The 288,358-nt window shown below is 42.4% G+C and overlaps 2 protein-coding genes across 6 annotated transcripts in view; one reads left to right on the top strand and one right to left on the bottom strand.

Moving 5' to 3' along the window:
• RABGAP1 (RAB GTPase activating protein 1) overlaps positions 1-54,886 on the top strand; it is a 163,926-nt gene extending 109,040 nt beyond the window's left edge. Inside the window, exons 14-26 of the mRNA XM_075835522.1 lie at positions 15-128; positions 5,597-5,671; positions 6,070-6,195; positions 16,731-16,874; positions 25,188-25,229; positions 25,372-25,500; positions 34,254-34,346; positions 36,650-36,760; positions 38,684-38,788; positions 39,981-40,064; positions 48,056-48,127; positions 48,946-49,146; positions 52,868-54,886. Coding sequence (XP_075691637.1) covers positions 15-128; positions 5,597-5,671; positions 6,070-6,195; positions 16,731-16,874; positions 25,188-25,229; positions 25,372-25,500; positions 34,254-34,346; positions 36,650-36,760; positions 38,684-38,788; positions 39,981-40,064; positions 48,056-48,127; positions 48,946-49,146; positions 52,868-52,990 — 1,419 coding nt within the window. The 3' untranslated portion in view covers positions 52,991-54,886. The remainder of the gene's footprint in view (positions 1-14; positions 129-5,596; positions 5,672-6,069; positions 6,196-16,730; positions 16,875-25,187; positions 25,230-25,371; positions 25,501-34,253; positions 34,347-36,649; positions 36,761-38,683; positions 38,789-39,980; positions 40,065-48,055; positions 48,128-48,945; positions 49,147-52,867) is intronic.
• A 74,491-nt stretch (positions 54,887-129,377) lies between these two features.
• Positions 129,378-275,063, bottom strand: STRBP (spermatid perinuclear RNA binding protein). Of its 5 annotated transcripts, XM_075835520.1 has the most exons (20): positions 274,965-275,063; positions 245,972-246,081; positions 236,217-236,285; positions 225,422-225,582; positions 214,692-214,909; positions 198,905-199,070; positions 195,587-195,731; positions 184,717-184,811; positions 184,029-184,124; positions 183,741-183,852; positions 180,162-180,259; positions 167,827-167,938; positions 164,643-164,720; positions 164,213-164,421; positions 161,422-161,580; positions 145,739-145,873; positions 144,483-144,623; positions 140,133-140,256; positions 134,706-134,750; positions 129,378-129,840 (listed from the first exon to the last, which is right to left on the bottom strand). In XM_075835520.1, exons 4-20 carry the CDS (start codon positions 225,422-225,424, stop codon positions 129,764-129,766), a joined length of 2,013 nt encoding a protein of 670 aa, XP_075691635.1. In that variant the 5' UTR covers positions 225,425-225,582; positions 236,217-236,285; positions 245,972-246,081; positions 274,965-275,063; the 3' UTR covers positions 129,378-129,763. The 5 variants fall into 5 exon arrangements, with proteins under 5 accessions (XP_075691635.1, XP_075691632.1, XP_075691636.1 ...); XM_075835517.1 differs by lacking the exon at positions 236,217-236,285; XM_075835521.1 differs by lacking the exon at positions 236,217-236,285 and having other exon boundaries at positions 184,717-184,808.
• Between the last annotated feature and the right edge of the window lie 13,295 nt (positions 275,064-288,358).

Raw genomic sequence — 288,358 nt, 5'->3', positions numbered from 1 at the left:
GTTTTGTTTCTCAGGAATCTCCGCAGGACAGCGCCATCACACGTGATATAAACAGAACGTTCCCAGCTCATGACTACTTCAAAGATACTGGTGGAGATGGACAAGACTCGCTTTACAAAATCTGCAAGGTAATCAATCATCGACGACTCAAAATCTAAAATGTAATCTGACCATATCTTAATGATAAAAGAGAGATCTTTACACTAAATGAGCCGTGCACCCATGTGAGCAGCACAGGATAAGTAGCCGTCTCGGCCTTTGAATGTAAGCTATGAACCATTCACTGACAGTAGGCAGATATTTTGTAAACTGAGGGCTTGATGTACAAACTATATTCGATAGTTGAGTATCTTTTCATTATACAGTGAATACACCTGATTTACTAAAAAATAGACCGCTCCTTTAATATTTGACAGTAGTCTTATGAGCTTCGGTGGCCAGGGTAACAATTTACACTTTGGTCTGCCACCTTGTAAAAAAATAAAAAAATATTATATATATATAATTTTTTTAGTATTAAATTTTTCGTGGGGGGGGGGGGGGGGGGGCTGCTTTAGGGTAAATCCACACTTGCTGTTTTTGTTACAGCTTTTTTTCTTAGCCAAACACAGGAGTGGATACAAAATAGTAGTTTAGATCTGTTCCTGTGTTCGTCTAAAAACAGAAAATTGCATCGAAAACTGCACCAAAACTCAATGTTTGATGCCAGCCTTACAGTTGGGTAACGTTCACAACCTACTGGCAGTGGGTGATCGGAAGCCACACTATTGAGGCGTTGCAAAATCTGATAAAACAAAATTTTATAACGCGGTTTGCTCGCTTCTTGTTGTTTTTTTTTTTTTTCCATGAAAGAAACTGTTGTAGGAAATGTTCCTAGAATTACTATTGAAAATTGCTGCATATCAATAGTTCAGAAGGAGGAAAACATACTGTGGTTTAACCCCTTTAGAATGCAGCTATTTTTTGGGCCTTAAAGGGGCTGTCCACTTTCAGCAAAATATTTTTTATATAATTAAAAAGTAATACAATTTTCCAATATACTTTCTGCATTAATTCTTCATGATTTTCAAGAACTCTGCTTGTTGTCATTCAGTAGGAACATTCATTGTTTACTTCCAGTGGATACATTTCTGTCCATGGTCATGTGATGGACACACAGGTGCTGGGATTATTAGACGACACAGCTCTGATACACATACTGTAACGAGCCAATCACCTGTGTGTCCATCACATGACCATGGATAGAATTTTATCCACTGGAAGTAAATGATAAATGTTCCTACTGACTGACAGCAAGCAGCGATATAGAAAACCATGAGGAATTAATACAGATAGTATTTAGAAAAATGTTATTACATTTAATTATACAAAAAATAACATGAAAGTATACCTAAATGTTTGACAAACTTCTGACATGTCATAGTGACATGTCAGAAGTTTGGATTGGTGGGGGTCCGAGCACTGAGACCCCCACCAATCTCTAAAACGAAGCAGCTAAAGCTGTCGTGTGAGTGCTCAGCCGCTTCGTGTCTGTTCGGCTTTTTCCGAAAAGGCGATGTATCGAAGTGCGGGCTCATAGACTTTCTATTGAGCCCGTACTCCGATACATTCATTTCCGGAAAAAGCCGAACAGACACGAAGCTGCTGAGCGCTCACACAAACTCTTCAGCTGCTTCGTTCTAGCGAAAAGTGGGGGTCTCAGTGCTCGGACCCCCACCAATCCAAACTTCTGACATGTCACTATGACATGTCAGAAGTTTGTCAAACGTTTAGCTACACTTTAGTTTGCTGAAAGCGGACAACCCCTTTTCAAGGTGGATTATTATTATTTTTTTTTCAACCACTGCTTTCTGATAGCCATAACTTTTGTCGTAAATGTTTATTTTTGTTTTCAGTCGAGGGAGCTTCAGGAGGATACTGTTTTAGAGTACATAGGATTTCTTTTAATCCTATTTTGTTTTTTTTGAGGGTGGGTGATTAAAAAAACCCCCACTTCTTTTTGTTTTTTTTGTTTTTTATAGCGTTCACTATGCGTGATAAATATCTCATTCTTTTTTTATAGTACAGCTCGTTACAATATTATATACACAATATAGACAGAAGTATTAGGACACCTACAAAATACACCTACAGGAGCTTTTATGACATCCCATTCTAAATTTATAGTCATTAATATGGAGTTGGTCCCCCCTTGGCAGCTAAAACAGCTTCCACTCTTCTGGGAAGGATTTCTACAAGATTTTGGAGTATATCTGTGGGTTTTTTGCCAATTCATCCAGAAGAGCATTTGTGAGGTCGGACACTGATGTGGGAGGAGAGGGCCTGGCTCGCAATCTTTCAAGTTCATCCCAAAGGTGTTGGATGAGGTTGAGGTCAGGACTTGGTGCGGGCCAGTCAAGTTCTTCCACATCAATCTCACACAATCATGTCTTTATGGACCTTGCTTTGTACACTGGGGCACAGTCATGCAGGAACAGAAAAGGGTCTTCCCCAAACTGTTCGCACAAAGTTGGAAGCTACAATTGTCCAAAATGTCTTGGTCTGCTGAAGCATTAAGATTTCCCTTCCCAATAAAACAACCCCATAGCATTATCCCCCCTCCAACAAACCTTACAGTTGGCACAATGCAGTCAGGCAGGTAATGTTCTCCTGGCATTCCCCAAACCTAGACCTGTCCATCAGACAGCCAGATAGAGAAGTGTCATTCTTCACTCCACAGAACACGTTCCCACTCCTCCAGAGTCCAGGGCCACCGTGCTTTACACCACTCCATCTGACATTTGTCATTGTGCTTGATGATGTAAGGCTTGCATGCAGCTGCTCGGCCATGGGAACCCATGTCACGAAGCTCCCGGCCCATGGTTTTTGTGAGGGTGTTAATTCCATAGGAGGTTTGGAGCTCCTCAGTTATTGAGTCAGCAGAGCATTGGCGACTTTTATGCACTATGCGCCTCCGCACTCGGTGATCCTGCTCTGTAACTCAACGTGGTCTGACACTTTGCAATAATACCACTCTCAGTTGATTGTGGAATATCTAGGAGGGAAGAGATTTCACTAATTGACTTGTTGCAGCGGTGACATCCTATTACCGGACCACGCTGGAATTCAGTGATCTCTTTAGAATGCCCCATTCTTTCACAAATGTTTGTAAAGACAGACTGCATGGCGAGGTTTTATACACCTGTGACAATGGGACTGAATGAAACGCCTAAATTCAATGATAAAGAGGTGTGTCCCAATACTATTGTCCAATATAGTGTTTTTTTTTGGTTTTTTTTAAATTATTATTATTATTATTGTTTAGGGCGAGACTTATTTATTTTATTTTATTTTATAATTTTAACCCCTACCAGACATAGACATTTGATTTAGGGTTACGTCATATCCCAGAAGAGGAAGCATGGAGAGGGCTACGTTAAACTTTATTACACTTATTGTGAAAAAAATGTTTGTTCCACTACGGAACTTGAAGCTGTGATCATTTGATCGCTGGTATGTTGCTTTGGAATACTTAGTATTTCAAATCATTGTTGTCAGTCAGCATTAAACTGCCAGGCACTGTACTAGGCCATGCATCTGACAGGGCAGTGGGGTGACAGAGGGGTTGATATTGACCATGGCATCTGAGAAGTTAAATAGCTGTGTACGAGGTCCCTCAAGTTACAATATTATATTTATTCCGGGATGACCATTGTAAGTTGAAAACATTGTAACTTGTGATCATAACTACTGTATGTGGAAGACTAGAAATGTAGGTGTTTACCAGCAAAATGCCCATGCTCCTCGGCTGGGTCTTCCAGCCAATCACGTGATGATCTGAGGTGTCTGTGGAATTGTATGTGAAATGTAGTTTCAGGTTACAATGCCTTACTAGGGACCATTGCATCTTGAAAATATTGTAACCTAAAAGATCGCTGTATATTGTTTCACAAAAGCATATAGACCTTTCTTAAAGAGGTTGTCTCATTTCCTTATTGTCTCCCTTTTATAAAATGTGACCACTGGGATGATCAGCTGATCGCCCTGGTTTGGGCTCCCAGCACCCCTAGCAAACAGCTGATTTTGCTGGGAGAAGCTGTGGCCCCCCACGTTATTCCCCTGCAGCGGCTACTGCAGGGGAAATGTAGTATTACATGGCAGATATTCATATGAGTGTCAATCTATGTAATACAAGGACGGCTTGAGTCTGCCAGAATGGCAGCCAGTCTTATGATGTCCATATGAACTAATAGATCCTATGAACAAGGGTTTCTTCATGAGACAACCCTTTTAAAGTGATTAACTGTGTCGGCTGAAACAAGATCATTGCACCTTATCCAAATTTAGGTCATCCTTGTGAACCAGTGCCCAGAACTATCATGTATGTTTAGGATAAGGCCACACTAATGCTTTGTAAAGCAGCAACATCGTGTCTCCCCCTCCTGAGGCTATGCCACTTTTAAATAAAAGGCTTAATTTTTGGCCAATGGCAGAAGCAGGTTGTAGTTGCATGCTTTGTAAAGGGGCATATGGGCAGCCTTTGGGTCACACCACATATAATAGCATACCGTTCAGGACATAAATAATTAACAACTCTCCAAATATTATCTTTAAAATTTAGTCTGACCAAAGACATTTATGACATATCTTGAGGTATATTCAATATACCATCTAATTTGTAGATCTTAATCTGCATATGAGGGACAGTGGTTATAGATCCAAATCTTAGCTACAGGCAGCTCTACAACCGCTTCCGAATTTTTTTGAAGCATACATTTCTGGAACACAGACCTTATAAAAGGTATCAGTCATGATACAGTTTCTGTAATATTAGTAGATGTTGGTAGGAGAGTTTGGTGAAGGTTTCAGCATGACCCGGAGCCCTCTCATGCCAATCTGAAGCCACAAGTAGACTTGTATGTTTCCTCCCTTAGGCTTAGGCCTAACTCACATTGTATTATTTTGTATTATTTTCTCTCCTGTCGGAAGGTAGCAAAGTATCCCGCTGTATGGGCATACAGTGGGAAACGTCGCAGGAACTCCACGGTCATAGCAGTACTTGAATCACTGTGCCTGGGGAAGCCCCTGACGTCGCTATCCATATATGGATAGTAATGTCAAGGGCTTTCAACTACGGAGTCCCCGGCCAGAGCATCACAAGCAATCTGGCTGGGGACTTCTTTCTTGGGAAAGCCCTTGACATCACTGTCAATATATACTACGTTATTCAAACGAAGGTATACCAGCTCAACGGAGGTCAAAAGGACACTTTTTTTGCCCTCCATCATGCTAATGGAGCCCTATGGACGTGTTTAGTGTGCAAGTCGGGAGTTTCCCCGATGTACACACTAAACAGAGGGGAAAATGTTATGTGATGAAGGCCTTCGACTCAGAATTGTTCTGTTGTCTTGTGACCGATCTAACTTCAGAAATTCTAGTGTGTTCATTCACATGTATGCACAGTGTAAATCAGTGGTTACATTTGACAGATTGTGGGATATCTGCCATGTTCTTGGGATTAATATTTTCCTAAAAACGTACCACTATTGGTTGTGTTTGAAGTTTACGACTTGTTTTAGGAAGTTATGACCATCTGTTTACTGTCATCTTTTTCTAGGCCTATTCTGTATATGATGAAGAGATTGGGTATTGCCAAGGACAGTCCTTCCTTGCTGCTGTTCTTTTGCTACATGTAAGTTTATTGCGATGCCGAATTTCTCAATGTGTTTCAGTAAATCATGGAAGGTACTGATTCTCCTTGCGGAGATCCATCTGGTATGGTCTCTTAAGGGCAATGCTTCCTGGGAATAAGTATGCAAAATAGCTTTCCTCCAGGAGGAAGAAAACCCTAGATCTTCAGTAAATCTTGCTATTAACCAGGTATGACGTGATCTATTAATATACTGCTGTGTGAAGATGTAGGTGTGTCATTATTTTCACTCCTACTGATAGTAAAGACCTGACCTGCCATAACTTTTTGGGGTCATGCGCGTCTGGGATGTTTCATAAAACATATGTCTGGGGAATAGCAATAGTGTTTACATAGAGGAGATCCGGCAGGAACATTAACTTTTTTTTCTTCTTTCACAGATGCCTGAAGAACAAGCTTTTAGTGTCCTGGTCAAAATCATGTTCGATTATGGACTCCGGGAACTTTTCAAACAGAACTTTGAAGATCTGCACTGCAAGTTCTATCAGCTGGAGCGTTTGATGCAGGTTAGCATATAGCTACATATGCGATCTGTAAGTGGAAGAAATTTCAGGCCAAAAGCAGACTACAGCTAAGGGTCTACCTAGAAGTATTGTTCATCAGAAGAAACTGTAAAGGCAGATTTTGCTTAGGGTTTTATGACCATTGCGGTTATAGTTTGATAAAATCACGTGTAAAGATATGCTCATTTCTCACAGCCATGAATTCTCCATAGACAGACTGGTCATTCTACAGAGCTTTGTGACTTCCAATTTGGCAATGTCATAGAATGCTACTTTTCTGGCAAGTTAGTTTGCCAGAGTTCTCCTCTGTTACAGATTCTTGTAGAGTGAAAATGTCTAGGAGCAAAAACAGCTCAGTCAGAAACTGGAAGATCACACCGACTGGAAAACTACTAAGCGCTAAAGAACTGTTTGTCGTCCGCGGCAAAGCTCACTACACAATACGAAACAAAAAGTCCACGCAAGAACCGTTCTTTGGGCGCTTCATTGTTTGGGTTTCTATTTCTAAACATAGGCACACAAGTTTGAGATCCCTTTACACAAAGCCAATTTAAGAAGACCCTTTTTCTTCTATAACGAGGGAGGTCTATTTATATGTATTTACTTCCTGTTGTCTATGTAGCGTCAACATTTACTACAGCGCTGTATAGAGCAACTCATTATTCACATCGGTCCCTATCCTCAATCAGCTAGAAAAAAAGAGTAATCACAGCAATGGAGATTCAGAATAAAATACAATATAATGGGTGCAAGCCTTACAGGAACCTGATCCAAGGTCCCAAAAATGGAAACCACAAAATTTAGAAGACCAGGCTGCACATCCAAAATAAATAGGAATTTATTCACCCACAAATGCGACGTTTCAGTCCCACAGGACTTTTCTCAAGTATGCTTGAGAAAAGTCCTGTGGGACTGAAACGTCGAATTTGTGGGTAAATAAATTAGTATTAATTTTGGATGTGCAGCCTTGTCTTCTGAATTTTGTCCTATCCTCAATCGTCCTTAGTATCTCATTTCCCAATCTCAGACACACACTAGGGCTTTTTTGTTAGGAAGCCAATTTAACCCATCAGTATGTTTTTGAAAAATACAAAAAAGGGAGAAAATGTAGTAATTTATTAAATTAGCCAGATATGAAGTTAGTACTTACACAATTTAATATGGGTAATCATCTTGTCCAGTTCTCATGGATCTCGCTGGTTCACCTTGGTGCTGATTTTCCATTGGATTGGTGGATCTCCACCGCAACCAGAAAAGGTGGTGAATCGGCAAGATCCGTGAGAACCGGACGAGCTGTTTACACTAAATTACTACACTATCAGGTGCGGGCCTTTCTCCCTATTTTGTATTTTTCAATCTAACAAAACAAGTTCCGACCAGACTGGATTGTTAAGACCTGCTGCCAACCCAGGAACTCTATGAATTGAAATAAAAACAATCCCTCCAGCGCGGGTTACCCTACTATCTCCTAGTATGTTTTTGAGGTGGGGGGGGGGACTGGAGGAAACCCATGCAAACGCTGGAGAGCAGTCTCCATGCAGATGTTTTTCTTGGCCATATTTGAATCCAGGACCAGAAACCATGCTAAACACTGAGTCACCCTGCTTTCAATAAATATATATAGTTACATAGTTGACAAAGACACAGGTTCATCAAGTCCAACCTATAATCCCACCTTGTTGATCCAGAGGAAGGCAAAACCCCCCATTTTTGCTTGTGAATTCAAGCGTGTGATTTCCGATCATGAAGAAGAAAACATCGTAGCTCGCTGAGCTACACGGTTTCCGTAACTACCATTCAGTTCTATGGGACTTACAGAAACAGCGCAGCTCTGCGAGCTACGATGTTTTCTTCTACATGGTCGGAAATCACACGCTTCAGCCACAACACAGAGAGGTAGAACGGGGTTTGGGGGGCCCCCGTTCTAGAGATGGGACCCGCATCTATCTGACATGTATGACATATCCTGTGGATATGTCCTAAATGTCCCTAATGGGCAAACTCCTTTAATACTTAGGAATACACCTGCGTGACTCTGTTTGACTTCCTTTATTACCGTGCTCAAGAGAGAGGTCTACTTGCTTCATCCTTAGTTTACCTGAAGCTTATTCTCCAAAGCCATTCACATACATTCTCCGTCAGCTTCTGCCTCCAGTAATATGTCTCTTTCAGACGCAACCGGTACACTGCAGGTCTGGCCGTTTCAATGCCCGCCACTCAGTCTGCTTCTACACCTGGAGACATTCCTGTTTGGCTTGGCTATTTTTGGTAGCAGCAGAAATAGTTGAATTTCTCCCGAAAATTTGAAAACATTTGTTTACCTTCTCATTGAGTCTCTTAAAAGTAGGAATTTGGAGGGTAGGATTAGTAAGAATGATGTTCAAATACTTCACTGCAGGTGGTCTGTACATTAAAGGGTCTTTCTATCAGTACAATTTTTATGCTCTATTATGGACCCCCACCCGGACCTCTTCTCTGAGCCAGAGCTGATCTTTCACTCTGGTAGATCCAAGACGTTGTTGAATTTTTACGGTTGGACATTCATCTGAATGGGCCGCATGTAATAATACATTTCCCCAAAATCAGCCCTCTTCACCGATGAAGGCCCTAAAGGCTCAAACAAATACCTGTAGATAATAAACTATGGTTAGTCATTAAAAATTGCTGACACGTTTAATTGGGTAGCCATGTAAATTCATATTTTCTTATTTTTAAAGAGTATGAAAGCCTTTGATGACATTTTTTTATGTAATGTATGTGTTTTTGCCTAATTTTTTAATATGGTTTGAATTCTAATTTTTGTACCTCCTTGGCGCTGCAGCATCTATGGCGTCAAGGGCACACAGGAGTCGCTGTCAGCCGGGCTGTCACTCCAGCTCACTAACTGATTCAGCTTACATGATGCCGCTTCTATATGAAGTGGATACATAGAAGCTGCAGCGCTAAAACAGTACATTTTTCATAAAACTATAACCAGGGTTTTCCATCTGCAGATATTTTGTGAGTTTTGGGTTCAGTGCAGAGCAAATGGATTTGAAAAGGCAATGTAGTGGTAATTCATACAGAATTATCAGTATATATTTAATTTAAAACAGTATATATTTTATTTAATACAATGTGCTATGTTTACGATGTAGGTATCATTCTTCACGTCACACCAGTACGTTTAGCATGACATAAGCATTATTCCAAAAACATACTGATCGGTTTAACTGGTTGCCGACACAGGACGAGTATGCTCGTCCTGAGCGGCGAGCACTTCGCGCATTAGGACGAGCATACTCGTCCTGTGTGACAGCCGTCCCTGCCGTCTCTGTGTGTGCGATCGAGAGCGGGGCAACGGCTGTAATACACAGCCACGGCCCCGCTCTGACAGCGGAGAGAAGAGAAACATCTCTCCGCTGTTAACCCTTTGAACGCCGCGATGACAGCTGATCGCGGCGTTCAAGGAGAGGGGACTGCACATTGATCGCGTCACAGAAAATAACTGTGACGCGATCAAAGCCCATAACTCATATGGCCAGACAGCCCAGGGTCCAGTGAAGGACCCCAGGGCTGTCTGAACATATTTCCTGTTGTTAGGGCATACTGAGGTATGCCCTAACAACTGCCTGTGTACGATCAGTAACAGGCTAATGTACTGGCATATAGATCTATGCCAGTACATTGCAGTTACAAAATAAAAATCAAAATGATAAATCCCTTTATGGGATTAAAAAAAAAAGTTAAATGAATGTAAAAAAAAAATAATGATAAATAAATAAATAAAAAGTAAATAAAATACACAGAAATACAAATTTTTTATAATAAATCAACTTTTTAAAATATAAGTCCCAAAACATGAAATAATACAGACATATTTGGTATCGCCACGACCGTAACAACCTGTACTACAAATGTATACCATTATTTATTATGATCGGTGTATGGTGTAAAAAAAAAAATATTAAAACTGCTGCACAACTGCTTTTTTTCTGCATTTTAATCTAATTAAAAATTTATAGAAATTAAACGATAATGTATTTGTACCAAAAAATGGTACGTACATAAAGTACAACTCGTCCCGCAAAAAACAAAGTCTCATACAACTACGTCGTACAAAAAATAAAAGCGTTATGAGCGTCGGGATGCAAAGAGGGAAATGTAAAAAAAATTGCTCTGTCCTCAAGGCTAAAATTGGCCGTGTCCTTAAGGGGTTAACTGGAATTTAGATTGTGAGCCCAATGGAGACAGGGACCGATGTGAGAGATGACAATCTCTGTACAGCGCTGTGGTATATGATGGTGCTATATACTAGTCCTCAATTAATTAGAATATCATCAATAAGTTAATTTATTTCCGTTAATCAATTCAAAAAGTGAAACTCCTATATTATATAGATTCATTACACACAGAGTGATCTATTTCCAGCATTTTTTTCTTTTAATGTTGATGATTATGGCTAACCGTTAATGGAAACCCATACTTTAGTGTCTCAGAAAATTAGAATATTGGGTAAAAATTGAAGATTGTAGACTCATGGTGTCATAATCTAAGAAGCTAATCAACACAAAACACCTGCAAAGGTTTCCTAAGCCTTTAACCCCTTCCCGCTCCTGGACGTACTATTACGTCATGGCAGCTGTATCGTTCGCGCTCCATGCCGTAATAGTACGTCTCGGGAGTAACGGCCGTTTCGGCCGTCCTCCCGACACATACAGGAGCTGTGACGCTGCTGTCTTGTTCAGCAGCTGTCACAGCTCCTACAGCGGGGACCGATCGCTGTGTCCCCGCTGATTAACCCCTTAAAAGCCGCGTTCTATAGAGATCGCGGCTTTTTAGGGGTTAAGCTGCCATCGCCGGCCTGCTACGCGATAGCGGCCGGCGATGGTGACTATGGCAACCGGACACCAAACAATGGCGTCCGGCTATGCCATAGACGGAAGCCTAGTGGGTCCTGACAACGTCAGGACCCACTATGCTTGCTGTCAGTGAGTAGCTGACAGTTCTAATACACTGCACTACGCATGTAGTGCAGTGTATTAGAATAGCGATCAGGGCCTCCTGCCCTCAAGTCCCCTAGTGGGACAAAGTAATAAAGTTAAAAAAAAGTTAAAAAAAGATGTGTAAAAATAAGAAAATAAAAGTTTTAAAAGTAATAAAAGTAAAAGTCCCCCTTTTTACCTTGTCAGTCATTTATTATTAATAAAAATATATAAACAAACAAATAAACTATACATAATTGGTATCGCCGCGTCCGTAACGGCCTGAACTACAAAATTATTTTGTTATTTATCCCGCACGGTGAACGCCGTAAAAAAAAATATTAATAAACCGTACCACAATCACAATTGTTTGGTCACTTCACCTCCCAAAAAATGGAATAAAAAGAGATCAAAAAGTCGCATGTACCTAAAAATGGTACTGATGGAAAATACAGTTCGTTACGCAAAAAATAAGTCCTCGCACGGCTTTATTGATTGAAAAATAAAAACGTTATGGCTCTTAGAATAAGGTAACACAAAAAGTGAATGATTGTTTACAAAACGTATTTTATTGTGCAAACGCCATAAGACATAAACAAAAACTATAAACATCTGGTATCGCCATAATCGTATCGCCCCGCAGAATAAAGTGAATATGTCATTTATAGCGCACGGTGAACGCTGTAAAAAAAAAAAATATACAAAAACAATAGTAGAATTGCTGTTTATTAGTCACCACGCCACCTAAAAATGGAATAAAAACTGATCAAAAAGCCGCATGCACCCCATGAAAACTGCAATGGATTCCTCAAGGGGGTCTAGTTTCCAAATTGGGGTCACTTTTGGGGGGTTTCCAATGTTTTGGCACCACAAGACCTCTTCAAACCGGACATGGTGCCTAATAAAAAAGAGGGCTCAAAATCCGCTAGGTGCTCCTTTGCTTCGGAGGCCGGTGCTTCAGTCCATTACCGCCCGAGGGCCACATGTGGGATATTTCTCTAAACTGCAGAATCTGGACAATACGTATTAATTTGTGTTTCTCTGATAAATCCTTTTGTGTTATAAAAAAAATGGTATAAAAAGAGTAAATTTCACCTCTACTTTGCTCTAAATTTCTGTGAAACACCTAAAGGGTTCATAAACTTTCTAAATGCTGTTGTGAATACTTTGAGGGGTCTAGTTTCTAAAATGGGGTGTTTGATAGGGGTTTCTAATATATGGGCCCCTCAAAGCAACTTCAGAAATGAACTGGAACCTAAAAAAAAAAAAAAATGAGGCAATACTTCGCTTCTTACATTATACGGATAATGAGCCGTGCCCACTCCGAGATGACCCCAGTTTTGACCGTTTGTATAAACGGAGACCCCTATTAGACCGTTCCAGTGCCCGGTTTTCCCAAGCATACACCCCCGAGAAGTGTTTTTCTATTGATGAGTCCCTGGTACATTTTAAAGGGAGGGTTCAATTCCGCCAGTACCTGCCAGGTAAGAGGGCAAGGTATGGCGTGAAGATGTATAAGCTGTGCGAGAGTGCATCAGGGTATACCTACAGGTTTAGGATATATGAAGGAAAGGCCACCCCCAAACCAGACTGCATCCTGGACTACAATAGGTACATGGGAGGGATGGACTTGTCAAATCAAGTCCTGAAGCCCTACAGCGCCATGCGGTGTGGTATAAGAAGCTGGCCGGGCACATCATACAGATGGCTTTGTACAATGCGTATGTGCTACGTCGATGTGCAGGCCAGAGGGGAACTTTCCTGGAATTTCAAGATCTAATCTTTAGGGACCAGGAAGGGGGGGCACCCAGTACTTCTGGAAGCGAGGCCACACGCATCGTACCAGGGCAACACTTTCCAGGAGAAGGTCCCCAAACCGGTGGAAAGGGAAAGAGTCAAAAGAGGTGCAGAGTCTGCTATAAGAGGGGGATAAGGAAGAACACAATATACCAATGTGACACGTGTCCCGAAAAACCAGGGCTCTGTATAAAAGATTGTTTTAAAATGTATCATACATCCCTTGATTTTTAATTTACCCTGATGCACTCCGCACAGCTTACCCCCCTCATCTTTCCCTTCTGAGCCCTGCCGTATGCCCAGGCAGCTGATAACAGCCACATGTAGGGTATTGTCGTACCCAGGAGAACCCACATTACAATTTAAGGGGTGTATATCTCCCGTGGCGCATGCTGGGCACACTATATTGGACACTGAAATGGCATATACATATATAAAATTGCAAATCTCACACTGCACCATCTGCTGCGCATTATCTTTTACACAGTACCTGTGGGGTCAAAATGCTCACTACACCTCTAGATGAATGTCTTAAGGGGTGTAGTTTTTAAAATGGGGTCACTTCTCGGGGGTTTCAACTGTACTGGTACCTCAGGGGCTTCTGCACACATGACTTAGCACCAGAAAAGCTCCAGTAGGCCAAATGGTGGTCCTTTCCTTCTGAGCCCTCCCATGGGCCCAAAGGGCAGTTTATCACCACAAATGGGGTATTGCCGCACTAAGGACAAATTTGGCAACAAAATGGGGTATGTTGTTCCTTGTGAAAATAAGAAATTTTGATCAAAAATGACATCTTATTGGAAAAAATATCATTTTTTTCATTTCACAGCCCAATTCAAATAGGTGCTGTGAAAAACCTGTGCGGTCAAAATGATAACAAAAACCATAAATGAATTCCTTGAGGGGTGTAGTTTCCAAAATGGGGTCACTTCTGGTGGGTTTCCATTGCTTTGATACCTCTGGGGCTCTGCAAATGCGACATGGCACCCGAAAACCAATCCAGCAAAATCTGGACTCCAACAAACACATAGCGCTCCTTTCCTTCTGAGCCCTCCCATGGGCCCAAACGGCAGTTTATCACCACAAATGGGGTATTGCCGCACTAAGGACAAATTGGGCAACAAAATGGGGTATGTTGTTCCCTGTGAAAATAAGAAAATTTGATCAAAAATGACATTTTATTGGAAAAAATATCATTTTTTTCATTTCACAGCCCAATTCAAATAGGTGCTGTGAAAAAACTGTGCGGTCAAAATGATAACAAAAACCATAAATGAATTCCTTGAGGGGTGTAATTTCCAAAATGGGGTCACTTCTGGTGGGTTTCCATTGTTTTGATACCTCAACGCCTCTTCAAACCTGGCATGCTGCCTAAAATATATTCTAATAAAAAAGAGGCCTCAAAATGCACTAGGTGCTTCTTTGCTTCTAGGGCTTGTGTTTTAGTCCACGAGCGCAGTAGGGCCACATGTGGGACATTTCTAAAAACTGCAGAATCTGGACAATACATATTTAGTAGTGTTTCTCTGGTAAAACCTTCTCTGTTACTAAAAAAAAATTGAATAAAATTGAAATTCAGCAGAAAAAATGAAATTTGCAAATTTCATTTCCAATTTGCTTTAATTCCTGTGAAATGCCTGAAGGGTTAAAAAACTTTCTATATGCTGTTTTGAATACTTTGAGGGGTCTAGTTTTTAAAATGGGGTGTTTTATGGGGGTTTCTAATACATAGGCCCCTCAAATCCACTTCAGAACTGAACTGGCACCTTCAAAAAAAGGCTTTTGAAATTTTCTTAAGAATATGAGAAATTGCTGTTTATGTTCTAAACCTTGTAACGTCCAAGAAAAATAAAATAATGTTCAAAAAACGATGCCAATCTAAAGTAGACATATGGGAAATGTGAACTAGTAACTATTTTGGGTGGTATAACCGTCTGTTTTTCAAGCAGATGCATTTAAATTCTGAAAAATGCTATTTTTTGTAAATTTTCTCTAAATTTTGCAATTTTTCACAAATAAAGACTGAATATATCGACCAAATTTTACCACGAACATGAAGCCCAAAGTGTCACGAGAAAACAATCTCAGAATCGCTTGGATAGGTTTAAGCATTCCGACGTTATTACCACATAAAGTGAAATATGTCAGATTTGAAAAATGGGCTCTGAGCCTTAAGGCCCAAACTAGGCTGCGTCCTTAAGGGGTTAAATGGTCCAACAGTCTGGTTCAGTAGGCTACACAATCATGGGGAAGACTGCTGACTTGACAGTTGTCCAGAAGACAGTCATTGACACCCTCCACAAGGAGGGTACGCCACACAAGGACATTATTAAAGAAGCTGGCTGTTCACAGAGTGCTGTATCCAAGCATATTAATGGAAAGTTGACAGGAAGGAAGAAGTGTGGTAGAAAAAGGTGCACAAGCAACAGGGATAACCGCAGCCTTAAAGGATTGTCAAGAAAAGGCTATTCAAGAATCTGGGGGAAAGTTACAAGGAGTGGACTGCAGCTGTAGTCAGTGCTTCAAGAGCCCCCACACACAGAGGTATCCAGGACATGGGCTACAACCGTCGCATTCCTTGTGTCAAGCCACTCATGACCAGAGACCACGTTAGAAGCGTCTTACCTGGGCTAAGGAGAAAAAGGACTGGTCTGTTGCTCAGTGGTCCATAGTCCTGTTTTCAGATGAAAGTAAATTTTGCATTTCATTTGGAAATTAAGGTCCGGAGGAAGAGCGGAGAGGCATCAATCCAAGTTGCTCGTGGTGCATGGTGAAGTTTCCACAGTCAGTGATGGTTTGGGGGCCACGTCATCTGCTGGTGTTGGTCCACTGTGTTATATCAAGTCCAGAGTCATCGCAGCATCTAGCAGGAAATTTTACAGCACTTCATGCTTCCCTCTGCTGACAGCTTTATGGAGATGCTGATTTGATTTTCCAGCAGGACTTGGCACCTGCCCACACTGCCAAAACTACCAATACCTGGTTTAATAACCACAGTATCACTGCGCTTGATTGGCCAGCAAACTCGCCTGACCTAAACCTCATAGAGAATCTATAGGGTATTATCAAGAGGAAGATGAGACACCAGACCCAACAATGCAGACAAGCTGAAGGCCAATATCAAAACAACCTGGGCTTCCATAACACCTCAGCAGTGCCACAGGCTGATCGCCTCCATGCCACGCCGCATTGATCACACCTCAGCAGTGCCACAGGCTGATCGCCTCCATGCCACGCCGCATTGATAACACCTCAGCAGTGCCACAGGCTGATCACCTCCATGCCACGCCGCATTGATAACCCCTCAGCAGTGCCACAGGCTGATCACCTCCATGCCACGCCGCATTGATAACCCCTCAGCAGTGCCACAGGCTGATCACCTCCATGCCACGCCGCATTGATGCAGTAATTCATGCAAAAGGAGCCCCAACCAGGTATTGAGGGGGAGATACTGTGCATAATTTTCAGTAGGACAACATCTCGGTATTAAAAATCATTTTTGAAATTGGGCTTCTATAATATTCTAATTTTCTGAGACACCAAATTTTGGGTTTTCATTAACTGTTGCCATAATCATCAACATTAAAAGAAAAAAATGCTGGAAATAGATCACTCTGTGTGTAATAAATCCATATAATATGAGTTTCAGTTTTTGAATTGAATTACTGAAATTAACTTTTTGATGATATTCTAATTCATTGAGAAGGACTAGTAAATGAATGCAATAAATACTGTAATAAACATTTTCAATAATATATATTTTTCTCTGTTTGGCAGGAATATATTGCAGACCTGTACTCTCACTTTCTGGAGATAAGTCTTGAAGCTCACATGTACGCTTCCCAATGGTTTCTGACACTGTTTACTGCCAAGTTCCCTCTATACATGGTCTTCCACATCATTGACTTGCTCTTGTGTGAGGTTGGTATATTGTACAATAGTTTTTGAAAACTTTCGCACATGATTTCACTGAATAAAACTTAATGTCCCTTTAGGATAAATTCATAACAAAAACTTTGTCTAGATTTAAAAAGAAATTGTTATAAACGCCCTATTATGCAATTCTGAGTGAATAGATGGGGTCCCCATCCAGGACCCCCATCCCTTAGGCCCCATGCACACGAACGTAAATACGCCCGTAATCACGGGCTGTAATTACGGCCCTTAATTACGGGCCCATAGACTTCTATTGGCCACGGGTACCTCCCCGTATGCTTACGGGAAGGTGTCCGGGCCGTTGAAAAATATAGAACATGTCCTATTTTAGGCCGTAATTACGGTACGGGCAGGCCCATAGAAGTCTATGGGGCTACCGTAATTACGGGTGACTACGTGTGTGCACCCGTAATTACGGGAGCGTTGCTAGGCGACGTCAGTGGATAGTCACTGTCCAGGGTGCTGAAAGAGTTAACTGATCGGCAGTAACTCTTTCAGCACAAGGGACAGTGACTACCGATCACAATATAGATCAACGTGTAAAGTAAATAGAAGTTCATACTTACCCAGAACTCCCTGCTTCTTCCTCCAGTCCGGCCTCCCGGGATGACGTTTCAGCCCATGTGACCGCTGCAGCCAATCACAGGCCAATCACAGGCTGCAGCGGTCACATGGACTGCCGCGTCATCCAGGGAGGTCGGACTGGATGTCGAAAGAGGCACGCGTCACCAAGACAACGGCCGGGTAAGTATGAATTTCTTTTACTTTTACCTCGGAAAGGGCTGCCCCTTCTCTTTATCCTGCACTGAGAGAGAGAAGAGGCTGCCGATTAGCGCAGTGCAATTTTGCAGCGAAAACGTGCCTGTAAATACGGGTGGAATACTGGTGACACCGGACCCGTATTTACGAGCACGTGTCCGTAAATACTGGTACATTACGGGTCGAATACGTGTGACCAAGGACCCGTATTTACGCCAGTATTTACAGGAGGACAAAAATAAGTTTGTGTGCATGAGGCCTTAGCCTTCGTGGAGAGCAGCTACTATGAGCATCTCTCGCTCTGGAGGACTCAACACATCCATGAGTTACATGGAAATCCCATAGATTTTAATAGGGAATTGTAAGGGAACGTAACTGCTGCTGGGGTCCCCCACCAAATCATTGCTAAGGGCCCAGCAGCGGATCACTATGTGATCATGTTGTCGGGGGAACCCTGCTAACAAATAAAAATTGTTCAAAGTGGACATCTTAAAAAAAATAAAAATTGAACTATTGATGGCATATTTTATTGTCACCAATAGAGAACCTTCTAATGGAATAAATGCAGTGATGTTGTAGGAATTGTCAAGGTTACGACTCACAGAAAGACTGAACAAACCTCTACCGCTATAGTCCTGATTTTTGGCCCTGCACTGCCCTCTGCTGGCACCATAATAAATATCCATTCAATTCCTGTGTTCAACCATAATACAGTAAATTTCCAGTGGTATACACTAAGGCGCATTGCGATTAAAGTCCCAGTTTTTAGATTAAAATACGAAACCTCTGTAGATTTTGAACTTTTTCTTGGAGAAGACTATGGAGAATCGGTGTTCCTAGTTGTACTGAAGCATAAAGACGCGAAGTGATTCTTTTTCATGTCCCGGTTTTTATAATTATTTTAACATACAACAATTTTATATGGTATATTATATTATTTTCTGACTTTTGTAAGGAGAAGATGTAGACCATTGTTAATATCACTACTTTATAATTCTATATACTGTATAGAATATTGTTCTGTCATTTGGCTCAATATCTTACTTTTGAGTATATTTAAAGTGTAGATTGCAGATTTATTAGGGAATCGCATTATAAGGCTGAATCTCTTCTTAATAGGCCCCATGCACATGACCGTAAAAAACCTCAGTTTTTGCGGACCGCAATTACGGTCCGTAAAAACTGACCCATTCACTTCCATTGAATACGGACACCTTTCCGTATCGCTACGGATGAGTGTCCGTTCCGCAGAACTGTGCCGGGAATTATGGAGCATGTCCATTCTTGGTCCGCAATTGCGGCACGGACTCCTCCATAGAAGTCTACGGGGAAAACCAAAATTGCGGATGGCTGCGGAGGTGCGTCCCCAAATACGGATAGCCATCCGCAAATACAGAAGTGTTGCTAAGCGACACAGGGGATTTCCCATCAACCAGACCTCTTTTTTTTGCGGATCCGTATATACGGATGCACTACGGACCGTATTTGCGGATACCATTCAGCAGAAATGGGTACTTTGCTGATGACTATAAAGCAATACGGAACCGTATTTGCGGATACGATCGTGTGCATGAGGTAAAGCTTACATACTATTTTGTTTCTATCCGATGTTCGATAGACAAACTGTATTGAACATTGCTGATGCTTGTTGCCAGAGAAATGTAACTATTGCTGGTATATTCTACTATTGCCTAATATATAAAGTTGTGTACATTCAAGCAGAGGTATACACGGAACACCAAGGTTTACCATCACAAGGGAACATACCCTACGTGTGGTATTACCCAAAATCGTGTGGCCATTGGCCACCGCATGCGGGTATGGTTTTGTACATATGTGGCCGCACAAAGTGTAAATGTACTCTGATTAATTTGTGCAAGCATCGAGCATTCTAAGTGGCACATGTTCCCATCTGAACCCCTACCCGCCTCAGCCAGTTTTAATTTGTTTAATTGCAGCGATACCAAAGTTTTATAGTTTTAATTTTATGTTTTACCACCGTTACAAAATAAAACACTTGAAATAAAAAGGTTTGTTTTGCCATATTCTAGGACCCTTAAAGGCTATGGCCACATTTGTAAGCATTTTTTATTATTAAATTAATTTATTTTGTGTTCTTTAAGCAACTTTCAAATGAACTTTCGTTCAAAAATTGGACAGCTCAGCCGACAGTGGGTCCTACCTGTCTCACACAGGCTTCACCTAATATCCATCACTTCTATGTAATGAACTTAGATGTAATTGATATTTAATATTTTTTTTTTAATCCCACTTGCGGACTTTAAAATTTGATCACTTGTATGATACACTGCATTACTTCTGTCAGGGCTTAATAGGAGTGTTAAAATGACAGACATGGGGACCTTCAATAGGCCCCCGGCTGCCATGACAACCATTGCTCCGCCCTCTGTCTAACTGCTTAGGACGGCACAATCAATCAAGCCCAAATCTAAACCATCATTTTAACGTTTTCAGTTGCAAGAAAAAGTAAGTAAGCCCTTTGGATTTACCTGAATTTTCGCATTGATTACTAATAAAATGTGGTCCGATTGTTATCGAAGTCCCAATTTGGCACATTTTTAGACGCAATCTGCCCTATTGTTTAGAGTGAATTGTTCCTTAAGGCAAACAACTTTCAGACGACCTCGTTATAGAGACGCAAGAAGCTGGAAAAGGCTACAAAAGCATTGCTAAGGAACTTGATGTTCAGTACATCAATCCACAGTTGGACAAATTGTCTACAAATGGAGAAAATTCAGGTCGCACCAAGCACACAACAGGCAATCTTGAAAGAGGTGAGAAGGAACCCAAGGGTAACCGCAAAAGACCTACTGATGACTGTACGTACTGCAAAAACCTCTGTTCATGTGTCCACTATTAGAAAAACACTGAAGAACCATTGTGCTAATAGAAGGACTCCATAGAGGATGGCGCTGCTGTCCATAAAAATATTCCACGTCTCCGGTTTGCCTGAGAGCACCTCGATGTTCTACGCTGCTTCTGAGAACATGTTCTATGGCCAGATGAGATAAAAGTGGAACTTTTTAGCACTAATGCACAACGCTATGTTTGGAGGAAAAAGAACATTGCACACCAATATAAAAAAAACATCATCCCAACTGTGAAGCATGGGGGAGGGAGCATCAAAGTTTGGGGCTGCCTCAGGGCCTGGATGCCTTGCGATCATTGAGGAAATAATGAATTCAAATTTGTATGTAAACAATTTTACAGGAGAATGTAAGGGCATCAGTCCATGTCCTCAAGCTCAAGGGATGTTGGGTGACGCAACAAGACAATGACCCAACACACACAGGTGAATCAACTAAAGAATAGTTGAGAAAGAGGAAGGTTTGTGACTTGGCCATTCAAAAACAGAGTCCTGACCTTAACCCTATCGAGATGCTGTGGCATGACCAGAAGAGAGCTGTGAACACAAGGCATACCAGAAATATAGATGAACTGAAAAACATTTGTAGGCGTGAATGGTCCAAAATGCCTCCTCAACGTTGTGCAGATCTTGTTTGCAACCACAGAACGTGTTTGGTGGAGGGAATTGCTACTAAAGGAGGATCTACAGGTTATTAAATTCAAGGGTTCACGTCAATGTATGGAGGAAGACATAGACAAAGAGCGCAGATGTATTTGTGTTCTATGTACTATTTGTCACCAACTGTTTATCATTGTCAATATCTACATACCCCCTCCTTTTTCCAGGAATGTTCTGAAGAGAGTGTTGGAGTTTTGGTCTAAAATTCCAGAGATACCGAGTATTATCACCGGGGATTCTAGCAATGTCTTGGATTCTACTCTAGCTAGATGCAGGGTAGACCACCAGTCGCTAGGACCGACGATGACACCTTTTGGGGTATTGCTTAGAGCGGTGGCCTTGGCAGATAACTGGAGAACCCGATTTCCATACAATATTCCTGTTGCTCCTCCACATATGGCTCCTTGTCTAGAATTGACCTGGCACCGGGTAACTCTCTACTCTTACCGCTAGTACATGATGTGGAATATCTGCCGAGGTACCTCTCTGACCACTCACCTCTGAATGTAGGGACATCTCTCACGGACAGGAAGGGCAGGGGATCCACTTTGTGGAAACTTAATCCCTTCTGGCTGTCACACGGGGTGATCAGTGCGGTTACACGAAAATGCCCATTGGAATATTTTGAGCTCAATCGGGACGGCTTCTACTCATATGGTTTGTATTTTAGAGGAAGTCTCATTAAATCTATTAACATAGTTAAAACTAAATCTAGGGAGCTAGCAGTATGTTTTGAATCCAATTTTTAGCAAATCCAATTAGCTTAACACTGATTCTTTGAAGAAGGGGAAATGTGGGAAACCTGCTGTCAATGATATCAAAGGCTCAACAAGGCCAATCTTGTATTCGCTCACCTAAACACTCTGAGACTGTGGTATATGATACTTTGAGTATTCTAGATGTGTTAGAACAATTTTACTCCTCTTTGTACACATCCAGGGCATCTGTATCTAGTGAAGAGATTCAGACATTTCGAGTGAAGAATAATCTGCCAAGGCTATCGAATGAGGATAGAAACCTGTTGGAATCACCCTTGTCCCTGGTAGAACTGGAAGACGCAGTGAAAGATATGGCTAATGAAAAAGCCCCAGGGGTAGATGGCTTGCCCACTGAACTCTATAAGCAGTATGGGGACATACTGTTACCTAAGCTACTAGAGGTCTTTGAGCAGTCTTTGGCACAGGCGACGCTGCTGCACTATATGAGAGAAGCGGTCATAGTGGTATTACCTAAAGAGGGAAAAGAGCTCCCAACTCCCCGAGTCGTACCGCCCAATATCTTGTCTATGGATGTTAAAGTTCTGGCTAAGGCACTAGCTAATGGATTGAACAAAGCCATAATGACGGTTTATACATTCAGATCAGATATGATTTATGCCCGAAAAATCAACCTCTATTCATATCCTTTGATTATTCCTCAGTCTCCAGTTGCCATCTGACAATATGGGACATAGGGCTATATTCTCACTGGATGCGCATAAAGCATTTGACAGCATTGAATGAAACTACCTGTGGCAAGTGTTGAGGTGTATGGGTTTTGGACTGGAGTTTATTTAATGGATTAAGATGCTGTATTCAAGGCCCCAAGCCTGTATTAGAGCCAATAGTGGGATGTCCAAAAGCTTCTCACTATCCCAAGGAACACTACAGGGATGCCCTTTGTCACCACTGCTGTTTGCCATAGCCATTGAGCCTTTGCCGGCGGCCATTAGGTTGTCTACAGATATTCAGGGAATCAAATATAGGGAGCTGGACAATAAGATTGCTTTGTACGCTGATGAAGTCCTGCTCTTTTTAGGGGACACGGTTTCATCCCAGTCTGCCGTTATGTCATTAATTGACGAATTTAGCACCATGTCAGGGCTGACTATTAACTGGCACAAATTTTCCCTTTTACCAGTTGATCCGATAGAACACCTATGGAATACAGAGGGGTATCAGTCTCGTGTGTCCAACAATAAAGATATTTGGGTATTGAAGTAACAGCTGCTGTGGGAGATTTTGAGGATCTGAAAACCTTGCTTCAGAAATTTAGGGTCAAAGTAACGGCCTGGTGTAAATTGCATCTTTCAGTGATCGGGCGAGTCAATCTGATAAAGATGGTACAAATTCCACACCTCCAATATGTGTTGCATATTTCCCCAGTATGGCTTCCCCTTAGCAGATTTCATAGGATTAACACATATTTTAGGGATTTCATTTGGAGAAAAGGGCACCCGAGGCTGGAAATCCTACAAAGGACCAAGGCCGAAGGGGGACTTGCCCTTCCAAATCCCGGGTTATATTATTTAGCAGCACAATGTCAACATTTGAAGGGGTGGGGGATGAGACGGTTGAAGGGGTATCGGCGGCTATCCTGACAACAATGTCTGGTAGGGGTACACTGATGTCGGTCTTAGAAAGGGAGGGATTTGGCTCGAGACAGTCGAGTTTCTCGACAGTACAGCTGATTCAGAAGGTCTGGGACAAGCTTAAATAATTAAGAAATATTACGGACTGTATGGAGTTCACGTCCCTGTCACAGCTATACATACTACATAGACTGTACAAGACGCCACAGTTACTATATTGCATAGGAGTAGGTGCAGATGTGAGGTGTCCAATTTGCGAACCGGAAACTGCAGTTGTTATACATATGTTATGGAGTTGCGTGCAGTTGCACGAATACTGGTGGGAAGTTCTTGAAATTATAGCTGAGGCATACTCAATATGTGTATCCAGGGACCCGAAGATCTGTATTTGGATATCTTGAAGAACTTCCATTAGATTCACAGGGCGAAGCGGCGGTGGGACGTCTCCTTTATGTAGCGAGGAAACTATTAGCATTCCATTGGATACAACCTGTATCGCCTTCTAAAGCTGAGTTTCTTGGCAAAGTAAATGTTATGTTAATGACAAAAGGGCCGTATTTTGTAAACGCAAGGTACCTAAAAAAAAGTGAAAAGCTGGGGCAGCCGTGGCTTGACACACCTGGGTTAGTAAATACTTCTCTGCTGAGGGACAGAATGTGACTCCCCTACGGCACTGAGCCTCCGGAACTCAGGGAATAGATAAGGAAATGTTGTCATTTACTGGGTGTTGAGTTCTATCCCAATATGTATTATATTGAAATGTGTATCCATGATATGTGCTGATCCTTGATTCTGTTTAAGTGGCCTTCGACTTCCTACCCTGCGCGGTAGCCACCTATAATACTGTATTAATGTTTGATGTGCAATGTACAAATATGCCCGGAAAGGGGGTGGGATTTTGGGGCTAATTGACATGTGTCTATGATTTGATTTGAAAATTTAATAAGAATATGATTTTTTTAAAAAAGGGTTCACTTACTTTTTATCCCTGCGCTGTGGATGTTTACGCAATAAGCTCAAAAAAAGACATGAACAGCACAACTGTTTGTGTGTCATCAGTTTAGTTACATTGTATTTGACTATAATTGATAACAGATCACATTTTATTAGTAATAAATGAAGAAATCCAAATAATGCCAAGGGGTTCACTTACTTTTCATTGTAATTGTATACTGGCTAGTTAACGTCTAATTAGAAACTAGTGATTTGTAAAGATAATGGACTAGTGTTTGGCTACATTCACACGAACGTGGCCGTTTCGAGCTGCACCTCTTCAGGATGCGTTATCATACATCCCCCATAGACTAGTCGAGGGATGCGTGAAGCGCAAAAAAATAGGATGTCCTATTTTTTCACGGACCCTTCACACGCTCCCTTGAAACAACGGTCGCGTGAACGGCCCTATTGAAATACATGTGTCCGTTGGTTTAACGGCCGTCACACAGATGTGATACACGCACGTCTGATTGAGCCCTTAAACAGACCTTTTTGACACTTATGGCCTATCCACATTGAATGCCTGTTCTCCTGATAGTTAGGGGAGGGGGGGGGGTCCTATAAGTGCCATAAATGTAATGCCCTTAAAGATAAGTACTGTGCTATACATTCTTTATTTAATTCAGATTTTTTTTTTTGTCCACAGGGAATAAGTGTCATTTTTAACGTTGCACTGGGATTATTAAAGGTATGTGACATTTTTTTGTGCTTTCGTAGTTCTAGTATGGTAAAGCATAGAAGTATACAGCAGTATCCTGACTGGCTAGATTTACACTGTCTATTTAGTTTTTCCCACTGATACAGAACCTCTGCGCTCTAATTTCTCCTAGACCTCTAAGGACGACCTGCTACTTACAGATTTTGAGGGTGCCCTAAAATTCTTCCGTGTTCAACTTCCAAAGAGATATCGTTCTGAGGACAATGCTAAAAAGTTGATGGAACTGGCCTGCAACCTAAAGGTAAATCTCGTGGCTGACTCTGATTGATGGATCATTCATTGAAGTCCCGCGCCCAGGTTCATACACTTTTGATGATACATTTCACATGGTAGAATATTTTACAATGTATGTTATTTGATGTGACATCCTGCTGACTTAGCGGAAAAAAAGCTTCAAATTGTAATTGCCACACACAAAAAACCGCCAGTTATTCAGATTAGCGCAATTCTACTGCACTCCGCTAATGTAATAAACCTCTCACGTGTCTCCTTTCCTGCACATTACTGATCACAAAGATATTTTCTACTTTTACTATGATGTCCTACGCACCTCTAGGGGATTTTTCAGCTTTCATGACTACATGAATATGTTAATCTGAGAGAGTTCTTGTAGTGCATGATCAGACAATAAAGCCATCTGTTATACCTGATAATGCAATTTCCAGGATAGTTCCACTGTTCCGGATCATTGCATATTCTCATTATGGCATCAGGGGAGTTCATTGTAAGAATCAGAAAATGGTGTAAATACAGCTAGTCCTCCTTTATGTGTGATAACGTATGTCATGTTAACAAGTAGCTGGGGTATATATGTAACCAATTGCCTTCAAAGGCATTAAGAGGTCGTTCTTATTACAGCGAACATAAACATGTGCTGCAGATATGCATGTGCTACTATTATGGATGTATAACTCATTATAATATTGGAATTGCTATATCATTTTAACTGTTTATATTAAAAGAAAACACTAGGAAAAAAATGCAAAGTATCATAATTGGTATGGCTCTAGACGCTAAGACTCCCACTGATTAAGAAAGTTAAGGGTCAGCGGCGCTCGTAGTACAGCGATCCTTTTCATTGTTTTTTTTTCAGATACTGCACCATTATTATTGCGTCCTAATTGCATTACTTTACATTTATCAACTTTCAATGTCATCTGCCATGTTTTTGCCCATGCTGCCAGCTTATCTTGGTCTTTCTGTAATATTTAAAAGTTTGAGTTTTGAGTATCCTACAATGTTTTGTATCGTCGGCAAAAACGGACACGTTGTTATCCATCCCATTCACAAGGTCATTAACCCTTTCATGACCAAGGGTCATTGATGCCCCTGTGTCCAGGTCAAATTTTCCATTTTTTGATATGCACTTGTTAAAACGATAATATCTTTGGAAGCGCTTTGAATATCACAACTATTTTTAATTTTTTTATTTTTTTTTACGAGACTTATGAGGCTTTCATTTTCTGGATTGGTTTAATTAATACAGTATTTTAAATTTTTACTATGAGCAGACGAATCACTAAAAATAAAAGAAAAACCACTATATATATATATATATATATATATATATATATATATATATAATATACTGTAGAGCTCTGTAACCATTAGTCGTTCTCTCTCTCCGTCACACTGGGATCACTGTGAGGGGAGAGTGAAGCAGGCTATATACACACGACCGTGAAAAAAAATGGCAGTCAACAATGAATCAACTGCTTTTCATGGCTGTTTTGCATCAATGTTTCTCAAAATTTGAATCCATTTCCCGGCCGTCTGACCGTTTTTTAACTGGCATTTGCCACAGTACTCATGTAGATAGTAACACACCCCCTGTATATAGCACCCACCTGTAGATAGCACCACACCCCCTGTAAATAGCGCCACACCCTGTAGATGGCAACATCCCCACTGTATTTAGCAATATCCCCGCTGCAGATAGCGCCACCCCCTCCCCCCGTAAATGGCACCCCCTTCCTGTAAATCTTGCCGAAGTTTCCGCCCCTACAGGAAGCCCCTGATGTCTGTCCATATATGGACAATGACGTCAGGGGTTAGCGCAAAAAGCGGAAACCCATGCCAGAGCAGCGATTCCAATCCAGGAGTTGCCCCTGACGTCACTGTCCATATATGGATAGTGCCACCAGGGGCTTCTCCAGTAGCGGAATCTCCAGCCAGAGTGTCGGCCGGGGATTCCGATCCTAGAGAGAGCCACTAACATCACTGTCCAAATGGACAGTGACGTCAGGGGCTCTCTCTAGCAAAGGAATCCCTAGCCAGTGCGATCTGACACCGGGGATTCCGCTCCTAGAGTCAGTTCAGGTAGCACTATCTACAGTGGGGGGGGGGTTGCTATCTACAGGGAGGTGGCACGATCTACAGCGTGGATGGAGAGACGGCGGGGGCTCCCTCTAGGAGTGGAATCCTCGGCCAGAGCGCTGGCCGGAGATTCCGATGCTGGAGGGAGCTTAGGTGGCGCTATCTACAGAGGGATTTGCGCTGCATACAGGGGGTTGTGGGTGGTTCTATCTACAATGGGGGGTGTATTCCGGGGCTCTCAAAGCCCCGGCCTACATGAGAGTGCAGTGCTTCTCACACTGAAGCCGCACTGGACTCATTAAACCCGTTCCAGGCTGTCAACGTTTGTACACGTGCTAACTGCACGGGGCATCGGCAGTTAGAACATATATAGCCGTATGGCAGTCATGAAGGGGTTAAAGTGCAACGAAACTTTCAGAAAACTTCTGACATGCCATAGTGACATGTCAGAAGATTTGATAGGTGGAGGTCCGAGCACTGAGATCCCCAACGATCGCTAAAACAAAGCGGCAGAAACGCTCGGGTGAGCGCTGAGTCGCTTGGTTTCTGATCGCTTTTCTCGGAAAGCCAATGTAACAGTATACGGACTCAATAGAAAGTCCCGTACACTGTTACATCGGCTTTCCGAGTAAAGCTGATCAGAAACGAAGAGGCTCAGCGCTCACCCGAGTGCTACTGCCGCTTCATTTTAGCGATCGATGGGGGTCTCAGTGCTCGGACCCCCACCGATCAAAACTTCTGACGTTTTCTGAAAGTTTCGTTACCCTTTAAAAGCTTTTGGGTATAAGCCTCCTTTTCTAGGTGTTTTAGTTTTTATGTGTGTGGACCACTGTGAACAATTTTATAAAAAATTGTCAATCCTGCAAAAACAACTAATACCTCTTTTATTCTCAACCCTGCTCTTGAAAAAAGCACATTTCATTAGAACCGTTTCAGTCATGGGGACCATGGTCTTATTTTGTTTGGACTAAATTTACAATGCGCTAATACATGAGCCTCTTTTTATTATTTTGAGTATGAGGGTATGAAAGAGCGAGAACGCCCGGCGCACATAGGGCATCATCACAAAATAAAAGCAAATAGGGGCTTGGGGGTAAGAAATATGTGCTTGTCAGACTAGGAGACTGCAGCTAGGAATCCATCCGGGAGCCACACGGGCACTGTGTTAAATTAGGTGTGAGAGGAGGTAGAATAAAAATATATATATATATTTTGGAATACTTCCCCAGCGCTGTCTCTTTGCAAAGAGAGTATATGCAAATGATTGTGGCATTGTATGATATCTCGTCGGCTACGCTTTGCTCTGTATCCCCGGCCTTATATTCATTGTCTATATTTAATGGTTTGTATGTGTAAAGTCTTTCTTATCTACGTTAACTGTGCAGTTGAATTCAATCTCTTGTACTTCGTAAGCTGGCTGTAGTTTTTGAAAATTTATATTTGTTTCTTTAACTGTATATTTATTTAAATTTATTTTGTTACATTAATACAAAAAGAGAGAACAAATATGTCGCCAAAAGGATGACTATCAAATCCGCAATGAAAACATATCGATCAAATACTGAAAATATTTTTTAATTACCAACTCTTTATATCAAAAGCGGAACACCGAAAACTTCTATAAATCTTCTCCCATGGAGCAAAGTAACTAAAACAATGCCCCTGTTCATATACCCCATTACAGTGTATAGATGTCATAGAGAGAGCTCACTCGCTCAGGACCTCCCTTTATGAGCCAGAGCGGAGAGCAGTGGCTTTCGCAGATACGGGAAGTCCATGTATTAGGCCCCCCCTACTCAGTACACTTTAAACGTTCTGTCGGAGGTATAGGTCATGAGGACTCCCGACCTATACCTTAGACGGAAATCTGCAATGTGTCCCACTGTATAAGCAAACAGTGAGACATATCGCTGCCACAGCCGGGGTCCGGCCCTGGGGAAACTCCTGATGCAACTGTCCATATATGGGCAGGGCCGCAGGAGCCTTTCTGGAGTTTCCAACAGAGCATTCACAGAGGTGAAGCCTCCAACTCCTGGGACACACCGCTGCTGCTCCCAGCCAGCTGCAGTTTATTCCTCAGGTCAAGCCTATACCGTTTTCACACGAAAGCCTCGTGAGATGTGATAACTCCAGTACCTGACCCCCCCCCCCCCCAAGACTGTTGTGTGAGTTAAGGTATGTTCACACGCCCCCTATTTACGGACGTAATTCCGGCGTTTTTCGCCAGGAATTACGGCCGAAAAAACGGCTCCAAAGCGTCGGCAAACATCTGCCCATTGAATTCAATGGGTCTTACGATGTTCTGTGCAGATAGGCTTTTTTTTTACGCACCGCTGTCAAAAGACGGCGCGTAAAAAGACGGCTGCCTCAAAGAAGTGCATGTCACTTCTTGGGACGTAATTGGAGCCGTTTTTCATTGACTCCATTGAAAAACAGCACCAATTACGTCCGTAATGGACGCCGCGAAAAACGCGTGCACTTGTCAAAACGTCTGAAATTCAGGAGCTGTTTTCGTCTGAAAACGGCTCCGTAATTTCAGACGTATTTTACGTTTGCGTGTGAACATACCCTTAAAGATACAGGCAAGGAGTGAGTTTGGCTGGGGAAGCTTCAGTGATATATGGACAGTTACGTCACTGGAGCTTCCGGACGTACACATTTAATGAAGGTCTGTTAGAGCCATACAGCAATCCATCACCTATAGGCTTTCATTGTAAAATAAAAGTTTACCTTTGGTGTATATGTTTTTTTTACTACGTGGGATAGAATAGCATAGTTTTTTACTACGTTTTATTTTGCGGTATACCGCCAGACAGAGGCCATAAGACGCTAAACGTAGGGGAAAAATGTGATGTGCAGGGGTCTTAGATGGATGGCTATTTCTATGGATGGCTGCCATGTAATACTATATTTCCCCTGCAGAGGTCACATTCGGTTTGCCAGTGGTCTCGGGAACTGGACCATCTCAGCTCTCATATTCACTTATCGCATATCTCCAGCTCTGAGAACTTCCAGAAACATTTCCATACCTATGTATGAAAGATATTAGCAGCTCTTTTATTAGGTCTTTACTTTGGAGCTTCTTGAAAAGTATTCGTTTTTGCTATCGGTACACAACTCACAATATTGCTGACTAATTGGGCCACAAATCCGATTTTCAGTAAGTAAAAGGTGAACCGACATGCAGAGTCGATAACAATCATAGTGAATCGTGTGAAATGTTCCCACTTTTGCATTACTGATGCCGTCTTCGGATACCCTCTCATGGCTGATCTGTGCTGCCAGGCGTCCAGCATTTAACTCTTTGCCCCATGATCAGTATCTGTAATTGTTGGCTCAGCTCTGTGCTCCATGCCCGCTGTTAGTGAGTCCTGCTATTCTGGAAAGTGGTTAATAATGCAGGAGGTTTTGTTTCCATCCAAGGATATCCTGTCTGTAGTCTCAGTATGCCTGAGGAAAGCTGCAGTCAGTGGCTGCTCCTCTTTGCTGATTCACGTTTGTAAGTATCCTGCAGATTACTGTATTCTGTCTCTTATCTGTGTTATTATGGAACCTTTTCTCACTTATCAGACTTTTTCACATGCTTCTGGTCTGTAACCATTTATAGCACAACATAAAGTCCAATAGATTAAAGCAGTATTCCAGGACGTCTGTCACCACACACTAGGCCAGTCCTCCTAGGCCTGCATGGAAATATCTTGCCTCCATTTATCTATTTAAGGACCATGGCGGACAGATGACTTGCTGGCACAAACGTATCTGAATAACTTCATTAACTTTTTTATTTTTTAATTTGATCTTTTTAACTTCTAGTTATGCACCTGCTAATTGTTTAGCGCTGTAATCTGTAAACGATACAACGTGAATTGTTCTGTATTTCTAGATAACCATGCCGGGGCTTGTCTCATCAAGGCAGCCCCTATTTTATATTCCTTATTACAGCATATGGACATCATAGAGAGGCGCCTCATTAACCAGAGTGAAGAGCAGCCCTCACTCTAAGGCTTCATTCACATCTGCGTCGGGGCTCCGTTTATGGGTTTCGTCTGAGCTTTCCGTCAAGGGAACCCATGAACGGAAGCTTGACTGAAAAACAAGCCATAGGTTTCCGTTTGCATCACCATTGATTTCAATGGTGACGGATCCGGTGGAAATGGTTTCCTTTTGTCACCGTTGTTTAAGGGTTCCGTCGTTTTGACGGAAACTATACTGTAGTTGACTGCGTTATTCATTCTGTCAAAACGACGGAACCCTTACACAACAGTGATACGTCATATCTATGCATATACAGGGTGATTCAGAAAGGATGGTGCAAAATTATAGCCACAGTATTTATAACCGAGAGAATATAACAAAAATGTATTAACATGAAAAGACACTATTTGTCCAAGTTTTATCTATACACTACAAACGTTCAATGTCATTTCCATTGGCGACAGCAAATGTCTAGGTGGTAGTCCATTTCTGTCCAGACGCATGCCAGCATATGCTCGGATATGGACTCCACTGTTTTAGTGATGTGTTGTCTCGGGTCGTTCAGATCCTGTGGCTGGGGGGACAGATACACTGAGTCCTTGTTGTAGCCAAACAGAAAGAAGTCGCAGGGTTTTAGATTTGGCGATAGTGAAGGCCAGCGCAACATTGGTGAATTGTTGTTTCCGGCGCGGCTGATTTTACCTTCCTGTAGAGTTTCATTCAGTTATCAGCGAACATTTAAACGGAAATGTGGAGGTGCACCATCCTGCTGATAGACTACATTTGGCAGATCTTCCTCTATCTGTGGCATAACATGTCCAGGTAGGAGTGGCCGGTGATAGTATCCTCTCCTCAGCAAAAAAGAAGGGACCGTAGACCTTGCACCTGATCATTGCACAGAACACATTTACTTTGGGTGAGTCCCTCATGTGCTCGATAAGGGCACATGGTTTTTCTGAACCCCTAATTATAACGTTGTGGCGATTGGCATTCCCACTGAGGTGAAAGTTAGCCTCACAGCTGAACACCAGCCTGTCAGCGAATTCGTCCTCTTCCAATCGGCCCTGCAAGTCAATGCAAAAGTCACGGCGTTTCGGTTTGTCGTCTGGTTTCAGTTCCTGAAGAAGATGTAATCTGTATGGCTTACAACACAGACTTTTCCTAAGATTCGCCATACTGTGATTTGTGGCACCTGTAGTTCCATACTAGTCAGCCTGGTCAACTTTCTAGGACTACACTCGTACACGGCTCGAGTCTTGTTCGCTTTCTCTTCTGAAGTCTTTGGGCGGCCCGGACTTTTTCCATGACATAAACACCCAGTGATTTTGAATTGCTTCACCCAATGCGAAATGCAGTTTCTACGCAGAGCACATTTACCAAATTTATTCTGAAAGTTTTGCCGTACTGTCACAACAGACCCCGTTCTTGCAAAATCCAAAACCAAAAGCTCTTTCTTGCTTCGATGTCGTGATCTTATGTCTGTCCCACTATGGAAGCGCATTTCAAATTTGGCTTTTGAAAATGAAAGCTGTGCTGTGATTGGTTGCTATGGGCAACTAAGACAGTTTTTTTTTTGGCTTTCAGTCACTGGCCGTTTACCACTGATGTAACTTTAACTACAGGTCTTTACTTTTGCGCCATTCTTTTTTAGTCACCCTGTATATAAAGCAGCAGCAGCATGGAGGAGATTATACAGCAGTAATGAGCAGTGTAGCTGAGGTTCCAGCACTGGGGTGACATCAATTTTATCAGAAGCTGCTGCACATCTGTGTCTTTCTCTCTTCTCCTGCTCCCCCGCCCCTCTCCATAGACTTTAATGGGCTGTGACTCTCTTCTCCTATACCCTTTTTATGCAAAGTGTGAAAGTCCCCAAGAGGTCTTTTATGACTTAATTGTGGGGGGGGGGGGGATATATTATGTAATTTAAAAAAGATCTATAGATAACAAAAAAATATACAACCGCGCCAACCCAAAGCGTCGCTAAAGACCAGTCTTCTGAGACAATTATATATCAAAACTACCACAACGAAATAGGGAACCTATATGAATACTTTATTTTTGTGTGAGTTTGTAAATTTTATCAATTAGCAAAAGTGTAAGAAACGTTTTGTTCAATGAAAAAATAGTTTTGGCAGCCTAAGGAATAATAAAGTTAGGATCGTTTAACCACGACATGCACAGACTGAAATGTGTTTTTATTTATCAACTTGACGTTTGATTAATCCTTATAAATCTGTTGGCATCTTCATGCAGGTTTATTTATCTTTATATGTTTACTATATATTTAAAGGGGTGTTCCCACCATAGGTTCCACAGGATATGGCAAAAATGTCTGATAGGTGGGTGTCTTACCTTGGTCCTCCCATCTATCAGGAGGATGGGGGTCCCATGATACCTGTAGCGCCAGGTGAGGCGTCCGGTGCATCCAGACAGGTGTTGAATGTAACAGTTGGCGGCGCATGGTTGCAGCCCTCTCCATTAAAGTCTATGGGAGTTACGGAATCAGCTGTCCATAATATCCAAAGGCTTGAATGGAGTGTGTATGGAACCCCTGTTCTCCCAATAGGTAGGGGTCCTAGTAGCTGTATGTTTGTTTGTTTTTTTTTGGGGGGGGGGGGGTCTATGACATCTTTCCACATAATTAACCTTAAGGTAGAAATATATTACATTCAAAATAAATTTCTCTTTTTTTTTACATTGCAGATTAGTCAAAAAAAGCTCAAGAAATACGAGCGTGAGTATCACATGATGAGGGAGCAGCAAGCACAGCAGGAAGATCCAGTTGAAAGATTTGAGGTGAGTAATACTGCGTCTCATACTTGACATTCGTTTTCTTCTCTTTTTGTTTTTCACATTGAACGTCATGGTTTATTATACAAATTCCTACGCTCACGATCAACTTTATTGATATGCAGTAATATAGAAAAGCTTCAAGCATTCCTTCCATAAGGTTGTGTTCACACTTGCGTTGTGCTTTCCGTTTATAACAGAAACCACGGCGCATTGTCTGATGAGTACAGCGGATACAAATGGTTTCTGACGGACTACCAATGGGGTCCATCAGGTTCCGTCATGGAGTCCGTTGTGTTCTGTCAATTCTGACAGAACTGCTGACTAATGCTTTGACAGCAGTGTGGGCATAGCCTTACAGTTATTTTAGCCCCTTAAAGTGTAACTGTTATTTCATGCCATTTTTGACATGTCATAGTGACGCGTTAGAAGTTTTGATCAGTGCAGGTCTGGGTGTTGAGAGCCCCACCAATTTCTGGAAGTGAAGGGGCAGAAGCGCTCAGCCAACTGCTATAATGGGATAACTTTGGCTCACCTTGACTCTTCTTGGAAAGAAAGAGTTAGCAGTGGACGGGCTCATAGCTGAGCCAGGTTTCAACTTCTTCAAGTAGAGACATGTCAAAAGTTTTATGAAATGACAGTTGCTCTTTAAGGTTGCGGCCTATTATAGGCCTTAACCTCTTCCCGCTTCTGGACGTACTATTAGGTCATGATGAGTGTATCGTTCGCGCTCCATGACCTAATAGTACGTCACGGGTCTAATGGCCATTCCAGCCCCCCTCCCGGCACGTACAGGAGCTGTGACAACTGCTGTCTCATACATCAGTTGCCGCAGCTCCTCCAGCAGGGACCAATCGCGGTGGCCCCCCATGATTAACCCCCTTAGAAACCGCGTTCAGTAGCGATCGTAGCTTCTTAGGGGTTAAAGCACCATCAAAGTCCCGCAATATTATCGCGGGCGCTGATGGTTTCCATGGCAACCGGAGGCCTAACAATGGACTCCAGCTATGCCATCTATGGAAGCCTATTGGGTACTGACAAAGTCAGGACCCACTATGCTTGCTGTCAGTGAGTAGTTAACAACTCTTATACACTGCACTACGCATGTAGTACAGTGTATTATAATTGCGATCAGGGTGTCCTGCCTTCAGGTCCCCTAGTAGGACTAAAAAAAAGTTGTATAAAAATACGTTTAGAAGTAATAAAAGTAAATATCCCTCTTTTTCTCTTATTAGTCCTTTATTATTAAAAAAATGAAATAAATAAACTATACATAATTGGTATCGCCGCGTCCGTAGCGACCTGAACTACAAAAGTATTTTGTTATTTATCCCGAACGGTGAACGCCGTAAAATAAAATAATAATAAACCGTACCAAAATCTAAATTTTTTTTGTCACTTCACCTCCCAAAAAAAGGAATAAAAAGCATTCAAAAAGTCGCATGTGCCTAAAAATGGCGATGATCGGAACTACAGTTCATTACGCAAAAAACAAATTCCTCACACGGCTTTCTTAATGGAAAAATTAAAAAGTTATGGCTCTGAGAATATGGCAACACAAGTATTTTATTGTGCAAACGCCATAAGACATAAAAAAAACTATAAACCTATGGTATCGCCGTAATCGTATCGCCGCGCAGAATAAAGTGAATGTGTCATTTATAGCGCACGGTGAATGCTGTAAATAAAAAACAATAGAATTGCTGTTTTTTTAGTCACCATGACTCTTAAAAAAAATAGAGTAAAAACTGATCAAAATGTCACATGCGCCCCATAAAAACTACAATGAATTCCGCAAGGGGTCTAGTTTCTAAAATGGGGTCACGTTTAAGGGGTTTCCTCTGTACTTGTACCTCAGAAGCTCTGCAAATATGACAAGGCGCCCAGAAACCAATCCAGCAAAATCTACCGTACATGCCAAATAGCGCTCCTGCCTTTCTGAGCTCTGCCGTTCATTAGTGGTAAATGCATAATAACAGATGAATAGATCGAATGCTATCGTTTATTGTCCATTAAAACCACAAGAAGATACTTCCCCTATATTCATTATATGTCTGTCTAAGTAAATGTGATCAGCATGTTACTTATTTCCCATCGCTGAGCCTGGTATAGTTAATATGTACCCTCGGCAGCCAGACAAGTTATATGCTCGTTCAGGTTAACACCAGGTCCTAACAAAGCTTGGTGGAACTTAATGATTTTTACCTTGACAGCCTATGGAAATATAACCTACAATATATACCTGTACTTACACCCAAGTCTTAAAACTTTCTGCTAATCTAAATAAGGTTTTTTGTTTTTTTTTCTAGCGTGAAAACAGACGGCTCCAGGAAGCAAACATGAGGTTGGAGCAAGAAAATGATGATTTGGCCCATGAACTGGTAACCAGCAAGATCGCCCTGCGTAAGGACTTGGATAATGTAAGAAACATATCTATATACTATATATACTCGTGTATTTTGAGGATAAATACGGATGAAGCTGTGATTGGGAACTACGTTAAAAGGGTTGTCTACATTGAAAAGTAATGGCTAATTTTGACAATACCCAATAAAAAACATATGAGGAGACACTGTTGTCATGTAGCACTCAGGTCCTTAGTTCAAATCCAACCAAGGGGAACATCTGCATGCAGTTTGTATGTTCTCCCCGTGTTTTGTACTGTTTTTTTCTAATCTCATACAACCCCTTTACATTTTTTTTAAAGCCGAGCTGAGTTTCTCTTCTCCTTTTACCAATTAGTTGAGAGCCTTTTACACGGGCCAATGACCGGGCAAACCAGCGTTCATTTGTACGCTCATTTCCAATCATTACCCTGTGTAAACAGGCAACGATCAGCTGATGTACGAGTAAACATTCGTACATCTGTTGATCGAATCTCTTTTGCAGCAAAAATAATGACCGCTAGCCGACAGCACGTCTCCCTGTGTAAACAAGGGTGGTGCTGCTGACATGATGCAAATACATAGAGACGAACGATCGTATTAAAGATCGTTACTTCCCATACGTTAACCATCGTTGTCCTTGTGAATGGAGCTAATGAACGCTGGTACATCGATCGCTGTGCCGGTACGTCGGTAGGTGTGCCGGTACGTCGGTCGGTGTGCCGGTACGTCGGTCGGTGTGCCGGTACGTCGGCCGGTGTGCCGGTACGTCGGTCGGTGTGCCGGTACGTCGGTCGGTGTGCCGGTACGTCGGTCGGTGTGCCGGTACGTCGGTCGAGGTGCCGGTACGTCGGCCGGGATGCCGGTACGTCGGTCGGTGCTAGTTTTTCTGGCCAGTATCGGAATGTGTAAAATCAATATTACGAAGTAACATAGATTGAAATTTCTCGATTCGTTGCCATATCTTTATTCAACAGCTTGCGATCCCAGTCTTCTACTGACTGAACTTTGACTTTTTATAATTCCAAGCTCTTGTAGCTCCTTAATATTTGACTGAATATTAACTCCATTTAAAACCACTCTACCGCACTCTGTAGCTTCTGCCGATTATCCCTGTCATACGCTGGCCTGTTCTCATAGCTCAAGTTGACGGGTCTCTGCCTCTCACAAGATCCGTGCACTTGTCTCCTGATGCATTTGACAGGGTGTTCTGCCCCTCCTATGTCATGAACGAGGGGAATCCCATGTACACAAGCACATTTATTACGTCTCATTATACAGTGGTTAGGCATAATTTACATACGATGTCATGCAATTTTTTTATGTTTCAGATCAGGACTATTTTCACAGTCTCTGTTTTCTGTGAATAAATGGAAGCATTCTTATTTACATCATAGACTGAAAACTTGTGTGCTGCTCACACAGCTGAAAGTTTGTTACAAGGTATCAGTTTATGTATGCACTGTCAGTCTGGAGACCAGGATAGGAAAGAGATTTGTGCTTCTGTGTTTAGTGCAAAGATTGCGTAAATTCGTATTTCCCAACCACGGCCAGTTCTCAGGCCTGTGCATGTGGCTCCCCAGCTGTTGGCAGACATGACACAAAGGTCAGAAACATATGACCGGCTAAGAACCAGATCACTGCCACATGGCTCTTTATGCACTAAGGTGTTTTGATGTGTTCTATAAATGTGACATATTTGATTTTGGTCTAAAATCCTAAGCTAACAACTAAAACAAACATTTTAGGGACCTGTGGGATCTCATTGAACAAACTCTCAGCTGTGAGCAAGAACTTAAGGCACTTATTGCAAACAAGAATGTTTCTATTCACCAACAGCAAGCCGAAGTTTTGAAAATGGCAATTATTCGAATTATGACACAACCCTTTTAAAGAGCTCAGACACCTATAATAAATATACATAAAGCATGCTAATGATAATCGGGCTCTGTTTTTCAGGCAGAGGAAAAGGCAGATGCCCTGAATAAAGAATTGCTGATGACTAAGCAAAAATTGATCGATTCAGAAGAGGAAAAGCGACGACTTGAAGAAGAGGCTGGTCAGGTAGGGATTTTCTATCATGCTAGCTGGACATGCTACATATAATTTACAATTTGACCTCAATTGTGTGCGGTTTACACCCAAGTACTCAATTACCCTACTGCTTTGTTACACCCGGTGGATATTGTGTATCTCTCTGGAAGAGCTGACTGCCTAACCTGAAAATCCAATATGTAATGATGTCACACTTAACCCTTCCCATGGAAAGGAATTTTCCCATTTGAGACATTTCGTATGTGCTGGAGAGCTTTCAGAGATTTACATAAGTCTTTGCTTTCGAGAAGTTGGCCGCCCATGAATCTATCTGTTGGCGGAAATGAGTACCCCAGTACATTGTCCACAAACTGCAGGTCAGAATTCCTTTGGCGATGGTTGTCATATTGTTGAGTAAGGTACTTCACTTTCTGCTAAGCTCTCAAATATCTTGTAAAGATAGTTACATAGCTGATAAGGTTGAAAAAGACACCGGTCCATCAAGTTTCTTTAGTCATACGAGGCTTTTTGACCCTGCCGAGCCAGTGTTAGTCTGAGGAAGAAATATACTGGTGTCTTCCTTGTCCTCTCTATTAGTTCTGCAGGCACAGGGGCAACTACGGCCATTTGCCAATCTGAGAACATTGCCAAACACCACTATAGATCATAGTGAGGATGAAGTTTTGGCCGTGGGGATGGAAGTTTTGGCCTAATTCATATTTGTATACCAGTTTTCAGGTTTTAGGCTTTCAACAACGATCTACACAACACACACAGAAGCAACGGTGGAAAATGTTTTTATTATCTTGCAGTGAAATATGGTTGATAAACTGTGTTAAGTAGAAGTTGCCGTAGTATTGGCTTGACTTGTAGTTTTTATAATCATTTTCCATTTTGCCGTTTGTTTTGGTCTTCAAGCACCTACTACTTGTACTTGAAATCTACAAGTGTTTAAAGGGGTTTGTCTTATGAAGAATACCCCTGTCCATAGGTCATGGGGGTTCCCAAATGCGCCAGAACGTGGAGTCCCTCTTGTGGACTGCGTGCGTCCACATATCGACTTCTTTTTTAAAAGAGGTTGACTTCATGAAAAAAAACCTTTAACATTGCTTTTTTTTTTTGTAGGATCTATTTTAACATCACGGCTGTTGTGGTACACCATGGCTGCAAAATCACATGTCTACTAGAATTGTAACCTACATCTATTTATGTTGTTTTGCAGTTGAAGGAAATGTGCCGAAGAGAACTTGATAAAGCAGAATCTGAAATAAAGAAGAACAGCTCTATTATTGGAGATTACAAACAGGTATACTTCTTGTTATTCTCTACATATTCTGATTTGTGAGGTTTGCTTACGTTGCAGTGTATTTCATTGGTGTATATACTTTTTTAAAGGAACGGTCCAGGCAAAAATTATACTTCGTTATGCCGAGTTTCTGAGGGGATGGAGCTTGACACAGGGATTCAATAAACACCAAAGAAAGTCATGCACCGCCCCTTAGGTGCAACACTCTGTTCTTTAAAGAAGCACTCCCATGACATTTTTTATTAATTTGCTCGTTTTTAGACTTACATAGAGAAAATGGCTACCGATCCACACATAAGACACTGTGTGAATCGGCAAGTCAGTTTACAGAACACGTGACCGCACGGGAGAACCAAATGGAGCCTGCATCTTCTTTAATAGACTCTCGGTGAGCAAATAAATACAATTTACATATCCAAAATGGCCATTAAAAACGGGCAAAGAAATAAATTTCATGGGAGTTCTTCTTTAAATTCCTGTTATTTAGATTGTGCCGCTCTGTATAAATAATGCACTCGCATCTGTGCCTGTCTGTAATGGGGCTTACTATCTTACTATCTTTACAAGCCCACACATGGGCAGATTTACGAATACTGTCTTAAACTTAGACAGCTTAGAACTAGACTAGATGTGCCAAATTTATCACAGTGGCTCATGATGTATGATAAATTTGCCACATCTTTAGATGCTTTTGTCTAACTTTATGCTACCGCTTGGTTGGCTTACATTATACCAACTTTTTTGCACCAAAACTTTTTACACAATGTGGTTCATTTTAAGCCATGTCCCCTTTCCTCTTAAGCTACGCCCTTTGTCAAATGAGGCACAAAAGAGTGCCCCTACTCCTACTGAGAAAATCAGCTTTTTTTGAAGGGGTCACAGCGATTCTATGAGCGCTGCTTCCCCTTTATTCCTTACCTTCTCGTACTGTGAATCGCCGACACACTTGTAGCGGCGGTTCACGGTATTACAGCCTTCTCCCATTCAAGTGTATAGGAGAAGGCTGTAATACTGTGAACTTCTGCTACAAGTGTATCAGCGATTCACAGTACGTGCAGATAAATGTTGAAGCCGCTCGTACAAGTGCCACGGTACTGTGGAAACAGCTGATCTGCTGGGGTGCCACTAATCGGAGCCCCACCAATCAGATATTGATGGCCTATCCTGAGGATAGGCCATCAATTTCTTATGACTGGACAACCCCTCTGATAATTGTGGCGCACGGAATGTAAATTTGAGCCAAATTTTTGGGCATTTTGAATAGTAATTCTTTCCCACAGTATCTAGGCCCATTTTGTTAGGATAACAATGAACCCTTTTGCTCTGTGATATTTATACGTTCGCGGACATTCTATGTAGACTTTTATATTATAAGTTCTCACTTGTGTGAAGTCTTTTACTTCTTACTCAACAGTCAGGCATTGCTCAGTAAACAAAAGATTTTTTTTAAAATTTTTAACCAATTTGCAACTGCCTAAAAAATCTATGTGAGCATAGAAAGAATTTTTCACAATATATTTAGGCCAGCTGTTTAAAGGCACATTACGTGATTATCAGGTCCACAACGGCCACCGCTTCAAGGAGCTCCAAAGTACCTACCTGATATTAACAGTGCTGCACACTGACAATAATGTTGCACGCCATTGGCAATATCTGCCATCAGAATTTTTACTTTAGGATATTGGAGTACTGAGGACCCTCAGATCCTGAGAGAACGTAAGTATGTCTAAGTTTCAGATCATTCCTCACCTTGGTCGTCCTAAGGACGGGTTATGGTAATTTTTCTCTACCTATGTAATTTTCTTTAGGGACTATGAAATTGTTCCATGCCTCATTTTCTGGGGTTCGGCCTTTATTACTTATTCATGCTCGAGATACCCAATAGAGAATGAATATTAAATGAGAACTTTTGAATGGCATAAATATATTCTTTTTCATGACATTTTGTTATTAAAGAAAATGCGCTATTCACTAACAGTACACAGGACTTTCTTGTGTTTTCTTATTTATGATTTATTAAACATAATCTCTGTATTAATAAATCATTTCATAAGACGTCTAAGGTTAACAACGGTTTGAAAGCGCATCATCGTCTAAAGATCATATAAGATTGTATGTACAGTAGATGTAGCGTGGTCACCACCACTGTTTAAAGATGACAAGTTACTTAAAAAGACATTCACTGAAGTTTAAGGGTATGTTCACACGCCCTATTTACGGACGTAATTCAGCCATTTTACGCCTGGAATTACGGTAGAAAATACTGCTTGAAAGCGTCGGCAAACATCTGCCCATTCATTTGAATGGGTTTTACGATGTACTGTGCCGACGGTCATTTTTTTTACGCGCCGCTGTCAAAAGATGGCGCGTAAAAAAGACGCCCTCGTCAAAGAAGTGCCTGTCACTTCTTGGGAAGTAATTGGAGCCGTTTTCCATTGACTCCATAGAAAAACAGCTCCAATTACGTCCGTAATGGACGCTGAGAAAAACGCCTGCACATGCCATTACGTCAGAAATTCAGGAGCTGTTTTCTCCTGAAAACAGCTCCGTAATTTCAGCCGTAACGGACGTACGCGTGTGAACATACCCTTATACATCTAGAAAGTAGCTGAAGTCCTAAATAGAAAATGATGTGGGAGTACGGACGCTAGATAATAGCCGTGGGTACGTAGTCTTCTATATTTTACAGAAGCAGTGACCGGGAGCTGTTAGGGTATGTTCACACGGCCAAATTTCAGACGTATACGAGGCGTATTTTGCCTCGTTTTACGTCTGAAAATAGGGCTACAATACGTCGGCAAACATCTGTCCATTCATTTGAATGGGTTTGCCGACGTACTGTGCAGACGACCTGTTATTTACGCGTCGTCGTTTGACAGCTGTCAAACGACGACGCGTAAAAATACAGCCTCGTCAAAAGAAGTGCAGGACACTTCTTTGGACGTTTTTGGAGCCGTTTTCTCATAGACTCCAATGAAAACAGCTCCAAAAACGGACGTAAAAAACGCCGCGAAAACGGCGTGAAAAGTGCGAGTTGGTAAAAAAACGTCTGAAAAGCAGGGTCTGTTTTCCCTTGAAAACAGCTCTGGATTTTCAGACGTTTTTGTTGACTACGTGTGAACATACCCTTAAGGTGTGATTGGTTAAAGGGGATGTCTTATGTATTTCATGTTCGCTTTATTAATTCCATTTAGTCTGTAGAAGAGAGTGAATGTGTCTATAATTTTTTATGTTTTAGCGATTTATTTTTTATTTTTAAAAATCTTTAAAAAAAAACTCCTGAAAATGTATCTAACTTTCTTTTTTTTTTTTTACACATTTTGTTAGTTCCCCTAGGATCTAATGATCGCTGGTACAATACACTGCAAAACATGGAGGAGTTATGGAAACAGCTTAACTCGCTAAGCTACGCTGTTTCCGTAACTCCCATAGTAGTGAATGGCAGTTACAGAAACCGTGTAGCTCAGCGAGTTATGCTGTTTACGTAAGTCAACCATGCACACTGTTTTCGTAGCTACCGAGTTCCGGAAACAGCGTAGCTTGCTGTGCTTGCTGTTTCCGTAACTCCCATTCACTTCTATGGGATTTACAGAAACCGCGTAGCTCAGCAAGCACTCTGCTGTTTCCGTAACTCCCGACCACCTAACCAGGAAGTGGCCGGGAGGCAGCGGAGCCGAGTAAGATAGAACGGGGTTTAGGGGGCCCCGTTCTAGAGATAGATGTGGGTCCCAGAGGTGGGACCCGCATTTATCTAACATTTATGACATAACCTGTGGATATGTCATAAATGTCCTTCATGGGAAGACCCGTATAAATGCCGCGGTCGCTATTGACCGCGGCATTTAACTAGTTAAACGGCCAGGAACAGCGCCATCGCTATCCCTGGTCGTTAGAGCAGCGTGTCAGCTGTAAAACACAGCTGACACCTGCAGTGTATGGAGCGTGCTCAACGAGTGAGCCTACTCCGCTTCAAACATCATCCCCTTCCCGCACTATGATGTGCCGGCAAATCATGGGTCGGGAAGGGGTTAAGTAAGAAGCGGTCAGGGGGCCCGCCGCTGCCCGGTCCCTTGACTGCCAACTATAAGACGCCAGGGACTTTTAGCAAGGTTTATTCTTGCTAAAAACTGTGTTTTATAGTCCGAAAAATACGGTACGTTGGGTTTCTTACTGACTTCAGTGCTGCAGCAAGGTTACGCCATGTCTCCAGCAGATGTCCCCTGGATACTTGATGTTGATGTCCAGCAGTATTACATAGTTACATAGTACGGTTGAAAAAATACATAGTCCATCAAGTTCGACCAAGGGATGAGAGAATAAGCGTATTCATGTGGCTGAATGAGCCCGGAGTGAGGGAGGATGGCACACAGTAATTTGTAGACCTTTTTGGAAACCCGTGCCTATTTACGCCATTAACCAGTGATTTAAAAATGTTGCTGGTAAAATTTCTAATTTAATGGTGTCTGGTCGCTTGATATGATGGGTGCCTGACCACACATGCTAGAATTTGAGCTGTTTATTAAAGTCAAGTAAAGCAGGTTAGTTCCCGGTCTCTCTGGACGAAGAATACCTTCCCTATAACTTATAAACTGACTGCAGAAATATAAAGAGCAATGATTTCTCTCATTCCCTGGAAGTGCTATCTGTTACTAGGTACTCCAAGGAAACCTCTTATATAAGGAGACTCAATTCTGCCCATGTAAGCTGTGGACTAATAAACCACTGAGGGAGCTGTTATTTTCTGTGCACTTCTGAATGCACCGGGATTTAAATACTCTTATGAAATATAGTGTACAGTCATATCATATCCTTTCTAAATTGCTGTACGTCTAGTCAAGCGTGCATCAGCGGCAGTCAATCTAAACAGCTACTTATTTCAGCACTCTGAATTGTAGCATGTCAACATTTTCTAAAGTGGACCATCTGGACATCAAGAAAAATGACGGTTGGGTGAGTTAGATACTGATCAGAACAGAAAATATAATCCGTGTTTGTAGAAAACTGTGGATAGAGGATTCTGGAGCAACAAGATCTTATTAAAGTAAATCCCTTACTACTGAAATCCCAAAAACAACACTTCTGTTTAAAGTGGGATAATAAGACTGAGCTGGTGAATACATCCGTACTAAAATACCCTAAAGTAATTGGTGAACATCATATCTGTGGAATGATGAGCATGTGAGGGGCAAGTTACAGGGCCCATATGCAGCACATTAATGCTTCAGATGATGTGTAGGGTTTCCTTTACGTTTGACACGTGACTTTAAGTGAATCTCCACCCTTTGCTAATTATTATTTTTTTTTTTTAAAAATAGATTCAAATTTCTGAGCTGAATAATTTTTGTATATATTTTTATAGCAGTTACATCTCTGTTTTCCTGATACAGAGCTTTAAATATTCTACATCAGTGGTCCCCAACCTTTTTTGCGTCAAGGACCAGTTCTATGCAAGACAATTTATCCACGCATCGGCAAGGGGTTTGGCGTTTAGGGTCAGTTCACATGTTGTGTAAATACGGATCACATGGATATCCACACAATTAATGGGGTTGCCTCATTTAGAAAACCCATTTTCGGAATCCATATTACAGATTTCTGAGTTAATAGAGTGGGATCCAGCGTTTAGGACCCTCCTTTACTAACTCAGATCAGAGAGCGGCTACAAAGAGCGCCTGTCGCTCTGGAGGACACAATACGTTTGTCCAGACAGCTCATTGACTTCAACTGTGTAATGCTTCTTTTACCTTGTAGCGCCACTGCAGGGAAATTGAGCATTTCTTGCAAGGTTGCCGCAGAGTACAACTGATTGCTGGGGGTCCTAACAGTGGGACATACTGGGATCAGGGAGACCCCTCTAACAAACAAGGTTTTGCTTAAAGCAGATATCAACTTTACACAGGTTTTCCCAGGTTTGTGGCATATCGAAAGGGAGATATGAAGTGCCAAGTGCACTCACGTTGTATACTTCAAGTAAGTTTTACACCTGGCTCCATGTTCCCTGGAGAAGTCCTTGTGATGTCATCAATATGTGTCATCGGCACTTCTGCAGACTGCCCTGTGTCAATTTTGGGCACATGCTACGCTGTTTCCGTAACTCCTGACCATGTGATCAGGAAGTAGCTGGGAGTCCGCTTGAGCACATAAAGCTAGGACGGGGTTTAGGGGTCCCTGTTCTAGAGATGGGTGTGGGTCCCAGAGGACCCACCGACATTTACAACAACCATGCACAGCCAAACAGACAGATGCAGTTGGGGCAAAGTAAACTTCTCCTTTATTTAGGTCACCTCAGCCATTAATCGGCAAATCGTGCCCCAAGATGATCCAACATGGCAGATACAAATTCAAACAGATTGTCTATCTATTATCAGCCATTTATTTATGTTCGACACTTTGCACAAACAGTCGAAGACTGTCATTCCGGCCAACGTTTTTCCATGTGTATGATCAGCTAAACATATGACTTGTTTATCATACCTAGTTGATCATAGGCCGGATCTATTAGGAGCTATCTGTTTTTTTGTATTTTGTGGGACGCTTCATATTTGTCAGTGAAGAGTAATATTAATTTGTCCTGTTGATAAATAGCGGTCATCACTTCTTTTGACCGTTGTCCACACATGTAAAATTTTGCCATCTATTGGAACTTCAGAAAATCAACTCAAACTCAGAAAACTAGGTCAACTGCTGAGTGTCTTATTTGACACAACCAGACAGGACATGCTGTGGATATTTACTGCAGACATTTGTGTTCTGAGTGGGTGATGAAAACATTCATTATTCATATGAAAAAAGTATCTTTGCTGTGCTTAAACAATGTAAGCCACAAAAAGCTTAGACGATGATTTAGAAAAAGTACAGAAATAAACCGAGCGGTCAGAATACTAAATAAGTCCGGTCTCACACTGATGTCACTGATTCCTAGTAAATGAGTTACCGTAAGTGCTGTAAATGTCTGCTCAGTTCTTTATGCAGTTGACAGATCCTCTTTCCGGTTACTTACATTGCATTACAGACATTAGAGGATCAATATATATATATATATATGCAAAAAAATGGAGCTTCCAAAAAATAGCGCTGGTAACATCCAATAGAGGACAATCCAGTAGTTCAAAACAAGACTACATTTATTAGAACAAACATAAAACGGACTACGCGTTTCTACGCCGAACCGGCGTCTTCATCAGGCTAAAGTACCTTCATCAGGTGCGAAGTACCAATTTTTTCTATTTTAGGTGGCCAAGGACAGATAGGGCAGGACGAGAGAGACAGAAAATAGTGCCGATTTAATTATTTGTGTAAATTTGGGGTATCATGTTTAGCATGATATTGACGCATAATTACATAGGTGCATGACGCCCAAGTAACGCGTCATAGAGGGGTGCCCCTGACTATACGAGTGCTTGGGGAAAAGGATTTTTTCGTAATATTTTTAATTGTGCAAGTATCTATTTATCTGATTTCATTTTTATTTTGTATTCATTTATATTTTTTAAAATATTTATATTTAATTTTTTTACTGATTTATTTAGCATTTTTAACACTTTTTTTCCAGCTGATCATTTCAGATCCCTGTTATCACAGAAGAGTCAGGCTGACTGTGTTAGCCCAATCTTTTTAATGGCAGCGTGCTGTATAGCAGGATCTGCTATTAAAGTAAGGACAGTAGAAATATACGCCTTGGCTGCACGGGGCTTAGGCAGCTAAGACATTCAGCTACATATAAGTGGTGGAAAGGGGTTAATTGAAATACAAACTATTTTTTGTAGGACAACCCCTTTGAAATCGGCATATAGTTGGGTGACAGCCATTTAGGTGTTGTAATGGGTGCCGTATTGTCAGTCAGATTTCCCCTAAGTGTCTGAATATAATTTATTCGCAAGAGGGTGAGGCAAGGACTGGTGATCATTATTTTAGGGGATGTCCTCTAAATACATATATGGTACTTTGGATGGTGGAAAATCCCTATATTCCAAACTTTTGTTCATTTGCAGATATGTTCCCAGCTGAGTGATCGACTAGAAAAGCAGCAGTCTGCCAACAAAGCTGAAATTGAAAAAATTCGGGTAAGTTCGCAGACTAATTGAACTTTGGATATTAGAGTATTTCATCACGTGCAGTTCCCTAATATACCTTCATTACTATAATTGCTCCTGTGGCAAAAAAAAATATACTGCTGCTTGTTAAATGGCTACAGACCGGTTCCTTTTTTACAACACTCTGTACCTGCGTCACATATGAATACTGTAGGCCTCTATAGGCAGATGTCGGGAATCTGAATGGAGTGTATCTGCCAATTTGTACTTGGAGGACCCCATATTACACATAATTCAGGTCTCTAATATATTTGCCAAGGTACCTTTTAAATACACAAAGAAAATATATTATTAGTAAAAGAAAGTCTGTTATCCATTAAAATTAATAATTATATATATTTTTTTTATCACCTGCATTTTCAGAAATACAAGTAGCAAATGTTCTGAAGTAAATGGTAACAAAAAAGTATCATTGCGACTTTAGGTGTTTTTAACATATTACGAAGAAATGCAATAAATGCCAGACAGGGGGACCCATAGCTGAGACCCTCGCCTATTGAGGGAATGGGGGGGTCCTATGTTGTACCTTTAAAGTGTATCTTCAGTTGTACTCTCTCTCCTGAACTGACATCGGGTATGTAGAGACGCTCCTGCACGCTGGGCGGCACAGTTGCCAAGGCAACCGCACAACGCCCAGAGAGGATCATGCACAGGTCCTATTAATTAGAATTAGGAGAGAATTAACTGAGCATGGCACTCTCCATTATGGGCTATGGACCATTACAGAAACAGCCAAGTAAAAAACGATCATGATTCCCATAATTCTTTGCTGTCTTTTTAATACTCAGCAAAAGGTAGAAGGTTGTGAACGCTGCAGGGAATTCTTCAATACAGAAGGAAGAGTGAAGTTGGTCAGTACTAAAAAGGAGAACTCTTCCGAGGAAGACACAGATGAGGAAAAGGAGACTCTGAAGAACCAACTACGGGAAATGGAGCTAGAATTGGCTCAAACCAAACTTCAACTGGTAGAAGCAGAGTGTAAGATACAGGTAAACCATCAATAAGGAATGGTGGTAACTCTCAGGATTTTCTATCAATGTTATCTTTACACGATAGAAAGCAATGCCAGCTATAAAATAGGACAGATACCTGACACTAGTCTAATGATAGATTTCAAGGGTACAGTCAGGGAATTTAAAGGGGTTGAACGGTTTAGGCAAAATTTGTTATTTTTTGTGTAATTAAAGGTTATACCATTTTCCTATATACTTTCTGTATTAATTCCTTACAGTTTTTGAGATCTCTGCTTGTTGTTATTCAGTAGGGACCTTCAGTGATTACTTCCAGTGGATGCAATTCTGCCCATGGTCATGTGATGGAGACACAGGCAGGGCCGGCCGTAGGATAGATGGCGCCCTGTGCGAAATGATCTTTCGGCGCCCCACCCCATCATTCAAAAAAAATGCCTCGTAAAAAAATTATAATGCCCCTTTAGTGCCCCCATACAGTATAATAATAATATTTAATATATTACAACCCCTTCAAGGACACAGTATTTTGTCCTCTAATTGTGCCCACAGTATTATGCCACCTGTAGTACCCCTACACAGTATAATGTCCGCTTAGTGGCCCCCACACAGTACAGTGCCCCCCTGTAGATTTTGCCATATAGCCTCCCTGTAGACAGTGCCATAATCCCCCACCTCCTTTTTGTAGATCGTGCCATACAGCCCCCCACCACCCCCTTGTAGACAGTGCCATACAGTCCACCACCTCCCCCTTGTAGACAGTGCCATACAGTCCCCCACCTCCCCCTTGTAGACAGTGCCATACAGTCTCCCACCTCCCCCTTGTAGACAGTGCCCCCAAACAAAACAAAAATTGTACTCACCTAGACCCCGTTCCCATGACGAACTGAGCTGCTCCATGACGGGATCCTGTAGCCTAGTACAGAGTTTCCCAACCTTTTCAGACTCGAGGCAGCACTGGAAAAATAACATTTGCTCAGGGCCCCCCTACCAAAAATTGTTTAGAGAAAGACCGAAAACTGCTAACAACCAGCACTACACTCGTAGGGTTCACACACGTTTTTTGTAAGGCAAAAAAAATCTGCCTCAAAATTCCTTCAGCAACTGACAGCGTTGTGTGACCTTTTTTTTGTGTTTTTTCTTAAGCTGTTGAAGCGAATGCAAAAGACGCAGGAAAAAAAGCTCCAAACGAGCGCCGCAGGTATTTTCTGCCTCCTGTTAATTTCAATTGGAGGTCAGAGGCGGAAACCACTTGAACACCATCAGCCCCCCCCCGCCACTCACAGTAAAATGACCATCAGCCCACCACTCACAGTAAAATGACCATCAGCCCCCCCACTCACAGTAAAATGACCATCAGCCCACCACTCACCGTAAAATGACCATCAGCCCACCACTCACAGATTCCCCCTGTAGGTAGCGCCACACAGCCCCTTGTGGGTAGCACCACACAACCCCTTGTGGGTAGCACCACACAACCCCCTCGTGGGTAGCACCACACAGCCCCCTCGTGGGTAGCACCACACAGCCCCCTCGTGGGTAGCACCACACAGCCCCCTCGTGGGTAGCACCACACAGCCCCCTCGTGGGTAGCACCACACAGCCCCCTCGTGGGTAGCGCCACACAGCCCCTTGTGGGTAGCGCCACACAACCCCCTTGTGGGTAGCGCCAGACAGCCCCCTTGTAGGTAGCGCCAGACAGCCCCCTTGTAGGTAGCGCCAGACAGCCCCCTTGTAGGTAGCGCCAGACAGCCCCCTTGTAGGTAGCGCCAGACAGCCCCCTTGTAGGTAGCGCCAGACAGCCCCCTTGTAGGTAGCGCCAGACAGCCCCCTTGTAGGTAGCGCCAGACAGCCCCCTTGTAGGTAGCGCCAGACAGCCCCCTTGTAGGTAGCGCTCCACCGCCCCCTTGTAGGGAGCGCCCCACCGCCCCCTGGTAGGGAGCGCCCCACCGCCCCCTGGTAGGGAGCGCCCCACCGCCCCCTGGTAGGGAGCGCCCCACCGCCCCCTGGTAGAGAGCGCCCCACCGCCTCCTGGTAGGGAGCGCCCCACCGCCTCCTGGTAGGGAGCGCCCCACCGCCCCCTGGTAGGGAGCGCCCCACCGCCCCCTGGTAGGGAGCGCCCCACCGCCCCCTGGTAGGGAGCGCCCCACCGCCCCCTTGTTGGTAGTGCCACACAGCTCACAGCCCCCTGGTTGGTAGTGCCACACAACCCCTTTGTAGTGCAAAAACTACGAAATGACCCTGATAGCTGGCGGGCAAGAGACATTCAAAAAAGGACAACTGTGCAGGAGCACACAAAATACCCAGCTTTCCCAGCTATCAAATAAATGTGTGCAAATAAACTAAGATATAACTTTTATTTAAAGTTATATCTTAGTTTATTTCCACACATTTATTTGATAGCTGGGAAAGCTGGGTATTTTGTGTGCTCCTGCACAGTTGTCCTTTTTTGTAGGTAGTGCCACACAGCCCACAGCCCCCTTGTATATAGAACCCCCCCCCCCCCACACACACCCCTTCCAGTGTAGATAGCGCCACTGTAGCTCCCTGAAGGAGCGGAATCCCCATGTGGCCGGGGATTCTGCTCCTGGAGCGCTGCTTGATGTCTCTGCCCATATATGGACGGTGACATCAGGGGAAACTCCTGAAGCGGAATCCCCGTCCACAGCGTTGCTGACGCTGTCACTGTCATCTGTGTCCATGACGTCATTGGCTTCTCTTGGAGTGGAATCCCCGGTCATAGCGTCTGCAACGCTGTGACTGGGGATTCCGCTTCAGGAGTTTCCCCTGATGTCACTGTCCATATATGGACAGAGACATCAAGCAGTGCTCCAGGAGCGGAATCCCCAGCCACATGGGGATTCCGCTCCTTCAGGGAGCTACAGTGGCGCTAGTAGATAGCAGAGCAGGGAGATACCTCCCCGCTCGGCTATTGTTCCGTCGCTACCGCTATAGCAGCCGCAGCGGCTGCTACAGCGGTAGCGACGGCCACTAAGTTAAGAAGCGCCCGGGCGGAAAGGCGACTGCAGTTAGTGTGTGTATCCCCGCTGGTAGTTGCAACGGCGCGGGGATACACACACCCGCTGGCGTCCCTCTTGCAGTGTGGCGGCTGGCGCCCTGTGCGACCTCACTGGTCGAACGTATCCAAGGCCGGCCATGGACACAGGTGCAGGGCTCGTTACAGTAGGTGTATCAGAGCTGTCTCTGCTACTGATCTCAGTACCTGTGTGTCCATCACATGACCATGGACAGAATTTTATCCACTAGAAGTAAACGATGAAGGTCCCTACTGAATAACAACAAGCAGAGACATTGAAAACCAAGAGTAATTTATAGAGAAAGTATATTGGAGAATTGTATTACTTTTAATTCTACAAAAAAAATAATTTGGTGAAACCGGACAACCCCTTCAAGTTATTTGAAGCCTAGTGAGCTTATTGACATATCTCTCCTGCTTGTATATGGACGTATTCCTATAATAATCATTTATTAGCGAATTGCTACTTAGTCAGTTTTATAATATATTAGTGTAGGTTGAGCAAAGTTATCGCAAACACACAGCTAGCCATGCATATGAGTGCATATGAGATAAGTCATCCGCACCCGCCAATTTCGGCATGATCAGCCAGCGATCTCAGGTGTATGGGGCCTCCCGACTGTTCCCTGACATCTGCCATCAGCTATCTCATTTATATGGTCAGATTTAAACTCTTCTCATGTGTTTCACATGGTTCTATTACAGGATCTGGAGCACCATCTTGGTCTGGCCTTCAATGAAGTACAAGCAGCAAAGAAGACCTGGTTCAACAGGACCATCAGCTCCATAAAAACAGCCACTGGCGTGCAAGGAAAAGAGACCTCTTAACACCCCAACTCTTGTAAAATAATTAAGTCTTTATGAAAACATGACACCTTCTGTTGCCTTCCTTGGCCAGATATTTTGGTTTGCCTATATGTATGAGGACCAGGAGTGCAGCATGGCAGGATGGTAGTAAGTCAGTGCTTGTCAGATATATGTACGATTAGGCATCTCTGGCCCCCCTATTAACACCTCCAGAGATCACGTATTAAGAATCCTGAAACTAGAAAAGAGAAGGGTGAAGTGAAAAGCTTTCCGTAATACTCACAACACTCTATGGGTTCCATTTTGCCCTTTTTAAATGTTCTATGACAAGGAATAGTTTTTAAGATAACAATGAAATAATGGGTAATCATTAGGCCTATGTCCATATGCGAGATAATGACACTGAGCACATTAAGGGACGACGTGAAATCATGAGCTGAACAGTGGTGGTTCTTAATGTATCTTCACCAGTGACCTAATACAGTTAATACCAAAAGGAATCCGTTAGGCTTCACACTATTGCATCACATGCTTTTTTATTTTTATTTTTTTTACATCTTGAGATGATGTTTTAATAGTCAAAGCCTAATAGTCGTATAATGCATTGAGAAATATTTTGAGCTACTGTAGGTCTAACACATGGGTAATAGGCCATCAACCAGAAAAGCTCAGCCTTCCTAGGCACAAATATTAAATTATATGGCCATGTAATAATGCCAAGACACATCACTATTGTGTACTAAAACTGTAGAGATTACTGGTTGAGTTAATTTAAGAAAGAATTGAGATACGAGGAGACAAAAGGGGCCTCTCTTGCCAACCTCACGTGTAGAGCAGTTGACTGTTATCTCTGTACCCACCAGAAGTCGAATAAGACCACCTTAGTATGTTGTTGTTTGTCTAGCGGCCAACGCCGTCTTGCAACGACAAAGCGCTGTCTGCTCCGTCTAGCATATTTATGAGTTGCACACACTCGGTTTTGAAGATAATCCACAGATACTGAAGAAGGTCATTGAGAAGCAGTCAAATGTCTTGAGATAGCCTGTTCTCCTACAGGCATGTTATAGCACTGAACGGGGCTTTTTGCTTTGCTTTCTTTGACCACCCCGGGTTTAAAGCACTTGGCTTTCGTCTTTCTGGCGATGTTTGTTCATTTCACCTCTCACACCTCACAGCTACTGTTATAGAATTTCTATTTAACTCGTCAATCCGTTAACTCTTGTCTTGTCTGAGGCCCGTGGTACATTCATTGAATGCCTCAAAAGGAGCAAACTGGAGCCATTGATGGACTGTTGCAGGGTCATCGGTGCAGAGAGAGATCCTGAACAGAAGACCCCTAATCTATCTCCAGCAACTTTGGGAAGACTGGTCTATCCTTTTTATCCCACGTAGGAGAGGTTTTGTCAAATAGCTCCACTTCTAGGGCTCGTGAACAGCAGTAGGAGATCTGCACTGTAGGTGCTAAACACAAAGCACGTGTCATTCCTTTGGAGTTACAATATCGTGTAGAAATCGGATGTAGAATGGCAGTTTTGCACCTTTTTTTTTTTTATTTATACTTGTTTTTGTTTTGCTCGCATTTTTTGCATCCGTGATAAAATTGTTTAAAGTGTAAGCAGGTTACGCGAAGAGGCACTGGTTTGTGTATATATACAGTATATAAAAAGTTTGGTTTATTTTGTATATCTACTTTTTTCTTAGTTCCTGTACTAACGCTAGATACTGTAAAAGTTATATATCTGAAACATAACATGAAATGCAAAAGATTTCTTTCCCATCTCTGCGACAAATGTCCTTTATTGTTTTAAACAGAAGAAGATTGCTCTTCTTATTTGAAAGTGTGCTAATAGTTCTGGTGTAGGTGCGGTGTGTAAACCCATAATGAACTAAAATATAAAGTACTATTAAATTTGACAACTGAGCACTTGATTTCCTTGTGTCTCTGCACTGAACACGGCCTCACATTGTATTGCTGTTGAAAATGGTAATTCATACACACAAATGACTATTAAACAGTACTGAACAGTGAACCTCGATTAAAGGTTTGTGTTACTTCCGAATCTCATCACAAAATCCACATACAAAGTTGTGTAACAATGTAAATACATTGAACGACTTACCTTGTACTTATCCTAAGATACAGCCTGTATTATACTCCAGAGCTGCATTCACAGTTCTGCCGGTTGTTATTGGAAACCGCAATCTTGACAGATGCTTTGCTATTTGGGAGTTTTTCCTTAATGAGATTACTGTAAAGTGTTTGGTGTAAAGACCATATATCACAGAATGAAAATCACCTGAGTAAGCAGACATTGATCCAGCAAGGAGATTTCAGCTCTGAAGCCTGCAGCGTTGTAAATGCTGCTCTTGACTATAATGTGTTCTGTAACTCCATATCAGTAGAAGATAAACAATACGATGTAATTGCAAAATTACTTTACTTTTTATGTTGATTGATTCAATTTAACTGTAAAATTCTATCCATAGGTGCACATATTTGCTTTAAAGGGACGATAAACCTAAGTTAGAACTTCTCTGACTTTTAATGCAATCCTTTATCTGTAAAGTCATTTCAAGTAACTTTTGTTCATGTTTTCCCCCTATGACCATTTAGAGAGGATACGTGCTCTCTGATTGTAACATTTTGTTCCCCATTTTTTTGGTACTAGAGGGATGAGAAGATAATCAGTTACACATCTAATCACCCCCTGCACCTAATCAGACTTTTTGTCGACTCCATGACTCAGCTATTTACTAGCATCTGGTTTGAAGAGATTTTCGATCATTATATGATAATATAGGCATATAAGTCATAAATATAAGTGGCACGTATGAGCTCGCACTTTTTCGTCCTTTATTTTTAGAGGGTGTAGTGCATCTTTGGCTCTGCTTGGGTCCCACTTTTAGCCATAAACATGATTTTTTTTAATGCATTTTTTTACACAACATTACACTTTGATGATTGACAGACTTCCCTTCATGAGCATGCATACCTAGATAACTGTCAATCACTGAGTATGACCGACCACTGGACTCCTAAGCCCAGAATGAGCAGGGATTTAAATAAATAAATTCCAAGTTATACTTAGTATTTTTCCACAGAACTATATATCCATCTGCTCAGCCTCTCCTGCTCCATAATTTGCACAATGGACAGAATGTACATTGTGAGAGTCTCCCTTTAATGGGTGGCTAGAGTCTTTCAGGTCTTGGAAAAGCAACAGGATCAATTTGTGGGATTTCCTTAAAGGGGTTTTCCCATCAGAGACATTTATGCATCTTGCTGCAGTCCATGACTAGAGTACTGCCTTGAAAAATGGGTACAAATCAACCCTATAAAAATGTACCCGACCAAACTCAACCATGGTTTTTCTTTGCCTTCTTCTGGATCAACACGGTAGGATTATAGGTTGGACTTATCCTGTGGATATGTCATAAATGTCTCTCATGGGAAAACCCCTTTAAATGGGATTCAAATCCAAAGTAAAATCCCACGGAGACCCTGACGGAAAGCCGACGGAGTCCATTAAAGTCAATAGGCTCCGCCGGCGATGTCCGTCGTGCAACGAAACAGTTTCTTTTGGCATTCCGTTCTGCTCCTCTTATGAGCAGAACAACACAGATGTGAACATTGTCAAAATGGACACTTGTTGGCATGACGAAAGCCCCAGCAGTGGATACGTTTTTTTTTTGTTTTTTTTTTAAAGAGACAAAAAAAAAAAAATCCAACAGGATAGCCAAACGTGATGTGAACCTAGCCTTAGTAAACCTGTGAATGACACTACAGTTATCCTCTATCCACCTGGAAATAGCTGCTCATAGACAGACTGCATTTACCTGCCCTCCTGAAGCATTAGTTGGTATGTACTTCCAAATTCGTAGGTCCTTTTTTTTTGTTTTTTAGTGAATTTCTCACATGTTAGCAAAATGATCATCTATAGGCACATCTCTGTTTATTCCTCTAGTGGTTCTGGATGTTGAAGAATGCTTGAATTAAGATTACTCTGGTAAAAACCTTAACGATCAGCATATACTATATTTCTATGTTTCTACTAAGATCCTTTTAAGAAAAAATGTGAACTGTGTATGTTTGATTGTTCCTATGCAAATAATGTTTTACAGTGCTGGTAGCTGTGTGTAGAATCACCACACACACATGGATGTGTATAGATCATTATTGGGGATTATATTTCCTGATTTGGGACTCCATAGTCCACATTTTCTCAGATTGGCGTATCTCTGCATGCGTCAATTTGCACCAAATTTTGCATAATTTCAATGTGGCCTAAACTTACAGGTAGATTTACGAAGACTGGCATTTCATATGCGAGTGAGGCGCACGCCTCTTAATAAATTTGTTGCATCTTCTGCTGTAGATTCACCAGAAAAGGAAATATATGCCAACTTTGACCTAGCATAGATTTCTCCTAGAATTTATGCCAGCTTTGTTTTTTGTTTTTTTAAGAACAGTTTTTGTATTCCATACATTCCAGTAAAATTTTCATTCAGAAAATAATTTGAAAAATATTACCATGCAAAGTAACAAATCATCTTCAATTCTTTATGGTAAAGGGAAAACATACACATTTGGAATTGAAATTGTATTGTAAAATATTCCCTCTCACATATTCATGTAATGTGTGTTCCAGAGGTCGCACTAAATATTTTTCAGCAGAGTAAAAATACTCCTCTTAGCATTTTAAAGGAGTATTTTACCCATGAAGGAGTAAGTATATTATTGCAGTAATAACATTTTATGGTATATACGCTAAAAATAAAATATTTAGTGTTTTTGCTGTAAACTTTGTGGTCAGTCCACACGGCAGTGCAAATGCCTCATTTAGACTGTGGACAGACTAAGGCCCCATGCAAACGACCGTAATAAATGGACCCATTCACTTTCATTGAACAAGGACACCTTTCCGTGCCGTAGAAATGTTCCGAAAATTATGAAACATGTCCGTTCTTTTGCATTTTGCGGGCCGTGCTCCAATACTTTTGTATGGGAGCACGGCCCGAAAAGGCGGGTGGCAGTCGGCGGCCGGCTGTGCCCGCAATCGCGGGCCGTGATTGCGGGCACGGTCATGTGCATGGGGCCTAACCGCAGCAATTAGGGTGTGTTCATACATTGTGAACAAATCGTGGATTTTGGCACGATTTTCGTAAATTTGCTCCAAAAAACATGATTTGACCACAACTTCTGAACAGACTCTTACAGCAGAGGCTGTTACCAAATACACTACCGATCAAAAGTTTTAGAATAGCTAAATTTTTCCGTTTTTATTGATATTTACACAGTTTAATGTCTCAAATTTACTTTGCAATGAAAGCATAGAAGAAATAAACACGTTAAGATGAATAAAAATAATGGATTAACTTTGTTTCAACAAATTAAATCTAGGTTTTTGACTCCTCAAAGTAGCCACCTCTAGCTGATAGAACAGCTTTACACAATCGAGGCATTCTTTCTAAAGTTGCATTCAGATATTGTTCAGAAATGTCTTTCCAACATTGTTGTGGACGTTCCCACAAATGTGCGGCACTTGTAGGTTGCTTTTCTTTCACCCTTCTGTCCAGTTCATCCCAAACAAGCTCAATGGGGTTTAAGTCTGGAGACTGTGCAGGCCAATCCATTCTTTGAAGCCTACCGGCTTCTTGTCTTCTTAGGTAGTTCTGATATAACCTAGAAGTATGTTTTGGATCGTTGTCTTGTTGTAATATGAACCCCTGACCAAGTAGGCATACACCAGAGGGTATTGCATGGCACATCAAAATGCTGTGGTAGCCCTCTTTGTCCAGTTTGCCAGTAACCCTGTGCAAGTTGCCAACGCTGGATCCAGCAAAAGAACTTCAGACCATCACGCTTCTTCCTCCTCCATATTGACAGTTGGTGTCACACACTGAGGAAGCATCCTTTCACGTGCTCCACGACATACAAAAACCCTGCATGATGTACCAAAGATGTCAAATTTTGATTCATCAGTCCATAAGACCTTCCACTCTTCAGTAGTCCACTGGAGGTGCTGCTTTGCCTAGGCAAGTCTTTTTTTTAATTTTGAAATCTTAGCAGTGGCTTTCTTACTGATACTTGACCTGTCAAACCCACAGATAGAAGTCTTCTCTTCACAGTTGAAATGGAATCTTTCCTTTTCTGCTGCATTAAACTGGGCTTGAAGATTTTGTGCTGTGAGGTGCCGATCACGCAAACTGTTGACTCTCAAAAACTTGTCATCTGATTTTGTAGTGGCCTTTGGTCTGCCAGACACCTTCCTGTCAGAGTTTCCAAGTGCCTCTTGATGGTATAGGAAACTATAGGACAGACCTACACTTCTAAGGGTTATAATTGCCTGTCTGTCGTCTTTTGTTAATTGCCTTTTTTTCCATTATGATATCAATGTGCTCTGTCCAAATTCTGCCCTACAGGGTGTTGTAAGGGTGTCTGTAGCAGTGACATGCCCCCTTGCCAGTTCGGGAGACAAAGTACAAGACTGATCTCTCACAGGAGCTAAAGAGATGAGATCGCACATGCACGCTCTCCTCTCCACAGCTCTTACACTGTCCGTAGCACTGACACGCCCCCTTGCCAGTTTCAGCAGAAGACTGATCTTGAAAGCTGAAGAGAGAGCGTCCGCGCGCGCACTCTCCTCGCTCTTGCTGTAACACTGTCCATATCTGATTGGACGGTGTCACAGCCATAGTAACACACCCCCTTGCCAGTACACGCCCCATTGACAGTTCAGGGGGTTATTTAAATATCGGGCGCCAAATATAATGGCACCGATATCTAAATAACGGAGGGAGGCAGAAAAAAATTGTAAAGTGCCCCAGGGTTTGTGCAGCCCTCCCCATTACATGCTGCACTCGGCTGCACATGTATGGGGAGGTGAAAGGTTCTTTTTAAATGACCAATTTCAAGAACCCTGCTGATTTTATTTTATTTGTATATTATGGCAACATTTCTTCTATCTATTTCAATAATTTTATATTTGGATTTCTGTATTATAAACCGAATTAAACCGTATGTTACTTTTGGTTACAGAGGTCATTATAACATGTTGAAGTAGTAGTGATGCATGCTAGCCAAACAAAACAGAACAGGATACTATAGGTTTCTTAAGCCAATAATATTTTGCATTAAAGAAGTCAAGCTGTCAAACTAGAAATTGTGCAAAAGAATGCAAAATGCAACAGTTCACATAAAACACAAGGACTCCGTTGGAGGCCTCCATGAGGGTCATAGTAATTTGTAGTACTGTTGGTTGGACTCCATAAAGAGCTGAAGAGAGAACTGCTACGTACGTAAGGTTTTAACTGTCAACGTGAAAGTCCACTGCATTGTGAAGACTAATCTTCGACAATCAAGTAGAGCACGATAAAGCATCAGTTCTACAGTACAAACCCGTAATCCGGACCTGTAGAGAACTAATTGTAGAAATACCATCCCAATGTGGAGGGAGAGTCATCCTGTTCTAACTAGTGACAGAGCCGTAACCATGTTGTCCTGTAGGACATCTAGTGCGGTCAGAAGAAATGAATCTGCAAGTCTAGTGCCAAAGGTTGCACTCCAGTGACATCAGAGGTTGACAATTGAAATCTCTCGTACAGGATCTAGGCCAGTTTTTCTCTGGGAATGCCATATTTAATTTTAGAGATTTGTTTGGAAAATCAAAGATTTGCAGAGCTCGTCCAATGTACGTCCAGCCATGCCCATCCCCCTTATATTTAACTTGAGTTACCATATTCTATTTCAAAGTTAGTGGACTTATTGAATTACTATGTTCAAGCTTTACTCCGATTATTCCTTTTTAAATTCTACATTTCCAGTACAAGTAACATTATTTTTATCTCTTTGAATATTTATATTTAGATAATACAAATGGCTCCAGTCCTCTTTCTCTTTTATTACATAGCCATCTCTTGTTCACATTGACTGCCACTATTGAATAGCAAGATCGTGGTGACTAATACAAATCTATTCATACTGTGAAACGGTTTCTATGAAGTTTAAGATAAAATGTTATATAATTTTGAAAAAAAAATATTTAAAATGTGAGATTAGAATACTGTGATGCCTTTCTGATGCTATATGACTGGATTCCTTTATGCTAATTCTCTTTAGAGTCCACTCCATTTTTTGGACTTAGAAAAAAATAAACAACAGCAGAAGCACCCAAAGCTTAATGAACACGTTCTTTCGAAGGAATGTTCCTGGCAAGACTGACTCAGGTTGTCATGCCTAGTGCAGGGCCTAAAGGGGCGGTGCATGATCGGGATAATCTCATACACTGCCCCCCTCAGACATTAAAAAGGCTGTGTCACCAGATTATAAGTGCCCTATCTCCTACATAATCTGATCGGCGCTGTAATATAGATAACAGTGGTTTTTATTTTGAAAAACGATCAATTTTGAGCAAGTTATGAGCAATTTTAGATTTATGCTAATTAGTTTCTTAATAGACAACTAGGCGTTTTTTAACTTTTTACCAACTGGGCGTTGTAAAGAGAAGTGTATGACGCTGACCAATCAGCGTCATACACTTTTCATTGTTCCAGTCCAGCTTCTTTCACTGCACACAGTGTGATCTCGCGAGATGACACTGTGCTGTCATTCACCGTGAGATCACGCTTGCTGTGATTAAGTCCCACAGAAACTTTACCGAAGTGTCGGGAGTGTGAATAGACATCACGTCCTGGTTGGAGGCGATGTCTATTCACTCTTGAGACAGTTCGGTAAAGTTAATGTGTGAGTAAGTGACAGCACAGCTAAACGTGAATGGAGAGAAGTGTATGACGCTGATTGGTCAGCGTCATATACTTCTCTTTACAACGCCCAGTTGTCTATTAAGAAACTAATTAGCATAAAACTAAAATTGTTCATAAGTTGCTCAAAAATGATTGTTTTTCAAAATAAAAACCACTGTTGTTATCTACGTTACAGCGCCGGTCACATTATTTAGGAATTGGGGCACTTATAAACTGGTGACAGAGCCTCTTTAACTAGGCATTACACAGGGCATCAGTTTTACTTGGCGTGATCCTTTAAACATCAGCAGCCCATGTCACTTATCAGTAGCCTGTATGTATCTAAACCACACTTTCTTACATTTCAATTGCTGTATGTGAAGATTCTCTTACTAATTTTAGTTATGAAAAGTTATATTATCTTAGTGCGACAAAAACTTTGCCTCCTTGGAAATTCTATCATCAATGAAGAAAGGAGAAAAGTGCAAAGCAGAAGGCATCTTACCTGTTGAATTTTGGGGATATAGAACTTGCCTTTGACAACTGCAAGGTATGCAACACGATAACGGTAAGAAGTGAAAAAAAAGTTGATAAAGGGAAAAATCACTCCAAAAACCTTTCACCTTTTCTTGAAAAAATGCAAATCTAGTGGTGTTGAGAGCTGTAGTTATTTTAATGTTGTGTTCTGTGGGGAACTCCTGCTAGATTTTACACTGAATGCATATCCTGGAAGTGAAGCACTTTTTAGAACACTGCTATAGTGTTTTTTGTTTAAAACGTTTTATTTATTACTTTAAAGGAAAGTCTAGCTTTGTAATATATTTTTTAATTGTTCTAATACATCTAAAATCAGAAATTTAACTTAGACAAAAATCCTTAATTAAAAATCTTTTTTTTTCTATTGCGCCTATACAGACTTAATTTTTCCATGGTTACAGACTACAAACCTTGTGTAGTCTGATCCTGCAGTCATTCTCCCTTCCATCCGTCTACTACCAAATTAATATTAGCAAGAAATAAGGTGACAGGTGGATGGAAACATGACTACAGGGTTAGACTACACAGAGTTTGTTTCTGTTACCATGGAAAGGTTTGCCGGGAAGCTGCAGACACACAAAAAAAAAAAATTTATTTTTTTATTAAGAATGTTTTCAAAGTTGCTTTATTTTTATATTTTAGATATACTGGAACAATGTTAAAGGGAAGGTGTCACGAAAATATTTTTTTTTATATAATATTGCTTTTAGTTTGATATTAAAATAAATTGTGTTCTTGTGTTGTACTTTTTACTTTATTCTTACTTTTACTTCTCTATGGGGGCTGACATTTTTTTTTTCATCTCTGTATGTGTCGATTAACAACACATACAGAGATGGAATACGGCACATACATCCCCATAGAGAATGCGAACGGGAGCCGTTCCATTCACTATAGTGTACGCCATCTGTGCAGGACTGGCGCATGCGCCGCTCCCACACAGACCAAAAGGAAGGTTTCTGGCAGAGCGAAATCCGGCGCCATTTTCATGTGGACCGGAAGCCGTGGCTGGACAGTAAGATGACTTCCAGTCGCAGCTTCCGGTCATATGTTCAAGGCAGCGATGACGCAAGGAATAGGAGCGGAGGCGGCAGCGGCGGCAGGAGCAGGTAAGTTATGTTTGTGTATGTGATGTGTGTTTTACGTTCGTGTATGTTTGTGTTATACTGTCTGATTACCACTGTATCTAATCCTCCTACACTGCATTCGCTCAGAAAATGGCGGCACACAGTGTAGGAGCTTTGAAGATTCAACCCCCTCCTCCTGGCAATAGCCAGGATAAGGGAGGGGGGATTGTGTGAGAACACTAGAACGAGTGTGTCTACCCCAAATTTGCAGCATAAATCAATGAGGTTGCTTTACCACATTGCCAATGCTGCAATTTTGGGAATTGCTCCCTCTAGTGACCAGCACATGGAAATGTTATAAATTAGAATCTAATTTATAATATTTCCTGACTTGTGAAAAAATTAAAACAATGTGTAATCACTTATATACTAACTGTTTAACTGGGAAAAAAAAAATTCTAGCGACACATTCCCTTTAAAGGCTATGCACATATTAGCAACAATTTTAAGTTTTGTTAAGGCCATAATCACGCACACAGTTTTGTGTCAGTTCAGTTTTTGGCTCTTTTTTTTTATAGCCAAACTCAGAAGTAGACCCAAAATAAAGGAGATGCATCAGTCTATTCTTTATACCTTTCCTTCCTTTTGAATCCACTTCTGGCTTTGGCTCAAAAATCTGAGCCAAAAACTGAATCAAAACTGTGTGTGTGTGTGTGTGTGTGTGTGTGTTAATTGTAAGCACAATATAAGGTAAAATAAAACTGGTCATGCAGATAGGTAGGTACAAAATAAGGCAGGAAGGCCTATCCTTGTTACTAACAGTAAAGCAGGAAGGCCTATCCTTGTGACTATAACACTAAAGCAGGAAGGCCTATCCTTGTGACTATAACAGTAAAGTAGGAAGGCCTATCCTTGTGACTATAAGGGGGGATTCACACGAACGTGTATTGGGTCCGTGCGGGCCGCGTGGTTTTCACTCGCCACGCACAGACCAATACAAGTCTATGGGGCAGTACAGACAGTCCGTGCTTTTTGCGCAGCGTTTGTCAGCTGCGCAAAAAGCGCGACATGCTCAATATCTCCGCGTATTTCGCGCATCACGCACCCATTGAAGTCAATGGGTGCGTGAAAACCACGCAGGTCGCACGGAAGCACTTCCGTGCGAACCGACTGAAACAGCGCACCAGCTGTCAAAAGGATGAATGTAAACAGAAAAGCACCACGTGCTTTTCTGTTTCCAAACATCCAAACGGCGTGTCTTTGAGATGAGCGAACCCGGACAACCAAACCGAACTTCACTGTGTTCGGCCGAACTCGTTTTGGCCGAACCCGGCAAAAAAAATTCCGGTACGCGACGTCAGGAGATAGTCACTGTCCAGGGTGCTGAAAGAGTTAAACTGTTTCAGCACCATGGACAGTAACTTCCGATCCCAATATACATGAACCTGTAAAAAAAAAACGAAGTTCTGACTTACCGATAACTCCCGGCTTCTTCCTCCAGTCCGAACTCCCGGGATGACAATTCAGTCCAAGTGACAGCTCCAGCCAATCACAGGCCAAGCACAGGCTGCAGCGGTCACATGGACTGCCGCGTCATCCAGGGAGGTGGGGCCCGATGTCAAGAGAGGCGCGTCACCAAGCACGCGTCACCAAGGCAACGGCCGGGAGGGAAGTTCTCGGTAAGTACAAACTTTTTCTTTTTTTTTTTAACAGGTTTCTCGATATTGTGTTCGGCATTCACTGTCGAGGGTGCTGAAAGAGTTACTGCCGATCAGTTAGCTCTTTCAGCACCTTGGACAGTGACGGGCGTCGACTAGCCTCATCTCTATGATGGCGGCTGCGCGAAAATCACGCAGCCGTGCATCATACACGGATGACACACGCAGCTGTCAAGTGGTTTTTGCGCGCGCAAAACGCCGCGTTGTTTGCGCGCGCAAAAACGCAACGTTCGTCTGAATCTGCCCTAACACTAAAGCAGGAAGGCCTATCCTTGTGACTATAACAGTAAAGCAGATAGTCCAGAAGGGGGGGGGGGTAGATAAGGTCCAAGGTTGATAATTGGGAAAAGAGAGGAATGAAAAGCAGAGGGGATAAGAGGAAAAGCATTTAGAGAAGGAAAATAACGTATATCCAATAAAGTAGCAGTCCAAATATCTGACATAGGAAAGACGGGCAAAGTCAATATATGTGAACCATGGTCACCAGATTTTCATTAATTTGTTTTGCGTACGGCACTATTTTTTGTTTATATGCAGCCTGTTCATCCTGTCCCTGAGTTCTGTGAGGAGGAACATAATCATCTTTCAAGAACTCAAAAGTTTTCTCGGTGGCCAGGCATAAAAAGGAACATCAACTCGATGTTGTTAGAGTCACTTAACGGTCCTTGTAAAGTCTTAACCATTCTTCTCTCGACTCTGATAACTTGCTGCAGCGTGATATTACTCAGCAAAAGCCATCGACAAGCCAAGAGTCAAGGTAAAGTTTCTTGCCACTGTGTATTTAGTGTGTGAAAAGTCAAGGTAAAGATGGCTACATCTGTATTTGGAAAAGTCTTTGAATGAGGCCATACAGGGCATTTCTACCATATGTGTAGCATGTCATCCGGAAAATTGCTGCTCAAAATAGGACAAAGGGTCATTTGTACAAAACACGCAATGCAGGCTTGGCACGAAGTACTGTACTTTATGAAAACTTTCTAGGCAGACTTTAGGGTGGTGATCGTGATAGAACATTTCAATGGTTGACCACATGCTGTCCCTTTCTTCAACTAGATGAAGCTGGGCGTGAACAAGAGCGGTGCTGTACATGGAAATAAAAGCTTGTGACCTTTCCATGTGATGTATTAGAAGTAACGCGGGCGGCGGCGGTCCCCGCCACTGGGTTGCTCGCCTCCCCCGCCGGCGTCCTCGTGGCTCTGCTTCTCATGGCCACAAATCTTTGCCTGCTGCGCTACGCACATTTTACGCGTGCGCACTCCCTGGCAATTTCTTAAAGGGCTAGTGCGTTCATTCACAATCTTCTCCAACCAATCCCAGAGGCTGAGTGCGTACTTAAAGTAATCTCACTGTTTACCTGGCGCCTGAGAAGCTTTGATGCAACTTAGTTTGTTCCTGTGAAGGTTCCTATCCGTATCCTGCTACCAGTTCATTTTCTGCTATCCGCTACCAGTCTGTATCCTGCTATCAGTCCACATCCTACTCCCTGCTACCATTTTGTATGCCACTACCAGCCCGAATTCTGCTACCTGCTTCCAGTCGGTATCCTGCTAGCTAATATGAGCCTGTGGCCTACTACCTGTTGGCAACCTGTATCCTGCTGCGAGCCTGAAGACCCGCTACCTTCTGTGAACTGTGATCTCGGATCTATACCTGCCTGCCATGGTATCTTCTGCCACTGCCTGTACCTATGGTGTATTTCACTTGTCTCCTGGCCCGCTGTGCCAGCTGCTACTCACACCGGGACCATCTCAAGAGGTAGTGTCCTGGTAGTCTCCCCGCAGCGAAGTCTGCACGGGGGTTAACCTCTTCAGAACACAGCCTAGTTTTGGCCTCAAGGCTCAGCCCATTTTTCAAATCTGATATATTTTACTTGATGTGTTAATAACTTCGGAATGCTTAAACCCATCTATGCGATTGTCAGACTGTTTTCTCGTGAGACATTGGGCTTTATGTTAGTGGTAAAATTTGGTCGATATATTCAGTGTTTATTTGTGAAAAATAGCAAAATTTAGTTAAAATTTGAAAAATATAGAATGTTTCTGAATTATACCACCCAAAATAGTTACTAGTTCACATTTTCCATATGTCTACTATATGTTGGCATCATTTTTTCAACATTCTTTTTTTTTTTCTAGGACATTACAAGGCTCAGAACATAAGCAGCAATTTCTCATATTTTGACTAAAATTTCAAAAGCCTCTTTTTTTAGGTACCAGTTCAGTTCTGAAGTGGCTTTGAGGGGCCTATATATTAAAAACCCCCATCAAACACCCCATTTTAGAAACGACCCCTCAAAATATTCAAAACAGCATTTAGAAAGTTTATTAACCCTTTAGGTGTTTCACAGGAATTTAAAGCAAAGTAGAGGGGAAATTTACAAATTTCATTTTTTTTGTCAGAAAATACTTTTTATCCAATTTTTTTCTGAAAAACAGAAGGTTTTACCAGGGAAATGCAACTCCATACTTATTGCTCAGATTCTTCAGTTTTGAGAAATATCCCACATGTGGCCCCAGTGTGGTAACGGACTGAAGCACAGGCCTCCGAAGTAAAGGAGCACCTAGTGGATTTTGAGGCCTCCTTTTTATTCGGCACCATGTCCGGTTTGAAGAGGTCTTGTGGTGCCAAAACAGTTGAAACTCCCCAAAATGACCCTATTTGGCATACTACGCCCCTCAAGGGACTTATCAAGGGGTATAGTGGACATTTAGATCCCACAGCTTTTTTGCTGCATTTTGTGGAATTAGGCTGTGCAATTAAAAATCAAATTTTTTAGATAAAAGGTACTGATTTTTAATTTTTACAAGGAATAAAGGAGAAAAAGCACCCCACCATTTGTAAAGCAATTTCTCCTGATTACGGCAATACCCCATATGTGGTCATAAACAGCTGGTTGGACAAACAGCAGGGTTCAGAAAGGCAGGAGTGCTATTTGGCATGTCGATTTTGCTGGATTGGTTTCTGCGCGCCTTGTCGCATTTGCAGAGCTTTTGAAGTACAGGGGAAACCCCTGAAAAGTGACCCCATTTTGGAAACTAGACCCCTTGAGGAATTCATTGTCGTTTTCATGGGGTGCATGCGTTATTTTGATCAGTTTTTATTCTATTTTTAAGCGGTGTGGTGACTAAAAAACAGCAATTCTACTATTGTTTTTTTATTTCATTTTTTTTTTTTACAGCGTTCACCATGCACTATAAATAACATTAATTTTATTCTGCGGGGTGATACGATTACGGCGATACCATATGTTTATAGTTTTTTTTTATGTCTTATGCTGTTTGCACAATAAAATACTTTTTTAGAAAAAAATCATTTACTTATTGTGTTGCCATATTCTAAGAGCCATAACTTTTTTTATTTTTCCATCAAGAAAGCCGTCTGAGGACTTGTTTTTTGCGTAACGAACTGTAGTTTTGATCAGTGCCATTTTTAGGTACATGCGACTTTTTGATCTCTTTTTTTTTTTTTCATTTTTTGGGAGGTGAAGTTACCAAAAAATGTTTGATTTTGGTATGGTTTATTGTTATTTTCTTTTATGGTGTTCAACTACAGTCTTGGATTTGTTAGAAGGGAATACATTTTTTTATTACGTATGCATTTCAGGAACAAAGTTATCCAACACCCATATCCATGTCAAACGTGAAAAAGTAACTGCCCTCTTTAACTGGTTGCACTTCATTTTAATATTAAAAGTTGCCATTTTTATTTTGGTATTTCACTGAGATTGGTTGGAGCCATCCAAAACGTTAATATTGTTTCTCCTTAGCCATAAGGATGTAGACTACATTTGTCTTTTGGATCAAACGAGACACAATTTAACTCAGGCTTATGATCAGATGATTGGATATTTAAAAAATGTCTGCACTTATCCAATTCCTTTAAGGAGGCCATATCACTTCCTGGGAAACCTCATGATGTGATAGAAGATGAAAATCTAAAAACTTTCGCAAATATATACAGTATATATTCAGGAAAATGTAAGATTTAGTCATAAAAGCTCTGGCCCTTTAGGAAAGGGAGAAGACTTCAGCTGAAGTCAGCAGCAGTGAGCAGTCAAAGTCCCAAGATTTTGACTCTGTGACTGCTTCTAAGCTGAAAGTGTCCACTGTGAGGGGGGGGGGGGTTGTGAGTAACGCATGTATGGAGGGAACATCCCTCCTGCCGTCTTCATGCTCGATGTTGTTATATTAGCAGCAATGTACGATAGATTCCTGTATATTATGGAGCAGGAAGAAGCAGCAGCAGAGGTAAATCCTGTCACAGCTTTCTCCTCAGTGTGTGACTTCTGCTGGCTCTGTGTGTATGTAGTGAGATACTCAGATTAACCTTCTACATCCAGCTGTGTCCTCCTCTAGCAGATTAACACTTTACAAAAAACTGTGTCCTCTATCGGATTATCCCTTTTCAGCCAGCTATGTTCTCCTCTAGCCGGTTAAAGAGGACCTGTCGTATCCTCTGACATCCAAAATCAGCTGGAATGCTTACAAGCTGCTGCAAACTCTGTTTGTTTTTTCTATCCACCCATGTTCCCCTGCAATCGGTGTAAATCTCAGTCACAGACACTAAGCGCTGAGGACCACCCACTTGACAGTCTCCTCGTACAGGTCATGGAAACTAATAGGACTGATTGCAGGGGAGTACGGGCAACTAGTAAAAAAGAAAACCGGCACTGCACTCATCGCTGCAATGGCTGGTGGTTTTAAATGTCAGAGGACAGGTCCTTATTAACACTTCACAAGCAGCTGTCTCCTCCATCTCCTAGCTAGGATGTAAAATACACAGGAAAATCTTATTACATGGCTGATAAATTAACAATATTATGTATGAAAGTTCATGCTCCTAAATGGAGGTGTGGGAAGATTTATAAGAATAATAGAGGGGCTCGACTCTCTCATTGGATTCTATGGACCAGCCAATTGACAAAACAGAGAAAAGGTGATTCGCTCACCCCAAATTCTGAACTGAACATGAGTCTCCGCTTTGCCATTCAGATGCTGTATAGAATACGCTTCCCCTCACAGTTGGTATCTCCAAAAGAAGAAAAGAATCTCATAATATTTGGACCTCACTCTGCTGAAATGAAAATAAATCCCCTGTCCTGTAATACTGAGGGAAATCCGCTGTTCTACTAATATGTATTGGAAATAATTCTTCATAATTACATCCACTGTCACTTTTTGTGTTTTTTCTCAGAACCGATAGCTCCTCTTTAACGGGGTTGTCTCACGACAAACATTTATGGCATACCCACAGGATATGCAATAAATGTCTTGTAGAAAGGGGGTTTCCCCCTGACCCCCGTTTCTGCCTAGTAAGATGGCTACTGCTTGCTACAACCAGGCAGTAAAGGTGTTTGGGTTCCGGCAACAGCCAAGTTCGCTGAGCTACGCTGTTTCTCTGACTTATTTACTTTAATGGGAGTTACGGAAAAAGCGGAGCTCAGTTGATTCCAGAACCAGACTACCTTCACCGCCTGGTTGATCAAGTCCAACCTATAATCCCACCTTGTTGATCCAGAGGAAGGCAAAACCCCCCATTTTTGCTTGTGAATTCAAGCGTGTGATTTCCGATCATGAAGAAGAAAACATCGTAGCTCGCTGAGCTACACGGTTTCCGTAACTACCATTCAGTTCTATGGGACTTACAGAAACAGCGCAGCTCTGCGAGCTACAATGTTTTCTTCTACATGGTCGGAAATCACACGCTTCAGCCACAACACAGAGAGGTAGAACGGGGTTTGGGGGGCCCCCGTTCTAGAGATGGGACCCGCATCTATCAGACATTTATGTCATATCCTGTGGATATGCCATAAATGCCTGTTGTGAGACCACTCCTTGAGGGGCAGCATAGTACCTCCACATTGACAGTACTACCCCCATGCTTTAGTGTTGGTATGATGCTCTTACTGTAGGATGCTGTTGTTTTTTTTTTGCCAGATATGTGGCCTCCTGTAGCCATAGAACATTTATTGGCCATTCACATGTTATTTCCTACAAGTAGAAGCGAAGAGCAGAGGAGGAGTGTGATAAAGGTAAGTGTATTCATTCTTTTAATATTATATAAATATATCAAATGTACCTGTCACATGTGAAAATAAAGAATTTCTAAACGTACAGTTAATTTGTCATGTTATAATCTGCTTATTTCTGAAAAATTGTCACACTAGCATTACACCTGGCAAGTCCACAAAACTAAAATCTGCAAGCAAAATAAGACTTCATTCACATCTGCGTCAGGGTTCTGTTCTGGGGTTCCGTCTGACCTTTCCGTCGGAATGTAGCCCTGACTGAAACAAATAGAATACATAGGTTTCCGTTTGCATCACCATTGATTTCAATGGTGACTGATCCAGTGCAAATGGTTTCCATTTGTCTCAGTTGTGTAAGGGTTCCATTGTTTTGACTAAATGAATAGCATAGTAGACTACGGTATTGCTTCTGTCAAAACGACGGAACCCTTGCACAACTGAGACAAATGGAAACCATTTGCACAGGATCAGTCACCATTGAAATCAATGGTGATGCAAACGGAAACCTATGGCTTCCCTTTGTTTAAGTCTGGGTTCCGTTCCGATGGAAAGGTCCGACGGAACACCAGAACAGAACCCTGACGCCGATGTGAACAAAGCCCAAATGTAAAATGAAAACATTTAAAAATCATAAATCTCCTGGTGCAGAATGCACATTGTTGAGCTACAAGGCATGCAAAAACCTTTAACATACTAAAATAAGTTTGGGTGAAGTAGAAAATTTGAGGCAGATTTCAAAGAGATTAAAATAAATCCCTAAAATGTTTTCCAGTTTATTAATAGTAAGTATGCAACTTTTGAAATTTAGCTCCGTAGTTACCAGACTATTAGTTTTCCAAACTTCCCACGTATAAGTACAATATCAAGGGACTGGCAAAAAGCGAATGCCATCCCTATATTAAAAAATATTTTGATGAGCTCATGTTGTAATAATAATATATTTACTAACAGATCTTGTCCAAGTTACTTTTTATAAAGTAGTGAGCAGGAATCTGAACATATACAGTATGTAATATACAGTACTTGGACATTTCTAAACCATTTGTGGCTATTGCATTAAGTGAAGATCCTTTGGACTTGTGAACATGATTTGTAATTGTTTGCAAAGTTGGTTAAAAGGCCCTATCCATAAAGTAGCCACAAATGGCTCATATTCGAATTGGACTAATATTATACATGGTGCACCCCAGGGATCCGTACAAGGATCGTTACTGTGTAACCTGTTTATAAATAACGCAGAAGTTGGACTTAGGCCTCATGCACACAGCTGTGCCCTTAATCACGGCCCGCAATTGTGAGCATGGCCGGCCTGCGAAGGCCACGGGCCGCATTTTCGGGAGTATGGGAGCACGGCCCGTAAAAAAACAAAAGTAGGACATGCTCCATAATTCACGGCACGGTTCTACATTATAGACACCCTTCCGTAGCGATATGGAAAGGTGTCCGCGGCCAATAGAACCGGGCGGGTCCATAATTGCGGACCGCAATTACGGAGTTTTTTATATGGTCGTGTGCATATAATATATAGTAGTACTTTCTCTGTATTTGCAAATGACAACAAGCTCTGTAGTGTGATAAATGATAACAAGATATTGAAGAGGCATGGCTTCTGGAGAATGGCATTATTATTAAATTGGTAGGGTATGAAGGATCTTAGTTATGTGAACGGTAGATAAATGTAGTCTTGATAACCTAAATAGAGAATGCTGACATTCCAAATGATATCTTTATGTAAATATTCAAATGGGGCCCTATCATAACTTTTGGGATAATGTATTCCATGTAAGGACTCCCAAAGAAAACACGAGGTTACTGCTTGCATGTAGAGGACGAGACATTTAATCTCAAAGAGGATTTGTCACTAGTTTAGTAATTCCCTATCTCCTAGATAATCTAATAGGCGCTGTCACACTGACAGTGCTAGTGCCAATTGTGTCCCAAAACGTATATTACTTTAAAAGTTATGAGCTTTTTTTCTAAATATGCAAATGAGCCGTTGCTAGACAAGTGGGCGTCAACACCAGTGATTCTCCAGAGGTGGAGCTGCCTCACAGACTCTGACACTGTCCTATCAGCATGAAGCTCCTTCACACATGTGAGAGACTGAGGCTGGAGGGAAGGGGGATAGCTTCAAATAGCCATATCTTGGGCTGTGGACCACCTAGAACCGTGGTTGTGGTGGCATATGAAAGAGGAAATTCATGAACCTCGCAGTTGTAGCTGTGAAACAACTGGAGGTATCACCGGTTAAAGACACAGTCAGGAATGGGAACTGTATATGCATATAGTATACAGCTTCCATTCCTGACTTTTTTTCAACTGGCGATATCTCTAGTTGTTTCACAGCTAGAACTGTGATCCTATTGGCATATGAAAGATTAGAATCTCATCTTTCATATGCCACCAGAACCACTGTTCTAGGTGGTCACAGCAGCCCGAGGTATGGCTGTTTTTAAGTGTTCCCCCTTCCCTCCAGCCTCAGTCTTTCACACTGTGTGAAGCAGCTTCATGCTGATAGGTCAGCGTCAGAGGCTGTGAGGAGGCTCCACCTCAGGAGAAACGCTGCTGTTGACACGCGCTTGTCTAGTGTAGGCTTATTTGCATATTTAGAAAAAAAGCTCATAACTTTTAAAGTAATAAACGTTTTGGGAAACAATTTTCACTCGCATTATCAGTGTGACAGTTCCTATTAGATTAGCTAGGAGATAGGACATTACTAAACTAGTGACAGATTCTCTTTAAAGGGGTGTCCTGATCTTTTAAAAATTGTGTGTAACAGATTTAACTGTAGTAAGATTTGTCACTTATTACTGGACTGTCTGTAGCTGAAATCCCTTCGTAATCTAGTCTCACATGCACTCATATGACCATGCTCCTGTTGTTTCTCCTGCTTGTGTGATGTCTTGTACTCTGAAGACATGATTATCTCCTCCCCCGCCCCCTCCCTGTAGTATGGGACATCACGCATAACATGCCTCTTATCTCCACTGCTCCCAGTTCTCCGCCCCTGTCTCTCTATCTGGAGGGACCATGTTTCGCATGCTGGACAGCAGATAGTGCAGAGTCTAGCAGCAGAGCTGTGTCTCAGTAGCAGACCGTGAGTAATTACAGCACTACCTAACATCTTATAATAGAGGGGCAGCTTTAAATAAAGACAATGTCTCTGGGACTAAAGAGGAATTATGGATTCAACTCTATATGTTGGATATGTCTTTTTCAACCTAGTATCTGTAAAGTAGTCCTAAATGGCTCATATTCCTTTGGACTATTGTAATACATGATGTAACCCAGGGATATGTACTTCGGACCATTACATTCCACAGATCATACACTTATAAAAACTGTGTTCATTTGCTCTTTGGAAGGTTGTGTCTTTTGGCTCTGTTCACATTGGCCTTAAAAGCCTCTTTCGGGGGTTCCATTACTTTTGACGAGAAAAGTGCAATCAAAATGACAGAAACGTCGTCTGAATCCGTTGACCTCCTTTTTAAGTCAGTGGGGTCGACTGGTTGCCTCTTGGTACCATAATATGATGGATCCGGTGCAGCTTCTTGACTTGTATTATAAATGGGAGCAACTATTTTGTATGAACTGACCCTATGCCTAAGTTTACACATGGAGAAATCTTTCTGCTGCTGATTTTGCTGTGATTGTTATTGTATAACAGTACGCAATAAGCTCCCTCTAGTGGTGGCCGCAGAGAGCCAGCATATTCTCTTTTAATGGTCTATGCAAGGGATTTTTTGTTCTGTATCAAAAAAATGGAGCACTGGTCGCTGTAAAGATAAATAAGGAATTAATCAGCACAGGCTTTTAAGTGTATTTAGATTTTTTTTTTTAAAAACTACAAACTTCCATAGGTCTTTTTACATTCTATAGCTCTTTAGGTGTAACATCAAAGTTCCAGGCAAGCATATATGCAGACTATATAGTGTAAGTTGCTTTCTTTTATGATGGCCTCTGAATAGCACTCTAGATATCATATTGTGAACTTCATGTTAGTTCCATAATTTAAATATAGCTAAAATCTATCAGCCTTTCATCATGGAGAAAATAATATTTCTTTTATAATTTCCAATAACCAGTTTCTTACTCCAACCACCAGGAGCCATCAAAGTACATGCGGTAAACGTTGTTAAATTTGTATTTAGAAAGTGTTATGGAACATTTTAATCACATAAATGGCGACATTAAAGAGCCCATTGATTTCACTTACGTCTGGCGGTGCTACAGAAATATTAAATAGGTTTGGTGTTCTAACATGACATGGATTTTCTATTGTGAAGCCTGGCACATTGAAGGCCAGGGCTACAGTCACAATAAATGGTCGGCTACTGTTCATTAAACCGCTTACCTTTTATAAAATAATATAGATAGTAAAAGGCAGAGAAGAAACATGATAGAAGATTTGAGCTGTTGCAGCTTCCAGTCATGGGTTTTGAATTCCCATCCCTGTGCTCGGTAGCCTCAAAAAGTTTATAATAGCCATACAGAAATAGTGATGTTGCTGTATTTTCTCACTTTGCATTGACTTATTACCTCAACTCAACATCTCTATTATAACAGCACTTTTGCCCTGACCGTACCTTGAAATAATTACGTCCATGGTTAATACATAGAAACCTCTCCAAAAGACCACCTCTTTGAGAAGACCGCTCCCGATCTAGATAGATAGATTCTCAATTCCCTTATATCCTATGTATATTGGTCTTCCATAAGGGTGATACCATATATGTGTACTTTTTTTTTATTTTTTACACTTTTAGTAAATAAAATCACTTTTTATGGGAAAAAAATGGTTTTATTTTTTTTTTTTACTGTAATTTTTGTTCATAATTTTTACTTCACATTACTTATTTTTTTAGTCCCACTAGGGGACTTTACTATGCGATCTTCAGATCGCTGCTATAATGCTTTGGTATACTTAGTATACCAGAGCATTATCGCCTTTCAGTGTAACTCTGACAGGCAATCTATTAGGACGAGCCTCTGGCACGTCCTAACAGGCATATGCCCAGTGCAGACCTGGGGGCTTTTATCAGGCCACCGGCTGCCATGGCACCCCATCGGTGGCCCGCGCTTGCATTTGCGGGCTGCCAATGGGTGACAGAGGGAGCTCACTCCCTCTGTAAACAAGTTAAATGCCGCGGCCGCTGTTGACGGGTTCTTCGATTGCGGTCGTTGGCACAGGTGGTTGGAGCAGGAGTCCGGCTCTTATCAGACAGCCCAGCCCCAGCTCCAGCTTGCACGGGAGACCCGTGCAGGGCTTAGACTGGGCCACCGTGAAATGGTGGCGGCCCAGCTTAAGGCCCCTTAGTGACCGCTGTGAAAAGGCGTATTGGTTGTCACTAAGGGGTTAAAGGGGCTATTTAAAAAAATAAAAGTAGAAGCCTGCGAAGCAATTAGCTCTTCTAACCCCCAAGATCTGTCGTTATTACTGTAGTAAGCTATGACTTCTGCTAGACGAACCATAGACCATGCAAATGCATGATCCCAATTTAATATTCCCCCTCTATAATGATAGTGGGGCAGAAACCTTCCTCCACTGCTCTTTAAGACCACAACTCGAAAATGGCATTCAGTTTTGGGCTCCACATTGTTAAAGGCATATAGGAGAGCTGGGGGAGGGTTCAAAGGTGGGTAACCAGATATTAAATGAGACAGGAGGTGTCACTTAGATTGAGGCTAGAAATATTGGGCTTGTTCAGCTAGGAGAAAAAAGACGTCTTAGAGGTGATCTTATTAACATGTATATGTGTGGTCAATACAGAGAACTAGCACATGATCTGTTCCTACCAAGGACTCTACAAAGGACCAGGGGACATCCATTGCGTGTGGAAGAAAGATGTTTCAGACATCAATATAGGAAAGGGTTCTTTACAGCCGGTGTAGGGCATTCCATAGAGTATAACATTGAGGTTTACAATGTATCTAGCAACGAATGATGTAGAATTTATCGGAGGTTAAACTTAATGGACATGTGTCTTTTTTCAACCTGAGTGACTATGTATCTCTACGTATCTATGTCTGCCGGAGTAGCTCTCTTTAGCAAATAGAGGTAGATTTAGAGAGGGGACCACCCCCCCCCCCCTTTATGATATCCATATCCCCTAATTTCATTGTGAGACAACCTCTTTAGAGTACAAACTTGGCTGCTTGTGCAGATAAATTACCGAAGACTTTATAGTACTATTTATTAGTCTGCAACTGCATATCTTTCCTTTTCACTCCAGACTACGGTTTTAACAAAAATAGTGTCTGTCACCATTGGGCTCAACCAATTGCTCCCTTTGTCTCCATTAAAGTAGCCTTGGGCAGGGGGCGGAGCTTGCCGAGCAAGGTGATGGACGTGTAATCCCGGCGCTCCACACTACATCCACCGATTCTTCAGGATATTGCCCACTTCATTCGGCTAAAATGGTGAGGACAGGTCGAGATAAGTCCAAGGAACATGCAGGTACCCCCAAATCCCACAAACAATCGTCCGACATGGACAAATACTTCGGCAAAAAGATGCCGCCTGCAGAGAGCAGATCCAAGATGGCGCCGACATCTTCACGCTGTGAGCAGGGAGAGGATTCAGATAGCTCATGTGCGCCTTCAGACTCGGCGGGGGATGCAGACTCTGTACCGATATCTAGGGCTTATCTGAAGAAAACACTGCTTCAGGCACTTATGCCTGTGATGAAAGACTTATCTGATATCAAAACCGATATGCATCACATTGGCCATAGGGTAATGGCGCTGGAGGAGGCTCACATTTCTAATGCTAAATATGGTGTTTCGGTTCACCGGGAGCTATCTGCGCATCACACGCACTTGAATAATCTCTATCTTCACATGGAAGACCAGGAAAATAGGAGTAGACGGAGGAATGTTCGCCTTCGAGGTATCCCCGAGTCAACTGACCATGATGCCTTACCTGCAGTGGTGGATTCTATTTTTCGCTCATTAATAGGTCCCGAGCTGGCTTTGGATATCACGGTAGAAAGGGTACATCGGGCCCTGCGCCCCAGGCCTGGGGCTGGTGAACCTCCACGTGACGTCATATGTGGGATCCTGAGCTATGTTCACACAGCGGCCATTTTAAGAGCTGCAAGGGATGCTCCGGAAGTTGTATATGAAGGGACTAAGATCTTACTCTTCCAAGATCTGGCTGCAAGCACACTGGCCAAACGCCGCATTCTGAAGCCGGTTACAGAGGCGCTACGTGCTAAGAAACTACCGGTTCGTTGGCTTTATCCATTCGGTCTGGCTACAATGAAAGAAGGGCGGCAGATCACCATCCGCACACCTGAAGATCTGGACACTGCATGGAAAAAGCTGGGTATAGAGCCTATGGAGATTCCGTCCTGGATGCCGGTGTCGCTGGATTTGGGACTGCCTTCAGTGCAAGAACCATGGCAACCTACTCCCAAGCCCAAGTCTCCGAGAGGCAAGAAGACGCGTATGGCAGAGGACACTTGAATGATGTCTTAACGTGATTTAGTTTATATTTCTTCACAGAAATGCTGAGAATGTTGAGATTGTTTATATATGTTGGGCATTATATATCTTACTCAGGTAGATCCAATATACTGTAGCAAATTCACGGTGATAAGGGGGAGGAAAGTGTAATACGGTTCTACGGGGGAGCTGGAGGCGATTGATATAACAAGGATAAAGTAGGCCAAGACTTGTACTCCCTTTATGTGTATGTATTTCTCTCAATCCTCCAGTGTTATCATGCAGTGACTCAATTTAGTATTAATAAGTGAATTAGTATTTGGTTCATGTCTGAAGAGTTATGAAGAATTGGTGTGTTGTTTTGTACAAAATGGCAACTTTCTTCTCCCCCCCTCCCCTCTGGCAGGGGATTTGTTGGATGCTTAGGTGCATCATGATAGCACCTCCTATTTCCGGGATGATATGGAGGTTTCCTTTTGATACCATTCCTTATTGTTTTGTTGTTATACGTTTTATTGTTGATTTGGTCTCATCTCCCTGGTGGGGGCACTTAACGAATGTTCCTACAGTCAGAATGGTTCTAAATGTAAAATATCATGGGTAGATTACGTATTTGCTCCTTCAATGTGAAGGGGTTGAACTCTCCTCAAAAGAGATCTCGTATTTTTCATTCCTTAAAGCTGAATACTCCGGATGTCTTAATGCTGCAAGAAACTCATTTTCGGCCTACACATATCCCAAACTTACCTACGCAATTATACACACAATGGTTCCATAGCACTTACTCTTCAAAATCGAGGGGGGTTTCTGTTGCCATACACAAAGACACTCCTTTTAAAGTAGAAGCTTCTTTGCTAGATCCTATGGGAAGGTTTGTTTTTTTGAAGGGCCACATCTCCAACACAAAGTTTACGATAGCAGCTGTATATGCACCTAATGTAGGACAATTGAAGTGGTTGCGCAAAACTCTTTGTTCTCTTAAAACGTTTAGCGAAGGTTATCTCGTTTTTGGGGGAGATCTCAATGTATCTTTGGATTCTGCTCTGGACTCCACTTCTTCTAACATGAGGTTCTCCATACCTGCCATGCGTCGCCTTAAACTTAGCCTGTCACAATTGGGGTTAGTAGATGCCTGGCGTGTTAGGAATCCGTCCTTAAAAGACTTCACTTTTTACTCTGCACCACACGAGACTTATCATAGAATTGACTATATATTCATTCCTACGGTCCTTGTTCCATCGTTACTCCAGGCGGATATAGGAAACATTACGGTTTCAGACCATGCTCCGATTTCGCTTTCCTTAGAATTGATTAATTTACCTCGTAGGGAATGGACCTGGAGATTGAACGATACCATTATCGCAAACAAAGAGCATAGTCAAGCACTTGGCCTAAAAATAGAAGAATTTTATGGCTTTAATGATACTCCACAAATCTCCAGGCCAATTCTTTGGGAGACGCAAAAAGCTTTTATGAGGGGAGAACTTATTGCCCTGTCCTCACGGGTTAAAAAACAAAGAAATGCTCAAATTCTAGATTTACTTCATAAGATATCTCAAATGGAAGTATCACATAAAAATACTAATTCGTCTGAGGATAATAGGGAATTAAGTCAGTTACGTCAGGAACTTAAGGATCATTTGAATGTAAAGGCGGCGAAGGCCTTTTTGGCTGCTCAAAGCCACATGTATCTCCATGGAGACAAAGGTTCCAAATTAATGACCCGTTTGATTAGTCAAAGACAGTCCAAAACATTTATTGAGACCATAAAAGATGACAAAGGGGTAAGGGTGACCACCACTCCGCTTATAGCAAAGACTTTTCAATCCTTTTACTCTTCACTGTATAACCTGGGAAACCCGGTTGGGGATAAGGGGTTGACACCACAGGAGAAGACTAGCAAAATAAGGAGTTTTTTAGATTCTATCACGGTTCCTGGCCTCTCTGAGTTAGACTGTGGGGAGCTCCTGGCGCCTATAACTAAGGAGGAGGTTGAGAAAGTGTTGCATTCGATACCGTCTGGAAAAAGCCCGGGGCCAGATGGTCTACCTATTTCGTACTACAAAAAATTTAGTCAGCAATTAGTACCAAGGTTTGTGGAAGTATGTAATTCCCTGATGAAGGGAGCTTCATTGCCTAAGCAAGCATTGGAGGCTTTTATAACTATTCTTCCCAAAGAGGGAAAGGACCTAGAATGCTGTGGGAGCTATAGACCTATCTCGCTCTTGAATTGTGATGTGAAGTGGTGGGCTAAAATTCTGTCTCTTCGCATTCAACCAATACTGCCGAAACTAATTAATGAAGAACAGGTGGGATTTGTGAAGGGTCGAGAAGGTAGACACAATGTGAGCAGGGTGTTGCATGCAATATGTCAAATAAGGCGTCGGGGGCACTCTATGGTTCTCCTTGGTACTGACGCAGAGAAGGCATTCGATAGGGTCTGTTGGGAGTATATGAGAGCTACCTTACTTAAATTGAATTTTCCTCCTGTGTTTATTGAGGCTATATTTTCTCTATATACTTCCCCAACTGCTAGAATTCAAGTGAACGGTTCTTCGATCTTAATTTTAAACCCCTTCTCTCCAAGATCCATAGATATATTTCTCAGTTGAACATACCTTATGTCTCATGGATAGGACGAAAAAATTTATTGGCGACTTATGTGCTCCCACAGATCCTGTATATGCTGCAGAGTCTACCTATTGAGATGCCAAATAGCTTCTTTAACAGTTTCAGGAGTATTTTTGTCAAGTTCTTGTGGAAGGATAAACACCCCAGGTTGGCTTATCGGCTTCTCACTCTTAAAAAAAAGCAAGGGGGAATGGCATTGCCTGATTTAAAGACATACTATGAAGCGGTCCAGTTGTCTAGATGGTCACAATTAGCTAATTTGTCTATAGGAGCTCTTCATCTGGATATGGAAAGAGCGATCCTTTCGGAGGATTTGGCTCACTTGCTGTGGGTGAAATTACCATTACCTCCACCAAAGGCACTGGTTAGTGTACTGACCAGGGGAATGCTTAGAGTTTGCCAGAAATCGGGTGCTTTGGCCATGTCTAGTGGAAATCTTTCTTCATTGGCTCCATTGGCTGTTTTACCACATTATGTAAATAAAACGCATAGTATGAGTTCTTCAATGTGGAGGACACTTAAAACTTATAAAGTAGCGGAGATTTTAGGGGTAGCAGATCTACCTGAATTGGATGTTCTTAGGACAAGACTTAGGGGAAATGATCCGAATTCTCTTACTCATAAGGTTAAAGCCCCCTTTCTACATCAACTTATTTTTAAATCAGTATGTCGTAAATTTTTGTCAGCTAACCTAAGCTCATATCCGGATCCTACGTGGCTTGAAAATTATTCTCTCTTACCCAATACCCCGACTAAGCCTCTGTCTAGGATATATTCTGGTCTCCTCCTACAAAGAGCTCCATCTAAACCACATTTCATTAGAGAATGGGAGGTAGAGCTGGGCTCCATTTTCTCGCAAATGGAGACTGATACGATACTCTCTTATGCTCACGGGTTCTCTAGATGTGTGAGGTATCAAGAAAATTCGTATAAACTGGTGACGAGATGGTATAGGACACCTGCTTATCTTTATAGAATACATCTAGTTGGCACGGATGTTTGTTGGAGATGTGGCCTTGAGACAGGGACGCAGGCACACATATGGTGGTCTTGCCCTAAAATTAAGACTTTTTGGAAGGAGGTGGAAACAGCTATAGGAAAGATAACAGGTAATAATATCCGGTTAACCCCGGAGTTGGTTCTGTTGTGGTTACCAGTGAAAGATTTTACGCCTTCGAAAAAGAATCTGATTACTTTTCTGGTTGCCACTGCAAAACTTCTAATTCCCTTATATTGGAGGAAAACAGATCCCCCTACAATAGAGGTCTGGTGGTCTAAAATGCATCAACTATATAGACTGGAGGAGTTGGTAGGCTGGAATACTTTCACAAGGGACAGCTTTCTTAAGACATGGCTACCATGGAAGCAATATTTAGAAACATTTTCTTGAAATAACTCTGGAAGTCCTGTTGTGATAAGGTAAATTAATATGAGGGGAATACGGGATGAATAACCTCTACACCATGATAATGGATTTATTTTGACGGAAGAAACTAGGGACATAGCAAAGTGTTGACATTACAAAAATTTTTCCGCCATCAGGGAGACTGTATATGAATGTATATGAGTGTATAATTTTTGTTTTGTATCTACCCTTTTATGTATTATTGTTTTCTTTCCTATATTTTGTGTTGATGTAAGCGCACAGTAGGTTATTGATATTTGACCTGTAATGCATACCTCTGATTTTTTCTTTCACAATTTAATTCATGAAGATGTGTCGGGAATTATCCCTTTCGCTCAGAGACAATCTTACTAATGATATTATGACTCATGTAGCCTGCTTCATTGTAAGAATGTTATTACGATGGTTGTATGGAATGTTGTTAATTGATGTTTTATATGTCAATATCCTTAATAAAAGAGAATTTATAAAAAAAAAAAAAGTAGCCTTGGGCAGCAGACTTGACATATGAACTGAGAGCTAGCTTGACCACGAATTGCTGAAGTCAAGGTTCTTAGGTGCAAGTGTCAAGGCTTCTTCTCTAAATGTCAATCAGCGGCTGGAGGGCGGGGGGGGAGCGTGAATATATGAATATCATTTGACTCCAGCCCTGCAGTATGTATAACCTCTAAATTCCCAGAAACAATGGCGAATTACCGAATAAGTGACCGACCGATGAAATAAGCGTGTTTGTCACGTCCTTCTGCGGACCGCATCATAAATATGACATCCTCTTTACATTTATTTTGCTATTATCACCTCTGTGATCATCCTCCTTTGATATTGTCGTATATTGCTTCTAGGTCATGTAATTTGGTCAACAAATAACAGTCGACAGTAATGCTCTCTTACAATCTAATGTTCTGCACTCCGTTCCTTAATGATAGGTGCCAGTGAAAGACCCAATGAGGTCCAATAACTTTTCAAAACAATTCCACGTCACTCTGTATTGCTGCTCGATATTGCTTCCAAGACTCTATTGGATAACCGTCAGACAGTAAGAACATTGACAAATAAACACTTCCTATCAGTTGCACACATGATAAGTTCACTGAAGAATTAGTCCAATGGAAGTACCCTAACAATTATACAGGACATTTTAGTCCTCCTGGACCTTTCTCAGCAGTCTACGTTATCTGTCGGCAAGTGTTTTCAAGTCTGTAGTTTTTTTTCAAGGAAGACAAGAGGCTGCCAGATGTTTCTGATGCAACTTATCTCCTAGGGCAACAAAGGATTGGATAGGTAAACCTTCTTTACCCCAGTTTTCCCTGCAAGACAGTTGGGCTTTGACCATACATAGTTAAAGGGGTGGTGCCACAAGACACATGTATCCTCTATCCACAGGTTAGGGGATACATGTGTAATCGCAGTGGGTTCGACTGCTGGGACCCCCAACGATAAGGAGAACGGTGGACCGAAAGTCCCCTGAAGTGCACCATGAGAAGCATGGAACTTCCGGGGTCTGTATCCGGCTTGGGTGTCCGGAAGCTCCATAGAAATGAATGGAGCGCTTGTGCGCATGTGTGATTGGCGCTCCAATTCATTTCTATGGAGCTTCCGGACACACAAGCCGGATACAGACCCCGGAAGTCCCATGCTTCTCATAGGGGAATTTCAGTCCTCCGTTCTCTTTACTGCTTGAGATCTCAGCGGTCGGACCCCTAGCGATCACACGTGTATCCCCTATCCTGTGGACAGGGGATACATCTGTTTTGTGGCACAACCCCTTTAATAGTTGATGGATCATGTCCAAATTGACTGGATACAACACAAAATATCTAATATGTAAGACTTGTGTGCTATGAGTAATTACCTTTCACAACATTTTTTATTCTCTGGCCCGTTGGAAAGGCACATTATGTAAATTGTGGTGGAGTGCTTCTTTAAATAAAAGAAAATGACCTTTTGTTCCCAATCTTGCAAATACTCAAACTTTCCAAAATGCAGCATCAGAAATTAACATTCTCACAATTCTCATTGGTTCTAGTCATGGTTGATCATATTTTCTGAATTAGTCATTGTTATTGGCTTTGGTTCCACTGACATGGTTCTGTTTTCTGCATTTAGTAGGTAGACAGTAAAGTACTTCAATGAGTATCTCCATGCGCCAACAGTCATTGCTTCTCTAGTGCCCACAAGCTACCTTACCAAGGCACTATTTTGCCTTGCAATATTTGTCTACTTAAAGGGAACCTGTCACCAGCATTTCACCTATTGAACTTTACTTATCCCTCACTGGCTGCTGCTATCAAAAGTTCATTGCCGTTATCCTCGCTCCTAAACTCCTCCTCCGACTGTAAATAACGGTCTGCAAACATTTTGCGCCTTTTATTGTAATAATCCGGTGTCCCGTTGTACGCACACACCAGAAGAGGACATCAATGCACAAGCGCAGGATTTTGTGTGCTGGGGGAAGGCGAGGAGCTGTCAATCAAAAGTAAGAAGGCGGGGTAAACTCGGAAAGACTTGAGGAATGAAGATTTGACTCTTTTCAAAAGAAGATTTGACTCTTTTATGCTCATTAGCATACGATGTGGGAACACTAAAAAGCTGAATACTAAAGCTACAGAGCCGACTAAGAAGATAATTATAGGTTATATAGAAATGATTTTTCACCCACTACCACCAGGTATTGCTGGTTTAATAGGTGAAATTCTGGTGACAGGTTCCCTTTAACTAAAATTATATTTGTCTTTTTAGCTATGTGTGTTTTAGTAATTTTGCTCATTCATGCTGATGCTCTATCTACAATCTAACCTTATTGTCAGAATTCCTTTCCTTTTTAGCATGCATGTGTCTATAAAAGGCCAAAAGGCAAAAATATACGGAACGTTGTTTAGGAATAGGTACTTTACCCGGTAATGTGACTGGGAACTGAAACACTCAGCTCCCTTATATTGAGCGCTGCATTACCAAATGTAGAGCCCATGACATTTACATTTGTTTGGTTGCCATTTATTAAGCAATGTTCTAGGAGGCATCTGTTTTGTACCTTCACCCTGTCTCCGAGACCTTGGATCATATCAATCTGTGCCAAGCGGCAGCTTACTGCAGCAGAAACCCTCCTCCACTGCTCTGTCCGCAATAAGTTAGACACTTCCCTATAGCTATAAACAATGACGCCAGTTCCCGACTACAAAAAAATTTGATTTGAATGAAATTGACACTTGTTTTTTTTTCACAGATTTCTGCAAATTTGTAACGGAATGTTGAAGAGACTCTTGAAGACTAACCAATAATGTTAGTAAGTTATTTTCTCATCGTAAGTAATCTTTCTATTTTCCAGTTATAGATATAGTTCATCAGTCCATGGACTCTTGTGAAGAATACTACTCTTTTGCAGTCTTTTTGACTGTTCAGATTTATTATTTTCTTTGCACAGCCCGATAAGATGGTGAGGGAGGTGCATTCGGAGAAGACAATGGCCATAGGTGCAGTTACTCTTTTAGTTACTTGGACTCCGAGTCGGAAGGGCAATTATTGATACATGTCTCCACATTACATTGTATAAGGTGGAAATTCTCTCCGCCTGTCTCAGTATGGCCTGCCTCCTGTACTATCCATAATATAGTTAATGATTCATTTTTTAAATTAAAATATAATTTAGGCTGAAAACAACCCCCCCCCCCCTCAAAAAAAACAAAAAAAGAAAAAAGAAAACGAATCATGAAAAATGAGCAGATTGCTAGTCTGGCTTTCCTGCTACTCTAATCCTCATTTTATGTGGATGTTTCATAAATCCAGGCTCATTGCCAGCTACACGACTCACTGCCAAATCTGTGATTGAAGGCTCTACCTATACTAGCGAGTCACATGAAAATATACAGCTGCGGAGGAAAATGAATACAAATAACTTATCAACCTTGCACATTTTTGGACTATCGTGTTAAAAGTCTTACTAGTGCCGTGCACAGAGGGGCTTGAGATCCTCTCTATCCATATGACATATTCAAACTCAACGTCGATGGCTTATGGGGATTTTTCTTCAGTCTCAAATTAACTGAGCAGCTGGTTTTATAAATAACCGTGGTTGGAAATAATTTTTTGACCAAGTCACATTCTGATTTTACTAAACTCTCTTTGTATAGCAAACAGCTGTGCTGTGTACCTACTAAATGCAGAAAAGAGAAATACGTACGTGGAACCAAAGGCAATAACAATGACTAAATCAGAAAATATGATAAACCATGACTGGAACCATTGAGCAAAAAAAAATTTTTTTAACAATTGTGACCGTTCATTTATGATGCTGCATTTTGGAAAGTTTGACTATTTGCAGGTTTGGGAATAATACGTAATTTTCTTTTCTTTAAAGAGGTATTGGGGTTTCAGCAAATAAAGCTTATTCATTCTATAATGAAAAGTTATACCATTTTCTAGTATCCTTTCAGTGTCAAACACGTAATGGTTTGCAAGATCTCTGCTTGCAGCCATTCAACGAAAAACCTTCATTATTTAATTTCAGGGGATATAAATCTGTCCTGCTCATGTGATGATCACACAGGTGCAGGGCTCACTACAGTAAGGCCCTGTTCACACTGAGTTTTTTTGCAGGCGGAAGAAAGGGCATGACGCTGCTTTTTTCCGTGAGCGTTTTTTTCCACTTGCAAAATCAATGGGAGGTGTTTTCGGACATTTCTTGGCGCGGTTTCCACGTCCACCGCGCCAAAAAACTAAGTGTGAACAGGGCCTCGGGGTGGAGTCACACAGATTTTGTTGCAGAAATTTCTGTGACTAAAAATCAGATCCATTCAACTGAATGGGGTCGTTTCTGCGGCAGGTGCATGGATTTCTGCAAGTTCTATTCTGGATGAATGGAACTGATTTTCCGTCGCAGAAATTTCTGCAACAAAATCAGCCACGTGTGAATCCTCCCTTACTGTACAGGTTTTAGGGTATGTGCACACACACTAATTACGTCCGTATTTGACGGACGTATTTCGGTCGCAAGTCCCGGACCGAACACAGTGCAGGGAGCCGGGCTCCTAGCATCATACTTATGTACGATGCTAGGAGTCCCTGCCTCGCTGCAGGACAACTGTTCCGTACTGTAATCATGTTTTCAGTACGGGACAGTTGTCCTGCAGTGAGGCAGGGACTCCTAGCGTCGTACATAAGTATGATGCTAGGAGCCCGGCTCCCTGCACTGTGTTCGGTCCGGTACTTGCGGCCGAAATACGTCCGTCAATTACGGACGTAATTAGTGTGTGTGCACATACCCTTAGAGCTGAGTCTAGTAACGAGCCGTGCACCCGTGTGATCATCACATAACCAGGACAGAATTTTACTGAGCAGTGAAGGTTCCTATTGAATGACTGCAAAAAGAGATCTTGAAAACCGTGCGGAATTGTATGAAGGACGCAGCTGGTCTGTTGAGTGTATAGACCTACAATATAAATGAGTGTAATAAGCCACAAGGTATAGAAATGTAAGATTTTTTTTTATTGAAGAATTTCTTTAAACAAGGGATACAGATGAAATGGGATGTTCATAGTTTGTAAAACTAAAAAATCACATCTGTCCATCCTGTTCTGCCTATTCTAAATAGACCATGAGAGAGATTTCTGTATTTACCTTTGATACGTTTATACATAGCTTTTAGGTCACCCCTCAGCCGTTTTGTTTTCTAAACGAAAGAATCCGAATTTCGATACTCTTTTTGGGTACAACCGTCCATCCATTCATTACTTTAGTTGCCCGCCTTTGAACCCGATCAAGCTCTACTATGTCTTACTTGATCACTGGTGCCCAAGACCGTACACAATGTTCCATGTTTGGTCTTTTTGGAGATTTATAAAGTTGTAGAACTATGTTCTCGTCATGTGCATCTATGCCCCTTTTGATGCACCACATGATCTTATTTGCCTTTGCAGCAGCTGCCTGACACTGGTAGCTACAGTTAAGTTTACTAAAATCACCTTTAACCCCTTCCCGCCGCAGCCATTTTTCAGATTTTCATTTTTGTTTTTTCCTACTTACCTTCCAAAAGCCAGATCTTCTTTATTTTTCCGTGGATATAGTCCTATGAGGGCTTGATTTTTGCGGGACATGTTGTAGTTTTTTGTAGGACCATTTATTGTGCCATGTAATGTACTAGGAAACGGGGAAAAAATTATTTGTGGGGTAGAAAATGAAAAAAACAGCGATTCCTCCATTGTTTTTTTGCGCGTAGTTTTTACGGAATTCACTGTGCAATTAAAACAACATGTTAACTTTATTTTGTGGGTCAATACGATTACGGCGATACCAAATATATATAGTTTTTTTCTATATTTTACTACTTTTACAAGTAAAAACCGAAGTGTAAAATATTTAATTTATTTTGTGTCGCCAAATTCCGAGAGCCATAACTTTTTTATTTTTCCGTCGATTAAGTGTTATGAGGGCTTATTTTTTGCAGGATAAGCTGTAGTTTAATAATAATAATACCATTTTGGTGTACATGCAACGTTTTGATCACTTTTTATTACATTTTTTGTAGGAGATGAGGTGACCAAAAAATAGAGATTCTGGCATTTACAATTTATTTATTTTTTTACGGCGTTCACCGTGCGGGTTAAATAATGATATATTGTAATAGTTCAGACTTTTACGGACACGGCGATACCAATTATTTTTATTTATTTATTTTTTTACTATGCTCTAGGAGGAAAATGGAAAAAGGTTTGTTTTTTTTAACTTTGAATTTTTTTATTTTTTTTTTACATAAAAAAAACAACTTTAACTCATTTTTACTTTTTTTATTAGTCCCCCTAGGGGACTTCAACCAAATGGAAGCAGGGCATAATAGGTGCACAAAAATGTCGGACCTGGGGGATATCATTGGGCCCCCAGGCAACTATAGCAACCATCGCCCCGGCCGCGATTGCGTTGCGGGGGTCGCCCCCCCTTTCTAACTATTTAAATGCTGCGGTCGCTATTGACCGCGGCATTTAACGAGTTAAACGAGCGGGACCACGCTCGAACGCGATGCCACTCGTTACTCTGAAGTGTCAACTGTAACAAATAGCCGACACCGGCATCGTATGGAGCGGGTTCACTCCGTGAGCCCGCTCCATACTTCCCACTTCCCCTACCCGACTTTGGCGTACGGATACATACATCAAATGTCGGGAAGGGGTTAACACTTTCGTTTTACCCATGGTTTCCCCATTTAGTATGTTATGGTGATATGTATTTTCCCTTACTAAGTGCATAACCTTACATTTATCAGTGTTAAACCTCATTTGCCACTGCTCTGCCCAAGCCTCCAACTTCTCCAGATCCATTTGGAAAATAATACTGAACTCTTTTGTGTTAAGTACTTTACACAGTTTATTATCATCTGCAAAAATGTATATTTTGCGGTGCAAACCCTTTACGTACATCATAGCCAGGTAGGGGAAGTATGGAGCGAGCTCACTCCATACAATGCGGATGTGTGTTGCAGCCGAAACATCACTGTATCGAGCGCAATCTTGCTTGTATAACCCCCTTAGGTGCCTGAGTCAATAGCGACTGTGGCTTCTTAGGTTTAGAAAGAGCAGTGGTGACCCCCTCTGACAGCCCAATGGCCCCCACACGACGTGATCGTGGGATGCTGAAGGTTGTCATGGCAACCTGGGGGCCTAATGAAGAACCCCAGGTCTGCCATCTTTTATAAAAGTTATGGCTTTTAGAAGGTGGAAAGGAAATAACGAAAATGAAAATACGAGAAATGGCTGTGGTTAATAAATATATTACACAGTCTAGTGCCCAATACTGACCCCTGTGATACCTCTTTAGTAACAGCGGCCCAGGCTGAGTATGTACCGATAATAATCACCCTATGTTATCTATCACTGAGACAGTTACTTAATCACTTACACACATTTTGCTCCAGTCCCAGCATTCCAACATTTTTTGCGGCACAGTATCAAATGCATTGGAAAAATCAAGATATATGACATCCAATGACTCACCCCAATCTAGCCCTTACCTCCTCACAGAAGCTGATCAGATTAGTTTGACAGGAACGATCCCTCATAAACCCAACCCATGCTGATATGAAGTTATACCTTTATTCTCATTGAGATATTCCAGGATAGCATCTCTTAGAAAACCTTCAAACAGTTTACCCACAATAGAGGTTAAACTTACCAGAATCTCCGGGCCCCCTCATCTGTCTAACAACTCAGATGCCTCGGTCAGCATTGACAGCGGCACCTAAGGAGTTAACTACTGGGATCAGCGTTATCGCCAATCTCTGCCATTAAAAAGAGGTGTCTCCTGAGTTCGTGCCATCACGACATCCTTATTAGTACAGCGGCTCGCATTAACAAACTGCAAACCCATTATTACTGCGCAGGGCAAGAAGGGGTTACGACAATCGCAGTAAAAAAAAAAGTGACTTTATCGCATTGTCTTTATACACCCTACAGCTCGCCATGCTTCTTAGATAGCTGGCAGTTGAACCCTCCTGATTCCCCCATACGCATACGTGCTCAAATGAGCGTGCATGGGTTTTCAGTAGGGAGATGGGAATAGGCTACTCATCTGGCAGCAGCTTATCTTCTGCAGTAACCAAGGATTGGGTATGTTGAAATCCAATGCCCTATCCTTCTCTCCGCCTAAATCTGTCATTGGGGGAGAGTCGAGACACCGCCATATACATTCGATTGTTGGTGGGTTCAGCAGACTGTCATCTAATGTGTATGGGCACCTTAAGTACACCACACAAAGACCCCTCCCATCCAAGCTTGTGTATTTTGGCCAAAATATTTAATATCTTTATCATTTTTGCAGAAGGCAATCTATCTTTGTGATAGAGGAGAAAGGGTGTGAGTACTTAGTGTGGTGCCCTTAGAAGGTGCTGGGCAACCCATCTGAGCTAATAGTATGAGCGTGACCAATCGGCTGTAAGCCGGCATGGTGCACTACACCATGCCATGTGACTGGCACCTTATAGACGTCTTATCTGTGTACAATTGTAATACTAAGCAGCCACATGATAGGCTGATAGATGTGTGAGTGGCTATTCATCAGTATTTTGCACATGTGCAATATCATTGTGGCTTGTCTGCAATCTGCTGGGTACTGGTATTTTTATCCTGCCCTTGTATTGGTAATGGTATGTTCACGCGGGTCGTATACGCTACGGAAAAGAACCCGCAGGGAAATCCAACCGAATATTCACACCAAATTATGCTTTCATTTGGTGCAGATATTCGACCGGATTGACTGATGCAGAGAACAACCGGCCAAAAAATACAACAGGCCTATACTCTCCTGGCGCCCCCATAGCAACGCGTCCATGCTCCACTGGCTGGTTACTGCACAGCCGCCCTCCTGTGATGACATTTCCTCGCATGACGACTGCAGCCTGTGATTGGATGCAGTGGGTCCCATGTGATAAAATGTTATCGCAGGACACTGGCTGTTCACAGAGCAGCCAGAAGAGCAGGGCAATGGTAGTGCAAGGAAGGTAGTCTTTATTTTTTTCACATTTTGAAAATTCCTATTATTAATTTATTTTTTAACCGTCCGAATTTGCTGCGAATACACAGCGTAATTGCGGCAAATTCCACAACAATTAGCATTTGTTGCAGAATTTGAATTGAATTCTGCAACAAATGTGCAGTCATTCCACAACATAAATTGACATGCTGCGGATTTATAATCCACATCGCAGGTCAATTTATTCTCGTATTCTGTGTGGATTTTTTCTCGAACGTGCGGATGAGATTTGATAAAATCTCATCCACTTTGCTGCTACTTTAAAAGCTGTTTAATTACCACACAGAAAACTCAGCGCATAGTATACGCCACGTGTAAACATATCCAAAGTATGGCCTCTTTCTTTAATATAAAGAAAATTTCATCCCATTTTCTGAACTTTATTTATAATAATGTACAAAACAGATAACATTACAAAAAAGGGAATCCGGATGAGTCCTATAAGAAGGTACGGTGTGATCGCTTGTACCTAAAAATAAAACGGTATAGTGATGCCTGAATAGTATGGTTTTCCCATATTGTATTTGGTGTTTCATATGTATTACATTGGTTTGAGTAGTATTTGAGTATTATGGGTACTGATTTTTTTCTTCCAGTCCGTTTTATGACCTCCCGATCATCAAGTATTCACTGTCGGGACCAAACACCAGCTGGAGCTGATGTTGATGTTTGTAGTTTGGGGAGGGTTCCAGCTTGTGGCTATGTATAATACCATTCACTTTTTGGAAAATCTGTTTAAGCCGTCAAGCAATATGACCCACTCCGGATGAGGTTCTAAAACGTAACTGTAATACCAGACTACAATAATAAGACAATCTGGGAAGTCCGTTTCCTTCATGTAAAGTGAAATTTCAATTCCTAGGTCTCATAACCAGCAGACTCATTGGTGTGAATCCAAGTTTGGTTCCAAATAAAAGCATAGGACAGACTGGGAATGAGCTCATATTTTAAGAATATTTTTTTCAGGGCCCATTACCGTTGTACTCTGTTATATGGTCAGATCTTGTTGTCATCATGTAAGCGCAGAACACGTTTATGTAATATTTGTCAGCTGTATTTTAGAGTGTGTTCAAATATGTAAAAAGAGAATCAATCTGTCAGACGAGAAGAACTTAATGAAAAAAAGTGTTATTCTTCATACTGTGAAGTGCAAATGTACATAGCCCGTAATGGAAGTCGCACTGGGGAGATTATAGTGTTTGATTATTTTTACTCATTGTATATGAAATGGCTGCATCTAGAACATGCTTATAACAAGAAAATACATGATAATGCTGTAATAATTGTAATACAATACACATAAATATTGTGAATGTGAAAAAAGATTAAATAAATGCAATGTTTAGTCTATTTTACCCTGTAGAGATGATGTCCGTAGAAATTAACCCCTTCAGGAATGTGCCTGTTTTGGGCTTGTCGACAAAGATGATTTTTTTTTTCAAATCTGACGTGTCACTTGATATGGTAATAACTCCGGAATGCTTTTACCTATCCAAACGATTCTGAGATTGTTTTCTCGTGACATATTGTACTTTATGTTAGTGGAAAAATTTGATCGATAAATTCAGTACTTGTTTGTGAAAAACACCAAACTTTAGAGATAATTTGCAGAAATTAGCATTTTTCTAAATTTAAATGTATCTGCTAGTAAAAAAGATAGCAATAACACACAAAATAGTTACTAGTTAACATATCCCATATGTCTACTTTATGTTGGCATCGTTTTTTGAACATCCTTTTATTTTTCTAGGACGTTACAAGGCTTAGAACTTTATCAGCAATTTCTCACATTTTCAAGAAAATTTCCAAAACCTATTTTTATAGGTACTAGTTCAGTTCTAGTAAGTCACCCAATTTGAAAAACTGCACCCCTCAAAGTAGAAATATCCCACATGTGGCTCTAGTGTGCTAATGGACTGAAGCATCGGCCTCAGAAGTAAAGGAGCACCTAGTGGATTTTGGGGCCTCCTTTTTATTAGAATATATTTTAGGCACCATGTCAGGTTTGAAGAGCTCTTGTGGTGCCAATACAGTGGGAACCCCCCCCCCCCCCCCAAAAAAAATCATCATTTGGCAAACTTCACCCCTCAAGGAATTTATGGAGTGGTATAAAGAGCATTTTAACCCCTCAGTTTTTTTGCTGAATTTAGTGGAATTAGTCCATAAAAAATGAAAATCTAAAATGTTTTCAATTAAAGCTTAGAAATTATCAATTTTTACAAGGAATAAAGAAGAAAAAGCACCCCAAAATTTGTAAAGCAATTTCTCCTGATTACGGCAATACCCCATATGTGATAATAGATGGCTGTTTGGACACACCTCAGAAAGGAAGGAGCGCTATTTGGCTATTGGAGCTCAAGTTTGCTGGCTTGGTTTTCGGGTGTCATGTCGCATTTGCAAAGCCCCTGAGGGACAAAATCAGTGGACACCCCCTTGAAGTGTCCCCATTTGGGAAACTACAGCATTTTGGTGTCTCGTAGCAGGTGTCCCAAAGTTCCAGGCGGTCCTGAGTTTTAAATGCCAAATGTGCCATCACATCTGTTAGAGCATTTAGGATCCGGAACGGATTTAGGGGGGCAATGGGTGCAGTCCTCTCCCCCACCCCCTTAAATACCAGTGCCGGTAATGCTTGCCTCTCCTAGCTCCTCTTAGGTACCCGGAGCTGAATAGGTGCAGGGAGAGGTAAGTATATAGACTGGTCTGGTCTGAGGTCTGAATTAATTTAGGGGTCTTCGGCCTGAATTAAATTATGGGTCCTGTCTGGGCTCTGAATTTATTTGAGTCTGGTCTGGGGTATGAATTTGTGTTGCTAAAAAGGGTGAGGAAGGGCTGCTGAATTGAGGGGCCAAAGCTATCTGGGCAGCAAACTCTGCAGTCTTTGGGAGAAGTTTGTCATGGTGGTCTGTGCCAGATGGAGCAGAAAAGAAAAGCAAGCTACTACAATCAGAAAAGACCTGTGAGTCACTGGATTTAATTGCTGTTGCTTGTGTCTGATCAGTGCTGTTTTCTCTTGTATGGTCTGCAGCGTGAGGATACTATGCAGACCATCTGTGTATAACTGGTATCTGACACTATATAGTCCCTGTATGGCGGTATCATTTATTATATTGGTCATCCCTGACTGTAATTAGGTGTTTTTGTATTCCACTTTTATTTACCTACTATTGTTAACAGAGTGGCTCAGGCTCTGTTTACATTTGTGTCCCAAATTCCATCAAAAATGTTGGAAAATAGCGCAACCAAGACAGGGCACCAGGACAGAAGCCCGATGAACATCATTAAAGAGGCTCTGTCACTACATTATAAGTGCCCTATCTCCTACATAAGGAGATCGGTGCTATAATGTAGGTGACAGCAGTGCTTTTTCTATTTAAAAAAAGCAATCTGTTTTCACCACTTTATGAGCGATTTTAGATTTATGCTAATGAGTTGCTTAATGCCCAAGTGGGCGTGTTTTTACCTTAGACCAAGTGGGCGTTGTACAGAAGAGTGTATGACGCTGACCAATCAGCGTCATGCACTCCTCTCCATTCATTTAATCAGCGCATAGGGATCCTGTTAGATCTCTATGTGCTGTCTTATACTAACACATTAACGATACTGAAGTGTTTAGACAGTGAATAGACATTCCACGGGATGTCTATTCACAATCTCTGCACTTCGTTCCTGTTTCTGTGGTAGTTACAGCAGAGGAAGCGTAATCTCGTTGTAACCTGTCATCTACAGTGTAATCTCGTTAATGTGTTAGTATTAAACAGCATATAGCTGATCTAAAAGGATCCCTATGCGCTGAGTAAATGAATGGAGAGAAGATTATGATGCTGATTGGTCAGCGTCATACACTCCCCTGTACAACGCCCACTTGGTCTAAAGTAAAAACACGCCCACTTGGGCATTAAGCAACTCATTAGCATAAATCTAAAATCGCTAATAAAGTGGTGAAAACAGATAGTTTTTTAAAATAAAAAGCATTACTGTCACCTACATTATAGCGCCGATCTCCTTATGTAGGAGATAGGGCACTTCTAATGTGGTGACAGAGCCTCTTTAAAGTCAAAGTGGTCAGTTGGACGCCGTTGGCGTACATAATAGATTTGTTTTCTTCTGGTTGGCCAATGTATCCATAGATATGATATAGGCAGGACCAACGCGTGAAAGAACAATACATATATGTTTCCCCACCCCTACTTTATGGGACAATACTGCCATAATAGAGCCATACTAATTAATACCAACATATTGTGCTTCCCTACAATGCCATACAGTGCGCATATACTACCATTCTGTGCCGAAAAATATACCACATCCAGTTCCATGAGTTACATTTTTGAGAAGCTGCCAGAGATGTAGTTGGTAAAGGTTATCAAATGGTGGAAGCCCTAGTGCATTTGCCACTCGTGCTATAATCAAACCCTGGATGTGGGAGTTCCTCTTACCAATATCAAAAACTTGGAAGTTAACTTTGAACTACGCTATGCACTACCACATCGGGATCATAAGGTCAGAGAAATCCAAACCACATACAGTAGTCTACATTTAAGTACTTTGTTAATATTTTTCTTCTCTTTAAAAAAAAACAAAAACGAAAAATAAACATTGAAAGCAAATTTGTCGGATTTTTACATTCACTCACTAATCCCTATAATCCTAACAAAGCTTTGTTTGATGATGTCGATTTATGTCAACTCTTGGCTTCTTTCACTTTTATAGGGTAAACTTATCTCTTTGTTATGAATGTTGACAAGACTACAGAGCATGACGGGAGAGGGAAAACACTTATTACAAGCCTAGAATATATCATAGCTGAATAATACCGAGAAATCTCTGTACATCGGAGCGTTAGTCATTATGCTCTACAGTGCACGACTGGAAACATCTTCAAGTGAAGTTTTCTCCATTATATTCGGATACTGTGGCTATTTAGAACATCATACTGGGAAGTTTCCAGTGTAAATGATAATAACGAACACTAATTCTAATTTAGTCTCATTTTACACCCAGAAGTTCAGGAGGATGTTGTTTAAGTCTATAAAGCAATAAAAAAAAAAATATTAAATAGAATGGTAAAAATGTTCATTATGTGTTAATCTAAACAAGATTACAGAATAGATGCTTCTGTACACGGGAGAGTACGAAGTTCCGGACGTGCTCTCCCAAATCTTCACTATGCGGAACACTCAGGATAAGGATTTAAAGGGAATGTACCATGTAATGAATTTAATTTTATTAATTATGTTTATATTATTTGTAGAAGAGAAATGTGTGTGTTTTTAATGTTATTTATTGTTTTATTTATAAAACCTAACTATTGAATCTCCATGCGCAGGACATTATTAAGCCCAGTAACGCCCACTTTGAGACATATTTGTATGGGACAATTCCGCAAAAAAAAACAGGACGATTGGAAGGTATGATAAAACCATTTCTAGGGATGGCCATATTGGATACACACTTCCTTCCTGTATTTCCTCTTCAGGCAGTACAGCAGGGTGTGTGTGCTTTATGGCAGTTGAAATGAATGGAAGTCAATTGACAGAGAAATGGTCATAGGCTATTAAATGGAGTGATGGAGTACAGGCCCTCACCCAGACATGTGTTATCTTTGGTGTTCATGTTGAATCTTTGATTAATGAGTTTTGGTGGGTGACCTTTTCTTGAAAGGTTGGTAGTTGGTAGTTGGTAGTTCTTTCCATTCTGTTGAAATGGATTTAAGGGTGCACCGTGGGATGTTTAATGTTTGGGATATTTTTTATAACCCAACCTTGATCTATACATCTTAAAAACGTTGTATTTGACCTGTTTGGAAAACTACTTGGTCTTCATGTAGCGGTGGTGCAGACTCGGACCTTTCAGAACAGATGTATTTATATTGACATCGTATGACTTTCCGATTGCACACAGGGAATTCCACTACTTGACTTGTGACGTTAATTGATGTGATCAGACCTTATATAAGGGTTTCACTGCAAAGAGGGTGAATAGATATATATATATATATATATATATATATATATATATATAACTTTTCATTTATTTTTTTAATCATTCCACTGTAACAATTTGGACTATTTTGTCTGGTCCGTTACATAAAATCTAATTTGAAATCCCTTTTAGTTCCATTGTGTGTATGTAAGTACTGTGGGAGTACACTGGTTTACAGTAAAGGGTGTGTAACTGTAGATTGCTCACAGACAAACATAGATTATTTTATGTATTTTCCACTCACTGTACAGTGGTAATATATTTAGGCATTGTATGGTGGGGTTTGGTGGGCAGTGCATGGCCGTTTTATATGGGTACCGTATGATAGTGTTAGTGAGGTATTTTTATAGCATTGATGTTTGGTCACTCCTGGCATTGTTTTTTTTTCATATAAAATATTTTATGAATATGTTATTTAACATGGAAGTGTAGCAGAATTACTTGGGTATGTGTAAGTTGGTATTATGTCTACAGTCATGGCCAAAAGTTTTGTAGACTGACACAAATTTTAGTTTTCAAAAAGTTTGCTGCTTCCTTCAGATCTTTTAGTCAGATGTTTCTATGGTATACTGAAGTACAATTATAAGTATCTCTAAAGTTTTTTGTTTTTTTTTATTGACAAATCCATCAAGTTCATGCAAAGACTCGATATTTACAGTGTTAACCCTTCTTTTTTAAGACTTCTCCAATTCACCCTGGCATGCTGGTTATCAGCTTCTGGGCCAAATCCTGACTGATTGAAGCCCACACTTGCCTAATCAGTGCTTGGAGTTTATCACAATTTCTGTGTTATTGTTTGTCCACCCACTTTTTGAGGATTGACCACAGGTTCTCAATGGCCATGGACCAAAAATGTCAATGTTTTGTTCAACGAGCCACTTGGTTATCACTTTTTCCTTGTGACATGGTGCTCCATCATGCTGGAAAAAGCATTGTTGATGACCAAGTTGCTCCTGGATCGTTGGGAGAAGTTGCTCTTGGAGGATGTTTAGATACCATTCTTTATTCATGGAAGTGTTCTTAGGCAAAAGTGTGAGTGAGCCCTTGGATGAAAAGAAACCGCACACATGAATGGTCTGAGGATGCTTTACTGTTGGCATGACACAGGACTCATGGTAATGCTCACGTTTTCTTCTCCGGACAATCATTCTTCCAGATGTCCCAAACAGTCTGAAGTGGGCTTCATCAAATAACTTTACCCCAGTCTTCTGCAGTCCAAGCACTGAACGTCCTGCAGAATGTATGTCTGTCCTTCATGTTTTCCTGAGAAGTGGCTCCTTTGCTACCTTTCTTGACACCAGGCCAGCCTTCAAAAGCCTTTGCCTCACTGTGCGTGCAGATTCACTGACTTGGCCTTCTGTCATTCCTGAGCAAGCTTTTCACTGGTTTTGATCTGATCCCATAGCTGAATCTCTTTCAGAGATGGTCCTGGCACTTGCTGGTCTTTCATTGGCACCCTAAAGCCTTCTTCACAGCAATTGAACCTCTCCCTTGAAGTTCTTAGTGGTCCGATAAATGGTTGATTTAGGGGCAATCTTACAAGCAGCAATGTCCTTGGATGTAAAACCCTTTTGATGCAAAGCGATGATGACTGCGTGTATTTCCTTGAAGGTAATCATGGTTAACAGAAGAAGACAATGGTTTCAAGCACCATCACTTTTTTAAAGCATCCGGTCTGCACTTCTAGCTCAATCAGCATGACAGAGTGATATCAGCTGCCTTGTCCTCACTAACACTTTCTCCTGAGCTAACGGGAAGATCACTGAAATGATGTTAGCAGGTCATTTTGTGGCAGGACTGAAAAGCAGTGGAAATGTTTTTTTTTGTGATTAAGTTAATTTTCATAACAAGGAATGACTTTGCCATTAAATGCAATTCATCTGATCACTCTTCATAACAATCTAGAGTTGATGCAAATTACCACTATAAAAACTGAAGCAGCAAGCTTTGTGAAAACCAACATTTGTGTCAGTCTCAAACCTCCTGGCCAGGACTGTATACTGCTAAGTTAACTACATCATGCATATATCATCTATATGCATATATAATGTAATTTATGTTGTGACCTCGGTATGGGGCAGTGCTGCAGTTTTGTTCACAGTGGGTGGCCGAGGCACCGCTGTGCAAGGAAAACCAGTGGTGCGGACGTAGGGCTAAATCAGCACCGTGTCCCCTTAATTGTTTTCCAGGCACAGCCCTGTATTTCTTGTAGCGGCAATGCCTAGTATTGCATTTCAAAACAGCTCAGTCCCATTCAAGTGAATGGGATTGAGCTATATTACCAGGCACAGCCGTAATTATATGATATATAGTCATGCTGCACTCACCAAATGCTTTCCAATGCCAGGACTAAATTTCAGTCCCAGTCTGGCCCTGGGCAAGGCCAAGCTCCTTATGTGGAAACCTGGTCATACTGTATATCATCCACTTCTTAACTGTATCTATGGACATTTCCTAAATTCAACAAAAAGTGGGCGAAGAAATTTTGCCTTTTCTATTACAGAGTAACTGTATTACCGTTGGTCTTTTGACATCTTGAGGCATGTTCTGCTATTTGTATAGGCATTACTTTTTTTCCCTAATATCACAGGGAGAGCAGTAGAGTTAACACTGCCTGAGGCATTGCAAGTTAATAAGCCCAAATTTAGAATTTTCACACCTCACATGCTTATATTACTTTATTTAAGTCTGTGTCCTCAGTTATAATATATAGGGACGTAAAATGCTTAGCAACGTTTCTGGAAAGGTAAAAGGCACAAAAAGTGTTTATTAGAATACTTCTCAACTATCCTGATATGTGATTGGTTTGGTCACATGGAGTTAAGCTGGCGCTAGACATGTAATTGCCAGGCCAAGTATCTTTAAAGCAGTACAGAAATATATTAAACTTTGTAATAACCTTACAGAAAAGTAGCAGGTTCCCTACCTTCCTGTTCTCTTTCCCTGCCTGCAGACTATATGTCTATGTTCAAAGTGCCCTCAAAAAAATCCCTCCAAAATATCCATGTAGCGTAATGGAGGGGAAGGAGGGGGATGCAACTGCAGTTTGTCTCTGTGTCTGTGAGACTGCATAGAGTGCAAGGGAGGAAGAGCAGAAGTGAGGAGACATCTTATTGGCTCACAAAGGAGATAGAAAGGGGAGCAATTGCTGGACAATTGTGGCAATGTTTATCTCGGAGGACCACAAAATACGAAGTGATATGAATTTGGATTTGTCATAAACAATTATAGCTTTATATAGCTGCTTGGCTAATGATCGCCAATCTATCTCCGGTCTTGAGGCAGACTTATCAATGTGGTGTAAGAGAGTCCTGAAAAACTGTTATAGGTGACTCGCGCCATGTTTATCAAACCGCTACAACATTTTTTTTTGGAGAATGCTGACCTCACCCTAAGGCACTTGAATTTTTCCAAAAGGAGCATTAACCCCCTTCCAGAAGTATGAAGTAAACTTATGTCATAGCCGGGTAGGGGAAGTATGGTGCAGCCTGTAAGACACAGCAGACACGTCACTGTAACGAGCGGGATTGCGCTCGAGCATGATCTAGCTCGTTTACCCCCTTTAGATGCTGCGGTCAATAGTGACTGCGGCATTTAAAGCGTTAGAAAGCAAGGCCGACCCCCTATAACAGCCCATCAACCCCCCGTGACGGGATCGCCGGGTGCCGATGGTTGTTATGGGAGCCTAATGAAGGCCCCTAAGTCTGCCATCGTTGTGCTCCTATTAAGCCCTGTCTCCGGCCTGTCAGAAAGATGATATACTGCAATACATTAGTATTGCAGTATATAATGATCCAACGATCGCTGGTTCAAGTCCCCCCTTTTCCCTTACAGCAAGTAAAATAATAAACATAATTGGTATTGCCGCGTCCGTAAAAGTCTGACCTATTCAAATATATCATTGTTTAACATGCACGGTGAATGCCGTAAAAAAAAGTCAAATGCTAGAATCGCTGTTTTTTGGCCATCTCATTTCCCACAAAAAATTGAATAAAAAGCGATCGAAATAGGTACCAATAAAAACGAAAGGTTGTCTCGCAAAAAATATGCCCTCCCCCAGCTCAATCAAGGAAAAAAAAAAAATCGTTATGGCTCTCAGACTTTGGCGACACAAAATATTTACATTTTTTCTACAATTCGATTTTTTTTCCTTGTAAAAGTAGTAAAATCTAAAAAAAAACTATATCAATTTAGTATTGCCGTAGTCTTAACGACCCGCAGAATAAAGTTAACGTGTTGTTTTAATTGCATGGTGAACGCCGTAAAAACGAAGCGCCAGAAACAATTGAGGAATCACTGTTTTTTCCTGTTTACTACTACATTATATGGTACAATAAATGGTGTCCTGAAAAACGACAACCCTTCACGCAAAAATCAAGCCCTCATAGGACTATATAGACGGAAAAATAAAAACTTATGGCTTTTGGAAAGTGGGGAGGAAAAAATTAAAATTAAGACATGGCTGCGGCGGGAAGGGGTTAATGTAGGGTGGTTTGTTCGTTGTATATGTAAGACAAACGTCATCAATGCCTAAAGACAAACGCTTTTTTTTTTTCTTATACGGAAGTACAGCGCATGTCAAGTGACATCTGGTGCAGAGCTTGTGCCTGTTTTATTACACTCTAGTATTTGAGGAATTTTTCATGAGATGTGACATTTTAGTAAATTTATATCAGACATCAGTCGTTGCTAATGTCTCAGCAATAGAATAACATGATAACGTTCTGGCTGCCTACAGCTCCTGCTAGGAAAAGCTTATTGCATATGTACAGTATTTATATTGCATATGTACAGTATTTATATTGCTCTCATTGACTTCAGTGCTGGCTGTAGGCAGTCAGAATTTTATCGTGGAGCTTTATGGCTGTTTAAATCTTAGAAGAGACTTTAGAGCTGTTTTAGAAAAACAGATTTGGAGGTATACAAATAAATTAAAAATTGTAGTGATACTTTAACCCCTTGACTCCCCAAGACCGCCTCGTACACTCTGATGCTACTATTGTTTATGAGGGGCACTCTGGTGATGGAATTCTTAATATGGGGAAATTGGGTGTTATATATGCAACATATTTGTATCCTGTAAAATAGCATTGTTTATTTGTACAGTATGGTGGCAGGTGTGGGATCTGGCCAGCACAGGGTGTTCGGGGAGAAGAGCGATCCCCGCTTTGTACCCTCTGGATTCAATTGTACCCATGTCCAAAGGACGTTGATATGATTGAGTATTGTGTAATTGGTGCTAGTAGGTTCGAGGGAACACTCGGCTCCTTGCCCCACCATTCGATGCTTCCAGTGCGATTTCATCATTTTGCCGCCTGCATAATTCCACAATAGCCAAACCTGAGTAGAAAAGGCTAGACGTGAATACTTAGATGACCACGTGGAAGCTGATACAGATGAGTATTGTCAGGATACACAGTGGCCATTAATATTTCCTTCAGGGGGCACAAGGACCATTATTATTTATTTCAGAGGGCACAGAGGCCATTATTATCTATTGGAGGGGCACAATGGCAACTATTGTTTCAGAGGCACAGACCGTGATCATTTATTTCAGCATGAGCAGTGGCTATAATTATTTATTTCAGTGGACACAGTGGCAATTCAGGGGCACAATGGACATTATTATTTTCAAAGGGCATAGGGAGTGGGGTAATTTTTAGGGGGCACAGTGAGTAGTGCTATTATATTCAGGGGGTACAGTGAATGGCAGTATCCAGAGCTAGTATAGAGGGTGAGGATCTGCCGCAAAAGTGAGGAGCCAAAGGCAACTGGGTGGGAAACTTTGCATAGTGGAGTCACAGCTGGAACAAGTCATCATGGTGGAAAGAGAACGACTCCAATTAGAGAAGATGTCAACTGTGAGTACATGGATGTCATTTTTTTTTTTTAACCTTCTTTTTATTGAACATTTTTTAAAACAATTAAGTTTGTGGGGGAAACAGAAGGAAAGAAGGGGAGGGAGAACAATGTAATACCATCAATAGTCCAGAGGATCATTGAAATTTCCATTAAACACCAATTTAATCATCACCAAAAGTTTACCTAACTGGTCGAGCATAATAAACAGATGAGAGGGGTGGAGGCGTGGAAAGGAAAGAAGGAGAGGAAAAGAAATGAAAACAAAATAACTCTAATTTTTATCTCGCTGTGCTTATAAAGGAAACAATGCAGATGCAACACTCACATGCATATTACATTTTAAGCAATTCCCCACCCCATTGAATTTTAAAAAGGAGAAACATAAATCGGGGATGGAGGCGTCCGCGGGAACCAGCCCACCGCACACATCCACCCCCAACAAAACCCATAGTAGCTATATGGGGACAGGGGAGAAATAAGAAGGACATGAAAAGGAGCATGGCTCTCGCCCACACCAGAAAACCACCAGGATCCTGACCATATCTTACACAGGTGCATTCCCCAGGAGCACCTGTTCGTGGAACCAGACCGTTGGTTCAGAGCATTTCCGTATTTGTATTTGAATGCAATAAATGTTTCCCAAGTCTCAAAAAACTGTTGGACCCGTGATTCCTTATGGAGAGAGGCCTCTACCCAGTCCATTTTCAAGAGATAAGATAATTTATCCAAGAATAATTTGAACAGTGGGGGCTGATTAGCAAGCCAAGTTTGCAATATGGCTTTAGTCCCTGCCGCCGCCACATAATGCAACAGTTTATGTGCCCCGGGGGAACACCCGTGAACTTCAGGATCCATGTACCCAAACCCCAACCACGGTATCGTATCAGGGACAAAATTAGTGAGGTGAGTAGTAGTGAATGTGCGTATGCGAGACCAAAATGTACGAATGTGCGGGCACGACCACAAACAATGGTAGAGATTTGCTGCCGGAGCCTGACATTTGAAGCAACACGATGATGTGTAGATACCAATTTTATACCCCACACTTGGAGTCAAATACGACCTGTGGGCAATCTTAAGTCGCATTTCCAGAAAGCGAGCAGAGGGAAGAAGTTTATGTGCCTGCTCTAGATCCGCCAGTATCGTGGTAGGAGTTAGAGTCTGATTGTCACCCTGCCATTTAGTTAGAGGAGTCTGGGATTGTGAGTAATCAAGGGGAACATGAAGAAATTGATAATTTTTAGATATTTGGCCCTTTGGGGAGTTGGGACGGGAGAAATTTAGGAGCAAATAAGGATTCCATTCCAGGTCTGACAATTGCGGTAAAACCTTTTTTATATAACGGTCAACTTGAAGAAAACTAAAATGATCGATGGGTAATATTTAGAGCAGAGTTCCGAAAGTGTAAGAGCCCTACGTTCGTCCTTATGTACGCTTGTTTTAGGGAGGTGATTCCTAACGTGTGCCATCTATGGAAAATTGCCCGTGGATTACCATCCTGAAAATGATTATTACAGATTAGTGGCAAGTGGAGAGATAAGGTGGAGGAGAAAGCTGGTGATGGCGACTGATCTTCTGCCATGCTTTCCAAGTTGCAAAAAGTAGCGGGTTAGCTCTAGTCTCCACAGATAAACCCTCATATGGGAGGTGCAGGAGTCCCGACAAAGCCCGTCCGGAAAATAATCTGGAATCCAGAGTGTACGAGGTATAATTAGAGGTATTCCCAAGTCAGTCCGAGACATAACGGGACAAGGCCTCCAAGTTGTACTGCCTAATATCGGGGAAATTAATGCCCCTATTGGCTCTTGGTTGCTGTAAAAATCTGGTAGGCAATGCGAGATCCCCGCCCCACACAAATGTCCTGTATAAGTAGTTAATGCGTTTTTCATCTTTAGGTGTGAGATATATTGGGAGGGTATGGAAAATATATAGGAGACGAGTGAACTCCGTCATCTTAAGGAGATTGGCCTTCCCTAGGTATGAAAGGGTGAAGTGTTTCCAATTTGAGAGAGTATTTTCTAAGTCCTCTATATAACGTGTGATATTAAGTCTGTAGAGTTTAGTAGGGTGTCTGGAGATTTGGACTCCTAAATATTTGATCGCCTGAATGTTCCATTTAAATGGAAAGGCGGCCGCCCAAAGGGGTCTAGAAGGCCCTCGCAACAACAGTGCCTCAGTCTTATCCCTATTCAAATAGTATCCCGATAATCGGCCCACCCGGTCTAGTTCTTCAAGAAGAGGAATTAGTGTCCGCTTAGGGTCCGCAACTACAAACAGGATGTCATCCGCAAAAGCGGCTACTTTTAGTTCTAGGTCCCGTATAATAAGGCCCTGAAAAGTTGAGGTCTTAGAAAGGTGACGCAGTAAGGGATCTATGGAAAGATTAAACAGAAGGGGGGTTGTAAATGTTTATTCTGCCTCTGACTTTCTGACTTGTCTGATCAGTATTGTATTCACTTGTAAGGTCTGCAGCAAGATGATGTCTGGTATCTTTCTAGTTTGTGAAACAACGACTCTCAGTATGACTTGAACGATGATAAGCATATCCTGAGAGTTGCAGCTTCACATAGTATAAACTTCTATAGCACGCTTTTAACCTGAATTGGCAATGAATTCTCAAGGCTTCACAAACAGGCTTCTACCTGGCTATACACGTTGCGCCTCATGACTTACACACTATCCCTCCATGTTTCACAAACTTGCACCCCATTATTCATTTATTTTTATTGAGGCACTTTACTCATTACTGCCCCCTATATTTCACTTATATTATTACACTTGCACATACACTATTCATTTATTATTCTTTTACTACACATCCCATGCACCACACACCACTCCCCTCAAGACAAGTGAGAGTGGCTATTATTATTTAAAGTACCTGCTGACTCTCCTTTATCAGCATTTCTGACCTGGCTGTGTCCATTTGTAAGTATGGCCTTTTTCGGTGTTTTTGTATGTATGTCCCCTTGTTTTTATCTGTTTTGTCTGAATTGGCAATTGGTTTATTTGATTGTTAAAGTACGAATACTTTTCTCTAAGTCGCTACACTGCAGGCATCCCGCATGTGTAGTAAGGAACCTGTTGTTAAAAATTTTAATCAAACCCCTATCCTTAGCTGTGTGTACACTATGGCAGCATAATCTATGTACACTCTATGATAACGTTACTTATTGACTTTGACGATCTATCAAATGCTTGTGGGTCTACATGTATGTGTGCGCATGGCACATATGCGTAACCATACCTGTGTACCTTGACAAATCCCTGCATAGGCCCTGATGCTACAGTGAACCTAACGTAACTCTAGTGAAATTCTGTAGATTTCTTTAATGTCCGTTAAGAATTCAGAATCCCCTTTTAAAAAGGTGTTTCTCAACATTCTCATCATTATATTATTATTTTAGCATCTTTTAGACAAACTTTAGGGTAATGATATTCATTTAAATATTTAAATTAATTTTCACAAACTAAAATATAATGATAAACCTTGAAGGGAATGTATTATTAATTATTATTTTTACTAATTACCGTAAAACTGTGTACGGAATTTTTTTATAAATCGAATTGAATTTTTTATCAATCGAATGATTTATGATGGTATACATTTTTTATTTTATTTTATTATGGAGGAAACCGTCTTTGCCTAAGTTGCTGCTCTGAGTAGTTTTTAGTAATTTGCGTTACAGCAAGGCACCTAAAAAGCACAGTCAGAAAGTCACTCATTTACTTTTATGGAAAAGTGGGCATGCTCTGTGACATGTGTGGAGGTCACTGTTCAGGGAGGAGAGGGGGAGGCGGTGAGCTGTGACCATCACTTATTGTCATTGAATCTGAAAAGTCATATCTACAAAATAGGAAGTGTCCGCCTATTGAGAGGGCTTAGAGGCCAGCGTGGAAATGGCAATATTTCAGGAAATTAGTATAGATAATGACAAGAAACTTTCATGTCCATTTGTTTAAAGAGGCTCTGTCACCAGATTTTGCAACCCCTATCTGCTATTGCAGCAGATAGGCGCTGCAATGTAGATTACAGTAACGTTTTTATTTTTAAAAAAACGAGCATTTTTGGCCAAGTTATGACCATTTTTGTAGTTATGCAAATGAGGCTTGCAAAAATCCAAGTGGGTGTGTTTAAAAGTAAAAGTCCAAGTGGGCGTGTATTAGGTGCGTACATCGGGGCGTTTTTAATACTTTCACTAGCTGGGCGCTCTGATGAGAAGTAACATCCTCTTCTCTTCAGAACGCCCAGCTTGTGACAGTGCAGATCTGTGACGTCACTCACAGGTCCTGCATCGTGACGGCCACATCGGCACCAGAGGCTACAGTTGATTCTGCAGCAGCATCAGCGTTTGCAGGTAAGATCGACTTACCTGCAAACGCTGATGCTGCTGCAGAATCAACTGTAGCCTCTGGTGCCGATGTGGCCGTCACGATGCAGGACCTGTGAGTGACGTCACAGATCTGCACTGTCACAAGCTGGGCGTTCTGAAGAGAAGAGGATGTTACTTCTCATCAGAGCGCCCAGCTAGTGAAAGTATTAAAAACGCCCCGATGTACGCACATAATACACACCCACTTGGACTTTTACTTTTAAACACACCCACTTGGACTTTTGCAAGCCTCATTTGCATAACTACAAAAATGGTCATAACTTGGCCAAAAATGCTCGTTTTTTTAAAATAAAAACGTTACTGTAATCTACATTGCAGCGCCTATCTGCTGCAATAGCAGATAGGGGTTGCAAAATCTGGTGACAGAGCCTCTTTAAACTAAATCGTTCCAAAATTCTGTGCTGATTTAATTTCATAATACGACTTCATAGAGGTGAAAGATTAATATTCCTGATACAGAACTTTAACCCCTTCCCGCCGCAGCCCTTTTTCAGATTTTAATTTTCGTTTTTTCCTCCCCACATTCCAAAAGCCATAATTTTTGTATTTTTCCGTCTATATAGTCCCATGAGGGCTTGATTTTTGCGGGACGAGTTGTAGTTTTTCGTAGCACCATTTGTTGTGCCATAATACTAGGAAACGGGAAAAAAATTATTTGTGGGTTAGAAAATGAAAAAATCAGCGATTCCTGTTTTTTTGCGCTTTGTTTTTACGAAATTCACTGTGCAATTAAAGCAACATGTTAACTTTATTCTGTGGGTCAATACGATTGCGGCGATAACAAATATATATAGTTTTTTCTATGTTTTACTACTTTTACAAGTAAAAACCTAAGTGTAAAAAATAACATTTATTTTGTGCCGCCAAATACTTTTTTTTATTTTTCCGTCGATTAAGTGCTATGGGGGCTTATTGTTTGAGGGATAAGCTCTAGTTTTTAATAATACAATTTTGGTGTACATGCGACGTTTTGATCACTTTTTATTTCATTTTTTGCGGGAGATTAAGTGACCAATAGCGATTCTGGCGTTTACATTTTTATTTTTTTTACGGCGTTCACCGTGCGGGTTAAATAATGATATATTGTAATAGTTCAGACTTTTACGGATGCGGCGATACCAATTATAATTATTTATTTATTTTTTTACTATGCTCTAGGGGGAAAATTGGAAAAGGGTTCTTTTTTAACTTAAAATTATTTTTTTTTTAAACATTCTTTATTTTCGGGTATTTTTCAACACAAAGAACTCATAACAAGCCAGAAATAAACAGCAATACAGAAAATATACGCATCCATCTTACATTGCAGGCCAGAAAAAAGACCGAGAGCAAAAAAAAAAAAACAGGTCAAAAGAAAATAAACAGACCATATTATGCATATGACACATCCAGACGATGCAACACAGTCCTCTGTACAGCAGAGATTAGAGTAATATGATGAACAGGATACATGGGCATCGAGGAAACATAGTAATACATTACAAACGATACTGAAACTGCATCCAGGACAGTGGGCACCACGGCAGGCGGCATCAGTATCATGACATGTGATAAGGCATCAATTTCATACTCCACATCGGATAGAGGTGAAAGAAAGCAGACAGAACCAGAGGACCAGGACTCCCACTTTCAACGTCGAGGCGGATCAAGCCCACTCCTGCTATGTCCTATGAGGCCTACGCATAAAGTAAATATTCGTCCGACTCACAGAACTCTTGCCACACCTTCCAGACCAATCTCCCCGCTCTCGGATTTACTTGTTGGGCCTGTGTTGCCTCCTCCATTCTCTGCAGATGTAAAATCTCCTGGAACCATTCAGTGATGGTTGGCACGCTACTGGTCTTCCACAACCGTGGAATAAATGTGCGGGCTGCGATCAACAGAAAACTGATCAGGGTTTTCGAATATGTTTTGTTCACCCCAGGGAGCATGGACAGAAGCAACACTTCCGGAGTATTGTGAAGTACTTGGCCCGTGATTTTCTGTATAAGGTCCACCACCGACACCCAGAATAAGTGGAGTAACGGGCACTCCCACCAAATGTGCAGCATCGTACCACCAGTTCTGCCACACCGCCAACATGTATCTGGTACCTCCGGGTAGAAGGAATGTAGCAATGCGGGGACCCTATACCAGCGCGACAAGATCTTATAGTTGGTCTCCTGGGCCTTGCAGGAGATGGAAAAGCTATGACACAGGGCAAAAGCTTTAGACCAGTCCGCCGACGATGGAGGCAACGTAAGCTCTCTCTCCCACCCTTTCACATAGGACGGTGGAACATCGTTATGTAACTTCTGCAAACACTTATAGAGAAGCGAGATAGTCCTCTCCGGAGGGGAAGCGGCAACACATAGCTGTTCTATCGGTGTTAGATCTCTGTTCAAAGACAGCCTCACCCTACTAGCAGTATAGAAATGTTGTAACCGTAAAAAATCCCAGCACCCTTCCGATGATCTCTTTGGTTCCGGGACAAGTGCCTCAAAGGACTTCAAACCCTGACCCGTCAGAACATGACGAAACGTCAGTGGCGAAGGTCTGGTCGCAAAGGTCAAAAAGGAAGGCTGCTTCCCAGGCGGAAAGTCCACATTATGAGAAATCGCCACCATGGGACCATCGGGAGGAATCCCTACAGCCAGAATTCGATAACGTTTATACGTGAGTACCACCTGTCCCGCAACCAAAGGGAGCAAAGCCTTCTCCCGCCCCTTAAAGTATCTCCCCAGAAACCATGGAAGGACAGTGAGAGGGACCGGCGCCAAAAGATTTTCCAGCCTCACCCACAATTTAGAGTCCGCATGATGGAACCAATCAAAGATGTTCCATCACCACCGCAAACAGCAGGGGTGCCTTTGGGCAGCCCTGTCTAGTCCCATTACCAACCCTAATTGGAGCAGATAGAGATTCATTAACCCTGATACGCGCCTGGGGATGATTGTAAAGGGACATTATACGCGTCAACATTAGACGACCTACTCCCATCTGGCTCAAAGCCACCTCCAGAAACCCCCAATCCACCCGGTCAAAGGCCTTCTCCGCATCCAGCGACAACAGCATACAAGGAATGCTACTCGTCGTCACGTGATGAATCAGAGAAAAGGTCTTCAGCGTGTTATCTCTGGCTTCGCGCCTCGGAACAAACCCCACTTGATCCGGATGAATCAGGGACCCCAGAAACACGGCCAGTCTATTCGCTATCAACTTAGCATACATCTTAGCGTCTGTGTTAATGAGAGAGATTGGCCTATAGTTCGCACAATGTTGCGGATCCATACCCCCCTTCGGGATGACCGTGATATGAGCCTGCAAAAACGAATCGGGGAACTTCACCTGTTCCGAAATGGAATTAAACGACTCTTGCAAAGGCGTCACCAATTCCTCTGCTAGGGATTTGTAGAATCCTGCCGTGTACCCATCGGTCCCCGGGCTCTTCCCTGCCAGTAGCGCTTTAATAACCTGCAATAACTCCTCTCTGGTAAATGATAAATCCAGGCCCACCGCCTCTTCTGGAGACAGCCGAGGTAACGCCGTGTCTCTAATATACTCAGATAAAGAGAGCGGGGAATCGGGAGGAACACTACCCAGAGTGGGAGAGGGGAGGTTATAAAGCGAGGAATAATACTCGCAGAATGCCGATGCTATATCCTCCGTTTTAAACGCCAAGTCCCCCGCTACAGTGCGTATCGAGGGTATAAAGGAGGTCGCCCCCCGCTCCCGCAGTGCCCTCGCCAATGCCTTCCCCGCCTTATTACCCCACTCATAATAAAAGCGTGAGCACACCTGACGGAGCCTAGCACTATGCTTGTCCAGCAGAAGTTGAATCTCATGGCGAGTCTTAGTTAGTTCCCTAAGAGTGCGTTCTTGCAGCGTCTGTTTATGCTGGGCTTCTAGGAACTGTACTCGAACTAAAAGCACCTGTAGCTTCGCCCCCCTCTCCCTCTTGAGGCGTGCACCATGCTTAATGAGTACTCCCCGAAGCACACATTTAAGAGCCTCCCACTTCACCACCGGGGCTGTGTGATCTCTAGCATGATCCCCCCTAAAATTCTCCACCGTTTGTTTCAACTTTATCATACACAACGGATCCTTCAGCAAAAACTAGTTTAGGCGCCAGGTAAATCCACTGCGACGCTCCGTGGAAAAGCGCAGTACATAAGACACCGGAGCGTGGTCAGAGAGAAGCATATTGCCAATAGAGGTCTCTTTCACAAAAGACTATGGTGAACCATAACGTAATCAATTCTGCTGTAAGTGTTGTGGGCGAAGGAATAGAAAGTGAAGTCCCTATCGTCCGGATGGGTCAACCTCCACACATCACAAAGCCGCATATCTCTGAGCCTCTTCCTCAGTTTATTCAACTTATTGTATGCCAGAGAAGTCCGCCCAGAGGATGTATCAAGCAAAGGATTAATGGCCAGATTAAAGTCCCCACATAGGATAGGCGCTCCCGACGACAAAGCACTCAACTCCTCCAACATCTTCAGGAAAAAAGGAACTTGGTTAGTGTTAGGGGCATAAATATTGGCTATCGTGACCGTGCGGACCCCTACCTCACACTTCAGAAAAATAAATTATAGGAAAATAGACACCCCCCTAGTCTTGCCATTTGGATGACTGCAGTGGTATCCCACCGGGTAATATTTATTACGAATGATTGGAACCTGATCCGCCTGGAAGTGAGTTTCCTGAACACAAAGTACCTGTGTCCTCTGTTTATGTGAAGCATACAAGATCTGAGACCTCTTCTCCGGAACATTAAATCCCTTCACGTTCAGGGATGAGATGGTGAAATCAGCCATTATCCATGAATTCAAAGAGACTCAAGATGCAACTAATCACAAAATACCTGTATTCGCCAGATCCTGCCGCCATTCCCACCATCCCGTCAAAGACATCAAGTACATTGCAGACCTTCCATGCATACATTACATCACCAAAGCACAGCCTGCAAAATAGAAAATGGATAATAAGAGGAAAGAAAAAAGAAACAGATGACAAGTAAAACATCCTGTCACACCAATATACTAATTTGTGCCACTCAGCACCTGTATCACTAGTTATAACCAGTCTAGTCTCAGCGATATTCCTATGTGGGGGTCACATTGGACTACCTTCAAACAGTGCACTACTACCTGATACCAGTAAATATATATACCGAACTAAACTCCACAGCCTCTAATATCCATGTCTGCTGAACTAGGTACATAAAGGGACAGACCTCTCGAATGTTAATGCATACCACCTACGGGGACTATAAATGCCTAACATAAGCCCATAACGGGACGTGTCTATCCGCCCTAGAGTCTAACTTCGCCTAGTAGATTTTAACTAGGGCTCGACATCCGCCCAACAGGAAATAATAACATGGCTTTTCACAGACTCACGAAAATGACGGGCTCGGGCATCCCCGCATGGGTGAACACCTGCAATGCAACGGGGTTAAAGAGAAAGCATATCAATCACATCAACGTTCCCGAAATCTTGACGGGGACGCTCTCTGACGCCATTGCGGTCTCTGCGGCAACAGTGATCCAGATCTCTCAGGCGCGGGCCTCCCAGGCGGCGCTACCGGCCCCTGCAAAGTATCCAGTTGGAAAGTCTCCCAGTCCGGCAATACCATGACAGGCAATCCAAGGGCCCTCAAAAATCCCGGAAGTTCCGCATGTGTATGTAACGAGACAGTTCTGTCCTCCACTCGCACATGCAGGGCAAAGGGGAATCCCCAATGATACGATATCCCCCGTTGTTGTAACACGGAAAGTAGAGGGCGCATCAGCCCACGCTGCCTCAGGGTGCGTCTCGCTAGATCCGGAAACAGGAGCAGTTTTGCCCCATCTAAATCAATCTCGGCCTTCAATCTCGCCTTCTGCAAAATCTTCTCTTTTAGGCCATAATAGTGGATACGGCAAATTACATTGCGTGGTCTAGCAGCATCCGCACTCTTCGGACGCAATGCCCTGTGAGCTCTATCTATCTCAATATCGGTGTCCACCGGGCGATTAAGTAAGGTGTTGAAGATACCCATCAATGTCGGCATTAAGTCAGCAGTTCTAGTTGCTTCCGGCAAACCTCTCGGACGTATATTATTCCTCCTGTTCCTATTTTCCAGGTCATCTAGCTGCCCTTGTAGTTGTCGCTGCTGTGAGCCTGAAACACTCTGCACCTCCGTAAGCTGTTGTATAGTAGCAGACACAGAGTCCTTCCATGATTCCAATGCCCCCACTTTAGCTAGCAAGGCTGTTACTTCAGATTGGACCACGTTTAAGTCCCAGCGCCACGCTACTTTCAGATCGGCAGCCATCACCTCCATGTCCCTCTTAGAGGGGAGAAGCGCCAACAAAGCTTGCAATTCCGGGTGTCCCCTAAGCGTCTGGGCCGCCCGGTCCGGCGGCGGTAGATCTTCCATCAGGCTCCCACCACCAGAGGAAAGTGGGGAGGACCTCTCTCCCACTAGCCCCCTGAGTCTCTGCCGCCTGCAGGTTTCTGGGGGTAGCCACCCCTTCTTCCGAGGAGTACTCCTCTCCCTCATCTTCCCTGGGCTCGGCCTGAGCCTGGTCGGGCCTCCGGTCCGTCAGCGTCCCCGGGTCTGCCATCAGGGCCACTGCCTCCAGGTCCCTCCCGGTGACCTGCACAAGAGAGCCGGCCGCCGCCCTGCCTCATCTCCCCCGCGCCATGCACCTGCGCCACTGCACAGCTCTGGTCCCGGCCGCCATCTTGGCTCCACCACGAGGCGTCGGCCGATGCAGGTGAGCGACATCCCCTGCCGTTGCTGCCCTCTCCCGGGCCCCTCTCGTCTGGCTCCTCCGTCTCCTGTGTCAGCTTCCTCCTCTGCCTCACCGCAGACTGGGCCTGCCCGCGAACGAGGGACGGTTCGGCATCCGCCATCTCGTGCGATGTCTCACCTCGGTCCTGGTCGCCACCATCTTGGCTCTTCCCCGAGGCCCCCACCGACTCGGGTACGGGTCCCCGACCTCCACTTCTCTCCCGGCCATCACCCCCAGTCAGGGAACCGGGGGCCCGCGACTCTGCACGCTCCACCTCAGGGGACATCAGCTGCTCCAGGTTGCGAGCCAGCCATGCTGGGCTGCACACCATGCTTCCAGCCGGCGGCTCCATCAAAGGCGGCGTCGCGGCTCCTTCCGAACTCGAATCCCCGGCCGCCAGTGGCAAAAAATGTTTTTAAATCAGGGTATCTGCACCCCCTTGTGACTGGGCGGGTTTTCCCCATTTAGGTGCCCGATCTGTACCTATCTAGCACAGGCCTGAGGAGAGCTCACTCAAACACATTTGCTCCCCAGCTCATCCAGCCACGCCCCCCCTCTTAACTTTTAATTTAAAAAAACATTTTTCCATTAAAAAACTACTTTATTTTACTAATTTTTACTTTTTTTTTTTATTAGTCCCCCTAGAGGACTTCAACCAGCGATCGTTAGATAGCTTGCACTATATACTGCAATACTAATGTATTGCAGTATATCATGATTCTAACAGCCTTCTATTAAGCCCTTCATTAGGCCCCCAGGCAGCCATAGCAACCATCGCCACTCCGGATTGCATTGCGGAGGGTGAGATGAGCTGTTAGAGGGGGTTGCCCCCTCTTTTTAACTATTTAAATCCTGCGGTCGCTATTGATCGCGGCATTTAACGGGTGAAACGAGCGGGATCTCTGAAGTGTCGGCTGTAATATACAGCCGACACCTGTATCGTATGGAATAGGTTCACTCCGTGAGCCCGTTCCATACTTCCCCTACCCAATTTTGGCGTATGGATATGTCAAATGTCGGGAACGGGTTAAATACCCAGCATAGATATAGAGTTAAATGATCGCATACAGTCACCACTAGGGGATGCTTTGAGGTTCACTGCATATGTTTTATACATTGAACTCAACAATAGTTTCTGCTAGTTTTGGCTGCAGGCGGACAGAATACTATAATTTAACTCTGGGGATTACTGTATCAATAAAACGGAGATGTTACACCTATAGCGATATTTGGAAATGAATCAGCACAGAAAGCTGGACCCAAAGACAACATGGTGTTAAAAGATGGAGATTTACTTTAAATGGTCACTAACTTTTCAACAAACTTTGCATAAATCAATAGTATAAGCAAATAAAAAAAAATCATTTACACTACCGTTCAAAAGTTTGGGGTCACCCAGACAATTTTGTGTTTTCCATGAAAACTCACACTTATATTTATCAAATGAGTTGCAAAATGACTAGAAAATATAGTCAAGACATTGACAAGGCTAGAAATAATGATTTTTATTTGAAATAATAATTTTCTCCTTCAAACTTTGCTTTCGTCAAAGAATGCTCCATTTGCAGCAATTACAGCATTGCAGACCTTTGGCATTCTAGCTGTTAATTTGCTGAGGTAATCGGGAGAAATTTCACCCCATGCTTCCAGAAGCCCCTCCCACAAGTTGGATTGGCTTGATGGGCACTTCTTGCGTACCATACGGTCAAGCTGCTCCCACAACAGCTCTATGGGGTTGAGATCTGGTGACTGCGCTGGCCAATCCATTACAGATAGAATACCAGCTGCCTGCTTCTTCCCTAAATAGTTCTTGCATAATTTGGAGGTGTGCTTTGGGTCATTGTCCTGTTGTAGGATGAAATTGGCTCCAATCAAGCGCTGTCCACTGGGTATGGTATGGCGTTGCAAAATGGAGTGATAGCCTTCCTTATTCAAAATCCCTTTTACCTTGTACAAATCTCCCACTTTACCAGCACCAAAGCAACCCCAGACCATCACATTACCTCCACCATGCTTGACAGATGGCGTCAGGCACTCTTCCAGCATCTTTTCAGTTGTTCTGCGTCTCACAAATGTTCTTCTGTGTGATCCAAACACCTCAAACTTCGATTCGTCTGTCCATAACACTTTTTTCCAATCTTCCTTTGTCCAATGTCTGTGTGCTTTTGCCCATATTAATCTTTTCCTTTTATTAGCCAGTCCCCGATATGGCATTTTCTTTGCCACTCTGCCCTGAAGGCCAGCATCCCGGAGTCGCCTCTTCACTGTAGACGTTGACACTGGCGTTTTGCGGGTACTATTTAATGAAGCTGCCAGTTGAGGACCTGTGAGGCGTCTAGTTCTCAAACTAGAGACTCTAATGTACTTGTCTTGTTGCTCAGTTGTGCAGCGGGGCCTCCCACTTCTCTTTCTACTCTTGTTAGAGCCTGTTTGTGCTGTCCTCTGAAGGGAGTAGTACACACCGTTGTAGGAAATCTTCAGTTTCTTGGCAATTTCTCGCATGGAATAGCCTTCATTTCTAAGAACAAGAATAGACAGTCGACTGAAAGCTCTCTTTTTCTAGCCATTTTGAGATTTTCATCGAACCCACAAATGTAATGCTCCAGATTCTCGACTAGCTCAAAGGAAGGTCCATTTTATAGCTTCTCTAAACAACAAAACTGTTTTCAGCGGTGCTAACATAATTGCACAAGGGTTTTCAAGTGTTTTCTAATCATCCATTAGCCTTCTAACACAGTTAGCAAACACAATGTACCATTAGAACACTGGAGCGATGGTTTCTGGAAATGGGCCTCTATAGACCTATGTAGATATTGCATTAAAAACCAGACGTTTGCAGCTAGAATAGTCATTTAGCACATTAAAAATGTATAGAGTGTATTTCTGATTAATTTAATGTTATCTTCATTGAAAAAAACTGTGCTTTTCTTGCAAAAATAAGGAAATTTCTAAGTGACCCTAAACTTTTGAACGGTAGTGTATATTTTATTCTGGAAAAATGCCTCTTTCTCCACTCATCACACTACTTCCCCCCCCCCTCCCTCCTAACCGGTCACTCACTAAATTTACTGCTAAATCTGCCTCCTCAATACCAGACACACTATTAGCTCCTCAAGACACATAGAACATCTGCTAGAAGCTGCAGCAGCATCTATCTCAGCCCAGTGCTGGATACACAACTACACTGCTCTGTACTGCTGTATAATGTCCTCCATGTTGCTGCTGCTTTTATGTGTATTTTACAAGGAGATTGGGGAGTGGGATGATCTTTTCTCTGTGTGCAATGCATGGCAGACATGATAGGTGGAATGTGTCTGTAACATTGTAGGACATTATAGTGTTACTTTAACGTTGTATGACACAAAATAAGCTCTACAGAAAAAATTCAGGTGACAGATGTCACCATATGCCCTTTGTCCAAATGCTACAGACACTACTATATTATATAAGCATATGTCTTGCCCTCGGCAGACATCTGGAGGGGGCCAGACACATCAGTGCCTGTCATGGATTATTTCTTAATGTTAACCAGTAATAATAAGAAATAATGTAGGGCACACAGTAAGTCGTCTGAATTTTATAAATACTTCACTTCTCTATAATCTCTTTTTCTGCTTCTTTTGACTAGCAGAATTTAGAAACCCCAACAAGATCTCAATGTCTCTTTCTGATGTATGGTGTCGAAATAGAAATGAAAGAAAATGATAGTCTTTCAGTATTTTATATTTTTACTTTTTAGTTTAAAAGTGTGTGTGTATAAAGATGTATTTATATGCATGCATATGTATGTAAATATATGTATGTATCTATAGCTGTGTATATGAAGTTGTATGTATCCATACACTTTTTCTATGTAAATATGTACAGGCATGTATGTAGGCGTGTGTATGTATGAAAATATGTGTATGAAGATATGTATGTGTATGTATATATATATATATATATATTATATATATATGCTGCGTGATATCACATAACAAAAGCTGTTGAAAAAGTTAAGTTAAAGAGAACCTTTCACCTGCCCGTACATGTGCAGCATGTAATGGGGGGTGGGGCTGCACAAACCCTGGGGCGCTTTAAATAACGGAGGAGGGTAGAAAAAAATGTAAAGTGGCCCAGGGTTTGTGCAGCACTGCCCATTACATGCTGCACTCAGCTGCACATGTATGGGGAGGGGAAAGGTTCTCTTTAACGCATTAAATACAATGTCAAGAAACTTTAAGTCAAGATAAAGTTGGCTACGTCTGTATTTTTTTGTATGAAGATATATGTAAGAATGAAGGTATGTTTGTTTATAAATATGTATGTGTCTGAAGATGTCTATTTATATATGTAAATATATGTAGAAATGTGTGTATGTATATGTTTGTATATATGTGTGAAAATATGTAGGGTATATGCAAACTTGTGTATGAAGATTTATGGTATTTTAGGATGTATGTAAGTTTATAATTATGTATGTGTATGAAGATGTGTGTATGTATGCATGTACGTGTGTGTGGGGGTGTATCTATATATACATATACATATATATATATATATATATACACACACACATACAGTACAGGTGCAAAAGTTTCAGGCATTTATGCAAAAATGCTGCAAAGTAAGAATCCGTTACATAATAGAAGTGTTAATAGTTAGCATTTTGTTAATTGATAAAAAAGACAAAGTGGATGAACAGAAGAGAAATCTAAATCAAATGAATATTTGGTGTGACCTTCCTTTGCCTTCTTCTATTTACACTAGTACACATTTTTTTAAAGTAACTTGGCAGGGAGGTTGTCCTAAACACAGATCTTCTGTGGATATAGGCTATGCCCACAAAATCCATGAATTTGTGCAAGTATACCTAGAAGAATTGTTGCTGTTTTAAAGGCAAAATGTGGTCACACCAAATATTTATTTTTCCACAACTGACTAAAACTTTTGCACAGTACTGAATTTGTGTATGAATGTGGGTGAATTGTGTATATGAATATGTATGCAAGTATAAAGGCATATATATATATATATATATATATATATCACATTGTATATATATATATATATATATATATATATATATATATATATACACAGACATGTATGTAGCCATGTGTGTATTTATGAATATATATGTGTATGAAGATCTGCATGTATATCGGTATGTAAATAAAAGTATATGTATGAAGATGTATATTTACGTATAAACAATTGTAAGTATGTAAATATGTAGGATTTAAAGGTATATACATGTTTGAAGTTATATGAATGTAGATATATTTGTGTATAAATTGTAACATCCATGGCCGCGGACCGCCGGGATTACTCACCCCTCAACGGCCGCAGCAATGGTCTGGTAAGTGCTGGCCCACATCTCCTCCCCAGACGCCAGCGCTCACTTGCGCTCCACTCTGTGGTCTCCCGAAGGGTGCTCGCGCCTGGCCTTAAAGGGCCAGAGTGCGCACATGTAAAACATCAGTAATTAGCCTATGATCACCCTGGACCATAAGAAGGGCCCTGCCCCTTTGTCATTGCCTGAGCGTTGTTGTGTTTGTAATTCCCACGTTCGTCTTGCAAATGGTTCCTTAGTGTTGTCCCGTTCCCAGTGTTCCCGTGCCCTGCTACCTGTATCCCGTGCTGTGCTATTATTCCTGAGCCTGTTTAGTGATTGGAGTCGTGTCCTACTACACCTGTTGCCCTCCACCACGTCTGGCGCAACCTACTGCACCCATTGTCATCTGGCGTAACCTACTGCACCTGCTGACATCCGCCACAACCTGCTGCACTTACTGCCATCCGTACCATTATAGGTACCCTTGTGCTACGAACTTGTATAGACTTTTGCATAGACTGACTTGCCCAGCTGCCTCTCTGCTACGGCAGGTTGGCCTAGTGGGTCCACATACCCCTAGATCGTGACTTAAGTATGTGTATGAAGATGTGTGTTTATATAAAGATTTATATGTATACATCATCAACTGATTTTCAGTTAAGTCATTTGGTCGTCTTTCTTTCATTGTGTTTTTTGTTTGTTTTTTAATCTGTGATGAGGAATAGTGTCCACATCTGTTTAAAAATCTTCATGACAAAGCAAGTCCAGGGAACAAATCAGCAGATTTCCACACTTTCCTATATTTCAGCCCTAGGAAATTGCAGATGCCACAACATCAGTTAAGTCTGTAAAGATTTGATTATTCTCTTTAATCTGAAACCTTTACATCTGTAACACAGAATCATCCTAAATGTGGTAAAAACCAGACATGAAGACCGGTGCCTCCTAATGCAAGGCTATTAAAGCCTGTGGATAGGGAAATAACTTCTGAGATCTGGAATACGCTGTTTGAGCGCAGCAATTTGCTGACAGGTGAACGGCTCCTGTGTGTAATTATGACATTATGGAAGTCAGCGAGTTATATAATGGGGTGATTCTGTTTTCCTGAGCTTTGAAAACACTAAGGGTATGTTCACACGGCCGAAAAACGGCCGAAAAATCGGGAGTGTTTTTTGCAGCGTTTTTTTACGCATAAAAAAACGGCAGCGAATAAGAAGTGCAGGACGTTTTTGGAGCCGTTTTCCATAGACTATTGAAAAAAGCTCCAAAAACGTCCGTAAAAAACGCCGCAAAAATTGCGAGTGGCACAAAAAACGTCTGAAAATCAGGAGCTGTTTTCTCTTAAAAACAGCTCCGTATTTTGAGACCTTTTTAACTCTGCGTGTGAACATACTCGGACCAGTCCCCCTACTACAGAATATAGGCAACAAGCCACGTTGTAGACTCAACTCATTGTCATTATCTTTAGCCAACATTATATAGTATTTTATTATTACTACTAGAATAATGAATACTATATTTTTATTGTGGAACCGGTCCTCTCTAGTTTGGTGATATTTGTGCCAAATTTTGTATGTACTCTTGGGTTTTTGCCTATACATAGGGGGCTAACAGTGCTATATACTAATATACTTTATTGCTCATATTACCTATTATTACTAGACCGCACATATCTCTCCCCAAGGTAGTTGCTTCTTGGATTGCTTTTTTTTTTTTACATACATACATATATATGTACACACCATTTGCTTGAGGCCCCGACACAGTCTGTATATCAGTCTTACCCACCATATGTTTTTTCTCCTTCTTTGGAAAGGTTTTGGTTTTACTCAATATCTATTTCTCTTTTATAACATCATGCATGTACGATTATATAAAATTTTGATTGCCCAACACCCTAATGGATTCTGTGGAAGTTTACTACTGCTGAATGTTTAGGTCTCATGTAATGTTAGGAGTATGTTCACACGCAGAAGTCAAAAACGCCTCAAAATACGGAGCTGTTTTCAAGAGAAAACAGCTCCTGATTTTCAGACGTTTTTTGTGCCACTCATGATTTTCGCTGCGTTTTTTACGGCTGTTTTTGGAGCTTTTTTCACTAGAGTCTATGAAAAACTGCTCCAAAAACATTCCAAGATGTGTCATGCACTTCTTTTTCGCGGCCGTTTTTTTTTACAAGTAAAAAAACGCAGCGAAAAACGCTCCGTCGGAACAGAACGCAGTTTTCCCATTGAAATCGATGGGCAGATGTTTGGAGGCGTTCTGCTTCCGATTTTTCGGCCGTTTTTCGTGCGTTTACGGCCTGAAAAACGGCCGAAAATAGGCCGTGTGAACATACCCTTATAATGTAGCGAACACTAAATCTTAATCAAGAATATCATCTCCTAAACTTTGGTTTTAATTGCAGTCCTATGTAAAACTACAAATAACACATTACGAATTGTACAAAATGAAAAAAACTCGGTTGTTGGCGGTGCCTACAGTAATATCATATTTCCTAGACAAACAGAAATTTGAAAAACAAAATCGAAAGACCCTTACCTATATTTCTTGTCCTTGTGACGTCACTTCTGTGTAATCACAAGACCATGTTATTAATGGGTCCTGACCCTTCATGTGCATCAACATTTACATTTGTAAAGACAATGGAAAGATGTTGAAAAAAACATTTTAAAGAAACATTCGGGGCAAAACTGACACGGTGTTACACATAGTTGAGGGCCTGAGGTGGCGGTGCCGGACAGGAATTCAAAGAGCACCAAAGATATGTATATATATAGTAACAGAAATAAATAAATAAAAGCAATAATTCTAATTTTAAAAAGGAATCCCTTCACCCCGCTAAATTACCTGAGATTTATTAAGACTGGCACTTCATACCCCAGTTTTAAGCCTTACATACCCAAGGGGCCATTACTCAAATTGAAGTACATGTCTCAATTGGGAGACTGATGTGGGTCAGGTGTATTCGGAGGACTGGAGGGCTGCTTTGCTTCATTCACATAAAATATCCAAATGTTTTATTCATTTAGAAGCTGTTCGAAAGGTTCAAGTTAGATGGTATCTCACCCCTGTTCGTCTACAACACATGCAGGCAGGTGCTTCTCCTCTATGGTGGAGGGAATGTGGCGCGAGGGGCACGCGGTTTCATTTATGGTGGACCTGTAAAGCGGTATGCCCATTTTAGAAACATATTTTCCTTTACATTTCCGAGTTAATAGGAGCAGAACTTCTACCAACTCCTGCATAAGCACCATTAGATATGCAGATGGATGTGACTCCTCTAGAATTTCGTTGGCCTGTGAGTCATGTCCTAATTGTCCCCAAACTTCATATAGCCAAAAGATGGCAGACAGCTGAAGCCCTGAACCTCTCTGAGGTACTAAATAGTATTTCTTCATTTTCAATATGAGTTTCACAGTGTGGGACCCATTTTCACAGATCCCTATAGACTTGAATCTATGGAGGGATCCATGAAAATGTAAGAAAATAGGACATGTTTTTTTTCACACGTATTCGACGTCTGTGTGAATAAGCCCTAAGATGCACCTACAGATGTGTAAAGCTTTTCTTGAATTTCGTTACGTTATACATTGTCATGATACCAATTCAATGCAATCTCATGCCATCCAGTTAAAAAAAACCGTATAGGTTAACGTGTACTTTTTTTTTTTTTTACATAGGGAGTTTATGGGCGACAGGTGGGATCAGACGGAGGTAAACTTTTTTTTTTTTAAAGGGGTTTTTACCGCCATCATCATTTTTGGAAAAATGGACTTCAGTCAAATCAATCAGTTGGTATAAATTATATTTGGGTCTTTAAGAAACACTGCTCAAATCACCTTTTATCCTCTCTTCCATTGTTAATTCCCCGACTGTAGGTGGTACCTCAGCATGGTCACATGACTTTTCCTCTTCTGGCTTGAGCCACATATACCAGCACCACTTCACGTTCTCTATGCACTCCTGTAGCTTCCACCCCATCGCATGTTAGGTAGCACGAAAACATGGTGTTCAGAGGAGCAATCTTTGCTCCCCAAGATTATCATCTCTCCCCACATAAAATGTAAGTATGTAACTCCATCCACGGCACTATATCATCTGCTTTTACTAGTAGTGAAGTACTTGCAGAAGGAGCCGTCTGCCTATCTTCCAGCTGCCACTAGACGCTCCCATTCTTTGTAAACAGAGTACTGTCTGGAAGGTGGGTGGACAGCTCCTTCTGCAAGGACTTCACTGCAAGTAAAAGCAGATGATATGGTGCCATGGATGGAGTTACATACATTCTATGAGGGGAGAGAGAGGATAATGAGGTGCAAAAAGTTATGGTTCGGAGATCCAGCTGATAAACTGCCCTCCCTGAGGAACTGTAACGCATGCTCGGACACTAATGTCTCTGTTGCGGTCTTCAATGCCCAGACGGGACTCCTGTGGCTCTGAATACACAAGGCCGGATTCACACGAGCGTGTGCATCTTGCGCACGCAAAAAACGCAGCATTTTGCGTGCGCAAAAGTCACTTAACAGCTCCGTGTGTCATGATCATATGGTGCGCAGCCGCCATCATTATGACACTGTTTGTAAACAGAAAAGCACGTGGTGCTTTTCTGTTTTCATTCATACTCTTCACTGCTGTTGCGTGAATCACGCACGTCCCACGGAAGTGCTTCCGTGTGCTATGCGTGGTTTTCACGCACCCATTGAAGTGATGTGCGAAATACGCACAAAGAACGGACATGTCGTGAGTTTTACGCAGCGGACTCACGCTGCACAAAAATCACTGACAGTCTGCACTACCCCATAGACTAACATAGGTCCGTGCGAGGCGCGTGAAAATCACGCGCGTTGCACGGACGTATTTTACGTTCGTCTGAATAAGCCCCAATACATATGAAACTACGCATTTTCGGCCTGGAAACCAGAAGCTATCGAAGGCATGTAACTAATAGTTACCACTGCTAGAAATTGCATCAATCACTGGGTAGAGAAGTATGAATTTAGAAAACTCCATGGATTTATAAAGTTGTATATCACGTAGTTATCGGTTTCTTAGCATCCATTTATAAACCAAGCAAAACTCCTTTAAGGGAGGACGCATCTAACTTATGAAGAGGCGCACACCTCTTAATAAATGAGGTGCATATCTGGCCGTCCGCACGCTAGAAAATGAAATAAACACTGGTGTAAATTAGCACAAATCTACTCCAGCTTGTAGCTGAAATTGATTTGCAATGTAATTTACGCCAGTTTCTGGCTAAATTATAGTAAATGAGTGGGCCGGCGGGTGGCCCCTGCCCCCTTTTGCTTAGCTTGGCGTGAGCAACGGAAACAGCAGAAGTGTCTCAATTTTTACCGTAAATTGCAACAATTGATATTTCCAACTTTTCTATGCCAGAAAACTGGCGTAGAAAAGTTAATAAATATTCCCCACTGTCTTTTCACTTTAAAAAATATATATTCTTGTATATTACTACAGGTTTTAGTCTTGCTTTCTGATTTGTAGAACATAAAATAGACCGGAATGGGGAAAAAAAAAAAAGGATTTCTACATGAAAGAATCACGGTGCTGTCTCTGTAACCAGCCTTGATATACTATTCTAGGGAGTAACATTCAAAAGCCTTCATCTTGGTAAAGAGAAGCAGGAACAATGAGAAGTGTAGGACACTGATTAGTCACTGATTGGTCAGCCTCATACACTCCTCTGTACAACGCCCAGTTGGTAAAAAAGTAAAAACACACCCAGTTGTCCATTGAGAAACTCATTAGCATAAACCTAAACTAGCTCATAACTTGCTCAAAAACGTTTTTCAAAATAAAAACCACTGCTGTTATCTACATTACAGCGCCGATCAGATTATGTAGGAGACACGGCACTTATATTCTGGTGACAGAGCCTCTTTAAGTGAACTCTCTGGGCTTTTACTAAGCAATGGCATAAAAGTTGTTTTTTTTAATGCGTGTCCCCATAAACGGAAATAACATGAATGTCATTTACACATTAAAATTATAATTATACACCTGCACATTTTAATATGTGCGGTTATAGGTTTACATGAATCCTAATGTAAGCTTAAATGGATTGTAAAGGTAAGACTAGGAAATTGTTAAGTATGTTACATAGTTTGTACGGTTGAAAAAAGACACATGTCCATCAAGTTCAACCAAGGGATGGGAAAGGGGAAGTAAAAAATTTCTACACATAGCAGTTAATATTTTTTTGTTCTAGGAAATTATCTAAGCCTTTTTTAAAGCCATCTACTGTCCCTGCTGCGACCAGCTCCTGCGGTAGACTATTCCATAGATTCACAGTTCTCACAGTAAAGAAGCCTTGTCGCCTCTGCAGGTTGAACCTTTGTCAGGGTATAGATTATTGTGCTGGTACTTTCTGCTGGGGTAGGTGAGAAAGAGCTGTATCTGGACACAGCTGTTCACATAGCTACTGCAGAGATTACATATTGTGAAATACTGGTAAAAATCTATGAAAAAAAACTGACATTATCATGGGGTGAGGGGGTCATGCATGTATCTCTATGTATAATCTGTATATTTAGAGCCAAGGGTGGGATTGGATCCCTTTTTTGACATCAGAAAAGGCTATCTGAAAGCTTTAATGCCTAAAGCATGAATTATTTTTTTGGGGGGTGGGTTCAGAGTTCACAATAATGAAATGTATATTGTATGTTTATAAAGCATAGAAAGAAAATTAGAACCATTCTATCCCCCACCTTTTTTTGTTTTTGTTACCGCAGTTCTTATTTACCATTCGGGAAGGTGACAAGAAGATCCTATACAAGAATTAATGCAAAGTGGTAAAAGAGAGATACAAAAATAACAAGTACAATGTATATATACAACACAGCAGTAGAATGGTAAGTGTATGTGATCATATAATAGAAAAGGAATGTCTAAAGAGTCAGATTCCAGAGCAAATATTGAAAAGTTTTTCAATATAAAGTATTCAATGTAATGCCAATTTCTGTACCAATCTGGGCAATATACTTGCTTTGCTAATTTTTGACAGGATTGGTAAAACATTGCAGGCGATAGATGATTATTGCTCATACACTGTTGTAGTAACAATCGATGTTATATTACGATATATTCTCCAGGGAAGATCTTACTTTTTTAGTGTCCCATTGAGCCGTTGTTCTGTAAATTATCTTAAGGCCACTCTCACGTGGTAGTATTTTAGACAGTATTAAAAAAAACCTTTCATAGTTTTGGTTTACGAATACTGATGGAAAATACTGACTAAAATACTGCCGTGAGAATGAGGCCTTTGAAGCTCCAGCCTTTAGTCTTCTTTAACTCATTCGCTTTTGTCAGGGCTCTGACCAATCACGTCCACTGTAACTCAGCAGTGAGTGTCACATAACGGGCCGATCAGCTGGCAACATCTAGAAGCAGTAGTTACATTATGTATTCTAAGGGTATGTGCACACGAGGGCATTACGTCCGTAATTGACGGACGTATTTCGGCCGCAAGTGCCGGACCGAACACAGTGCAGGGAGCCGGGCTCCTAGCATCATAGTTATGTACGACGCTAGGAGTCCCTGCCTCGCTGCCGGACAACTATCCCGTACTGAAAACATGATTACAGTACGGGACAGTAGTTCCACGGAGAGGCAGGGACTCCTAGCGTCGTACATAACTATGATGCTAGGAGCCCGGCTCCCTGCAGAGTGTTCGGTCCGGTACTTGCAGCCGAAATGCGTCCGTCAATTACGGACGTAATGCCCTCGTGTGCACATACCCTAAAACTGGGCATACACATGAAATGGCTTTTTCTCTCAACTCCCCATTGGCATGCTCAGCTTGGCAGAGGAGGAGAAGTCATGGCCAGAACCCTCTGGCACCAGTTTGTGGACCTTTGTTCCTCCAGGAGATAGACCAGTTGAAATTCAACAAGCCTATCCCTCTTTCTCCCATCATCTGTTGCTCTTACAGTTGGAAGGCCCCCATACACATTGGACCACTTTTAATCTCATGGTCCGCTTAAAGGGGTTGTCCAGGCACGTGGAAGTTTTTCATAAAGATGACCTATCCAGAGGTCATCAGTTTATGATCGGACACCCATCCCCCTCACCGATCAGCTGTTACAGCTGCCTCCGGAAGCTATGCAGGGTTGGTGCCAGAAGCAGATGGCTCCAGTCACAGTATAGCGGCCATGCTGCAGTTCTGCTTCTATTCAAGTAAATAGAAGCAGGACTGCAGGAACCCAACACGGCCGCTATACAGTGTACGGAGCCATCTGCTTCCGGCACAGACCCTGCATAGCTTCTGCCACCAGGAGGTAGCCAAAACAGCTGATTGGTGTGGGGTCTGGGTGTAGGACCCCCACCGATCGTAAACTGATGACCTCTCCTTTGAATAGGTCATCAGTATGAAAAACTGCCCCCTGCCAGGACAACCCCTTTAAAGAGGGAAGTACAGGGAGAGCCACTAAATAATATTCATACAGCCAGCTACTGAAGATAAACAGATGCTCCTTTAAGATTTTAAATTAAAGTAGCTTTTTATTTTATTAAAATTATTATAAACCCCTTCCTTCTTCAGGTAAATTAAAGATGTTGCCCATGATTAGAAAAAATGGTCTGTTTATATTACAGAAAAGGAACCACCCCTGTCCTTGGACTGTGTCTGGTATTGCAGCTTTGTTCCATTTAAGTAATTCGAGCTGAGTTGCAATACCAGACACAGCCCATGGACAGGTGGGGGTGCTGTTTCTGGGGAAAAAAAAACAGTCATCTTCTAATCTGGGACGACCTCTTTAATGAGCCCTGCCTGGTGTCTCTCAGGAATGTATTTAGAGTTTTTTTAAATTCATACTAGGAAAAGTCCATGCTGCTTTGTGGGAGGAAGGGGTACTAGAAATGTGGACTAAAAAAAAAAAAAAAAAAAAAAAGAGACCACTAAGTAGATTCTTGTAATGATCTATTCTTCTACTCTGACCGGCTTACCATTTCCAGTTAACCTTGGAAGAAAACTGGCAAAACTGTACAAATTAGGACAAATCATTTTATTTTGTTATCAGTTTAATATCATACATCCTTCACAAATGTATTTATTAATTTTACAGTCTTTCTTCATTTAAAAGTTATGTCTTTTATCATCTACATCTCTATTACAGAAGGTTACTACCTCCAGATAAGACTTTCTATACATGGCTGTGCCTACTGGCAGTAAAAGAGTTAAGTTATCTGTAAATGAGGTAACATTTCACAGTACAATTTCTTCAAGTTTTAAAGAACTAAATGTAGTTTTTTTTTTTGTTTGTTTTTTGTTAAAATAAAAAAAGTAGGAAAAAAGGGTCTTTACAAATAAAATTCCACGGTCAAAGAAAATAAGATCCATCTCCGACATTCTGGACTATCTGGTCCAATGTGTTGGTTAAAAAAAGGAGTAGTGGGGAACAGGATATGCTGGAAACTTCATAACTGGTAATAGAACCATCCTCTTAGGGATACCTGGAAAAAGAAGATATCACTGTAAGTACGCCGGTCTCATGCCATTCACAGCCCCATAGCCGGGATTACCACGTCGATCACTACTCGTGATCATGATCTACATTTCAGTTATTCAATCAATCACTGCAAGGTGCTTATGTTTTATTATGACATATTACTTGTGATGAGTTGACATCATCTGCGGAATTATTTTTGTTGATATTATTGAGAAAAATAATCCGTTTAGATTAGAGGACGACTTCCGGACAGGTTTCACTGGATCCAGCCTATTGGCTCTGTACTTGCTGCTCATTTTCATTCACATGGGACGGAAATGCTATGGATTTTCCATGCAGAATATCCGCACTGGAATGAGATTTGTACACGCCACATCCCCATCCCGCTGAATATTTTCTGCGCTAAATTTAGAGCATGCTGCGGGTTTTCAGAATTCCAACATGCTCATCCTGTTCTGGAGGTTCACTGCGGATTTCTGCTTTTTTCAATGTTAGAGGGGTGAAATCTGCAGCATTTCTGTCCTGTGTGAATCCAGCCTAAGAATTACTGTTACAGGTCAGATTGAGGACCCCTTTATTCCATGAACAGTTTTGCTGTATTTTTAAGATTTTCTGACATTTTGGTGGCCTAATGCATCCAAGAGGTTGTCCTCTTGACAAAATGCATCCTAGTTAAAGGGGTTATGTGGGGACCGAAAAGTATTAGCAGTCACTGCAGTATGTGAGTACACTTGCCTATATACGTTCCGGTCCCCCGCTGCGCTGATTGAGATTTTAATAGATTTTTATAGCACTGGCGGGGGACCGGAAGTCTAGCGGCACAGTCTTCCTTCATGACAACACGACTCTTCGTTACGTGACTGGCCCCGCTGTACTACTGCTACAGCGGTTACATAGAGTACAGCGGGGCTGGTCACATGAGTGTCATCATTAAGCTTCCTTCATGACGACACATTAAAATCCATTAATCAGCGCAACGGGGACCGGAATGTAAGCGAGTGTACCCACATACTGCAGTGAATACACTGCTAAGAATTTTCGGTCCCCACATAGTTAGAACGGTTAAAAAGAAGACAGGTAACCCCTTTAAACTAAACTATGGTGGATATTTATGTATTTACTGCGGTTTCTGGCATAAACGCATTTGGACAGAAAGCAATATTTGTGAAGTCCTGTGCTGCTTTTTCGGGACCTGGCCTCGTTTTAAGTTTGGAATATGTTCCATGTTGATGAATATGGTGCACACCGCACCAGTGTAATAGATTGGCACACCACTCTGTGCCAGTATTAGTAAACCTCAACCATAGCAAATGTTATATAATGTTTTTACAGACACATATAACAGAGAGTAAAACCTCTCCCGAAGACAACCCCTGATCTAGACCAGATTTTTAATTTCTCTTGTTTCCTATGAGTATTGGCCGTCTTCTCTGAGAAAACCGACCCTCTAGAAGAGACTTTTTTCACCGGAATTTTAGATGGTTGTCTCACGGAGGTTTGCCTGTATAAACAGCAATATATTAAATATACTGCAGAATAGAATCCGGGCCCCTGGCCATTGCAGCAGCAGATAAATGCAGCACGCTTGTACTGTACACAGCGTACATATAGCTGCACACTTATCAAAATAAAATGTCTGTTTGTCAAAATGTGGTTATTGTTCTAGGTTATTGTATTTGGAAATAATAGGGAACCAGCAGGTGAGATCTCCCCACGGTGTTTACCGGGGCCAACCTGCTACAAAAAAACAAGCATTTTTGCAACACAGCAAGAGAAATACAAAAAGTGCCGCGTTACCCGGAGAAGCTGGTGCTGAAAAGCGAGGGCACAGCATGAAGTTGTGCTTTGTGAACGGGTCTGAGTAACTGTCCACATAATCAGCAGAATGTTCTAGTTCATATGTTCAGAAATAAATCATCAAGTGCAAAGTTATTACAGCCTTCCTCCTTTAATTATATACATTTTGTCATCTGATCTGCCCAGATAGCCTTTATAAAGGAGGAAAAATTTAACTGCAACGTCCGGACCCCCCTCTATTAACCAGGGAGCCTATGGAAAGACAGTCCCTTCACTCTGATCTTCATTGATCGGTACAGGGCAGGAAGGAAAATCAATACATCACTAGAGCCTGGGGAGTTAACCCCTGGGCAACATGTAGTACCCCACCACTAGACTAGGCTACCAGCAAAGTCAAATCTTTTTTCCTTATTTTCTGTTTTATCTTAATTACTATTTTTTCTAGTTATAAGACACACTTTACTTCCCGGCTTCCAAACTTTAACTAGACTAAAGACTCCAGTCCCGGCCATTCAACCACTTAGGTGCCACAATCAATAGCAATTGCGGAATCTAAGCCATTCAACAGGGGGTGCTCCCTCTGTCATCCCATGGCCCATTTCTCCCGCAATGCGATCGCAGGGTGCCGATGGGTTGTCATGGCAGCTAGGGGCCTAACAAAGTCCCCCAGGTCTGACAACTTAGTCCTCCCAGAGTACGTTATAAAGGACCATACACTGCGATACATAAGTATTGCACAAGTGAATACATGTTCGTGTCCACTAGTCGGAATAAAAAAATAATTTCAAAATGAAGTTTTGAACAATGTACAAGAAAAATCTAAAATTATTTTGTGGAAAAATTAAAAATTAAGTAAACATAAAAAATGTTAATATAAGTGATATCCCCACGTCCGTAGTAGTCCGAACATTAAAATATAACTTTATTTATCCCACGTGGTGAATGCTGTACAAACGGTATTTTAAAAATAAAAAAAAGCACAACAAAAATGGAATAATGGAATAAAGAGTGATCAAAAAAAATCTTATTTACCCTACGACGGTGCCAATAAAATCTACAGCTCGCCTTGCTAAAAACAAGCCCCCCAATAGCTCCATCAATAGAAAAAAAAAAAGGTTATGCGACACAATTTTTTTAATTTCAACAAACAAATTGTTTTTATTTTGTAAGAGTTGTACCAAATGTACCCAGTTTTTTTATTTTCTATCACTGTAATCGTATTGACCTGCAGCTTAAAGAGGCTCTGTCACCAGATTATAAGCGCGTGATCACGCTGTGAATGACAGAAACTTTACCGAAGTGTCGGGACTGTGAATAGACATTGCATCATGCCTGGAGGTGATGTCTATTCACTCAAAAAAAGAAACTTCAGTAAAGTTTAATGTGTGTGTATGTGACAGCACAGCATGATCAATCACCCTGTGCTTAGTACAAATGGACATGAATGGAGAGAAGTGTATGACACTGGTTGGTCAGCATCATACACTTCTGTTCACAACGCCCACTTGGTCAAAAGTTAAAAAATGTCCAGTTGTCTATTAAGAAACTAATTAGCATAAATCTAAAATTGCTCGTAACTTGCTCAAAAATGGTTATTTTTCAAAATAAAAACCACTGTTATCTACATTACAGAGCCGATCAGATTATTTAGGAGATAGGGCATTTATAATCTGGTGATAGAGCCTCTTTAAAGTAAACGTCATTTTTACCGCACATTGAGTGCTGTAAAAAACAAAGCCCAAAAATAATGCAGGAATTGCATTTTTTTTTAAAAATTAATTGAAACCGTTTCTCAGTACATTATAGTGTACATTAAATGGTGCCGTTAAAAACGACAAAAAACAAGCCTAAAGATGGAAAAAATAAAAAAAAGTTATGGCTCTTGGAAGCCGGGAATTAAAAAACGAAAACACAAAAAGTGGCCTGGTTCTGTAGGGGTTAAGATACAAACGAACTACAAAATTGGGCTCTTTAAAGGCAGCACAGCGTCACACACTTCAGCAAAGAGTTTATATCCGACCAGGTCAACATGTGTGTGAACATATATTTCTTATGCACATGTCCCGGCAGTTTAAAGAGGCTCTGTCACCACATTATAAGTGGCCTATATTGTACATGATGTGATCGGCGCTGTAATGTAGATTACAGCAGTGTTTTTTTTTAGAAAAACTATCATTTTTGACGGTGTTATGACCTATATTAGCTTTATGCTAATGAGTTTTTCAATGGTTTTACTATATGGCTAAGTGGGCGTTGTGAAGAGAAGTGTATGACGCTGACCAATCAGCGTCATACACTTCTCTCCATTCATTTACACTGCACTAGCGATATAGCTATATCGCTATGTGCAGCCACATAGACATTACTTCAGTGTCCTGACAATGAATATACATTACCTCCAGCCAGGATGTGATGTGTATTCAGAATCCTGACCACTTCTCTGTGATTTACAGCACAGCAGGCGTAGTCTCACAGCAAACTGTCATTTACAGCGAGATCTCACACAGACGCTACAGAAGGTCAGGATTCTGAATACACATCATGTCCTGGCTGGAGGTAATGTATATTCATTATCAAGACACTGCAGTAACGTTATAGTGTGTGTATTTGGCTGCACATAGCGATATAGCTATATCGCTATGTGCTGTGTAAATGAATGGAGAGCAGTGTATGACGCTGATTGGTCACTGATTGGTCAGCGTCATACACTTCACTCCACAACACCCACTTGGTCAAAAAGTAAAACACGCCCAGTTGTCCATTGAGAAACTCATTAGCATAAAGCTAAAATAGGTCATAACTCCGTCAAAAATTATCGTTTTTCTAAATAAAAAACACTGCTGTAATCTACATTACAGCGCCGATCACATCATGTACAATATAGGCCACTTATAATGTGGTGACAGAGCCTCTTTAAGGGAGGTAAAGTCCCAAAACATATTATATATTCAATTTATATGGTAATAAAATGCAGAAATCCATATAGTTCTCATGGCAGATGTACGGTTTTAACCCATTGTGAATATCATATTATTCTATGGATTAACACTGCAGCACTAGATTTATACGTACCATAGGCAGGTGCAGCAGCACTGTATCCGTATGGGGCTGCGTAACCTAAAAGACAAATTAAAACATTTGTTCAATGCCAAACCCTGTTAAAAGAAGCTTTTACACTTTGATGTGCCATAATAGAACATTAGTGGGGGTCTATAAGCAGAACTCTATTATAAGAAAGGGAGAGGGGTCTCGGTGCTCAGTACGGTAAAGTTGGAAAAGGTCCGTTCACAACTACATCAAATGTTGAGTATGAAATACTTATCTTATGTAAGCCTGTAGTACCAATCAGGGCTGCATTTACAATTTTGCAGGCTTCAGAGCTGAAATCTCCCAATTAATTTTTTTTTTGTCATGAGGAAAAAGACATCGCACTCACCAATTCCATAAAAGTATTCCTTTATTCTAATATTTTAATGATTGGAATGAAGTAATACTTTTATGGTGCTAGTGAACGCAGTATACTTTTATGGTGCTAGTGAACGCAGTATACTTTTATGGTGCTAGTGAACGCAGTATACTTTTATGGTGCTAGTGAACGCAGTATACTTTTGGTGCTAGTGAACGCAGTATACTTTTATGGTGCTAGTGAATGCAGTATACTTTTATGGTGCTAGTGAACGCAGTATACTTTTATGGTGCTAGTGAACGCAGTATACTTTTATGGTGCTAGTGAACGCAGTATACTTTTATGGTGCTAGTGAACGCAGTATACTTTTATGGTGCTAGTGAACGCAGTATACTTTTATGGTGCTAGTGAATGCAGTATACTTTTATGGTGCTAGTGAACGCAGTATACTTTTATGGTGCTAGTGAACGCAGTATACTTTTATGGTGCTAGTGAACGCAGTATACTTTTATGGTGCTAGTGAACGCAGTATACTTTTATGGTGCTAGTGAACGCAGTATACTTTTATGGTGCTAGTGAACGCAGTATACTTTTATGGTGCTAGTGAACGCAGTATACTTTTATGGTGCTAGTGAACGCAGTATACTTTTATGGTGCTAGTGAACGCAGTATACTTTTATGGTGCTAGTGAACGCAGTATACTTTTATGGTGCTAGTGAACGCAGTATACTTTTATGGTGCTAGTGAACGCAGTATACTTTTATGGTGGTAGTGAACGCAGTATACTTTTATGGTGCTAGTGAACGCAGTATACTTTTATGGTGCTAGTGAACGCAGTATACTTTTGCATTGCAACATCATCTTTTTATACGTAGTTACACTGTTTGAAATTATACAAACCTTTGTTTCCTCATTGTATTGACATTCAACAATTGATTTTGGACAGGGCCAGCACACAGCTCTCTTTTAACTCCTTCCCGCCACAGACATTTTTATTTTCGCACCCCCCCCCCCCCCATCCAAAAGAAATAACTTTTATTTTTCCATCGATAAATCCGTGTGAGGGCTTAATTTTTGTGGGACGAGTTGTCGTTTTTCATGCCACCGTTTATTGTACCGCATAATGTACTGGGAAACTGGGAATTCTTTGTGGGGTGGAATGGAGAAAAAAAACCACGATGATTCCTCCATTATTTTTGGAGTTTAGTTTTCACGGCGTTAATCGTACAATAAAAACTAGGTCACCTTTATTCTGCTGGTCAATTTGATTACGGCGATGCCAAATTTATAGAGTTTGTTTTGTTTAACTACTTTTACAAGGCAAAAAACGAATCGTTATAAAAAAAATAATAGTTTTGTGCTACCATATTCTGAGAGCCATAACTTTTCTATTTTTCCATCTATTTGAGCTGTGAGGGGATTCTTTTTTTGCGGGGCGAGCTGTAGTTTATATTGGTACGATTTTGGGGTACATAAGACTTATTGATCTTTTGATTCTAGCGATTTACTTTTTTTTCTTTTATAACGCGCGGATTAAATAATGTTATATTATAATAGTGCAGACTTTAACGGACGCGGTAATACCAATTATGCTATTTTTTTTACATTGCTTTGGGAGGAAAATGGGAAAAGTTTTTGTTTTTTTTTATTAGTTCTTAAACCAGCGGTCGTTGGATCGTTTGCATGATAAACTGCAATACTAATGTATTGCAGTATATCGTGATTTTCACAGGCTTCTATTAACCCGTTAGTGACCGGCCCATCGTCTTTTTACGTTGGTCACTAACGGGCCTTATTCTGATGCCATAGACTTTTTACGTCGCGGCATCGGAATAAGTAAACAGAGCAGGGAGCTGTCAAATCTCCCCGCTCTCAGCTGCTAGAGGCAGCTGAGGGCTGGGGGCGTCCCTGCTCTGCCGGGTGAGATCGATATTAATATCGATCTCACCCGTTTAACCCCTCAGATGTGGTGCACAATAGCGAGCACCGCATCTGAATGGTTTTGGAGAGAGGGAGGGAGCTCCCTCTCATCCCACCGACACCCGGCGATACGATCGCTAAGTGTCTGTGTCTCCCATGGCAGCCGGGAGCCTAATAAAGGCCCCCAGGTCTGCCTGTAATGAATGCCTGCTAGATCATGCCTCTGGCATGACCTAGCAGATGCCTGTCCGTTTTAAACGGACAGGCAGTAATACACTGCAATACAAAAGTATTGCAGTGTATTATAAATGCGATCGCAGAATCGCATATTAAAGTACCCTAGTGGGACTAGTAAAAAAGTGCAAAAAAAGTTTAATAAAGTTAATTTGAAAAAAAAATTGAAAAAAAATGAAAAACCCAGCTTTTCCCCTTACACAATGCTTTACTATTAAAAAAATAAAATAAAGTTAAAAAGTTACACATATTTGGTATCGCCGCGTCCGTAACGACCCCGACTATAAATCTATTACATTATTTAACCCGCACGGTGAACGTCGTAAAAAATGTAATAAAAAACGATGGAAAAATTGCTGTTTTCTGTGAATCCTGACTTTAAAAAAATGTTATAAAAAGTGATCAAAAAGTCGCATCTACTCCAAAATGGTACCAATAAAAACTACAAGTCTTCCCGCAAAAAAAAAAGCCCTCATACAACCGCATCGGCGAAAAAATAAAAACGTTACGGCTCTTCAAATATGGAGACACAAAAACAAATAATTGTGAAAAAAAAGCATTTTTACTGTGTAAAAGTAGTAAAACATATAAAAACGATACAAATTTGGTATCGTTGCAATCATAACAACCCGCTGAATAAAGTTAGTGTTATTTATATCACACGGTAAACTGCGTAGATTTAGGACGCAAAAAAGAGTGGCGAAATTTCAGTTTTTTTTTCTATTTCCCCCCAAATAAAAGTTAATCAATAAATAATGTCCCCCAAAATGGTGCTATTAAAAAATACAACTTGTCCCGCAAAAAACAAGACCTTATACAGCTATGTCGACGCAAAAATAAAAAAGTCATAGCTCTTGGAATACGACGATGGAAAAACTTAAAAAATGGCTTGGTCATTAAGGTTTAAAATAGGCTGGAAGGGCTTAAAGGGGTTTTCCAGAACCAATTTACCCAATCCTATTTAACGGAACATCTAAAATTAAAGCAGTTTGTAATATTCTTGCGTTTACATTGTTGTTTCTGTCACGTGATGCGTTTCCAACAGTAAAATCGGAACTTTTGTCGCTGCCCCGTACATGACCTATTACTTCCCTTTTCCGGTCAGCTCAATATTCGGGTACGTCATTCCTGACGTCACTATACACTGAGGGAAGGGGAATACGTCTGCGTATGCACGGTTGCTACACAAACAGGCATAACAGGAAACAGCCGAAAAGAGTAAGTATCAGAAGTAAACAAAGCGCAAGTCGAGCGCAGGAAGTGAAATGAAATGAATCAAAGAGTTGGGAAGCATTCTTACACCATACGCAACAGGGAGCTCAAATTTTTAAAAATATATATTTTTGGATCAGGAAAACCGAGGCTGCCCCCTTTACTAATCCTGGACGTTGCCACGACAACCATCAACATGCCGCAATTGCGATGCGGGAGGGTGATGGGACATCGGATTGTTACAGTGAAGTGCAGGCTGTAACCTACAGCTGACACCCGTGTTGTATGGAGTGGCCTCAGCCCGTTTCATACTTCCGCTATCCAGCTATGACGTACGTCAAATGTCAGGAAGGGGTTAAATATGAGCATCCCTTGCTGGCTCAATGTCGGCAGAGAATGTGCTCTGGTGATCTGCATTCTATGGCTCTGATGTAGGAAAACATTGACTGCACTGCATGTTAGGGATCTCTGTGGACAAGCTGCAGACCAGTGGTCCCCAACCTGTGGTTCTGAAGCGGTTATACAACTACAACTCCCAGCATAGCCTGGTAGCCACAGACTGTGAGGGCATGCTGGAAGTTGCAGTTCTGTGTTAGCTGAAGAACACGGCTGTAGACGGTTTTATTAGAAACAACCAAAACTAAGAATTCAGCTCTGGACTAGAATACAGACTGTGACTAAGGATTAGCGCAAGACAAGTAATTGCATATATATACAGAGTTTCTCAACTTTTTATGCATATTATATCATTATATAAAGTGTAAAATTAGTGCTCAAGGGCGATCCACTGGGACCACATATTTACAGTCAACAGGAAGCGGGAGATAAGCGTGGCTAGAGGTTTGTGGTAGCCACTTATCTCCCAGAGAAACAAATGATTAGGCATACTGAACTACAACGTGCCCAATCGTTGCTCCCTCTGATAACTGCCATTAAGGGCTGGTCCCTACACACATTCGATTGTTGACTTATCCTTATCCTGTCCAAAACGTTTGGGGGAACTTATTGAGAACGGTATTTCAGACACCAGTCTTAATAAAGGAGGTGCATTTTATTCTGGCTCTCTTTGGATTCAATGGCGCACGCCTCTTAACAAATTATGCACCTCTCTGGCCGTCTACGCACTATAACTTGCGCCAATTTCTGACGTAAATTTGTCAAGCTGTGGAAGGTCTCGCCCCTTCCACTAATCCTCAACTACTTTTTAGTAAAATAGCATAAGCGGCACCGTTTTTGGGGGATTTTTGCACAAATTATGTCTTTCATACACCAGAAAACTTGCATTTAACTAATGTGCATGACCAGCTTAAAGGGGCATTCCAGGCTACAGCATTTTTCACCTATCCACTGAAGAGGTGAGAAATGCTAGATTGGTGGGGGTCTAACATTCCCAACAGCTGCAAGACACCATCTAGGAGGAGTTTAAATGGAGCGGAGGCCAAGCATGCCTGGTGCCGATCCACTCAACGTTTATAGGGCTGATGAAAACCGCCCCTGCTGCATTTAAACTCCTCCTAGCCGCTGGGTTCCCTCCTCTCCTGGTGATCGGTGTGAGTTCTAGCGTCCGGACCCCCCACTGATTTAGCATTTATCATCTATCCAGCGGATAGGTGAAAAGTGCTGTAGGCTGGAATGCCCCTTTAAGACATTGGATCAATGTTTTAGATACATGAAAAGATTAAAACATGATGACGACACTTGAAAAAAAATGACCTTAAAATATATACCTTGAGTAATGTAACCAGGAGTAGCTGTAGCCCCCACAAATGCTCCCCGTGTCAATGCCACTCGTCCACGTCCTCGAGCGGCCTGTACTGCCGCGGATACCGCTGAGCTGACCAGTCCTTTCGTCTGAGGTTACGGGAAAGAAAATATAATCATTACTGTCAGAATGAGCAGCGGGGGCCACTGCTGGTGTAATACGACGTTGTATGCCGCTCACTATAGAAGCCTAAGCTGTGAGATCAGTTTACATACTGAGAGTCCGGCTATTATCCCTGGCGAAGGGCAGAGAAAACAGATGTGTGTTCAGTCTCTGACTGCCTAGACTAGCGCAGACATAACCTACATTTCCTGTGGTATCTGTAACAGCTGGACAGGGAGTAACAATGCTTCCTGCGCAGCCTGGGAATACGCAGCCCATTAACATCTACATCCAAATGGAAGCTGGGAAAGTAGCTGAATTCATCTCTGCACGGTCTTTATAATGAAAATGAACGGTTAACTGCATAATTAATGCGCCGCCGTCTATAAAAGCCTGTGTATAACACCAGGGGAGTAGAACCATGGCTTGTCCTCATTTACACACCAGAACGCATGTTTAACACCGGCTCCTGCGATATATACCTTACTGGTGTGGCTTTATCGGAGTTATGAAAATCCTGCAGGCGAAGAAATCCCAAATCTCCGGATATAAAGCAGAATTTCCTATTTGAGGAGGTGGTTACGCGGGTGCTTATAATATATCCATCTGGTCATCACACGTGTATGTAGTGGTAATGACCATTTTGGAGTAAATCATTTATCATGGCGCCCCTGCCCATACACCACTCTTATACATGATCAATCAGCCCCAAACACTGTTAAACCCAGTAATATAAAGATATCAGGCTTTTGATTTAATTTAAAAATAGGAAAAACAACTAAGGGGCAAATTTACGAAGACTGGTGTTTCATTTACCAGTCTTGGCGATCTGCTCTGCTGGAGTAAGATGCGACAGAGTTCCCAACAGGCGCACACCTCTTAATAACTCGGGTGCAACTTTCTGCTGGCCGTGCCCCATAATTGTGGCGCAATGACAGCGGCCGTGCGCCAGCCACCCCATGAAAAATGAATGCTCACCTCACCTCTTTAGCTTCTTCCCTCCGGGTCCCCTCAACAACATGCTGTGGCTCATACAAGACCCTGACGTCTTATAAACGCAGCACTCAGTCGTTACTGCTGCGTCACATACAACGTCCTGATGCTGCTCGTATGTTGTATCAGCCGCAGCTGGCAGCTAGAGCCTGAGGGGACCCGGAGGGGAGAAGAGGAGCTGTGAGGTGAATATACAAGTTTGTTTTTTTTGTCCGATGGGGGAGAGGGAAAAAATAGCCCGATCTAAGTGGGCAAGGTACAGGGCCTGGCACAGACCTCTACACGGGCCCCACAGAGAGCAAACTATGTCGATGTCCACCTTCATTTATGCCAATTTTCTGCCCTAAATTATAATCAATCTTTCAGGCCCTTGTGGTCCTGCCCCTTTCTTCAAGCTACGCCCTTTTTTCAAAATGTGGCAAGGGAGACGAAGTAGACCTAAAAGTTGCAATTTTCCCTTTTGGACCTTTTTTGTTACTTTTCTACACCAGAAAACTGCAATAGAAAAGTGGAAAAACGCCCCCCTATGTCCCTACAAATGTTTTCAGAAAAACTCGGGCGTGCAGGTAACTCTACCCTGCAAAGCAGATTCCCCCAGGAAAACAGTTCAACAGCAGAGTCAATATTTTTCCAGTCAGGGATCAAAGACTGAACAGGAGAATAATTCCCATCCATACACTTACTATATTATAATGCCGTCTTACCCTCTAACCAGGTGATCAGTAGTTGTATATTCATATGAAGCTGTGGTTCTTACATAACGCTTATACTGGAAGATAAATGATTATCTTCTAGACTATTGTAATGGTTTATTTTAGTGTTTTTCATGCATATTTGTGTCTATTTTGACGAACACACATTCAGAATTATCTCATCACAAGTGCTGTATTTGGGTTCAGCTGGTGCCATCAGAGGGGTACATAAAGGTATGGGTGCCATAAAAAAAACATATGTTTTGTTTTGCCATATTCGGAGAGCCATAACTTTTTCCATATTTTTGCATCAAGTTAGCGGTGTGAGCTGAAGTTTTCATCGATACCATTCTGGGGTGCGTGCAACTTTTCTTTTTTTTTTGGAGAGCTGAGGTGACCAAAAAACAGCAATTTGCATGTTCGATACTAGTTATATTAACTTTTATTTTATTTATTTTTTTAACATTGCTTTAGGGAAAAGATGGGAAAAGGCTTTTTTTTTTTTTTTACTTTTAGTGTAGGAACAGACTAGGCGTAAACACTGCAGATTTTCCGCAATGGATTAATTGCGGAAAATCCGCAGCGTATCACAGTAGCAGCAGTGTGGGTGAGATTTCAACAAATCTCGTCCCCGCACTGCTGTAAATATCCACCCAAAAAAACGCACATAAATGGACGTGCGGTTACTTCAACCGCAGCATGTCAATTAATTCTGCGGATATGCAACTCTTCTGTTGCGGGTTTATCCATTGAATTCAATGGGGTGCTTAAACCCGCAACAAAGCAGTGTGTGTTGCGATATTTGCGATTGAACACAGCGATGCGCCGCAAAAAAATAAATAAATAAATGTTTATACTTACCCAGACTTCCCTGCTTCTTCTCCAGTCCGGCCTTCCTGGATGATGTTGCAGGCCATGTGACCACTGCAGCGTCATCCCAGAAGGCCGGACTACGTGCCGAGAAGAGGGAGGGGGTAAGTATGAAAGTTTTGGGGTTTTTTTCGGCACCGCTTTGCAGCGGAAGTTTCGCCGGAAAAACGCATCACAATGTGGCGCCATTTTCCGGGCGGCATTCCCTGCGCTTAGCCAGTGAGGCCGCGCCATACTTCCCCTTAACGGCTGTCATGTACTAGTACCTGACATGTCGTTAAAGGGAACCTGTCACATCCATTTCACCTATTAAACCAGCAATACCTGGTGGTAGTGGGTGAAAAATCATTTCTATGTAACCTATAATTGTCTTCTGTGCGCAGTAACTAGATTGGAGGCCCAGAGAAAGCAGGAAAGGGTGTCGGACCATACATGACGGGCACATGCGCGTTATCTCAGATGAGATTTCAGCATACAGGGCGGGACAGTTTTAGGCGGTGGGCGGGCATAAGACGACGAATGAACGAGACTGCCGGATTATTAACATAAAAGGCGCAAAATGTTTGCTGACCGTTATTTACGGTTGGAGGAGGAGTTTAGGAGCGGGGATAACGGCAATGATCTTTTGACAGCAGCGGCCGGTGAGGCGTGTTCAATAGGTCAAATTCTGGTGACAGGTTCCCTTTAAGACACCAAAATTGGTTCACACTGATGTGTTCTGGAGCATGAATAAGGTTCCCAACATACCCATTCCCTGCAGTGTGTCCCCAAATAGCTATCAAATGTTGTCCCTATAAACACGGTAATGTCATTAACAAAACAGACAAGCAAGAAAGTTTGTTTCAAAAACAAGTAGACCGGCAGCTCGTTTCTATGACATTGCCTGGATACGATATCATGTTGCTGGCTGATGATACAGAAATAAATGTATCTTCCTACCCATTGTAATCGGTCTAGGTAAATATATATGTACAGGAGCATCCCCCATACAAGGCTAATAAACCAATAATGCAAAGCCACTGCTGATAATGGCACAATTAAGGCTAATATAACGCACACACGCACATAAGGTCCCATGCACACGTCCGTGCCCGTAATCACAGCCCACATTTTTGGGCTGTTCTCCCATACAAACAATGGGAGCACAGCCCGTAAAAAGCAAAAGATAGGACATGTCCTATCTTTTGCGGTACACTTCTACGGCACGGACACCTATCCGTGGCGATACGGAAAGGTGTCTGCAGCCAATATAAACGAATGGGTCCATAATTGTGGACCGTATTACAGTCTGCAATTACGGATAATTTTTACGGTCACGTGGCCTAAATGTTCTTGTGTATACTGTAGATAAGCTCTATATGGGGAAATAACTGTTGCTGCCCTTGCAGGCGCTTTTTACAGTAGCCTGCATTCTGGCAATAGACTGTGCAGGGATGCTGTTGGGATGTGCTGAGAGAACCAAGACAACCTCTCGGGGCCAGGAAGCAGTATATCCTTCAGTACACCTGCTGTCACTGCCAAAGTATCCAACCTAGAAAGGTATCAATGTCTTGATGTCCAACTCCACAATAAAAACATGGAGGTGGACAAGATGTGTGTGTCCAGAAATAATTATCTGTTATCAAGCAATCCCCTCTTACAGGACACAGAAACCTCACCTGTGGAATAATCTTTTTCTTCTTGATATTTGCTGCATTTGGCCCAGAGAACAGTTTCTCAAGAGCAGCGAGTGCGGCGCTGGCTTTTGCTACCTTCTTGTTTGGACCAGCGCCTCTGAACTTCTGTGCGTCCACTTCAACCTTATGATACAAAGGACAAATAAAACAGATATTCAGAGTCATAAAAACGACACTAAAGTTCCAATAATCTGTCCGGGATTATTGAGGTGCCAAATTTTTGGAAAATCCACAAGCCCTTTACATTCATAAATATACACAAATACATACCGGTGTGTCCTCTGGGGGGCAGCGGTGGTGGATGATCTTGGGTAATGACATAATTTGTACACAGGAGCCTATACTACTACTATGTCCTTGCACTGATGATAGTCAATGCTTGAGTTACCACTGGCACACTGAACAGAAAGGCCATAGTAGTACTGTGGGCCCGAGAATGGGGCATACATAAACAGTACTTTATATTATCACCCACAATGACCTACTATTGCTGACCCACAAAGGACCTGGGCAACTATTTTGGTCCCATGCAGGATTATCAGAATTATCGAAATCAGGTGCTGGGCTTAAAGAATTGTAATGTACTTTTAGAAAACAAAAAAAGGAATATAGAAATAATTTGTTTGTGCAAAGCGAAAAAAAAACAAAAAAACACACATTTACCCTGCAAATCCCATTTTCCTAGTGCGACTCCTATAAGATGTCCCTCAGGGGGCTGTAAACACTTCTACAGTGGTCCTAAAAAGGATTAGGGGGCAGCATATATAGGAACTCAGTATGCAGCTCTCCCCCAGTGGTGCCGGGAGGGTAGGGACATGGTTGTAAGGGCAACAATGACCGTTATAAATCCTAAATATTCCATTTCTATATTTTGCCAACCATTAAAAAATAATACCCTGATTAATCATGTTAATTCTATGGTGGGAAGGGGTGATATGGTTTTCCACTAGCCTATTACCTGACCGATTTATATTACCCCTGATATAAACCATTAGGCAAGAATCTGTTAGCCCCTACTTATAATGTCTAAAGGAACTCAAAACAGCGCCACTCTTGTGCATGGGCAGTGTCTGATATTGCAACTGGGGCTGAGCTGCATAACCATACACAGTCCACAGACTGGCGCTATTTCATGAAAGAGAGACTTTTTTTTTTTTCTAATCCTGGTGTTGTAGACCATGGAATAGAACAAAATATTATCCCATAATGCTTTACAGCAGTAAAAATCTGTAACTTACCTCCATTACGAAACGCTTATCATGGCTTCCCCCACTCTCCGATATTAACTCATATTTCAGCCCTCTTCTCTTTTCATTTAGCTCCATGACAGGATTTTTTCCACTGGCTGTCAGAATGGGACCCTGAGTCCTGACCTATGGAGACAAATAGATTGCATTTTACGCCATAATATTCGACAAATATCTGAAACCTGATGAGGAATATTCCACCGTTTGTGTACAAACCGAGAGACAAGGCATTTGTATTTATGTGAAATATTATAATTGAATTACTTCTTTTTTAGGTTAGAGATTGTGATCGTTCTTCGTAAATTACTATGATCGTAGAAATCGTTTCGGTAGATTATTAAGACTGAGGTGATCCAATCTGTCAATGAACCTCTTGCAAGTTGGGCGGCTTCTTAAAGACGACCCGTCAGCTTCAATGACATGAATGTTGCATTACCCATAAAATAATAATTCTGGAACATCTTTTCTTAGAACTCGGCGTTGTGCTGTTCCTCCTGGATATGTATGAATAAATTGACGAGTAGATGTTGCCATTGCTTAGGGTGTGTCCCTACACACTGACACAATTTAATCGGTGCGGACAATGCCAGGACACTCCTTTGACAAGGAGACTTCTAATACCCAGTTGTCAATTTATTCATAAATTTCCAGGAGGAATAAAAGAGGAACGAGAGTTTTAAGAAAAGATGCTCCAGAATTTGTATTTTATGGGGACTGCAAGGGACTGTTTCACAGGGTTCAAATTGCCAGAGAAAAGGTCATGAATCTGTCCACAGGCCTATAATAAACAACAGAAATTACTTTGTTGGTTATGGCTAGAGATGAGCGAACCGGGACAACCGAACCCGGTTTCGGTCCGAACTTCAGGAAAAGTTCGGTTCGCAGCGAATCCGAACTTTACCGGGTTCGGCCGAACCCGTTTTGACCGAACCCGGCTACATTTTGGCGCCTGCCACATGTTACATCTAAAATGGAGGATTACAGAAGATCACCTGACATCAGGCTACCCCATAATGCCTTGCAAACGGCTCTCCCAGCCTATCGGGAGGCAGCATAGGGGCGGGCTCAAGCCTGCAATAAAAGTCTATGCACGGAGCTCAGCGGCCATTTTACAGACAGGAGCTGTAGGAATAGCATCTCTGTGCAGTAAGGGAAAGCTTTAGGAATCTAAAAGGCAGGAATTCAGAAATCGAAGGGGCTCATCCACTACTCACTACTCAGCCAGTGTGTGAATACGCTTTTATAAGGGGCTCATCCCCGTTGCATCCAACTTGCAATACAGGCAGCCTAGTAGTACTATAAGGCCCAGCATTCCCTGAGTGCACTGCAGCGAGGCTGATTGAAATTCTCATTCATTGCCATTTGCCAAGCCAGTGTCCGTGTGTGAATACGCTTTTAAAAGGGGCTCATCCCTGGAATAACAATCCAACTTGCCATACAGGCAGCCTAGAAGTACTACAACGCCCAGCATTCCCTGAGTGCACTGCAGCGAGGCTGATTGAAATTCTCATTCATTGCCATTTGCCAAGCCAGTGTCCGTGTGTGAATACGCTTTTAGAAGGGGCTCATCCCCATTGCATCCAACTTGCAATACAGGCAGCCTTTGTAGTAGTGGTAGTAGTAGTACTACAAGGCCCAGCATTCCCTGAGTGCACTGCAGCGAGGCTGATTGAAATTCTCATTCATTGCCATTTGCCAAGCCAGTGTCCGTGTGTGAATACGCTTTTAAAAGGGGCTCATCCCTGGCCGTTATTAACAGGATAACAATCCAACTTGCCATACAGGCAGCCTAGAAGTACTACAACGCCCAGCATTCCCTGAGTGCACTGCAGCGAGGCTGATTGAAATTCTCATTCATTGCCATTTGCCAAGCCAGTGTCCGTGTGTGAATACGCTTTTAAAAGGGGCTCATCCCTGGAATAACAATCCAACTTGCCATACAGGCAGCCTAGAAGTACTACAACGCCCAGCATTCCCTGAGTGCACTGCAGCGAGGCTGATTGAAATTCTCATTCATTGCCATTTGCCAAGCCAGTGTCCGTGTGTGAATACGCTTTTAGAAGGGGCTCATCCCCATTGCATCCAACTTGCAATACAGGCAGCCTTTGTAGTAGTGGTAGTAGTACTACAAGGCCCAGCATTCCCTGAGTGCACTGCAGCGAGGCTGATTGAAATTCTCATTCATTGCCATTTGCCAAGCCAGTGTCCGTGTGTGAATACGCTTTTAGAAGGGGCTCATCCCCATTGCATCCAACTTGCAATACAGGCAGCCTTTGTAGTAGTGGTAGTAGTAGTACTACAAGGCCCAGCATTCCCTGAGTGCACTGCAGCGAGGCTGATTGAAATTCTCATTCATTGCCATTTGCCAAGCCAGTGTCCGTGTGTGAATACGCTTTTAAAAGGGGCTCATCCCTGGAATAACAATCCAACTTGCCATACAGGCAGCCTAGAAGTACTACAACGCCCAGCATTCCCTGAGTGCACTGCAGCGAGGCTGATTGAAATTCTCATTCATTGCCATTTGCCAAGCCAGTGTCCGTGTGTGAATACGCTTTTAAAAGGGGCTCATCCCTGGAATAACAATCCAACTTGCCATACAGGCAGCCTAGTAGTACTACAAGGCCCAGCATTCCCTGAGTGCACTGCAGCGAGGCTGATTGAAATTCTCATTCATTGCCATTTGCCAAGCCAGTGTCCGTGTGTGAATACGCTTTTAGAAGGGGCTCATCCCCATTGCATCCAACTTGCAATACAGGCAGCCTTTGTAGTAGTGGTAGTAGTAGTACTACAAGGCCCAGCATTCCCTGAGTGCACTGCAGCGAGGCTGATTGAAATTCTCATTCATTGCCATTTGCCAAGCCAGTGTCCGTGTGTGAATACGCTTTTAAAAGGGGCTCATCCCTGGAATAACAATCCAACTTGCCATACAGGCAGCCTAGTAGTACTACAAGGCCCAGCATTCCCTGAGTGCACTGCAGCGAGGCTGATTGAAATTCTCATTCATTGCCATTTGCCAAGCCAGTGTCCGTGTGTGAATACGCTTTTAAAAGGGGCTCTGAAATGTCTGGGAAAAAAAAGGTTGTGAAAGGACGGGGTAGAGGAAGAAACACCCATGCCGTCTCCTCTTCCAGTCCAAATGTTGGATCTGTTGGTGCCAGACCCAGTAGCAGCATTTGTGGCACAAGACATGTGCCCAGTTCCACTAGTAGCAGCTGCCATGTGCCTGCTAGTAGTAGTATCAGCAAGCCAGACTTGTCCATCTCCTCCGGTGGGCGGGTTACTTTAGACAATACGGCCATTGTGGACTGGTTGGCTGGCTCGCGGTCATCTCAGCAGGAAGACTCTGACGATCTGGCTTCAAGCCAGGTTTCGTTGGATTCCAGATCCTCTACAGTTCCTTGGCACGGTGACAGTAGTAATATAGGTATTTCTAGCGTTTCCATTCCATCATCTATGTCTTCGCTCCCCCTTCCTAGCGGGAAGCCATCTTTCCTGAGAGTCCTAAGAGACATCTCCTCGGGTGCGAAGGAAGATACTGAACAACATAGTGATGATGATGATTTGTTTTCCGCGAGTCAGCCAACGGAGTGTGTTGCGGCGGTGGTGGAGGTGGAAGCGGTGACCGAGACGCATAGCTGCGGTAGTGGGGGTGTTGGTGGTGGTAGCCGTGGTGGCAGACGCAGTAATGAGGGGGGGCATGGAGCCCGCCATGATGTCACATCACATTCACAACACAGTGACAGAAGTGGCGGGGATGATGAGGAAGGCTATGATGATGATGTTGTTTTAGACAGGACGTGGGAACCAGGTGACGAGGTGATGACGGCGTCAGAGGAGGAGGGTAGTAGTGGCGGCACTGGATGTGATAAACAGCCAAGCCGAGGTAGGGGCAGAAGTCAATCTGCAAAACGTTGCAGCGGTAGGGTCAGCTCAGGAGCCGGTGACGGCGACACAGATGCTGGTGTAGGTTCCCGAAAAAAGCCTGCCAGACAAGGGGCAAGCTCGGGTGGTTGTGGTGGTGGTGGTGGTGGTGGACGTGGTACTACCTCTTTACGGTACTCTGCCGTGTGGCAATTTTTCTGTACCTTCCCAGAGGAGGAAAACATGGCACAGTGCCGTATCTGCAAGCAGAAAGTAAGGCGTGGGCAGGGCAGCAATGTAGGAACTACTGCTCTACGTAAACACATGGAACGGCATCACAAGGCCATGTGGGACAATCAACATGCCCCACCATCATGTACATCTAATGAAGACCCCTCTTCCGCTGCTGCTGCTGCTCCGAGTCCCTGTCATCTAAGTAGTAGCCAGGCCTTATCCACCATGTCGTTGTCATCATCATCATCACTGTCATCTAGTGCTCCTCCTATGTCCCGTCAGTTATCCATTACGGAATCGTTGTCCAATAAGCAACAATATATACCCAGTCATCCACTTGTCGTGCGGCTTAATTCACACCTGGCAAAGTTGTTGGTGGTGCAGTCGCTGCCATACCACCTGGTCGACTCCGCCGGCTTCAAGCAATTGATGGCGTGCGCTCAGCCTAGGTGGCGAATACCTAGCCGACATTACTTCTCCAAAACAGCTGTCCCTGCCTTGCACAAGCATGTGGAGGAAAAGGTGTCCAAGTCCTTGCAATTATCCGTGTGCAGCAGGGTACATGCCACCGTCGACACGTGGAGCAGCAACTATGGGCAGGGACAGTACATGTCTTTCACGGCCCACTGGGTCAATATTTTGCAGTCCGATGCACCACCGCAGCAATGCCAGGCATTACCACCTCCACGCTTGTATGTTTCTAGTTCAACTCCGGACACCAGGCGCCTACCATCCTTCTCCTCCTACTCCTCCTCCTCCTCCTTGCCTTCCTCCTTGGAGGTCTTCCCGTCCCCGACAGGACACAGCGTATCTTCCACTCCTCCTCCCTCCTCTTTTCATAGGTGCAAGGTGAAGCGCCACAACGCTGTCTTACACCTGCTGAGCCTGGGCGAGAAAAGCCACACAGGGCAGGAGCTGCTGCTGTGCATCAAGGAGGAAATCGCACGCTGGCTGTCTCCTCTGAAACTCACACTGGGCAATGTTGTCTCTGATAACGGCAAGAACGTTGTGGCTGCACTGCGTCTAGGTCACCTGACACACGCTCCTTGCATGGCACATGTGATCAATCTGGTCATAACACGCTTCTTAAAGTCATATGTTGGTTTGAAGGGTGTGCTGGCCATGTCCAGGAGGGTTTGCGTTCGCTTTAGACGTTCGTATGCATTTAAGCACGCCCTCCTGGACTTGCAGCGTCAAAACAATCTCCCAGAACACAGCCTGATTTGCGACGTTCCAACACGATGGAATTCCACCCTGCACATGTTGGACCGTCTGTACGAACAGCGGAAAGCCGTGAATGATTTCCTGATGCAGCAGACGGGCAGCGTTTGGAGCCAGTGTAATTTCGAGCTCAGGCACTGGCAGCTGGTTAGAGACGCATGTCGCGTTTTGAGGCCCTTTGAAGAGGCCACACGATTTGTGAGCCGTGACGCTAGCGGAATGAACGATGTTATGCCGCTGATATTCATTATGGAGCAAACGCTCACAGCGATGATTCAGCAAAGGATGGAGGAAGGATCACATCTGGCTATGGATGTTGAGGAGGAGGAGGAGGATGAGGAAACAGGACCTGAAGAGGAGCTGGATTTGGAGATGGAATCACAGGAAGGGATAGGGGACGAGGCAGCCGCACAACATGACAGTGATGGTGGTGATGACGAGTCTGACGACGACCTTGATGATGGACAACCATGGCAGTATGGGGCGGAGATGGAACCAACCGGGCCCTCTGAAACGCTGGCCAGGATGGCGAGCTGTATGCTTCGTTACTTGCGCGCTGACTGTCGTATTGTTAGCATGAAGCAAAGAGATGACTACTGGATAGCCACACTTTTAGACCCTCGGTATAAAGCCAGAATGGGGGAGTTTTTTGCGCCTTCCGAGAGGGAGGCAAAATTGGCTTATTATAGAGAGAAGCTATGCAGCCAGCTTGTCATGGCTTTCAAACGGCAGACACCCGCTGCAAGCATGTCTGACCGGGGGGCCACTCTCCGCTCCCCACTGTCTCATCGTTCCACCGCCTCTGGCAGAGCTACCTCTGCAATAGGCGGCAGCCGTGGCAGCAGCGGCAGCAGCAGCAGCAGCAGCAGCCAATTCAGTTTGGAAAATATGATGACAACATTTTTACATCCAATACCCCGACCTGACACACATCGTAGCACTAGTCACCAAAGGGATGTTCACCATCTCCAGGTGCAGCACCTAAACAACCAGGTTCACTCGTACTTGGACTGTGCCCTTTCTCCGTCAGAAATGCTGATCCCAGACCCCATGGACTTCTGGGTCAGCAGATTGGATCATTGGCAAGAACTGGCCCAGTTTGCCATGGGTGTACTGTCTTGTCCACCCTCCAGTGTAGCGTCAGAGAGGGTATTCAGCGCAGCAGGGGGCTTCGTCACCCCTAAGCGAACAAGATTGTCCGCCAACAGCTTGGAAAATCTCACGTTTCTGAAAATGAATCAAGCGTGGATCGGTGAGGATTTTAAAACCCCTGTGCCTGATGCCACTGATTAGATCTTACATTGCTGCTGCTGCTGCCGCCTGCTACTGCCGCCTGCTACTATGGGATTCTGTCCTGTCCACTCTTTTTTTAATGTGCCGCTGTTGGTGCTGCAGCTGCTACTACTTCTACCACCAATCCACCCCAGTGCCGTCTGCTACAAGCAGGCCTGCCCCACCAGAGGGCTTTGTCCTGTGACTCTCCAGTCTCTTTTTTTAATGTGCTGCTACTACTGCTACTACTGCTTGCACCCTTGCTGTCTGTGTTGGCTAGTACCTCTACTACCACCAATACACCTACACTGCCATCTGCTACAAGCAGGCCTGAGGCCTGCCCCACTACAGGGCTTTGTCCTCCTGTGACTGTCCAGTCTCTTTTTTTAATGTGCTGCTACTACTGCTACTACTGCTTGCACCCTTGCTGTCTGTGTTGGCTACCTCGACTACTACCACCAATACACCTCCACTGCCGCCCGTCTGCTACAAGCAGGCCTGAGGCCTGCCCCACCACAGGGCTTTGTCCTCCTGTGACTGTCCAGTCTCTCTTTTTTTTAATGTGCTGCTACTACTGCTACTACTGCTTGCACCCTTGCTGTCTGTGTTGGCTACCTCTAATACCACCAATACACCTACACTGCCGCCCGTCTGCTACAAGCAGGCCTACCCCACCACAGGGCTATGTCCTGTGACTGTCGTCCAGTCTCTTTTTTTAATGTGCTGCTGCTACTACCAGTCCTACCACCCTTGCTGTCTGTGTTGGCTAGTCTACCTCTACTACCACCAATACACCTCCACTGCCGTCTGCTACAAGCAGGCCTGAGGCCTGCCCCACCACAGGGCTTTGCCCTCCTCTGACTGTCCAGTCTCTTTTTTTAATGTGCTGCTACTACTGCTACTACTGCTTGCACCCTTGCTGTCTGTGTTGGCTACCTCGGCTACTACCAGTCTACCACCAATACACCTCCACTGCCGCCCGTCTGCTACAAGCAGGCCTGAGGCCTGCCCCACCACAGGGCTTTGCCCTCCTCTGACTGTCCAGTCTCTTTTTTTAATGTGCTGCTACTACTGCTACTACTGCTTGCACCCTTGCTGTCTGTGTTGGCTACCTCGACTACTACCACCAATACACCTCCACTGCCGCCCGTCTGCTACAAGCAGGCCTGAGGCCTGCCCCACCACAGGGCTTTGCCCTCCTCTGACTGTCCAGTCTCTTTTTTTAATGTGCTGCTACTACTGCTACTACTGCTTGCACCCTTGCTGTCTGTGTTGGCTACCTCGACTACTACCACCAATACACCTCCACTGCCGCCCGTCTGCTACAAGCAGGCCTGAGGCCTGCCCCACCACAGGGCTTTGCCCTCCTCTGACTGTCCAGTCTCTTTTTTTAATGTGCTGCTACTACTGCTACTACTGCTTGCACCCTTGCTGTCTGTGTTGGCTACCTCGGCTACTACCAGTCTACCACCAATACACCTCCACTGCCGCCCGTCTGCTACAAGCAGGCCTGAGGCCTGCCCCACCACAGGGCTTTGTCCTCCTGTGACTGTCCAGTCTCTCTTTTTTTTAATGTGCTGCTACTACTGCTACTACTGCTTGCACCCTTGCTGTCTGTGTTGGCTACCTCTAATACCACCAATACACCTACACTGCCGCCCGTCTGCTACAAGCAGGCCTACCCCACCACAGGGCTATGTCCTGTGACTGTCGTCCAGTCTCTTTTTTTAATGTGCTGCTGCTACTACCAGTCCTACCACCCTTGCTGTCTGTGTTGGCTAGTCTACCTCTACTACCACCAATACACCTCCACTGCCGTCTGCTACAAGCAGGCCTGAGGCCTGCCCCACCACAGGGCTTTGCCCTCCTCTGACTGTCCAGTCTCTTTTTTTAATGTGCTGCTACTACTGCTACTACTGCTTGCACCCTTGCTGTCTGTGTTGGCTACCTCGACTACTACCACCAATACACCTCCACTGCCGCCCGTCTGCTACAAGCAGGCCTGAGGCCTGCCCCACCACAGGGCTTTGTCCTCCTCTGACTGTCCAGTCTCTTTTTTTAATGTGCTGCTACTACTGCTACTACTGCTTGCACCCTTGCTGTCTGTGTTGGCTACCTCGACTACTACCACCAATAAACCTCCACTGCCGCCCGTCTGCTACAAGCAGGCCTGCCCCACCACAGGGCTTTGTCCTGTGACTGTCGTCCAGTGTCTTTTAATGTGCTGCTACTACTCACCCTTGCCAATAAAAAGGGTCAATTTTTGGAGGGCTTGTGAAAAGCCATTGCTTGTTGCTTTTACATCCATGTATGGAAGAACCCCGGCAGGCATCTGCCAATAAAAAGGGTCAATTTTTGGAGGGCTTGTGAAAAGCCATTGCTTGTTGCTTTAATGCTTTTACATCCATGTATGGAAGAACCCCGGCAGGCATCTGCCAATAAAAAGGGTCAATTTTTGGAGGGCTTGTGAAAAGCCATTGCTTGTTGCTTTAATGCTTTTACATCAATGTATGGAAGAACCCCGGCAGGCATCTGCCAATAAAAAGGGTCAATTTTTGGAGGGCTTGTGAAAAGCCATTGCTTGTTGCTTTAATGCTTTTACATCCATGTATGGAAGAACCCCGGCAGGCATCTGCCAATAAAAAGGGTCAATTTTTGGAGGGCTTGTGAAAAGCCATTGCTTGTTGCTTTAATGCTTTTACATCCATGTATGGAAGAACCCCGGCAGGCATCTGCCAATAAAAAGGGTCAATTTTTGGAGGGCTTGTGAAAAGCCATTGCTTGTTGCTTTAATGCTATTACATCCATGTATGGAAGAACCCCGGCAGGCATCTGCCAATAAAAAGGGTCAATTTTTGGAGGGCTTGTGAAAAGCCATTGCTTGTTGCTTTAATGCTTTTACATCCATGTATGGAAGAACCCCGGCAGGCATCTGCCAATAAAAAGGGTCAATTTTTGGAGGGCTTGTCAAAAGCCATTGCTTGTTGCTTTTACATCAATGTATGGAAGAACCCCGGCAGGCATCTGCCAATAAAAAGGGTCAATTTTTGGAGGGCTTGTGAAAAGCCATTGCTTGTTGCTTTTACATCCATGTATGGAAGAACCTCGGCAGGCATCTGCCAATAAAAAGGGTCAATTTTTGGAGGGCTTGTGAAAAGCCATTGCTTGTTGCTTTTACATCCATGTATGGATGAACCCCGGCAGGCATCTGCCAATAAAAAGGGTCAATTTTTGGAGGGCTTGTCAAAAGCCATTGCTTCTTCTTTTACCACCTTATATGTATGAACCCTGGCAGGCATCAGCCGCCTAAAATGGTAAATTTTTGTACCTTTTTTAACAATGCATTAAGCATACAACATGCACAAGTGCAGTGGTTTCTGTTAGTTATCTCCGTGTCCCATCCGTTTTCCTAGAGCCATACATGTTGGCGTAACTTTGACACCAACTTTGCATTAAAGACAGCTCAAAAGTACTTGGATACACTCATGGGTGACCTAAGAGTGTTATACAGGGCTTCTAGGGCTTTAAAACAGTGTTATACACGATTTTTAGGGGCTTTCTTGTATTACAGGTTCGGTCAGAACTAGTTCGGTCCGAATCGAACTTTTGCACGAAATTCGGCGAACTTGCCGAACCGAACTTTTCATAAGTTCGCTCATCTCTAGTTATGGCTTTTCTTCCTTTCCTGACATCATGCAATGTTCCTGACATATAGCTTCCCCTGTACGGTCTGTATGTCAGCGCTGCTCGCTACTCTTGGACTGTATTGTTTCCGGCTTCCAGATAATGTTATTGATTTGTACTCTGCAGAGTATTTCCATGTCATATTAACACAGGCTGTAAAGCAATACTTCTATATAATATTATTTCAGCTTCTAGTTTGCTTCCATATAATATTTATAATGTATTGGTTTAAAGATAATATGATAAGGGCAGTCCAATTATAATCTTTTATGGTGATGTTTATGGGAAGGATATTTATCTCATGACTTGGTGAGTAGCAACTTAGTTACATCTTAAGGGCAAAATCACACACGCAGTTTTTGGTTCCCTTTTTTATTTTTATTTTTTTGAGTCAAAGCCAGAAGTGGATCCAAAATTAAGGAAAGTAATAAAGAAAAGACTGATGCATCCCTATTCTTTTGTGTCCACTTCGGAGTTTGGCTCAAAAAACTAGACCAAAAACTGCCACAAAAGCAGCATCAAAACCGTGTGTGTGATCCCGGCCTAAATGAAACGTCAAAGTAAGGCCCCATGCACACGATCATATTTTTCATCCGTGATTACAGACTAATTACGGAACCATTCATTTCTATTGGCCGCGGACACCTTTCCGTGTTTTTACAAAAAATAGAAAATAATAAAATATTAATAAAAAATATTGTAATGAGTTGGACATTTACGGACGTGGAGATACCAATAACGTTTATATATATTTTTAATTACTTTTGGGGGAAAAGGTTTATTTTTTTTTTAACTTTTAACCCCTTCCTGACATCTGCCATATATATATGGCGGAGGTTCGGTGTGTGTGTGTGTGCATGCGCTGGGAGTATGGAGAGAGCTCCACAAGTTTAGCGTGTTGGCTGAATGAAAAAGACGACACTTCACTGACGAGCGGAAGCCCACTTCTTTAACCCCTTAGATGCTGCAGTCAAAAGTGATCTCAGCATCTGAGCCGTTATATACATGGGACAGCCCCCACTGACATCACACCGCTGAAATCTAGGGAAAAATTGAAAAAGTTTGGGCTCTCAGAATATGGCGACACAATTTGTTTTTTATTTGTAATAATATTTTTTTTTCCTTGTTAGGGTGATTTTGCCGTACGCCCAAAAACACACTTTAAAACCTCTGGCAAATTGAAGTAAAAATTTGGTATCGCCGTAGTCGTATTGACCCACAGAATAAAGGTAACATAATAGTAATTTTTACCGCACGGTGAATGCTGGAAAAAAATCGAAACACAAAAAACAATGAACTTTTTAACAGTTTCCCAGTACATTATGTGATACAATAAATGGTGCTGTAGCAATCATATGGCTAGATTGAAGAAATGAAAAAAGTTAGGGCTTCATCCATGATGCGTTTTTTTCAGTAGGGTCTGGAAGTGAAATAAATAAACCAAAAAAGTAATACCTATCCTTGCCCCCAGCGATCCAGCGCTGTGACTCTTAGCATGTAAACAACCAGAGGGAGTACCGCCATAGTATGTGACTGCTGCAGCCAATCGGAGGGCACGATTTGTCACCACTGAGCCCTCTGATTGGCTGCAGCTACATGCATTTAATTGCTACATGAATGTAAACAGTTATCGTGAGTGACGTTGAAGGTTTATTTAATTTCAAGCCCCTACTAAAAAAAAAAAAAATAATCACATCCCGGATAATCCCTTCAAGGCTATGTTCACATCAGCACTAGAGATTTAGTTTTTCTGTTCCGTCAAAGGAGCAGAAAAACAAAATTCAATACTGTAACTGTTCCATCACATGGGGGACACCAACAGCGCTCGACGGACCCCATTGACTGGGTCTGTTGGGTTTCCATCATAGTGTCTGTCATTTTACCCCAAAAAAATTGCACAGAATGCTATGCTATTTTTCCACTTCATTTTTGGCTAAATCTGCAACAGAGGCTCCAATGTAGATGTGAACACAGCCTTAGTTGTTATGGGGCACCTTTTCCTTTTTTCATCGGGTCACCCAGCCCCCATTCTCTCGAGTCCCCACAGCCAGCATTCAGTTACTCACAGTGACAGAATCCATAAGCTTCCCACACCCTTCTCATTGTGCAGAATGAGTGACCAAATATTAACAATGGATAAATAAACCAAACAGACCGACCAGAGCATTTATACTAATTTACAGAATAGAAGATCAAGTTTTTTTTTTACCAATTGGAAAATAAGTACAGTATCATTTCTTTAATCCAGCATCACTAGATATTCCCCGGTATGTGATTTCTATGAGAACAGTGTAATGCTTCGTCTCGCCTGCGGTTACGCAGCAGGGCAATTGAAAACTTGCTGCGGAGTTCCCCTGCGGATTACAGCTGATCGTCGGGATCCTAGTAGTGGGGCACTCTGCCATCATCTTATCATTAGGAGACCATTCTAATAAAAAATGATTACGGACAAGCGGAGGAAACCTTCAATGAAAAATAATCTCAAAGGCTTGTTTAAAGATGTCCCCCAACTTGCCTGAATTTTCAGGTGCACATTAAATGTGAAAGTATCAAAAAGGTGTCCGTTTTTATTTTTTTTTTATGCCCTGAATGAAAACACTAATAACTATTCTGATTGCTCCATAGAACATACAGTTGTGGTCCAGTAGAGACGGTACACTATATGGACACAAGTATTGGGACACCTACACATCCAGGAGCTTTTATGACATCCGATTCTTAATCCATAGCCATTAATAGCGAGTTGCTCCCCCCTTTGAAGCTATAACAGCTTCCACTAACTTTGGACGAGAGGGCCAGGCTCGAAATCTCCTTTCTAGTTGATAGAATAAGTGTTCAAAGGGGTTGAGGTCAGGGTTCGGTGCGGGCCAGTCAAGTTCTTCCACATCAATCTCATACAACCATGTCTTTATGGACCTTGCTTTGTGTACTGGGGTACAGTCATGCCGGAACAGAAAAGGGTCTTCACCAATCCGTTCCCACAAAGTTGGAAGCTACAATTGTCCAAAATGTCTTGGTCTGCTGAAGCATTAAGATTTCCCTTCACTGGAACTAAAGGGGCCTAGGCCGACCCCAACAACCCCATAGCATAGAAAGTGAAGCGTGATTGGAGCAGTGGAAACTTGTTCTATGGAATCAGAGTCCAGGGCCGCCGTGCTTTTCACCACTCCATCCGACGCTTGGCATTGTGCTTGGTGATGTAAGGCTGGCATGCAGCTGCTCGGCCATGGAAACCCATGTCATGAAGCTCCTGGGCACAGTTTTCCTGCGGATGTTAATGACAGAGGAGGTTTGGAGCTCTGCAGTTATTGAGTCAGCAGAGCGTTGGGCTGCATGGATAGTGCTGGATTTTATACACCTGTGGTAATGGGACTGAATGCAACACTTGAATTCAATGATTATAGACATAAGTATTGGGACACACATCTTAAAGTGAACGTACTGCTGACTGATGACATTTTTGTAATATCTGCCGGATGAAAAGCAAATTATTTTCGTATTTAAAAAATGCACTGAAGTTAAACTGCCCCCTCTAGAAATTACGGCACCGCTGCATTAAGGAGAGATCAGGTGGAAAACTAAGTATTAAGTACCAGTACAAAGGTTAATGATGGAATAAATATGTTCGGTTGCCACAGCACAAGCCGGTTATTCTGGTCTCGCCTTACAAGGCTGCACTTAATGGCTATGTACACCTTTGAGGGGCATTTTTTTTTTATAAACAGGTCAGTCAATGTGTTTCATGTAAATTTTGAATTAGTCTTTATGAAAAAAAAATTGACTTTTTTTTACATAGAGCAGCTGTATCTCTCGCTAAGACCTGAATCCGTCATTCAGCGGGGATCCACCTGTAATCTATCACATGTAAGTTATGACCCGCTGACACTGAACTCGTCAGACCTGCGGAACTGACGGGTACAGGATTTAGTGCCACATACAGTTACTCTGCATGCAGAATACAGAGCAGCTGTATCTAAAAAAGTCAAACAAATTTTTAATAAAGACTAATTATAGAGTTACACCAAACACACTGACTGACCGGTTTATAACAAAAAAATTCCCTTTAAATGTTTACATAGCCTTTAACCAATTCTGAAACCTCTCTACCTAGAAATCCTGGCAAGGGTATGGTATAATACAAGCCTCTAAATGGTGTTCAGGGATGGGTAGTCCATGGTCCTGATTTCAGGGAGCAGCAGTATCAACATCCTCTACAACCAGACTGAAGTTACAATTGTTCTAATCATCTGGAATTTACACGATTACAGCACTTACCCTTATTGTTCAGAAAAGGTTTCAGCCAATCCTTGTAAGTTCACACGGAGCATAAATACTGCAGATTATCCACAACGGATTTTGTTGTGGAAAATCGGCAGCATAAAACATTTGATTTGAACAAATCTCATCCACACGCTGCGTAGATGATGAGTGGAAAAACAGCGGTCACATGGGATTAAACGTCATCCCAGGAGGCCGGTCTGCAGGATGTCAGAGGGCAAGAATGTGTTGTTTTTTCCTGCCAAAAAACTGCAGCACAATAAGGTGTGCTTTTTCAGCCTGGAATTTGTTGCGGCTGCCAGGGCGGATACGCTGCGTACCTTTACGCAGTATATCTAGCCGTCGAGCGAACCCGACGATTTTGGGTGTTTATGAACTATGTGTGAGGATGTTCAACCTGCCCGATCCTTTGTTTCCACAAGGGACCAGCCACTGCCAGGAGTCTGGCAACAGCTTATTACTCTCTCCCTATTGAAAACACATGCACGCTCAAGAGCAATAATAGCGGTCAGTCGAGCGCTAGACCAACACCTATCTAAAGCGTATGGCCACTCTTAATCTTTCTAGTCATGCAGCAATATGGGAGCAGAGGGATTTATCAGTACAAAACTTGACAGATTACCTATTCAAACGTCTCGATAAATTGAGGGACCACTCCTGGCTTAAACTGTAATGGAGGCCATATTGGCAAGAGTACCTGCATATTAAATGCAATGGGGTCATAGCCCTGGTTGGTCCTGCCTCTTTGCTACTAATTGGCAAGAACAGGGGCAGGACTCCACTCTACGGAGGAACTGCATTCTTAGCAAACAAGGGGTCGGAGAATTGGCCCAATTGTCATGGGAAATGAATTAAGGGGGAAACAAAAATACAAGGCTCTTTTTCCTTGGTGGCAAAATACAGCACCTTAATGGGAAGCCCATTTTGATCTTTGGAATGGGGCCCCCTCTCTTCTATGAGGGGCCCTGACTACATATTATTACTCAGCTTTCCTACATATAAAACTTAGGAACAGAATTTTTACCAAACTGACAGAAATACAACATCTCAAGCCCTCTATGACCATTTAGCCGGAGATTTATGTGTAGATGAAATAGACATTCTTCCTCTAGACGGTTTCTTACCTCCAGAGTGTTGGAGCCATCTGTGCTGGCACTGCCTGTGTTACTGCTAGAATTTGAAGAGACCGTTTCATTCTTTCCTTCACTGTCCGATTTTTCGTCTGAACTTAGACATTCCAGATCGGTGTCAAAACCTGTAGGGTAACCCATAGCCTGTAAAACCTGGGTAGAAAACAAGCCATCGTGAGAGGAGAACATAAACAAAACTAAAGCACCAGCATTTTTCTATTGAGCAGGTCAGACTGTCACATCACCTTTTTTCTATACCAAGCAAGATTAAAAAAAATCATTTATAATATAATCATTAAAGAGTAACAAACTGGCCATAGATACATATCAAAAATTTAGATCGGTGGGGGGTCCGTATACTGGAACCCCCACCATTGCTGAAACAAAGGTGCGCTTTGCTCCTTCAGCATGACGATGAGAGCGGATTACAGCCGAAGATTGCTCACATAGAACCTCTATGTAAACCGCCTTCAACTTGACAGGGAGCGCCGATAACAGCCAAAGGAGCAAAGCACTACGGTACCAATGTTTCAGCAACGGTGGGGGTCCCGGACCCTCACCGACCCAAACTTTTGATGTGTCTCTGACATATCAAAATTTTGATGAAAGTGTAGTTCCTATTAAAATAAGTATGTCCAAAAGCGACAATTATCACCCATCCACAGGACAGGTGATAATTGTCTGATCACTGGGGACCCCATTGTTCGCTCGACCGCAGCGAGGAAGATATTGGAGTGGCGGTCGAGGATGCGCGTTGCCGCTTAATTAATTCTAAATTTAGCAGTGCTCGTCTGTTTCCATCAGTCCCATAGGCATTGAATGGAGTGTCGTCGCATGCTCGACTGCCGCTCAATTCAAGCTTCTGGAGGGGTGAAGGGTGCAGAGTGAGGAGGAACGTGGGGTTCTGGAACCCCCAGCGATCAGACAATAGGGACAATTTCTTAATTTCTGCATTACGGCAGTCAGAACATTTGAACTTTTTGTTTAAAGAAGCTGTATCGGGCTTTGTTTTTCTGCGGGATGAGTTGTTCCTTATGTAGAGGTCATTTTTGGATACATATACATAATCGTTTAGTTTATATAAATTTTTATTTTGCCAAAATTGAATTAAAAAAAAAGTTTCACTTCAGTTTTTTGTTTTTTTAAACACCATACTTCGGTAATCATAAATTATGCTTTATTATTATTATTATTATTATTATTGTGATGGTTTTTGTGGTATGTTATTTTGTGTTTTGGGACTTATGTTTTGTTACAAAAAAAACAAAAACAAAAACCAGTGGCCCCTCAAGTTACAATATTTTCCACATACAAAGGTATTTCCTGGGCCATTGCAACTTGAAGCCACACTCAACATACAGTGACACAAAATGTCTGGATCTCTGGCGCGTGTGATTGGCTGGAAGATCCAGCCAATCAACATGAACGTTTTACTGGTTAAACACCTTCTGTAATGCAGTGCATGCCTTGATTGGCTGTCTAGTAGCGCCTCTCTACATGCATGTCCTCTCTTCCTGTGCCAGGATGAGTTGCTCCTTTGGACACCAGGTGAGGGCGGCTCCATGTTATATTTCTGGTCCACTGTATACTGTACAAGCTCCTGAAAAAGCTTCCGTCATCGTAGAAAGTGATTTACAGCCTCCAGCAGCTGCAGCATTTCTGACTTTTATATGGGAGAACTTGCTTTAGCTTTACTAGTTATCTGCTTAATCATCATTTTTTCTTATCTGTGGTTGACATTTTGGGGGCTTCGGAAACAATTCCTGGTTTTCCATAGAGTTATGGTCTCAAATTACAATATTTTCAACATACAATCGTCACCCTGGAACCAATTAATATTGTAACTTGAGGGACGACTATCATGTGGCATACGTAATTTTGCGATGGCGCACTGTAAAAGGAAAAGGGTATACCGACACATACTAGCCCAACGAATCTCAAAAGGACACACTCTTGGCCTCCATCTTTGGAGAATAAGGGCCTTTGGATACGTTCGGCGTATGCGGAAGGAGATTCCCAATGCATACACCGAATGTGCCCACATAATGAGATGTAAACAGAGCCTTACAGGATAACAATGCTCAAAAGCACAATGCAAATGTTCACCAAGAGCGTAAGACTTATTCAAACTTTCATGGAAAGAATGTCTTCGGTATGGTTTCCCATTCCAACTAAACATTTTTGCAGAGAAGATATGGTAAAAAATGTTTTACCTGCTTGTTAAAGAGTGACTGCACTTTCATCAAACTTATCAGACATATCAAAAGTGTGGATGGGTGGGGGTCTGCGTACTGAGACCCCACTGTTGCTGAAACGAAGATCCATAAGGCCTTTGCACCTTCGGCTATGATTGGCGCTGCTCGTCAGGCTAAAGACGACTCAGATAGACGTTGTAGGAGAGCCGTCTTCAGCCTGGCAGGGAGCGCCGATCACCGACGAGCGGAGCGCTTCCGCACCTTCGTTTCAGCGACAGTGGTGATCTCAGTACTCTTCAACAATAGTATTTGTAAACAATGGCGTTATTACAGTTCAACACAGCACGGAGTGATTTTACAGAGCTGTATTTTTAAATACCTAAGCAAATACACAACTGCAGATGGCCACAATCATCCAGACAATCCATGTGTCTATGGTAACAACAATCATTTCTGGCAGATGGAAAACGGTCATTACTATTCTTTTTTTTTTCTTTTTGTAGGTTCTCTCATCTTTGTGCATTTAAAAAATATATTATTTTTCCATGCAAACCAATTTCAATTTGAAGAAAGCCGGAAACGCCACTCACCTTTACTGCAACATGAAGCTTGGCTGTCTTCTTGGATGATCCAGAAGCCTCATGAACCGTACCATCTACATCCACAGACATGGTAAAGACTGGCGCATGTACTGGACCTGACTGAGATAGCAATTTGTACTGCAGGCCAGGCCTAATCTGGTTAAGTCGCATCAGTGCATTCATTGGCTGGTTTGATTCTATGGCTTTGCTGTCTAAAACTGGAATTGAACATAATTTTATGAAAATTCTCTCTAGAATACAATGAAATGATTATTTAACACAACAGTCTAGATAATGAGTGCAACTTCTAATGTTATTAATCCACATTTATGTTACTGATCACACTAAAGCATTATTTTCCTGAAGCAATATATTCTACATAGGAAGTATTTATTCCAGTAATAAGCCTTATTCTGTTGTGAGCTGAAAAAGATCTTACTTTTGCGTAAGTTGCGTCTCATTTTCTTATTTGGATCTTTGTCATCAGAAGAACCATCATCATATGGTCTCTTCAAACCTGGAAAATAAAAATGAAAGGAAAACTTAAAAGGTAGTAAACATCAATGCAGCTAAAAGTGCAGGAACACCTTGTTTTTAGGTCCCATATTCTGTGAGGATTAATTTCTTATATCTTTATAGGTCAGTGATCCCCTTTTCTTAATATACACATCTAGGATCACCTTTAGAGACGTGGCATAAAATTATCAAATTCTGTCTGTCTGTAGTCACCACTAGAGGGAGCTTACAGTATACGGTTCTACTATGGAGTTTAATATGCAAAAAACGCAGCGCCTATGGGCATCAAAGTATGTTAAAAAGGTAATAAACACAAAACAAAAAAGACAACGGGTGGTTATTCATTTAAGGGAGAATTGTTCATGACAGTTTGTATTTATGGATAATTATGGAGTTTGCAAAAATAGAATTCATGAAATATATTACATATTTACTTAAACGTAACCATTTTCAGTGTATATCTTTCCTATTACTTATACTGTGACAGTTGCATGAAAATCTATATGCAAATAAATATATAATGTATTCGGAAAGTCTTCAGAACCTTTCACTTTTGTCACATTTTGTTATGTTGAGGCCTTGTACTAAAATAAAAAATAAAAGTTTTCCCCCATCATTCTGCACTCAATACCCAATAATGACAACGTGAAAACAGAATTGTATAAATTTTTGCAAATGTATTAACAATGAAACACTCAAATTTCGCATGGACATAAGTATTCAGACCCTTTGCTAGGACACTTGAAATTTAGCTCTGGGGGTCTCCCATTTCTCTAGATCATCTTTGAAATGTTTCTACACCTTGATTGGAGTCCGCCTGTGGTAAATTCATTTGATTGGACATGATTTGGAAAGACACACCCTGTTTATTTATATAAGGTCTCACAGCTGACAATGCATAACAGAGCAAAAACCAAGCCATGGGGAGGAAAGTATTGACTGTAGAGCTCAGAGACAGGATTGTGTGGAGACAGAATCTGGAGAACGGTACAAAAACATTTCTGTTACACTAAGTTCCCAAGAGCACAGTGGCCTCCACAATTCTTAAATGGAAGAAGTTTGGAACAACCAGGACTCTTCCTAGAGCTAGCCGCCCCTCCCCCCCAAACTAAGTAATCGGGGGAGAAGGGCCATGGTAAAAGAGGTGACCAAAAACCCAATCACCACTCTGGCTGAGCTCCAAAATCCGGTGTGCAGACAGGAAACACTTACAGAAGGTCATCCATCACTGCAGAACTCCACCAATCTGGGCTTTATGGCAGAGTGGCCAGAAAAAAGACTCTCCTCCGGAAAAGACACATGAAAGTCCGCTTGGCTTTTCCTAAAAAGCACCTAAAGGACTCTCAGACTGTGAGAAACAAGATTCTGTGGTCTGATGAAGCCAAGATTGAAATTTTTTGGCCTCAATTCTAGGCGTCATGTCTGGAGGAAACCAGGCACTGCTCGACAATACCATCCCTACCGTGAAGCATGGTGTTGGCAGTATCACGCTGTTGGGGCGTTTTTCAGCGGCTCGGACAGAGAGACTGGTCACGGTTGAGGGAAAGATGAATGGAGTAAAGTACAGAGATGTTCTTAATGAAAACCTGATCCAGGGTGATCTGGACCTCAGACTAGGCAGAAGGTTCACCTTCCAACAAGACTATGACCTTAAGCACACAGCCAAGACAACACAGGAGTGGCTCAGGGACAATTCTGTGAATGTCCTTAACTGGCCCAGCCAGAGCCCTGACTTGTACCCAATCAAACATCTCTGGAGAGACCTGAAAATGGCTGCCACCGACTGTGCCCATCCAACCTGACAAAGCTTGAGAAGATCTGAAAAGAAGAATGGCAGAAAATCCCCAAATCCAGGTGTACAAACCTTGTGGCATCATACCCAAGAAAACTGGAGGCTGTTATCACTGCCAAAGGTGCTGCAACTAAGTACTGAGTAAAGGTGATACAACTAAGTCCTGAGTAAAGGTGATACAACTAAGTCCTGAGTAAAGGTGATACAACTAAGTCCTGAGTAAAGGTGATACAACTAAGTCCTGAGTAAAGGGGCTGAAAACTTACATCAATGCGATATTTTAGTTTTTTCTTTGCAATAAATTAGCAAATATTACAAACATTCTGTTTTCACTTTGTCATTATGGGGTACTGAGTGCAGAATGATGGGGAAAAACTTAGCACAGGGCCTTCAACATAACAAAATGTAAAAAAAAAATTGAACGGGTCTAATGACCTTCCAAATGCATTTTAGTCTTCCTCACTAAAACCGTTGCAAGCAGGTGTACGGCACCATTACTGGGCAGGTTGGTTGATACCACCAGGGAATGACTGCAGACAGACCCTTATGGGGCGTTTACGCCATCTTCTGCTATCCATATAAAAAGGAGCCTGCAAAAATGTTAACCATCAGAGCATACAAAATGCCTGTTTCTGGAACTCAGCCACGTATGGATGTAGATTTCTGTAAAAAGGAGAAATATCAAAGACTTCTCTACAATTTCATAACTGCATATGACACAGCGCAGGCCATGACATTTTTCAGACCCCCGCTTATCTCTTCAAATGCTTCATTCATCTATTTAATTTTAATTCAACAATTGATTTATGAACGCTGTTTGATGTTTTCCACTGTCTCTGAACACTTAAAGGGGGTTGGCCAGGCTTATATAATTTTCTTTAGTATTGGCCATGTTAATACAAATTAACGTTCTAATTTATTCGTATTAAAAATGATTGCTCCTTTAGGTCTCCTAGGACTGGTAATGGCTCAGATCGTACTTTACCTCCCCCTCCTCTCCCCATACATTGTACATCCTGACAGCGGCCACGTGACTTTGTTGTAATGGTAATAAATCTGGCGGTGAACAGAAGCTGCGTTCGATCTATTGGAGTGGCGGCTGCCATATTTACATGCGGCCGCATCCAGCCACAGAACACATAAAGGAGCGATACTTTTTAATCCAATTAAATAAAGTTAATTTACATGGTAAACACGAAATAATTATTATCCCCAGTGTATAACCATGATTCACCCTATCGCCATGTTTGATTAGGGGAGAGCTTTGGAAGAGATTTTGGTCTTACATTATGAAATCATATTATGGACACCTTACCTTCCCTGTCTGTGCTTGACCAAGAATATTTCTGGAAGGGCTTATTAGATGGCAGAGGGTCCATCTGCAAGACTTTGTATATTTGTCCAAAAGCTAATAAACGCAGTGCATGCTGTAATAGAGGAGACAAAGTTTCCACTTGAGAACATAATGAACAAAGTTTATAAAATGTAAGGTTTGGAAAAAGCTACTAATATCAATGACAAATATCTAAACTGATCAGAGGGCTCTCTGAACTGGAAAGATCTATGAAAGTAGTGATCATGGCGGTATTCAATTCTGTTTCTGCCGGTAATATTCCTGAACAACACTACAATAAGCCCTCAATAGTCTGATATGGCTGCCTGCACAATATACTGCATTCAAAGCCATTGTATAAATGGCCCCATGTTGCACCATATTCTTCCCTAGGAGCAACGCCTCTAGGGGATAATACCCCCATAATACTGCATTAGTTCAAACTCTGTATGAATCCATGAGAAAATCCCTCTGTGTGCCCCCATATGAAATCGGAGAGACAGAGATACAGTATGGACCCCCATACACTTCACTAGGCGCTGTATTAAGGATTTGTACAACACGGATCCATAATACGACCGTATTTTTCATCCGTAACTACGGACCCATTCGTTTCTATGGGCTATGGATACCTTTCCATATTTTTAAGGATGGGTGTCCGTGCCGTAGAAATGATAGAACATGTCCATTTTTTGTCCGTAATTACGTCACGGACTCCCCATAGAAGTCTATGGGTGCTTCCGGAATTACGGATGGCTACAGATGTGAATACGACCGTGCCCGTAATCACGGTCCGTAATTACGGGCGAGCCGGCCGCGGACAGTTATCCGCATTTACGGGCCATACTCCCATTATAAAGTATGGGAGCACGGTCAGTAAAATAAAAAAACATGTTCCTATTTTTTACGGAGGGTTTCTACGGTACGGAAGGTGTCAGTCAGCCATAGAAATGAATGAATCCGTAATTACGGTCCGCAATTAAGGACGATTTTACAGTCATGTGCATGGGGCCTAAGGTTGTAAAAATGGGTGAGGGGTAACAACCTATTTCAAACAGTCCAGCCAGGTTCATGAAAAGTATTCAACGAAGACCAAAGTATTAATTCTAAAAATGCATTATACCACCAGGAACTTTGTTTACTTAACTGCGTCAGAAATAGGAGAATACTTAGACATGTGAGGACAGCTGGAATCTCCTCTTTGTTTTAGTAAATATTTGTATTCCCAATAAAATGTAAATTCTGGAGCAGCTTTTCTTAGACCTACCTTGTACTGTTCCTCTGTTATTCCTCCTAGAAATGTATGAATAAATTGAGAAACTTACCAGTTGGGGGTGTGTTCCTACACTGACACACTGTCCAATCAGTGCAGACAAAGTGAGACTGTACAGGGGCACACCCTTTTGACAAGAGGAATAGTAACACCCAGTTGTCAATTTATAAATTTGTAGGAGAAATAACAGAGGAACGGCACAATGCAGACGTCTAACAAAAGTTGCTCCAGAATTATTTTATGTGAATACAAGTATTTACGAAAACAGACGAGTTCTTGAGAGCTGCCAGGTCCTATTTAACCCCTTCATGACCAAGTGTCACTGATGCCTGTGTCCAGGTCAAATTTTCCATTTTTGATATGCACTTCTTTAAGCGATATTATCTTTACAAGATTTTTGAGGCTTTTATTTTCTAGGATTACTGTAATTAATTCCATGTTTTTAATTTTTATTATGAGCAAATTACTAAAAATGTGAAAAAAACAAACACTTTTGTAATACACACACACTGTTCCTGTTGCAGCTCTGTAACAATTAGTCTTCTCTCTGTCACCCTGGATCGTGGCGAGAATGTAGAGGGCTATAAGGCTATATTCACACAACATTAAAAAAAGGGCAGTCAAAAATGGATCAACTGTCAGTTTTTCATGGCTGTTTTGCACCAGTGCGTCTCAATTTGAAACCCTTTCTCGTCCATCTGAACGTTTTATAACCGCCATTTGCCATCCGTATTTCATTGCCGTTAAAAAAAAAAAAGAAAAAAAAAAAGGATGATTTAGTAGTTGTTTTTTTTGTCCCAACCCCCTGAAAACAGCACAGTGCCCATGTAGATAGTGCCGCAATACCACTGTAGATAGTACTAGTGCCCATATACAGATGTAGCCGTCTTTATCTTGACTTTTAAAGCATTAAATAAACAGTGGCTAGATCCCTTATCTTGACTTTTTCAATGACTTTTCAAAGGCATTTGTTGTGTGATATCACGCTGCAGCAGGTTATCAGAGTCAAGATAAAGATGGCTACATCCATATAGTGCCACAGTGCCCACATAGTGCCGCAGTTCCCAATGTAGATCGCGTCCACATATTTCCACACACAGTGCCCATGTATATAGCGCCAGTATCCCCTGTAGGTAGTGCCACAGTTCCCATGTAGATAGTGCCACCCCACTGTAGATCGCACCATCCCCCCTATAGGTTGCACCACCTAAGCTCCCTCTAGGAGGGGAAATCCACGGTCAGAGCGCTCTAGCCAGGGATTCCGCCACTAGAGGGAGCTCCTGGTGACTCTGTCCATATATGGGGGGATGGAGAGACGTCAGGGGCTCCCTCTAGGGGCGGAATCCCCGGCTAGAGTGCTCTGACCAGGGATTCCGCTTCAAGAGGGAGATTAAGTGGTGCTATCTACAGGAAGGGTGGGGGAGTGCTATCTTCAGGAGGAGTGACACTATCTACAGAGGGGGTTGTAGATATCAACAGGGGGAATGGAGAGACTTCGGGGGTTCTCTCTAGGAGCGGAATCCCTGGCCAGAGGGCTCTAGCCAGGGAATCGCTTCTAGAGGGAGCTTATGTGGTGTATCAAAGGCGTTTCATATTGTGCCGCATAAAAGGTTGGTAAATAAAATAAATGCTGGGACTTGGGGGGGGGGGGGGGGGGGGTGATGAAAATATGTGTAACTGGGTCAACAACTGGCTCAGTGATAGAAAACAGAAGGCAGTTATTAATGGTACATCCTCAGAGTGGGTTACAGTTACCAGTGGGATTCCACAGGGGTCAGTAATGGACCCTCTTCTTTTTAATAAGTTTATTAATGACGTTGTAGAGGGTTTACAGAGTATAATTTGCAGATAATACTAAGCTCTGTAAAGTAATTAACACAGAGGGATTTAAGGAAGCTGGAGGCGAGAGCAGAGGCAAATTAAGTTTATTGTGGATAAATGTAAGGTCGAGGAAACAAATGTTACAATTATGCATTAAAAACTACTACTGAAAAAGACTTGGGGATATTGGTGTACAGTACATTTACCTTTAGCAGCCAGTGCCAGGCAGCTGCTGCCAAGGCAAATAAAATCATGGAATGCATCAAGAGAGGCATAGATACTCATGACAAGAACATAGTTTTGCCTCTATACAAATCACTAGTGAGACGACACATGGAATATTGTGTACAATTTTGGGCACCTGTGTATAAGGACGACATGGCTAAACTAGAACGGGTGCAAAGAAGGGCGACCAAGGTTAATTAAGGGACTGGGTGGATAGTACCTAGAAAGGTGATCAAACTTGGGGCTATTCAGTTTAGAAAAAAAGTTGTCTTAGGGGCGATGTAATTACAACGTACAAATATATAATTGGACAGTACAGAGATCTTTCTAATGATCTTTTTACACCTAGGCCTGTAACAATGAAAAGGGGTCATCCTCTATGTCTAGAGGAAAAAAGGTTTCACCACCATCACATATGGGGATTCTTTACTGTGAGAGCAGTGAGATTATGGAATTCTCTGCCACAGGATGTTGTGATGGTTGATTCTTTACTGTGAGAGCGGTGAGACTATGGAACTCTCTGCCACAGGATGTTGTGATGGTTGATTCTTTACTGTGAGAGCAGTGAGATTATGGAACTCTCTGCCAAAGGATGTTGTGATGGTTGATTCTTTACTGTGAGAGCAGGGAGATTATGGAACTCTCTGCCACAGGATGTTGTGATGGTTGATTCTTTACTGTGAGAGCAGTGAGATTATGGAACTCTCTGCCACAGGATGTTGTAATGATTGATTCTTTAAACAAGTTCAAGAAAGGCCTTGATGATTAAAATATAATATTACAAGTTAGGAGTACTAGATTCCGGAGATGGGTTGTTGATTCAGGGATTTATTCTGATTGCCTCATTAGAGGAAAAAATCCTCCCCAACTCCATATATGGCAATTGACATCAACCCGGAAGACATGAGAGCGCAGTCCTGCTTACAATGAAAGCAGCACTGCACTCAAACCCTGTTCCAGGCTGCCAACGTCTATATACTTGACAACTGCACGGGGCATCGGCAGTTGGAACATATAGAGCCGTATGGCTGTCATGAAGAGCTTAAACAATACATGTATCTGTATACAATAAAATATGTGCTGCAGCTGCTTCTTGAAAATGGTTTCACACATCACCTATTTTGAATTAAAGGGTTTGTCTCAGCCCCTTTCCAAAGGCCCTACTAGGACATGTCACAGTCGTAGAAGAGAGTACTGTACTTCCCTTGCTTGCTATCCTTCTTGATTAGCTAGAATGCAGCTTCAAGGGGTTGTCTACCTGAGACAAAACCTTTAACACCATGCTATACGTTTGAGCCAATTTAAATAAATTACTATGGATTGGCACAACTAGCAATTCCCAAATATTTAATAGGTTGTCTGCTTTGGACAATTCCTTTTTGTCAGAAGGCATCAAATGTAACCTGTGAGAGAACCTGGCAGAAAGTGTTCAAATCCCCTGTAGCGCCACCATAGAGGAAATTAAAGGGGTTGTCCAGTCCTAAGAAATTGATGGCCTATCCGCAGGATAGGCCATCAATATCTCATTGGTCAGGGTCCGACTCCCAGCACCCCCGTGAATCAGCTGTTTTGAAGGGGCTGCAGTGTAGCTTCCCCTTAATTTCCTTTATTGCTCACACTGTTAAATCGTCGACACACTTGTAGCGGCGGTTCACAGTATTACAGCCTTCTCCCATTGAAGTGACCCCCGACTAATGAGACATTGATGGCCTATCTTGAGGATGGGCCATCTATTTCTTATGACTGGACAACCCCTTTAAGTATTGCACAGTTCCCATTGATATCAATATGCTGTCCATTTATTAACAGGTCCTCCAGAGCAAGATAGGCCTTTTTCTAGCTGTTTTCCGCACTGGGTAACAAAAGAGGGCTCTAATCAGGGAACCCCCTCTAATGACTGAGAATTTCCTAATATGGTATTTCAAAATGGGTTTTCTAAACCAGATGGCTCCTTTAATGTATTAATAAAAGTTTAGTGCTTAGAGACGTTAAGTTCCCTTACACAAACTTGTCCTTAACCAGCTAGTGATTGCCCATAGGTGTTTTTACGGCAGTCACTAATGGGCTTCATCAAAATAAAGCAGCATCGCTGGGAGGAGTAAAAGCTCCCTGCTCTCAGCTACCGTAGGTAGATGAGGGCTTAGAGCAGACCTGCTCTAGCGGGTAGGATCGACATCAGCATAGCCCGCCTGTTTAACCCCTTAGATGCGGTGGTCCATAGCGAGCACCGCAACTAAGGGAGGGGGTTGCCTCTCTCACCCCATTGGCACACCCACGATCGCGGGTGTGCCGATGGTTTGTATGGCAGCCAGGGGCCTAACAAAGGCCCCCAGATCTGCCTTTAGTGAATGCCTGTTTTACACTACTGAAGTATTGCAGTGTATTATGAAAGCGATCAAATATTCGCATAGTGAAGTCCCCTAGCGGGACTAAAAAAAAAAAACATTTAAAAAAAAGGTTTAATAAAAAGTTAATAATAAATCCTAAATAAAAAAATATTAAAACCAAAATTTTTTTCCCCTTACAAAAGGCTTTTACTATGAAAGACAAAACAAAAATAAACCTGTAACAAAGTTACATATATATGATATGGCTGCGTCCGTAACGATCCCAACTATAAAACGATTACTTGATTTAACCTGTATAGTGAACCATGTAAAAAAAAAATGTAAATTAAATTAAAAAAAATGCCAGAATTGCTGTTTTCTGTTCATTCTGCCTCCGAAAAAATTGATAAAAAGGTTATCAAAAAGTCGTATGCACTCTAAAATGGTACCAATATAAACTAAAAGCCGTCCCGCAAAACAAAAAAGCCCTCATACAGCTATGTCAACAGAAAAATAAAAAAGTTATGGCTCTTAAAATATGTTGACACAAAAACAAATGATCTTGAAAATAAAAAAAACTTCACTGTGTAAAAGTAATAAAACATAAAAAGATTTTACAAACTTGGTATTGCCGCAATCGTAACAACCCGCTGAATAAAGTTATTATGTTATTTATACCACACGGTAAACGGTGCTAATTTAAGAAATTTCTGGTGGGTTTTTCATTACCCCCCAAAAAAAGTTAATCAAATGTAATCAATATATTATATGTGACACCAAAATAATGCTATTAAAAAATACTTCTCCAAAAAAAAAAAAAAAAAAAAAAAAAAAAAAAAAGGCGGCTATACAGCTATGTAGACAGAAAAAGAAAAAAAGTATAGCTCTTTGAATGCAACGATGGAAAAACATTGGGGTAACATGGGCTATGTGAATAGGAGTAACGGAATAACGATAAACAATTGGTTCACTGTGCCTGTATTTACGGTCTATGGATGATTTATAAAATGGCTGCCTGTCCCTAGGTGATGAGAGGAGGCAGGGAGAAGAATGTAAGAGCCGCTCCTCGCAGACACCGGCAGACATGATGAGGAGATGTTGCTGTAGGTAGAAATACTTTATCATTTCTGCTCCTCAATAATCTATTATTCACCTGTTATATACCTGGACAGTGTTACCTGACTGCCAGGGGTCACAATGTGGGTCACGTGACTGCCGCCATCTATTGTCCCTTCAGTTATCCTGTGGATGCATCTCTGTGGACTAATCTGTGGGCTATACCATTTTTTTATTTTTAGACAGACAACTGCACTGATATAAGAAAGTTATGGGAGCAGAATTTTAAATACATGTATATTAGAAACCTGTATGATTTCCTATTCTGTAAATAATTTTATAGAAAAAATAAAAAGTGGATGACCCCTTTAAGGTTTAAAATGCCTGCGGTATTAAGGGGTTAAAGAGGTTTTCCCACGAACAACGCTTTATTGAACTCCATGGGCCTGACTTAGATAGCAGAGTACTTTCCTATAGAGTTTATAAGAGCGGCAGCGGACGAGACCGCTGCTCCATTCAAACGGGGGACACATGACCCCTGTTCTAGGGGGAGTCCCCGAGATGGGGCCCCCCACGATCAGATAAGTGTTGTTCGGGGGAAAATCCCTTAGAGACTTTCATAGCACATTCTGAAATCTCAAAGATGTATCCTTTTCCCATAAAAGTAGTATCTGTCCATTGCATAAAGATTTTCTACTATTCTTGTTAAACCACCTCTTCTAATGTCCTACTCTGGAGGCCTCACTCCACAGGATACGTCATAAATATCAGATAAATGTGGGTCTCAACTCTGGGACCCGCACTTATCTCTAGAACGGGACCCCCTAAACGCCGTTTTACCTTCTTCTGCTTTCTCTGCCTCCGGCCACTTCCTGACTTTATGGTCGGGAGTTACAAAAGCAGAGTAACGCGCTGAGCTCCGCGGTTTCCATAAGTCCCATAGTAGTCAATGGCAGTTACGGAAACAACGTAGCATGCGAGTTACTGTGTTTCCGTAGCTACTATTCAGTTCTATGGGACTTACGGAAACAGCGTAGCTCAGCGGTTTCCTTCTTTATGGTCGGAATTCACCTGGTTCAGCTGCAACACAGAGCGGCAGAACGGGGCTTAGGAGGCCCCATTCTAGAGATAGGTGCAGGTCCCAGAGGTGGGACCCGCATCTATCTGACATTTATGACATATCCTGTGGGTATGTAATAAATGTTCCTGGTAGGAAAACCCCTTTAATATTGAACTGCATTCTACTTTCAACATCGTAGGGTATTCTAGAGTAGTCATCGTCAATACAATTACAAGTACAATCAATACCATATATCTAGTCTCACTGAATAGGTTTAGAATGAAAACCGTCGTGTTACAACAGGAACATTTCCATGTAAGAATTATTATGCAATAAGATTGTGCTATATGGGAGTTCTGACATCCTAGTCCCATTAATAGTTGTCCTCTGCTGACTCGCTGGCTCATTTCCAATGACACTGAAATGAAGCCAAAGATCTCACCCAGGATTGACACAGTTGTTTTCTCAGCACTGGAAGCTTTTGAAAACCAAAAAGACGTAAAATACGGGGGAATGAAAACAAACTTCAGAACGGAGTAGTCCTGTGATGTTCATGTAATTTCGTACTCCTCTACAGATGGTCTCTCTCTTGTAAAGTGAATGATTTCTCGTGTAGAATTTGAATGTTCGATGCTAGCTACAAAATTCCTGGATGACAAATGGTTTCAGGTATTTTGTATCACTCAATCCTTAACCGTATCCTGCATACGCTCCTTTAATCGCTGTCCAAACACCCCCGCCACCCGATTGGGAGCAGATGAGAATGACACTAGATCTGTCTCATTGAGTTTCGCAGTTGCACTAATGAAAGATTGGTAAGAGCAGAGCAAAGGTTCCAGTAATAGTTTAATACTTTCTCAACACCATCAAATTCTTTTTATTCTGGAGAACTGCTGACAGCATTTTGTTGTTGGAATAAAACCGTGACCATAAAAACCATAAATAAAGTGAATCCTGCAAACTTCACCCAAATTTTTTTTTCTCCTATTAAATGTATACAGTAGTATTAACAACGCAGTCCAAGTGATCTAGAATGCCTGTGTTGTGTAGCAAAAATGTTGGGGTACAACAGATCATGACATTCACACAGGGTCTGTCACCAATTCCCAAAACAAAATGGCAATGGTGCCCTGTGGAGTGCTCAAACCATTTTAATCTTCATATATGAAGAAAACATATGAATTTGGGTGAAATAGCACTTAATGATCAATCACTTTTAATTAAGTCTGGCTTTCAATAGCGCCTTATTGTACAGTAATGCTGGCGATATGATATAAATTGCGCCAGACTACCACTTTAACTCCTTAAGAGCGCAGCCTAGTCTGTGCCTTAACCCCTTAACGCTCAGTGACGTACTATTCAGTCATGGAAACCGCCCTGTTCGCGCTCCATGACGGAATAGTACATCACGGGAGTAACGGCCATTTCGGCCGTCCTCCCGACACATACAGGAGCTGTGACAGCTGCTGCCTCGTACAGCAGCTGTCACAGCTCCCACAGCGGGGACCGATCGATGTGTCCCCGCTGATTAACCCCTGAAAAGCCGCGTTCAATAGCGATCACGGCTTTTTAGGGGTTAAGCTGCCATCGCCGGCCTGCTACACGATAGTGGCCGGCGATGGTGACTATGGCAACCGGACACCAAACAATGGCGTCCGGCTATGCCATCTACGGAAGCCTAGTGGGTCCTGACTAAGTCAGGACCCACTATGCTTGCTGTCAGTGAGTAGCTGACAGCTCTGATACACTGCACTACGCATGTAGTGCAGTGTATTAGAATAGCGATCAGGGCCTCCTGCCCTCAAGTCCCCTAGTGGGACAAAGTAATAAAGTAAAAAAATAAATAAAAAAAAGATGTGTAAAAATAAGAAAATAAAAGATTTAAAAGTAATAAAAGTAAAAATCCCCCCTTTTCCCTTATCAGTCCTTTATTATTAATAAAAATATATAAAACAAATAAACTATACATAATTGGTATGTGTAACTGTATGGTGCAGAAACTACTCACGCCAGTGTGGGATTAGAGTTAAATGGAGTACGATGCCCTTACATAATGTTCATCAAGAAATGGGAAATTCATTATATTGCTAATTGTTTATTAGAAAAAGTGAATGGCATTATTATTAACGCCTTCCCGACGTCATGGAAAGCTAGTGATTCCCGCAATTTGTCGTATACTTACGACAAATGGATGGCACGGGCTCAGAAGCGTAGCTCGTGCAATCAGCCGCGGGAGCTAGCTGCGATCCCCGCTATTAACCCGTTAAAAGCAGCAGTCAAAAGTGTCCGTTGCATTTAAGGGGTTTGAAGCCAATCAGCACCCACGTGACGCAATCACGGGGGCGCCGATGGCTGAAATGGCAACCGGAGGCCTAACACTGGCCTCCCGGTCTGCCAAGTGCCGAAGCCTCCTAGGCCCCGCCAGGAGGTGGGGCCTAAAAGGTTTCCGGAGGCAAAAAGAAGAGGACGCAGGCTCAAAAGCTGAGTCTGTGTCATCAGCGGCGGATGTCCGCTGTTTGGGGGGCGGCTGCTAGGGCAACAGGAAGCCTAACAATGGCCTCCTGGTCTGCTAATTACAATAGCGGATTAGGCCCTGCACGGAGGCGGATCCTTAATCGGCTTGCCGTCAGTGAAATACTGACAGTTCTAATGCATTGCACTACATAGGAAGTGCAATGTATTAGAACAGCAATCAGACAGTTGGACCTTAATGTCCCCTAGTGGGACTAAAAAAAAAAAAGTGAAAGAAAAGTTGTAATCACTACACCCCTAGATTAATTTCCCAAGGTGTGTAGTTTCCTAAATGGAGTCACTTTTGGGGAGTTTCCACTGTACTGGTACCTTAGGGGTTTTACAAATGTGACATGGTGTCAAGAAACCAATCCTGCAAAATCTGTGCTCCAAACACCAATTGGCGCGCCTTCCCTTCTGAGCCATGCTGTGTGCCCAGACAGCAGTTTATTACCACATATGGGGTATTTCCATACTCTGGAGCAAATTTTCTTTACAAATGTTGGGGGGGGCTTTTTCCTTGTGAAAATAGTTGTGTTTTTTGTTTTTAGCTAAAACGACATCTTATAGGAATAAAAAATAAAAAAAATGTTTACGTCAAAATTCTAATAAAATCTATGAAACACCTGTTTGGTCAAAATGCTCACTACACCCCTAGATGAATTCCTTGTGGGGTGTAGTTTCCAAAATGGGGTCTTTTTTGGGAGGGTTTCCACTGTTTTGGCATCACAAGACCTCTCCAAACCTGACACGGTGCCTAAAATATAATCTAAGAAAAAAAATGCCCCAAAATCCACTAGGTGCTACTTTGCTTCGGAGTTCTGTGTTTAAGTCTATTAGCACGTCTATTAGCACACTAGGGCCACATGTGGGATATTTCTAAAAATTGATTTATGTTTCTCTGGTAAAACCTTCTGTGTTACAGAAAAAAAAAACGGATTAAAATAGAATTTCTGCCCAAAAAAATGAAATTTGTAAATTTCACCTTTACTTTGCTTTAATTTCTGTGAAACGCCTAAAGGGTAAAAGTAAAAGCTTTGAGTACTTTGAGGGGTGCAGTTTTTAAAATGGAGTGATTTATGGGTGTTTCTAACATATAGGCCCCCAAAGCCACTTCAGGACTGTACTGGTCCCTAAAAAAATAATTGGCTTTTGAAATTTTCTTGAAAACGGGAGAAACTTCTGCTAAACTTATAAGCCTTGTTGAGTCCTATAAATATAAAAGGATGTTGAAAAACAATGCCAACGTAAAGGAGACTTATGGTAAATGTTAATTCGTAACTATTTTGTGTGGTATAACGGTCTTACAAGCAGATACATTTAAATTTAGAAAATGAAAATTTTCTCTAAACTTTGGTATTTTGACAAAATAAATGCTGAATGTATGGACCAAATTTTACCTCTGACAAAGTACAATATGTCACAAGAAAACATGCTCAGAAAAGCTCGGATAGGTAAAACGCGTTCCAAAGTTATTACCACATAAAGTGACAACAGATTTGAAAACTGGGGCTCCGTCAGGAAGTCCAAAAGTGGCTGCAGCGGGAAGGGGTTAAGAACGGTCTGATCAACAATGTCTTTAGACTATTATGCTCACTATTTATTTAATAGAGTCAAAAAGTAGAGACACTAAAAAGTAGAGACCATCTACACATAGTATTAAAAACACTCACACCAGGATACATTTACACTGCATGATACAGTTCTATAAAAGTTAATCTACAGGATAAATACACTGGATTCTTACTGACCATGGGTTATAAGAAACCTGTAACAAATCAACTTTACATTTAAAAGAATTGAATTGCCAAAAATACCGGGAGCACAAATGTGACATGTTTGGAGAGGAAATAAACGGCAGACACCGGTTTAGTGAAATGCAGATAAAACTTCTAATTCACATATCACCTTCAATTCACCCCATCCCGCACACCTCTGACATAGGACACTAGAATTTGGCGACTACAACGTACATCCAAAACGGCATGGTGCTATCGAAACAACAATAATATATAAATAAAAGGTGTCACATGCATTTGGTTACCTGTGCACTTTGTGTGATCTCCTCTCTCTCTTTGATGGTCATGTAGGCCAAGGCATCTGTGGGTTCTCTTTCACATGGATCATGTAAACCTGGCCCTCCTGCATTACAGACATGCAATATAATGAGCGCAGTGTCTTTTAAAAGTATTACAATTACTAACTGCAATTAAGGCTGGATTCACACATCGCGTATTTGTTACAGAATTTGGGGCAAAATTTTAAGACCATATCAAGAAATGGATCCAGGAGGAAGGACAAGTATACTTCCTTTATATTTCCTATTCCTTTTGAAACCACTTTTGACATTAGCTCAAAAATCTGCATTAAAATCTCCAACAAATATGCGATGTGTGAATCTAGCCGAAACTGGTAATATTTTCATAGTACAGCTCTAAAAAACAGAAGCATGCACAAGACAAAAACCTAAAATTTGAAAATTCAACATAATTTGTGTGCTATTTTTTTGGGGAATTGCAAAGTAGTAACTCAAAGTGTTTTCACTCAAATATATTGGGCTTTAACGAGGTAGTCCATTTGTACTATCTCTTTTATTCTTTTTAGAAGGGTTCCCTGTCAATACGCAGATCACAAGGTGTCCTACTAACTGGACCCTCAGCGATCAGCTTTAAAGAGGCTCTGTCACCAGATTATCAAATCCCTATCTCCTATTGCATGTGATCGGCGCTGCAATGTAGATAACAGCAAAGTTTTTTGTTTTTTTTTAAAACGATCATTTTTGGCCAAGTTATGAGCAATTTTATATTTATGCAAATGAGCTTTTCAATGGACAACTGGGCGTGTTTTCTCTTATTTCCAACTGGGCGTGTATTGTGTTTTTACCAACTGGGCGTGTATTGTGTTTTTACCAACTGGGCGTTGTGAATAGAAGTGTATGACGCTGGCAAATCAGCATCATACACTTCTCATTGTTCCCACCCAGCTTCTTTCACAGCAGACAGCGTGACGTCACCCACAGGTCCTTCAACCTGGTCGTCGGGAGTTGTAGTATTACAACTGATGGAGTAGCGAAGGTTGCCTTCCCCTAATCTAGGATATATTATAAATGCTTTATAGAGTATATGTCCGACTAATAGGGAGTACTCTACGGGGGTACTCTACCCCGATTCTATTAAAGAAAGATCATGCGAGCCGATTGAGGACTAAACACAGCGCAGCTCCTGTCCATGTCAGGTGATCATCTCAGTGTGACTAAGCTGCAATACCAGACACCACCAATGCACAGGAGAGGCGCTGTTTCTGAATGAAAGCAGTCATGTTTTTGGAAACCTCAAAACCCCCTTAACATATGCTGCCACCTTCCCGTCAGCCCCGTTCTGAAATTAAGGATTTCACTTACAGGGGGCATTGACGTCCTGATTTAAAGAGCTCTCTACTACTCTGAGTGACTTCAATAAGAGAATACAGGTACAACAAATATGGCTGCCATCTCAGCTCCCACGGGGCTCTCCACAACTCTGAATGGCCACTCGACATTTAAAAATTGCCATGTATAGCATCACTATATAACCAAGTAGATTTGCTCTTCAGGACCCTAGAAAAGCTGGGTGACCGCTGTAATGTGGGTCATGTTGGGTATTTTTCATTTTCCCCTTATAGGACTTGGCCTCACAGACTCACAGACAATCCACGGGGCTGAGATCTGATGATGGATTTGCAAAATATGAAACCACATCTGAGGTAAATGGATTATGCAAGCTCATTTGCATAAATATAAAATTGCTCATAACTTGGGCAAAAATTATCGTTTTTAATAAAAACAAAAAACTTTGCTGTTATCTACATTGCAGCGCCGATCACATGCAATAGGAGATAGGGATTTGATAATCTGGTGACAGAGCCTCTTTAAGGGGAATCAGGCAGAGTCTTACATTTCCCTGCAGCACCACTACAGGGGAAATAAAGCATTACACAGTTCTTATTGAAATCAATGGACTATCTGTGCAATGCATAAACATGGCATTTCCTCCAGGAGCAAGAGACGCGCTTCTTAGGCCCTGTTGTCCTTCTGGCCTTTGTCTGGCAGGTATACGTAAGTAGCTATACCGCACAATGTGTTTTATATGTCCTTAACTTCATTTTGCATGAGATTAGGCGCAGTGATTTGGATCGTAACTTTACATTCACAGTTGACTGTATAATATGATTGTAATGAATTTGGATAACATTGTTCCAATGCCTTTCTTTAACCTGTATGTTACGGTCTTCTGTTGTTCATGCAACTGACACTGATCCTTGTTGCTCCATATTTTTCCATTTGTGCTCTTTTCGTATTTCAATAAAAAAAGAATTTCCAAAAAAGAAAAGCTCATGACATCATAGCCTATGCATCACGGTTGCCATGGGCTATCTTTAATGTATACGTCAGGAGCTTTTCCTGGCATATATAGTACATTAAATGAAGACAAAAAAGCGTAAATGTGAACAGACTTCGTAAGAACAGAGCGTGGCAAAGTAATGAGTGTACCTGAACAGGTACCCACTTCTATTAATTCAGAAGCTCTTTATAAAAGGTATTTAAACATGAACTTTCTAAACCAGAAAACCCCCTTTAAACATAGTTTATCTTGCACTATCTCCTTCCGGCTTCAAATGCCGAAATCGCCATTTAAATTGGGTTTTAAAATTTTAACAAATGATGCTCATTTAACCCAGCACTAAATATGTTTTTAATCTGTAAATGTATGGTTCCTGGTCTTCGTAAATCTGCACCCTAGCCCCTTTCCTACACAAGATCTTAGACTGGCATTTCATACGCCAGTCTTAATCCAGACTTCGCTGGAGTAAAATGTGCCAAATTTAATAAGAGGCACACGCTATGAGTAGTGAAGGAAGTAAAAAGTTGCAAATATGTAGTGCGTCAAAATGTGAAACTTTTTAAAGGTCGCAGAAGTGGCGTAACGCTGTTCAAAAATTCCCCTATGTCCATACAGCAATGTATAGATCGAAGGAATTGTGGACACTGATTTCTACGTACGCTATGTTCCCGTATAAGCTTTTATGAGTAAAACACAGCCCCCCCCCCCCAATGCAGTCATGGTCCATGAGACTGCGGCTTGACAACCAAATCTATTTTATGCTGATGATTTTCTGGTGAACACATTTGATCATATATCAATTCGGCCACAATACTGTAAATGAGCAGAGTCCAACTGTTGGGATACATGAAATCCTGGGAAGTAAAAAGCAGCTGGAGACAGGAGAGAAGAACTTGTTCTTTGACTTGGTGGCAGTCCCAGATTGTACAACGCAAACACACAGCAGAGTGTTGTGTGTTGGCGTTGTACAGTATGGAGCTGTGTAAGAAATGAAGGGGAAGCAGCGCGGTGACCCATTCAAACAACTGATCAGCAGGGGTGCCGAGAGTCAAACAGCCCCCCGGGCTCCCGAACAGATATTGATGGCCAATTTTATTTTACTGGACAACCCCTTTTAGAAATTTATCAAAACAGAATTTCAAAACTTTTGAAATAAAAAAAAAGGTGTAAGCGATGTTCTAGTGTGTTGTGGTAAATTGACATCCTAATGAACTCTCATCAGTCTGTAGTTTTCATAATCTTACCAGGCAAAATGATGCCAGATGCTAAGCATTCCATGACTCTCCGCAATGCTTCCCCAGCGCCCAGGGGTCTGTTACACGTTCCGATTGCTTTTTCACATATGATTTCGAGTGGCTGGGAGATACAAATGGTTCAAATACAAAGATCAGACCATAATGACAGTAATATTAATTGGAAACAAATATAGTGTGTCTACAGCATTGTAAAAGATCAGGATGCATAGGACTATTAACAATAGGGCAACAATTAAAGCCTATTAGATCCCACCCCATACCTCAAGAGACACTCACCCATCCTTTCAGCCGCGCCCAGGTGGGGACTCTGTTGCACAAATCACGTAGAATGCGAAGTACAATTACACAAGATTTTAATCCGTTTGCTCTTGCCTGGAATAGACAAAATGGTTCCAGTTCTGCTGCTGTTTTCACTCTTTACCCCAACCTACAAAGGCCTCGGACAGATTCTTTAATGTGATTACTTAATAGTAGATGATTAAATTCATGCAAAGAAAATTACAGAATGACAAAACATCCATGTTTAGAAAGGTCAGGCTTTAAATAGAACTGAAAAGCTTCATGTAAAGATTGCTTTTGTAGCCTCATGATAATGACGTGTTAGCTAGCACTACTGAATCTAAACACATCTGGACAGCAACAGTGCCACCCGTGAGCTGGGCAGGGGTCCACTTAGTGAGATTCACATGTGCACAATTCAGATTGGGAAAAAAAAAAGAAGGTTTCCAGTTGTGTGTCGTCGATAGAACGGACACCAAATAAACTGGTGAACAGTAAGCGTTTTCCAGCGGGCCACAAAATGGCACTGCTGCTTAGCAAGCATGACTTCTAAGTAGTATATAATTCTATATTTACTTTGATCTATTACAATGGATTACAGTGCATGAATTCATGAGGTCATAAGGAAATTCAATGAAAACCTCATAAGGCTACAATAACAATAAGGTAAGAACAAATAGCCAACCTGAAACCATTTGGCATGTCGCAGAGACGCCAAGGCGTTCAGGCATTTCTGCCTGTCCAATAAGTCCGGAGGATCTTTCATCGCAACATTTTCTACTGATAAGATGGGATAAAAAAAAAAGACAGATACAATTTGACCAAGGGGATTCTGTCACAGGAAGAGTATGGCAGCATCTGAACAAGCTAATAAGACTCCCAGAGAAACTGAATGGTTCACAAAGTGCACGGCGGTTATATTATCCAAAGGCCATTCAAGTAGTAATGTGCAACACAAAGCAAAGGAGGCATTCACTTCCAGTTTACAAATCGATAACAGCTATGTACCATCTGGGATCTTATTAAAAATGCACAACATGTTTCAGGCCGCGAAAATAGGCAAATAGCACTTCTTGACTTTTCCTGCAACAGCCATGGTCACAATTTATTTCTAATCTGTTCCCAAGTGTTCATTTCTGAATTTTATTGGGAGATGTGTGAAAATTATTAGTGAACTAACTGGGTAAGACGGTGAGAATATCAGAAAAAGGTCTTTATGAAAAACCATAACTATGTCCACAGCACATTAATATCATTTAATACAGTTTTATTCCCCACAGCAAGGTTAAAATGAAAGCTATAAATCTGAATGGTAAATATTGCCGGCGTAAAGCCATTAGATCCACCAATATTTTATGAGCAGTGTTTTCATCAAGATGTTTTGTCCATCATAATGTGAGCAGTCATTAAAGCTGGAGGAAATGTAAGGCCTTAATGCAGGTTATGTTGATGGGATTCTCCGGCTACCGGCAGATTTATACAATATGGACTTGTACAGAGTCTTATTTTTATTTTAGAAATGGGCAGAAGTTTAAAACTAGCAAACATATAAAACTAACATGAGATCAGATAAAACTAACACTAGGATCAATTTGCCACCCAGACATCTATGGGGGAGGGGGTTTCATGTCCGTTGCAGGACACCCTAAAATTTTGCAGAGCGTAAAACTGGATCTGTAAAATGTTCTGCGTAAAGAAATACTCCGGCTCCAGGAGCCAGCAGAGGGTGCATTCATTTATACAGATAACAGACACTTCATAATGCCCCACAGTGCAGATGATAAGGGCTTCACGCAATGGTGAAAAAACATCATCTCTGCATCGTAAAATTGCAGGTAAGATTTGGTTGTTGGGAAATGGACCACTAGGTATGTTCACATGTAGTGGTGCACAGGGCACCACCACTGCATTAGGACAACCATGGCAAAAAGACATACCAAATGCAAGTGGTTTATGTTTTAGGCACAAATTCATGCCCGAAGACCCGGGGAAAAAGACAAAACTTTAAAAACTTCTTCCAAAAGTTATTTTACGGAAATGTTCCCAGAAACACACCTATGCAAAAAACATGAAGTTCTATTACCCGGCATTCCCTGAAAACTGCACTGTATGAATGAGATTCTTAAAAATTTCATTCACCACAATGTGACACTTGTAAAATACCACAGCAACCACCTGCAAATTTCTTTTTAAATAAACAGTACGTGTGAACGTGCCTCTTCTGACTGGAGAGTCACAATAGACACGAATCTCAGGAGTTCTTACATCCGTATCACTGAAGTGAAATCTTCCCTCTTGTAGGAAGAGAACCAGAAATTATTCTTTGCTGTTTTTTCCCCAATTCTTGAACGACACTTCGCCCTTCAATGTACTACATTAGGGACTTTGAGAGTCACTGCTGCCCGCCGGGCTGGACAGTTGCGGAGGCAACCAACCGTTGACCAGCAAGTATCATGCACTATTCTAAATAATAGGACATGCTCGATACTTGCTGGGCATCCCTGTCATTCTCGGATTCAATGTAAAAAAAGTAATGCATTTTTATACATCTATTTTTCGATTTATTATGAGTTTAGGTGATCTGAGACACAATCATAATCTGAAATTAATTTTGAGTTTTTAAAAACAGAATAGATCTGACAACGCGTATATGTTTCTAATCAAATCTTAACAGATAAAGGAAGCTTCACGCACTAGAGCACATGTACTGTATGGTGTGACATGCTATAAAATGGCATAAGTACGCCGTAAATAGCGGTACCAGCTTCGCGTGCCCCCTTATGTGCGTAGACATAAAAGTAGACTAGGATTTGATGCATTTATTTTAGTCTCTATCTGGGGAAAACGTCAGATCGTTTAATCTTTAGAGACATGATTAGTGGCATCTGTGAATTCCGATATTATGCCGTGCTAATGAAGCTCACAGGTTGATGGCGAAGACATCAAAATGAAATCCTGCCTTCTAAAAATGATCAAATGCTATAGGATTCAATCCATTAATATTGCATTGTTTAGAAAGGGGGATTTGCGGTTTATCTTGATCAGGCTCGTGCGTTACTGTTCACATCCGTTTGCCCAGCGTCAGAAGTGCTACAGACATATTTTCCGTCCTGACGAACTCCACAGCAGATGTTTGCATTGCATTGTTTCTTGCGAACATGTTCAAAACCTCAGATTAGATACTCTCGGCCGCCTTCAGGGATATTGGCAAAGGTTTAAAGGTGCAGTCCACGGATAAGACACACAGCAGTGCAGCAAGACATGAACAATCTATCACAGAGAGATGCAGCTAAAGGATCTATGGCCATGCATGCCATCTGCTAAAATAATTTAATACCCCAATGAAAAGGACAGAAATTGAAATGCTTTGTGGTTTAAATGATGAAGATGTCTCCATCTAATGGAGTAACTTAAAGAAAGAGAATTATAGATGATATGGAGAAACGACAGCTATGATGGATCTGTTTTTAAACGGGTATTGGCGAATCCTGGCAGAACTTATTGAGGTAGATCAACTTAGACTGGAGTTTCATATGCCAGTCTAAAATCATGATAGGTTAGAGTTAGATGCGCCTAATTTATTAAGAGGCGCACCGCTCTTAAAAACTGTCTGTATGCCAGTGAGAAATCTATGCCAAATAAGAGCAGGCGTAGATTTCCGCTATAATTCCCGCCAGTTTTGGATGTAAAATATAGTAAATGTGTACGGCTGTGGAAGGCCCCACTCCTTTCCCTAAGCCCCACACACTTTTTGGTAACGTGCCGCGAGCGGCAGGCTTTTGCACCTTTTCTACACCAGAAAACTATCCTACAGTGATTAATAAATTCCTTCCATTTGACTTTAATGGGATCTATCGAGTGTTTTAGACGGCAATAATAGTGCTGCAGACCGCGCAATTCTTGCAGTCGAAAATACCGGAAAGCCCGTCGGATCCCATTAATGTGAACAGAGCCTTATAAACACAACTACTAATAGTGTTGGAATTATGGTGCACTATGATGCATGTAAAACTGATGGTAGCCATAATTTTATTTCAAATTGAATACATTAGAAATACTAGTTGTTGTTTTTCTAAGGCCTTACTCACACATGCAGTTTTGTTGCAGTATTTGGGTCCTTTTTTAAAAAAAAAAATCAGACGTGGATCCGAAAGGAAAGAAAGCTGAGCCAGAAACTGCACCAAAAACGGTATCATAACTGCATGTGTGATCGTGGCTTAAGTAGTATGATGCCTGGAAAACAAAAATGATGACGTTTAGAATTTCAAAATGTAAAGTGTTAAATGGGAAGCTCCGAAAAATGACTAATAGGCGGAGTTCATACAGGGCGGATACGCTGCGTAAAAGCACGCAGCGCATCCGCCCTGTGACCCGCAGGTAATTCCGGGCGAAAAACCACACCAAACTGATGCCGTTTTTCACCAGGAATGTCCGCTGCGGAAAACTGCAGGCTGGCCTCCTGGGATGACGTTTCATCCCATGTGACCGCTGCAGCCAATCACAGGCTATAGCAGCGGTTACATGGGATGTAGCATCATCCACGCCGGCCTCCTGGGATGAGGTTTTATCCCATGTGAACTCCGCTACAGCCTGTGATTGGCTACAGCGGTCACATGGGATGAAACGTCCCACGTCGCTGAAGGGAGGAACACAGACTTCTAGATAGGTATGAGATTTTTTTTTTCTCGGAGTTGCGTTTTTTGCAGCAGAATCGCTGCGACCCCGCCGCAGAAACTGCTATTTGTGGCAGGATTTACCTCCCCATTGAATTCAATGGGGAAAACCCGCAACAAATAAGCAGCGTTTACGCAAATACAATTGACAGGCTGTGGAATAAAATTCTGCACCGCAGGTCAATTTCCGAGTGTTTTTTCCGCTCAGTATTTACGCAGCGTGTGGATGAGATTTGTTTCATCTCATCCACTTTGCTGCTACTGTATCTGCTGCGGATTTTCCACAACGAATTCAGTTGCGGAAAAACGGCAGTATTCACCCAACGTGTGAACTGACCCTTATGGCATGTCAGTCAGACATGACATAAAGGTCTGATCAGTGGACCAGTTACTAGATACCCACTGCTCCCGGAACAGGGCTGGTCAGGAAATAAAAAACAGAAAACTGAAAGTCAAACATAGAAGGAAAAAGAAATGGATAGAAAAATGGATTCTCCCTCTGGCGCCACCTTAGGTAGTTATTTTACTCAATCAGAGAAACAGTAAGTAGTAAGTAAATAACTCCGCAAGGTGAGCATAACCCGGTTATCTTTCACCTGACAAGTGACTGGTTCATGTACTATTGTGCGCTTTGTGTTTTTCTTTTGTATTTTATATAAAACATAGAAGGAAGAACTGCACCTTTAAACTGGAGATCCCAGGCATAGCTCGCAAAGCACATGGATTTAGCCGTTTCATTTCAATGTGAACATCTGCTTCAAGTTCACATATAAATTGGAAAGAAACTACAGTAAATGAGTGGTTATGAAGAACTGAAATCACAGACTGAAAGGCTGCAAAAACGTGCTGATCTCCAGAAAACCAGGAACGTCCTTTGGGCTGGAAGACCAGTCAGTGGGACAATGGTTTGAAGATCTAGACAGGCACTGGGAGTAGCAGAGCGAACATATGCCAGAGATTGCTGGGACTGTGCACATACCTGCTCATATTGGAGATTGCAGGGGTGAAGATACAGTCTTCGCCTAGATAGCAGTTGCATTATAAACATGACAATGCCACAAGCTTCTGGGCTGAACGGCACTTTTACAGATTGGGTGTGAATTCCCAGCCTAGACTCGAAGAGATCTGAATAATAATGAGCACGTGATTTGCATATGTTCCCTTCTTCCTAAATGGCATTGGCAGGGCCGATAACACATTAATTATTACTCATTACAAATTACTACTGTGATCTCTGGGCAGTCTGTGCACGCTATAGTTAAGCCTTCCGCACGCAAATGTTAATTTCAAGCATTTAAAGCTTGTTTAACACTCATTAGAAAAGCCTATTACATGTGCCGGGGTTCTAGAAATGAACGTGTAGAGTTTCTGACAAGCCTCGGTGTCACTGTCTATGCTGTGTTCTGCAGCATTAGAAGAACCAGGTAAAATACTGTTAAGGCTATGTTCACATCACATTATTTGGTCTATGTTTGACATGTATGCTGGTAAAAGCTCCCGACGTATACATTAAACGTAGACGGTGATGGATGCCGAACAGTTTAAGTTTACTGTATACGTTTTGTTTTCTCTTACACTAAACTCCATGGGAACAAATAGTGTAGTAAACTACGATATTCCATACCTTTTCTCACCAGTATACGGACATATACCGGCCAGACAAGGGCCAAAAGGACACCGTTTTGGACTCTTTCGGGCAATGGAGACCTATGGACACGTTTAGCGTCTACGTCGGGAGCTTTCCAGACATACATGCAAAAAGTTAAAACACAAAATGTGATGTGAACAGCGCCTAATACTTGCTATCTTGCAATTTGGAGAGTATCCTTGATTGACCAGGCCCCTACTTTCTTTAAAAACTGCAATTATGGGGTGTATGAAGGGTCCATAAAATCTACCAGCCTTAAAAGCACAGCATTGGGTATTTGCACCTACTAAGCCCTATAGAAAAGCCGAGGTCTGTCTCAATGGCAGGTACGCCACTATCTGCTAAGCAACAAGGAATCTGAGATTTACAGAACAAATCTCAAAACCTCCATTAAGCAATAACAAACTGACCCATTGAAGTGATCGTGTAACCGGTACAATGTCTTGTAAAATCCAAGCTAAAGATGTTTGACAGGATGTTCCCGGTTACCTAATAAGGCCTCATTCACATGGCAATGTTTTGGTCGGTATTTGTAAACCTAAACCAGGAGTGGATCCAAACACAGCAGAAGTACCAATCTTTCCATTATTCTTTTTCTCAGTCCATGGGTTACAACTCCTGGTTTTGGCTTCCAAATACCGATGCAAAACGCTGACCAGAATACTGCCGGCTGAATGAGGCCTCACACTACTACAATCACTATGGCACTTATGATGCTCTACCTCCCAGTGCACATTGGGACATCAATTCTCAGATGGATTTCATTTATTACCCTCTAGCACAGCATTTTTGTGCAGCCAGTCAGCACCTGTGCGCAGAATCCTATCCAAAAGTACAGATGAAAGGATCATGGGGTGAGGGCAAGAAGAAAACAGACTTGCATCAGACTGTCTTGTACATTAACATCATTAGAATGAAGTGTCTTCATGCTCTGCTAGAAAGCGAGGCCCACACTTGTTCAGAGGCTTCAATTTTTGATCATCAGCTCTTATGATCAGGGACCAATTGCACATAGCCTGAATGTGTTAAAGCAGAATATGATGGTCTACCGCCTTTTAGGAAAAAAGATCAATCCATGTTAGTCTATGTATGAACCCATCTTGATTAAACAGTCGAATAACAAAGCAGTAAAGTAAATCTCCACCTTTTAACAAATTTCATTTTAGGTTCAAAATTCTTTGCAGATTGTTTTCTTAATATATCTTTATAGTAATTACATTTCTGTTAGAGAACTCCAAATCCCCTGCATAGACATACATGTAAAACATAACATTCAGACTGCCTGCAGCCACCACTAGAGGGAGCTTAGTGCATGCTGCATTATTATTGGGTATAATGTTTAAATTGTAGCTAAACGTTTGACAAACTTCTGACCTGTCATAGTGACATGTCAGAAGTTTGAACTGGTGGGGCTCCGAACACGGGGACCCCCACTAATCGCTAGAACGAAGCAGCTGCAGCGCTCGTCTGAGTGCTCAGCTGCTTCGTGTCTGTTCAGCTTTTTCCAGAAATAAATGTATCGGTGTACGGACTCAATAGAAAGTCTATGAGCCCGTACTCCGATACATCGGCTTTCCGGAAAAAGCCAAACAGACACGAAGCGCTGAGCACTCACACGAACGCTTCTGCTGCTTCGTTCTAGCGATTGGTGGGTGTCTCAGTGCTCGGACCCCCACCAATCCAAACTTCTGACATGTCACTATGACATGTCAGAAGTTTGTCAAACGTTTAGCTACACTTTAACAGTATGCAGAAAGCTCCCTCTAGTGGTCGCTGCAGGCAGTCAGAATGTTATGTTTAAAGGAACTCTGTTACCAGTTTATCAAAACCCTATCTTAACTAATCTAATATGCGAACGTGGCTCCAATAGCCACTCTTTTCACTCTGGGCGGTGTAATGTTTTCTGTAGGACACTGTCCAATCAGCATACAGCTTCTCCTCTTCCCTGCCCAGCAACTCAGTGTGATCATATAGTATACAGCTTCCATTCCAGACTGGGTTTTCAACTGGTGATACCTCCGGTTGTGTCACAGCTAGAACTACGATCCTGGTCTCATATGAAAGATTAGAATCTCCTCTTTCATAATGCACCGCTGTTCTAGGTGGTCCACAGCCCGAAATATGGCTGTTTGAAGTGATCCCCCTTCCCTTCAGCTTTAGTCTCACACTATGTGAAGCGGCTTGAGGCTGATAGGACAGCGTCCGAGGCTGTCAGGCGGCTCCACCTCAGGAGAATCGCTGCTGTTACCTCCCACTTGTCTAATAAAGGCTCATTTACATATTTAGAAGAATGCTCATAACTTTGCAAATTATAAACATTTTTTAAAACAAACCACACTGTAGTGATCAGCAGCAAAGCGCCTATTAGATTAGTTAGGAGATAGGGAATTGAGAAACTGGTGACAGAGTCCCTTTAAATCTAGATTTGGAGTTCTGTATCAGGAAAACAGAGCTCCAAGCACGATCAAGATATATAAAGAAATAAATCCGCCTAGAATTTTGAACCAATTTAGCCTTTTTTTAAAGGGTTTGAGGGTGGACATTCACTTTAAATCTGTTAAAATGACTGAACCAGCAATGATCAAACTAAGCTAATGATGTAGTATAATTATTATCCCATTCTAAAAAAGGTAAGCCTGAACCACCCATCAGAATTGCGTAATGACACAATAAGCAATTACGTAATGTACTAATGTTAGCAGTACTGTATTCTAAAGTCACCCGAAAAGAATACAAAGCCGCATGCCCCCATACTACTGTATATGTATAATCTCCATTGGCTTATGTATTATTTTTGATGAATAAACTCATCCCTTAGTCTATGTATTGCAACAAATTATATAAACGCTAGCCTTGTTCCGTTGCCTTGTCCATGGGTAGTATTGATACGCCATGTCCCAAGTACAACAGAAGACGTGCAGGAAGGTCCCATTACATAACAGAGCGAACACCAGTAGAATGATATAAAAATGAGGTCAGCCCATGAAGACACAAGCGTCATTCTGACTGCATGAAATACACACAGGACAGGTCCACTGCACCTACGCTGCTCGGTGTTGTTAGGATATAGATTAGCATAGTCAAAAACCATACCTCAGGAAATATTGGTCAGTTATTCCCATATCATGATGGATGTGTGAATTGAGTAGTTATATAATATAAGGGAATACAGATACAATGAATGATCACGGAAGTAAAGGAGGGCTTTGGATCTATAATTGACAGTGTAAAATATTACAACAGCTAGATATCTTTGGGACACCTATGTACAGAATACTCTGGATGCAAGATTCTGATAAACAGCGTAAGCATCATTTCCACCTAAAATCAAAAATTCACATGACAATATAAGTCCGAAAGGTGCTCTTCTATTAAGTGGTTAAAAATCCTAAGCAGCTGCCTGTTTGTTATATCTAATTCTGCGGTGACAACCAATATGGCTGCCCCATCGCTCCCACGGTGAATGAATCATTACGCAGCAATAAGGGGATATATCACTGGATAAGAAAGTGGCTCTGTCAGGTCTTCTATGTTCCCCTATCTAAGGGCAGCATAAAATAGTGGGAGATATGCCAAATTCTGGAATAGTTTTTCTATGGGTTGTTTAAGTATTTTCATGTTATAAGCTGTGTAAAGGTCAGGACTTATAAAGAAAGCCTGTGAGTCCTGCTTCCCCCGCTCACACATCACTCATTGGTAGCTCTTCCTAGGTTTATTTTATGAATAGCTGCCAATCATTGTGTGTGGGTGGGGGGAAAGCAGGACTCACAGGCTTCCTCTATAAGTCCTGGCAGCGTTTAAACAGCTACGGTATATATCCCTGAGCTCAGATACTCCCTATATTTGGACAGCATCGTGAGACATTGGACAGACCTGCTTTATCATTTTAGAAAGCTAAGTGACATCTAATATGGCTATCATTGGAGCTCCAAAGGAGGTTGTCACTAACCAGTATTATGGTTCTTAAACACCTAAGCACTGACTCACATTCATGTAAACAATATAGCCAAGTGTGCTCTAAATGACAACACGACCAGAAGTCATGTGACTGCATTGACCAGAGCCATCGGATGATAGTGACATGACGTCACTCGCACGTAATAATTTTTTGGGGAAACAGAAAATCTTGGTTGGTGATCAAATTTGCAGCAGGCACTGGATTTATATATCCAATTTAAAAAAAGATCTATTTCTGGAAACCCCCTTTACAGCATCTATTGCGGTGCGTTCCATAAACTGAAGAAATGAATTACAGCTTATACTGTGAGCAGTAGACATCTATGAAATGATCAGCCCGCAGAAGCGACCCTTGCATTTTTTGGTAGTATCTGCATTCCCCTAGTAATGTCTATAACATCAATACATTCCATTTGAAGAATGATCGAATGTAAACAATTAACTCCTTTAATTGACTAGGATTCTTGCCAGATGTTCCCAATGACTTTTTTTTAACTGACCAACATTTGACACTGTATAGCTGATGTTTGTGGGAAGGACAGAAAGTAGAGAGAGTGGGGCTAGAAAGATGGGAGGAGCGACAGGGAGTCCATCTTGCCCAGGTGGGCTGGCTGCCTCAGTTGACATGACAGAGTGTGGCCTGTTGGTCAAAGGTCTGACATAGGTCCAGTGTTGCTTGGCAAGTTTGTAGGGACAGGCTTGGGAAGCTGAAGCAAATATTACAGACCATAAAATTAAGAGGGGAAAAAAAAACAAAACAAGAGAAATAAAAATAAAGAAAATCATGACGACGTTAGTACTATGTTACTTATGACTTACCCAACCTCATAGCTGCTACAAGCACATTATGATAGGTTCAATTCATTTTCTCAAAACAGCGAATAAAAGGTCATACGTTCTAGCAGGAGATGGGTCGTATGTTCGCGAGCTTTACGGTATAGGATATGATTCGCGCTGAGGAAGTACTCTAAAGTTCACGCTATTTGAGGGCCAAGAAACAGCACTGAGGTTGTGTAGCAGAATCTGTTCAGTACCACAAAATGAAAGACTTTAAAGTAAGACAAAACTATGTAACAACATTTACTATCTAAAAGTGATCGATACATTGTTTCAATGTGCATTTCAGTACCGGTGACCAGATGAGGAAAACATGCAGGCAACAGTCATCTAAACTTAGGACAGATCTAGAAGTGCTAATAATAAATGTTGGAGAGGGTCGGTATACGCGGCTTATCAACCTGTTCCTCACAACATCCGACAGAAGAAAACCCAAGTACCTCCACCTGCTTTGTCCTCCTCTTCTCTGAACAATGGCGATGTTAGTATAACTTTAAGGGTTAGCTTGGGCTCCTTCGCATTATGTATGATTATCGATGCATCGTCTATGGATTTTTCCACCTCATACGACTCTTCTGTGAGTTTCTGAATAATAGGGAAGAAGGTTAAACAAGGCAAACGACATCTACTTGTAGCAAAAAGAAAAGGACTGAAGTAAATGTGATTCAACGTGTAAAACAAAGCCGTAAAGAAATTAGGGCAATCATTGCTATATGTTAGGTCCCTTCTATATCGGTCAATGATGCGCATTGTTACGGGCAAAAATCAACAAGACCGCTCGTTGATCTGCGCTTGTTTGCTCCTTTCACAAGGAGCTATGTAGGAGGACGAGCGATCGTTACTACGAGGGAGATGTGCTAACGACTACGATAATATTTCTGGCTGCATAAACGATACGATCAACCGATGAACGATTGTTTGCGCGTTCATTGGCGGATTGTTGCCCTGTTTACACAGGGCAATGATCGGGAACTAGTGTTCATATGAACGCTCGTTTGCCCGATCATTGGCCCATGTAAAAGGGCCTTTAAATGCCCCCAACACATAAAACACCCACCAAAGACTAATTGTCTGGTGCTCAAGGACTTCTTAAGAAGATGGTGATGTCTAGAAGGCACATTACCTTCTTGCAACTAAAAACACCTGTAGCAAACTATGGAGGGGAATATGGGCTCACAACTGTAATAATGTACCGCATTTTCTACAAGAGAATTTATTTTTAACAGGAGTAGATGTAAATATTGCACAGTCGCCATAAAAAGTTGACATTGACTGCAGGCACATTTCATTAGGACACACAAAAGTTGCAATAAACTCACAACCAGCGTAAGACTATGTGCAGATATGTAACTGGAAGTTCCTGTGCCTCAAAGCTAAATCTGTAACAAAAAATCCACCCACAATGTTCAATTTACAATACTTGTGTCTTCTTAAGGGCCCAGGTGCGCCAGCTATTTCTGCACCCCCTATAACTATGCCCCTGCCTAAAGGGAAAAGGATACAGGACTGCATGCTATGAAATACTGTGAAGTTGATGTCTAGTCTAGCCATAATTAAAGAGGAGCAAATCTCGGAAATTTATTTTCACCATCGGGGGGGGAATTTCCCATTACAAAGCAGTATTTCTCGTATATGCAACAATACTGTGAAAATCTGGCTCCAATTCACTCATTTCTAGATATATAAAAGGAGAGTGGACATCATCCTAAAGCCAAGGTGATGGTATGCGTGGTGCAGGTCCAAGAAGGGCTCCCGTCCAACTGGCCCCGAAATAGAAATAGAAATAAAAGAAAATTCTGGCCAGCACTCATGTCTTAAAGGGGTATTTCAGTTACAACAAGTAACCCCCAATTAACCCCATATCCGTAGTAACTTGCTGATTGGTCGTCGTCCGACAGGTCGGACTCCCACCGTTTACGGGGTTCCCATACCCCTCGTTTTAACCGGGTGGCAGGCTGCTCATGCACACTGTCGCTCCACTCATTAACTATGGCAGCGCCGGGAATAGCCGAACGCTGTATTCGGCTATCTCCGGCGCGCTCATAGAGCATGAATGGAGTAGTAGTGCGCATAAGCGACCTGCCGCATGGTTAAAAGTAGGGATACGGGACCCCCGTTCTCGTAAACAGTGGGAGTCCGACCTGTGCAGGAAAAGGCACTCAACAGGCAAGTATAGAGGAATATTCACAAGCAGTGGGAATGTGGCAGCAATCCACACCAATCCGAAACTGCAAAAACATGTATACTTAACTACAGTTTTTTTTTTTAACATTCTTTATTTTTCGGTATTTCTCAACACAAAGAAATTATAACAAGCCAAAATTATACAGCAATACAGAAAACATACGCATCCATCTTACATTGTGAGTCATAAAAAACACACATAGAGCATAAGAAAGTAAACAAACCGTAGTATGCATTTGACACATCTGAATAATGAAACACATTCCTCTGTACCAGCAGAGGCGAAGCTAATAAGATGGGCAGAATACCCGGGCAACGAGGACATAGCGCGATACGTTACCAACGATACCGAAAATGCATCCAGGACAGTGGGCACCACGACAGGCTGCAATGGAACCATAGCATGTGACAAAGCATCAATTGCGTACTCCACGTCGGATAGAGGAGAAAGAAAGCAAACAGAACCAGAGGACCCAGACTCCCACTATCAACCTCAAGGCGGATCAGGCCAATACCCCCCCCCCCCTACTATGTCCTATATGGCCTACGCATAGAGGAGATACTCGTCCGACTCACAAAACTCCTGCCAGACCAATCTTCCCGCTTTACCTACAGTTTTTGTTGTGGTTGTCCAGCGTTTTTTGCAGCGTGATACAGATTTATTGTATACTCTGTTCAGATGACTCTTGAGGAAGGGGTGTCGTATTAGACAGAAACTTGCTAACAATAAAGTCATGCTCTTGTGCAAAACTTATGTCCTATTATAGAAACATTATGGAAATGGCTTCTTTACAAGTAGAATTTAACTAATAACCTTCACGGGAGTGGGAAGTTCATTGTAAGTGTTGACAGCAAAAAAAAAAAAATAATGACCATGTACAGAAGAGAGCTTATGGCCATTGATGTACCCTGTTCCTGTAGTTAACAGTGACAGTTCTCAGTCCCTGGTAGGAACCTGCCGATTATTATAAGATTGATCCTGCTTGTATGTCTAATTGTAATACTACGTCAAGGAATTGCGGGCATGTGTTTTTCATAGGGAGAAGTGAGACTCCGCTGACCGGCTCCAAACTCCTCTGGCAGTGGCTTATCTACTTGCAATCAAAAGGATCGGGAATGTTGAAAATCAACAGCCCGATCCTTCTCTGTCCCGAGAGAACGGCAAGTCAGAACGCCAACATAGACATTCAATGGTAAGTGGGTTCTGATGGCATACATCTAATACATATGGCCACCTTTAGGCTCTGTTCACACTACGGTCATGGCTTCCATTCTTAATTGAGAAATGACTGATCTGTGTTCATAGAATCCTGTGGAGTCCCATTGACTTCTTATAACGGGGTCTGTCAGGTTTCTGTTATTTTTGACGGTAAGAATATCGCTGCAGACTATGCTACCATTGCAGCAACCGAGACGGAAAGTCAAAAAAACACCAAAACCCACTAATGTGAACAGAGCCTTACTTATAATAAACACAATTCTGTCGTTTCCTTTTTGTCTTTATTGTTAAAATTGTAAGCAATATCTTGTCAATTTATACAGAAAACAGTTAACATGATAAAGTGGCATCTCACCTGGATTTGTAGTGGGAGATTTTCTCTTACGGATACTAATAAGCTCTCTGTTGGTTTCTCCTTACACAAGAGAACCAGTTCTAGCTCCATATCTTCCTTAATGAGTAAGCCTTTGGCAACGAGGCCAATTCTCATGACTCCGCATAGCACCCGACCACTCTCATCCCTGAAAAACAAGCAATATTTGGTTAGACAATTACAGCAACGTGCCAGTGTTTAAAAACTCTACCTATAGCGGGAACTGCTGTTTAGAAGAAAACGTATAGAAATAGTCGCACAACACATTAATAAAATACAGGCTGCAGTACATAGCTGCATAGCCCTGAGGAATAAGAAATGCTACTACAATTTTTGGAAACCATTTATATGAAACGTGCCCAAAGATATTACATTATACATTCCGGCAGGATTCAGTGCACTCCAATAAACATTGTGGCTACCAAACCACCTTGTAGGGTCTGCATTCAGACATGAACCAACCTTACTATGTAAATCAGAGGAGGACTACACATTCAGAGGACAGAAGCCCCTCGACTAAGAGAAAAGCTGAAGGGGAAAAGGTAACTATAACAATTGAACCTAGGTCTACACTGAGGAATGATACAAACAAAGGGAGCAGCAAAAAGCAAACTGGTCATCGCCCCCCTTCTGTAAATGAGAAGATTAGAAGTCACAAAGAGGAGTCAATTATTCCTTATAATGCACACCTCAGCTGCTGCAGAACCTCGTGTTGAAAAGTAAGCTGGAGATCCAGTCCACCATTTATAACAGTCCGGTTCGGGCCTGTGAGGTCTATACAAACATCATTTACAGACATGCCAATGGAAAGTTTCCACAGACGTGTATTATATAGCAATTCGGACACTGGTTTGGGGCACATAATCTATATATATTGTGAGACAGTGACAGGTAAAGTCATTGAGGGAAGGTACATTTCCCCTAGAATCCTGTCATATGTATCCTAGGCTCCAGGGAATGAGTAGTTCTTGCAATAGAAAGCTCTAGCTTTCCAATCTCGGCTTAAGGAAAAGCCGGAAAAAGGGCCTGGAGTTGGATTGGAGAAGAGCAGGGCGGGTTCCCCAATCCCTAGTCCATCTCTGTTTGTAGGACAAGGCTGCTGCTCAATTAGCTGCACCTATAGCCTGTGTATAAAAAGGTGCAGACACAGTGTGTGTGAGTCTCACCCCTGACTCAGACTGGAGACTACTAAGGCTGGAGTAGCCTGTATTCTATGTGAGTAAAGACCTGTGTTACTTTGTGTCCAGTGCCTGGTAGGAAGGCACTCGGTATAGTTAGATAATATCTTGTTTAGTTAGTGCTCAGACGAGCAGGATTTATTTTGTATTTTCCCTTGTTGTACAAGAGGCTGTTTCTTTGACAAGAATAAAAACACAGGCAAAGCCCTGTTATGACTTTTAATGCACGGTGTCCCTGTCTCTGGCTACAAAGAAACCGCTGTACCAACCTCTCCTGATGCTAAACCCTCACAATATATATATATATATATATATATATATATATATATATATATATATATATATACTTTGTAGTATATACATTACTGCCAATTGTTTATTTGAAACAAATCACTTAAGTTAGCACATGGAGCAGACACACTTAAAGGAAAATGTAACTCTAAGATGTAGTTGACACAGCATTTTTTAGCGCTGATTTTGATGCGGAAACAGCATCGGAATCAGCTCCAAGTAGTGCCCCCCCCCCCGTTGATTTTAACCCCTTAGTGACCAGCCTATTTTAGGCCTTAATGACCAAGCTATTTTATTCGTTTTTCTATAGTCGCATTCAAAGAGCTATAACGTTTTTATTTTTTCGTCTACATAGCTGTATGAGGACTTGTTTTTTGCGGGATTAGTTGTGCTTTTTAATAGCACCATTTTTGGGTACATATAATTTTTATATTAACTTTTATTAACCTTTTTGGGGGTTGGATTATAAAAAAAAACTGAAATTCCGCCATTGTTCTATGCGTTTTTAAATTGACGCCGTTCACTATGCGACGTAAATAACATGTTACCTTTATTCTATGGGTCGGTACGATTACGGCGATACCACATATGTGGAGGTTTTTTTATGTTTTACGACTTTTGCACAATAAAAACACTTTTGAACTAAAATTATTTGTTTTTGCATCGTCGCTTTCCAAGAGCCGTAATTTTTTTATTTTTCCATCAATGTAGTGATTTTTTGGGCTTGTTTTCTGCGGGACAAGACGTAGTTTTGAATGGTACTGTTTTGGGGTACATGGGACTTATTGATTCATTTTTATTATGACTTTTTTGGGGGGCAATGGAAAAAAATTGCAATTTCGCCATGGTTTTTTGTGTTTTTTTTTTACGGTGTTCACTTTGCGGTTTAAATTACATATTAACTTTATTAATGGAGTCATTATGGTCGCGGCGATACCACATATGTGTACTTTTTTTTTTTTTTTTACACTTTTACTAAATAAAACCACTTTTTATGGAAAAAAATGGATTTATTTTTTTACTGTACTTTTTATTAATAATCTTTATTTCACTTTGATGACTTATTTTATTAGTCCCACTAGGGGACTTTACTGTGCGATGTTCCGATCGCTGCTATAATGCTCTGGTATACTTCGTATACCAGAGCATTATTGCCTGTCAGTGTAAATCTGACAGGCAATCTGTTAGGACGTGCCTCCGGCGCGTCCTAACAGGCATATGTCCAGGGCAGACCTGGGGGCTTTTATCAGTCCCCCGGCTGCCATGACACCCCATCGGAGACCCGCGATTGCATTCGCGGGCCGCCGATGGGTGACAGAGGGAGCGCACTCCCTCTGTAAACAAAGTTAAATGCCGCGGTCGCTATTGACGGCGGCATTTAACGGGTTAAACGGCCGCGATCGAAGTAAACTTCGATCGCGGGCGTTGGAGCTCAGCTGTCATCAGACAGCAGAGCCCCGGCTCCTGCCTGCACGGGAGACCCGTGCAGGACTTAGACTAGGCTGACGTGAAAAGGCGTCAGCCTAGCCTAAAGCCCATTAGTGAATCACGTAAAAAGGCGTATTAGTGGTCACTAAGGGGTTAATGGGAGGTAGAGGCTTTTTTCCTGCGCGATCTTTGGCTGCGCGCGGAAAAAGAAAGCGGCATGCTCTTTCTTCGAGCGGCTTCTGCCTTGGAACTCCCATTGAAATCAATGGGAGATAGAAAAAACTTGCAGCGCTCCTTTTGACCATCTTTTGCATTAGATTCAATAGCTAAAATAAAAAAAAGCTGGCGATTCAAAATCTGCCTGACAAGAAAAAAACGCTGTGTGAATTCAACCTAAGATTATATATATATATATATATATATATATATATATATATATATATATATATATATATATATATATAGTGAAGGAAATAAGTATTTGATCCCTTGCTGATTTTGTAAGTTTGACCACTGTCAAAGACATGAACAGTCTAGAATTTTTAGGCTAGGTTAATTTTACCAGTGAGAGATAGATTATATAAAAAAAACACCAGAAAATCACATAGTCAAAATTATATATATTTATTTGCATTGTGCACAGAGAAATAAGTATTTGATCCCCTACCAACCATTAAGAGTTCAGCCTCCTCCAGACCAGTTACACGCTCCAAATCAACTTGGTGCCTGCATTAAAGACAGCTGTCTTACATGGTCACCTGTATAAAAGACTCCTGTCCACAGACTCAATTAATCAGTCTGACTCTAACCTCTACAAGATGGGCAAGACCAAAGAGCTTTCTAAGGATGTCAGGGACAAGATCATAGACCTGCACAAGGCTGGAATGGGCTCCAAAACCATAAGTAAGACGCTGGGTGAGAAGGAGACAACTGTTGGTGCAATAGTAAGAAAATTGAAGACATACAAAATGACTGTCAATCGACATCGATCTGGGGCTCCATGCAAAATCTCACCTCGTGAGGAAGGTGAGAGCTCAGCCGAAAACTACACGGGGGGGGGGGGGGGGAACTTGTTAATGATCTCAAGGCAGCTGGGACCAGTCACCAAGAAAACCATTGGTAACACATTATGCCGTAATGGATTGAAATCCTGCAGTGCCCGCAAGGTCCCCCTGCTCAAGAAGGCACATGTACAGGCCCGTCTGAAGTTTGCAAATGAACATCTGGATGATTCTGAGAGTGATTGGGAGAAGGTGCTGTGGTCAGATGAGACTAAAATTGAGCTCTTTGGCATTAACTCAACTCGCCGTGTTTGGAGGAAGAGAAATGCTGCCTATGACCCAAAGAACACCGTCCCCACTGTCAAGCATGGAGGTGGAAACATTATGTTTTGGGGGTGTTTCTCTGCTAAGGGCACAGGACTACTTCACCGCATCAATGGGAGAATGGATGGAGCCATGTACCGTCAAATCCTGAGTGACAACCTCCTTCCCTCCACCAGGACATTAAAAATGGCTCGTAGCTGGGTCTTCCAGCACGACAATGACCCGAAACATACAGCCAAGGCAACAAAGGAGTGGCTCAAAAAGAAGCACATTAAGGTCATGGAGTGGCTTAGCCAGTCTCCAGACCTTAATCCCATCGAAAACTTATGGAGGGAGCTGAAGATCAGAGTTGCCAAGCGACAGCCTCGAAATCTTAATGATTTACAGATGATCTGCAAAGAGGAGTGGGCCAAAGTTCCATCTAACATGTGTGCAAACCTCATCATCAACTACAAAAAACGTCTGACTGCTGTGCTTGCCAACAAGGGTTTTGCCACCAAGTATTAAGTCTTCTTTGCCAAAGGGATCGAATACTTATTTCTCTGTGCACAATGCAAATAAATATATATAATTTTGACAATGTGATTTTCTTGTTTTTTGTAAATATAATCTATCTCACTGGTAAAATTAACCTAGCCTAAAAATTCTAGACTGTTCATGTCTTTGACAGTGGGCAAACTTACAAAATCAGCACGGGATCAAATACTTATTTCCTTCACACTATATATATATATATATATATATATATATATATATATATATATAAAAATAAAATGCGTCAGGCTAGCTACTTGTCTATAAATACATTAGTGTGTCAAGACCTAACATGATCCTGAAAATGTTTACAAGGACTCCAAGTGCGGTTTGTTTCAATGTTGCAGAATACATCAGTATTTGTTTATAATGTTCATCCTTTTTTGCATGTTAAAAGCTTTCCATCATGTCCGGAATTTAAGAATGAGTCGGATCCAAATAAAGAAGGATAATAGACACACACTGCCGACATTTTACCATCTTTAAGTGCAATACACAATTCTGAAAAGTGTCATTAAAATAAGCTGAGCGCAGGCCGACTCGGAGGAATTACATGGACAAAAGAAGCAAAGCTGTAAAGAGAAACACACCATCTGCGAGGGAGACTATCATTTATTTCAAGTTGAGAGATTGCAGTGGGTTACTAAATCCCACAGGGAAGATCATTCTACCTGAGCTATGAATAATAGGCTACTGGCAGAGGTGGATAGTGCTTAGCCTGCAGGAAGCAGTACGTGAGGATGTCTCTAAGTACACTAAAACAAGACGCGCATCTGCTGTGTCAGCAATGTCCCTCTCACTTAGGCACAGAGATCTGGGACTTGCAACCAGAAATCAAATAAAAAAATTATTAAAATGTATTATTAAAAAAAATAAAAAATCATCTGCCTGGAAAAGCAACTGTGCGGCAATTAAGATTAAGCATTCATTAACCCTTTCAAATCGAGGAAAGACCAATTAAAAGCATAAGAAAATGTTTGAGTCAAAGACTAGATATGTAAGACGTTGGAGGGCACTCTAATATACTTGTTTGTGCTCATTCCGATGTACGATTTTCACTTCCGAGTATAGAACAGACAGCACCCGGACTGAACAATGACCTATTATAGTTAATGGGCCAATTCAGATGACCCGTTTATTTTTTTTCATGGACCATTCGTCCATGATGAAAAAAAAAAAGAAGCATGCTCAATCTTTGCCCTGCAGGAATAGCCCATAGAAGTCAATGGGTTTGTGTGAAAAACAAAATGAACAAAGAAGTAGGGCAAAAAGTATTTGCATGCACATCCAGCCAGTAGCACAATTTAATTAAAACCAGAAGACTAAAAACATTGTATACAAAAATACAAACCGCAATCCATAATAAGTTCCACCGTAGGGTGTACATAAGCCCCCAAACAATATATGACCTGCCGGACTAAGGGTAATGTATACAGCAAATGCAGATACTACACAACATACGTAAAGCCAATACATCAATGTAAGATCCACTAACAAATAGCACATACCCAACCAATAATGCACCTAAACCGATTCCAGACCGCATTATGGGTTGGGTATGGGCTATACATTAACCTTAGTCAGGCAGGTCATATTTTGCTTGGTGGTTATACACACACACAGACCTTACGGTTGATCTTATTATGGATTGTGGTTTGTATTTTTGAATACAAATGTTTTTGTCTTCTGGTTAGAATAAAATGGTGTAATTATCTTTATATTGATATGCATGCTCATCTTTTTTGCCCTTCCTTTTTTATTAATTTTGGGTACAGCATGAAATAGGGCAAAGGCTTTGCACTTGCTGTATGCCCACCTACTCTCGTTGTTTCTTGTGTGAAAAACAGACACCACACTGATGCCACCCGTTCCGTTTTTTACGGATTGTTGCCTGGAGACACTTGACAAGTGAAACTAGGAAGTAGAGCTAGAGCATTGTTGTCCTGAATGGAAGACATGGTCATAAGCCAAAACCACGCCCGAGTAAAGTCTCACAATGCGATCTATGCTGTAAGAAATAGAAAATGGTGTTTCTGTGTTCACGTGACCATCCCCGGGGTGTATTCATTGGGTTGGAACAGTTGAGGACTTTCTTCTGTTTTTTTTTCATGGATGTGAAAAACGTCTGGCATTCTAATAACAAGGACATAAATAACGGATAAACGGAAGGCAATCGCAGAAAACACTCATGCAAAATAGTCAGTTTTTCACAGACTGAACTCGGACAAGTTTTAACAACGCTTGTCTAAATAAGCCCTAAGATGAGTGGTGGGGTCAGAGTGGAGACTCCCGAATGTTAAAATGAAGAGGCCAACACAAAGAATCTACAGGTTCAGCTTATGGGACTCACTTCGAAATTGGTACAGAGTAATGGCCCCTTCATTTTCGTGATGGACAAGGATTTCAGCTTATAGAGACATATTCTGAGATGACTCAACGGACAAGGCAGAAGATGTATAAAGTACCTGTAAGAATATAATATAAATCACCCAAACCCTTTATAGTACATGAAGATATGTGAATGACTGAACTGGATAAGACAAAAAATAACCGCATAACTTGCAGCAAAATTGATCAAGATGGAAAATATTTATGGTTTTAGTTAAAAATCACTATGTGGGTGGTAAAGACCTTTACTGAGCGCATCCTTCTTTGAAATCAATCTTTACATCATTCAAAAGGTTGTCATAACCTGGAAGTCATTACAACTCTAAATCACACAATTGTGTGAAATAAGGCAGTTATATGGGCAGCTCAAAGTGGTGACAGTGGAATTGGAAATGACAACTCTTTATGTGTATGACCAGATTCACTCTTCAGAAAAATCAGGTAATGATCCCGCCGATCAGCTGTTTTGATCGCACGAGCGCTGCTTCCTCTTCATTTCTTCTTGCTCACTGTGAATGTTCGACACATATTTAGTGGCGATTCACAGGTATTGCAGCCTCTTCTCCCATTGTACAAGCGCTGCGGCCCCTTCAAAATAGCTGATCGGCGGGGGTCCCGGGAGTCGGACCCCGACCCATCAGCTATTGATGGCCTATCCAGAGGATAGGCAATCAATTTTTATTGGCTGGAAAACCTCTTTCAGCTTTACAACCTGTAGATTCCATTAGAATACTAAGCAATCAGAACACCTATGATTGGTCTTTACAAAGCAGTATTGTGAATGAGTACCATTCAGTATCCTGAATGTCAGGAGGTTATACTATTATATTTAAAATAGTAAAAAAAACACATACATTACTTAACACACATACCCCATCCATAACATATTAACACTACCTGCCTAATATAGTGTAGGTCCCCCTCCTGCCGCCAAAACAGCTCTCACCCATCAAGGCATGGACTCCACTCTGGCACCATGACAATAGCAGCAGATCCTTTAAGCCCTGTAAGTTGTGATGTGAGGCATTCATGGATCAGACTTTCTTTTCCAGCACATCCCACAGATGCTCAATCCAATTGAGATCTGGAGAATTTGAAGATCAAGTCAACACCTTGAAAAAATTTTCATGTTCCTCAAACCATTCCTGAACAATTTCTGCAGTGTGGGAGGACGTAGTATAATAACTAACAGAGGACACTGCCATTAGGGAACACTTTTGCCATGAAGGGCTGTAATTAGTCTGCAACAATGTTTAGGTAGGCGATACGTGTCAAAGTAACATCAACAGGAATGCCAGCAGCCAAGTTTCCCAGAACAAAATTGCCCCGAGCATCACGGCGCCTCCGCCGACTTGCAGTCTTCCCATTGTTAATCCTGTTGCCATTTCTTCACGATGTAAGCAACGCACTCGTCCGTCCACGTGATGTAAGAGAGAACATAATTCATCAGACCAGACCATATTCTTCCATTGCTCCATGGTCCAATTCATATGATCATGTGCCCATTTGTAGGTGATTTCGGCATTGGCAAGCGGTCAGCATGGGCACTCTAACTGGTCCGCGGTTACAGAACCCCAAATGCAGCAATATATGATGCATTGTCTGTTCTGACACCTTTCTATCATAGCCACCAGGAACTTTTTTTTCAGCAGGATTAGACCAGATGGGTTAGTTTTCCCTCTTCCCACACATCAATAAGCCTTCCTTGGACCACTTTTGGTAGGTACTAACCACTGCATACCGAGAACACCCCAAAAGACCACGTTGTCTAGACATCACAATTTGGCCCTTGTCAAAGTCGCTCCGATCCTTACACGCGTCCATTTTTCCTGCTTCTAACACATCAACTTCAAGGACTGACTGTTCACTTACTGCCCAATATATCCCACCCCTGGTCAGGCGCCATTGTCAAGAGATATCAATGTTATTTACGGCACCGGTCAATGGTTTTAATGTTATGGCTGAACGGTGTATATGTGCACACACCATTAAAACCGTGTTCAGAATATCAGAAAAGCTTTGATGATAGATCTATTTCTGACATGTCTTAGTGAGACAAGAGATATAGGTCCTCATTTTCCACTACATAAGGACAGTTAAGTGTCTATTTCATGTCATGTCACTTGACCTGAAAAGAAATGAAGGGATTGATTATGAAGTCCTTGGGTTCCCTAACAATTTATCCAAAGTGGCATTTGGAACATGTGGCTCTCATCCAAAAATGTTGGTAGTCCTTCTTGAGAATCTGACATTGATATCAGTGTAGCAAGATCTTGCTTTCCGACATGTAAAAACATGTCTTGGTGTGGATACATGTAAGCAACTTTCTATATATTAAAAGCAGCCTGTCACACGTAGAGCTCATAAGTGGTACATTTCCAAAGCGGTAAGCATAAGTGACTTCACATTTCCTTACAGATTTGTTGCATCCTTCAAGAGCTGAAGAAGTGTTAAATACCAACGTAATAAAATTACCATGGGGGGGGGGGGGGGGGGGATGTGTATGTTGTGGGGGAGGGGTCTTATAACTGCTACTATAATTGCAATCGGTTTTTATTAAACATTAAAAACTGCTTGTGTATTGCAGGAGCGTTAAAGTAAACCCTCACCTTCGTGGAGACACGTGGTTGCTTATTAGGGTCAGTTCACACACAGATATTTGCAGCTTTTTTTGCCACTTGTTTATGCTTTTTTTGAGCGGTTTTTCCTTTGCCTGTTGAAGAGGTTCTTCAACAGGCTTTGGCCTTTTTTTCCATCTCCCATTGTGTTTTTGAGGCGGAAAACGCCTCGAGAAGGACCAGGATGCTTTTTTTTTTTTTTTTTTTTATTACCGCAAGCGGACAGAAACCGCTCAGGAAAATACACGCCTCCGACTGCCATTAAAAACAATGGGAGGAAATGTGGGCCGTTTTTTTGGCACGGATGCCGACGTGGTTCCCGCGTCAAAATCAGAAACAAAAAACTTAATGTGAACAGGGCCTTAAAGTCCACAGAAGCTACTGCACTAGAGTGCGTCGTATGAGTGTGCATGTTGATCTCCATGGATCAGCAGTCCAAATGGACATATTTCATGCCTGGCCTCTCCTGACCTCCGATTCGAAGGCTATGTTCACACGGGAAAAATGCAGCGAAAAACGCGAGTGGCTTAAAAAACGTCTGAAAATCAGGAGCTGTTTTCCCTTGAAAACAGCTCCATATTTTCAGACGTTTTTAGTCTAGCGTGTGAACATACCTAAGAGTTCATTGGCATTTGTATTCACAGTACTAACACCGTGCATGCTGACCAGGCAGCTCTGCAAAGTCTGTTGCTAAGAAGCAACCATTGTATCAACTCCATAAGGAACTAGACTTCTTTAAATGAACATACACAGTGTGTAAGTGCCAGTTATATACATAACATTCTATACCACGGCACAATACTGGGTATTCTAGTGGTCATAGAACACAACCCTATGGGACGATAGAGGATGTAGCGATCATGTAACTAGTATGTAACATAATGGTCAATTGTCTGATACAAGGTTTGCTTTATACCTCTTTACAAAAAATGCGTAACTACAAAAATAAACATGTGAGAAACATAAAATGGATGCAAAGCAAAAGTAAAATTGTACTTTAACATATACATAACACTATGCAAATTATTCAAATCATATTTGGCTCATGCATGAACTGAAGACAATGGTCTTCCTCATCTAATTTGTATGTTCACTCAGTTCGCAAGATGTAATGGCTTAATAAGCAATTGAATTCTGTGCATAACCGGCACTTATCGAATTACTTCTTCATATAGTATATAGTATTCGCAGCATTTTTTTTTAATACCAATGTGAGCATATTATCACATTTACCATTCTACATAATCACCTGCCACTATTGAGATCACTTGGATTCCTTTTTGTAGATCATAATACAACTCATAAAACTAAGACAGTGGTATTTATCTTTTTCCGACCACGTAAGTGGTCAAAGTCTTGTGGAAACTGTATCTTTAACCCCTTGAGTACCCAGCTCATTTTGGCCTTGAGGACCAGACCCATTTTTTCAAATCTGACATGTATCACTTTATGTGGTAATAACTCCGGAATGCTTTTACCTATCCAATTGATTCTGAGATTGTTTTCTCGTGACATATTGTACTTTAGTTTAGTGCAAAAATTTGGTCGATAAATTCATTGCTTATTTATGAAAAACACCAACTTTTAGCGAAAATATGAAGAAATTATGATTTTTCCAATTTTAAATGTATCTGCTTGTAAAACAGATGGTAATACCACACAAAATAGTTACCAATTAACATCTCCCATATGTCTACTTTATGTTTGCATCATTTTTTGAACATCCTTTTATTTTTATAGGACGTTACAAGGCTTAGAACTTTAGCAGCAATTTCTCATATTTTTAAGAAAATTTCAAAAAGCGATTTTTTTCAGGGACGAGTTCAGTTCTGAAGTGGTTTTGAGTGCCCTATATATTAGAAACCCCCATAAAACACCCCATTTTGAAAACTGCACCCCTCAAAGTATCCAAAACAGCATTCAGAAAGTGTTTAAACTCTTTAGGCGTTTTACAGGAATTGAAGGAAAGTAGAGCTGAAATTTTCAAATTTCATTTTTTTTTACAAAATTCATATGTAATACATTTTCTTCTGTACCACAGAAGGTTTTACCTGAGAAACGCAACTCAATATTTATTGCCCAGATTCTGCAGTTTTTAGAAATATCCCACATGTGGCCCTAGTGTGATAATGGACTGAAACACAGGCCTCAGAAGTAAAGGAGCACCTCTTGGATTTTGGGGCCTCCTTTTTTCAGAATATATTTTAGGCACCATGTCAGGTTTGAAGAGGTCTTGTGGTGCCAAAACAGTGGAAACCCCCCAAAAGTGACCCCCATTTTTTAAACTACACTCCTCAGGGAATTTATCTAGGGGTATAGTTAGCATTTTGACCCCACAGGAATTTTGCTATATTTTCTGGAATTAGTCTGTGAAAATGAAAATCTACTTTTTTTCTGGAAAAACGTAAAAATTTCTAATTTTTGCAAGAAATAAAGGAGAGAAAGCACCCCAACATTTGTAAAGCAATTTCTCGCGATTACGGAAATACCCCATATGTGGTAATAAACTGCTGTTTGGACCCACAGCAGGGCTCAGAAGGGAAGGAGCGCCATTTGGATTTTGGAGCTCTGATTTTACTGGAATAGTTTTCAGTGCCGTGTCACGTTTGCAACGCCCTGGAGGGACCTAAACAGTGGAATCCCCCCAAAAGTGACCCCATTTTGGAAACTATACCCCTCAAGGAATTTTTCTAGTGGTATAGTTATCATTTTGACCCCACAGGTTTTTTGCTGAATTTATTGGAATTAGTCTGTGAAGATGAAAAGAGACTTTTTTTTGGAAAAAACACAGAATTTTCTAATTTTTATAAGGAATAAAGGAGAAAAAGCACCTCAACATTTGTAAAGCAATTTCTCCTGATTACGGAAATACCCCATTATGTGGTAATAAACTGCTGTTTGGACCCACGGCAGGGCTCAGAAGGGACGGAGCACCATTTGGATTTTGCAGCTCAGATTTTGCTGAATTGGTTTCTGGGGGCCATGTCGCATTTGCAGAGTCCCTGAAGTACCAGTACAGTAGAAATTCCCCAGATGTGATCCCAATTTGGAGACTATACCCCTGAAAGAATTAAATTAGAGGTGTAGTGAGCATTTTGAGCCCTCAGGTGTTTTATAGATTTTATTAGAATTGGTCCGTGAAAATGAAAACATTTTTTTTTTCCAATAACCTGTAGCTTTAGCTCAGAATTTTTCATTTCCACAAGGAATACAGGAGAAAAGACACCCCAAAATGTGTTACACAATTTCTCCTGATTACGGAAATACCCCATATGTGGTTGTAAACGGCTATTTGGACATACGGCAAGGGTCTAAACGGAAAAAGTGCAATTTCGTTTTTGGAGTGGAGATTTTACAAAATTTGTTTTTGACGCCATGTTGCATTGCGCTGAGGTACCAGTACAGTGAAAACTCCCGAGAAGTGACCCCATTTAGGAAACTACACCCCTCAAGGAATTCATCTAGAAGTGTAGTGAGCATTTTGACCCCCAAAGGTTTTGCAGAAATTAGTGCACAGTGGATGTTGCCGATTGAAAATTGACATTTTCCACAGATATGCTATTTCAGTGCCTAATGCGTTGGGCCCAGCTTGTACCACTGGAGACATACGCCCCATAAATTGTTAAGCGGTTCTCCAGAGTACGGTAATACCCCATATGTGGTCATAAACCGCTGTTTGGGCACACTGCCAGGCCCAGAAGGAGCGCCATTTGGCTATTGGAGCGCAGATTTTGCTTGGTAGTAGTTTTGTTTAGTGTTTTACTGGTGTTTCAGTTTATAATGTGGGGGCACATGTAATCTGTGCGGAGTACATACATTTTTTGCGTGACACACTGTCGTTTTTATTGGTACCATGTTTGGCTACGCGCGACTTTTTGATCACTTTTTATTCCATTTTTTTTAAACGTGACCAAAAAAGGAAATTCTGTCATTGTTTTTTATGGTATTTTTTTAACGGTGTTCACCGTGCGGGATAAATAATATGATATTTTTTTAGGTCAGGCCGATACGAACGCGGCGATACCTATTATGTCTAGTTTTTGTCTTTTGTTTTCATTTTTTTTCTAATTATAAAGGGCTTGATCAGGGAAACAAGGCGATTATTGTTTTTATTACGTAAAACTTGTATTTATTTATTTATCTAAAACTTTTTTTTTTACTTTTTTTTCACTTTTTATTTTACACATACTAGGGGACTGGAAGATCTGATCTTCTGATCCCCTGCACAATACACTGCACTACTTCTGTATGTACTGATGTAGTGCAGTGTATTGTAACTGTCACTTTACAACTGACAGTTGAGCCTATTACGTCCTGCCTTGGGCAGGACCTAATAGGCTCCCGTACCTGGCAACCAGGAAGCCGTTGCTAGGCTTCCTGGTTGCCATTGCAACCATCAGAACCCCGCGATTTTTCGCGGGGGGGGGGGGCAATGGGGTGCAGAGGGAGCCCCCTCCCTCTGTATCAATCACTTAAATGCCGCTGTCGCTATTGACAGCAGCATTTAAGGGGTTAAACTACAGCGATCGGAGAGGACAGTGATCGCTGTAGTTGCAGTGGGATGTCGACTGTATATTACAGCCGACATCCGATGAAGATGGAGCGAGCACAGCTCCTATGCCCGCTTCATCCTCAGGGCGTTACTATACGCCCATTTTCGGGAAGGGGTTAATATAAAAAGGGTTGTTTTTTTTTTACACAGCTTTCTCTGATCTCCCCACGTATCTCATAGAAGTGAGGAGATCAGAGAAAGTGACAGGAGCTTTCTCCTGCAGGCGACGTCACAGACGGCTGTGATTGGTCAGTCTTCAGAGACTGACCAATCACAGCAATCGCCGGCATTGGGGACTGCTAATTGGTCCCCAGGCCGGTAGCAGAGACGGTTAGCTGTCAATGACAGCTGCCGCCGCTGTTCTGTCACTATGTGATTTCACATAGTGACAGTTTATTCCTGCGCCGTAATAGTACGTCGAAGGTACGCTGGAATAAGCGGCCAGCGACGTACTATTACGTCGAAGGTACGCAAGGGGTTAAGAAACGCAGCCTTTTACGACATGTATAGTTTCAATGTTATTTGAGTACTTTTGCCACGCACTTGGGCTGCCACCTATCCTTTTATGCTCCACCGGTTAGAGGATTTTTCTTTAAAACATACCTAACTTGGGATCATCCAACCTTACATCAGGCCTTTCAGGTTTGAGCTACCGCTCCACGATTATTCTACTCTAACTGTACACCCCTATGTCTCTGTAGAGTCTTTCCGGAGCTATTACAGCTCTCCTTTGACATCTACTCAAATAGAAATGGGGTTTGATATATTTTCCACCTATAATCTGACTCTGACATCAAGCCTTTCCCGGAACTACAGGAGAGGTTTACCCTTTCCTCCTCCAAAATATTTGCAGACTTAAGAGTCAAACATTCATTTCAACGGATTCTCACTCCCTAGTTTTGGGCTTTCGCGTCTTAATAGACATTTAATCTCCACTTTCTAGAACCTTCTTTCCCGAAAATTCAGGGAATCTACACTCTCCCCACTTAAGACGGGGTGGGATAGAGATGAGGGTCCATTGACGGAGGATGAATGGGTTAGAGCCCTTTCCTCCCCTAAACTATTGTCCTCCAATCATAAGTGACCATTTAAATGAAATGTATCATCGCCTTATTTATTTTTGAATCAAATTAAAACTTTATAATGAGACACTCAGTATGTAGATGACCAATTGACTTCTATAGAAGAGTGTTGTGGGCATGCTCGATGGCATTTACAGATGTCACTCTGCAGGGGGAGGAGGTGTTCTGACCTCATGACTTATTGTCAGTAGTGTGATCCTGTCATCTGCCTCTAGTTTTATAACAAAAGTGTTACGTTTCAATTAGATGGGATACCTGTGCAAAACGTATTCACTGTATATTGGTTTGACACCAACTACTGTCCCTTTTTGTTTTTTACATGGGAATCTTGCTACTCAATGGGTATGTGGTACAAGAGCTGTCCTTTACTTACATGGCATTTTCTTCCTTTTCCTCTGGTTTGGTTTCCAGGTCATCCTCCACTGTTGTAGGTTTACTGTCCTCATCCATCCAATCTGAGACCTGTTTTAGGGCACTTTCCACTGTAGACACCATGTTCTGGACAGCTTCCAACTCTTCTGGAGATGGGTATATTGTAGAGTGTTTTGCCATGACATGGCGATCATCATTAGCAAATGATCGAATGGATCTCTGAAATAATGCAAGGGGGTTGAGATTAAAAATAATAAATCACGGATAATATTGTATAAAAACACATTATTATAGTGACGAGGAGCAACATTTGAGATTTATCTTCTTTGCCGTGTGCCATAGCACAACAAATCATCTTTTTAGTTTGTTCCAGGAACAAGTATTAGATGAAGGTTACATCGGTAGCCAAGTCTTCCAAGACACAGCCCAACTTAAGAACTAAAAGTGCAAACAACAACAGAAGACAGCGTAACTCCATAAATGGCAGAACGAAAAGCGATCCAAAGTTTGAGATCATTTGAAGGGATTGATCCGATGCAATATTCAGTAATAAATCAAGTAGAAAATAGAGGAGCGCTCCCTCACTATATAGGAGATGTCATGTATTCACAGATCGGAAAACTGAGAAATGCAGAGATCTCCTTGACACCAACAACGGAGCCATCTTCCAGTCTATATCTGCTCAAAAACAAAAAGACGCCTACAGAATATATATATTAGGGAACAATATCTTAAATTATGAGCAGTACTCATTTTAAGTGCCACCAAGAAGAAGTATTTTGTACCTGCATCCACCCAAAAAACCTTGAGTGAAGCAATGTGAGAAAAGTCTGGTCTGTCAGTCAGCGGCTCTCGGCCTATTAGGATGCTGGGAGTGTTCTCAACATTGTTTGTCGGAGAGCGGAAGACTGACAGGTCACAGCTCCCCTCACAATGCTCCTCCTTCCTGTCCGTTTCAGATAAAGTAAAAAAGAGAATGAATTAAATTTAAAAAAATAAGACCATTCTTTTTAGGCTGGGTTTACACTGCATTTGTTGTGAAAGTTTAAAAGTATACACCAGGAAAGCTCCCGGCTTATGCGTTAAATCTTCCCATAGGCCCTCAATCACCAGTTGGAGGCCCAAAAAAAAAAAAAAAAAAAGTGTACTTTTCGCCTCTGTTGGGGCTGTATACCTGTATATGTCAGAATATGTATGGCATCCATGTAAAGTATACTTCAGGAGCTGTTCCCCCCCGGTGCGGCTGAAACCGGCATTACATTACTTTACTTCATGATACTGTCCTTTTATATTGTATTTTAAATAGACCGTAGGCCCAGAAGGTTACAATAAATCTAAAGGTGTCTCGATCTTCCGGATAACTCCTATCCCTCACACATAAAAAGGAAAGACATTCTGATCATGGTCTCTCTGCTAAATATCTTGTATATATAAAAATGTTGTATACCTTGCCAGAAACATTTAATCCCCTTCTACAATTCGGTGTACTTGCACTTGTAACCAGATGTGATTTAGTTGAGACATTGGTGGAAACTTATCTCGTATACTGAATAGCAAAAGAGAGTGATGTCCTCATATCCTTCCGCCGAAACGCACTTTAATACCATAACACTCCGTCTATAAACTGGTCTAAGCTTTCAGCGGGCCACAAAGCCGTGGGACAAAGGGAAGAATGAGAGGAGCGCAGGAAGCTTCATAGTAACAATGACTACACTAAATTCCTTTTCTGTTGGCATAGCTATCCCAGCCAGTAAAATAACACATTTACGTCTCGTCCTTTTGTCCCAGAGTATTAAATAATAATGGTGTCGATCGTTTAATCCCCAATATATTAAAGCGTGGTCAGGGTCTTTATCGGATTTCTTATATGCTTTATTCCTATATTGTATCGCTTTGCCATTCTCGTTCTACGATTTAAGTACAGAAGACCTCACAATGCAGAACAGGCCGGCTACTTCCCTTCTCAGCACATGAAGTGCCATGAAAAAAAAAATCACACCTAGGGGTCACAACAATGACATTACAGACGTTCTTTATTTTCTCATGCTTCGCCATGGACAGCCCAGCTGAAGCCGCTATTTTATTTAAAAGCTGGATAAAGCAATAGAAAGACTCAGCAGATGCGACTGCAGGAGAGTCTGGACAAGGTCTAATGCTATTCACATTGGAAAGGCTGCAGGTTTTTGAAGTGTTCCTATGTATTCAGGATGGATTCCAGATGCAGATTCTTACTTTTCACAATGTATCCGTGTGGGACCTACATTTGGAGGATACATGATGGATATGTTATGATTTTGTATGAATTTCCAAATGTCCTATAGAGTATTACAGGCAAATAGTTGTAGTTCTTTTAAACGTGTTTTTAAAGGGACAGAGCAATTTACATAGAGTGTGCATAATCCCTACAACTGCAAAGTAAGAACTTATTGCTTTTCATCAGATCTGACACATGATCTCTGAGACAGATTAAGATCTGTAAAATAAGAGCCCACATATAGTGCCACTTACTAATATGCCACGTGTCAAAATGTGGCCGATGGCTAATAATTTTGTGACATGCGGCTGAAGGGGGAAATATTGAATATGTAGTCGGGATACTTACATAGAGATGTTGGGGTTGGTGACTGTGGATGTGTAGATTGGGGGGGGAAGGTATGGGAAATCATTGTTTGTTGAAATGCCCTGTACGATGGATAAAGGGGTGAACTTAAGGGTAGAGATCCTCTATGCAAGAACAATATTTCGGCTGTTCCACAACTAATAAATTCCCCTGTCTCGGCTGTCGAGCAAATCTTTTCCAGGTGGGTCAATTTCTCTGGTGGAGTGCAGGTCACCAGTAACCAGGGGAACATTAATGGGTTATTCCCATCTTAAGACTTTTATGGGATATTCACAGGATAAAATGTCCCAGCTCTGGGGGCCGCACCTATATCGAAAAAGGGGGTCAGCAGGCAGGAATGGGGTTGTCAGACATTTACCCTGCGGAGATGGCATAAATGTCCGAGACCTCCATGCCTATAGGGTCCTTATGCAGTACAGAAGGCATGTACGCCCCTGGTGGGACACTCGCTGAATATGTTTGGATGCTATTTTTGCTCTAATCTCCACCCCGCTAGTTCTCAGAACCACTAGAAGATCCCCATTAAAGAGGCTCTGTCACCAGATTTTGCAACCCCTATCTGCTATTGCAGCAGATAGGCGCTGCAATGTAGATTACAGTAACGTTTTTATTTTTAAAAAACGAGCATTTTTGGCCAAGTTATGACCATTTTTGTAGTTATGCAAATGAGGCTTGCAAAAGTCCAAGTGGGTGTGTTTAAAAGTAAAAGTCCAAGTGGGCGTGTATTATGTGCGTACATCGGGGCGTTTTTAATACTTTTACTAGCTGGGCGCTCTGAAGAGAAGTAACATCCTCTTCTCTTCAGAACGCCCAGCTTCTGACAGTGCAGATCTGTGACGTCACTCACAGGTCCTGCATCGTGACGGCCACATCGGCACCAGAGGCTACAGATGATTCTGCAGCAGCATCAGCGTTTGCAGGTAAGTCGATGTAGCTACTTACCTGCAAACGCTGATGCTGCTGCAGAATCAACTGTAGCCTCTGGTGCCGATGTGGCCGTCACGATGCAGGACCTGTGAGTGACGTCACAGATCTGCACTGTCAGAAGCTGGGCGTTCTGAAGAGAAGAGGATGTTACTTCTCTTCAGAGCGCCCAGCTAGTAAAAGTATTAAAAACGCCCCGATGTACGCACATAATACACGCCCACTTGGACTTTTACTTTTAAACACACCCACTTGGACTTTTGCAAGCCTCATTTGCATAACTACAAAAATGGTCATAACTTGGCCAAAAATGCTCGTTTTTTAAAAATAAAAACGTTACTGTAATCTACATTGCAGCGCCTATCTGCTGCAATAGCAGATAGGGGTTGCAAAATCTGGTGACAGAGCCTCTTTAAGCGATTCCCAGCGCAGCTATCTTTGTTTTTTCCCCTCTGCCTTCAAAACAGACACATTTGTTTTTATTTATTTTTTCCGTCTACATTTCATATGCAGGACGAGTCATTTTTAATGGCACCATTTAATGTACCACATAATGTACTAGGAAACGTTTAACAATTATTATGTGGGGTGGAATGGAAAAAAACTGCTTTTTCCTTCATAGTTTTTTGGGTTTCGCTTTTTACGGCTTTCATTGTGCGGTAAAAATGACATGTATTAATCGCAGAATAAAGTTAACATTTACAGCGATGCCAAATTTATCCAGCTTTGTTAAAAAAAAAAAAAAAACTGTCTTGTGTCACCATATTCTGAGAGCCATAACTTTTTTATTTTTGCGTCGATGGAGTTGTGTGAAGGCTTGCTTTTTGCAGGACGAGCTGTAGTTATTAATGGCACCAGTTTGGGGTACATAAGACCTTTTTATCACGGCTTACTTTTTTTTTTGAGGAGAGGTTACCAAAAAACAAGAATTTTGGCATTATTCTTTATTTCTTTTTTAAAGCGTTTACTGTGTGGCATCAACGTTATATCTTAATAATACAGACTTTAACAAATCCCGGTCAATGGAGAGGTGGCCGCCCTTGCTCAGCTCTTTGTCTAACTCCCATAGACTTTAACCTCTTCTCGACATTACGGTACGGCATAGCCGGGAAAGGGAAGTATGGAGCGCGCTCCATACCAAGGTGCTGGCTGTATGTTACAGTCGACACCTCACTGTAATGGTCGAAATCAGTAATAACTCCGATCCCGGCCCTTCAACCGTTAAGATTCTTGGTGTCAATAGCGACCACAGCATGTAAACCCTAAGGGTATGTGCACACAACCTATTTCCAGACCCAATTCAGGCGTTTTCCGCCTGAAAAGACGGCTCCAATACGTCGGCAAACATCTGCCCATTGCTTGCAATGGGTCTTACGATGTTCTGTTCAGACGAGCTGTCATTTTACGCGTCGATGTCAAAAGACGGCGGGTAAAATTACGCCTGCGTCAAAGAAGTGCAGGACACTTCTTGGGACGATTTTGGAGCCGTTTTTCATTGACTCCAATGAAGAACAGCTCCAATTACGTACGTAAAGGAATCCGCAAAATACGCGAGTACATGCAAAAACGTCTGAAATTCAGTAGCTGTTTTCGCCTAAAAACAGCTCCGTAATTTCAGACGTATTTTGCGTTGTCGTGTGAACATACCCTTAGAAAGAGGGGGAGGAATACTTGTCATGGCAGCCTAATAAAGGCCCCCAGTTCTGCCATCTTTGTCCTCCTATTTAGCCCTAATGTACTGTATTGTGTCAGCAATCGTATGTTCAAGGGGGAAAAAAAGATGTCGAGGTCTGGGAGCACTTGGGCAACAGTGACCATAACATGGGAAGTTTCAAAGTAATATTCAATAAAACAATATAAAGGGGAACTACAAAAACCTGGAACTGTAGGAAAGCAACATTAAAATCGACTGAGGGAAGCACTTATTCTTGGTCACTGGGATCATATAATGGTAAATAGGAATAGTGAAGATAAATGGGGAGTTTTTAAAGATATGTTACATGAATCGTGTAGTAAGTTTATACCCTCTGGTAACAAAATGTCTAGAAATATAAGAAAACCAATATGGATGAATAGGGGAGCACTACATTTAATAAGAGAAAAACAAAAAGCTTTCAAAACATTGAAGGCTGAGGGCACAGAAAAAGCATTCCGGACTTACAAAGATCTCAATGGGAAATGTAAAAATGAACTTAAGTTAGCAAAGTTATTCACAGAAAAAAAAACAAAAAAAAAACGTTGTCACTCTTGGAATGCGGGGAAGAAAAAAACGAAAATGAAAAAAAATGAAATATGGCTGCGACAGGGAGGGGTTAATGAAGAGAGCTGCACACAAGTGGCCTGGCATTAAACGGAGAATAAGGGACCCGGGACCATAGCGCTCCATTGACCACATGTAAGCCAAAAGAGTGTCCTCCTGGCATAATTTAAGGAGGTATGCGTCGGAGTACTTTTTTTTTTTTCCAAAATCCAACGGCACATCAGATTGCAGCAGAAAGATCTCAAAGTCACCTTGAATGTGAAACGGTCTGATAGTGACACTCGACCAGAAAATATTCTTTGTTAAAATCTCCTTTAGATCTGTTCAATCATTTTTCTCCAACCGAAGATGTTAAATAATTAGGTTTAATTCGATTTGGTTTACAGTGGGGCTGTATAGATCCCGGTCATCATAGGTCCATGGTTGTAAAATGATGTTGGATCATCTAGAGCAGGGGAGCTCAATCTGGGTGTTGGTTGTTACATCCCCGTTCACCACTGAATATCATTTACAAATAAGTGCACAATTCTGGACAGTGTACGGTAAATGGTGTAATACCCTGCTGTGCTGTAATACCCTGCTGTGCTGCTGTGCTGCAGACTGTGCGCAGGGATCTCTCTGCTCTGCAGCACAAGATGAAGACACAGATAGAAGATGAAGCAATTTACATCCTGCCCTCTATATCTAAGGGTTATGCATGGACCTGCTGCCAGAGACCTGAAGAAGCTGCTCCGTGCGTGACGAGTAACCAGGGATGCTGATCATAAAGCAGCACGTCTCCTGCCTCGGACAAGTGGATCTTTGTATGTCCGGAGCTGCAAGCATGTTTCCGCAGTACAGGACTATGTATGAGGGACACTCGGGGGGGGGGGGCTTTGTTTGGTCAGACTGCCCTCGATAAAGAAAAGCATTTCTGAGAAAGATTGACTAAGAAAATCAGAAATATTACTCATTTTGGGTGAGGATTCCCACTGAATAATTCATGACACTGCGCAGTACAAGACATATGACTGGGGGTTTAAAACCCCAGTCAGACGTAGCAGTGTATTTCGCAGCGGATTTGAGGGCATGCTGTGGTTTTTCATATCCGCAGCAAAGCTATCATGTTGCAGATTTTTCTTCCACGTCACTTGAACTCGTCTATAAGGTTACATATGTTATATAATTGATAAGGTGGAAGAAAAAAAAAGAAAAAAGACACAGGTCCATTAAGTCCAACTTATAATACTACCATGTTAACCCAGAGGAAGGCAAAATCCCCATGAGGTTCATCCCAATTGCCTCATTAGGGGAAATATTCCACCCTAACTTCAAATATCAGAATAAATCCCTGGATCAACATCCCATCCCAAGAATCTAGTACTCATAACCTGTAATATTATATTTTTCAAGAAAGGCATCAAGGCCCTTCTTGGACTTGTTCAAAGAATCAACCATCACAACATCCTGTGGCAGAGAGTTCCATAGTCTCACTGCTCTCACAGTAAAGAATCAACCATCACAACATCCTGTGGCAGAGAGTTCCATAGTTTCACCGCTCTCACAGTAAAGAATCAACCATCACAACATCCTGTGGCAGAGAGTTCCATAGTCTCACTGCTCTCACAGTAAAGAATCAACCATCACAACATCCTGTGGCAGAGAGTTCCATAGTTTCACCGCTCTCACAGTAAAGAATCAACCACCACAACATCCTGTGGCAGAGAGTTCCATAATCTAATTGCGCTCACAGTAAAGAATCCCCGTCTGTGATGGTGGTGAAACCTTTTTTCCTCTAGACATAGAGGATGACCCCTTTTCATTGTTACAGGCCTAGGTGTAAAAAGATCATTAGAAAGATCTCTGTACTGTCCATATATTGTACATCATAATTAGATCGCCCCCCTAAGCCGTATTCTAAACTGAGTAGCCCCAAGTTTGATAACCTTTCTTGGTACTACAATCCACCCATTCCCTTAATTACCTTGGTCAACCTTCTTTGCACCCGCTCCAGTTCTAGTTCTATCTATAGAGAGGTGCCCATAATTGTTAACAATATTCCAAATGTGGTCTGACTAATCATTTGTATAGATGCAAAACTATGTTCTTGTCATGAGACTCTGCCTTTTTTCATGCATTCTATGATTTTATTTGCCTTGGCAGCAGCTGCCTGGCACTGGTTGCTAAAAGTTACGTTTACTGTCCACAGATACCCCCAAATTTTTTTTCAGGGGAAGTTTTACCTAGTGCTTTACCATTTAAGGCATAATTATAGATTTGTTTCCTAGGTCCAAGTGCATAACCTTACATTTATCCAAAATTAAACTTAATCTGCCCTCGCCTCCAGCTTCCCCAAATCCCTCTGTAATATTATATTATTCTCCTCTATGTTAATTACTTTACAGAGCTTAGTATCATCTGCAAATACTGAAAGTATACTCTGTAAACCCTCCACAAGGTCATTTATAAACATATTATGAAGAAGAGGACCCAATACTGACCCCTGTGGAATCCCACTGGTAACTGCGACCTACTCTGAGGATGTACCATTAATTACCAGCCTCTGTTTTCTATCACTGAGCCAGTTGTTGACCCAATTACACATATTTTCCCCTAGTCCCAACATTTTCATTTCATGCATCAACCTTTTATGAAGCACAGTATCAAACGCCTTTGAAAAGTATAGATACACCACATCCACAAGGCCCTTTTACGCTGGCCAATTATCGGGCAAACAAGCGTTTAAAGAACGCTCGTTCCTGATAATTACCCTGTATTCATCTGCTGATCGTATCGTTTTAAATGTCTAAAATATTATCGTTGTCGGCAGCACATCTCCCTGTGTAAACAGACATGCTGCCGACATAAAAATGTATGGGGACGAGCGATCGGAGTAACAAGCGCTCGTCCCCATTCTAGCTCCTCGTGAAAGGAGCCAATGAGCGCCGATCAACGAGCTGTCTCGTTGATCAGCGCTCGTTTACATGGCCTAGGTCGGGCAGTGTAATACCAGCTTTACCCAGGTCCAGTCTAGAACTTACCTCCTCATGGAAGATAATCAGATTGGATTGCTGATGCTGTGTTAACAGTTTATTTGCATTAAGATACTAGAGAATAGCATTTCTTAGAAATATTTCTAATATTTCTTTAAATATTTTACCCACAACGGAGGTTAAACTTACAGGTCTAAAGTTTCCGGGCTCACAGGATAGGGGATACATGTGTGTTCGCTAGGGGTCTGACCGCTGGGACCCCCAGCGATAAGGAGTACGGGGAGCCGAAAGTCCCCCGAAGTTCTCCAAGAGTAGCTTAGGACTTCCGGGGTCTGTGTCCGGCAGCTCCATAGAAATGAATGGAGCACCGGTCACGCATTCGCACAAGCCCTACCGGCGCTCCATTGAATTCTATGGAGCTGCCGGACACAGACCCAGGAAGTCTCATGCTTCTCATAGAGCACTTGGGGGTAGTTTCAGACCCCCGTTCTCCTTATCGCTGGGAGTCCCAGCGGTCAGACCCCCAGCGATCACACACGTATCCCTTATCCTGTGGATAGGGGATACATATGTTTTGTGGGACAACCCCTTTAACGTTGGAATTTCACACACCGTTTACTCGTGTGTGTGTGTGTGTGTGTGTGTGTGTGTGTGTGTGTGTGTGTGTCGTCCCCAAAATAAATAAAAAAAGTAAAAAATGCTGTAGCCTTATGCTACTTGAAAGTCTATGGTAAAATATGAGAAAGCCCACACAGCATTTTGGTTTGTGGCATTTGTGAAGTTTTTTTTTTAAACCGAATTATGCTCTGGGTATGGCTTTTTCCCCTAGGCTTCTCTAAAGCATTGGAATAACGCAAGTATAAGAGGACACTAAATTAAAAATACCACCAAAAACACGTTTCATTTAAAAAAAGCTGGCATTTGTGTTTTTTATAGTAGTTTAATTTGTTGCCGACACAGGACGAGAATATTCGTCCTGAGTAGCGGGGGCTTGCTAGGACAAGCATTCTCGTCCTGTGTGACACACGTGCAATTAGAACCGGGGCAACGGCTTTATTACACAACTCTAACAGCGGAGATAAGAGAAACCTCTTCTCTCCACCATTAACCCCGTGAATGGCGCGATCAAAGCGGACCGCGGCATTCAATGGGAAAATGAGAAGGGGGGGATACCCCTTTGATTGTGTCACAGGAAATCCCTGTGACGCGATCGAGGCACACACCATATATGAACAGAGCCCAGGGTCCCTTGAAAGACCCCAGGGCTGCCTGACCATATTTCCTGTTAGGGCATACTGAGGTATGTCCTAACAACTGCCTGTGCACAATCAGTACACAGCCTAATATACTGGCATATTATATAAGCCAGTACATTATAAAGATTAAAAAATAAAAATGAAAAATCCGCATATGCAATATAAAAAAATAAATTAAAAAAAAGGTCATCTTAACTAAATCAACTTTACAAAATACAAGTCCTAAAACATTAAATAATATACACATATTTGGTATCGCCGCGACCACAACAACCTGTACAACAAATGTATAACATTATTTATGATCATCAATGTATGGCATATTAAAAATTAAAAAAAATGAAGCGGAACAGCTTTTTTTCTGCAGTTTTGCCAAAATAAAAATGTATATAAATTAAAAACAATAATGTAAATGTACCAAAAAATGGCACCTAAAGCACAACTCGTCCCGTCTCAACAGCTACGTCGAACATAAAATAAAAAAGTTATGAGCGCTGCATGCAAAAGAAATATATATATATATATAAAAAAGAAAAAAAAATGTTCTGTCAAGGCCAAAATTTGACGTGTCATTAAGAGGTTAAAAAGCCAGATGAAAACCCCTGTGTGAAGAAGGCCTTTAGTTGCTCACCAGTGTGCTTTTCTGTAAGAGCTGTAACAGTGTTACCTTGTGCGGACTAAGCTCCTACCGCTACTCACCATCCTGATGAATGGATTTCACTGTTGCTTCACGGCTTCTCTCTCTGCAGGTATCCACAGGAAAGCTACGGTGTGGCACAAACTCCACATATGTCTCCAGGTCCTCACACATCAGCTGCTCATTCAGCCAGTTTCATGTATTTACAGCGCACCGTACACCCCTAAATAGAGAAACCAAGATCGGAATTAATAATTAGAACTTCCAACAATTCATCCAGTATAAAATTCAACATAGACCATATAACACATCTGAATGAATTTGTCATTTTCACCTTTTACGTTGTAAAAAAACAAAAACAAGTTTATGAAAAAGGTTTCTCCGTAATTCTTTACGTTTCACAATTGGTAACCTAATTACGAATGCAAATTAAATCACTACAAAATATGAACACACAGTGGGGGGGGGGGGGGGAATCAGACGTGGCACATATTTTCCACTGTGGATTTTGTTGCGGATTAGCAGTGGATTTCCCTTTGTGCATTGCAAAAATGTAACTACACAGAAAATACCAGTGACAATTCTGCAACAAAAGGGGGTTGTAAAAACCCCCTACTGTACTGTCAATTGTACATGCATCAAAACATTGCAACCCAGATTATGGCTCTGACCTACTAAGACTGTGTGTGCTAAACAAAAAATATGGCAGTGTTGCTTACAGCAACCAATTATATCACTTCTTTCATTTTCAAAATATAAAAGGTGGAAATGGATTGGCCCCGGGCACCTCTGACACTTTTCTAGAACACTTTGAGCCTCAATTATGAAAATGGTTTAACCCCTTAGTGAGCAGCCTATTTTAGGCCCTAATGACCAAGCTATTTTTTCTGTTTTTCTATAGTCGCATTCGAAAAGCTATAACTTTTTTCATTTTTTCGACATAGTTGTATGAGGACTTGTTTTCTGTAGGATTAGTTTTACGTTTTAATGGCACCATTTTGGGGCACATATAACTTTTCTTAACTTTTTTTTGGGGGGGGGGGGGGAATAGAAAAAAACCCTGAAATTCTGCCATAGTTCCATGCGTTTTAAATGGACGCCGTTCACTGTGTGGCGCAAATAACACGTTACTTTTAGTTTATGGGACAGTACGATTACGACAATACCACGTATGAATATTTTTTTTTTTTTATGTTTTAAGACTTTTGCACAATAAAAACTCTTTTGAACTAAAATTATTTGTTTTTGCATCGTCGCAAAAAGCCGTAATTTTTTTTGGGGCTTGTTTTTTGCGGGACGAGACGTAGTTTTGATTGGTAATGTTTTGGGGTACACGGAACTTATTGATTAACTTTTATTATACATTTTTTGGAGGGCAATGGAAAAAAATTGCAATTTCGCCATTGTTTCTTGAGGTTTTCTTTTACGGTGTTCACCCTGCAGTTTAAATTACATATTAACTTTATTGTTTGAGTCATTATGGTCGCGGCGATACCATATATGTGTACTTTCATTTATTTTTTTACACGTTTACTAAATAAAACTATCGATTTATTTTTTTCTATCATTTTTATTTTACATTACTTACTTATTTTTTTTGTCCCACTAGGGGTCTTTACTATGCGATCTTCAGATTACCAGAGCATTATTGCCCGTCAGTGTAAAACTGACAGGCAATCTATTAGGACGAGCCTCTGGCACGTCCTAATAGGCATATACCCAGGGCAGACATGGGGGCTTTTATCAGGCCCCCGACTGCCATGGCACCCCATCGGAGGCCCGCGATTGCATTTGCGGGCCACCGATGGGTGAGAGGGGGAGCTCCCACCCTCTGTAAACCGGTTAAATGCTGCGATCGCTATTGACCGCAGCATTTAACGAGTTAAACGGCCATGATCTAAGTAAACTTCGATCGTGGTCGTAGGAGCAGGAGTCCAGCTGTCATCAGACAGCTGAGCCCCGACTCCGGCCTGCACGGGACACACGTGCAGGGCTTAGACTGGGCCGCCGTGAAAAGGCTGCGGCCTAGCCTAAGGCCCCTTAGTGACCGCCATGAAAAGGCTGCGGCCTAGCCTAAGGCCCCTTAGTGACCGCCGTGAAAAGGCGTATTAGTGGTCACTAAGGGGTTAAAAAACATAAAACAAAAACAAACCGGTCTTATTGCCCATAGCAACTACTAACAGTGCTGCTTATGACATGAACGCGGAGCTCTGATTGGTTGCTATTGGTAACAAAAGTATTTTTTTTTCTGTTAGACAGTTTCAATTAACGAGGCCCATTGTATCAACAACATAAATAACATTAACCCCTTCGCGCCATTTCACGTACAGTTACGTGATGGGAGATGGCCTTTTCGCGCATCTCCACGTAACTGTACGTGATGGAGATGAAGCTGGCTCAGGAGCTGAGCCAGCGACATCACCGCCGGGTGACAGCTGTATGTTACAGCTGGCACCCTGAGGTATCGGCCAGGACCGGAGCTAGCCTCCGATCCGACCGATTAACCCCTCACATGCTGCGTTCAATAGAGATCGCAGCATGTGAGGAGTTTATAGCCATCGGCACCCCAGCAACGTGATCGCTGGGTTGCCGGTGGCTGCAAAGGCGATCGGCGGGCTAATGCTTACCTCCCGATCAGCCTGTAACGGAATCCTCCTATGCCCCGTCGTCGGCGGGGCCCAGGAGGCTTCCGGTACCATTGGCAAGATGGCGCCGGCTCAGCTTCCGGCTCAGAAGCTGAGCCGGCGTGATCAGCAGTGGGTGTCCGCTGTATGTTACAGCGGACACCCCGATCTATCGGCAGGAACCGGAGCTAGCTCCGATTCCTGCCATTAACACCTTCAATGCAGCGATTCAATGCAATCGCTGCATCAAAGTGGTTTGTATGCAATCGGCAGCCTTGCCATGCGATGGCAAGGCTGGCGACTGCTACTATGGCAACAGGATGCCTAACAATGGCTTCCTATCTGCCATTACGTTAGCCGATTAGGCCCCGCCCGGAGGCGGAGCCTGATCGGCTTGCTGTCAGTGAACAACTGACAGTTCTAATACATTGCACTACATAGGTAGTGCAATGTATTAGAACATCAAACAAACAGTTGGACCTTCATGTCCCCTAGTGGGACTAAAGAAAAGTGTAAAAAAAAGTGTAAAAAAAGTAAAAATAAAAGTTGTAAAACATACAATAAAAGTTTCAAATAATAACACAAAACACAATCGCCCTTTTTCCTTTATCAAGTCATTTATTATTGAAAAAAATAATAAAGCCATACATATTTGGTATCGCTGCGACCGTAACGACCTGAACTATAAAAATATTATGTTATTTATTCCGCACAGTGAACGCCGTAAAAAAAAAAACTAAAAAATACTGACATAATTGCTCTTTTTTGGTCACTTTGTCTTCCAAAAATTTTAATAAAAAGTGATCAAAAAGTCGCATGTACCTAAAAATGGTGCCTATAAAAACTATAACTCGTCTCGCTAAAAATAAGCCCTCATACAGCTCCGTCGACGAAAAATGTAAAACCGTTATGGCTCTCACAACTTGGCGACAGAAAAAATCCATTCTCTTTACAAAAGTTATTTTATTGTGCAAAAAGTTGTAAAACATAAAAAGTGCTATAAATTAGGTATCACCGGAATCGGACTGACCTGCAGAACAAAAGTAACATGTAATTTATAATGCGTGGTGAACGCTGTATAAAAAAAACTAAAAAAATATGCCAGAATTGCTGTTTTTTGGTCACCATGCCTCCCAAATAAAAAAGGATAACAGGTGATCAAAAAGTCACATGTACCCCAAAATGGTACCAATAAAAAACTACAGCCCGTCCCGCAACAAACCAGCTGTCATACCACCACGTCTATGAAAAAATAAAATTAGTCAAGGCACCAATAAATCAGGAAAGAAAAATATGCAGTTGTGCCGGCTCGAGGGGAACATTTCTTCTGTTTCAAGTGGCGAATTATCAAGGCCCCTAAAATTAGGGAACCAGGAAGGGGAGGGCCCAAACATATCTGCTGGAAGCGAGGGCGCCCGTATTATACCAGGACAACACTTCCCAGCAAAATTCCCCAAACTTCAAAGGTGCCGAGTGTGGACCAAAAGGGGAATAAGTAAAGACCATTTATTAGTGCAACACCGGCCTGTGCAGAAAGGATTGTGTCACAGCGTAACACACATCTATGAATTATTTTATTGTTTTTTTTTACCCCACTATACCACCTGACTATGCCCCTTATATACTCCGCCTGCCTTACATATGCCCCCACATTATAAACGGAAACACCAGTAAGACTCCAAACAAAACTACTACAAGCAAAATCCACGCTCCAAAAGCCAAATGGCGCTACCTCCCTTCTGAGCCCTACAGCGTGCCCAAACAGCAGTTTACTTCCACATATAGGGCATCGCCATACCCGGGAGAACCCTTTTAACAATTTTTTGGGTTGTGTATCTCCAGTGGCACAACTGGGCGCCACATATTGGCATATCTATTGAAAAAACATTTTCACTCTGCAATATCGAGTGCACACCAATTTCTGCCAATCACCTGTGGGGTTAATATGCTCACTACACCACTAGGTGAATACCTTGAGGGGTGTAGTTTCCAAAATGAGGTCACTTCTGGGGGGTTTCCACTGTTTTGGTCCCACAGGGACTTTGCAAATGCGACATAGCGCCCAGAAACCAATCCAGCAAAATCTGCACTCCAAAAGCCAAATGGCGCTCCTTCCCTTCTGAGCCCTACTCTGTGCCCAAACAGCAGTTTATGACCACATATGGGGTATTGCCGTACACAGGAGAAGTTGCTTTACAAGTGTTGGGGTTCTTTTTTTCATTTATTTGTTGAGAATATGAAACATTTTCAGCTAAAACTACGTCTTATTGAAGAAAAAGGATTTTTTTTATTTTCACTGCCCAATTCTAATAAAATCTATGAAACACCTGTGGGGTCAAAATGCTCACTACACCCCTAGATGAATTCCTCAAGGGGGTGTAGTTTCGTGAATCGAGTCACTTTTGGGGAGTTTCCACTGTACTGGTACCTTAGGAGCTTTGCAAAAGTGACATGGTGTCAAGAAACCAATCCAGCAAAATCTGTGCTCCAAAAGCCAAATGGCACTCCTTCTCTTCTGATCCTTGCCGTATGCCCAAACAGCCGTTTATGACCACAAATTGGGTATTGCCGTACTCCAGAGAAGTTGCTTTACAAATGTTGGGGTTCTTTTATTCCTTTATTTGTTGAGAAAATGAAAAATTTTGAGCTAAAGCTACGTCTTATTGGAAAAAAATGTTGGTTTTTTTTATCTTCACTGCCCAATTCTAATAAAATCTATGAAACCCCTGTGGGTTCAAAATGCTCACTACACCTCTAGATGGATTCTTCAAGGGGTGTAGTTTCCTAAATGGAGTCACTTTTTTGGTGTTTTCACTGTTTTGGTCCCTTAGGGGCTTTGCAAATGTGACGTGGTCTCCGCAAACGATTCCTGCTAAATTTGATCTCCAAAAGACAAATGGCGCTCTTTCCCTTCTAAGCTCCGCCGTGTGTCCAAACAGCCGTTTATGACCACATGCGGGGTATTGTTTTACTCGGGAGAAATTGCTTTACAAAAGTAGTGGTGCATTTTCTCCTTTTAGTCCTTGTGGAAATTAGAAAAAATTAGCTAAACCTACATTTTCTTTGAAAGAATGTAGATTTTCATTTTCACGGCCTACTTCCAATAATTTCTGCAATAAACCTGTGGGGTCAAAATGCTAACTATACCCCTAGATAATTTCCTCAAGGGGTGTAGTTTCCAAAATGGGGTCACTTTTGGGGGATTTCCACTGTTTTGGTGCCGCAAGAGCCTTTCAGACCCGACATGGAGCCTAAAATATTTTCTAATAAAAAGGAGGCCCCAAAATCCTCTAGGTGCTCCTTTGTTTCTGAGGCCGGTGCTTCAGTCAATAAGTGCACTAGGGCCACATGTGGGGTATTTCTAAAAACTGCAGAATCTGGGCAATAGATATTGAGTTGCATTTCTTGGGTAAAACTTTCTGTGTTACAAAAAAAATAGATGAAAAATGAATTTCTGCAAAAAAAAAAAAAGAAATTTGAACATTTCACATCTACTTTGCCTTAATTCCTGTGAAACATCTAAAGGGTTAATAAACTTTCTAAATGCTGTTTTGAATACTTTGAGGGGTGAAGTTTTTAAAATGGGGTAACTTATCGAGGGTTTCTAATATATAAGGCCCTAAAATCCACTTCACAACTGAACTGGCCCCTGTAAAAATAGCCTTTTGACATTTTCTTGAAAATGTGAGAAATTGCTGCTAAAGTTCTAAGCCTTGTGATGTCATAGAAAAATAAAAGGATGTTCAAAAAACGATGCCAATCTAAAGTAGACATATGGGTGATGTTAATTAGCAACAATTTTGTGTGGTATTACTATCTGTCTTACAAGCCGATACATATAAATTTAGAAAAATGCTAATTTTTGCAATTTTTCGCTAAATTTTGGTGTTTTTCACAATTAAATACTTAATGTATCGAGCAAATTTTGCCAGTAACATAAAGTCCAATGTGTCACGAGAAAACAATCTCAGAATCGCTTGGATAGGAAAAAGCATTCCGGAGTTATTACCACATAAAGTGACACATGTCAGATTTGAAAAAATAGGCTGTGTCCTTAAGGCCAAAACAGGCTCAGTCCTTAAGGGGTTAAGGAGGAGTTGTCCCACATAGGACATTTATCGTCTATACACCGGACATATGTCTGATCACTAGAGGCTCCAATGCTGGGACCCCCACTGATCACTAAAATTAGGGTCCTGGGCCCCCCTAACACCTCACTGCATCACCGCAGTGAGGAGTGGTTTGTATGATGGAAAACACCAAGAATATTTCTAAGACCCATAGATATTACATATTACATCTTCATGTAGTAAGTACCTAATACTTAGTACATGCTTGTCTCTAAACATAGAAATGTGGTATAACATTTTTTTTTCCATACTCCTTTCCTTCCAATAAGGGGTTTGGCTTACTGGCAAGCGGAGTACACTCATCTGGAGCAACAGGGAACATGCGAGACCACCTCTCCATTCAAACTGCTCCTCACTACGGTCGTGTAGTGAGGAGAATGGGGGGCTCCAGACCTCCATTCCAGTGATTAGGGAGGGTCCCAGGGATCAAACATTTATCACCTATCCGGTGTGTAAGCAATAAAATAGAATCCCTTTCTTTCTATCCACTGCCAATAAACACCTATATCTGTAGAAAAGTATATTATTATGGTATGTTTCACTGATAATGATCGAACAATTAATAAAAGATTATAGATTGAGCGCTCTGTTATTGTAGAGACCCATGCTGGTCCATAACTACACGGGAAAGTGAGCGCTCGAGTTACGCCTCCTGACTCGTGAAAACATGATATTGATGGAACGAATATCAATATTAAAGAGGTTTTCCAGGCAATAAAAATTGATGGCCTATTCTCAGGATAGGGAATCAATAGCTTATGGGTCGGGGTCCAACTCCTGGGACACCCGCCGAGCAGTGATCTTGAAGCGGTTTCGTGCCAGTGCCGCTTCCCCTTCTTTTCTACTTGCTCACAGGTATTGCAGCCATTTCTCCTATGGACTTCGATGGGAGAAGAGGCTGCAATACCCGTTAATCGCCACTAAATGTGTGTTGAACATTCACAGTGAGCAAGAAGAAATGAAGGGGAAGCAGCGCTCGTGCGAGCACTGCAAACACTTCAAGACAGCTGATTGGTGGAGGTCCTGGGGGTTGGACCCCCGACCCATCAGCTGATTGGTGGCCTATCCTGGGGATGAGCCATCAATTTTTATTTGCTGGAAAACCACTTTAAGTTTTAGATAAATGCACAAATGATCTAAACAATGGACTGATGAAATAGACTATGAAATCCTTAGAAAATCATCCTTGTTCTTCTACATTGCCGCGTCACATAGTAGCAAGTAACTAAATGAATCCTAACGGTGTTCTCATTTTCTTTCATCCTCCCGATTATTGACTCAGTGGGAATGAAGCTGGATGGCGAGGTTATTGCACACATTGATCACGCTGCCTACTTATAATACCTCAGCGATCCGGCTTCCATCAGTAACTGCTCACAGGAAAGAGCGCTGGCACTTAGCAGCTGATAACAGCAGAAAACTTTTCTTTGGAGAGCTTTGGATACACAGATGGGGGATCAAACTGTGGATCGATGAGTGGCCACTGAGCACAGCAACATGTCTTCATTCAACGCTCACAGCAAATAACAAAGGGCATCCGCCTGCTCAGCTGTAGTTACAACTGCAAATTCATTTGTGAGCACACAAGCCATTAATGGCAACCTCTGTATGAAGAGAGAGATATATATATATATATATATACACACACACACACACACACACACACACACAGTATATAATATCTGCAGTGAAGGAAATAAGTATTTGATCCCTTGCTGATTTTGTAAGTTTGGCCACTGTCAAAGACATGAACAGTCTAGAATTTTTAGGCTAGGTTAATTTTACCAGTGAGAGATAGATCATATAAAAAAACAAAACAGAAAATCACATAGTCAAAATTATATATATTTATTTGCATTGTGCACAGAGAAATAAGTATTTAATCCCCTACCAACCATTAAGAGTTCAGCCTCCTCCAGACCAGTTACACGCTCCAAATCAACTTGGTGCCTGCATTAAAGACAGCTGTCTTACATGGTCACCTGTATAAAAGACTCCTGTCCACAGACTCAATTAATCAGTCTGACTCTAACCTCTACAACATGGGCAAGACCAAAGAGCTTTCTAAGGATGTCAGGGACAAGATCATAGACCTGCACAAGGCTGGAATGGGCTACAAAACCATAAGTAAGACGCTGGGTGAGAAGGAGACAACTGTTGGTGCAATAGTAAGAAAATGGAAGACATACAAAATGACTGTCAATCGACATCGATCTGGGGCTCCATGCAAAATCTCACCTCGTGGGGTATCCTTGATCCTGAGGAAGGTGAGAGCTCAGCCGAAAACTACACGGGGGGAACGTGTTAATGATCTCAAGGCAGCTGGGACCACAATCACCAAGAAAACCATTGGTAACACATTACGCCGTAATGGATTAAAATCCTGCAGTGCCCGCAAGGTCCCCCTGCTCAAGAAGGCACATGTACAGGCCCGTCTGAAGTTTGCAAATTAACATCTGGATGATTCTGAGAGTGATTGGGAGAAGGTGCTGTGGTCAGATGAGACTAAAATTGAGCTCTTTGGCATTAACTCTACTCGCCGTGTTTGGAGGAAGAGAAATGCTGCCTATGACCCAAAGAACACCGTCCCCACTGTCAAGCATGGAGGTGGAAACATTATGTTTTGGGGGTGCTTCTCTGCTAAGGGCACAGGACTACTTCACCGCATCAATGGGAGAATGGATGGAGCCATGTACCGTCAAATCCTGAGTGACAACCTCCTTCCCTCCACCAGGACATTAAAAATGGCTCGTGGCTGGGTCTTCCAGCACGACAATGACCCGAAACATACAGCCAAGGCAACAAAGGAGTGGCTCAAAAAGAAGCACATTAAGGTCATGGAGTGGCCTAGCCAGTCTCCAGACCTTAATCCCATCGAAAACTTATGGAGGGAGCTGAAGATCCGAGTTGCCAAGCGACAGCCTCGAAATCTTAATGATTTACAGATGATCTGCAAAGAGGAGTGGGCCAAAATTCCATCTAACATGTGTGCAAACCTCATCATCAACTACAAAAAAAGTCTGACTGCTGTGCTTGCCAACAAGGGTTTTGCCACCAAGTATTAAGTCTTGTTTGCCAAAGGGATCAAATACTTATTTCTCTGTGCACAATGCAAATAAATATATATAATTTTGACAATGTGATTAAATTTTTTTTTTTTAATATAATCTCTCTCTCACTGGTAAAATTAACCTAGCCTAAAAACTCTAGACTGTTCATGTCTTTGACAGTGGGCAAACTTACAAAATCAGCAAGGGATCAAATACTTATTTCCTTCACTGTACATATTCATGTCTATATATATATATATATATATATATATATATATATATATATATATATATATATATACACACACACACATACACACACACACACACACACACACACACACACACACACACACACACACACACACACACACGTGTATGGGAAGGAAAAAAAAATCAACCATGTGACCTGGGCCAGGCTTCTATTGATGGATTGCAAATCTGTCAATTGACATGAACGACCTTCCAAGTATTGCCAACGACCGCTACCCACAACAACTCCAAAAATAATTCACCACAGCAAATCAACTTTTTTACAGCTTCAGTTGGCATCAGTCACAGTCGCTCATGAACAGATGTGCTGCTGACAACGGATTTTTTTTCTTTTGCTCGTTTGTCGGCTAATCGCGAACGCGTTTACACGGGGCAATGATCAGGAATGTTCGGCCGATCATCTGCCTTTGTAAAGAGGCCTTAACCTTTAATTGCTGAAACCATAATGCCCCTTGGACTGCTCATAGTTTGCTGTAGTAGACAAGGCCATATAAACAGGGATAAAGCCCTACATTTTTTTTAAATCATACGGCTTTCTTTTTTGTCCACTTGACGAGTTGATGTAACCATGTCACGGTGTGTACCCTGAGATTCAGTCAATCCTTACGTAATACAATAAACCTTAGCAAACAGTGGCGACCACGGAAAATCAAGTTCAGTAAATGGCAGACCATAAAATATCCCATATAGATGTGCAGTAGACCTAGGTGAGACGCGGAGATCGAGATGTCACACTGCCCTGTTTCTGGTCACAGAATTCCCGCGCCCTGTCCTACTTACGGTCACATAATTCCTTTCTACCCGTAGTCTTATCATTTCATTTGGGACTAGATTACCAGGCAGCCGGCCCTGAAATTACAGTAGAAATAAATAAGTGGAACTGCATCTTCAAAGCAATCAGTAAAAACATAAGCCTCTTATGATGTACAACCCTCTTAGACAAATGCTTCACAGTCGTGCGGTCAGGAAATCCACCTATTGTGTGTGCAGACCCGCACGCAGCTGTACAACCATTTGTAGATCTAAATTTGTATCTCTAAGAAAGCATTTCATTCTAGATTCTAATTTTTGGCTGCCACCCCTAATTACAAACAGTCTCCGTGCCGTCTCTTTAAGCTGGCACCTCGAGCCTTCGCAGGTAATATTTCACAGGACACTTTGCGGCTGAAGAATTAAAAATAAAAATGTGCAAAGTTCTATTGCTGTATAATTTTATTCCTGGCTCGGAGCCAGCATTCACTCTCGAACAGCTTCCATCACTGTAGGAAACTGCATAAGTAGGTCAGCATACACAAGAAGGTTTTCAGGGCTCCTGGCTGGAGTATTTATCAAGTCTTTCAGCAATTTCTATTTTACGATGCAGCGGATCCCGGATACCACTCGCTTATAGCACTGCATTCACCCATCATTGAAAGCTTTAGTCCCGTCAACCCCACTGGTTCCCAATCTAGCACTTCTACAATGGTCGGACTCCAAGTCCTGAATCGCAGCAAATATGAAGGACATATAAATAAATAAATGCAACCAGAATGCTACATTTTTATTATCACAATAACGTAATTAAAACATGCCGATCCCGTTCCCCCAATTTCTGCAATGGGGGGGGCGGGACTGTCCCCATAACACACTGAAACCTTGGCCGATCCGGATTACTTTCATCTAATGTGTATGGACAATTCTAGCCTTACAAGAACGTGAGACGGGAAACATGAGATAATGGAATAAAATCTAACAGATCACCATAGAATATTTATAAAAACAAAATTCCAACAAACGTGGAGCAGGAGAAACCCCGTAATAGAGTTGTAAAATGTTATTTTAACGAAACTCAATCATTGTATAATGAAAAGTTAGGCAAAACACTAATGTATTTTCTGGTGCAATTCCTTGCCATTTTCAGATTCTCTACTTGTTGTCAGTGAATAGAAACATTCTTGTTTACGTTTAGAAGCGGAAACGCAGTACATACCTCGTCCTACGGTCCATCACAGTCATTTAGTCTATCGATGTAGCAATCCGAAGATATACACGGTTGTCTATATCGGATTGGAGCATAAAGCCGGTCTTGCACATATGATGAAAAAAACAAATTGTTCCGAACCTGCTGATTTTGCAGGGATCAGCCAACTATATAATGTGTAAGGAGGGGTCTCCCAACGCTCCCTGATGACAGATGTCAGGGGAAAGAAGGATCAGTCACGTTGGATTTCAACACGCCAAATCATTTGTTCCCGCGGCAGATAAGTGTCATCAGATGACCAGGACAGATGCTCATCCCTTGAGTAAACATCTCAACAACCACGAGGAATTGAAATCAAGTCGATTTGAAAAATTGTACATAACTTTTGATTCTAAAATGAATATGTTTTGTTTGCTAAACTAGAAATAAGCAGCAGCAGCTCATCTATTGCAATAATGCAAATGCACTTAGTAATGGGGGATGGAGAATTCTGTTGCTAAACAAGTCTGATTCGTGTCATTAAAAATGTTCCCAAATAATCCCATGGTGATAAATAATTTATTATGTACCCTACTGTATATGGATTCAGGTTATCAGGAACACTTTCTCCAATGGATCCTAGACCAAAATACCGAAAATACCCAAGGGCTTTATCATAAAACCAGCTTTCAGCCTAGAGCTATAAGCAGTCCACGGGGAACAAGCCAGTCCTCTGTATACATTCAATAGGTTACCAGCACATCATTACAGGAAAGATGCACTGAGCAATACCTCCAGCAAAAACACTCAATTATGCCATTCACCATGCTGTTCTCCGCATTATAAATGCCATTACCCAAAAGAAGACAAGTTATGCATTCGGGTATTATTCACATAGTGCATAAGACACTGGAAATACCCACCTGCCACCACAGAACCCTGTTCTGCCTATTGCTGTAACCCACTTAGACTTTCAACTACTGAATAACAATAAAGATTTTGGGCAGTAATGTCTTCAGAACAGACACTTCGGAGCAAGTCGGACTGGTGTATTTAAACATTAAAGGGGTCCTCTGGTTACAGCACATAAAAGGTTATTTATTATACATTGTATAATGAAAAAAGTTATACAATTTTCCAATTTACTTTCTGGATCAACTCAGATGTTCATAACTTCAGGTCCGAGGGACTGACGGATTCAATGAATAGCGCTAAATACAGCTGCTCTGTATAGGGAATACAGGGCAGCTATATCTAAAAAAAAAAGTAAAAATAATTATTAATAAAAAGTATTTACAAATTTACACAAAACACACAGATACACGTTTTTATTAAAAAAATAAATAAATAATTGTTTTGCCTTTCAAAGCTTTACATAGCCCGTCTGGTGTACCAGTGTGGTCATCACATGACCAACATGGATTTTTAATCCTGGTGGTAGTAAAAGGTTCCTACAGCCCGCGAAGATCGTAAGGACCACGAGGAATGGGTACAGAAATTAAATTTGGAAAATTACATAACTTTTCATTATAACCAATGACGCTGATTGGTCAGCGTCATACACTCCTCTGTACAACGCCCACTTGGCCATATAGTAAAACACGCCCAGTTGTCCATTGAGAAACTCATTAGCATAAAGCATAAATAGGTCATAACTCAGTCAAAAATGATCGTATTTCTAAATAAAAAACACTGCAGTAATCCACATTACAGCGCCGATCACATCATGTACAAGATAGGGCACTTATAATGTGGTGACAGAGCCTCTTTAAAACAAAAACAGCTTTCACTTACTCCTCACTACAAGTAATTACATTTAACAGAAAACTTCTTGTTTTTTTACGTCTTGGGACATACCTGATGAATTTCCATTTAAGGCTTTAAAGCTTGTACAATATTTGATAAAAGCGAGCACTATTAAATATTGCAGATCTAGGTTGGCCTGTAGACCAAATCTATGCTTTCAGTGTATTAAATATTAAGCCGCTGCACTTGGATTCCTTGTCAACAATATCTCTTCTTCCTGCGCTACATTAACAACAGAATGTTAAAAGGGATGCAAATAGTCCTGAACTAGAGATTAAAAAGGCCCCGTTGGGTTGGATGCTTCTAGAGCAATCGCAAGCTATATAAAGAAAGAGCGGATACTTTGCACGGTTCTGTTTTAAATCTGTCTGAACAGATTTGTGAAAAGAACGTAAATGTATAAAATAGCAAAATATCCCACCCGTATTGGTCAGATGTGGAATAAATACAGCCTAAGCTATTGTCACAGTTATTCTTTGGTGGAAGAGCAGATTCTTTGTCTGCCCCCGATAGGTCCTCCCCCACCAGAAGGGGGCACCGTTCGTTAATTGTATCTCTCTGATCAACTCTGCATCTGGGTCAGCTCGGCACAATCTGGACAGGTTTTCAGCTTCTGAATGTCAACAATGAACATTTCCATTCATTCAAAGCAAACAGTGATCAAAACAGCGCTCCATAAAAACAAACAAGTATGACGGTCGGTCAAATATTATTTCAGGTCTATGGTCAGCTTTTAAGGCATGCCCGTCAGCTCCAAGCCACTGCAAAGAGCAATATCCATCTACCTGCTATCAGCCGTTGGCAGGGAAATAACTGATCATACAGACATACATGTGAAAACAAACAGAATATATGGTAGGAACGCAAGGAATGCCGCCATTCATGTACTAAGCCACATTGTCAAATGACATACAAACTTCTGTACCGGTTTGTTTAACATGGTTATGTATTCAGTCGCCTAGTTACAAAATGCTTCAGTCAAAATGATAGTGGGTTCCAAATGTACCATACATTACACCTACTACCCAAAACACCTCCAGTAATGGATCATGTTACACTTTATAGATCCGGTTATTATAAGATACGTTAGATAAGATAGGAACATTGAACTAGTGGTCCCCACTACACCGATCAGGATACTTGGTACATGTTCCTTCATCCCTTATTAAGCTTCTCAGCAAATCAGAAAATCGAAGATGGGTCTGTGGCACAACATGGGAAATGGGCCCACATGTATAGCAGATGGAATCTGTCCCCCACAAAATCAGCTGTTTGACGGGGTCTTGAGAAGCCAGAACTGCAATCAGCATAGCGTTAATGTGTTTCCACCAGTAAAAAAACAACCCAGAAAGAGCCCAGATTGACACTTTGGGGGCCCATTGAGTAGGTAGAATTGCTTTGGAATAGTATAAATAAATCCATCTAAAAGGAAGCCTGCCCTGGAGACAGACTCTGTTTAAATGTCATGTGTCCCCCAAAATGTCAATCCTTCACCTTATCAGCACAATAAAGCGAACAGACTGTAGAGACGATTTACAGCATCAATATACATTTCGGCTACCTTTGGCTCTGTTCGCTTGTGCGTCGAAGGCTTAATTAAGTCCGGTCAAACAACATACACCATGGCGAATATCTGACGGAACCCATTAAAGTCAACGGGTTCTGTGGGGTGCCCTTGGTGTCCATCATGAGATCCGGTGCTACGGTTTTTGTTTTTTTTTATTCTGCTTCTATGACAGAGCAGAACAGCGGAAGACAAGAACGCAGGTGTGTACGAGACCTTAGTCCACAATTATCCCACTGCAGATGATTGAAGGTGAATGCTATGAAGAGATACACACAGATATTCATCCAGTAACAGAACTATTGAGGGGGAGTGTGAACAAAAAGAGTGAGAATACAAGGTGTTAGGCTGACAACCTTGCGGATAAAACGAGGAAACGTGTGACTACATAAAAAGAAAAATCACTGTGAAATAGCAGGGATAAAATGACTCCATTGTTTATTGCGGTTTTGTATGAACATTTTAACCACTTCTAGATCCCACATCAGACACATTGCAACAAATAGAGACAATGTTATGAATGCTGGCAAACAATTACAATAGGGAAACAAAGGCAGATCTGTACTGCTGGATAAAAGGAGCCCAAGACAATACGTAAAAGAGACTTTCCTGCCTACAAACCAGCAGAACGGGGTCTCGGATCAGGCCAGATATGTAAACAGGTAATGTAACTACACCAGTATTGGTGGGTGCACGTTTCTAATTCACACAATGTAAAAAATCAAGTGGGTTTTCTCCCATTGTGTCGATACGGGTGAAATCTGGGTTAAAATCTGCAAGATTTGAGATTGTTTCATGTGCATGTTCAGGTGGATTGAACGTGGCCTATGTGCATTCATGATAAATAATAAACTTATGTTATTATGATTATTAGAATTACATTTCTAGCGGACAGAACAAAAAAAAACAAATCCATCTATTGCTTACAATGCTGGCTGTACTTCGAGAACTGGATACTGGTGAAAGGTAGGAATCATCTCTATATTACGAAGTGGATTACTCATGGCTATACAGTTTTATGTAAACGGTTTAGATCCTTTAGAGGGGTTGTCTCATGAAGGGGCAAAATGGACATCATGGAGAGGGGTTCCCTGCTCGGACCACTCCTCTTCTATGAGCCAAAACAGAGAGCCACTGTGGCAAACACAAGCTGTCCATGTAATACATGAACGGCCATTCATTTTAAAGGGGTGGCACGAGATTAAAGGACTTTGTGTTAATGCTTGTAATTTATAAATGTAAATACATTTGTAATATACTTACATTTTCCAAAGCGGCCCCGTTTCAAGATCCTGCCGTGGGGTACTTGATGGGTGACGTCACTCTCTGCACTGGCTCTGGCCGCTGTGTTGATCTTCAATTCTTTGCCGGGTATACAACACGTCACTTGTGACGTGCCATGTATGGGCTGTTCTGCTGCACAGACCGTAACGCGCATGCGCTGTCACTGCTGTTCTTGTGGTCCCTGCTGTACTCGAGATAACAGCAGGGGCCGCGCATGCGCATTACAACAGAACAGCCCATACGTGTCTTATACCCGGAAAATAATTGAAGATCAACAGAGCAGCCAGTGCCGAGAGTGACGTCACCCGTCAAGTACCTCAAGGCAGGATCTGGAAACGGGGCCACTTTGGAAAATGGAAGTATCTTACAAATGGATTTACATTTATAAATTACAAGCATTAACACAAAGTCATTTAATCTCGGACAACCCCTTTAATGAACGCCATGTAATCCTAAATTTCTACCTGCTGAAAATGACTGGCTTGCAACGGTTTCCCCTGGAAAAAACAACTGTTTGACAGGGTGTCAAGAGCAGGATCCTGGCTCCCATATGAAAGGGGGTGTTTTTAATGATACAGCCCCTCTTGTGTAGTTACTTTGAAAATCTATGTCAGAATAGCAGGGTTTTCCTTTTTGAAAGTTTTCGTGATATTAAGAATTTTTAGGCAAAGAGGGAGGCATGGAGGATTGAAGGATCTTTTTGACCCTCCTCTACACCTGTAGTTTTCCGGCAGAGGGAGGAGAAGTGACCAACGTCAAGAGGACGCTGAGCCCACAAGACACTGCACTTTAATTGGAATGGAGTTTCTATGAAGTGGTGAGGTGTTCAACTTCAATACACTTCATCGATAACGGTCTAGGAGATCCGGGACAATATATGGCATGACTCCATTTTCGGCCTAAGACAGGAGAATCAACGTCCCATTGTTTTAGCTCCACTACACAAAGTGATATTTATTGAGTATTTTATGAGTCCAGCTAGAGACAGAGATATCATGAGTACAAGTGTATTCGTGAGCTAATCTCAATCTCCACCCACCTAGAGCTGAGAAGCTCCTATCCGTGTCCCTCCTCCCTCACACTATGCTCAAAACTCACACATGCTCCCATCCTAGACACACAGGCTACTGTTCGGGTAGCACATAGTGTGCCCTAACACACGGCATACTGAACAGACAGCTCCTAGAAAGGAGCCCGGGCCCGACTGCAGTGGGATCCCCCATTCTTTTGATCGCGTCACCGGAAACCCGAGGGGAGTCCCGTTTGATCATGCAATCAAAGGGTTAAAAAGCTGGGGTCGGAATTTTTTCAGAGGCTTCTTTAAATTCAAAAGCTTTTAGTTACAGCTCCTGCTTAGAGGATGAGCGCTCCCAGGAGCGCTCATCAGCCTCTTCTACAGCGATGCCAAAACACGTCGCTGTAGACTAAGGACCACCACTGCCTGCCGTCAAAAGACGGTGGGCGGACGTTAAGAAGTTAAAATAAAAGTGAATTTACGTAGGCTGTTCTTGAACAGCCAGGCTACCCAAGAAGGCCCCCACTCTAGAGTGGTTTTATCCTTGGGTGGGGGTGGCGCTAAGGCGTTTGATAGTGTAGAGTGGGGGTACTTGTGGGCGGTGTTAGAATAGTTCGGGTTTAGGAGAAACTTCATCAACTGGGTGAAATTATTATATCGTGACCCGGTTGCTAGAATACAAGCTAATGGGGTGTTATCTGACCTGTCCCCTCTGGCGAGAGGGATGTGTCAGGGGTGCCCACTTTCCCCCTTGCTTTTAGCTCTAGCGATAGAGCCTTTGGCTAACCACGGTGAGACAACATCCGAACATACAGGGCTTTAAGTATGGAAAGATGGAGGAACGTACTGCCTTGTACGCAGATGAGGTGCTACTGTTTTTAGGGCGTTTGTAAAACTCCCTACCTGAGGTTATGAATGTTCTTAAACGGTTCGGCAGATTTTCAGGCCTGACAATTAACTGCACGAAATCGGGCTTACTGCCACTCACAAACATTTGAAATGTCTGTGGTTGTAGGGGGGGTGGTCATACCTTGTGTACAAGACTTTAAGTATCTAGGGATTCGGGTCTCGGCTGGAGTGCAGGACTTCATAACCCTGAATGTTCAACCCCTGTTAAGTAGATGGAGTGACAAAATTTAAATTTGGCTTCGGATTCCCTTGTCAGCCTTGGGTCACACTAACCTGATGAAAATGGTTCTCATGCCTAATTGTGGTTACTTAGGTAATGGTTTAGGAGGACACATCATTAGTTTAGAAATTTGGTATGGAAAAGAGAGATCCCTAGGATCAAATTATAAAAATTGCAGCTGCCAAAAGAACAAGGGGGACTTGCGTTGCCGAATGCTTGGGTGTATTACTTGGCGGCCCAACTGCAGCACCTTATGGTATGGAAAGAAAGATCACTGTGATTCTAGCGGCAAATTGATATTCTATCTCGGTCAGCAAACTGGTATGTTGAAGGCACTAGAATCCCACAAACTGAAGAGAGGGGCTGGGGGAAATCCGACCTTGTTGGTCCTACATAAATAGTGGTTGGAATGTAAAAAAATTGTTGGGGATTGAGGGATGTTCAAATTATATGCCCATATGGAATAACCCATATCTTTGGGAATTGAACACCCTTGAGGGCTTTCAGGAGTGGGAGCAGAAAGGAGTTAGATATGTTTGTCAACTATATGATGAAGGTATCTTCAAGTCATTCCAACAATTAAAAGAGGGTTCTGATATTCCTAACATCTTAGTTATAGGTATTGATAAAATGGAACATGCAGCTCAAACACAGGCTAGAACGATAGACGGAGATGTTACACCTCAGGAATACCGGAGCATGTTCTGGGATCTGAGGATACTAGGGGTATCATCTCACTGGTCTATGTCATTCTGCTTACGAAACATCTGGGGGATCCAATGGTGGAGATAAAAGGCAAATGGGAACGAGACGTGGGACCTCTTACTACTGAGGAATGGTGAGAAATAATTGCGTCTCCGAAGGAGGTATATCTTCATACAGCGCATAGGCGCTCACAGCTCTTCTGCTACAGAGTGTACAGAATACCAAAATTACTATGGCAAATGAATGTTAGATCGTCAGCAGAGTGTCCTAGGTGTTCAACTGAAGTGGCTGACTTAAAGCCCATGTTTTGGGACTGCTCAGCTCTGGATGGATATTGGTTGGCGGTGAGGGATTTACTTACTAGGGTGTTTGGGAGGGATATACCGCTAAACCCTAAAGTTTGTCTTTTGGGATGTGTAGGAGGGGAAGAGGGAGATCAGGCTGAAACGCTATCCCTAAGGTTCTATTTTATGCAAGAAAGCGGATTGCAAAATATTGGATACAGAGAGACCCTCCTGGTATAACTGAACTAATAAGTTAAGTAAACGATACAATCTCTGTAGAAAAAAGAATATATCTTAAACGGGGGGGGGGGGGGGGGGGTAATACATAAATACGAAGAGCAATGGGGGGAAATGGCTGAATAGTCACACTATTTACATGTATGGCATATTGCCTAATTATGATATTACACTTGGAGCGTCTGACCGCAATGGCAGTACTATATTTGGATGTACTTGACTAATACCTGTCTGAATTGACCAACAAATATGATATTGTTAGGGGGGTTGGTTTGGAGGGCGGGGGGATATGTATTGCGTTGTATTTTATGTACCAATTCAATACGGTTTCCCTGTAATGATGGAATTGCAGAATATTACTGTAATTGTACGGTTTCTTGATGTGACCGAATAAAAGTGGTCTGATTTAAAATAAAAGAAGTTAAAATAAAGCAGGTTTACATAGCCTTTAAATGTATGCAGTCGAGACCGAACGCTTGCAGAGTTCGAGTAGTCAGCAGTTAAACAAGAAAGTTTACATTTGACAGCAGCGAGGCCTCTCACTACAGCGTAAATATGATCTGTCCACTTACCAGCATGAAGGTTTCTTAACAATCCAACGTTGCAGGTAGGAAATAAACGGTTTGCTTCACAAATGCTGAAAGTCATCCATTAAGTTGCATTCTGATATTATTAATCCTTGCTGTAAAACAAATCAGGAAACGTGCATCAAAACAGAGGAATGACACGGATTATATATTCTGCTGTGGTGAAGGATTTTGTGTGTTTATTTTGGAATTTCTAAACCCTATTTTTGATTTTTGTTTTGGAGGATATGTACAATAGACGCGTCATTTTGATGGAAAGAAGAGCACTGCATGCGCCGCTATTTCTCCCATCGCAACTAACGGTACTTGTGACAGAGGCTCCAGCTGCTGGCCCAAATGTAAAGACCATTGGCAGTTTCATCACATTTGATAGCAAGAATTGGACCGCAGACAAATGACAAAACCACGACGGACCCCATTATAAATCAATGGGCTCCATCGGGGGCCTTTGGTATCGGTTGTACGACTGATCCATCTAGTTATGAAAGCCATGACGCAGATGTGAACAGAGCCTTAGAAAACCACTGCAAGGGCTACATACTTCAGATCCGTACAGCTCTACATATCAGACAAAGGAAGTTTTCTTTGTAAAAACAGAACAGTCCAATAACAGGACTATTAGAGGCTACATTCCTAGAGACACAAAAAGAAAACCTCAGTAGCAGGATCAGCTCAGGAGTCAAAGCTTCGCCAAGACTATGCAGGCAGACAGTTATTTGTAGTAATATTCCTTGTACAATACGATGTAGGAAATAATTGGTATTAACATTAATAAAGCCGCCACTTACAGTCTTTAGAAACCTGTTCTTTGAGGCAGTATTTACAAGGAGAAAAAAAATTCAATGTGCGGTGCATGAATTAAAGGGCCTGTGAGGCTTGGGGACTATCAATGAAATTGGAAAATACCACACCTCCTAATATTCTTGCTTTTAATGATTGCTCCTCATTCCCCCGCTGCTGGTAACCCAGCGACTCGTGACAACAGGACATCGGGTGAAGTCACCGCAGTCTACGGATTACAAAGGGCTGTGGGTTACTGACCATAAGGGACATAGGAAAATGTTAAAAGAAAGAATATTAGAAAGTGACCTGTTTTCCAATTTCCCTCAGTGTCCTGATTTGAGTTTAAAATACCCAAGTCCTGGACAACCCCCATAAGAGCGAATATTCACATTTTAACATGTTGTTTTTAGGTCCAAAATTCTGTGCAGCTTATTCTTTATAATATTATTTTAAAGATGTCAGAGCACCGTTTTTCTGATACAGCGCTCCAAATAGACTGCATAGACGTGGATTGTAAACATAACATTGTGGCCTACCGCAGCCACCACTAAGGGGAGTTAACTGCAAACTTTTTAATGTAGTTGTAGAAACATGTACAGTATGTATGCAGTAAGCTCCCTCTAGTGGTGGCTGCAAACACCATAAACATACATAAAGTTTGAAATGATGTGCTATTTCATTTCTTATTTAAATTTAAAAATAAATAAATAAATAAATCTGTTAACGGCATAAACTATAATTCCCTGATATATACTTCTTATAAGAAACAGGATTATCCCAGTAATAATTTAAGGGTTCATTGGGAATTGACACAAATAAGTGGCTTTTCATTATTACTTAGCATTTTATGACAGTCTTGTCTGCCAGTCCTTTGGTAGAATATAGGCTGCTGTAATTAGCTGCCTACATTCTGTGTAGAGATTTGCATTTTAATAATTGTTATGACACAGGGAGGTACAGGGATTTATTAGAAGCTGATCAGACAGACAGGCTGCCCCCTGGTGGACGTGCAGTTGATAAAGTTGCACACATTAGGCTTCATTCACATCTGCGTCGGGGCTCCATTCATGGGTTCTGTCTGACCTTTCCGTCCGGGGAACCCATGAACGGGAACCATAGGTTTCCGTTTGCATCACCACTGATTTCAATCGTGACGGATCCGGTGCAAATGGTTTCCGTTTGTCACCGCTGTGTAAGGGCTCCGTCGTTTTGACGGAATGAATAGTGCAGTCGACTACGATATTGATTCTGTCAAAACAACGGAACCCTTACACAACGGTGACAAACGGAAACCATTTGCACCGGATCCGTCACCATTGAAACCAACGGTTATGCAAACGGAAACCTATGGTTTCCGTTTGGATTCCGTTCAGGGGTTCCCCTGACAGAAAGCTCAGACGGAACCCATGAACGAAGTCCCAACACAGATGTGAACGAAGCCTTGGACACATGCAGTCATTTTGGCTAATCTTTTACAAAGTTAATTTAAATAAAACCATTTCCATTCATATACTAATCACTTTCTGATGTTCATTTTAAGGGGTTGGTCACATGGAGTTTATTACAGGCAAAAAAAAAATGTGTCTCAAGAAGTTTTAACACTATTTTTTTCCCCACATTCTTTGCCAGCGGCCGTTGAATCTAATTCAAGGACTGTGGGCAAAAAACACTCAAACAGGCGCTGCGGGTTTTTTCTGCCTTCCATTGATTTCAATTGGAGGTCAGAGGCGGAAACTGCTGGAAGAAAGAATATGCCACTTTTATCCGCAAGCGGCAAAAAACAGCCTGGGGAAAAAAACCTCCTGCTTCCCATTGAAATCAACAGAGGGCAATTTCGGAAGGTTTTTTGGCGCTCTTTCCGACACGGTTTCCGTGTCAAAAAACTCTGAGTGAACCTGATTCTAAGGTGGACTTTTCCTTTAAATACTGCTGGTTGCAGCCAAGTAACCCTGTCCTTTGGTTTGCTTTAAGGTCTGTTCATTCAAATAAACCTATATTGTAGGCTGCGCCTCACATCAGAAAAGAGGTCTGTCTATATGAAGTTATAATGTTTTATATATAGCTGAAGAGAATTGGATTTTCTCTATAAAGAAGGGTCTAAACACTCCAGCAGGGAACGGGTAAATGTAGGTGAGGTGTGTCTATGCTATGAAATATGGTTTTAACAAGCTGTCAAAACAATGTCCAAAGTGCAGAGGGAAGGGTCAGCAATAAAAATCACTAGTTCTCAGTTCAGATTATGGAGGAAGCTGCCGCTCAGACAATAATAGCTGTGTACACTAACACACTGTGACAGACGCAAATTACTTTAAATGCATTAAATCTATTTTTAGGGAGAATGCCCTTAACACTTGCTTTGAGCTTTTATACTCAGGATTATTACAAACCGCAGGATAAGATGTCTCATTAATCATGTGGAATGTATATGAGATCTCGTAATCACCATCTTCATGTAATAAGTACCTAATACTTGTGAACACCAGCTTGTAAAAGGTAACGAACGCCCCTATACATAAAAATGTAGTAAAAAAAATAAATAAATATGCACTTCTACAGGAATATTGGCTTTTATTTCCCTACTCCATTTCTTCCAATAAGCAGGGGCTCTGTATGCTTGACTGTTTCTTTCCATCGGCTCCATAGACATTGAATTAGAGCACGGGGGGGGGGGGGGGGGGCAAAGCATGCGCCCTGCCGCTTCATCCAAACTCCTCCTCACTGCGGTCAAGCAGAGAGGAGGAAAGGGCGATCAGCGCCTTGTTCTAGTGATCAGTGGGGGTCCTAGTGGTGAAGCCTGTAGCAATCAGACATTTATCACCGGTTCTGTCCATATGTATAAATGTCACTCGTGGGACAACCCCTTTAGCACTCTTAAGGCCCTATTACACGGGTCAATTTTGGGCGGTGCAATGAGCACCGGTCAACAAGATATCGTTGATCGGCGCTCATCTGCTCCTGTCACAAGGAGCTATGTATAAGGACGAGCGGTCATTACTCTGATCGCTCGTCCCCATACATTATTATCATGTTGGCAGCGCGTCTTCCTGTTTACACAGGGAGATGTGCTGCCAACAATGATAATATTTCAGTTTTTATATGAATGATCGTTTATCCGATAATTGCCAGTGTAAAACCCCCTCACATTCACGACCAAGTGCCACAAGGGCCATTTTTCACGGCATCCGAGTAGCACCCGATCATTTTCCTGGACCCATTCACTTTAACGGGTGAAACGGGTCCCTGAAAACAGAGCCAACTTTCCGATATGTGGAAAGATAGAACATGTCCTTTCTTTCCACGGATCAGGGACGGGACCCAGCCGGCGCACACCGTCATGTGCATGAGGCACAAGAGTCTGTTCTGCTTGTATCTCAGGAAAGCCGAGCAGAGCTGATCACAGCCAAAAGGGTACAGTGCTCAACTCACTTTGACATTTCAGAAGAGTCTTCACACTGCACAGTAACACTAGCTATAGAGTATACCATCTCCAACGGAAACCCAACAAATATTGCACAGTAAGGGTCTATTCACACTACGGACAGAAGGCTGTGACGTATGCCTCGGCAAAGGCATACATTGGCATTCATCTCCCATGGGGACTTATGTTGAAGAACAAAGAAAAATTTATACTGGCACAACTAATATATGTTGTATACTGGCACAACTGATGCCAAAAGGACACTTTCCCAACTCATATGCCAAACATGCACTGCAAATGCTTTGGTCTTGGTCACTTGCATTTTGAAATCTAAGTGAAGCATCTTGTGCCAATAAAGCCAGGCCCTTCAGAAAGTTCAACACTTTTCCTACATCAGACTGAGTGAGGGGTGAGGGACATAGAACAAAACTCCAGTCTGTGATTAGGGATGATCTAGAACATTACAGATCTCCAGTAGTGGAGTACGGCATTTGCTTTCATTGTCTAGTTTTCGTTAGGCAGATTAGTGTTAATTACTTGCTAATAACAAACTACAATTACACTCAGCCTCAAGCTGGTATTCTAGAAACTGATTCACAAATAAAATGCACGGAAAAGGGAGTGGATCAGGACTAGAAAGCCGTATGGACTTCTAATACGAATAGCAAAACTTATGTCAGAGCGGCACGACTTGTTCAGTTAGAGGATCCATGTCTAGATGACTTGTGCCTAGGAGAAATATTCGAGAAGGAAATTAATAGAAAAAAAAAGGTGGGACCCGGATCAATCGGACAATTCTGGCAGATCTTGTGGATAGGAGATAAACGTCCAGGATGGTTATACCCCTTTAAATATAAAACACTGCTATGGTCTGGATAGTGTATAAGACTCTGTTCACACTTGCATTAGCTTTTTTCTGTCAGGTTTCCATTGCGGTTTAATAGTCAGAATAGTGTAGCACGCCATAGTATTCTATCCAGTGAATAAACAGAACCATGATGGACCCAATTTAAGTCTAAAGGATCCATCCAGATCCATTTCAAAATGGTTTAGTCATAACCACACACGCCAGTGTGACCAGAGCCCAATGTTCCCACGCTCACTCAAAACCCTTGATGGTTCTACACTTTGTCCCATACGGACTGCATATTCACACGCTCTGCTCTGGTGGACATCATCACTCCCCCCAACAAAAAACATGGAGGCTGAATTCACACATCGCGTATTTGCTGCTGAATTCCGGTTGTGGTATTCACACCGAATTTCTCCAACAAAGCGCAATAGAAAGTAAGTGAATGGGGTTAAAACAGAACTCCTCCTGCTGTGCAAAAACAGTGGGATACGTTGGCCAAACTCGCAGGGATTCACTGAGCCCAGGGAAGCCCCTGACGTTACTGTCCATCTATGAGAACAACAAGCGCTCTGGCCGAGGACTCCTGTCTTGGGAAAGCCTTTGACATCACTGTCCATATATAGACAGTGAGGGTAGGGGCTCTGCAATGCAAGAATCCCTGGCCCAAGTGTCAGCAAAGGTCTGGCCAGAGATTCCTCTCAGAGGGAGCCCCTGACGTCACTGTCCATATATGGACAGTAATGTCAGGGGCTTCTCCAGTCCCGAAGTCCTTGGCCAGAGCGCTACCAATGTTCTGGCTAGGAAACGCCGTAGTTGAAAGACCCTGACATCACTGTCCATACTTGGACAGTGACATCAGGGGCTTCACCAGGGCCAAGGGTTACCTGATGCTATTCCAGCCCTGGGAAAGCTCCCCATGGTATACGTTTAACGTATACCTTTGACAGAAACCATATAGTGGTATCCGTCACACATAGGCTCCCATATAAAAGAAAACGTGTAACACACCGTATACTTTTTTTTGAGGGATCCTTCAGAATGGAATAGCATAGTATACCGCGTCATTCTGTCCTCCATAAAAAAAAAAAATTATACCAGACCGGTGAAGGTCAAAAGGACACTCTTTTGGACTCTGCCAGACTAATGGAGCCGTATGGACACGTTTAGCATGTACATAGGAAGCTTCTTTTTTTTTTAACTTGCACGCTAAATCTAGGGTCAAAATGTGATGTGAACATAGCCTTATACAGCTTGTTTATAGCAGGTTTTTTTTTAGGACTTCGGGTATGTTCACAGCTCCATAATTTCAGGCGTAACGGACGTGTACGTGTGAACATACCCTTATATGTTCCACCTATAATGTGACAGTGTCCAGTCTTATTGCCATTTATTATGCTCGAGCCTCTTTTTTTATTGATTACATTGGACCTTCGTTTGAACCAGTTACTGGTATAGTCTTCTGTCATACATTTTCAATAAAAACCTATTGATTACAGAGAACGAGCCTTTCATTTTCTTTTTTTTTGCCAACAAATAATGGCTGAGGGGTAACATGAGAAAAACAGAGCTGCTGTGAAAATGCGTGCAGCAACATGCGTGGTCTCCGATAATAGATAAACAGCGGGACAATGTCACAGAAGGTGTGGTGTTCCTTTAAGTTAATGCATGTAAAATATGCACTTTAGAAGTGTAGTATAAAGTAACCGGACTGGATATACAGCGAGTATAATTACCCTGGTGATGTGTTAGGAATGAGGGTGGAGTGGGCAGTATCTTCAGAACATGTCTGCACGTAGAGAATGCTTTACTAATATACTGTAATCTCAAAATAACTTATTAATGGAAGTCCAGCTGTGGCTGCATGCAATGGGACACATCTGCAATACCGCAGGGCGATACTGCTTGCTGATGGGTGTAATGTATTGGCTATGGACTATGACAACTTTTGGTAGGAAAATTCAAGTAATTTCAAGCAAGATATCATAGAGAGAAGGGAAAATAAAAAAAAAAAGATTCTCTGAATAGAGTAAATCCATATTATATACATATATCTCTCTTCTACACATTCCACCTACTCTTATGGAATAGGAAACTACATAATAAGCGATATCCTAATATATTTTAGAACGTGAGAGGCTTGGTTTACAAGCCGGAGCACTCCTGTAGTAGTAATAATGTAAATTCTTCAAAGTTGAATCTACAACTTCAAAGCACAGTAAAAGGGCGTAACCCGTAATAAAAAGAGGTAAAGAAATATCGTACATCTAAATCTCAGTGATCGCTATGGTTTTTATAGATTACCTTTTCTGACCTTTGGCATCATCTTATTCTCATATCTATTCAAAATAAAGACTAAAAACACAAATGAAATGAAGTAGCGGTCTTAAAATCAAAAGTGTCACCTATATTCTATTTTTCATAATTATTTTTCATTATTAAAACCAGATCGTGAAAATATATTTTTTTCTGATCTGTTTTTATTTTATGATTGTAGATTTTTTATATTCTATTTTCTGTAGATGATTGTGGGGGCAGCCATCTTGTCTGAGCTGCTGTTAACAGCATTTACAGGTGTGCTTTACAGCAGCTACATGGACAATAGGAAGGGACCCATTGATTTCTATGGGCGAGTTTTCTAGGCACTCTCTGTGACCTGTGTAGAGGTGATTGTACAGGGAGGGGGAAGAGAGGGGCGCTGTCCATCACACCAATTCTCAATGATGGACCGTGTGCGTGCGCGCATGCGTGTGTATATATATTACCTTGCATTGTAATCCTGTCTGTGATGATAATAAGAGGACTGCTGAGACGTGATCTCTACTGAACAGGAAGGGTCAGTTTATTGTGAGGTTCAGTGGCCTGACATAAAAACTTGATTTAAACAATAAGTAATTTTTTGACGACACATTTCCTTTAAAGGGTAACTAAACGTTTGACAAACTTCTGACATGTCATAGTGACATCGGGGTCAGAGCACGGAGACCCCCACCAATCGCTAAAACGAAATCGGCAGAATAGCTCTGCCGCTTCGTTTCTGTTCGGCCTTTTTCCAGAAAGCTGATGTATCAGAGCATCAGACTTTCTATTGAGCCCATACATTGATTTCTGGTAAAAGCTGAACAGACATGAAATCGGCTTTGGGCTCACACCAGGACTTCTGTCTCTTAGTTTTAGCGATTGGTGGGTGTCTCAGTGCTCGGACCCCCATCAATCAAAACTTCTGACATGTCACTATGACATCAGAAGTTTGTCAAACGTTTAGTTACCCTTTAAAGACAAATTCCAGGCAAAACACAACACCTGAACTAAACGTGGTCTACAAGACCTACCTAACCACCTCTTTGTCATGTGCACCATTTTCACTGGTAGGCCATGCTAGTAACAGTGGCCTGCAAAGCGGTGTCATATCTACGACTAGACAACTCCCACATCTCTTCTCCTGATAGACTTTGTCAGGTTCCAGCAATTTGTGTCCCAAAACGTCAGCGAGTCTCAGACTGCTCCTGTTTTTTTTTTGGGGGGGGGGGGGGGGGCACTAGGTGGCAAATCTGACTTTCTATTGTTCCTTGTGATTTCTATGTAGGACTCGGCTTCAACTATACTCTTTTGTTCAAAAATTGGGAACCATATAACAAAACAAAGACAGTATACAGCACTATATCCAGTCACTTGAATATTAAATGTACTTTTATCTAAAAGGGGAGAAAGAATGGGAAGGAGTCCTGTGACAATAAGAGACATGTCTGGCTTTATGAATGCAAAATCATGTGCCATTTATAAAACTGGTGTATTCTTATGAGGCAGTGGAGCTTGTGGACCCCCCTCAGGCACCCGAGTGACTGCTACCTCTGGACACCTATAGCTTGCTGCCTATTCACAGTCCATAGACAAGTCAGAAATGAAGTGTCAGAACAGTTCAATAAAACCGGTGCACGTCAACAGCTGCGAGACACGAAAGCCTCAGACTCGATGAATTTGAAGTGACACCAGCCCTGAGAACAAGTCCAACATTATATATTACTGTTCTCCTAGGTCAAGTGTAAGATGAGACAGTGCTCTAACCCTTGTTCTAGTAAAACACGTATTCCAATCTCCGTCTGCTTCATTCAACAAACACTCCATTTCCTCACAGTGCTGTTACATATAAGAACACCTCCGGACAACAGCTCAGTCTGTGCAGCCTTAAAGAATGTATCGCTTGTAGCACCGCTGAAGGGATGAAAAGCATCTTTGTGACTGCTGTGCATGCCCCGTGGATGTATTTGTAAATCTAGCTTAAGTTACATAGGCAAAGAAACAATCATCTATGCGCCAACCCGAGAGAAAAGAAAATGTGCACCAACAAACAAGGTGTCTGGTGGTTTCTTATTTGCTGGTGCAGCCGGGGACCGACTTCTAAAACAGAAACAAAACATCGGCTCCAGGCACTTCAAACAGAATAAAGGACAGCGGTCTGGAATGGCAATCTGCTTTATGGGTAATAGCGACGACAACAAAGCTGTAGAGGGTACAGACCTGTCATCTGGTTAGTAACTGGCGGCATGGTATCTTAACCAACATTTATACACATTACAATGTGGAAACGTTTTAATACAGTCTAAAATATAGGACATTTATAGGCACTATTTAACACATTTTCCTACTGCTCCAAGTGTCAGTTCTTACTGTAGTTCTTGCATTCTATCCATAAAAAAAACAAAAAACGAAAGATTAGGATAAACAAACAGAGCTACAGGTCCCGCAGACCAAAAAAAAGAGACATTGATTTTACACATTCTGTTTATTACACACACGCATTTTGTTTGTCACTCTGACAAAAGATCACAAGCCGTTCACGGCAGCCGTTTCCTGTAATAGATTTTCACAAATACCGGTTACAAACTATATAAAAATAGGGATTCTACCAAGTTGACCTTGATACATCTAGGACGCCTCCATGAGCCAGAGCGGCTAATAGGCAGCGGCTCTCAACCTGGCAGACTCGGGCCATCCAATGGGCTTCACCTGGCAAAATCAGCCATTTGCCCAGGGCCTAGGAAGCCGGATTCACGGGTCCATATTGAAAGCGTTGTCGGTTAGAAGCCTATCCCTTGTACATTAAGATCTGCTGGTCCGAATTCAGGGAGTCTACCAGTAAATTTAATCTACTGCTTGGCCACTGGTTTAGCATTTTACTAAAAATACCTGACATTAGTTCATAATAAACTACTAAAAGAACAATAAAACAAACAAACCAAACCACAACAGTTCTACAGTGCGGACTTCAGTGCCTGTTATATGAGCAGGAGGCAGGTGCCAGCGATATGGCTCTGAGCCTGGTGGAAATTGCCAGTACTAGGTTTTTGACCCTGGTGCCGAGTTTCAGTAATACTACGACATTCCTAATGCGGCTGGTGCACAATAGTATCTCCAGCTGCCAGCAGCTAAGGAGCCACATGCAGCAGTCCAGAGCCAAAAATGAGACCATGGACAAGCATTAACAGGACAGCTGAGCCTCTGGAATAACGCTGGCTTTTCCACTAAGCAGAATGGAAAGAATCCACAGATCTCCCTTCATATCACGGCGTACACGCTAAATGTGTCCATAGGGCTTCAAAAGCCTGATGTAAGTAAATATGGGCGCCTATGGGTGTCCTATGCTACACTATGGCATACGTCTAATGTATACCTCATGAGCTTTTTAATAGCTTTTCATGACGTATACATTAAATGGATTCCATATTAGCCTATAAGTGATAGATACCTAATCGTGGAATCCGACACAGCCTACGTTTAACATATACGTCAGGAGCTTTTCCAGGTGTATACGTCAAACATAGGGCAATGAACGGGATGTGAAGGGGGCCTTATATATATAAATTAATGGACTGCACAGGGCAGATTTACATATATGGCACACCCAGAGGTATCAGCATGTGACCCTTGCCTAGTTGAATTCTCTCACCATCATCTCTAATTGCAGAATTCAATGCTTTTCCCAGACGGATCTACTCCATCACAGGTTCAGCCCCCGAACTTGTAGAATTTTGCAATAAAGTGATCAAGGCTATTCTTGGATTGGCACGGTAAGTATGCCATGCCAAGCTTTTTCCCACTCCATTACATCTCAGTTTTTTTCTGTTCTTCGTGCTTGGATAGTCCACTGTGTGTACATGGTCTGAATAGCTACCAGAAGTTTTATTCCACAACATGACAAGTAATATAGGCGTAGACTAGGAGTCAGAGTTTGCTCTCAAGTTACTTCAGTTGGGAGATACCAAGTAAGTGTTTAACCCAAGAGCTCACGACACTGAGGATCTACAGGACAAATGGACGGACATCTCAGAGCTTTGGCTTTTGAATAGATGAATGGAAACCTGTCATCATAAATCAACATCACAACTTTTTTTGTTCTCCCACAACATTGGCGCTTGCCAAGTTCATACAGTCACTGACAATTATTTTGTGTAGGAGGTGATGACTAGCAACGCAGTCGTTTCAGAAACCGCACCACAAGTGTGCTTGCAGGCAGCTGCCTGGCTGGATGTGACCGCTGCTAATCTGTGCTTGAGATCTTGCTGGGACTTCTTGCTGTTAAGGCTGGAACCCTGCATCTGGACACAGCTGCAAACATCGCTGCTGTATAGACATACACAATGAAATGAGGATAAACTAATAGAAAAACTACAATTCAGTAAAGAATCGAGGACCATGCATTGGCGTTTTGATTTTGTGAGAAGCAAGTTTTATGTTTAAAACCCATTTACCCACCGAGAGAGAGAGTAGTTCACACAATTTCTGCCCACACATTTTTTGGGTGTCGATTCCAAAGCAGTTTCCGCATCAAAATCAGCGCCAAAGAACTGAGCCCAAGTGGGAACTGGCACTTTTTAGACTTTAGCTTGGAGATCTGTCTTTCCAGAGGTTTCGTATCTGATGTTAACATGGCATCCAGTGACTGAAAATATACGGTGTTGTGCACGAGTTCCTCTGAAATACAGGAATCACTAAAATTCTAAATGAGCAAGGCTCATAAGCTGATCACTTCTCTCAGACTCTTCAGGCCAGAATCTGATGATTCTATGGCATGAAAGAAGTTTTTTTTAAATAACCCAACATGGAGGTATTCTTTGAAAGGGTTGTCCCAGAATCCACAATGATCACCTAGTCACCGGATAGGTGCCAATTGTGATTGATGGGCCCCACAGATCGCGAGAACAGGGGGAACAAACTCGCCCAGCTCCTCGTACCTGTACCCCCCGCCATGAGGAGGAGCTTGAATGGAGCTGCAGTCAAGCAGGTGCCGGTCGCTTCATACCATGTCTATTGGACTCACAAACAGACGAGTGCTGTACTCAGCTGTTTCAGTCATTCCCATAGACTGAGTGCACTTGCTCGACGGCCGCTCCATTCAATGTCCTCCTAACCCAGGGGTCTCAGGCACGCGGCCCTGCGGGCCACATGCGGCCCCTGGGGCTGTCATCTGCGGCCTGCGGGACACAGAGCCGCTAGTATCGGCTCTGCTCCGAGACTCTGTAATTCCCTGACATCGCTGTCCACATATGAACAGCGATGTCTGGGGCTTCCCCAGAGCCCCGGGCAGAGCGCTAGTACAGACTCTGCTCCGGGACTCTCTGGAATTCCCTGACATCACTGCCCATATATGGACAGTGTGTCAGGGTCTTCCCCATAGCGGAGTCCCGGGCAGAGCTCTAGTATAGGCTCTGCTCCGGAATTCCCTGACATATCTGCCCATATATGGACAATGTGTCAGGGTCTTCCCCAGAGCGGAGTCCCGGGCAGAGCGCTAGTATCGGCTCTGCTCCGGGACTCTCTGGAATTCCCTGACATCGCTGCCCATATATGGACAGTGTGTCAGGGTCTTCCCCAGAGCGGAGTCCCAGGCAGAGCGCTATTATCGGCTCTGCTCTGGGACTCTGGGGAAGCCTCTGACATCGCTGTCCATACAATCGACAATGATGTCAGGTGCTTCCCCAGAGCAGGAGTCCCAGTGATGTCAGGAGCACAGCTGGAGTCCCAGGAAGAGCCTACTAGTGCTATGCCTGGGACTCCAGCTCTGGGGTTGCCCCTGACATCTCTGTCCATATATGGACAGTGATGTCAGGAGCAGAGCTGGAATCCCAGGCAGAGTGGCAGAAGCGGCTCTGTTCCGGGACTCCAGTTCTGGGGCAGCCTCTACAGAGGGCGCTGGGGCAGCCTCTACAGAGGGCGCTGGGGCAGCCTCTACAGAGGGCGCTGGGGCAGCCTCTACAGAGGGCGCTGGGGCAGCCTCTACAGAGGGCGCTGGGGCAGCCTCTACAGAGGGCGCTGGGGCAGCCTCCACAGAGGGCTCTGGGGCAGCCTCCACAGAGGGCGCTGGGGCAGCCTCCACAGAGGGCGCTGGGGCAGCCTCCACAGAGGGCTCTGGGGCAGCCTCCACAGAGGGCTCTGGGGCAGCCTCCACAGAGGGCACTGGGGCAGCCTCCACAGAGGGCACTGGGGCAGCCTCCACAGAGGGCACTGGGGCAGCCTCCACAGAGGGCACTGGGGCAGCCTCCACAGAGGGCACTGGGGCAGCATCCACAGAGGGCACTGGGGCAGCATCCACAGAGGGCACTGCGGCAGCATCCACAGAGGGCACTGCGGCAGCATCCACAGAGGGCACTGCGGCAGCATCCACAGAGGGCACTGCGGCAGCATCCACAGAGGGCACTGCGGCAGCATCCACAGAGGGCACTGCGGCAGCATCCACAGAGGGCACTGCGGCAGCATCCACAGAGGGCACTGTGGCATTCTCTACGGAGACCACTGTGTAATTATCTACGGGTGGGTGTGTGGCATTATCTACAGAGGGCACTGTGGCATTATCTATAGAGGGCTCTGTGGCACTATCTAATAGGGGGCTGCCCAATCTTGACATGTGTGCTAACTGAGCCGCCGGACTGCATTTAGCGACACTTAAACTGGAAAGCTGGATTGTTGAAATAAGCACGTGGAGAAATATCTCAAATTTTAAACCTAGCGCTATTATTATAGTAATGTAGTATTATTCTAGTAATATAGTGTTATAGTAGTTCAAATAACTAATTGATTAACAATAATTTTGTATTGTATCAAATTTGAAAGTAATGCGGCCCGTCAACGTCCCATTTTTTCTATATGCGGCCCACTTACCCGGCCGAGTTTGAGACCCCTGTCCTAACCCCTGTTCTTGCAATAGGTGGGGGTCCCAGCAGTCAAACGATTTTCCCCTGTACTTTGGATAGCTGATAATTGTCTATTCTGAGAATACCCCTTTAAATAAGACAAACAGAAAACAAGCAAGGTACCCAACTAGTACATTACAGTCAAGTTTCCATTTAGCAATAGCACCATTTATAGCGGTATCGACAACAAATGCAGGAAATTCCTGTGACTTCATAAAATGTAAGGAACAAAACAGATAAAAATAGAACTTAAAATGTGAAATCAAAAGTAAACCTAAGTAACCACATCCTAGGATACCTACATTTTATTTATCCATAGAACACGGACAAATGGAAGGACTGAGTACATCAAATTGAAAAAATTCCCACATAAAATTCCCACACATACCATGTGTAGAGCTCTATAGCCATTGAATTATGCGGTCATGTGAGCAGGGGACACGTCGTCGCTCTCCGCTGCATTGCATACATAGATTGGACCCTTCAAGTAGAGTTATCTATAGTCTTGTTCACATGTAACGGAACTTCCGTTGGAAGTAGCACACTTTCCGCTGCGTTTTTGACTGCAGAAAACGGTGCGGATTTTGTGGCTTTTTTCAAAATGTTGGGAGATGGTGACATCTCTGAAAAACGCAGCCATTCGGTCCACTTTCCGAAGCAGGAATTGACACGCTGCGGTCCGAAAAACACGCACCGCAAGTCAATTTCTGCTCTGAATTTTTACGCAGCATTGATGAGATTTGTTAATTCTCACCCACTTTGCTGCTACTGGATGCTGCTGTGTATTTTCCGTCCGCAATTCCGGAGGAAAATACGCAGCAATTCCACTACGTGTGGACAAGCGCTATATTTGCAAGCAAGATGCAGATTTTCCCAATTTCCACAGCTTCTCACACTCTACAACTATGGTTAAAGCTGTAGTACTCCTGCGCAGACATATCACAACATAGAGACATACAGTACCATGGTATGCCTTAAATTTAATACAGAGACATAGAGGTTTCTTCTCTATGAATCTGGTAGTAAAAAAAAAAAAATATGGCATGCTCCATCAGATGCTTTATTAGGAATCATGCAGACCATAAAACACAGATCCTAGTGGCTTCCATTTGCGGTCCGTTTTTTTGCTGACCTATACACTAGAATGGGTGAGACAGACCACAATTACAGACAAAACGGATGTGTGCATGCCCCCATAGAAATTAATGGTTCAGTATACCGTCCGCAGAAAACTGATAGGACACGAAAGAATACAAGAGTAGCGTGCATGAGCCCTTACAGAGAGAATATCTCCTTGAAGCACTGCAGATAGGTGAATACCTCCCCAATACGGAGGTACCACCGCACCTCCTAACCGCATGAGGAGGAGGGACTTTCTGCCCATAAATTGAGCAGTTTTGATAATTAAACTATAAGCTACCAAACAGTAGTCTAATAATTTATGAAGAGCTTAAAAAAGCTCTATAGCACTGTGGGGTACAGCAATATAGATAAATATAAAAACAAAATAAAACAGCAAAAAGAATGAATGCTCTGAAGAGGATTGGGTTAATATGGCAAGCTAAATCACAGTGAAATTAGGCAACTGTACTTAGAAAGTGACATAACACAATAAATCACAAAAACGTCAGAAATCTTGGAAAACTAAGTGATTGTCAAGCTCATCTGCTCGCTTTCCTGCGCCTAAATAGTTCCAATAATTTATCTTGCAACAAGCAATTAATCCAATCACAAGCCAGTTTAATTCTGGGAAAGAGCAATATGGATATACAGGTTAATCGAATGTCTTCAAGAGCAAGGAAGGTCAAACACACTGCAGTCTGCAAAAACAGAGCCTCTTCATTGAGCTGGGTCCCTATGAGGCAGGTATAGAAAAATAGTATAGATTAAAATACAAAAACACTAAAAATAAAAAAAAGTCACAAGAGCAAAGTGTCAGACAAAAGGCCAAAGAAGGTCCCGTGACTCCACGGAGCATCGCAGCCACTTCATTCTCATGGTCTGTGGGGTCCCTAGCTGTTGGAGGCCCACCAAACGTGTCCATGGCATATCCTTGAGATAGTAAATGCCATCAATAAGTCAGAAAACACTGGATTGGTCATTATTCACCCCAATTAGTTTTTAACTAAGTTTGAGACGCAGCACTTTGTTTTCTGACGGCATTAGAGGCTGCTCCGTATTCTGTAGACAGAGCAGCTGGATGTAGCGCTAAATCCCGTTCCCGTCTGGTCCACGGGACTGACGGGTTTAGTGACACCGGGTCCACCCATAATTTATCACATGTAAGTTCATAACTCAGATGGAATAGACCACAGGTAGATCCTGCGTGTGACCCGGAAAGGAAATACAATGAGCGATGAGAACAAAGTAAAAAATAGTACATGGTTTCAAAACATAAGTTGTAACCCACAGGAAGTGGTTCTCTCTCCGCCAGTGATGACCATTTATTAGGCAATTCTTCTAAACCGTACATAGAAGACCAAGCAAAAAGTTGTGCATACAATTCAGTTTCTTTACCAGGAAAGAATTTAAGGAACTCAATAAAACCTACTACTACTGTTCAATTGCTGAGAGCAGACATGTAGAAAGCGCGGCTAGAGATTAAACACCCATTCATTTTAATGACACAGGAGCCCTGGCAATAATGTGGAGTGGAGTGCGGGGGAATCCAGAAAGCAAGCACTGTCCTCCTGAAACTTCACACCAACCAGTTCTCCGTTATTATTTTACAGCGTTCATTATAAGCCTCAGTTCACACAGTGTTTTTGGCGCTGATGTTAATGCAGAAACCGCGTCACAATCCGCCCCTACAAAACCCACCTAATCTCCCTCGATTGATTTCCATGGGAGGTAAAAATGTTTTTGTGCCCGGGCGGTTTTTGATCACTCGCAAAAAAAAAAAGAAAAAGTGTCCTGCCCTATCTTTGAACTGTTTCCGCCTCTAAACTTCCATTGAAATAAATTTGGAGGCAGATTTTTTTTCTGCTTGGCAAAAATAATGCTGTATGCATAAACCCTTAGGCCTCACACACACGAGAGTGTTCGGTCCGTGATATACGGTCCGTACGTCGGCCGCATTTACCGGACCGAACACACTGCGGGGAGCCGGGCTCCTAGCATCATAGTTATCTAGGACGCTAGGAGTCCCTGCCTCACTGCAGGACAACTGTCCCGTACTGAAATCGTGTTTTCAGTACGGGACAGTAGTTCCGGAGAGGCAGTGACACCTAGCGTCGTACATAACTATGATGCTAGGAGCCCGGCTCCCCGCAGTGTGTTCAGTCCGGGAAATACAGCCAACATACGGACCGAACACGCTCGTGTGAATCCAGCCTTCGGGTGAATTCACATGCGGCAGGTTTGTTGCAGAAATCACACAGCTGTTGCGATCACGTACACATATGGCGTCCTGCAGGAACTACATCCCGCCGATCACCTATATGTACGTAATTTTGCGTTAAGGTGTTTTCTGGTAGTATCCTTCGTATAGGACATCAATATTTAAATAGTAGTGTTCCGACCCCCCAGGAACCCCACCAATCTCCAAAATTAAGAGGCTGGAAAGCCAAGTGATCTTCACTGTTTACACAGAGTCTGGGTAGCTAGTCTTTATGTGTGGCTGCTCCTGGTACTGCAGCTTAGACTCAATCATGTTGATTGCGCCACTGTAAGGGTATGTTCACACTGCTTATTTTCAGGCTGATTTTGGAGCAGAAAAGTGCTCGTTTTACGCTCAAAAACAGACTTGAAATAAGCCGGCAAACAGTTTCCCATTGATTTCAAAGGGAAATACACTGCTGTTCACAAGAGGCTTATTTTCATGCTGCTGAATTTAAAAAAAAAACTTCTCGTAAAAAGAAGTAGCGTCACTTCTTGTGGCGTTTTTTGGATCCGATTTTCCATTGACACTGAAAAATGTCAAAAAAATAAAATAAATTAAAATAAGCTTCACAACCACAAACAAGATTCATTTTCAGCTTCAAAAAAAGTGTTAAAAGCAGAGGCGGATTTCCTTTGAAAACAGCGCCGTAATTTTCAGCCACTTCTTTTTGTACGTGTGAACCCTGAGGCTAATGTTCACACGTTTAACAAATAACGACTGAAAATACGGAGCTGTTGTTTTCAAGGGAAAACAGCTCCTGATTTTCAGCCGTTTTTTAAGCAACTTCCGTTTTTTACGACCGGCTTTGTAGCTGTTTTTCTATCGAGTCAATGAAAAACGTCTACAAAAATGGCTTTACGAGGCGTTTTTTTTACGTGGCCGTTTTTAAAAACTGCCGCATAAAAAATGCCCCGTGGGAACGGAACTCAGTTTTTCCCATTGAAATCAACGGGCAGATGTTTGGAGGCGTTAAGCCCCCCATTTTCAGCCGTTTTTTGGGGCATTTACGCTGCAGTTTTTCAGTCTGAATTTGCAGATCCACAGTGGAATACAGTAATAGCCACGTAGATGAGATTTGAACAATTGTTACACATGCAGATTTTGCTGTGGATTCAAAGAATAATTCACAGGCAGATCTGTGGCGGATATTTCCGTCGCTAGTGCACCTACCCTAACCGTCAACATTTCAAAAAATGAAAACGAAATTCAGCGCAATTAACCAACGTCATCTTGCGTATTTCGTTTTTTTTTAATTATTCGTTTAAACTCTATCTGCATCTTCAGGACAGAGACACAGTTGAACCCAATGGTAGAGCAGGGGACCGTAAGTTAACTGCTCTACCAGTCACTTTGTATCGAGACACGAGGCAGTGACGTCATCGCACCTGTCTGCGCCAAACTACACAGACCGGAGGAGCAGAGGGATCGCTTCCACTCATTGTTGGAACGGGGTTAGGAGAGTATGTATATTATTTTTATGAGGCACTATTGGGTCTGTGTGGAGGCGGCTATGGGGGGCATTAAACAGCATTGGGTCAGCTTTGAGGCATTATACCGTGAGGGGGCAGCTATGGAGGACTTTACACTGAGGGAATTTATAGGGGCATTATACTGTGTAGTGGCAGCTATGGGGCATTAGACTGTATGGGGCAGTTATGGGGGCATTATACGATGTGGAAATCAGTTATAGGGACATTATACTGTGTGGCAGCAGCTTTAGGGGCATTATATTGTGTGGGGGCAGCATACAATGTGGGAGCAGTTATGGGAGAATTATACTGAGTGCAGGGCAGTTATGGGGGCACAGCATACTGTGTGGGGAGCACTATGGGGGACTGTATACTGTGTGGGGGCAGAGTCAGGGGTGTAATATACACACACACACACACAATATACCCGACACTGACCCCACACAGTATACTGCCCCCCATAACGTATAATATATATATATACACACACACTGGTATACAGCAGTATCAGGGGGTATATTATATACAGTGGTATACTACAGGCTCAGGAGATAAAATATTAATTTAATGTCGTAGTATGCAAATAGGGGGCGTGGCATGCAAAAAGAGGAGTGGCCCCAATAATCGTTCATTAATCGTAATGGAGGCTACATGTCCAATTGATCGTCATTTTGATTTAGCCCTATTAGAGAATCACAAATTAGAAGTCATCTTTTTTTCTTAAATGCCTGAAGGCGATGATAACAATGTCCTTCCATGTTTTTATTATGCAGATTTTCGTTTTTTTAGTCCAGGAAAACGTCCCCGGTAATGAAAATTCATGCAACAAATATCCTGCGCATCTTAGAAAATGACGGCACATTGTCACAGAGAAAATCTGCATCACACAAAATTGAAGAAGTGATATTAATTTTTCCAGTCCTTGCCATCAGCTCAGAACGGGACAAGGGAGCAGATTAGTTATTGTTAATGTTCAGGGTCGGCCGGCAGAAAAACTAGTAAATTGAAACGGCACCCAGGAGGCCGGCTTGAAAATGGCTGCTCCATTCTGTGCAGTCAGCGACTAACTTGTTAACCCTTCCTAACACGCACTGGAAATAACACATCAATGAAGGCCAGGAAGCAGGCACTGGAAAAGACGTTTTTATTTCCTTTTAATTCTAGTCAATTTTCGAGTAAATAATAAGGACTATTTAAAAAGTAACCATTAAAGTGAACAGACTCCATGTGTAATATTCACCCTGCATTTATCTGGGACTACCTTAAAATTTGCCCACGTCTCAGACAGCCGTAAAGAGTCCATATTTTAACATCAATTTTACGGCTGCAAGTCTCGGCTCCTCGGCGCAGGCCTAATGACCTGAACGATCAGCATCATAGATCCCGATGATAAACCGTGTATAATAGATGAGGGATATTAGTTTAGCACTAGCTTCTAGAACCATCTCAAGACATGGACTCAACACATGAAGACACTTCGGACACAAATCTTTCTACCAAATGCCATACCAAAATTTCAGCTGAAGAGCGCCTGAAAAGACCAACATGACCCCGATCGAACATCAGTCGTCCATTGTGAACGTAGTCATAAAATTTTAAAATAATGATCGCCCCAAAATCGGCCATTTCGGACAACTTTTGTCTTCGGTGTATGGACAGCTTAAAGGGAACCTGTCACCAGCATTTCACCTATTAAACCAGCAACACCTGGTGTTAGTGGGTGAAAAATCATTTCTATATAACCTATAATTGTCTACTTAGTCGGCTCTGCAGCTTTAGTATTCAGCTTTTTATTGTTCCCACACCGTATGCGAATGAGCAGAAAAGAGTCAGATCTTTATTTGAAAAGAGTCAGATCTTCATTTGAAAAGAGTCAGATCTTCATTCATCAGGTCTTTCCGAGTTTACCCCGCCTCCTTATTTTTGATTGGCAGCTCCTCGCCTTCCCCAGCACACAAAATCCTGTGCTTGTGCATTGATGTCCTCTTCTGGTGTGTGCACACAAAGGGACACCGGATTATTACAATAAAAGGCGCAAAATGTTTGCAGACCGTTATTTACAGTCGGAGGAGGGATTTAGGAGAGGGGATAACGGCAATGAACGATTTATAGCAGAGGCCAGTGAGGGATAAGTAAAGTTCCATAGGTGAAACGCTGGTGACAGGTTCCCTTTAACAAGCAGCATAAATTCAAAGTCAAGTGATCCTGTAAGTGTGACTGGTGTTCTCTCACTGCTGGCAGAGATGCTGCACAGTGGGTATTAAGATGGGCATGTGTGTCTCAGACCATCTGTTTTTGGTTCTTTTTAAGCAAACGGTCTTAAAGTGTAGCTAAACGTTTGACGAACTTCTGACACGTCAGAAGTTTGGATTGGTGGGGGTCCGAGCACGGAGACCCCCACCAATCGCTAGAACGAAGCAGCTGAAGCCCCCGTGTGAGCGCTCAGCCGCTTCGGTTTTTTCCGGAAATAAATGTATCGTGTACGGACTCAATAGAAAGTCTATGAGCCTGTACTCCGATACATCGGCTTTCCGGAAAAAGCCAAACAGACACAAAGCGGCTGAGCGCTCACACGGGGGCTTCAGCTGCTTCGTTCTAGCGATTGGTGGGGGTCTCCGTGCTCGGACCCCCACCAATCCAAACTTCTGATGTGTCAGAAGTTCGTCAAACGTTTAGCTACACTTTAATCTCACGATCACAGCAACAAAGACACACGACATGATCAACAATAACTCCTAGGACTTATTTTCGATACACATGTAAACTGCAAAAACTAATGTATTTACCAAAATAGACAATATTTTTCCAGTCTTTTTTCACATCTGCGCCGCGGTTCTGCCGGAAATTTACACCAGGAGAACCCATGAACGGAAACCATAACTTTCAGTTTGCATTACCATACGGCTTCCGTTTGTCTCCGTATCGTTACGGTTCCCTTTTTTCGGCAGAATCAATAGCGTAGTCGACTGCGCTATTGACTCCATCAAAACAACGGAAGCCTTACAGAACGGTAACAAACGGAAACCATTTACAATGGAGGAGTTACCATTGAAATCAATGGTAATGCAAACGTAAAGCTATAATCAGTTCATGGGTTCCACTGACGGAAAGGTCCGACGGAACCTATGAACGGAGCCCAGAAGCAGATGTGAACGAGGCCTTAGTATAATTTTGTATTTTTCATGGTGTTTTTGAGGTTCTATAGAGAAGCTTAAAAAGAGATTTCCAGAAAAAAAAAAAACAGAATACCTACAGAATGCTACAATTTGACTAAAACGCCACTGACCCCCAAAACACTACAAAAAAAAAAATTAAAAAAAATTGGAGTATGTAGACATTTTTATATTTCATTTTAGAAAAATCCGCACAACACGGTGTGAAACTGGCCATAAAGTTTGATTGGTGGAGTCTGTCCATTACCAAGAGGGTGCCATGTCCCCACTCCTGGTAGATTAGGGCTTCTTCACGTCTGTGTTGGAGGCTCCGTTAGGGGCAGATGCAACCAAAAATACCGTAAACAATAGCCCAGCCGCACTATTGTTTCGGTAAAACGACTGACGACATTACAGAAACCCGACGGTACCCATTAAAGTAAAGTCAACTGCTTCCATCAGGCACCAAGAGGGTCCGTCATGCAACAGAATCGGCACTTCCGGTATTTTCATTGCTTTGCTCCCCTGATAGAGCAGATCAACGGAAACACCAACGCAGATGTGAACATACACCAAGTCTATTTCAAATCAATAGAAGATACTAAAAAAGCTCAGCAAGTGTGAAAAATATTTAATTGCAGTAAGACATCCAGTGATGCTGCAAGACCACTAGGGACAATTGATTGAAGGAGCGTCTCTGACTGACACCTTATAGATTTTATTAGTTATAGCGCCACTAGTTCCTGGAATTATCCAATATTTTGGAGCTCCCTACCAGGAATCCTATGGTTATGGTGCCCAAACATGCACCCCATGTGCAGGCTGGAGGGTACACAACCAAACATTTACCAAAGAATTGCCAGTGATTTTTCCTTTCTTCTTCTCATTGCGCTTTATCACAAAATAGGTGAGCGCCTCAGAAGCAGAAGTTATTGTGTCACCGGTTATACATTCCAGCATTCAGTGAACTGTACCTTACATCTGGAAAGTCACAATCTGCAAACCTACGACAGTATCAGGGAGCAGCACCGCATCCTCCAAGATCTACAGCAAATATCAAACCTGTATATCATTTACCAATAAGTGCATACATTTTCCAGATCTACAATCTTACATATTTAGCTCTAAGGCTGGGTTCACATGACCTATTTTCAGACGTAAACGAGGCGTATTATGCCTCGTTTTACATCTGAAAATAGGGCTACAATACGTCGGCAAGCATCTGCCCATTCATTTGAATGGGTTTGCCGACGTACTGTGCAGGCAACCTGTAATTTACGCGGCGTCGTTTGACAGCTGTCAAAAGACGACGCGTAAACTTACAGCCTCGTCAAAAGAAGTGCAGGACACTTCTTGGGACGTTTTTGGAGCCGTTTTCTCATAGACTATTGAAAACCGCTCCAAAAACGGCCGAAAAACGACGCGAAAACGCAGCAAAAAACGTGAGTTGCTCAAAAAAACGTCTGAAAATCAGGTGCTGTTTTCCCTTGAAAACAGCTCCGTATTTTCAGACGTTTTTAGCTCAGCGTGTGAACATACCCTAATTGTAAAGGATCTGCCAGGTACAGCTTCTGTAAGCAGGTGCAGACTGATTACCTATGTCTGTGAGACTGACTCCATCTTCCACCACTCAGGATGGCAAGGCTTAGGAGTGGGAGAGCCTATCACAGCCTGGCCAGACGGAGCTAGCTCCCGCCCTCGGTCTATTTATACCTGCCTTTCCTGTTCCTACTTTGCTTGTGATTCTTCTCGTGTGGTTTCCTGGCCCTGCTGCAGCTTCTGAACTATTTGACCCTGCTTCATACTGACCCTGGCTTGCTGACTACTCTCCTGCTCTGCGTTTGGTACCTCGTACACTCCTGGTTTGACTCTGCTTGTACACTACTCTCCTGCTCTGCGTTTGGTACCTCGTACACTCCTGGTTTGACTCGGCTCGTTCACCACTCTTGTTGCTCACGGTGTTGCCGTGGGCAACTGCCCCATTTCCCTTAGCTTCTGTGTACCCTTGTCTGTTGTGCACTTATTGAGCGTAGGGACCGTCGCCCAGTTGTACCCCGTCGCCTAGGGCGGGTCGTTGCAAGTAGGCAGGGACTGAGTGGCGGGTAGATTAGGGCTCACTGGTCTGTTTCCCTACCCCCATCATTACGCTAATACAGTTATTTAGATCATTGGTACATAGTATTAGGCCATGTTCACACAATGGTACAGTGTTTTTCTTTTACCTTACAACCTGCTGACAGCTTCACGTCTACCAACCGCAACCAGAAAAGCTGTATACAAACGCCACAAAGACTGTTGGCGGAAGGGGGCACCCGGCTTTACAAAACTAAAAAAAGGAAGGGGTTCTCCGAGATATACATTTTATTTAGCTCACACATGTTTATTGCAGTGTGTGTGTGTGTGTGTGTGTGTGTGTGTTTGGGGGGGGGGGGGTGACATGTAGACCCTTTAATACACAATGGGGGGGGGGGGGATTTAGTATTAATTCTGGGTCCATTTCCTGGCAATTTGCACAAAAAATTGCGACTTTTGAGGCATTTGTTCAGATCACAGCATTTTTCATGAAAAAGCGGGGGAAAGCAGAAAAGACCAGACGTTCCACAGCCTGAAAACGTATAAACAAATTCTGCATCCAAAGCAAGTAAATGGGGCTAATCCTCATGCAGATCCGCCAGAATATCCGTAGCAAAAATGTGAGCGTCAGATTTCTGCCACGGATTCTTTGTAAAATACACACCATAGCAAGTCATGAAAGTGTGAACACAGCCCAATTGTATCCTGGGCAGTCTCTGCAACGCTCTGTACATCACCACAAATCTCTCGAGATCCTGTTGCTGCAATGTATCACCCTGGAGTCCAGGTCCTTCAGAGGATTTACAACGCTTAGTTGCGAGAAGTATTAGGTCCTTAGTGGCTTTAAGCTTCTGGATGTAAATAAGAATTCCATACACTGACAGCAAACACAGATTGAAAATAATGAGGAATTGAAACACAAAGCCTATTAGAAAGTTGCAGAACTTTTCATTACACAAAGGATTAAGCTTTATTTACATAAAACCAAAAAAGACTGAACCAGAAGAAAGAAATCTGGTGAAATATTGGTTTGCTGCACTTGAGTTGTGAGCAGCAGTTTGCTTTACGGCTATAGTTACGGCACACAGACCTAGATACGAATGCCAACATCTGGTCAAAAAACAATGAAGCAGGTACCACCCAGGCTCAAAGCAACAACTCCAATAATAGAATGGTAACGGTGACTTGTTATTTATGCCACTTCCAGTTCACAGATGTCCACCGGTCATCAGATCCGAATCTTAACATTTCTACCATCACAAACAGAACATATTATACAAAACTCTGACATACAAGACACATTGCAAATAAAGAGTACCTGGAAGTGGTTAACCTGAAGGCGTACGAGGACCTTACAACACACTACATAGGACATAGCCATACTAAAGATGGTGAACCGTGCGTTCCCTGACTAAATCAGATCAATAAATAAAGATGCAATTGAGACGCTAATGTAACATCCGAAATATAATAATTACACAGAAGCAACTTAGTAAAAGAAACGCTGTATATAAACACTCCTGCTGTTGGCAGCTGCACAAGGAGTATCCAGGCACACGGGGAGGACAATCCACTGATCGCTTACAGTAAATGTGTCGTGCAAAGCATCTTACAGCAAACAAAATATATCAACATGTCCCCCGTAAAGTCTGGTCGGGTAAGAGAGTACAATGGTGTGCCTCAGAGGAGCAGGAGACCATGCAACACAGTTCATTATGGAAATATTCCATCATTACCATATGGATTTATCATGCCTACAGCTCCTGCGCCTCAGAATAATCCATCTCACCAAGTAACAGTAGGTTACAGCAGAAATCTATGGGTTAAAGACACACTAATACCCAGCTTGTGGCATCTGTTGTCATCTGAAGTGTCATTGCTTCCCATAGTGACACAGGAGCGCTGATGATGAAGGCAGGAGCCGCTCAGTTTTCCTGCGGGTCAGCCTCCCTCACATACGTTCATCGGTAATTGGATTATGATGAATAGCTCGAAATTTTCAAAGCTCCTAAAAGGTATAATTCAGTAATATGGCACCCGGCCTGCAGTCTCACTCCGACTTTACCATATGATTACAGAATTTCTGGGCTACAATGGCCACATTATAAGAAAACTGGCAGTGTGACCTCAGACATATTACAGTGAAATGTACTAACTGGAAAGGAGCAGCAGAGGAGTTGTACTCTGACCCACAGAAATACACAACTCCGAGGAAAAGGTAGAGTTCAGTGGAATAAGTATATAACAGCCTTGCCAATACTGGGACATCAATAAATATATATATATATGAAAGAAAAAACTAAAACAAAACAAACAAGCATAAATATAAAGCACCGCAAACATATACAAAACGGCACTACTCTCCTAAATGTCCAATTCAACACAGAGAGAAGATAAAAGTCAGACAACTGGTGGTGACAGAGGAAATACAGGTCACCAAGACCAACAGTGACGAGATAAAGCCAGTAAATTGCCACCACCATACTGGCTGGGTCACAAATTCATTACATACCAGTAGGAGCAGCTCCTCCCAAACTTACCAAAAATGCCTAGATCTGTCCGTATCTCTTATAGCCGACCTCTTATACAGCCGCTGTCCGTATTCTAGGTTGTATGGCCACGTGTGTGTGTGTGTGTGTATAAACATACACATGTAACCCTCACACACCGTATCTAGTTGCAACTCGACTGAAAAACTTCAAAGTGAATGAGTTCACAGACCATAGGCACCTTTAACACACCGAGCACATTGCGAGGAACAGGTTAGTCCAGCATAGAATATATATATATGTATATAAACTGGTGTAAGACGTAACGTCACAACTAAACACAACACATACAAATATGAAGCACAGCACAGACAGGTCTCAATAGTCCTAAAAAAAGAAAAGACACTCCTGGAATAGGTTATGTACATACGGACGTAACCATTGGCGGATCTCACAATCTTGGGGTCATTCTCTACAGATAATAATCGGTTTCCATCACACACCACAGCAGTTACCTGGTCTTCATTCTCCATTCATTGTACAAGCTCCTCTCACCAGTCTGTCCCGCAGCAGCAACGTGAGAAACTGACTGGAGGCTGAGGGACACCATCTGGCAGACCTGCTGGGGGGGCACCGCGCATGTGCATCAGCCAGAACAAATCCCTATTCATGAAGTGGTGCTCAAAAGAAGGAGACCAAGCAAATATGTCTGGACCATGGAGGGCTGACCACACAGTACAGCACACATGTCAGCGGAGAGTCGCTAATTACACCACACCGAAGCTTCACCGCTCAACTACACCAGATTACAGCAGTGTCAATGCTGCGCACACAATCCGCCTTCCATTCATGGTCTACACTTACAGTCTAAACTCTTCATGCACGGATTTCAGCGTATATTGGCAGCAACCATGGCAACATTATCCAACAACAAGCCTTGTTAGAAAGTGTACCAACACTGGGGCAATGTGCAGGACCCATCGAGAAGAACTCCTATTGACAGTGAAATAGAAAGATTTTTATTGATGGTCTATAGGACACCCCACAATCACAGATAGGGTTCCACAGTAACGTGGCTTGTGTCCACAGTGAACCACCAGGTCACCCTGCGTTACGCCCTATACAGAACCCAGGAGATGTGCACCCAGCAGCCATGTTGGTAGAGAACCCCTTTAAGTTGACCACATTTTGACAGATGTCTGTGGTTCTGAAATGATCAGTTCCAACCACTGGGGATTTGTCCCATATATCAGAACAGATTATGACGACTACTACCCTCATGGGGTTTACACGATGATCTCAGCACATCGCTGACTTTATAATCACTGGAGAATGTCAATGCAACTAAAGATTCTAGAATCGATTTATCAGGTTTAAGATCTGTATAGAATTTATAAACCTCTCATTTCTGCAAAGTTGGAGCACAGAAAACATCATTGGACCTGTGCCCTTTTTTGCCCTTCCGATAAATACAAGTACAGCAATGGGCAGTGATCAGACATGAAGGGGTTACATGTACGGCAGCAGATCTCGTCCTTGGTCATATTGCATGGAGACTCCTCAGCATCCCATGTATGTGACCCTGCTGAGATCAGGACAGGGAGGAAGGGACAGGGACCACAGATGGTCCTATGCTACACAAAGTGACTCCGATAGCCATTGATAAGACTGGAGCCGCACACTGACTTGCAGGAAGATGAGGAGCGCGTGTTCTGCCTATTACATGAATGCTGCATTAACAACCAGTCCAGTATTAATCGCCAGCATCACGCTGAGGAGGAGCATTCATATCCCGGTCACATATCAGCACATGAGGTGTAATAACATCAGCACAAAGGCACAGCAGTAACTTATTATAACGACACTGCAGCGCTCATCCCGCACACAGCACAACAATCCCACATGCGCAGCGCTCCTCACTACTATGTACACATGTATTATGGATGAGATGCAGATGGCGCAGTGGGGACACTGACAGGTCACACACGACGCCCGTCCCTGCCCCTTCCCCTCACACGGTGCCCGGACCGCCGGCGTATGACCGCACTCTGGACAACTCTCTTTATACGTTATTCTCTATCCGCACTGCCACACATCTACACAGCGGAGACTCAGACCCCCTTTCCCCGTCTTATTCACCCCCCCGTGCGCCGTTCCCCCGCAGCACTAGTTACCGGTCTCCCGGTGATGCTCCGCCGCCTCCTCCTTATCCTCTTCACACACCAAGCAGGGCGCGATCCCAGCGCTGAGCACGTGACCGCGTTACCTGCTCTGATTGGCCGCAAGCCTCCTGCAGCCCCTCCCACTCCTCCTGCACCTGAGGGGGGCGCGCAGTGAGCGCACGTACAGAGCAGGCACCTGAGAGGGGGCGCGCCGGGAGGACGAGCACGGAGGCTGCACCTGAGGGAGCACTGCTGCCCTCTCCTTATAACGCCTAGCGTCCTGGAGGTGTCTAACCGGGGCAACGGAAATCATATTCACTGCATTACCCGACAATATACTCCTCAATTATCATGAGAAAGGAGAAAAATATTACAAGAGCATTAAGAAGTGAGATGAAAGGATATCTGCATGAAATATAAGCCTCTGTTCACATGGTCTACATGAAGAGTATAGCTTTCTTTGCGGAAAACATGTCATATACTTTCCCATAGGTATCTATGGGATGTACATGCCTAGGGTTGCAACCCAGCAGGTGAACCACCGACCCAGCCGGTATCCATGTCAAGAAGCAAGTGCCAGTAAAAGTTTTTCACTGGCTGATATATATATAATTTTTTTTTTTTTAATCCCCCCCCCCCCCCCTGCCGCTCCAACTCTGACGTTCAGGTGCTCTCCACCGATCCTGTGATGATGCCACGTTAAACATTAACGTGGCCACTGTAGCTAATCAAGTCTGTCCACGAGAATGTTGGTGCCATAGTGGCCAGGGTTTTTAAAAAAATATATATATATTTTTTTTTTTTATTATTGTTATATGACGGTATGAATAGTGACGCCTGATGCACTATTTTTCCACCCAAAAATGTACAGAAAAACAATTAAATTGTTTCTATCTAGACTTACATTTACTAGAGGCACCCAAAATTGTCACCTGCAGTCTCATTTACAGTATTTTCTTCAGTATTTTACATCGGTATTTGTAAGCCAAGACCAGGAGCGAAACTTCACCCCTGGCCGGGCCAATTTTGACCTTGAGGACTAGAACAATTTTTTGATTTTCCCTCTTTAGGCTGGATTCACACGACCAGGTTACGTCCGTAATGGACGGAACGTATTTCGGCCGGAAGTCCCGGACCGAACACAGTGCAGGGAGCCGGGCTCCTAGCATCATAGTTATGTACGACGCTAGGAGTCCCTGCCTCTCTGCAGGACAACTGTCCCGTACTGAAAACATGATTACAGTACCGGACAGTTGTCCTGCAGCGAGGCAGGGACTCCTAGCGTCGTACATAACTATGATGCTAGGAGCCCGGCTCCCTGCACGGTGTTCGGTCCGGTATTTCCGGCCGAAATACGTTTCGTCCTTTTCGACATAACATGCTCGTGTGAACCCAGCCTTACATCGCGGCAGTCATAACTTTGTATTTTTTGTTTGACGTAGCTGTATAAGGCTTTGTGTATTGCGGGACAATTTGTGGTTTATGTAGGTTCCATTTTTTGGTACATATACATTCGCATTTAAGTTATATACATTTTTATTTAGGCAAAAATGCAGAAAGAAAGCCATTTTCGCTGATTTTTTTTTTTCTTTGCAGTATACACCGATCATCATAAATGACCATAAATTTATTGTGTAGGTTGTTTATTTTAAGTGTAGCTAAACGTTTGATAAACTTCTGACATGTCACGTGACTTCTGACATGTTATTCCCATGCTGTAACATCACTGTTTATTATCCCTGTTCTGTGATATCTATTACTCCCAACTTTAAAGTAGCGCCACGAGGGGCAACCGTTGGGGTGCGCATAGCGCGCTACTACAAAATTTTTCCCTTCTAAGCTACGGCTCTAATCCCACCCATACACACCAGCTTCAGCCCACACAGTATCATGCTCCCATAGTGCCTCCAACACCGTATAATGCCCTCATAGCTGCCACTATACAGTATAATGCCCCCATAGCTGCCACATACAGTATAATGCCCCCTATAGATTCCCCTATACAGTATAATGACCCAAGCTACCACCCTACTCTATAATGCCCCCTCACCTACCACCATACACTATATTTACCACCACAGCTGGAATCCCCAGCCAGACTAACGTCACTGTGCAGAAATGGGACAGTGACATCAGGGATTCCCCCTAGTAGAGGAATCCCCAGCCATAGCATTGGCAACGCTCTGGCAGGGGATTCCGCTACAAGAGAAGCCTCTAACGTCACTGTCCATATATGGACAATGACGTCAGGTATTTCCTCTAGGAGCGTAATTACCGGACAGCGCATCAGCAACCCTCTGGCAGGGGATTCCGCTATGGAGGAGCCACTGATGTCACTGTCTATATATGAACAGTGACATCAAGTGCTTTCCCGGGCTCAGCACTTAAAGTAGCGCTGTGCCGGGAGAGTCCTCTGTACTAATGCTGAAGCAGGGAGCTAATGGTTCCCTGCTTAAGCATTGGGTTCAACTGTATCTGCGTCCAGAGGACATCGGGAGTCCATCGGGAGTCCAGGACATACCACCACTGCCCGGGACTGTCACGCTGAATCTGGGACGGTTGGGAGTTCATCATTCCCATACCGTGTCATCACTCTATGCGATAATCCACTTTACACGGTTTATTATCCATGTAATCTCTGTTATGACTTCAGTTGATTTTTTTATTATCCCTACACTATAAAATCAGTATGTTTTTATTATCCCTGTGGTGGGATATCATTGTATGCATTATCCTATTATCAGAATTTTTCCTGTGCAGTGACATCACTGTGTATTTTCAGGAGCATAAGTATATGAGGTGCTGAGGTTGCAGTTACACTTGGGAACTACTATCTGAGGCCCCATGCACACGAACGTAAAAACGCCCGTAATTACGGGCCGTAAATACAGCACGTTTTTACGGGCCCATGGACTTCTATTGGCCACGGGTACCTCCCCGTATGCTTACGGGAAGGTGCCCGTGCCGTTGAAAAATATAGAACATGTCCTATTTCAGGCCGTAATTACGGCACGGGCAGGCCCATAGAAGTCTATGGGGCTCCCGTAATTACGGGTGGCTACGTGTGTGCACCCTGTAATTACGGGAGCGTTGCTAGGCGACGTCCGTAAATAGTCACTGTCCAGGGTGCTGAAAGAGTTAAACGATCGGCAGTAACTCTTTCAGCCCCCGGGACAGTGACTACTGATCACAATATAGATCAACCCACCTGGGATGACATTTCAGCCCATGTGACCGCTGCAGCCAATCACAGGCCAATCACTGACTGCAGCGCTCACATGGACTGCCGCGTCATCCAGGGAGGACGGACTGAATGGCGAAAGAGGGACACGTCACCAAGACAACGGCCGAGTAAGTATGAATTTCTTTTACTTTTTCTGCGGAAAGGGCTGTCCCTTCCCTCTATCCTGCACTGATAGAGAGAAGGGACTGCCAATTAGTGCAGTGCAATTTTGCAGAGAAAACGTGCCCGTAAATACGGGTGGAATACGGATGACACCGGTCCCGTAAATGCTGGTGCAATACGGGTCGAATACGTGTGACCAAGGACCCGTATTTACGCCAGTATTTACGGGAGGGAAAAAATCTGTTCGTGTGCATCAGGCCTGAGACGTTTCAATGGTTCGCCGGCCACCATTACCTAAAACTGCATGTAAAGTTGGGGGGTGGGGGTGTCTTGTTACAGATTTTGCATCAGGGCCCAGGGACATCCGGTTACACCTCTGGGGATGCTTCTTTCCCCTGGCTGTTGTCATTACCACATTAGTAAATGTAGCAACATGGCACAGACTTCTCTGCTGTCAATGTCTCTGTCTGATATAGGACAATGATCCAAGTGGTGAAGGCGGCTGGTCTACAAGTATTATGTTGTGAACGTCTTGTGTGTGTTAGGGTACGGCCACACGGAGTGGCCCTGACACGGTCCAACGTGACTAACAACCGCGCCGGCACCATGTTCGGTGCGGCTGTCAAACAGCCTGTTAGTGCCCGCAGGTTAACGCGGGTAAACGTCCCTTTATCTGTGGCCATGAATTAATACACCCTTTATGGCCGCACGATTTTGCAAATTACAACAACTTACCCCCTATTCATTCTCTATGGCAGCGCCGGAAAAAGCCGAACACTGCACTCGGCTATCTCCGGCGCTCCCATAGAGAATGAATGGAGCGGCAGTGCGCATGCACATGTAACCGGAATACCCCTTAACGAGGTATTTGACAGCCGCTCCTACATAGTGTCAGCACGGTTGTTGGCCGCGTTGCGACCGTGTCAGGGCCGCTCCGTGTGGCCGTACCCTAAGACCGATTGCCCCACCCAATTTATATTCTCCATTTGGATTTGAACATTTTCCATGTTTTCCAGTTCTAATGCCCAGTCTGAAATACAGAACTTCAAATTACTACCTGTTCAATTTGTGAACCTTCATTTCTTGGAAAATCGAATGCATGACGCCATATCTAGTAGTAAGTATTACAAACCTTGGCAGCTGTGTGTCTCCTTGTCAGCCTGCCCCTGCCAACTCCAAGTGTTGTAAGCCTCCTGTCTCATATTGCTGTTTCCTCTTCAGTAGTCACTTTTGACAGTCAGAGTTCATTGCAGGACAGAAACACGACCAGCTATCATCTAATGATGAAACTGGGTGAGGGTTCTCTACAGATAGCCCAATTAATAATATAGACAAGACTAAGTTGACATTTATGCCGTATATTCCACATTATGCAAATTAATTCCAAATGCTAATATTATAAATGCAATGTCTCATAATGCAGTCCCAGATTAAATATGGCTCCGAACCAGAGCTTGGTTTTCAGTGACACATACTTTGAAGTGCCATTTTATGCCATATGGGTTTATAACCTTTCTGGTAAAAGGTCAAGGACTTGTGTGCTTGTTATTTCGTGTTCCTTTTGCTTACACTGATTAGCAGAAAGATAAGAAATACATTCATATTCGATATACCCCTAGACTCGGACAGACTGAACCTGGTCCACAGGTATTAAATCTCATGAAATCAACCACTATAGCCATGATACACTTGTTTTCAGTTAAAAAATTGGATTTGATTTTTATCCACAAATTTCCTATAAACCCGTAAGAAGCCTCCGGGCTTGTCCACACGGAACGGAATTGCTGCAGAAAATTTTTGTAGCAATTCCGCAGAAACGAGCAGGAATTTGTTACTGCAGAAAATGGTGCGGATTTTGCTGTGTTTCCGTTAATGCTTGGGGGATGGTGACATCTCCTCTGAAAAACACAGCAATTCAGTACTATTTCCGCTGCAGGAATTGACATGCTGCGCTACGAAAAAATACGCACCGCGGGTCAATTTCTGGTTGAAAATTTTACGCAGCGTGGATAAGATTTGTTTGCTGTTACTCTATTCTGCTGCATGTTTTCCGTCCGCAATTCCGGACGTAAAATACGCAGCAATTTCCGCTACGTGTGGACCAGCCCTAAGTGTCTGTAAAATGTCGGAGGCACTCGAAGGTACAGTATTATAGCTATGAGCACAGAATGAAGGATCCGATCAGCCCGGATCCGTAATGCAGCCATGCGCAGGAGAAGTTACCTGAAAAGAGACCTGCGTCAAGCAGCATGAGTTCAATTTTGCTGTAAACCTAGTTTACAATTTTGGGATTTCTCAGAGAAATGGGGTAGATTAAAAATAATATTCTAGTTATAATAGTTTACATGAATGGGAAAGCAGTTAGACAGCAATTCCTTTATTCTGTTTCATAGTCTGTATTTTCTGTATGTTAATCCTATTACACCCTCCTATTATTATGTACATCATTTTTTTACAGCTGATTTTCTTAGTAATATTATACTTGGGTGGGTTATGAAAGTTCCAAATGAAATCCATTGCCATGTGTAGAGACCTTGTATAGCAGCACATGGAGTCCCTATGGGTCCGTATTCATGTGCCGCCATATAGTTCTTCTATGACACACCGTATACTACCATGCCACCATTTTTTCCGTGTAAAAGCTGTGTATTTCTGTATTAAATCTGAGGCACACGGGGGTACAGTATGAGCCCATATCAGGCTAAGGGGTCTGTATTACATCATAAATCCATAATATGGTAATATGCATAAGGCCTTATGTGATACGGTTCATGCATGGCGGTACATGAAACTATATATGCACACAAATCTGTATGTTATGTGGGCACTACTGTGAGAGCAAATACTATGTTGACACACTAACCCCTTCCCGCCGCAGCCGTTTTTTCCTCCCCACCTTCCAAAAGCTATAACGTCTTTATTTTTCCGTCGATATAGTCCTATGAGGGCTTGATTTTTGCGGGACAAGTTTTAGTTTTTCGTAGCACCATTTATTGTGCCATGTAATGTACTAGGAAACGGGAAAAAAATTATTTGTGGGGTAGAAAATGAAAACAGCGATTCCTCCATTGTTTTTTACGCATCGTTTTTACGGAATTCACTGCAATTAAAACAACATGTTAACTTTATTCTGCGGGTCAATACGATTACGGCGATACCAAATATATATATTTCTATATTTTACTACTTTTACAAGTAAAAACCGAAGTGTAAAAAAGAAAATTTATTTTGTCGCCAAATTCCGAAAGCCATAACTTTTTTTACTTTTCCGTCGATTAAGTGGTTTGAGGGTTTGTTTTTTGTGGGATAAGCTGTAGTTTTTAATAATACCATTTTGGGGTACATGCGACGGTTTGATCACTTTTTATTTCATTTTTTGTGGGAGATTAGGTGACCAAAAAATAGAGATTCTGGCGTTTACAAATTATTATTTTTTACGGCGTTCACCGTGCGGGTTAAATAATGATATATTGTAATAGTTCAGACTTTTACGGACGCGGCGATACCAATTATGTTTATTTTTTTTAAATTTTTTTACTATGCTCTAGGGGGAAAATGTTTTTTTTTTTTAACTTTTAATTTAATTTTTAGCAGCAAAGTGGGTGAGATTCAACAAATCCCATTCACACGCTGCATACAATTTCTGAGCAGAAATTGACCTGCGGTGTGTATTTTTTGTACCACAACATGTCAATTCCTGCTGCGGAAAGAGGACTGAATTGTTGCATTTTTCAGAGGAGATGTCACCATCTCCCAACACTGAGAAAAACGCAGCAAAATCCGCACCATTTTCTGCAGTAAAAAATGCAGGAAATGGTGCGGTTTTTCCGCAGCAGAAATCCTGCTAGTTTCTGTAACTATATTGTGGGTTTTCCCCATTGAATTCAATGGGAGGTAAAGCATGAAACAAAAAGCAGATGTGATTTTTGCAGCGGAAAAGCTGCAATTCCGCCGCAAAAATCGCAGCTCAAAAATAAAAGACTAAACTTACCCAGATCTCTATGCTCCTGCGTCTAGCCTGGCCTCCAGGGATGATGTTTCATCCCATGTGACTTCCAATCACAGGCTGCAGCAGTCACATGGGATGAAACGTCATCCCTGGAGGCCGGGCTGCAGGACATCAGAGGGATGCGTTGCCATGGCTACCGGTAGGTATAGACTTCCTTTTTTTTTTTTTTTTTACGTGCTGTTTTCCGGAGCGGACATTCCGGCCAAAAAACTGCACCACAACTTGGTGCGGTATTTCGGCTGGAATTCCCTGCTGGGACCAGGGCAGATATGCTGTGTAATTTTACGCAACGTACCTGCCCTGTGTGAACATGCCCTTACACTGGTTTGTTGAACTAAAGAGGATATTGTTGGAAACAGTGGCAACCCACAAAATAGAAACACATTCTGAAGCAGTGTACACATATTATTATAATCACTCGCATTGCCGGTACCATGTTAATAAGATGTGGTGCCAGCTTTACAGTAACATGGGCTAGATTAGAATGTGGTACCAGTATGACGTTACTGTGGGAACAATATGACATAATGTCTTTGAGGGTCATTGGCTATATACTGCTACAACACTACCTTGGAGGCAATGTGCTGTGTAGGATCACTGGCAGATAAGCGGACCAGAGAATCCAATGGTGGGCTCAGGCTCTGATACATAACAAGGCCCAACTACTGTACATCAGTGCCGGTAAAGATCAGCATAGACAACGTCAATAGTAAAGTAGATCACTAAAGTCCTTATTGGTTGTATGGTCAATACGTGTAACGGCATTTGTTTCATATAGCTGGAGGCAATGCCCTCAGAATAATTTCCTGTGGTCCCCAGTTAAACACTGTGTGTGGTACTACTGTGTGCATACTATAACGTAGCAGTGTTGTATGGAATAACTAGCTATGGAGCACTGAAGTTTTGGTACAGTGTTTAACAGATGTAACAAATACCCAGTGCCTGCTGTCATCCCTGGAGAATGACAACACATTGCTCCAGATATAATTAGTAAGTGGATCTGGCTGATATCCTAACACTTTAATTTGTAACAATAACACATTCAAGTTTCGTCATGGGGCACTACTGTTGGCACAAGTCCTATATAATCACAAATTACTGGTTTGTAAAGAACTTGCTATGTGCTACTGCTTTGTGGGCAAAATTGCGCTGTAGATATTCGCTTTATGTGGGCACATTGACTATATCGTATAGGTTTAAATATGTGATGATATTTTGTTTGCTGTAATATGTTTATTAGACGTTAAAATTCTCGCTAGGGTATCAAGAATTAGCTATTCCAATAATGTATTATGTCTAATGGAATCTTTGTCAGGCCTGTACTTTGTGGCCTTTCTCAACAGTCCTGGACCCAACCTAAACTAAAAGGGGTAATACCATCTTAGACATTTATGTATTTTTACAGGATATGGAACCCAACTCTGGAACCCGAACCCTGTGATTGGCTGCAGCGGTCACATGGGATAAAACGTCATCCCAGGAGTCCGGCCTGGATGAAGAAACACAGAATTCTGGGTAAGTATAAGATTTCATTTTTTTTAGAGTTGCGCTTTAGCAGCGGAATCGCTGCTTTACCGCCGCAAAAAAACACAACGTCTGCTATCTGTTGTGGGTTTTACCTTCCCATTGAAAAGCTGCAACAAATAAGTAGCGATTACGCAAATACAATTGACAAGCTGCAGACTAAAAAAAACGCAGGTCAATTTCTGAGTGTTTTTTCTGCTCAGCATTTACGCAGTGTGTGGATGAGATTCCTTAAAATCTCATCCACTTTGCTGCTATTGTATTATGCTGTGGATTTTCCGGATTATGCTACGTGTGAACTCCGCCTATGGAAAACGAGGCAAATTTTGATGCAGAAATTTGTGCAGCCGTCCCATTCCGGGGCATAGCTAGGGGGGGCAGGCGTGGCATGTGCCCTGGGCACAAATCGGTGGTAGGAAAGGGGGGAGGCGCCGCAGAGCAGCTGTATCAAAGCAGCTGATCGCTGCTGACAGGCACCCTGTATGCCGGACGGCTGCAGCAGCGATCCGCGTCCGAAGGAGGCAGGAAGGTCTTGCGGTGGCGTTCTGACTGGGGTCGGCGATGGCCCGTGAGTGGACCTGTCCAGTCACCTGACCTCACCGGTCAGATGACAGGTCAGGTGACTGGACTGGTCCAATCCCGGGCCGGCACCGACCCCAGTCAGAACGCCGCTGCAAGACCTCCTGCCTCCTCCTTACAGTGAGTCCTATCAGGCAGAGGGGAGAGTGGTAGCGGTAGGCTAGCTCTACCGCTCTCCACTCTGGGGGGGCAGTGTGGCATAAAGTACATGGGTGTTGGGTTCAGTGGCACCATGTACAAGGGGGTGGTTTTGTGGCACTATGTACAAGGGGGAGGGGAGTTGTATGGCATTATGTACAAGGGGGAGGGAGCTGTGTGTGTGTGTGTGTGTGTGTGCTATGTACAAGAGGGGGCTGTGGGTGGCGCTATGTACAAGAGGGCGCTGTGTGTGGCGCCATGTATAAGAGGGTGCTGTGTGTGGCGCTATCTACAAGGGGACTGTGTGTGGCGCTATCTGCAAGGGGGCTGTGTGTGGCGCAATCTGCAAGGGGGCTGTGTGTGGCGCAATCTGCAAGGGGGCTGTGTGTGGCGCTATCTGCAAGGGGGCTGTGTGTGGCGCTATCTGCAAGGGGGCTGTGTGTGGCGCAATCTGCAAGGGGGCTGTGTGTGGCGCAATCTGCAAGGGGGCTGTGTGTGGCGCAATCTGCAAGGGGGCTGTGTGTGGCGCTATCTGCAAGGGGGCTGTGTGTGGCGCTATTTACAAGGGGGCTGTGTGTGGCGCTATCTGCAAGGGGGCTGTGTGTGGCGCTATCTGCAAGGGGGCTGTGTGTGGCGCTATCTGCAAGGGGGCTGTGTGTGGCGCTATCTGCAAGGGGGCTGTGTGTGGCGCTATCTGCAAGGGGGCTGTGTGTGGCGCTATCTGCAAGGGGGCTGTGTGTGGCGCTATCTGCAAGGGGGCTGTGTGTGGCGCTATCTGCAAGGGGGCTGTGTGTGGCGCTATCTGCAAGGGGGCTGTGTGGCGCTATCTGCAAGGGGGCTGTGTGTGGCGCTATCTGCAAGGGGGCTGTGTGTGGCGCTATCTGCAAGGGGGCTGTGTGTGGCGCTATCTGCAAGGGGGCTGTGTGTGGCGCTATCTGCAAGGGGGCTGTGTGTGGCGCTATCTGCAAGGGGGCTGTGTGTGGCGCTATCTGCAAGGGGGCTGTGTGTGGCGCTATCTGCCAGGGGGCTGTGTGTGGCGCTATCTGCCAGGGGGCTGTGTGTGGCGCTATCTGCCAGGGGGCTGTGTGTGGCGCTATCTGCCAGGGGGCTGTGTGTGGCGCTATCTGCCAGGGGGCTGTGTGTGGCGCTATCTGCAAGGGGGCTGTGTGTGGCGCTATCTGCAAGGGGGCTGTGTGTGGCGCTATCTGCAAGGGGGCTGTGTGTGGCGCTATCTGCAAGGGGGCTGTGTGTGGCGCTATCTGCAAGGGGGCTGTGTGTGGCGCTTTCTGCAAGGGGGCTGTGTGTGGCGCTATCTGCAAGGGGGCTGTGTGTGGCGCTATCTGCAAGGGGGCTGTGTGTGGCGCTATCTGCAAGGGGGCTGTGTGTGGCGCTATCTGCAAGGGGGCTGTGTGTGGCGCTATCTGCAAGGGGGCTGTGTGTGGCGCTATCTGCAAGGGGGCTGTGTGTGGCGCTATCTGCAAGGGGGCTGTGTGTGGCGCTATCTGCAAGGGGGCTGTGTGTGGCGCTATCTGCAAGGGGGCTGTGTGTGGCGCTATCTGCAAGGGGGCTGTGTGTGGCGCTATCTGCAAGGGGGCTGTGTGTGGCGCTATCTGCAAGGGGGCTGTGTGTGGCGCTATCTGCAAGGGGGCTGTGTGTGGCGCTATCTGCAAGGGGGCTGTGTGTGGCGCTATCTGCAAGGGGGCTGTGTGTGGCGCTATCTGCAAGGGGGCTGTGTGTGGCGCCATGTACAAGAGGGCGCTGTGTGTGGCGCCATGTACAAGAGGGCGCTGTGTGTGGCGCTATCTACAAGGGGACTGTGTGTGGCGCTATCTGCAAGGGGGCTGTGTGTGGCGCTATCTGCAAGGGGGCTGTGTGTGGCGCTATCTGCAAGGGGGCTGTGTGTGGCGCTATCTGCAAGGGGGCTGTGTGTGGCGCTATCTGCAAGGGGGCTGTGTGTGGCGCTATCTGCAAGGGGGCTGTGTGTGGCGCTATCTGCAAGGGGGCTGTGTGTGGCGCTATCTGCAAGGGGGCTGTGTGTGGCGCTATCTGCAAGGGGGCTGTGTGTGGCGCTATCTGCAAGGGGGCTGTGTGTGGCGCTATCTGCAAGGGGGCTGTGTGTGGCGCTATCTGCAAGGGGGCTGTGTGTGGCGCTATCTGCAAGGGGGCTGTGTGTGGCGCTATCTGCAAGGGGGCTGTGTGGCGCAATCTGCAATGGGGCTGTGTGTGGCGCAATCTGCAAGGGGGCTGTGTGTGGCGCTATCTGCAAGGGGGCTGTGTGTGGCGCTATCTGCAAGGGGGCTGTGTGTGGCGCAATCTGCAAGGGGGCTGTGTGTGGCGCAATCTGCAAGGGGGCTGTGTGTGGCGCTATCTGCAAGGGGGCTGTGTGTGGCGCTATCTGCAAGGGGGCTGTGTGTGGCGCTATCTGCAAGGGGGCTGTGTGTGGCGCTATCTGCAAGGGGGCTGTGTGTGGCGCTATCTGCAAGGGGGCTGTGTGTGGCGCTATCTGCAAGGGGGCTGTGTGTGGCGCTATCTACAAGGGGGCTGTGTGTGGCGCTATCTACAAGGGGGCGGTGTGTGGCGCTATCTACAAGGGGGCGGTGTGTGGCGCTCTCCACAAGGGGGCGGTGTGTGGCGCTCTCTACAGGGGGCTGTGTGTGGTGCCATCTACAAGAGGGCTGTGTGTGGCCTCATAAATTTATTTTCTTAACTTATTGTTATGTTAAACTACCTTATAGAACAATATTTTGTCTTGTAAAATGTACAAATGGTTTTATGCTAGAGTTACATTAAAAAAAATTGTGCAAAGAAATTAGATCTCCGTGATTGGTAGAGAAAGCAAACATGTCGAGGGGGAAGGAGATGTCGGGAAAGAAGTTGGGAGGGGGGGGGCGCCAAACTGAATCTTTGCCCCGGGTGCTGGAGAACCTGCTATGCCTCTGGTTCCATTCACCTGAACGTGGCTTCTAGAAATCCATACACGTTCTGCAGAAACAACCCCATTCGGATGCCTGGAAATTTCTGCAACAAATCTTCCTCCTGTGAATGTAGACTGGATTTACATGGGGCGGAAATGCTGCACAGATTTTCCACAGCTTTTCCGCCACGTCTCTACAGCAAAATCCGCAAGTGTTACGTGAGGATTTTTATGTTGATTTTTGCTGTGGATTTCACCACCACTGCATTGAAAATGGTGAAATGCAAAAGTGAACGTCCAGAAAAGAATGAGCATTCTGTGGATTAAAAAATTCGCAGCATGCTCTGTTTTACGTCTAGAAATGTTGTGTTCAATTCTCAACCACATGGCTAGGAAGGTAATTCGCTGCGGATATTCTGCATGTAAAATCTGCAGCACTTTCGTCTCTTGTGAATCAAGCCCCTTTCACTTGAATAAAGCTATATTGCCCCCTCCCTTCTTTCAGATGACCGGGAAGGGTCCCAGAGCTATAGGGGTCGTAGTATTATAGATATTCTGTCGCTGATTTGCAAATGATAAGGAAATGGAAAAAAAATATTCCAACTTGAATGATTCAGTATCGAGTATGAGCGCCAAGCGCAGAAATACACGCACTTACACAGCTCGGCATGCTATCAATGCAATTACTAATGGTTGTCTGAGGATTATACCACGCTGAATGCACTTGGGCACGCAAACAATCATGATTGGCTGCTGGCAGCTCCCTTTGCATTTTCCAACCAATGATGTCCTAGAAGTGCTCGATGGGAGACAAGTCCATAGACGCTGCAGGCCATGGTAGAACATTTAGGCCACACAGACTGCTCACAGTAGCACGATCATCATGCGGCCTGACG

Source organism: Rhinoderma darwinii, chromosome 8 (genome assembly GCF_050947455.1).
Source record: "Rhinoderma darwinii isolate aRhiDar2 chromosome 8, aRhiDar2.hap1, whole genome shotgun sequence".
In the NCBI taxonomy this organism is placed as follows: Eukaryota; Metazoa; Chordata; class Amphibia; order Anura; family Rhinodermatidae; genus Rhinoderma; species Rhinoderma darwinii.
The sequence above is the reverse complement of the archived record's forward strand: the minus strand, read 5'-3'. Positions and strand labels throughout refer to the sequence as shown.

Bases quoted from the DNA above. Each gene is read 5' to 3' on its own strand.
- STRBP (XM_075835520.1), bottom strand. The intron at 161,581-164,212 runs GTGAGTGGCGTT...TTTTCTACCCAG, and splicing joins AGCTTCATGTTGCAGTAAAG to GTTTTACAGGCTATGGGTTA. The intron at 145,874-161,421 runs GTAAGAAACCGT...TTGTCTCCATAG, and splicing joins ATGGCTCCAACACTCTGGAG to GTCAGGACTCAGGGTCCCAT.